This window comes from Jaculus jaculus, chromosome X, assembly GCF_020740685.1.
Source record: "Jaculus jaculus isolate mJacJac1 chromosome X, mJacJac1.mat.Y.cur, whole genome shotgun sequence".
Taxonomy (NCBI): domain Eukaryota; kingdom Metazoa; phylum Chordata; class Mammalia; order Rodentia; family Dipodidae; genus Jaculus; species Jaculus jaculus.
This window is the reverse complement of record NC_059125.1, coordinates 44,292,544-44,580,901: the sequence shown is the minus strand read 5'-3', so window position 1 is coordinate 44,580,901 and position 288,358 is coordinate 44,292,544. Positions and strand designations below refer to the sequence as shown.

Below are 288,358 nucleotides of genomic sequence, written 5' to 3'. Positions count from 1 at the left end.
GAACAGATAAGTGGCAGAGATGGGAGAGCTGAGATTCCAACCAGATGTCCCTACCTACAAAGATTTTTCATAGACTCTTCTTTCTCTTCCTTTTGATACATATAAATTAAAATTGAACTAATACTTAGCAAGAAAAGAGAAATAGGATACAAAGATTAAGAGAAGATCTTTCTTTAATAATTTACATTTTAAAATTATATTTAATTTATTTATTTTCAAACAGAGAGAGATAGAAAGAAGAGAGACAGAGAGAATGGGCATGCCAAGGCCACTAGCCACTGCAAATGAACTTCAGATGCATGTGGCACTATGTGTATCTGTTCTACAGGGGTACTGGGGAATAGAACCTGGGTCATTAGGTTTTGCAGCCAAGCACCTTAGCCACTGAGCCATGCCTAATTTACATTGTAAACACAAAACATTTACTCTGTTATGAAAACTCCCTATTAGGATGCCATGTAAATAAATATCACTGACATGGGAATTCTTTTAAGTCTGACCTTTTGAATGTAAACACAATCAGTGTTATCATTTTTGAGACCCCAAAGATAACAGACAATGATGTAATCCTTACAGCTGGAGCCTAGGAAATGAATACTGTGCCTTGTCAGTCACCACATTTGTAACTTGTGTCTATGCTCACAAACCCCTTCATTAAAGAAAAACAGAGGATGCTGAATTTACAGAATTTTAAAATAGAGCATTTCTGGCCTATGTTCAGAGTCTGATAGGTATGGAGATGCAGCTTTATTCATGCCTTTCACCCAGCCTCAAAGCTAGGTGAAATTCCCTTCTCCACTAAGGTTAAGTAACGTCACTTTCCCCTTACTGAGATGGAGATCCATCACCAGCAAAATCTTTTTATACAAACATGTTTAGGAGATTCTTAACCAAATTCTACTTTAAGATTAAAGACCCTTGACTTTATCATGGATTTGTCATCCACTAGCCCTTAAGCAAATGACAGAAATACAAAATTGTGTCTATTAACTCTGCTTAAATTAGCTCAACAAAGTTCTGAGTGACGTGAAAACCAGGAACTCTCTCATATTCAGTAAGGGTCATCACTGCCTGTTGCATAATAATGACAAAACTCATACCTAATTCTTATTTATGTTATGCAGAATTTTCTACACTTTTGCTTAACTGGTTTTTAAAATTTATTTTGATATTTTAAGACAGAGTTATGCTATATTATAGCTGAGGCTATTCTGAAACTCTTGACCCTCCTCCACAGCCTCCAGAGCACTAACATTATAGGAATGCACATCAACTATGGTGGCTAGTCAAGACTGCCAACTTGATTGGAATTAGAAGCATCTAGAAGACAAATATATGTGAAGAAATTTCTAGATTTGGTTTATAGAAGTGCCAAGACTTGCCCTAACTGTGGGTGGTATCATTTCATGGTCCAAGACAGAATAAAATGAAAAAAAAAATATTAGCTGGGCAATAGCATTCATCTCTCTCTGCTTTCACAATGTCAATGCAATGTAACCAGCTACCTCAAGCTACTGTTGCCATACCTTCTTTACCAGGATGGATTATAACATTAAACTGTGGGGCAAAATAAACCCTTCCTTCCTTAAGTTACTTTTGACAGGTATAATACAAACACAGACATCTTCTTGTTGTGTATCTTTGTTATTTTTTTGAGGTAGGGTCTCACTCTATCCTAGGTTGACCTGGAATTTGCTATGTATCAAGTATCAAGGTGGTCTTGGACTCATGGTGATCCTCCTACCTCTGCCTCCTGAGTGCTTGGATTAAAGGTGTGTATGAAAGCCTACACTTTTTTTTGAAGTTTTTTTTTATTGTTCTTACTATTTTTACTTCATTATTTTTATTAATTGTGTACTTACTGCATGAACAGATCTCATGTTGATCCTATTTCCCTAGTATTATCCTCTTATGTCCTCTCATCTCCTCCCCCATTCCTCTGAGGGCACTCCTCAATGGGGTTGTTGATATTCACCATGGGGTTATTAATTAATCTGGTCCCAGACTTTTGATTCAGACAAAAATCCATAAGCAGCTTTTGCCCTACTCCTTCCCAGTAAGCACAATTATACATTCTGGGGATTATGAAATGATAACTGAAAGAAATGTCTGAATGTAGAATAAAATGAAATCTTTTGATTCCCAAAGATTGAGGAAATGACCCAGTAGCATAGTTTTGTTTGTTCCCACACCAAAGAGAAGAAAAGGCAATTCCCACTGTCCTAGCAAGAGAAAGCAGCTCACATATACTCATTTCTCCTTTGGCTTGTATGGAAGACTATACATTCAGGGATCATTTCTCTAGTTCTCTTTGGCTTGTATGGAAGTCTGACAGCATCAGGTTAGAGACAACTTGCAAGGGCTCCATGGGAGGTTTCACAAGAGAAGCTAGGAGAAGAGCTCCTGAGCTCCTCATGTCATTTGTGCCTTAGAGTCCACAATCACATGAAAAGATTGAAGTTAGTAGGGGAAATGAGAAAAAAAGGACCTCTAATATAGCAAGTGACTCCAAGGGAATGTGAAATTGCATTTTCAGGCATTTATTCCAGAGAAAGGAAAATATATGTCAATAGAAAAACCCATACATGAAAAACAGTAACATCTTTAATTTTTATTAGACCAAGTCAGAAATTAGCTTAAATATCCTTTAATGGATGGGTGGAATGCTAGGTTGTCAAAAATCAATCAATTGTTGGTATAGGAAATAATTAGAATAAATATCTAAGACTGACATAGACAAAAAGATAAGCCAACTCCAAATCTGTATATATATACTATGTAGGATTCTATTTGTAAAACACATTTGAAATGAAGTTCTTTTTCAGAAATGAAGGAGAGGTTAATAGTTGCCAAGGATTTGTTATAAGAAAGGAGGCTAGAAATGTTATACAGAAGCACAAAGTATCCTTATATTAATGGATCTGCTTGTTCTAGGTTTTGATTAGCTATGAGAACACAAACCTGCAACAGTAAGTTTGAGTCTTGGGACCAGAGCAGATTCAGAACTTCTCAGAAGATAGCTATGAGTAGAAGGTCACAGAGGCAAGCATCCACAGAAAATGCCAAGGATCAGTACTTAGAAGATCAAGTTTAAATGTCACATTCAAATTGTTGGGGCAAGAGAAAAAACAGGAGGGATAGAAACAAGGGTCAAAAACAGAGAAGGATTGGAGCATGTACCATAGCATACAATGGAGAATGGCACCGAATTATTTGCCATTTGTTTTCATTTGTCACTACATGCCACATGGTCAGTATGAGTATATAGTATATAGGGCTGGCATTTTCTTCTCTGATCCCACGTGAGTGTGTTTTCTTTTTCTAAATATTTTGTCATGAGCTTCTAAGACCTGTCTTCCACATTTGTGTAACTGTTCCAGCTTTTCCCTAGATACCAATTTTCCCCAAACAAACCTCATAATGCATAATTGCTCCCTAAATAAACTCAATAAGTCATAATTTATCCTTCTCAGTCTGCTTTTTAATTCTTTAAAATAAGCAAGAGCCCAAAAGTTGGAGTTCTTAAAACCTCCCTGAACTCCAAAAGCCTGCATGATTAAAAAAAAAGAATGTTTGTTTTGTTTTGACTTCTAGTCAATCATTTAAAAGCATAAAAAAAGAGAAAGGAAGGGAGGAGGATACTTAATAGGTTGATATTGTATATATGTAAGTACAATGATTGTAATGGGGAGGTAATATGATGGAGAATGGAATTTCAAAGGGGAAAGTGTGGGGGTGGGGATGGAGCGAATTACCATGGGGTATTTTTTTTATAATCATGGAAAATGTTAATAAAAAAATTAAAAAAATAAAAAAATAAAAGCATAAAAATTATTCTTATGATATGGACCTATGAAATCATGCAGCAAGCCTGTCTTCCCCAGCTTGTTGGCCTCTAATATAAAGAGTGCATGGCTCACTAGAACTATCAAGTAACCCACTGACATTTGTTTCTAACATAAACAAAGGGACTCTGCTTATGAACATAAGAAACAATTTTATTTTATTAGTGTTGTCACACATTTTAAGCAATACCCATGTTTTTAATTGCCTCTTGTATCTGATGATACTTACTGAGTTCTATGGCCCCACTGATGGGCTAAAGAGCATTACTGGATCCTTTCAGTTGTGCTTTCAGAAAGCATCTTGAGCTTTTCATTACTCAACACCTCCTTCAATGCTTCACTAATACAATGTCAGCATTATCATTTGCTTGGATCACTTCAAAACCTTTGTAACTTTCTATTTGTTTTTTTTACTATATCTCTTCTCAATCCAGTAACCAAGGAATCCAAGATATAAATTTGATCACACCTCTCCACTTAGGACAGTCTTAAATAACTTCCAATAAAGGCAAATATTCTACAGGAGTTCTTAACTATCTTTTTGTTGCAGGATGCATTCTCTTAGATAGAGGTTACAGGGCAGATCAGATTTCTTTTCAAATCAATCAACATCCATGAAAGGGAAAGAAACAAGTGCATAGAAGGAGAAGGAGAGGTCAAACTGCTAGGCACATTGAACATTACCTTTGGCTGACTTCCTGACAAGTTCTGAAACCAGAATGAACCTTCAGCATTATCCTTAGTTAGGCCAAGATCTTGGCTTGTATATACTCTTATTGCTCAGTTATTAGATGTAGCTTGACTATGTAAGACCTTTCTTCAGGTAGTTTTCAGTACCTGGAGCAATTCTTGAAAGATCTGACAGCCAATTTCTATTTATCCATAGCACTTCCAACAGTTGGGGTGAAAAGTCTGTCATTGAAAGATCTACTTACCACAGCACCCAGCTGTTTACCTGCCTGTCTTCTATGATCCCTCCACTGGACTCTTTATGTCTTTTTAAAAACAAATCAAGAACAGCCATGCCTCAGGGATTTTGCCCTTGATCTTCCCTCTCCCTGGAGCACCTTTCCCCAGATATCTGCTTAGATCACGTTTTCACTTTATCCAAGTCTCTTCCCAAGTGTAGAACTACCTCAAAAATAAAATTTCTCTGGTAACTTTGTCTAAAACAACATTTCCTATCATCTTGTATTTCATGTCCTCCTTGATTTTTCATAGTACTTACCATTATTTAATACATAGAAAATATTTCCACTTATGTAATTGATTACTTTCTTTCTTATAAGAATACAAAGTCTTTAGTTCAGGAATTTGTCTATCAAATTCACTGGTCTATATCCTATAGCAAAATATGACAGAAAAGTAATCTCCAATATGTGATCATCTAATGGATACATAAATAAAAACTTCCTAACATCAGTAACACTGACAACTGTAGGATTAGGGTCTGAGTACGAAATGCAGGTCACTGATGCTCCCAAAACTTTACAGGCCATTGCGAGGCCCTTGGTTTCCCACCAGGAATAGATGGTAAGACCCTATTGCTGAAGATTCCACACACTTGGGCTGCAAGGTCACTGAGAAATCCTGCTGGTGCTGAGCTGAAAACCTCCTCAATGTAGACCAGCTGACAGAAAGCTGGAAAAAGCTCCACTGCATGCAGTTCAATGAGAGAGAGAGAGAGAGAGAGAGAGAGATCACCACTGATGATATTCAGCAGTGGACACCAGAAGCCTTATATTTGGCCCACCAGGCGAAATGAGCCAACAGGTGCAATACTGGCAAGTCTGTTATGGGGGAAACCAACTACCTTCTAAGTTGACTGGAGACCTGCTCCATGGGAGGGAATACATCCCTGATACGGAAAACCTACAACAGGGTAAGTCATGAGCCCTAGGAGTGTAACACCTGTTGGTGTCTGGCTAAATGTATATACTATGCTCACCAAACTTCTCAGTAGGCACTTCTCTTAATGTTCATACCCATATATTAATGCTACCCTCATTTTTGGTTAGAAAAGCTTCTTTTTTCAGATAGCAATGATCTTTGGATGACTCATGAGGCACCATGGTGCTGAGAAGTGACAGAGGAGTGCTCAGCACTGTTATATTTCTATTACACCTTCCAAGGCTCAGGGTCTATAGCAGAAGAGGTGATGGAAAGAATGTAAGAGCCAAAGGAAGGGTAGGGCTCATTACAATGTGCTTCTCCAGACACAAAATGGCCTGGATATCCATGACCTCACAGTGTCTGACACTACCTACACAAGACCATCATAATAGGAAGAAAAGACCATGACATCAAAATGAAAGAGAGACTGACTGAGAGGGGGAGGGGATATGATGGAGAGTGGCGTTTCAAAGGGGAAACTAGGGGGAAGGATGGTATTACCATGGGATGTTGTTTACAGTTATGGAAGTTGTTAATAAAAAAGGAAAAACATAAAAAAACAATAAAAACAAAAAGATACAAAGGGGGAAAATGAATCTAATGGATTCAAATAGACCAAGGAGTCTGGGAAACAAATATGCAATATTTTTTGCTTATATATGTTTGTATATTTACTAAGATATGATATTGCTATAGAGACCAGGTTGTACTTGAGTTCATAATCCTGCTGAATCCATCTACTGAGTTCTGTGATTATAGGTGCATATTTTGATTTAAATATTGGAAATTTTGTCTAAATATAGACTGGAATATCAGTTTCTAAGCACTGGATATAAAAACAAAAACAAAGATAATGGATGTTCTCATCAGAGAAATAGTAAATCCTATCCGTGCCCCTTAGTAAATATTCATTTTACATTAAATAAAGTATTCAAAAATATCATTTAGCCAACATTTGCATCCTCTACTATATATATTATGTTAAGGGCTATTCATATTCTATATAATATTAAATAACTCTCTCTTTCTGGGAGAAGAAAATAGAGTTGAATAGCAGAATTGAGGTATAGGGTAATCTCGAGCCAAATCTTAAATGCAATAATTAATGTTTCATTTTCATTCTTGCTTGAGTAGTAACTGTGAGGCATCCACCATATTTGGAACAAAATTTGATGTATTGCTCATGTCCAATAAATATTTTTAATAATGACATCCAGGAGTATTGCAGCAGATGGTAAAACATTTTTACACATTAAATTTCTGGCAAGACAACCATCTATCTTTCCTAAAAGTGATGGAAAACCCAACAGAAAATTGGAGACAGTTAGACAAAGCATAGGAATTGTCTGGCCGGAGCTGTGGAAGAGTTCTATTAATTTGCCAGGGTTGGATTAACTGTGTTTTTCTTTTAATATCTCATGAGGAAGGAAGAGATAGAGAGAAATTGCCATTGTATAATGGGTGAGCACTGAATTATTTCTTGAGTTAAAAAGAAAAAGCACTGTGAAAAGTAGTAATCGAACATAGTGAATTTGCCCTTTTTTGACACAAAATCTCATTGGGTAGCCTATATTGGCTTGAAATTTACTATGTAGCTCAGGCTGACCTTGAACAGGTCTCGGCCCCTAGAGTAGTTAGATTGTAGGCATGAGACACCCTGCCTGGTTATAAACTTATCTCTTTCAGGCTGAAATAATATCAAGGGATTTCTAACATGGATGAATTCCCATGAGGAGTCAATGGAGCTCTCTTTTAATCATTTCCCATTTACCAAAAAGACAGTTGAGGTACAAAGAATTTGAATCATTTATTAGAAATTCAACATTCCAACCGAATACCTTATTACTCTTGTTCATGTCAGTTTTATTCTAGAAAATATAGTGCTTAACTCAATGCTCTGAGGTATGTGAGGAAGAGCAAAGTCCTCTGCACTATAAGCCAAGCATGAAGACCATTCAGATTGTATAAATTGATGTGATTTGTTCCAGTTCTAGTCAAGATGATGCTGGAAATTTCTCAGCAAGTCAGTATGCTGCAGATGAAAGTAGAAAGGTCCTAGGACTCTCTCCAAGTTATGAGTCCACTAAATATAGCCAAAAGGTTGACAACATATGGGTGGATGAGTATACCATACCAAGTGTATGTAAGTGTGTAAGGATGTGTGTGTGTGTGTGTGTGTGTGCATTTACAATAGTAAAAACTTCCTAGACCTGGTAAATAGAATACTCTTACACAACAAAAAACATGTATTATATCTATTCTAAAAAAACAAAAAGAGCCTTACATTATATCAGTCCTATTATGCCTTTTCCATTTTAAATCAGTAGTTTCTGTATATGTTGTGTGTGTGTGTGTGTGTGTGTGTTGACATAGGGTCTCTCCATGTACCTTGGGGTGGACTAGAACTTGAACACTTTATCCTCCTCCCTCACCCTCCTGAGTGCTGGGATTACAAACATTGCTAATATGCCCAGCCTATGTGTATTTTAATACCTATTTAAAAGTAAGAACTAGAGGGCTGGAGAGATGGCTTAGCGGTTAAGCGCTTGCCTGTGAAGCCTAAGGACCCTGGTTCGAGGCTCGGTTCCCCAGGTCCCACGTTAGCCAGATGCACCAGGGGGCGCACGCGTCTGGAGTTCGTTTGCAGAGGCTGGAAGCCCTGGCGTGCCCATTCTTTCTCTCTCCCTCTATCTGTCTTTCTCTGTGTGTCTGTCGCTCATAAATAAATAAATAAATAAATAAATAAATAAATAAATAAATAAATAAATAAACAGAAAAAAAAAGTAAGAACTAGAATGAGGGATTGAGTTCTTCCTAATGGCATCCTAGTAGCCCCATGACCTCTGATCTCCCCTTTTGGCTAGGAGAGTTTCCCGTTTCCCTTAGGACTTCCTGGAATGCTCAATTTTCTTTTGCCATGCTCTACTATTCCTTTCATGTAAATCTGCTATTTCACAATTGTCCTCTCTAACTTCCAATTAGAATATTAGAACAAAGGATTTATATTTATATTTCTGCAAAATTTTTGATCAAAGTCAACAGCTGATATGTATTTTATTCCCTGGTTTTTATTTAGCCTCCTGGTTTATAAACTCACAGTGAGGACCACTCCCAAATGATGCATGCATGCATACATACATACATACATAAAACAACATACACACATGTATGTTTATATGGCTGAAGAGGTGGCTTGGTAATGGTTAAGTTGCTTGCCTGCAAAACCTAATAACCCAGGTTAGATTTCCCAGTACCCACATAAACCAGATGCACAAAGTGGCACATGTACCTGGAGTTTGTTTGCAGTCACTGGAGGCCCTAGTATGTCCATCCTCTCTGTCTGTCTCTCTTCCCTCCAGCTCCCTCTACTTGCTAAATAAAATATATTTTATATATAAATATAAATATAAATATAATATATATATATATATGAATGAGAGATAAAAGCTAATGTTCCATTTACTCTTTTGGACAATTTTGTTAAGAAAAATACGTGTGAAATTGTATTTAAACTTTAAGGCAACATTTAATGGAAATTGTGATAGAGTAGCTCACAAATATCAAGATAGCAACTAAGAAAAGGTTAGTCCAAAGGAATCATTTGTGTCTATTGACAACCAAAAATAAAGTTAAAGGGGCTGGAGAGATGGCTCAGCCATTAAGACTTGCCTGTGAAGCCTAAGGACCCAGGTTAGATTCTCTAGGTCCCATGTAAGCCAGAGACATAAGGTGGCACATGTGTCTGGAGTTCATTTGCAGTGGCTGGAGGCCCTGGTGCGCCCATTCTCTCTCCTTCTCTCTGTCTCAACTAAAAATAAATTTAAAAAAATTTTAAAAATAAAGGGAATAAAAGAATGTGTGTATTTAATTTGTCCCCATTTCTCCAAATGCAATGGAAACTGATTTATACATTAGCTTATTTTTTTTATTTATTTGAGAGTGACAGACAGAGAGACAAAGAGACAGTTAGAGAGAGTGGGAGAATGGGCACGCCAGGGCTTCCAGCCACTGTAAATGAACTCCAGACACTTGCACCCCTTTGTGCATCTGGCTAACATGGGTCCTGGGGAATCAAGCTTTGAACTGGGGCCCTTAGGCTTCACAGGCAAGCACTTAACCACTAAGCCATCTCTCCAGCCATAGCCATTAGCTTATTTGAGAAAACCCTAACTCAGAATAGTTATCACTGCTTCCTGAACTAAACTCCGACTCCCTTGAAGTCAGGGACTGTATGCTTTGCTTTTAATAGGCATCTGTTAGTTTCTTAACAAACATCAGCTGCACAGAAAAGTTCAAAGAAGTCACTGCACGGCAAGACTAGATGGTAAGACAGAAGAGTTGGAAGATCTATATCTAACCATATACCAGGCCTTTCTTCTCCCTCTCAATCATGTGTCTCCATTATGTAAATCATGATTATTCTCTTCATTAAGACTTAAGTATATAGACTGCTAATAATTGACTTAAAGTGTTATTCTTTAAAAATCATACAGTTAGCCGGGCGTGGTGGCGCACGCCTTTAATCCCAGCACTCGGGAGGCAGAGGTAGGAGGATCGCCATGAGTTCAAGGCCACCCTGAGATGACAGAGTTAATTCCAGGTCAGCCTGGACCAGAGTGAGACCCTACCTCGAAAAACCAAAAAAAAATAAAAAACAAAAAAAAAAACATACAGTTGAGGGGAATTTTTAACATTGGAAGTGGATTTAATCTAAACAGAAAGGAAATCAAACCAAGTAATGATGCCAAAGACCCCTGTTACAAACATACAGAAGACGTAAGTGACCTAGAGGCAGAGGTCACACACCTATTTGACAATGTGTCAAAATATGCTGTACCTCTGTTGGGTTCACTCCAGTACGCCTGAAGTCCCAATCACATCACCATTTTCATCTTAACATATTTTGACATTTTTTTCTCAGTCTTTTAACAGTCACACTGATTTCACTAATGAACAGAGTGCTAAAAATTTGCTAATGTGCAAACCTATGGTTTCATGGCCAAACTACTGTTATCTTTTCCCAGTTGACATTTTCAGAATTGAAAGCACCCATGTACACAGCAGAACTCGTAGAATAAAAATGTATTCATGGATATGAAATGAAGTTGCGAATTTATGGAGTGTCATTTCATATCTAGGGAGCCACATTGTCCCTGGGTCTCTGCCTCAAACAATTAACAGCATTATGGCTTTGATTTAAAAAAAAAGAAGAAGAAGAAACTCAAATCCATGAACCCTGTAGTCTTTCACAGAAGACTTTTCTTTTGTCCAAGTGGATGATACATATCCACTGCAGAATGTGTAGACTTGTACTCAGGACCTTGGGGAATGTGCACTCATTCTATGACTGTGTCCCTACAATAAGTAACAAAGTCTGACGTCCATTGCAGGTGATTTCAGTTATCAGTTGTTCCATAGAAAATCTTAGTTGCATAATACTACTTTTACTTCATTTTCGCACAATTCTACCATGTAGGCCATGCTCAATTGGAGGCTCCTCTGTTAGTTTTTCTTGGGGTCACTAGTGTGACTAAATTTAGCACAAAAATTGTCTGTCCTGGCATCAGTAAAACTTATTGGATGTCGTACCTTCTCTCTTTGTCCATGTGGCCTTATAATCTTTCCTTTTTTTTTTTTAATTTTTTTATTTGAGAGCGACAGACACAGAGAGAAAGACAGATAGAGGAAGAGAGAGGATGGGCGTGCCAGGGCTTCCAGCCTCTGCAAATGAACTCCAGACGCGTGTGCCCCCTTGTGCATCTGGCTAACGTGGGACCTGGGGAACCGAGCCTCGAACCGGGGTCCTTAGGCTTCACAGGCAAGCGCTTAACCGCTAAGCCATCTCTCCAGCCCTAATCTTTCCTTTTGTAAATGGCCTTCTCACATGATCTTCTATACAAGTGGTCTTATCAGTAGGGAGGTCACACTTCTTTCATGGTATCTATCTCTAATTTCCAAGGGAACAAAGTCATAAGTAGCAGGAGCTCTTAAGTGTTAGTTTCAAAATCAGAATAGTATCAATTTTACTAGATTCATTAGGTTCAAGCAAACCTTGGTACAGGCCATGCCAGCTGTATAGGGAGGAACATACAAAGTATGCCTAGCAAGAGGTGTAGTTCATATGGGGACCCTAATACAGCAAATAAGAAAACTATTAGCATCAAGATCTCTCTCTTTCTCCTTCTATGTCTCTATTTCTCTCTCCAGATTGCAGTGTGTAATTGGGATGGTTTCCAGTGGGCACTATGTAACAAATATAACATCTATGACCTGCAGAGAGAAAAGAAAAAAATATATATGTACCTATTCTGAAGAGAAGAAAATTGAATTTTAAGTCTGACATAGCCATGTTACACAATCTTTTTTTGAATTTTGGGATATTCATCTGGATAATAGTGATAATGATGCATGCACACTTACTTCAAAAGACTATTACATTAAGAAAACATTTGTGAAATTTTATTTCAAAGTGTGAGATACCATATAAGTTTAAGTTGATATTAGAGCAGTTTATGAATATCATGGCTGCCATTTTCTTGTTTTGTTTTGAAGTTTGGGTGTTTTCTGAATTGTGCATGTAATTTTTGGTGAGAATTATCATACTTAAGTTTTAGTGAGATCAAAATATTAATGGTTCTGCAATTCTTATTTTATTTAGTTTCTTTTTCAGCAACAAATTTGGATAATGGCTTTAAAATCACAATACAATATTTCACTATTATATCACTATCTAATTAATTTTACTGATAAACATTGTGTATCTTACAATTATGTAATTTTTTATACCCTTTCCCACATAGGGCTAGAATACTGTAATTTTCTTCCCACAATTTTATAGAATGTTTATTAATCCAAAGGTATATAATATTTTATGATTCAAGCTGGCACTATTTAGCAGTTTTCACTAACTGTAAAAATGACCAAACGTTATTCATTTATATCTTTATTAAGTTTTGAGACAAGGTCTTGCTAATAATTTTAGGTTGTCCTGAAACTCAGTATATAGCCCAGAAAGACCTGGAACTCATGATCCTCCTGCCTCTACCTCCTGTGTGGTGGGTTTTCAGGACCAGCTAAAATATCAGAACTTCAGTTCAGTTCAAAGTATTAGACCAGCCCTTTCTCTGACTTGAATATTTTAGCCCTCAGGGTCCTCAGAATGAGATATGAAGAGGGAGCAGAGGGCAACTTGAGTCCTCTTCAACAGCAGTGTGTATATCTTGAAAATTTTGATCACTGTCACCATCTGCTGCTGAGAAACCAGATAAGCGTAGGAGAAAGGCTGGCAGCCTGTGCCCACATTTCTACTGACAGCCAGCTGGGCAGCAATTCCAGCTGGAATAGTGTAATGCTGTTCTGTCCCGTTGAGAGTCACTGCTGGGAACCACAGGCCAATCCATTTGATGCCTCCTCCAAGCGTAAGATCTCCATATGCTATATGAGTTGCTGGTGACAATTTTACCAAAGGGGGAAATTTTCAGCCTAATGACCTTTCTGAATTTATACTGAATTATACATGCATTTCAAATAGCAGCAACTGAAGATGTCAATTTTTCAAAAATTATGAAGCTGAGAAAATATAACTTGTTTGTTTCATTCTTTGTTCCTCACCCCCCCAAGCTCTCTCTTGCTCGCTCGCGCTCTCTCTCTCTCTCTCTCTCTCTCTCTCTCTCTCTGCACATCTTTTTGTCTCTCCTCTCCCCACTCTCTCTAAGCAGGTAGAAGGTATACTATAGGAAATAGAGGAAAGGTGAAAATGGAAAAATGTATGTTCACTTTTGAAAGTTTTTATTCCCTAAAATTAATGGCTTAAGGATGTAAAATATGCCAGGCATGGTGGCACATGCCTTTAATCCCAGAACTCAGGAGGCAAAGGTAGGAAGATCACCATGAATTCGAGGCCACCCGGAGACTCCATAGTGAATTACAAGTCAGACTGGACTAGGGAGAAACCCTACTTTGAAAAACAAAACAAAACAAAACAAATTGTAAAATATATGTTAAGATATTTAATTTGTTTTGCTTATAATATCACCAAATTTGCCATACTGATATGAAAATATAGTATATTATTAATAAACATTCACAAGGACTGTGTTTATAGTGCATGATCTTGTTTAATCTTTACAATGAGGTGAGAAAAAAGAAGAGAGGCTAAATAGTTTCCCAGGGCTCATAGCCTACAAGTGGCAGAGCCAGAATTTAAGTGCAGCTGATTCCCAAGCTTGGAACAATAAATTTTTGGAATTATTGCATAATTCAAAGAAATTCCGTCTCATCACTTCACTTTTTTTTTTAATATTTTCTTTTTTTATTTGAGAGCGACAGACAGAGAGAGAAAGACAGATAGAGGGAGAGAGAGAGAATGGGCACGCCAGGGCTTCCAGCCTCTGCTAACGAACTCCAGACACGTGCGCCCCCTTGTGTATCTGGCTAACGTGGGACCTGGGGAACCGAGCCTCGAACCGGGGTCCTTAGGCTTCACAGGCAAGCGCTTAACCGCTAAACCATCTCTCCAGCCCATCACTTCACTTTTAAAAATAGACCACTTCTGTGCCAGGGACATGGTTCAATAGGGGAAGTGATTACCTCAGAAATATGGGGATCTGAGTTGGGTTCATTGCAAACATGTAAAAGCTGGGCATGGTAGCAGATACCTGTAATCCTAGTGTGGAAGAGGGGAAAGCAGATAATTCCTAGAGCATTCTGGCTAGCAAGTCCAGTCAAATTGGTGAGGCTGAGGCTCAGTGAGAAACTGTTTCAAAGAATAAAGTTGGAGGGGTCTGAAGAGATGGCTCAACAGTTATAGGTTCTCACTTGCCAAGACTGATGGCCTTGGGTTGATTCCCTAGTACCTACATAAAGACAGATGTGTGAACTGACAGAAGCATCTGGAGTTCATTTGCACTGGGTGGAGGTCCTTGAATATCCAATCTCTAAGTAAATAAATAAAATAAATAAATATATAAAAGCAGGGGACAATGCGTAACATCAGCCTCTAGATTATATACACCCACACACAAACAAACACACATGTGCACACACATATAAGCATGAATATATGAATATACATATATACACCCCCCATCCATATATGGGCAAAAATAGACTATATATTCAGACAACCATTCACTAAATTGAATATATTATAAAATTTGTTAGGGAGTGGTTAAGAGTACTTGGTTTTTATGCATGACGGCCTCTTGGGTTAGAGAGCACTGTGTTCGACTCTCCTGTACTCATGTAAAACACTGGGTATGGCCACACACATAATCTCAGTCTGCTGGGGCAAGGAGAATGGGACAGACCAAAGACTGTGGGGCTCATCAGCCAATAGCAGCTCCAGGTTGAGGGAAAGGCACCTGTGTTAAAGAAATACATTGCTGAGCAATAGAGTAAAGGCAAGAACATTTAAGTCCTCCTTTAGTCCTATGTGTATGGGGTGTGCACATTGTCACACATGCACGTGCATACACCATATACCACATATCACGTACATTACACCACACCCATACTTTACACTACAAGCAAAAAACAACCCACAGCTGATAAAATCTACAAAATCTTATTCTTCTCAGAAGGTTTGTTTTGTTTTGCCTTTTGGTGTATTTGGTGGTGCTGGGAATGGACCTGAGGGCATTGTGCATGCTAGGCAAGCACTCTGCCACTACGTTCATTCTTATTTCAAGATTAGTTTTATTCCGTGAACTTTTTTTTCACATATTTCATGGTATCTTATGAGCCATCCTAAATTTGGTAAGAGCAAATATTTCCTTAAAAAAGCAAAAGAAATCCAACCATAATGCTCTGGATTTTGCTCTCAGGAATTTTAATTAGTCATTTTCAAAGTATCATCATCACCATTATTTTTTTCTGAAATATGTGGAGTCATGGAGACAATTTTTCAAAGTGTTGCCATTTTAGTTGTAGCTTCATCTACTGGAAGGCATATCCAAACACAGATACCTATTTTCTGCATGCTAGAAGAAATAGTCAGAAAAAAAAGAATGCTAGAGAAGGATGAACAGTCCTACTTTGTCAACATTTCACCCAAAATGACAGACTGAGAACCTAGACTTTGTGGCTAGACCACATGTATGAGGTACTCTTTGCAGTTAGCAGATTAGGAGATATAGGGCCTGAGTTGTGCTGACTATTCAAGTGAGAGGCCTAAGTTCAAGTTTTGTTTTACCAAGTTTAAGACTTTAGGCAAATCTACTAACTTGGTTAAAGCAGTATTATTTATAATATAACTATAAAATTCATTTTCTTGCAAGGTGTTGTATAAGTAATGCATACACAAATGTTTGGCATGATTTTTAATTCATTAAATTAATAACTGAATCTTTATAGAGTTCTTTGTTTTCAGATTAGACCATCTTTTTATTTTATGTGAATCAACATCATCTAAAATTTTCTGAAACTTTCACATCCTTAAAATGTAGTAATTTTCTTTAAGGAAGTAAATCAAACCTGTATTAAGCCTCTGCTGTTTTCATATTACTTTTTTGTTTTTTTCTTCAAGTTTATAGAATGCATGGTCTATTTCCATCAAGCTTTTTCAGTTTCTCAAATATATATATTTCATTGTATCTTCTGACCCACATCTAAATTAAATGTTATCTCAAAAATTGTTTGTTGCAGTGAATTTTCCTCCTAAGTCACTTATTTAAAAAATCTGTCTCCTGAAATAAATCATCCAATATGAAGTTCAGCTTTGTCAGCACTTTGTTTCTATACCTTGGGCTAAAATGGTGTATCCTTAATATATACATGAACTACATTTTCTGCATCTCAGCTCAAATAGGCCCATTTCCCATTAATTTTTTCAGAGACCAAGATTATCTAAATAGATTTTTTTAGCAATATAACCTTAATTCTTGTACTTGGCAAAGTTTTCAAATGGTCCAATTTATTCTGTCATTCCCTTTCAATGTGACCTTTTTAAAAGCCATTATTATGTTTCCCCTTCATTTCATTTTGAAAATACTTGTCCAGTCTTGGCCTCTACCTTCATGAATGGACCTCTGGAGACACTTATCCTATGATGCATATGGTTATTTCTAATCTGCTTGCCAAGAACTTTGGGTAGAAACTGCTTAGAAATTGGAAAGTATTTCAAGAACTATATGTAAACATTTTTCCCTGTTTTAATTTACTTTTCTGCAGTTCAATGATTAAGTATATATTCCCAAGAACTTTACCTGGCCCTGAAAACATGCAGACTCAAAGGAGAATTAGAGCAGTGTGTGCTGTTCCCTAAAATTCTTTGGAGACCCAGAACTACACACAGCTCTAGAAGCCTTGGCCAAGCCAACCAGTTAAGATGTCTATACAGTATATGTGTGGAATGAAAACTAACCCTCAGGATTTGTTCCTATTGTATTTCACGTGAGAGGTAAAAGTGATTCTTCTTGCAGCAGAAAATATATGATTACATTCCATCAACATGAACTTGTTTATGCCTTTGGACCATTGTCCTTTGGAGTCCAGATCTCACACATTCCTGCTGTGTTCACCCCTTCACTTTTTGACACATAATGTTGCACTTGACAACTTATTGTACCTCATAATCTTTGTAGAACAATAATGGGAAAAAATTTGGCTCATGATGAAGAGAAATATATATGTGTGTGTATATATACACACTTATATATGTCTCTAATGCTATCAGTAATCTTTTTACTGTGTATTTTAACTATAGTTTTTTTTTGTTGTTGTTTTAGAAAATAGACCCAGAGTTAGAAGCTTATTTTTTAAACCTTTATTGGGTTTCTTGGGTATAACTCCAGGGAAGCAAGAGGGAAGGAATACATGAAAAGAAAGGAGGGAGGTAAGGAAGGAAGACCAAAACCAAGGAGGTGCATTACTGGATTAGCCTCATAGCAAAACATAGCTCAGTCACATAGAATGTGTCTTGAGAGCCTGCTCACAACTTATATGTCTCAGAACAGGCTGTTGGGTGAGAAATGGAGGACAATACTTTTTATCACTAATCTATCTCTCCTATTTCCCTCTTCTTTCTCTCTCTCTCCTTTTCTCTTTCTGTATATTAAACCCACGTCCTCAAACACTTTCATATGCCAGGAAACCACTCTACCAAGGAATTATCGTTGCAGCCTTTATTTATATTTTTACTTTACTATGTGATATAGATTCCCACTAAGTAGACTAGGTTTGCCTTAAACTCACTATAGCATTATGATTGTCTTGTCATAGCTTTTGATTAGCTAGGATTACAGGTCTCTAAAACTAAAGTCAGACTCATCTTTAGTCATATTGGTCAACACAATTGTTACAGTCAGGTTCTCATTGCTGGCAGAAAAAAGTTAAGCAAGAGCAATTTATGGAGGTAAAAAAAAAAGTTTATTTTGGCTTATAGGCTTGAGGAGAAGCTCCATGATGACAGGAGAAACAATGGCATGAGCAGAGGGTGTGCATCACCCCCTGGCCAACATCAGGTGGAAAACAGGGACAGGAAAATGTGCCAAACACTAGTAAGGGGACACTGGCTATAATACCCATAAGTTCACTCCAAGAATATACTGCTTTCAGGAGGCATTAATTCCCAAATCTCCCTCACCTGAGGACCTAGCATTCAGAAAACCTAAGTTTGAGGGAGACACCTGAATCAAACCACCACATTCCACCCCTGGCACCAATAAACTGATAATCCCTATGATGTAATATGCAATACATTCAGACCAACTTTAAAAGTACCCCTATTTTTATCAATCCTAATGATGTTCAAACATCCCCATAATGCAAGATCTTTTAGCAGAGCCATAATATGAAAAAAAAAAAACAACAACATAATGGCACAGAATAATCATACTGCAAAAGATGGCATTGGGCATAGCAAAGTAATATTCAACAAATACAAGATTTAGACAGGGAAAACATCAAACTCTGTAACTCCAAGTCCAACAACTGTAGTTAGGAAGAAGTCTCCAAGTCTGAGAATTCTCACCAGCAACAAGTCTCTGGAGTTCCAGTTCCACCCCTCCAGCAAGGCTACTCACAGTCCTGGAAAACTTCATTGGGGCCAGAAGTTCTCCTTGGCAGCCATTTCGTGGTACCAGCATCTTTACTGGGTCTCCACTACAAGCCGCAGTTCATCCTCATGGCTCCATCAGGTTTCCATGCAGGCATCCAGCAAAACCTGCTACACATTGCCCATGGCCATTTCCAAAACACAGGACCGTGTTGCAAAATCAGTGACCCTCTCTTTGCTTAATTTTTAAATTTTATTTATTTCTATTTATTTATTTGACAGAGAGAAAGAGGGAGAGAGAGAGTGGGGGGGGAATGGGCATTCCATCCACTGCAAATGAACTCCAGATTCATGTACACCCTGTGCATCTGGCTAACGTGGGTCCTGGGGAATAGACCCTAGGTCTTTGGCTTTTCAGGCAAATGCCTTAACTGCTAAGCCATTCCTCTAGTCCCTGGATTTTTTATACTCTATAATACCAGGTAGAATACCAGTTTGTTAATCCAGAGATGAATAAAGCAGACTTTGAAGAACAGGACATTCCTTGAGGACTCAGACCCCTTCAAACGAGTTCACATTCTTCTTGTTGCCCCATTGCAGGTCATCTGGCCCAATCTCAAAGGTTGTAATCCCTCATATAATTGCAGCTAAACAAGCAGAAGCTTCAGCCAAAATATTTCATTCTGTGCCGTATCCTTCTGTACACACCAGGCCATTTCTACACAGTAAAACTCAGTACAACTTCTCAGGACATGGGCATAATGGCAAGCCTCTCATACAAACTGCTTGTAGCCCAGTCCAGGCAAAGCTCTTTCTCACCCTCATAAGTCAAATCTCGCAGTCCATAGTTCTCACTGCATTCAGGTCTTTCAACTCTGACTGGAACAGTCCATCAAGCTGTACTTATAGCACTTCAAGGCATCTCTTAGGCCAAGGTCTCAAACCCTCCCACATTCGTCTTGAAAATAACTTCCAAAGGACCAAAGCCATACAGTCAGGTGTCTAGCAGCAATCTCTCCTCAGTACCACTGTACTGTTGCAGTCAGGTTCGCATTGCTGGTAGAAATCACCCAACCAAGAGCAGCTTGTGCCAATTTGTTACTCCAGGGAGAAATAAACAGACTTTGAAGAACAGGACACTCCTTGAGCACTCAGGCCCCTTAAAAAGAATCTACATTTTTCCTGTTGCCCCAGTGCAGATCAGCTGACCTAATCTCAAAGGTTGTAATCTCTCAATTGTACCTGAATGGGCAGCAGTTTATACAAAGATTTCATTTTCTATGTTCCATATCCCTCTGCTCATACCAGTCCGTTTCTATCCAAAGCAACCCTGCACAACTTCTCAGGATCCAGTTATAACAGCAAGCCTCTCAACACAAACTGTTTGTAGCCTAGTCCAAGCAAAGCTCGTTTTAACCCTTGTAAGCCAACCCTCACAGTCCTTGTTCTTACTGCATTCAGGACTGTCAACTCTGACCAGAATAGTCCATCAAGCTGTACTTACAGCACTGCAAGACATCCATTAAGCCAAGGTTTCAAATCCTTCCACATTCCTCTTGAAAATCAGCTCCAAAAGGCCAAAGCCACACAGTCAGGTGTCTAGCAGCAATCCCATTCCTCTGGTGCCAACTATTAATGTTGCAGTCAGGTTCACATTGCTGCCAGAAAACACTTGATGAAAAGCTACTTGTAGGGGAAAAGAGGCTTTATTTTGGCTTATACACTTGAAGGGAAGCTCCATGATGGCAGGGTAAAAGATGGCATGACTATAGGGTGGACATCACCTCCTGGCTAACATCAGGCAGACAACAAGAACAGAAGAGTGTGCCAAACATTGGCAAGGGGACACTGGCTATAATACCCATAAGCTCACACCCAACCATATACTGCCTCCAGGAGGTGTTAATTCTCAAATCTCCCTCAGCTGGGAAACTAGCATTCAGAAAATCTAAGTGTATGGGGGACAACTTAACAATCACAATATTGGCTTACTTATATAGGTCTGGATTGGGTGTCTTGGGCCTTCTGGCAAACCAATGGGAAAGTTGGACCTCTGTTCCTATTCCCACTAATGTGTAGTCATGTTGTTGGTCTTATCAGTGTGAGCTACACATAAGGGATTGTTGACTCTATCCAGAAGGGCAATCAAGGCATTAACAATCACAACAATAGTGTGAATATTTCTTAAGACTACTCTTAATGACAAAGAAGGCAAGTGGGCAAGGCCTACAGGGACAAGAGTAACCTAGAAGATGGGAAGTAGCATAATCTGACTATTCTATACTAGATTTAACTTTGATGGTGTGACAATGAGGTACACACAACAAGGGATATCCAAATAAGTGAAGCTTATGCATAGGTCAAGAAGGCAGCTATTTACAGGGTATGGTTTGAGAAGTCATCTGCTGTCCCTTCCAATTTGCTCCATTACTGATCTAGTTCATGGAACAGACTACCATTTGAGACTAGCCTTTGCATAAGGTTATGAGAGGTTCTGTTAAGGCATAATTGTATTATTAGTTAAGAGGCATAATAGTGATCCAAGCATCCTTATTGCTTTATTTGCAGAGTAAGGCTCTAGGGTAATAAACTCAGGAAGGCTAAGTTTTTGCTGAACTGAAATGTTATAAAAAGAAACAAAAGCTAATTAATGTTAAAATTGGCCAGAACAATATGATACCTCTGAAGAAGGAGCTATCCAGGGAAGAAATAGATAGTGGAGAAGTACTGGTAATTGGAGGTTAGGCTGACATCATAGAGTTTGAAGTTAGGAAAGAAAATGGGCTGGAGAGATGGCTCAGCAGTTAAGGTGCTTGCCTGCAAAGCCTAAGGACTCATGTTCAACTCTCCAGATCACATGTAAGCCAGATGCACAGTGATGCAAGTGCACAAGGTCACACATGTGCACAGGAGGTCACACATGTCTGCAATTTCATTGCAGTGGCTGTAGGCCTTGGTGCACTAACTCTCTCACACACACACACACACACACACACACTTTCTGACTCTTACATAAGAAGGGCAAAAAAAAAAAAGAAAGAAAAAGAAAAAAAAAAGAAGGGACTGAATGGGAAGTATTAGAGACCAAATGCTTTAGTCATCTTTGGCTCTCATTCATTTGATGACCCAATTTCTATCAGTCAGATATCAGAGGGGTTGAGCACTATTTGGAACTGACTTCAGTTCTTCCTCTGAATGAACATCTTAACTTCTTCAAGCTTACTTATCCAGAAGTATTTTTTTTTTATTAATTAGTTTTGTACTCAGTGAACACAGTCAATTTGGTACCATTATTAGACTCATCCGTGACCTACCCCTCCCCTTGGCCCCTCCTTGTTGAAGTATATGGGTCATGCATTCTGGAGTTAGCCCACAGTTATGGGTAGGAGAAATGTCTGCATATCATGACCCAACTTGTAGCTCTGACATTCTTTCTGCCCACTGTTCCACAAAATTTCCCTGAGCCATGTAGGTGGCCTCTGGGTATCTGGATCTCTGATTTGCTAAGAGTTGATTTTTCTCTGTGTTGATCTCCTTCACCCTTGTGCTGGTACTCAGTTCACCAAGAAAACAGCACCCTTGCTTGTTTCACCAATTGTTCTTAGTTTCAGCCGGGGCCCTTTGGAGGTATGATGGGGTGGCTCTCTCCTTAGGATCTACATCTATCTGAAAAAGAGAAGCACATTCTCCAACGGAGAGGGAGTTAGCACCAGACAAATGAGTTAACCCTTACTTTTTATAGAAAATTTAATAGGTGTAGGCCCTCTTGTAGCCCACGATTGGTGGTTGCTTGATAGTGGAGAGCTGGCTTATGTTTGGATATGGTTCTGACTTGTTTCCCAGCTCCAGCTATGGGTCCCGTACCACTGAGAGGATCAGTTAGCTGAATCAAGAGCAGTTGGTTTCCCACCATGGCTGTGTGCCACTATTGCATTTGTGTGACCATCATGACAGGTTATTTGCTGCTAAGTAGGTTACACCATGAGTTTCTGGGACAGATATTGGTCATTTTCCCCCAGTCGCCCATGTAGCACTTTCTGGCATTAGACACACTGACTGTCTGGGGACTGACTCTCTTCCAGCTTCCAGCCATGCCATTCCATTTTATGTGTCAACTGCATAAAGTGTCTTCAGCAGTAGGGTCTTATCACTAGCCTTTGGTGGGTCATCAAGTACTCTGACAGAAATCTGTCTTTCTTTTAGGAAACCTTGTAGGTCTCTCTGATCAAAAGCTCATTGTGGGTGATAGCCACATGCTGGTACTGGGAGTTACAGGTCAGTGCCCGCTAAGAAAAGGAAGAAAAAGATAAATAATGTAAAAGACATAGAGAAGAGAGAGAGAGAGAGAACATTAAGGTCAGTCTTCACCATACCCTCTTTAGTGTCTTGTGGTTCAGGTGTTCCCTCCAAGGGACATGTGAAGGTTCAGCCATTTGGTCTGCCTTTTAGAATGTAGAATTTTATGGTACCATTGCTGTTTGGCTCTAGATTTGTGTTTCCCATCCCCTCCCTTCCTCTTCCCTCCCGCCCCACCCATCCTATGGTCTAGTCCACGAGAAGCTTGCTGGGGGAGGGGCAAAAGTATTTTTAACAAACCATTTGTCTTCTGTCACATCTACCTTATGCCAGCCTCTCCAACAAACCCTAAGACCTCTCTCCTATAAATCTACCATTGTGGAAATTGAGAGCACAGTCTTGGAGAAAAGACAAACAGTCCAAAAATTTAAATTTTCTCTTATCAAAAAACATTGTAAAGAAATTTCTCTTATTTAAACATACCCTTTTCAACTCCTACCATATCCCAACTTACACATACATACAAAATATGTTTCATACAACCTTTAATCAGAATATTTGATTCCTATTGTTTGTAGAATTCCATAAATGTTGGCAATCTCTTTGTGGCCAATATATTATTTGCTTATAGCTGTAAAATTCAAGATTACAAAAAATGTGGATCATCAGGTCTATGTTTATTGGTGTCCCTGATAGTTTTCATACTCCTCTTCTGTTATTAGATTCAAGTCAGGTATTTCCTCCTAACCACTTGTGCCTAATCCTGTACAGCACTCACAATTCATTTATAAGATGCTTCCCAAAATGCCTGATGTTATTAAAATCATGCTGTTGATATTCATATCAATTATGTCTTGAGTGTTATACTTCGTATATTTATTAATAAAACCTGGATTTTCCTCTTTTTGGATTCTGAAAAAATTTATAGAGACATAAATGGTAATATTAAAGCTATCAACCATAAAAGTCAATACTTGACAGCAGCATGTAATTTAAGAGTTGCATACATATGAACTCAGATATGGTGCTTTCTAAATGTACATACATTAGCTGCACACCAGAAATTTAGAGTTTCAGAAGCAGCAAGCTGTCAAATGATAGAGCACTGATGTTTTAAAAATAAAGTTTTCAGCAATGAAGGAAAATTGACAAAGGTGTGCAAGTACATAAAATATACATGCCTCTTTTTACTAAATTCACTAAATTGTCTGTAGGTATATCTATTAATTTTTAAAAATACTTTTATTTTAGCTTCACAGTAGGAATTTTTCATAAAGGAAAAAAAATATTCTTATGATTTTGGAAACTTTCTTGCAAATAATATATAAACCATAGTCTTTAAAAGTTCACAACTATATTAATAAGATACTTAATCATCTTGTCACTATATTTCATTACTCCAAAATGTTTCTACAGTTAAAACAGATCAACAGAGAAAAATAATTTACTATTTCTGGGAGTGAGTCTATTGAAAATGATATGAGGTTTGGACCAATTTAGTCACTCAAGACAAATTATATGTAAAGTATGTTTCTCCATATTTTATCAGCCAATGGTCACAAATGCAGAGGGAGGATAGATGTTACTCTAATTACTACAAACCTTGCTTCATACTTTTGCAATCTACTGATGACCTTTCAAGTGGTTGTTTTTTCTACCTAAGTATATTTATTAGTACTGAAGATGCTTGCAGCAAATGATGTTTTGTATATGCGTTCTTTATTGCCACAAATGAATTGTGTCTCATTTAGAAGTGAGGGAACATGCTCTGCTTCACCACAGAAGGTGTAGCATACTGTGAAGCTGACTTGGATAAAAGAAATACCTCTTCTTCTTTAGCTTCTGCTACATCTTTCTCCACTATGACACACAGAAACATCCCACAGTTTCTCTTTAGTAGAAAATCATGGAGAAGGCTGGAGAGATGGCTTAGCAGTTAAGGTGCATGCCTGCAAAGCCCAAGAAGCAAGGTTCAATTCTCCAGATCCCATGTAAGCCAGATGCACAAGGTCTGAAGTTTGTTTTCAGTGGCTAGAGGCCATGGCTCATTCATTCTCTTTTCTATTTCTCTCTGTCCCTCTCTCTGTATCAAATAAAAATAAAAATGGTAAAAAAAGAAAATCCTGGAGAGATGGTTTAGTGCTTAAGACACTTGACTGCAAAGTCAAAGGACCCAGGTTTGATTCCCTGGGACTCACGAAAGCAAGATCTAAAGTAATCAGAGCAAATATTAAATCTTGTAGCTCCAAGTCTGGCATCTGGGACCCATAATGAAGTCCTATTGCTAGGCTGTTTATAGCCCAAGGGGAAAAAAATCCATGCAAGCCAGCAGCTCTGCTTCATGGCCACTCTCTAGCCCTAGCATCTCCAAAATCTTTGTGTCTCTATTGTAACCCATGGTTACATGCCATGGGAGTATAGGGTCCCATGAGAGTACTTCAACATTGCCTATTGGCCATTGCCACATTGCAAATCCAATGATCCTCCCTTTCCTACATTTTTTATCCTTCCTTAGTATCAGGTGGGTTACCAAACTTCTTAACCTTGGAGGGGGGAGAATAAACCCAACTTTGAAGAGCAGTGAAACTCCTTCAGCAATCTTCTTGTGGTATACCTATTTTCAGGAGTCATAATTCCTCCTAATGGCTCAATGAGAAGAGTTGACCCAATTTCCATGAGGCAATCTGTGGTGGTTTGATTCAGGTGTCCCCCATAAACTTAGGTGTTCTGAATGCCCGATTCCCAGCTGATGGAGATTTGGGAATTAATGCCTCCTGGAGGGAGTGTATTGTTGGGGGTGGGCTTATGGGCTTTATAGCCAGTTTCCCCATGCCAGTGTTTGGCACACCCTCCTGTTGCTGTGGTCCACCTTCTGTTGGCCAGGGGGTGATGTCCACCCTCTGCTCATGCCATCATTTTCCCCTGCCATCGTGAAGCTTCCCCTCGAGCCTGTAAGCCAAAATAAATCTCTTTTTCCCAGAAGCTACTCTTGGTTAGGTGATTTCTACCAGCAATGCGAACTGGACTGCAACAGTAAAGTGGTACCGAGGAGTGGGGTTGCTGCTAGACACCTGACTGTGTGGCTTTGGCCTTTTGGAGCTGATTTTCAAGAAGAATGTGGAAGGATTTGAAACCTTGGCCTAAGAGATGCCTTACAGTGCTGTAAGTACAGCTTGATGGACTGTTCTGGTCTGAGCTGCAAGACCTGAATGAAATAAGAACTATGGACTGTGAGGTTTGGTTTATGAGGGTGAGAAAGAGCTTTGCCTGGACTGGGCTAGCAGTGTGTGAGAAACTTGCTCTTGTGCCCATGTCCTGAGAAGTTGTGCAGGGTTGCTTTGCGTAGAAATGAACTGGTGTGTGCAGAGGGATATGGCACAGAATGGAAAATCTTTGGGTGAACTGCTGCCCGTTCAGCTGCAACTGAGAGATTACAACCTTTGAGACTGGGCTAGCTGACCTGCGCTAGGGCAACAAAAAGAATGTCAACTCTTTTGAAGGGGCCTGAGTGCTCAAGGAGTGTCCTATTCTTCAAAGTCTGCTTTATTCCCCCCTGGATTAACAAATTGGCACTGTACCTGTTATCGTGAAGTATAAGAAATGCTGGAAAAAGGGTCATTGAGTTTGCAACACAGTCTCGTGTTTTGGAAATGGCCATGGGCAGTGTGAAGCAGGTTTGTTGGTTGCCTGCATAGAGACTCCATGGAGCCATGAGGATGAACCGTGGCTTGCAGTGGAGACCCAGCGGAGATGCCGGGACCACGAGATGGCTGCCGAGGAGCTGCCGGCCCCGATGAAGTTTCCCAGGACTGTGAGTAGCCTAGCTGGATGGGCGGAATTGGAATGCCAGAGACTTGTTGCTGGTTAGAATTATTGGACTTGAAGACTTGTCACTGGCTAGAGTTGCTGGACTTGAAGCTACAGAGTTTGATGTTTGCCCTGGTTGTTTTAAATCTTGTATTGGTTGAATGTTTCTTTGCTATGCCCAATGTCATCTTTTGCAGTGTGAATATTTATTCTATGCCATTATGGGCTTTTTGAGGTTATATTTTGGTTATTATGGCTCAGTTAAAAGATCTTGAACTATGGGGATGTATGAACATCATTGAGATTGATAAAAACTATGGGGACTTTTAAAGTCAGACTGAATGCATTATATTTTACATCATGTATGGATATCAGTTTATGGGGGCCAGGGATGGAATGTGGTGGTTTGATTCAGGTGTCCCCCATAAACTTAGGTGTTCTGAATGCTAGGTTCCCAGCTGATGGAGATTTGGGGATTAATGCCTCCTGGAGGGAGTGTATTGTTGGGGGTGGGCTTATGGGCTTTATAGCCAGTTTCCCCATGCCAGTGTTTGGCACACCCTCCTGTTGCTGTGGTCCACCTTCTGTTGGCCAGGGGGTGATGTCCACCCTCTGCTCATGCCATCGTTTCCCCCTGCCATCGTGAAGCTTCCCCTTGAGCCTGTAAGCCAAAATAAATCTCTTTTTCCCAGAAGCTACTCTTGGTTAGGTGATTTCTACCAGCAATGCGAACCGGAATGCAACACAATCTCTCAAACAATTGCAGTTGAACCTTGCTGTAGTCTTCAGTCCCAAGCCTTCATTTATTTCTGTGCCTTATCTATCTTCTCACACTAGTTCATTTCTTCTAAATGCAAACCTGCTCAAGTTCTCAGGACATGCTTCTCACACAAATGGCTTCTAGTTCTATCCTGACAAAGATCCTCCCCACATAAGCTGAACATCTACTTTTCACAGTTATTTCTACATTCAAGGCTTTCAAACTTTGACAAGGGTAGTACATCAAGCTCTGCTTATAGCACTGCAAGGTGTCTTTCAGTCCAATGTTGTAAGTCCTTCCCTGTTCCTCCCACAAGTCACATTCTGGTTACTGGGACAAAACACTGGATCAAAAAGGGAAATTATAATTTTTAATATTGATAAGAAGTGGCAAATAATAATGGCAATATCTATGAAAATTCCACATGCCACAGTAGTACTACTTTAGAAATAAAAATGATTACTTGTAGTAGGTTGCTTCCTGCAGCATGCACAAAGCACATTCACAAAAGCATGTTCCTAATGAACCATCTCCTTCAGCCCCCGCTAAGCCATAACACCAGAAGCATATTGACTGGATCCTGGCTCTCTGGCCAAGGTGTTTGTTCCCCCCCCCCTCAAAATCTTGCTACATACTTTCATCTTTCCACTCATATCCCTTTCTCCTAAATCACATGTTCATATACTGCAAAAATATAAAAGCTGGTGAGACGGCTCAGTGGTTAAAGTGCTTGCCTTCAAAGCCTAAGGACCCTGGTTCAATTTCTCAAGCACCCACGTAAAATCCAGTTGCACAAAGTGGTGTATGCATATGGAATGAGTTTGGTTGCGGTGGTTGGAGACCCTGGCACACTCATTCTCTCTGTCTGTCTCTCTTCTATCTCTGCTTGAAAATAAATAATTTTAAAAAGAAGGCAAAAAAACCCTGTATGAAAATTTATACATCCATTAGTAATGACTGAATAAATTAGAACATATCTAAAAGATAATATTCAGATATTAAAATAAATTAACTAGATCTATTTTGGTTTGGGTGTGCCCAAATCAACTGGCATGTGGCAAAGAAACATGTATAATGGCATATTTTGTCAGAACAGAGGCATAGTATGTGTGGATTTATATGTATTTGTAAGGCTTTTGTGCAAAGCTAACAAGGTATATATTAGTACTGATTTCCTTAAAAAGTGAGGTAGGCAGGGAAATATGTTAAAAGTAAAATCTTTGGACTTCTGGGTAAGATGGTGGCTTAGGAGCCAAGCAAACCAGCCTAAGGAGGGATTTAAGCAAAACCCCAGCAAAATACATTCTTCTTCTGAAAAGTGAAGAAGTATAGGTTATTATTAGGCACAGCGGAGAAGCCAGAGAGACCAAGACCCAGCAGAAAGGAGGAAAGTGGCCAGAATCCCACTAAGGTGATCACGACCCACAATCCACACACGTGCTCAGCACCGTCCCGCCAGGAGCCGTTGGCCAATTGTGCCAGGTGGCAGCAGCAACAGGGACCAAGCAACAGATTTTTCAAATTCATAAGCCTTTTTGAAAAGTTAAGAAATCTGAAGGAAAGATAGCTAGGATCAATGAAAGAGCTACTGAAAGTGCGAGCAACTCCAGAAGTCTGAACTCCCCCACCATCATGACCGCGAACCTCTAGCATTCAGCCCCGAGTGGCAGTTCAGCCAACAGAGCAGATCAGAGGTACAGCTGCACAGCACAACACAGAGGGATCAAAGTGTGCACTCAGCATTGTTGAGATTGGAAGCCACCCCAAAAGGTAATGAGGCTGACTGGCAAGAAAACAAAACAAAACAAAAAACAAAAACAAAAACACAGGTAGAAGTCCTGCAAGAGCTAATATCCCTTTCCTTGTCAGGGCAGGTTATAGGGTGTATATTCTTGGTTAGTTTTACCATTTTCAAATAACCCGTATTTGGGGGTTGAATATTGTTGCCTTTGGTGCTTTCATATATATAGGGCCTTTGTTTTTTTGCTTCTGTCATTATTGGGGGCAGGGTCTGGTCCAGATCCAGGCTGACCTAGAACCCAGTTCAGAACAGAAATCTCTACCTCCCATCTGACAAGAGTAAGGGTATATAACACACACCCTTAGGGATTTGGGCTTTATATGACAATCTATTTGTTTTAATCCCCACAATTACATACTTTGTGCTTTTTTTTTTTTATTGATTGTGTATGTACTTGGTTGAAGTTCAGAATTTGCCAGTAAATTATTCCACAAAGTCCACTAGAATACTTGCTTAGCAAGCAAACTCAACATCTAGGATTACTTATGTGGCTTGATTGGGGAACAAGAGCTACTACTGTCACCTTGAACTCATATCCTGAGAATATATAGAGGTGGACTGCCATGTCTGGGGACACTGCAGATAAGTAGAAAACCCAAGCATCAAATCAATTCAGGATGCAAAAGTCACTACCATATAATCAAGAAACTCAAAGAATCAAGACAATACAGTCCCAACAAAAACTATAAATCCATCAGAAATGATCACCAATGAAACTGTTTTAGATGAAATGTCTGACAAAGATTTCAAGAAAATGATGGCATCTATGTTCAAAGAAATAAGAGAAGAAATGAATGGAATCAAAGAAGAAAACAAAGGAATTAAGAAGAAAACAAACTTCTGAAAGAGAGCACAGAAAACCAGCTTAAAGAAATAAAGACTATGTGGTGATTTTCCTTCTATGATTGGATAAGTTCACTGAGAATGATCTGTTCCAGGTTCAACCATTTTGCCTCAAATTTCATTGTGTCATTTTTTTTCTTACTGTTGCGTAAAATTCCATTGTGTAGCTATACCACATCTGAGTTATCCATTCTTCTAGTGATGGGCATTTGGGTTGAGTCCAGTTCTTAGCTATTATGAATTCAGCCACTATAAAAGTGGTTGAGCACATCTCTATGGAGATAGAGCTGGAAATCAAGTCAACACCAATTCCAAACATGAGCCCACTATCCATTATCAAGTTACCACCAATCATGGGCTACAAGAGGGCCTATACCTATTAAATTCTCTATTAAAAAAATAAGGCTTGACCGCCCCCCTTCGCGCCAGGGCCTCGAGCCGACCAGGGGTCCGGCCCCACGCGGGGCCCGGGGGGACGCTCCGCCCCGCTCCCCTCCCCCCCCTGCCCGCAGGGGGGGCGGGAAGGTGGCCCCGCGAGGCCGCGGCGGGCTCCGCGCCAGAGACGATGTGGGAAGGTTCGACTGGGCGGGAGGGGACGAGCCGACTGGAAGGGGAGGGGGGCTGCCAAGATGGCGTCCGCCGCCTCCGGGTCGTCGGCGGCCGGGTTTTCATCCCCGGATCCCGGGCTCCCTTCCGGTACCTCGACGTCAGCAGCTGTACCTGCAATCAAGAAATCCACAGTATCCGAGGTGCCTTATGTCGCCCCTGGCATGCCTGTCAAAAAAAAAGGCCACAGAAGTGTTGATTCCTCAAGAGAGACAACATATAAAAAGACAACTTCATCAGCCTTGAAAGGTGCCATTCAGTTAGGTATTACCCATACCGTGGGGAGCCTGAGTACCAAACCCGAGAGGGATGTCCTCATGCAAGACTTCTACGTGGTGGAGAGTATCTTTTTTCCCAGTGAGGGGAGCAACTTGACCCCTGCCCATCATTACAATGACTTTCGTTTCAAGACCTATGCACCTGTTGCCTTCCGTTACTTTCGGGAGTTGTTTGGCATCCGACCTGATGATTACTTGTACTCCCTGTGTAGTGAGCCGCTAATTGAACTCTGCAACTCTGGAGCTAGTGGTTCCCTCTTCTACGTGTCCAGCGATGACGAGTTCATCATTAAGACAGTCCAACATAAAGAAGCAGAATTTTTACAGAAGTTGCTTCCAGGATACTACATGAACCTCAACCAAAATCCTCGAACTTTGTTGCCCAAATTCTATGGACTCTATTGTGTGCAAGCAGGTGGTAAGAACATACGGATTGTGGTCATGAATAATCTCTTACCGCGGTCAGTGAAAATGCATGTGAAATATGACCTCAAGGGATCCACCTATAAGCGACGGGCTTCTCAGAAGGAGCGAGAGAAGCTTCTCCCGACGTTTAAAGACCTGGACTTCCTACAAGACATCCCGGATGGTCTTTTTTTGGATGCTGACATGTACAATGCTTTGTGTAAGACCTTGCAGCGAGACTGTTTGGTGCTTCAGAGCTTCAAGATAATGGACTATAGCCTCTTGATGTCAATTCACAACATGGATCATGCGCAACGAGAACCTTTAAACAGTGAAACACAGTACTCAGTTGACACTCGCAGACCAGCTCCCTAAAAGGCTCTCTACTCCACAGCCATGGAGTCCATCCAGGGCGAGGCTCGGCGGGGCGGCACTATGGAGACGGAGGACCATATGGGTGGCATCCCTGCCCGGAATAATAAAGGTGAACGACTTCTGCTGTATATTGGCATCATTGATATTCTGCAGTCTTACAGGTTCGTTAAGAAGTTGGAGCACTCTTGGAAAGCACTGGTACATGATGGGGACACGGTCTCCGTGCATCGTCCGGGTTTCTATGCTGAGCGGTTCCAGCGCTTCATGTGCAACACGGTGTTCAAGAAGATCCCCCTGAAGCCCTCTCCTTCCAAAAAGTTTCGGTCTGGCTCATCTTTCTCTCGACGATCAGGCCCCAGCAGCAACTCCTGCATTGCTTACCAGCCATCCGTCTCTGGGGAACACAAGGCACAAGTGACTACAAAGGCGGAAGTGGAGCCAGACTTACATCCTGGCCGACCTGATGTTTTGCCTCAGACTCCACCTTTGGAGATCAGTGAGGGCTCGCCTGTTCCTGGCCCCAGTTTCTCACCTGTAGTTGGAGAGCCTTTGCAAATGCTAAATCGTTCAATCTTGGAAAAGCTTGAAGTTGCAGAGGCAGAGTTCACCCAGTGAGCAGCAAACTTCAGAAGACCCGAAACATGAGTCTACTGTCTCTGTGATCCCAAGATGTCAGCCCTTGTCCCAGGAATGCTGAGTTTTCTTCTTGGTCATCAAAAAGGAGTTTAATTTGGAGGCTAGCAGAGCTCTCCATCACCACCTTCTCCTCCCCCTTCCCTGAACAGGCAATCGTGCCTTTGACAGTTGAGGACAGCAGCATCCCCACCACTACAGAGTTGGGTGTTGTGAATTTTCAACTGGCTGGCCTTCCAAAACGGAATTTTCTCAAACCCCCCGCCCCCCATTTTCTTCATGCTGGAAGTGAGGTTGCTGGACTCGGTAGTTTTATTCCCTTTCAGTTATCTTTCACCAGGAGCTGGACTCTTAATCTCCTCAGGACAAACTGGCTGGTACAATATTCTCACCTCAGTTCTTTCTCTCTGATCCTTGAAGAAGATCCCTATAAATTATTATATAAAGGTTGTTTGGGGAGTAAGGTCACTTTAACCTCCTCCCAAACTTCTTTTTTCCTTAAAAGGAAAGAACAAACAGCAGACAGCACCGTTGCAAGCCACTTCCAGATAAAAAATCGCCCAAGTGTTTCTTCATAGAGTTCCACAGAAGAGCCCTGGTGTTTGTGACGCAGAAACGCTGTGACTCTCTGCTCCGCCAGCATTCTTCCTCTCAGGCTGAGGGAACGGGGCGAGCGGGACTCGGGGTCACTTTTACCACATTTGTGAACACAGTAGGGCAGCCTTAGGGCCAGGACACTGCTCACTGCCAGGCCGTAACGACTATTACTGTTTTGCAATTTGGAATGTATTCTAGTTGTTTTTTCTAAATATAAAGACTTACCAAATGAATTTAGACCATTCTCCAAAGGAGATTTCTTCTTTATTCTTCCGATATTTCCCAACAGTGTTCTTTGGAACTAAGGTGGAGAGAGACACCTGTCTGTGTAACAGGCAATCCGTATGTATGAGGCTAGAGAATTTTTACGTTCATGGAGGGCAGAAGGCGCGCCTCAGGAAGGTTACTGCTGTGCCACCTGGCCGGCCCTGTCTCTTCACTTCAAGCAAGGAAGTTTGAAATGGGAGCCCATGAGCGCTCCTGCCTGTCGCTGAGTCATGGTTGTCCATCTGATCCTTATACTTAGGCCCGTGTGGGTGGAGGGAGGGTCTTGGGCAGGCTGTTAAAATCACTCTATCCTCCTCTCCCCCTCTACCCTGATAGTAGGTTAGCCCATACCCAGTAACTGTCTATATTAGACACTCCAGCCAGTGCTTGGCTGCCTGTCTTTGCTGCCATGTTCTTTTTTTACAAGAAGGAAAGAAACGATTCTTGCTATTTTTTTCATAACTGACTATTTATGATGTATTTAAGTGTTTTATGCAGGACGGAGTTCTGTAAGGGTGGGAGGGAATATTTGAGGGAGGGCTGGGTCTTTGGGAAAGGAAATGGGGACTTGACATTTTTATGAAGTGTTACTATTTGCCTCGACTTTGTATTGTTCGGAAATGACAGATGCAATATGAAAGTAATAAATATCTGGTTTCAATGCATTAAAACTTCACCAATAAAAAAAAAAAATAAGGCTTATCCCATTTGTCTGGTGCTAACTTTACTCTCCATTGGAGAATCTGCTTCTCTTTTTCAGATAGACACAGATCCTAAGGAGTCTCTCCACCCCATCATACCTCAAAAGGGCCCTAGCTGAAACTAAGAACAATTGGTGAAATAAGCAAGGGTGCTGTTTTCTTGGTGAACTAAGTACCAGCACAAGGGTGAAGGAGATTGACACAGAGAACAATCAACTTCTACCAAATCAGATATCCAGAGACACAGAGGCCCCCAACACCTCATCATTGAAGCAAACCCATAATGAACCCAACATGGCTCAGGGAAATTTTATAGAAGAGGGGGCTGAAAGAATGTGAGAGCCACATGTTGGGTCATGATAGATAGGCAGAGATATTTCTCCTACCCATAATTGTGGGTTAACTCCACAATGCATGACCCATATACCTCAACAAGGAGGGGCCAGAGGGAGGGGGTGGGACATGGATGAGCCTGACAATGGTACCAAATTGACTGTATTCACTGAGTACAAAACTAATTAATAAAAAATGAAATAAATTATTTTAAAAAAAAGAAATGAAGGGCTGGGAGATGGCTTAGCAGTTACGCGCTTGCCTGCGAAGCCTAAGGACCCCAGTTCGAGGCTCTATTCCCCAGGACCCACGTAAGCCAGATGCACAAGGGGGCACATGCATCTGGAGTTCATTTGCAGTGACTGGAGTTCCTGGTACGCCCATTCTCTCCCTCTCTCTATCTGCCTCTTTTGCTCACTCTGTCTGTCACTTTCAAATAAATAAAAAATAAAACAAAAAAAAATTAAAAAATGAAGAGGTCATTACAAGCTATGAGTAAGGAAATAGAAATACTGAAGAAAAACCATGCTGAAATCCTAGCTCTGAAGAATACAGTAAATTACATTAAAAAAAAATCCTGTGGAAAGTCTCTCCAGTAGAATGGATGAAAGAGAGAACAGAATATCTACATGAGAAGACCAAATGGCAGACATAATACAATCCAACAAAGAAAAAGACAAGCTAATAGCAAAGTATGAATGGGAATATCAAGATATCTGGGACACTATGAAAAGATCAAACATAAGTATTCAGGGTATATTAGCTAGGCGTGGTGGTGCATGCCTTTAATCCCAACACTCAGGAACCAGATGTAGGAGGATCACTGTGAGTTCAAGGCCACCCTGAGACTCCATAGTGAATTCCAGGTCAGCCTGGGCTTGAGTGAGACCCTACACATTTAATGAAATCCCCATTAAAATTCCAATAGCATTCTTCACAGGAATAGAAAAAAATCTTAAATTTCGTTTGGAAGCACAAACAACTTCAAATAGCCAAAATGATTTTGAGCTACAAAAATAAGGCTGGGGATATTACCATACCCGATTTTAAGCTATATTACCAAGCCATAGTAACAAAAACAACATGGTATTGGCAAAAAGACAGACATGTAGATCAATGAAACAGAATAGAGGACCCAGATGTTAATCCAGGCAGCTACAGCCATCTGATTTTTGACAAAAATGCCAAAAATATTCATTGGAGAAAAGACAGCCTCTTCAATAAGTGGTGCTGGAAAAACTGTCTATCTATATGTACAAAGATGAAAATAGATTCTTAAAGTGGATCAGGGACCTAAATGTCAGACCTGAAACTCTGAAATTACTAGAGGAAAAGTAGGGAAACCCTTCAACATACTGGCATAGGTAATGACTTTCTGAATATAACCCAAATTGCTCAGAAAATAAACCAATCATCAACTACTGGGACCTCATGAACTTACAAAGCTTTTTTACAGCAAAGGACACTGTGACTAGAGCAAAGAGACAACCTAAAGAATGGGGGAAAATCTTTGCCAGCTACACATCTGACAGAGGATTAATATCCAGAATATACAATGAACTCAAAAAAACCCATAACAATAAGAAATCAACCAACACAATCAAAAAACGGGCTATGGAACTAAATAGAGAGTTCTCATTGGAAGAAATACAGATGGCATATAAATGTCTAAAAACATGCTCTATATCCTTAGCTGTGAGTGAAAGGCAAATTAAAAGTACCTTGAGATTCCATCTCTCTCATCAGATTTGCTACTCTCAAAAAACAAATGACAATAAATGTTGGAGAGTATGTGGTAAAAGGGGAACCCTTCTGCACTGTTGGTGGGAATATAATCTGGTACATCCATTGTGGAAATCAGTGTGGAGGTACTTGAGACACCTAAAAATAGATTTGCCATATGATCCAGCTATAGCTCTTGTAGGCATATATCCTAATGATTCTTCTCACTACCTTAGAGATACTTGCACAACCATGTTCATTGCTGCTCTATTCACAATAGCTAGGAAATGGAAACAGCCTAGACGTCCATCCACAGATGAATGGATAATAAAGATGTGGTACATCTACACAATAGAATTCTATTCAGCAGTAAATAAAAATGAAATTTGCAGGGAAATGGATGGATCTGAAAAGGATTATACTAAGTGAGGTAACCCAGGCCCAGAAAGCCAAACATCACATGTTATCTCTCATATGTGGATCCTAGCTACAAATGTATAGACTTGTGTGTGATCTGGAACCAGTAGTCAGTAGCAGAGGCCCATAAGCTAGAAAAAGGCTATAAGGGAGGGAGAAGAGGGAATTTCTTAAGAAGATGGTATTGTATATATGTAAGTAGAACAGAGTACAGGGAGGGGAAAGGCCTAAGCGAGGTCAGGGGAAGAGATTGTATAAAAGAAGGGCAGGGGGGGAGGGTCAATCAAAATTCAAGATATTCTGAATAGACATATGAATGTCTACTTTCTTGAATAATGGCACATCTAGAAGACATAGATTGTTACTAGAAAATTTTCAGTGCCTGGGATGGGGTACCTTCCAGTGAGTCATTGGCCAGGGAGGTACCTATTGCCTCTAAAACATTGCAGGCTATTGCCAATGCCCTTGGCTCCCCAAGAGAAAGAGTTGGTAAGACCCTATTGCTGAAGACTTCACATGCCTGAGCAGGAGAGTCACTGAGAAATCAAGCTGGTGCTGAGCAGAAAACCTTCTCCCCATAGCCCAGCCAACTGAAAGCTGGAAAAAGCTGCACTGTATGCAGTCTTACGGGAGACAGAAGTTGTCAGCGGTGAAACCAATGGACACTGGGAACCTCAAGTTTGGCCAGACAGGCCAAATTACTAAATGAGTGCAACGGTGGCATTTCTCCTCTGGGGAAACCAACTGCTCTATAATTGGACTGAAGGCCCACTATATGGGAAGGAATACATGCCTTTTAGTGAAAACCTAATCAAAAGCCTATGGCAGGGGGGTCATGGGCCTTAGGGGTATAAAGCCAGCTCTTGTCTGGATAAATGCACATATTACTCTCACCAAGTTGCCCTTAAAGCACTACACTTAATGTTCCTACTCATGTATTAATGCTGCTCTCGCTTCTGGTTAGAGAAGCTTCTCTTTTCAGATGGCAGTGACCACTGGGATGACCCAAAAGGCAACATAGTGCCGAGAAGAAGAGATGGAGGAGTGTCCAGCACTGAAACATCTTACACCCTCCAAGGCTCAGGGTCCATTGTGGAAGAGGTGTCAGAAAGATTGTAAGAGCCAAAGGAAGGGGTACCACTCCTTACATACAACTGTCTGGACAGAATTTGGCGTCAATACCCAAGACCTCACATTACCTAGCAATATCCAGACAATCCCCTCATACTAGAAGAAAAACATGATGATATCAAATTAAAGATAGACTAATGGAAAGAGGGAGGGAATATGACAGAGAGCAGAGTTATAAAGGAGAAAGTGGGGGAGGGGAGGGGATGGAAATACCATGGTTTGTTGTCTGTAAGTACAGAAGTTGTCAATAAGGAAAGAATGTCAGAGCCACATGTTGGGTCATGATATGCAGAGACATTTATCCTACCCATAACTGTGGGCTAACTCTACAATGCATATACCTCAACCAGGAGGGGCCAAGGGGAGGGGTTACCAAACTGACTGCATTTGCTGAATACAAAACTAATTAATAAAAAAATAATAAAAGTATTTTAAAAAAGTAAAATCTTTGGATTTTTTCCTTGGTTATCATGACCATTATAAATCTGTAATTCAAATATTTTAATGAAGATTTTTTTCAAAAAGAAGCAGGAGACTCTCTTGAAATGTGTGCATCCATTCTATGACTCTGGAAAGTCTATCTTTACTCTTTTCCTATTTGTGTTTTAAACTATTTAAATATTTTTAAATAAAGTCAAATTTTGGTTCTAATAACACAAAGAAGGTAGAAAATCCAATAGTGTAGCACCTTCAAAGGGTAAGGAGCAAATTTTATACCATTATAGTAATCAGCATTCAGCAATATACATTGAATGCCTATAATACATTTACGATGTTGCTCAACATTAAGACAGAAAAGCAAAATTGAGCATGTTCTCAATATCCCTGCACCCCTACAAAATGCACATACAATTATCTCAAAGGCCCATGTTAATATCTCAAAGCCACTATTTTGCTCACAACTGATAAGGAAGGAAGTAAACATACACACACACATCAGGAGGCAAATACAAATAATGCAGGTATAACTATTGGTATGTAAAAGTCACTAAACTAGGATGAGAAAATGGATCAGTGGTTAGGCTTAAGCATGAGGGTCCCGCTTGCTAGAGACTTTATTGATATAGCTTACTTATCCATATATCTTCATCATTGTTTCCTTTAACTCTTCAACATATTTAAGATAGTTGATTTAAAGCCTTCATTTATTAAGTCTAGAGTATGGACTTCCTCAGGAATATCCCTTGTGCATTTCTTTTTAATATCCTATGAATGGGTCATACTTGCCTGTATCTTTGTAGGACTTGAATTTTTGTTTGTAAAATCTAGATAATATGAGTATCACAATGAATAAGTATCTCTGTGAATTAGATTCTTCTCCTCCCCAGTTCTGGCTGTTGCTTAATTATTGATTATCAAGGCTGTCATTGTCCATTTTGTTTAATGATGTTATTCTTTTTTCAAAGACTTCAGTGCTTGTTGCCTTGTTTCATGTGGTCACCAAAATCTTGTCAAATTTTGTTTTAAACAAAAGGAACCAAATAGAGGAAAGAGACACAACAACAACAAAAAATGCTTTCCTACTCTGTGAAGATTAGCTCTTGGCTTATAACACTCTAAGCATTAAGCAAGACCACCTTCAACTGATTCACTTTTACTTAATGTTTATGCAGACTCCATGTATCATCCCTAAGCACAAGCCTGATCCTCTCAGGTTTGTTTCTGAATGTGTTCAGTGGCCCTGGACACATGCCATAGTGTGGATCAATAGTACCACTGGAAGCTTTGTAGGGTCCAAGAATCTTCCTCTTGACACTTCCCTTGCATTTTGGTCAGTTTGTTGTTTGCCCTATATCCTATCCTTTATCCAGGCAAACCGTTCCAGTCTGTCTTTACATGTTCTTCTCATGAATCACGTAGAAAGCAGATGGTGTCCTTAAGTGGGGGATGGGAGCAAACAAATTTCAGTCTCTGTACCATCCACTTATGGAAACATTGGACTGAGCCCAACCAAAATATTTTTTTTGTTTATTATTTATTTATTCGAGAGTGACAGAGAAAGAGGGAGAGAGAAAGAGAGAGAATGGGTGGGCCAGGGCTTCCAGCCACTGTAAACGAACTCCAGACACATGTGCCCCCTTGTGCATCTGGCTAGGGTGGGTCCTGGGGAATCAAGCCTCGAACCAGGGTCCTGAGGCTTCACAGGCAAGCTCTTAAATGCTAAGCCATCTCTCAAGCCCCTAACCAAAATATTTTGAGAACAAAATTAATATTCCACCTCAGGCCCAACCCCAGTACACACAAGAACTCTAACACCAGCACAAGTAAGCTATAACATGGGGACAGTGTGCAGTGTCTATAACCAACATTGAGCTTGGGAACAGGGATGTTAGACAAAAAGGCAAAAATGCAACATTTTCTTAATAAAATGTGCTATCATCTGTATTAATTAAGCACTTTCTATCTTGCTGCAAGATTTGATTAGATTAGACTCTGGAGCATCAATCACTAACTAACCCACCTCTAGAAAAATTGGTTCTATCATTTCAGGTCAGTCCCTGTTTTTCCGGTATGATAGCACATTATGGGCAGAACACCAGACATAGAAAGCTACTCACATCTATGCTAGCCAGGAAGAAAAAGATGCCCCAATTGTCCTAACTTCTTTCCACTAAGCCCCACTGCTTAATGGTTCTCCCATCTTCCAAATAACACTGTATGCTTGGGACCAAGCCTTCAAAATACTAGCCTTTTGGAGATATTCAACAACCATTCTTACAATCTTCTTCTGTAATAGGCACTATGGCTTTATTTTTAATAGGAACTTCAAAGTTTTTTGAAATCAGTTGATTCTATCCAATAAACCACATGGTAAGAAAAATGAGCTTTATGGCCATGTCAAGCCATACTTCTTTTCATAAAAATTTGATTCTTAATGACAAGTAATGTTATATGAAATTACATAAAGTTGAATAATGTTTATCATAAATCTATGATTGGTGGTATTGGTAATAATATTATGGGAAGAAATGCTAATCCATATTCAGAATGCATATATATTTTAGTGAGGGCAAGTTTTTGTTCTATCTATGATTGACTATAACCAATAAATCTACCAAGTGGCTAGTTTCCCCTATCTTGTCTGCTTCTCCTGCATCTCCATCCCTGGTGAATGATGTCATATCAGGTTTTAGCTTTGCTTCTACTATTAGCAGGCAGACAGCTAAAAGAGATGATAGTAGGTAGATCAACTTCAGGTGGTATATCCTATGCTGTGAAACCTATATGTAATCCCCATCCCTCATAACTTAGTCACTATACACATTGAGCAAAGAAGCCAACTGATATACACAAGATGTCTCTTCTCAGTTTTGCTTGAGACAGTGAGAAAATCAATTGGATTTGTATGAGCAGATGGAAAAGAAGAGGCATTAGTCCAAGTAAAGGAATAAAGGCAAGGATAATCATAGATTTTGACACAGCATGGGCATGGAGAGCCCATTCTGGCTTGATGCAAATATTTCCTATGGGGAATTTTCAGAAAAAAAAAGTTAGTAGGGAGAGGTGTGGTAAAGTTCTATTAATAGCAAGAATGACCCCAATACTAACATATTCTGTATTTATCAAACCCTTATTATCTATTGGCTGAGCAACTCATGTGTAGTTTATGATTTAATCTGTGTTCAAGGGGAGTTATGGGGGTTGGAGGAGGGCAGAAGGAAAGAAGAATTAATGAAAACAAGTTTTGTTTGAAATTGTCAAAAGGAAACCTAATATTATGCATAATAATTAAAAGTTAAATTATAGAAAAATCTGTGAGATAGATGCTGTAATTTAGCTCAGTTGACAGAATATTTTCATGAGATTAACTAAGGATTATACAGTTGCCATTGGCACTGGCACAAAGAAGCCCACAGATGCTACCTTGCTCTTCAAGCTCTATAGCATAAACTCCATTTTTATACAAAGAATACCTCAAACGATTTGAGCAAAAGGAAAGGTTTAAGTATATTAATATACCAATGTAATGTAGAATAGGTCATAGTTGTTCTCTATTTGGGACTGGTTTCATGACTCATGTAAACAGCAAAATATATGGATATTCAACTGTCTTATAGAAAATTATATAGCATTTTATATAACCTAAGCACAGCTTATGTAACTTATACTGCTTAACACAATGCGAACATCACATATATAGTTGTTACACTATATTTTCTAGAGAATAGTGACAAAAAAGTATGAACATTAGGTGTATGTGAGAATTCCTTTTCTTAATCTCATCAATACTTGGTTAGTTGAACTTGTGAATACAGAACCACCAGATACTGGGAGATGACTGTTGCATATTCTCTCTCATATGCAGATTCTAACTTCAGATTTCTTCATTAGTGAGTACAGGTAAAGGCAAAGGTAGTAGGATTGCTGGAATTTCCAGGCCAGCCTGAGACTACATAGTGAATTCCAGGTCAGCCTGGGGTAAAATGAGATCCTAACTTCCTAACTTGAAAACGAGAGAGAGAGAGAGAAAAAGAGAGAGAGAGAGAGAGAGAGAGAGAGAGAGAGAGAGAGAGAGAAAGGCAGAGTCAGAGACAGAGACAGAGACAGAGACAGACAGACAGTCCAGACAGTCCGATAGAGACAGGGAGCTTTGTAAAGAGTTAGTAGAACATATGTCATGAAAGAAGGGAGTAATATTGGGAAGGAAAGTTTTAAGTAGATATAGAGGCAAGGGAACAAAGTAGAAGGATGAACCAAAATTAAGACAAGCAAATAAGCCAAATGGAAGCCTACTTACTACTTGGTAAGCCACTAAAAATACATATATATTTTTATTTTTCTTTATTTATTTCAGAAATAGAAATAGGGAGAGAGAGAGAGAGAGACAGAGAGAGAGAGAGAGAGAATGGGCATGCCAGGGCCTCCAACTGCTGCAAATGAACTCCAGATGCACATACCCCCTTGTGCATCTGGCTTACATGGGTCCTGGGGAATGGAACCTAGGTCCTTTGGCTTTGCAGGCAAACTCCTTAAACACTAAGCCATTCCTCCAGATTCCTACAGCTCCTAAGGAAATATTTTTAGAAAGTATTTGAATGAAAGTTCCCCTACATAAGTGGATAAAGCTGCTCTCAGAAGATATAAGTTGTTAATTAAAAATTCTAGTACCAGGAATGACATGCCACCCGATGTGTTGCTGGTCAAGAAGACTAAAGAGCCCCCTAAAACACTGTAGGTTATTGCCATCATTCTTGGTTTGTTGCAGTTACCTTCATGATGAAGGGATGAAACAGCTGACCAATAGCAGCTGAAAGGAAGATTTTTTTTTTTATTTTTGCTTAAACTTTTGAAAGGAAGCTGCATGATGACAGTGGATTAACCTCATAGCTCCATCAGGCCTTCACACAGGAACTCTAACAACCCTGCCTCACATTGCCCAGTTGACATTTCCAGAAAACCAAACCCATTGGAAATCCAATATCCCTCTCTTTTCTGCATTTGTTATACTCCAAAAGTACCAGGTGTGATACCAAACATCTTCATTCAGGAAATAATAAAGCCAACATTAAAGAGCAAGGTAGTCCTTCAGTATTCAGGTCCCCTACTTTCAAAACATTCTTTCTGCTTTCCCAGTGCACAACAGCTACCCCAATCTCAATGTTGGTAATCTCTCAAATACTTGGATGGACAGCAGTTTCAATTCAAAAAATTTATTTCTTTTTGTGCTATATCAATCTGCTCACACTAGTCTTTTTTCTTCTTAATTCATCCCTGCTATCAGGACACAGGAAAAATATACCAAGCCTCTCACACAAACTGCTTCTATCCAAGTTTGGTCAAAGCTTCCTTCTCATAAGATAAGATACACAGTTCATAGTTATTTCTGAATTTAGGTCTTTCAACTATGGCAAGATTAGTCCATCAAACTAAGCTTATAGCACTGCAAAGCATCTCTTAGGCCAAGGTTTCAAATCCTTCTCATTCCTCCTATAAATCAGTTCCAAAAGGCCAAAAGCCAGTTAGGTTTCTAGCAGCAACTCCACTGCTCCTAATTTTTTGTTATAGTTACCTTTGCTTTTGTGAGATGAAACACCCAACCAAAAGCAGTTGATGGGAGGAAATATTTTTCTTTTGGCTTACAATTTCTAGGGATTATGACAGGGAAAAGCAGAGGCTAGACATCACCTCTACCACAGAAGGTATTACTAGCAGCAGGAGAATGGGTCTTCTAACAGTAGCAAGCTAAGGTTAATAAACCTCAAGGTATGCCCCTAGTAAGGCTTCACCTCCCAAATTGCTACCATATGGGGTTTACATTAATAAACATAAATTTATGAGAGACATATAATTCAAATTACCACATGGTTTCCCATCAAAAGTAGATGGTAAATCCCTGTTCCTGAAGACACTGTACTCATCAGTTTCAGGACATAGAAATACAAAACTAGAAAAATCTGGAATCTTCTTCACTGATAGATATTTTTTTTCATTCCAGAAAATGTTATGCAAACTACTGAGAGACAAAAATCATTAATAGTTCCATCCAGCTGTAGACACTGTGTATTCCACAATTGACTTACAAGACAATATGTATCACTGGTACAATAGTAACATAAATGTGCGAGTAATCATCCACATTTGGATTAGATTTCAGACCTATAACACAGAAGGAAATTCGTGTCTGATATTGTAACCTTAGCCAAAAGCTTTTGGCTAGGAATAGAGGTCCAAGAGTAAACTCAGTACTGTGCTTAGGATAAATGGACAGAAATTAAAACTGCCTTATCTATGTTTGTTCCCATAGACTAGTATTGCTCAAAGTCTAGATCACAGAAGTTTCTTTCTACAATGACCAGAGGTCTATGCAGAGCTGCAGAGCTGTCAATATTGACTAGAACAAATGACTTTCATGAACTGAGTCCAAAACTAGACATTTAATCCAACCTCTTCATAGTCCAGGAAACCTCACAGAAGAGGTTAACAGAAAGAATGTAAGATCAAGAGTGGGGAGGTAGGTGGAAGAATGCTTTCTATCTAGATAGGACATTTCTGTTACACCCATGAACTCACAGCATCTGTGGTTTCCAGCACACTATTAAGCCTTGTCAGTATTTCACCATGGATGAGGAAAGGGTTCAAAAGATTTCATATCTGCCAGCATAGCTAATGGCAGCTAATAGTTGCTGGAAGAGCGGGGGAGTCATATTCTTCACTGGTGTAGTGAGTGGTAAACTGCCTCTTCTCCAATAAATAATCTCCCACTCATGATCATGAACATGCAAACAATCCTAGTTCAGTGGGTCCAAAAAGGCATGAAAGTAGAATGGGAATTAATCGGAAAGAAGAAAGGCTTGAGTGGGTGGAAGAGATGAATAAGAGGGTAAATTTGGGGTGGGGGGATAAAATCAAAATGCATTATATACTTGTATGAAAGTGGAAAATAAAAACTTAAAAAAAAAGTTTCTGGGCTGGGCATGGTGGCACATGCCTTTAATTCCAGCGCTCAGGAGGCAGAGGTAGGAGGATCACCATGAGTTTGAGGCCACACTAAGACTACCAAGTGAATTCCAGGTCAGTCTGGGCTAGAGGGAGACCCTACCAAAACCAAAAAATAAAAAATGTATTTGGGATCAGAATCATATTGTGTATTTTTGGGGGGTATCCATAACAACTGTGGGGTCATAGAATACAACAGTTAATATCAGGAGCACAGTGTCCCCAAAGAACGCCTATGCATTCTGTAGTTCTAACATTCTTTCCATCTCTTCTTCCATAAAGTTCTCTGTGACTTAGAGGGTGTGATAGAAAACTCCTTTAGTGTTGAGCTCTAGGCAGCCTCTTATTTTCTGTTTGAATGAACTTTTAAAATTAGTTATGAATTTCACTGAATGTACAAATCACATGTGTCATACATACTTCCCTCAGAGTGTCCTTTTATATTCCCTATCCCCAAACCCATTCCATTAAGGGCCCTTCTCAGTGCAGTTATTGGTATTCACCATGGGGTCATGAATGCATCATTTTTTTTTTGTGGGGGCAATGCCTTAGGATATTCCTTCTCATCCTATGTCTCTTACAATCTTTCTGTCCCGTCTTCCACAATGATTACTAAGCCTTAGCTGTCAGCAATCTCTGAATGAGTTTTGAGTCTTGCCAGTTTCTACTACCATCTATATAGAGAAGGTTTTCTGGCTAGCAGTGAGCCTGGCCCTTATATGCATTCTACTATTTCTTCCACAATATCATCTGAGCCCTAGAGAGTGTGACAGAGATGACACTATCCAGTTCTAAGCACTAGGCTTTCTTTTTCTCATCATTTTGGTGAGTTGTCCTAGGTCTTCTTGGTGTTTAGTTCTGAACTCATCAACATTTTATCATGGAGGACTGAGGAGGACAAAAGAAATGAGACCAAAAAAAGGACCACTTTGAAAGCAGAGGGTCTTCAGGGGATAGTGATTGAGGGAGAAAGGACAAAAGAAGATAATGAGATAGAAACACAATCCTATTACTGTATGTTCATATGTTGAAGTTCCCAGTTAATTAGAGCACTTGCTAAGATGGGTGATGGAAAGGACCTGAGCCTTGCAAATAGTCTTGTGTTCATCTCTATTCTGTTTCATAATAAAATGTGACTTGATTTTTTAACCTTGTATACCCCAATTTTCTCATTGTCAATGCAGAATTAACAAGACTCTCTTAAAAACTAAAGGAGCTAGCCAGGTATGGTGGTACATACTTATACACCCAGTGTTTAGAAGGCAGAGTCAATTGGATCACAAGATTGAGGTTAGCCTATACTATAAAGTGAGACTGTATCATGTTTTCCAAGCCATACTACAAGACAAAAGTGTTTAAGACATGCATATGACACTTGGTACCTTGTACAAAGTTAATATCCCATAAATATTGATGTTCTCTCCCTCCCCTTCCTCCCAAGCCAAGGATACTAAAATAGAGTCCTGGAAGCTTTTCAAAGTACACATGTTATTGTTGTTATTTCTTACATGTTACCCTTTCAAAAGATTTGATGGTATTCTGCATAAAAATTCATGTAATAAGCACATGTTATTAGTTACCAGTGTTACTTTTCTCACTATTGAGCTCCAAGGTACAAAGTAAGTGGGCATAGTCTCAGGATTTCACCTAGAAGGAAATGCATGAATAGACAATTCTAAGCCAGTGGGAGAGAAAGACCACAGTAGAGGATGTAGCAGAGCAAAAGACTCGACTTCACAATGGAGTTCACTCATTTTAAAGTTCAGAAAAAATAACAATATTCCCCCAAATCACCCCAATAGAAAATTACATTACACATTATCATAATGTTAGATAAATAATTTCTCTTCCCTTTCTTTTCCAAAGAGAGATTTTGCCCCTATTTAAATGCTAATAAATTTGACAATATTTAAAAAAGGGGGGAAAAAAAGCCTTCCTTTCTTTGTTTCTTTTGAGAGCATGAATAGGGAAAACAGGAACAGAAATGGAACGGATAATTTCTCTGGAAGATGTAGCAAATTAGATTAGTGTCTCTCTCTCTCTCTTTCTCCCTCTCTCTCTCTCCATTTATACCAAGCTGGCCTTGAACATATGATGCTGTCTCAGCATTCCAAGTTCTGAGAATATAGACATGCACTACCACATCTAGTGTTACTGGGTTGCCTTAAAGATTTTACAGTTTTCTCCATGTTTTCTATTCTCCTTAGTCCCTTAAAAGATGTATCCCACTCTTCTTGCCTTGAATGGGCCTGAAAAAATGTACTGGGAATCAAAAGGAAGTGTGGCTGGGCTCATTGCATACACACCATAGTCTTTCCATTGCAGATGTTAAGCCAGTGACCATGAAGTCACATTTTCTGTAGCACTGTGATGTGATTTGGACAACTGAAGTAAAAATGATATAGTTTCCTTTTATTCCAATTGAAGCTGACCTTTGAAGATTAGAATAGATATATACTGGGCCACTAAGTACTTCATCTTTTATAATAGTTTTGAAATTGTCTCATCCATTATTTTTGTTTTTCTTGTCTAAACAGAATTTCTGTGTACTTCTATTGGTTCATAAACTCAGTAAATTTCCTTTTCACTTCTGTGACAACCTGTGGAACCATGCGCAACTCTTACATATGTACAGCATGAGATAAGTATCCCATATATTCATAATACCTCGGATACCCTACCCCATGTTGTAGAAAAAGTAATGATGTTCCCCAGGGAAAATTCAGTCTATGGACAATAGTATTATGATGTTGCTATTCCCCCTTTTGCCAAAGCTTCAGGGGCTCACAGGTGTGAATTGCCAGAGATGCAGCTGCCTGTCCAGAAGGAAGAATTTTCAAACAAGTACAAATTTTCATACAGACTGTCAACCTACTGATAACATACTTTGTTAAATATTTCGATATTTCCTAAGGTTACAATGAAATCTGCTATGGGTTTCATTAGCAGGGAGAAAAATGCATTTTATGATGTAGATAATGTGATTTGGAATTCTTCCACATTACTACATATAAGTAAAAGGAAAATACACAAGATCCCATTCCACTCTGGCAACGGGTAGCCAATCTTCATTATTCTACAGAAGCGTTTAACAAATGAGCTTAACATCTGGAAAATGCTTGACAACTATTGCCCAAATATAAAGTTAGGAATATTACATTTCCTTTTCCTTCTTTATCCAACCCTAGCCTCATCTAAACACATTAAGCCCTATGCCTTAACTGCTGGATTATTTGTTCTTCCTTAAACTCATCTGTTCCATCTTCAGTAATGGAATCAACAATTCTTAACATTTTCCCCAGTATGTCTCATTTAAAAGATCACATTCTCCCTTGCACATCAACACAACTTACATAGCAACGTCCAGATTTTGGCAAACCCCCGCAATTCTGCCGAGAAGTAAAATGGTATAATATGCAATCAAGATATTAACAGGAGGAAACAGACTGCTAGTGAGGCACGATTCTCTCTGAGAAAACTCTTGGGAGCTACGTTCTCTCCCACTCAAAGCAAGGGAGTGAGAATGAATATTTATAGGGATAACCTTGAATTTTCTCTACTTTTAAAATTGTGCATCATTTTCAAACTGTGATGCTTTATTATTATTTTCTGCAGTCTACATGAATGCTGCCTTAGCCTGTCCCACTCTTGCATACAGATATGCTTACCCCCACCCATATCACGACTTGATAAATGTCTCATCGTCTGAGGTTCAATTTAAATGCCACCTCCTCTGGTGAAGCAGATGTCGTCTGTTTCAGCCAGATCTTGTCCTTGCCCACCAATCAAGTTTAAAATTCCTTGTTTATGTCCTTCTCTGGATGTACAAGTATACAATTAGCCCACATATAGGACAAATCAGAAGTATTCAGAAATCAGCAGCTCTGGGTAGAGTCCTTAAAGAGCAGTAAATACAATGTGGTAATAAACACATCATATTCATGCTGTCCCTCAGCAGAACAATATTGATGTATAACCTTAACTCTCTCCAGAGCTTTCCTGTGTGATTAAGCTCTCACTCCTCCTAAAAATTATCCACTTTGAGTATACTCAGTGGGGTTTTCTGGGATCATAATCTAAGTAGACTTTATGCTCAAATGCTATTCATGATATATCCTTTAGACTGCAGTCTTAGATTTCTTGGAAGGCCTTTCCCTGTGACTCCTCATAAGAAGTAACTCCTTTTCTTCTTGGCTTTTAATAACATTTTGTTACATTGTTACGTTATATAGCATATCTAGAAATATGCAAACTCACTAGACATTTGAAGGTAAAAATTATACCCTCAAATTATTGAGCAGTTCACTTTTCACATTCCTCGTACTTAACAAATATTTATTAATTTTCATGTGTCAGTACACATACAGAATTATGGATAGCAAGATATTATGAATGTTTTTATTCCTTATATATTATTTTAAAATAATAAGAAAGGAGGTTTAACATAAAATGACAGGCAAGTTCCATAGAGACCGTCCTTACAGCTAGCATTCTATAAGAAATAACCACCAATAAAGGGGGAGGGAAATGGTGCAGAAAGAAAGCACCTTGTAGAAGGTGGGAAAAGCCTAAGCTTAAAACCATCCATCACTCTGGCCACTAAATCCCAAGCCCAGAACTGGTATACTCCCTCCACCTCCTGCCACATACACACAGTGTGCTATTGTTCAAGGAGACCCATGGGGTCCCCAAAACAATGTAGGCCATTGCCAAAACACTTGATTACCTGCCAGAGCTAAAAGGTAAGTCTTTTGCTGAACACATCATAAGCTATGACCACAGGACATCAGAATACCATGCTGGAACCAAAAGGAACACTAGCTTCGACCTAGCTATCCCTTATAGTGCTGGAAAGCACTATGGGAACTGATGTAGGACAATGGTCACCAACAGCATGAATAAGCAGGGGACCCTGCAGACAAGCAGTCCACACTTGTGCAACAATAAACCACAGCCATTGCAAGTAAGTAACTCTTCTCTGATTAGAATTGAGAACCACTCAGTGAGTTCAAGAACTCATATCTGGTACTGGTAACCAAGTCAGCATCTCAAGTAGGTGGTAAACGTGAATGTGGCTGATCAAGCCTTTACCTGTTATAGACATGTGGGTAATATACATTATGTTAATTCGGTATGTTTAAAACAAAAGAATGGATAGTAGAGGGCTTAGGAAACCTTCTCTAATTACAGAAAAAGACAATCCCCTGATCATTAAAAAGAAGAAACAATATTCAGTGAAATCACTACAGGAATTAGAAAAATTCTGGTGTGGTCTCAATAACAAAAAATATTTGTTTTAGTTTATTTTTATTACTGTAAACTTTTATTGCTCTAACAAAATACCTAAGAAGGTAATTTATAAACAAAAGAAATTTATACTTCACAACATTAAATACTGGGAAGTCCACATTTAAGATGCCAATATTTGGTGTCTGGGGCAAATTTTCTCTGCCCATTTTGTAAGGGCATTAATCTATTTATGAGGGCAGAGGTCTTATGACACCCACTTCTAAAGTGTCCCCATTTTTTTTTTTTTTTACTTTTTTTGAGGCAAGGTCTCATTCTGGCTCTGGCTGACCTGAAACTTATTTGGGCTGGCTTTAACCTCATGGAAATCTTCTTACTTCAGCCTCCCAAATGCTGAGATTAAATGTATGTACTGCCATGATGAGCTACACTGTGCTTTTTAAAGCCTCTAAAATAGGGATTAAATTTGTCTCAGGAGAGGCACATTCAAACCAGTAGTGTTAATTTAGAGCAAATTTGTGATAAAAATAAAGGATACTATGTTTTTTTTTATTATTTTATACAAAAGATACAATAGAATTAAAGATTATGTGAGTTAAAATGCCTAGGAAAATTGATTAAGTAGAATAATTTCAATGGAAAATTTAAAAAATCTGCCAGAATACAAAAGGAAAAAATATAAGAGTAAATAAAATGTACAGAAAGTAAGTCTAAAAATTGAGGGATAAAAATTTCAGATCCACTGTAAAAAGTCAAAAACTTACCATGACATGCAATTTCTAGACTGACAATGAGATCATGGGGATTATTCTAATGCCCACACATTAGACATCATTTGTTTTACACAGCATAAAAGTGTTAACATGACCAGGATACCCTGACCTGCTGTGTCTCCTGCCACACACAACTCCTCATATAGATGTCTCCAATAAGGATAGTGTTTACTTGAGCTTTGAGGCTTTTCAAATCCATATCTTTTCTGTGTTCTGCTTCCAATACTTGATTTTTCTTTTTTAAATTTTATTTATTTTATTTATTTTTATTTATTTATTTATTTGAGAGCAACAGACACAGAGAGAAAGACAGATAGAGGGAGAGAGAGAGAATGGGTGCGCCAGGGCTTCCAGCCTCTGCAAACAAACTCCAGACACGTGCGCCCCCTTGTGCATCTGGCTAACGTGGGACCTGGGGAACTGAGCCTCGAACCGGGGTCCTTAGGCTTCACAGGCAAGCGCTTAACTGCTAAGCCATCTCTCCAGCCCAAATTTTATTTTTTTTATTAATTTTGTACTCAGTGAATACAGTCAAGTTGGAACCATTGTTAGCCTCCTCCCTAGCCACCTCCCTCTGCAGGGACCCTCCTCATTGTAGAATATAGGTCATGCTTTGTGGGGTTAGCCATCAGTTATGAGTAGGAGGCGATGTCTCTATGTATCATGACCCAACGGGTGACTCTGACATTTTTCCCACCTCTCTTCCGCAAATTTCCCTGAGCCATGTTGGGTTGATTTTCAGTCTGCTTCAGTGATGAGGTCTTGGGAGCCTCCGTGTCTCTGGATATCTGGTTTGGTAGGAGTTGGTTGTTCTCTGTGTCTATCTCCTTCACCATTGTACTTGTATTATTCAGGGTTCTCTAGAGGAACAGAATTACTAGAATGAATTATTTTATAAAGGGAATTTATTGGATTAGCTTACAGTAGTCCAATAACAGTTGCACGCCTGAGAATCACCGAACCTGGTAGCTGCTCACTCCATGTGGCCAGATGCCTCAGCAGTCCCGACCCGGCACTGCAGATGGTGCCGGAAAGCCTGGAGGCCTCCTGAGGAGCCAGAAAGCCTGGAGGCTTCCTGAGGAGCCACTGGGTTTCGATCCACGTGGGTCTTCAGTTGATGTTGGTCTTTAGTCCGTACTGGTCTTCAATCCACGCTGGAAGGTAGGGAACAGCTCCGGCAGCCAAGTGGAAGGAAGGAAGGGAAAAAAGGGAACTCTTCTACCCAGATCTTCCTTATATCAAGTCCCTCTCTGAGCGGGGCCGCCCACTCTGGGGGAAGGGCTCACCCTGGGAGAAAGACCTCCTCCTTTAGTTTATCCTTCCTAGAAGCAGCCTGTGGATTACTAAACAGATCAAGTTGACAACACCTTAACTATCACAGTACTGTTACCAGGTTCACCAAGAAAACAGCACTCTTTCTTGTTTCCCCAATTATTCTTAGTTTCAGCTGGAGCCCTTTTGAGGTATGATGGAGTGGTTCTTTCCTTAGGATCTACATCTATCTGAAAAAGAGAAGCAAATTCTCTGACAGAGAGTAATGTTAGCACCAGATAAAAGATACAACCCTATATATATATATTTTTTTTGAGAGAGAGAATGTAATATGTGTAGGCCCTCTTGTAGCCCACAGTTGTTGGGAGCTTGATAATAGGGAACAGGCTCATGTTTGGATATGATTCTGACTTGTTTCCCAGCTCCACCTATTGGTGCAGTTCCACTGAGCAGATCAGTTACCCAAATCAAGAGCAGTTGGTTTCCCACCATGCCTGTGCACCACTATTGTCCTTGTGTGAGCATCACTTCAGGTTGTTTGCTGCAGAGTAGCTTACCCATGAGTTGCCTGGACAGAAAATTGGTCATCTTCCCCCAGTTTCTCATGTAGCACCTTCTGGCACTATACATGCTAACTGTCTGGGGATTAACTCTCTTCCAGCTTCTACCATGTCACCCCATGTTGTGTGACAACAGTATATGGTGTCTTTAGCAGTAGGGTCTTACCACTAACCATTGGTGAGTCATCAAGTGCTCTGACAAAATTTTGTTTTGTAGGTCTCTCTGATCAAGAGCTCATCGTGGATGATAGTCACATGGTAGTACTGTGAGTTACAGATCAGTACCCAAAGAGTGAAAGAAGAAAAAGACAAGTAATATAAAAGAGATAGAGAGAAGAGAGAGGAGAGGGAGAAAGAGAGAGAGAGAGAGAAAGAGACTGAAAGAGAAGGAGATTAAGGTCAGTCTTCATTATACCCTCTCCTGGGCCTTGTGATTCAGGTATTCCCTCTAAGAGTCTGGTGAAGGTTCAACCATTTGGTCTGTCATTTAGGCTGTAGAATTTTCTGATACCATTGGCATTTGGGTCCAGTTTTGGATCCCCACCCCCTTCCTTACCCTCCCCTCCCTCCTCATCCATCCTATTGTTCATTCTTCAAAATGTTTGCTAGGTATGCTGGCATCTTAGGTAGATTCAGATTAGGAGATATAGATGAGCAAGACTATGCCGTGATTATGTGATTGGGTGAGTTCACTGAGAATGATCTTTCCAGGTTTGACCATTTTTCTTCAAATTTCATTGTATTGTTTTTCTTTACTACTGTGTAGAATTTCATCCTGTAGACATATCACATCTTAGTTATCCATTCGTCTAATGATAAACATCTGGGTTGATTCCAGCTCTTAGCTATTAAGAATTGAGCATCTATAAACATGGTTGAGCAAATCTCTCTGGACTGAGGCTTGGAGTTTTTAGGGTACATAACTGAGTCTGTTACTTACTCTATAGTTAGGTATTTTAGGGATCTCCAAATTTCTTTCCAAAGTGGTTGTACCATCTTACATTCCCACCAACAGTGGATGATGTTTCCTATTTCTCCACATCCTCAAGAGCATTTATTTTCATTTGATTTTTTAATGTTTGCTATCCTTACTGGGGTAAGGTAGAATCTCATAGTTGTTTTAATATGCATTTCCCTGATGATTGGGGATGATAAACATTTTCTTAATTGTGTATTTGGCATTTATATTTCTTTCTTTGAGAACTACCTGTCCAGTTCTTTGCCCCATTTTGTGAGTGGGGTGTTTGACTTTTTATTGTTTAGGTTTATGAGTTCTTTGTAGATTCTAGAGATTAGGCCTCTGTCAGTTGGATATTCAGCCAATATTTTCTCCCATTCTCTGTGTAATCTGTTGGCTCTGTTTATTGAATGCTTGTCTGTGAAGAAAATTTTGAGGTTGATAAGATCCCAACGTTTGAGTGATTGTTTAAGATCCTGTGCTACTGGGATTTTGCTCAAGAATTTGTTTTCCTATTCTTATATCATAGAATGTTCCCCCTACTTTTTCTTCCATTAGTAGTCTGGTTTCCGGTGTTATGTTGAGGTCTATAATCCATTTGGACTTGATTGTTATGCATGGAGAGATGCATGAATAAAGTTTCAATTTCCTGCATATGGGTATCCAGTTTGTCCAGCACCATTTGTTGAAGATTCTGTCCTTTTTCCAGCTTATATTGTTGGGGCCTTTGTCAAATATCAAGTGGCTGGAGTTACCTGACCCAAAGTACTTGACATCAATTTTATTCCATTGGTCTATATTCTTTTTTTTATGCCAGTACCATGCTGTTATCATTATATGGCTTTATAATATAGCTTTAGGTCAAGTATGGTGATGCTTCCAGAGTTGTTTCTTTTGCTGAGGATATGCTTGGATATCCGAGACCTTTTGCCTTTCTATATGCATTTTGAGACCATTTTTTCTATCTCTTTGAAGAATAAGCTTGGGATTTTGATTGGTATTGAATTAAATATGTATATTGCCTTTGGTAAGATTGCCATTTTCACAATGTTAATAGTACCTACCCATGAGCATGGGAGGTCTTTTCATTTTTTCAAGTCCTCCTCAATTCCTTTTTTGAATGTTTTTATGTTTTCATTTTATAGATCTTTCACTTCCTTGGTTAATGCTATTCCAAGTTTTGTTGTTGCTATTGAAAATGGGACAATGTCACTTATCTATTTCTCCCTATCTTTGTCACTTGCATATAGAAAAGCTACTGACTTTTTGTGCATTGATTTTGTATCCTGCTAATTTGATGAAGGAGTTAATCACCTTCAAGTGTTTTGAGATGGAGGCTTTGGGTCTCGTATGTATAGAATCATGTTGTCTGCAAATAGGGCTAACAACTTCTTCCTTTCCAAATTGTATCCCTTTTATTTCTTTCTCCTGTATTATTGCTTGAGCTAGAACTTCCAGTACTATATTGAAGAGCAGAGGTGAGAGTGAACACCCCTGTCTTGTTCCTGATCTCAATGGGAATTCCTCCAGTTTCTCTCCATTAAGTATTATTTGGGCCTTAGGAGCTTTGAATACTGCCTTTATTATGTTGAGATATGAACCAACCATGCCAATTCTCTCCACTGTTTTGATCATGAAGTGATGTTCTATCTTGTCAAAGGCCTTTTCTGCAACTACCAAACTGATCATGTGGTTTTTATGTTTAACCTTGTTTATGTGGTATATTACATTGACAGATTTCCATATGTTGAACCACGCCCATGTTCCTGGGATGAATCCCACTTGGTCAAGGTGGATAATGCTTTTGATGTGTTGTTGAATTTGGTTTATGAGGATTTTGTTCAGGATCTTGGCATCTAAGTTCACCAGAGAAATAGGCCTGTAGTTTTCTTGTGGCTTCTCTGCCTGGTTTTGGTATTAGTGTAATACTAGCTTCATAGAAGGAGTTGGGGAGCTTTCTCTGTTCTCTGATTGTGTGGCACAGTTTGAGAAAGATTAGTTTCTGTTCTTTCATGAAGGTTTGATACAATTCAGCTGAGAAGCTATCTGGTCCTGGACTCTTCTTTTTGGGGAGGTTTTTGATTACTTTTAAAATTACAATGGGTGTGATAGATGTGTTTAAGTGATTAATCTGCTCTGTGTTTAGTAGATGGTATGTGTCCAGGAATTTGTCCATTTCCTCCATATTATCCAATTTTGTGGAGTAAAGATTTTTTAAATAAGTCCCGATAATTCTTCCAATTTCACTTGTGTCTGTTGTGATCTCTCCAGTTTCATTTCTAAGTTTGTTAATTTGAAGTGTCTCTTTATTTCGCTTGATCAAATTGGCCAGGGGTTTTTCCTTCTTGTTTATTTTTTCAAAGAACCATCTCCTTGTTTCATCAATTTTGTTAATTGTTTTATTATTTTCCAATTCATTAATTTCTGCTCTGATCTTAAGTATTTCTTTCTATCTGGAGCTTTTTTGGGTTGGACTTTTCATGCCTTTCCAGTGCCTTTAAGTGGATGGTTACATTATGGATTTGCAGTCTCTCTGTCTTTGTTAATGAAGGCATTTAGTGCTAGGAATTTCCCCTAAGGAGTGCCTCTATTGTGTTTCATAAATTTTGGTATTATGTGTTTTCATTGTCATTCTTTTCTAGAAATTTCACAATTTCAATTTTTGTTTCATCAACTACCCATTTATTGTTTAAAACTGTGCTGTTTGGTTTCCAGGAACAGATGGGATTCTTGGTGAGTCTTTTGTTATTAATTTGTAGTAATATACATTGTGATCTGATATCATGCAGGGGCTTATGTCAATCTTCCTAAATTTATGGAAACAGGCTTTGTGACACAGTATATGATCTATTTTAGAGAAGGTTCCATGTGCTGCTGAGAAGAATGTGTAGTCTGTAGATTTTGGGGCGGAATGTTCTGTAGATGTCTGCTCGGTCTAATTTTTCTATGGTTTTGTTGAGATCTCTCACTTCCCTGTTGATTTTCTGTTCGGATGATCCATTGCTGATAATGGAATATTGAAGTCCCCAACTATGATGGTGTTGATGGTTATTTTTGTTTTATTGTCAAGTACTTTTTTTTTTTTTTTTTGGTGAACTGTGGTCCCCCTGTGTTTGATGCATAGAGATTCATGATTGTGATATCCTCTTGATGGATCATTCCTTTGATAAGTAGGAAGTGGCCTTTGTCTTTTTTGATTATTTTTGGTTTGAAGTCTATTTTATCTGATATTAGTCTAGCCATGAGTGGTGGTTTGAATAGATGGCCCCCAATATATTCAGTTGCTTGTTTGTAAATTGCATCTGCAGTCACCTGGCTGGAGGCAATGTCACTGGGTGGCTCTTAATGTGTGGTAGTGGGTTTCAGATTTCAATGTAAAGATATGCAAAGTGTGCCTAGCTGGAGTTCCTGAACTGTGCTGTGGCTTTTTGGCTTTTGACTTGCACTTCTCTCTCTCTGCTTGGTCCTCTGAAAGCAGGATAGTTTCTTCTGCCATTATGGAACTTCCCCTGGATCCGTAAGCTTCAATAAATATCCCTTTCTCCCATAACTGTGCCTGGTCTGGAAGTTCATCTCAGTGAACCTGAAGCTGTCTGCTACACCATGCCTGTTTGTTTCTTATTTGCATTTGCTTGGGATATCATTTTCCACCCTTTCATCCTGATGAGGTGTTTGTCATTGTTGACAAGGTGGGTTTCTTGGAGACAACAGATTGAAGGGTCTAATTTTCTGATCAACACTGTTAGCTTATTCTCTTGATGGGTGCATTAATGGCCATTAATATTTAGAATAATGAGTGTGATGTTTTATTTGATTCCTGCTATAATGTGTTGATATATATGGTTTGGTGTTTCCATGGACTTTGAAATTTTTTGTGCCTTCTCAGAGTTTGGTTATTGTGATCTGTTTATTGTAGGCACTTGAGGTAGACTATTTGATTCTTCTGTGTGGAGAATTTCATGAAATACTCTGTAGGTTTGGTTTTGTGTTCATATAGGTACAAAGCTGAGTTTTGTCATGGAAAGTTTTTCTTTCACCATCTATTATGAGGGATACTTTTGCTGGGTAGAGTAGTTTGGGTTGGAAGCACCACAGGAGCAAGTGGTGGTGGGGATGGTGGGGCAATGGGCATTGGCACAGGATGGATGAGCTAGGTCCTTTGGTGCAGGTGGGGGAATTGAGTGAGGTTGGTGAGCTAGGGGCTTTGGTGTGTGTGGGAGTGAGGGGCTTTGGCATGGGCAGGGGAGCAAGCAGGTTGTGTGAGCAAGGGGCTTTGGTGTGGGGTGGGGGAAGTGGGTCAATCACCAGCCTGACCTGTGTCCCCTTGCCTGCCATTAATGCAGGAGGAACCTGAGGCTGGGTCTATGGCTAGGAAGGCTGCTTTAGGGTACTAGGGACCTGGTAGGCTACCTGGGAACGTGGGAGTCAGAAAAGTTCCTTTTTTTGCACCTCCACACCCTTCTCCTCCCTCTATATCCCAGTGAACCCTTAATATCTTGCCTTTCCTTCCCCAAGGAGGTGCAATGCGATTAGGAGGACACCATCTTGACTGGAAGTCCACCCAATACTTGATTTTTTCATTCCTCAATTTCCCTATTTCCACTCATCCAAGTTTCATCTCTTCCAAAAAGCCATCACTGAAGTTCCTGCAGAAGACCTTTTCCAATCAGTCACTGTTATGTGGTGTCTTATTCTCTGGGATACAATTTACTGTGGGTGGGTGGGTATTGTAGAGGTATGCAAGAATTGCATCTTATTTTTGCAATTTACCTAGAGTTTGATATATCACAAGTGCTTCTTTGGCAAATGCATAGTGTAGGTACATTGTTCTGCATATAAAGAACAAATAAAACTCAAGCTAAGGTTTCCAAATAACCCTGTAGCCCAAATTTCTAAAGTGGAAAAATTGCCAGGGATGCCCTCTTCCCCATCCTTGTCCCTCCAACATAAAAATGAGGTAAACTTAGGCTGGAGAGATGGCTTAGCGGCTAAGCACTTGCCTGTGAAGCCTAAGGACCCCGGTTCGAGGCTCGGTTCCCCAGGTCCCACATTAGCCAGATGCACAAGGGGGCGCACGCATCTGGAGTTCGTTTGCAGAGGCCGGAAGCCCTGGTGCACCCATTCTCTCTCTCTCCCTCTATCTGTCTTTCTCTCTGTGTCTGTCGTCAAATAAATAAATTAAAAAAAGAAAAGCACTTGCCTGTGAAGCCTAAGGACCCCAGTTCAGGGCTCGATTCACCAGGGCCCAGGTTAGCCAGATGCACAAGGGGGCACACGCATCTGGAGTTCATTTGCAGGGGTGGAGGCCCTAGTGCGCCCATTCTCTCTCTCTCTAGCTGCCTTTCTCTGTTTGTTGCTCTCAAATAAATAAATAAAAATATATTTTTTAAAAAAGTGAGGTAGACTTATAGCAACAACTGAGTATGCTCCATTTTTCTCATAGGACAGAAGACAATAAAAACCGCATTGGAGAAGAATGTTCTTGACTTTGTTTCACTAACTTAGTTTGCAGAGGGAACTTAGGAGGAGTCATGTAGGACAATAGCTTCAGGAGACAAAAATGTCAAATAATTTGAAAACCTGTTAAAAGGAAGTTTGTCAAGCAAAGGAATGTTAAATGGCAGATTCCCATTTCCTATCCTGTACCCACAGTTTGAATCATAGACTGGAGTATATGAAAAGATATTGCATCCATATTGGATATGTAGACTCCTTTTTATTGACAGGAGTTCTTCAACAATATAGTATAACAACTATTTACATAGCATTTATGTTAGAATTAGTAAAAGTAACTAGAGATGATTTAAAGTATATGGGAAGGTGTGAGTAGGTTACATGCAGCTACTGTGTCATTTTACATTATGGATTTGCATGCCTATGGATTTGGGTATCTATAGGGATCCTGCCACAGTTTTGAATATGGGAGATGACTGTATAAAACACACAAATTGCTTTACACACCATGTTTGTATCATTATAAAGCATATTATAATGCTGTTCTTGAGGTTTTAAAGTTACAAAATAACTCCAAATCACAAAAGTTACCAAATGACTGCCCATTACAAAGTAGAAATCTCTAGGCTACAGAGCTTGGAGCCCCACTCATGTTCCTAAACCTTGGTCTGCTTTGCACAGTTGAAGTGACTGAGTAAACAGGAAACATCTAAAATTGGCCTGTACAGTTACCTCACTGCTGATTCCACACCCAGGCAGATGAAATTTTCCCTTTGTTTGCTGCTGACACCTTTCCACATGGACAAGGCTGCATGGCTCCCACCACTTCACTTCAAACGCAGCTTCTGGAGTGACTGCATCCAACTTTTTAAAATGTGTGGCCCTTGTTTTGATTTTATGATTCTCACATGACCATGACATTATAGTCACTTAAAGGGATTGAAAACATAAACACATAAAGTGACTGGGCCACACTCCCTGAGTTTCTGACTCTGAGAATCTAGTGTAGGGTCCCAAAATTTGTATTTCTGACATGCTTCAGGGGACAATAATGTTACTAATTCAATGTATTAACAACTATTCATAGAAGAGGGTCCCCTAACATTTTATATATGGGTCTAAATAACAAATAGATTTATCCTTGGGAATCCATAAGTAATCAATTCCAAAACTCCTCTCATACTTGAAATCATCTCTACAGGTCTTAGGATAACTAATATAATGTAAATACTTGTGGTAGTTTGGGTATATGTCCCCCATAGACCCTGATGTTTTATTGAAGCTTGTGACTTGGGTCTCCAGTATGCAGAGCGGTCTGAGCTGCAACAGGGTGCAGGCTATTTGCTGCTGGTTTTGTTTTTATGGGCTGTTTGCTTTTTTTCTGTCTACTTGGATGTATGGAAGCAGCTTCTACTGCCATTGATGGAACTTTCCCCCTGGATCTGTAAATGGAAATAAATCACATCCTCCTATAAACTGTGCCTGGTTTAGATGTTCATCCCAGAAACATGGAGCTTTTTATACCAGGTGCCATACTATGCTGTCTAGGAAAAAAAATTAAAAAGGGAAAAATGCCTGTACATGTTAAGTACAGATACATTTTTGATGACGTTTTAAAATGTGTTATTTATTTATTTATTTGCAAGAAGAGAGATAGCGAGAGAGAGAATGGGTGAACCAGGGCCTCTAGCCACTGTAAATGAACTCTGGATGCATGCACCACTTTGAGCATCTGGCTTTACGTGACTACTGGGGAAGTGAACCCTAGTCATTAGACTTTTCCGGCAAGCACTTGAGACATCTCTCCAGCCCCCTTTTCTGATTATTTTTGATCCATGGTTGGTTTGAACCCACAAAATTAGATCTTATGGGGCTGGAGAGATGGCTTAGCGGTTAAGCGCTTGCCTGTGAAGCCTAAGGACCCCGGTTCGAGGCTCGGTTCCCCAGGTCCCACGTTAGCCAGATGCACAAGGGGGTGCACGCGTCTGGAGTTCGTTTGCAGAGGCTGGAAGCCCTGGCGTGCCCATTCTCTCTCTCCCTCTATCTGTCTTTCTCTTTGTGTCTGTCGCTCTCAAATAAATAAAAATAAAAAAATTTTAAAAAAATATAAATAAAAAAAATTAGATCTTATGGATGTGGAATGCCTATTGTATGCTTATAGGCCATAAAACCCCTGCCACTCTGTTACTGTAACTTTAAAAGCAGTGAAAGACAATACATAGATAAACAGAAATGAATGTTTTCCAATATTGCAAAACAATTGTCTGGCCTATGGACTGTCATTTGTAAATCCCTTTGAAATCTAAGGAGAACAAAATACTCTAGAATCCTACTCTCTGGAACTTAATATATAGTGGGCTATACAGTGGGCAGCCTACAATAAGAAAATATGGCTGAGATATAGAACTAATACATGAATGTCTTGGAAGCTAAGGAAAAGCAGATTGATATACATCTCATAGGCTGGTACAAAACAAGAACTTTCATTGAATGAAGTTATTGGGAATATACCTCTAATATATACTATGTAGGAGAAGTATATTAGGGGAAGAAATGAGGTCAGAACCCAAAGGAGAGGGGTATTGAAAGAATTCTACACAATATCTAATCTGTGAAATATGAGATATGAAAAATTCTACATGTCCATGGTTTCTTTGTAACTCCTTCCACTGACAGGTCTAATTTTCCTGTCCTTGAATCACTGTGGGCTTTGTGAGTTGCTTGGCCAATAGAATGTGGCTTATGTTCTGAGCTGAGCTGTAAGACTGACTCTAGATAATGCCTTCTACTTTTTAACCAAATTGTCTACCCTAAGACATAGTAGGCTGAAAAAGAAGGAGCTCAAACAAGACCCATGAAGAGACATTAAATGATGAAATTAAATTTGGGAAGAGACAGTGGCCAAGAAGCACTGTGTAATAGGCCATCTTGGAAATGGATCCTACAGCCTTAACTGTCCCAGTTTATATGACCTGTATCAGAGAAAAGCATTAACCAGCTGAACTTTTCCTGAATTCTATACAATGAGAATCTTAGCAAAATAAGTCATCCACATTTTGGAAGGTTTTTTTTTTTTTTTTTTTTTTTTTTTTTTTTTTTCTTCGAGGTAGGGTCTCACTCTAGCCCAGGCTGACCTGGAATTCACTATGTAGTCTCAGGGTGGCCTCGCATTCATGGCAATTCTCCTACCTCTGCCTCCTGAGTGCTGGGATTAAAGGTGTGCGCCCCATGCCTGGCTGTTTTTTTTTTTTTTTTTTTCTGTAAGCAGTATGTAGGAAAAGCAATAAAGGAGAACACCATCAGACAGGAAAGCAATAGTGGAGCCCTTAAGAGAGAATAATCTTGAAGTTAAAATAAGGAAGTGGGAAGAAATTCTGTGGCAGCTGCTGGGGTGGCACATGCCTACTCTTCCAACACTTAAAGGTTGAAGCAGTGGATTCCAAGTTGGAGGTCAGCCTGGTCTACTTTGCCTCACTAAACCAAGCCAAAACAAAACAAAACAAAACAAAACAAACAATAAAGAAACCCCATGGCTTAGTTGAAAGTAGAATGAAGAGGGCTGGAGAGATGGCCTAGCAGTTAAGCACTTGCCTATGAAGCCTAAGGACCTCAGTTTGAGGCTCTATTCCCCAGGACCTAAGGGGGCGCATGCATCTGGAGTTCATTTGCAAAGGCTGGAAGCCCTGGTATACCCATTCTCTCTCTCTCTCTACCTCTTTCTCTGTCACTCTCAAATAAATAAATTAAAATGAGCAAAAAAATTAAAAAAAGAAAATAGAATGAAGATTTACCACAATGAATATTATATCCTATACACATTGTCTTTTTTTTCTTTTTTTAAAAATTTTTATTAACATTTTCCATGATTATAAAATATATCCCATGGTAATTCCCTCCCTCCCCACCCCCACACTTTCCCATTTGAAATTCCATTCTCCATCATATTACCTCCCCATTACAATCATTGTAATTACATATATACAATATCAACCTATTAAGTATCCTCCTCCCTTCCTTTCTCTACCCTTTATGTCTCCTTTTTAACTTACTGGTCTCTGCTACTAAGTATTTTCATTCTCACGCAGAAGCCCAGTCATCTGTAGCTAGGATCCACATATGAGAGAGAACATGTGGTGCTTGGCTTTCTGGGTCTGGGTTACCTCACTTAGTATAATACTTTCCAGGTCCATCCATTTTTCTGCAAATTTCATAACTTCATTTTTCTTTACTACTGAGTAGAACTCCATTGTATAAATGTGCCACATCTTCATTATCCACTCATCTGTTGAGGGACATCTAGGCTGGTTCCATTTCCCCACATTGTCTTTTGATCACTGTGTGGACATGAAATATTATATACTCCAGTTGCATTGGTCAATTTAAGAAGCCAAACACTATTGAGGAAAACCAAAGACAGCCTTGGGAGCAATGAGCAGATTTCAATTAGACCATTATACAAATAGTTTATACAGTTAGCATCGAACACAAGCAGTCTGATATTTATAGAAAGCTGGGTGTAAGGAGGGAGCCAACAAAAAAAAAAAAAAAAAAAGAATGACCCTGGGAGAAGAGTACAGTAGATCAAGTACTATACTACAGGTAGGTTACATAAAGAGTTTTGGGTAGATAAGACAAGGAATAGGACAGTTTAAGTGACCTCAGTAGGCTGGTCATAGATTACAGCATTAAAATGTGGCCATATCAAAGTTCTACATTGCTTTTCAGGAGAAATCATTTCATTGTCCAGTTTTATTTTATCAGTTGTTGCTTTGATGTAACATAAAAACCCTATTTGGCTCCAACAGGGTTAGGTTCTGAGTAGGAAAAGAGACTGGTTATTTTAATCACCAAGAATTTAGTCAGAGTCTATGTGAGACACTTTCAGGATTTAAGTCATTGGCAATGGGGTGGAAAATAGCTAATGGATAACAAAGAAAGAAAGAAAAGAAAGAGAAAGGTAGAGAAGGAGGGAGAAAGGAAGAGTGGAAGCAAGGGAGGGAAGGGAGGATGTTAGTTCAGAGTAATAGAAGAAACCTCTCAAATCTTGCATCTCTACTTTAAACTTTTTTCCCTTTTCAGTGGCTGACATACATTGCTCTCTTCAGAAGTGAGAAAAAGCACAGTGGACACTGTGTTGGTTTATTTGTTTGTATGTTTGTTTTGTTTTGAGTCAGTGAAGGGAACCAGAGATTAGAGGACAGGTCATGCTGCATTATAAATAAGAAAGGCATTTTCAATTTTATTACAAGTGACTGCACTCTTAAAGCTACATACAATGGTGTTTTGGCCAGATAGACTGATAAACAAAATGGCTTACCCAGCTGTTCATCAGTTCCATGAACTATATTTCCTGAGTGATCTTGATAAACTTGGAATCAACAGCAGTGTGGTTTCTCCAGCCATTGCACCTATTGCCAGTGCCAAACAGATGAAGTCTCAGTGGCTATGTGGTGACGAAGAACACATCTTGTTGCAAAATAAACCATGGTACAATTTAAAGATCAGAATTCATGGGAGAATGGAACCAGAATTTGAATGCTTATACTCTCTGGTTTGTCATGAGACTATAAGTTATCAGTGACTGGTTCTTTAACCAATGACACTATTAGAAGCACTTTATAGTGAGGAAAAATATGATAGCCCTGTGGGAGCCGACACTGCAGGGTAGAAGTAATAAAATACAGTGAAAATTCCAGGTGAAATTTGTTTGTTTGCATGAGAAATAATGTCTTGTGATTAGAAAGAATTCTAAAAAATAAAAAAAGAGAGAGAGAAAGAGAACCATGAATGATCTCTTCTAACACCATACTCTGAAAAAAAATGTAACAGTTGAAATGCTAATAGTCTCACTCAAGTTAGGAAACATATGGGTATTTAATTTCTAGGAATATTCTCTTAAGAAAAGGTTGCTGCTTTATGAAATTTCCAACTTTTGTTATTATATGTTGGATAGAAACTTTGTCTTTTCATCATCTTCTGAACATTAAATATTGTATACTTAAATTGCACCAATTCAATTTAAAAATTCCAGAGGTTGTGGGGGGGGCACCCAAGACGAACAATGAACAGGTTTCAAATGAAACCATTTTACAGGTAGTTCATACAGCTAGTATCCAACAGGCAGTCTGAGGCTTGGGTGCTAATTTGCTTCTAACTGTAAGTTTAATTTTAAAAAGATCATCATCCTATTTAGAATATACTGGGTTGCTATAGAAACAGGTCCCCTCCTACCTTCATCACAGCTTTCCATGTGAAATCGCACTATTGATTTTTTGACTGATTGAAGAGGCAGTTTCTACTATTTTTTTCCACCATGCATATTACCACTTGCAAAGCATACATAGGTTAATATTTCCTCTTCTTTCTTGATACAGAGTGAAGTAATTCAATGGAGTAATTATAATAAACAATTCACTACATTCAGGTTTACTGTCTCACGCTTGATTCTTTTCCTAGAGCATTAGAAATCCATCACTGGTTTGAGATCTCTTTAAAAATGCATGAAGGGAAGGGAATTGGCAACACAGTTAAATGAATTTAATTCAGCCAGATTTTACATTATTAACTCACTTCCGAAGAGCTGAATACAGGGACTGATGGAAGAAGAAAATGGAACTAAAATTGGGCCATTGATCGTGGCAGTCTGTTTGCCAAGCAGACGTGAGAAGCAGGCTTAGAAAACTGTAAATGTCTTCTGACACTACTTGGAGATACAGAGGATTCACTTGTTTTAATCAGTGTGAGATGTATATTAGGTCGGCCTTCCCCCACTCCACTTACTGTCCACTGCACCCTGGTCACAACGTAACTGATACCACAGTTGGCAGTCTCACAGTCCAGGATTGTTTGAAATGGCATATTAAAGCAGCAGGATTTCCTGCTCTGTTGTTAAAAAGAAACAGTAGGTGCCTAGAAATAAGCCGAAGACGGCATGACGTGGGGCATTGAAGTGATTAAACTCGTGCTTCAAGGTTTTGCCTTTGGAATGAAAAGGAAGAAGTCAATATACATAATAAGCATTCAGGCAATGAAAGAGAGTTCTGACTGCATTTTCTGTATAGTTGTCCCATGGCTAGAACTGCACAGGCATGTTTCCTCCCTTATCCCCTTCTGAATGCTGAAATAAAGACCTTCCTGTAACAAAGACATAACTTCTTCTATCAACATTTGTCCTTTATCTGAAAAATAGATTGCTTTGACATTCTTTCTGCCCCCTCTTCCACAAATTTTCCTAAGCCTTGTTGGGTTCATTTTAGGTCTGCTTCAGTGATGAGGTCTCGGGAGCCTCTGTGTCTCTGAATAACTGGTTTGGTAGGAGTTGGTTGTTCTCTGTGTCCATCTCCTTCACCCTTGTGCTAGTATCAGGTTCACCATGGAAACAGTACACTTGCTTGTTTCTCCACTTATTCTTAGTTTTGGGTCAGGATACATAAAGACATTGCCTCCTATCCATAACTGATGGCTAACCCCACAAAGTATGATCCATATTCCCCAAGTAGGAGGGTCCCTATGGATGGGGGAGGACAGAGAGGAGGCTAACAATGGTACCAACTTGACTGTATTCACTGAGTACAAAACTAATAAAAAGTAGATTGCTTTATTATGAGGATTAACACTTTTCCACCCTCTAATGCACTGCTCAACTGCTAAGTGACCCCCTATTCATTGTAAATGATTAAGTCAAATGATCATCATTTTTCTAAAATCACAGAAATGAAATTGGGCTTTCCAAATGGGAATGTGTGGAATTGGAGCTGTTAAGACAGCCTCTTCTCCTGCTTGGGAACATGGTAAGGTTATACTTCCCTCCCCACCTTGAAATCAGGTAAGACCAATGACTTGCTTTAGACAATGGGAAAGCATTGAGGTCCGTCACTCTGTGGGAGCTGAAAGAGCTGTGCATGATTTATCCCCTTGCTGTAGTAAGCTGTAGGCATGTGATGTGTGATCTCCATAAGCCTTAAAATGATCATTTTGCCTCTAATAACCAGTGTTGAATAAACAGTTGGTACAAAATATACACTAATCTGGTAGACAGCTCCTGAGGGTTGACTGTTACTGTAGCATGACATAGCCCATACTGAATTCATCCACATTACTATTAAAATGCTCAAGAAAGAATAAAATAAGGAATAAAGCAATAATGGCAGTAAAAGCAAGAATAATGTCCAATCATTTGCTAAATCTGCAAGGTCTTTCCACTAAAATACAGTAGAGGTAAGATAAAATTTACAAAACGTGTTGACTCTTTCCTCTAAAATGTCAGTAGTATTGAAGGACAAAATTTTCATTGGGCTGTGAGCACATTGCCTTATTTTAGGTACTGCAGTCTATGGGCAGAACATACATAGAGGCAATCACCAAGTCTGGCACTGAAACTTACTTCTGAAGCAACTAGGGGCATCTCTTCCCATGCCTACTCTCTATTGACAGGCGTTCCTTCCTTTCCAGCTTCAGTGATCAAAGGTGAGGCAGTAGATGACAGCATTAAGTCAAGAACAACCTTGGTCAACAGAGTGTAAACTGTAAACATGAACAAACTGACCAAATTTTGATAACAGTTTAAAAGTCACTCAAATAAATGAGGGAATATGTCATTCTGGACGTAATTTCTAAATATCTTGAAGATTCTGTTTATGGACATATTATTTTGTTGTTTAATGTAATTGACACACACACACACACACACACAAAATAAAACAAAATGGAACTTATACTTAAATGAATAATTCTAAGTGCTATTGAAAATAATATTAGTTTTAAAGAAGTTATTACATGAGATGTTATGATACTTATTAGTAATTCAATATATGAGAAACGCATAATAATCATATTATGTGATTCTTAGTGAAAGGATAGACAAGCCATAAATGTGTGTGTGAGTGTATGTGTGTGTGTGAATTTATCCTAAAGGAAGCATTTAAAATTAATATAAAGTTAGGGAGTATTTAGTACAAGATGAGAAAAATAAACTTAGAAATTCTATCATAAAATAAGTTCCAGGTTGATAATAATTTCAAAAATATAAATATACAGACATACATAGTCTAAAGGGAAGAAATTATAGGTGAGCACAGATTTTGAGAATGATTTGAAAATTTTCAAATGATTATAAAGGTTATAAAGCTTTCCTCGAGCCTGTAAGCCAAAATAAGTCTCTTTTTCCCAGAAGTTGCTCTTGGTTGGGTAATTTCTAACAGCAATGCGAACCGGACTGCAACAGTAAAGTGGTACCGAGGAGTGGGATTGTTGCTAGAAAACTGACTATGTGGCTTCAGCCTTTTGTAGCTGATTTTCAAGAGGAATGTGGAAGGAGTTGAAAACTTGGCCTAAGAGATGCCTTGCAGTGCTGTAAGTACAGCTTGATGGTCTATCCTGGTCAGAGCTGAAAGACCTGAAGGCAGTAAGAACTATGGACTGTGAGGTTTGGCTTATGAGGGTGAGAAAGAGCTTTTGCCTGGACTGGGCTAGCAGTTTGTGTGAGAAGCTTGCTCTTGTGCCCATGTCCTAAGAAGTTGTGCAGGGTTGCTTTGCGTAGAAATGAACTGGTGTGTGCAGAGGAATATGGCACAGAAAGGAAAATCTTTGGGTGAACTGCTGCCCATTCAGCTGCAACTGAGAGATTACAACCTTTGAGACTGGGCTAGCTGACCTGTGCTGGGGCAACAAGATGAATTTAGACTCTTTTGAAGGGGCCTGAGTGCTCAAGGAGTGTCCTGTTCTTCAAAGTCTGCTTTATTCCCCCTGGATTAACAAATTGGCACCCTACCTGGTATCGTGGAGTATAAGAAATGCTGGAAAGAGGGTCATTGAGTTTGCAACATGATCTTGTGTTTTGGAAATGGCCATGGGCAGTGTGAAGCAGGTTTGCTGGTTGCCTGCATAGAGACCCCATGGGGCCATGAGGATGAACCGTGGCTTGCAGTGGAGACCCAGTGGAGATGTAGGGATCATGAGATGGCTGCCGAGGAGCTGCCAGCCCCGATGAAGTTTCCCAGGACTGTGAGTTGCCTAGCTGGAGGGGAGGAATTGGAATGCCAGAGACTTGCTGCTGGTTAGAATTACTAGACTTGGAGATTTGTCACTGGCTAGATTTGCTGGACTTGAAGCTACAGAGTTTGATGTTTGCCCTGGTTGTTTTAAATCTGGTATTAGTTGAATGTTTCTTTGCTATGCCGTATTCCATCTTTTGCAGTGTGAATATTTATTCTGTGCCATTATGGGTTTTTTGAGGTTATTTTTTGCTATTACAGCTCAGTTAAAAGATCTTGGTCTATGGGGATATTTGAACATCATTGGAATTGATAAAAACTATGGGGACTTTTAAAATAAGATGAATGCATTATATTTTACATCATGTATGGATATCAGGTTATGGGGGCCAGGGGCGGAATGTGGTGGTTTGATTCAGGTGTCCCCCATAAACTTAGGTGTTCTGAATGCTAGGTTCCCAGCTGATGGAGATTTGAGAATTAACGCCTCCTGGAGGGAGTGTATTGTTGGGGGCCGGCTTATGGGTATTAAAGCCAGTTTCCCCTTGCCAGTGTTTGGCACACCCTCCTCTTGCTGTGGTCTACCTTCTGTTGGCCAGGGGGTGATGTCCACCCTCTGCTCATGCCATCGTTTTCCCCTGCCATCGTGGAGCTTCCCCTCGAGCCTATAAGCCAAAATAAATCTCTTTTTCCCAGAAGTGGCTCTTGGTTGGGTAATTTCTAACAGCAATGCGAACTGGACTGCAACACCCTGCAAATAAATAAAATATTTTTAAAAACTGAACAGTCAGTGATTCCAGAAGCTCATATCTTAGTTTATTGATTTGTACCTAGCATTTTTGTATCATAGGTGTAGATGGTTGTGACACATTAATATCATTGGCTTGCGAAGGGCCTTTCTCAATTTCTTTCTTTACTTATTTTCTGTTCATATCTTACTCATTCACAGAATATCTACCCATCAGCAACTATTCTCTTTAGAATTCATCAACAATTTTGTAAAAATATTTGTCATTATTTTCTCTTGCTAAAATTTTAATCTATGAAACAAATACTTTATTATATATCTTTCTAACTATTTTGTTTGCAGTATTTTTAGGCTCAATATGTTTTCTAAATTCTTCCTTTTAGTTGCCATGTAGTATTTCATGATGGGTATCGATCACATTTCTCCAGATTCCTAATGATGGGTCCTCAGATAGTCAACTCATGAGCACAAAATAATAATGCACGACTTCATGTATTTCCCTTTATAGATTTCTATGAGAATTTCTTCCTGGCAAATCATAAAAGCTTCTCTGGGCCACACTGAGTGGAAGCTGTGTTAGGCCACACAGTCAGTAATATACAATCCATAACCATTGTTTGTATTGCATGGCATTGTGACAGAACATTTCCATTTACAAAGTTTATGCTGGAGAACTAAGCAACGGTATTATAAAAATCATAAAAATGGGCTGGAGAGATGACTTAATTAAGGCACATGCCTGTGAAGCCTAAGGACACAGGCTCAACTCCCAGAGCCCATGTTAGCCAGATGTACATGCAGTACATGGAGTTTGTTTGCAGTGGTGAATCCATTCTCTCTCTCTCTCATAAATAAAAAATAAAATTTTAGGGCTGGAGAGATGGCTTAGTGGTTTAGCGCTTGCCTGTGAAGCCTAAGGACCCTGGTTCAAGGCTCGATTCCCCAGGTCCCACATTAGCCAGATGCACAAGGGGGCACATGCGTCTGGAGCTCGTTTGCAGTGGCTGGAAGCCCTGGCGCGCCCACTCTCCTTTCTCTCTCTTTCTCTCTGTGTCTGTCGCTCTCAAATAAATAAATAAAAATAAACAACAAATTTTTTAAAAAAAAATCATAAAAATGTCTCATAATGCTTCAAATTTATGATTTTGTATTGATTATTTTTATAGCTCTCCTGAGCAGCATGTGGCCCATAGGCTTTGAGCACAGTGTACTCCTCTCTAGTGGCTGCTCTGGTCCTTGCTCCCACCAGTAGTATATCACCTCACCGTCAACACTTATTACAAAGTTTCCAAATTTTTGTCAATTTACTTTTCATTATTGTTTTAATATGAATTTTTCTTGTAACCAGTAATATTGAACATTTCTAGAAGTTGGTCTTAGACTTTCTTATTGTAAACTTTCTTATGCATATTTATACCCAATTCTCTATGAAAATTATCATCATCAGTTCTTTATATGTTATAATTCACAGTATATTTTTGGCAAATTTCTTCTTGTTGTTTTTTTTTTTTATCCTGCTATTAGCTTTGTCCATAACTTCACTAATTTTGATGATTTGCCATGTGATCTATCCCTATCAATAAATCTCAGATATCCACAGGCAAATTTTTATCATCTTGAACTGGCCCATATACATAAAAGAAATGAACAAAATTCCCAATTCCCAAAAATCCAAAGAGTTTCATTAAATACAGTACAATAGTTCATGGATCTCATTTTTTTTTTTTTTTTTTTACTTCCCAAACCCTAAGGTAGAAATCATAGGGGTAAAAATGGTAACAGAGACACAGCCTACAAAATGGCCTTTTGATTCTACGTTTTTCTCATTGTCATCTGTTCCCAGGATTTATTGTTGTGTAACAAAACTTAGTGCTATAAATCAGCCATTTCATTTTATTGAGAGATAATAGACTTGAAGAGAGTACAGTGGGATTGGCTTATACCTAATTTATGATATCTGTAGGACTCATCTAGTGATACTTAAAAGCATAATAGTGACTTACAGCTGGGGTTAGAATCCTATGAAGGCTTGTTTTGATTGCCTGACCTGAGATTGGAGTACAATGATTGAAAGACTGGGTTCAACTGGGTTGAGCACACAAGCTTCCTCTTCAACAACTTTGTGTTTCTTCTGAGCACAGTAACCTCTGGGTAGTTGGATTTGTTATATGATTTCTCAAGAACTACAAGCCATCCCTCCAGACCAATAAATATTTTTAAACTAAATTTGCCCTTTAAAGATATACTCCTCTGGTGACCTACTTCCTCTAACAAGGCCTTGCCTCCTAGCTTCTCCCACCTCCAAATAATGCCTTCAATTGACAAATCTATCAATGGCTTAGTCATATGATCAGATCAAAGCTCTCATGAGCTGATTGCTTCTGAAAGTCTCACCTTTAGACATAGTATTAGAGACCAAGCATTCCACATACGAGTTTTGGAGAGACATTTTATTCTAAAATCATTAACATTTTCTTAATGGCATATTGCTCAAAGTTGAGTGGTTATGTCCCCACTTCTGAAAGCTAGGTTCTTTACAAGTGGATATCCATTCATAGTTCAGCCATTCTTTCTCAGTATTTTTCAGCATGCCTCATTTACATATATCAACTAAGCTGGATTTATACATTCTGATTTTTTGTTTATTTTTATTTATTTATTTGATAGCAACAGACAGAGAGAAAGAGGCAGAGAGAGAGAGAAAGGGAGAGAGAGAAAGAATGGGCATGCCAGGGCCATCAGCCACTGCAAACAAACTCCAGATGCATGTGCCCCCTTTTGCATCTGGCTAACGTGTGTCCTGGGGAATCGAGCCTCGAACTGGAGTCCTTAGGCTTCACAGGCAAGCACTTAACCACTAAGCCACCTCTCCAGCACACATTCTGAATTTTTAAAATTCTGTTCATATTTCCTGAACTCCATATAATTTTTTCTGTACTTCCTCAGCCTGGAATATTCTTTATAATTCTCAAATTTTTTTCATACCTACTCCAAACTCATATTTAGTGATAATAAGTGATGATTTTATTCCTCTACCCCCAAATCATCACACACATAGCATATTATATTTCTCCTGTATTGTCCCTCAGCTCAGACTTTAATTTTGTGTCCTGATTTTACTATTTTGTATTGTAATTACTCTCTAGATTCTTGATAACAGAAATTATACCTTGCTCAGCTTGAATTGCTTCAAATGTTTCCAGACCTAACTGTCTTAGATATCAAAATTATAAAAGGGAAATCCATGGAGCTCAAAAAAGAGCTACCAACATATTATACTGTTATTTGGGAAATTTTAAAAGAATTACATCCAGCATCTTTATTATCACATTTAACAAAGTTTTTTGACACATTATACACACAGAAAGAGAGAGAAAGAACTTTAAAATAAAAATTAATCCTTTCCTGAGGAAGTTTTCACCCTTAAATTAGCAGACACAAATAGTATTACCCTTTTTCATTCAATCACAAAGCCATAAGGACATTTCATTTGACAAATACTTTTCAAATATCGCCTTGCAGCATCTATCTCTGAATCTTGATCAAATCACTCAATATTTTGTTAACTTTAACTTTTATTTATGCCACCTTCAAACATGTCTATAATCTATTCTGATCTTACTTTTTCCCCATTACCCTCTCTCACCTGCCTCCCACATTCTCACTAAACATCTTCTTGACTAGTCCCTTTCCTAAATTCTTGTCTTCTTTTTGTGACCCACTGCATTAAATTAAGGCTGCTTACATGAGCATGGGTGAGGGGTTATTTACTGATGTATGGGCAAATTACCAGTGGCTATATCACTAAAGAACATGACTTCCCCTCCCCATCAATAATAAGCTGCTATTAGCTACTCTAGAGTATGTGATCATTGTGTGCTCATCCCTGAACAGGACATCTTAAAGCACCTCCTCCAAGGTTCAGGGAACTTCCCAGAAGAGGAGGCAGAATGCCAGTAAGTACATTTGTGAACAATTATCTTTGACAAAGAAGCACACCAAGAGCAAAATCAGAACCAAAACAGCTGAAGAGCACCTTGATAACTCACTGAGGATTGCAATTGCTTTCCTACAATCTGATATGTACATTAATTTCTCAAATACAATGTCAAAATGGTGTCCTCTTCTTTTAATGTATTATAAAGCAGTTAAAAATAAAAATAAGAATCTAAGAGCAAGAAGATGGTTACTTTGGCTACAAAGTGGTACCTTATGGATACAAGTCTGCTACACTTTTGAACTCACAGCAGATGTGCTTTTTGCACAATATTGAGCCTGTCAACATTTGATCATGGGTGGGGAATGGGCTCATAAGACACCTCATTTCTCAATATTCTGGTAATTGAGTTAAAGCCAACATAAATTGTTAATATATTGTATTTATTTCTCAGTACAGAACACAAACAGAATGAACATTTTCAATAGATATAGCTTTGCAATAAGCACTGTATCCATGGTGATAAACAAAGGCAGATATAGTCTCTGCCCTTGTGGAATTTACACTCTGTCAAGAAGAAGAAACAAACAATAAGCAAGACATATACTGAAGCTACATAGCATCAAATAGTGATGCATACTCCAAAAAATAAAAGGGAGTGATATGTGGGCAGTGTTAGTGACTTCTCTGAACTGGAAACAACTAAAATCAAAAAGAAGCCAGCCACTTGAAGAAGAAAGGAGCAAAGAAATGAGGTAGGAAACACCTGGGCATGCTCTACAGTAAAATGAGTGAAATGTGGCTGCACCACAGAAAATAAATGGGAAAGGAAGGAAATGAAAGAAATGAAATTGTAGACAAGGAGGTAATCAATTTCTGGAAAGCATTGGATAGTATGAGACAGATTTAATATTTTTTTCAAAGAGAAACAAAATTCCATTGAAAAGTTAAAAGCACCAGGAGAAAGTATAAGTGTTTTTTGTTTTTTTTTTTTTTTTTTGAGGTAGGGTCTCACTCTAGCATAAGCTGACCTGGGATTCACCATGTAGTCTCAGGCTGGCCTCAAACTCACAGAAGTCCTTCCAAATGCTGACATTATAGGCATGTGCTATGACACCCAGCAAGGATTGGATAATTTTAAGAGTTCAGTCTAGTTGTTATGCAGGAACTAGATATTCTGCATGAAAGCTAGTTAGGAAGTTATAGCCTTTTTAATGTAAGTATAGATAATAAATTGAGTCAAGGCAATGACAATAGGGATAGAGAGACTCAAAGGGCTAAAACGTGTACTTGACAAGTATCCATGATAGAATTTATAGATGATTTTGAAAAAGGGAAGTTGCAAGGAGGAAGAACCAAGAATATTGATATTAAAAACTGAGAGTGTAGCTCTAGTGGAGAGTCCTTGCTTAGTATGCACAAGACCTTGAATTCCATGTCCAACAACATGATGATACATATAGACACAGTCTGCTTTTCTCTGTTCTCATCTTATTCTACTCCTTTATTCAATCCCTTTGCTCCAGTTTCTCTGAACTTCTTCCTGTTTTTACTCATGCCGAGAAAATTTCCAATTTGGAACTTTTTTTTTTTTTTGCAGAGTTCTTTGTCATCCTTATAGATAAGTAATTTTCTGTCATGAAAGAAAGAAAAAGAGGGCTGGAGAGATGGCTTAGTGGTTAAGCGCTTGCCTGTGAAGCCTAAGGATCCCGGTTCAAGGCTCGGTTCCCCAGGTCCCACATTAGCCAGATGCACAAGGGGGCGCACGCATCTGGAGTTCGTTGGCAGAGGCTGGTACCCTGGTGCGCCCATTCTCTCTCTATTCCTCTATCTGTCTTTCTCTCTGTGTCTGTCGCTCTCAAATAAATAAATAAAAAAATTAAAAAAAAAAGAAAGAAAAAGAAAGAAACAAACAAACAAACAGAGAAAAAATGAAGAAAGGAGATGAGAAGGAAGGAATTCCACCTCTATTCTTGAACTTTACCTTGGTATTTGATTCCATGTAACACACTCAAAATGTGCTTATAATTTTGTTTATTGCCTTCCTACTTCCACTAATGTAAGCTTTTTAGATTAGGGACTTTCAGATATTCCAACTACTATATCTTAAGTGCCTAAAACATTTTTATACATGGTAGGCATTTAATAAATATTTGTCAAATGAATTAATAAATAAATGAATATGATGCACACTTGGGAGTTGCAATAACAGACTGTTTTGAACTTCTCTAAAATTGTCTCTCTTCAAGAACCATGACTCAGGGTTAATTATCAGTATGGTTTTATTAACATTTTTAAATCTCCTGCAATAGGATGCTCCATATACACCTCAGTCCTCCAGGGGAGGGGTAATTAAGTACTTTAAAATTCTCTAGCTTTTTGAGTAAGATCTCTGCATAAAATGTCAATTTTCATTTTCTTATAGGTTTCTTCCTATTTGAGATGATCTTTTTGTCATGGGGAATGTTCAAAATAGCTTTCGTTTGACAAATCATGCTCACACAAAATTACTGCCTTTTTTCTAACTGTACAGGGTTTAATAAATTTTGTGTTAGCTTTGATAATAATCATTTCAGGTGGATTTGATGAAATCTCTAAAAATGACCCTAATAATCAGGGGGAGTAGGACTGACATATGTTTTTATCTATGCATACAAAAAGGGAGACCACCACTTTCTCAGTTTTAAATGAATAAATTGGTAGAGTGGCCATTTTCTGAGTTTAATTTGGTTTAAATGTTTTATGAAGTTTACACCAAGGAATATCAATGCCATATGTAGAACAAGTCACTTGAGCCTTTCATACACAGGCAAAAGTTTTTGTCTGATCCAAGATAGAGTTTTTCTAAATAATACCAACATAGTCAATGGAAATCATAATTAATTCATATATTGAGAATGTAATTAGCATGCAAATTAAAAAAATAACTATTAAACCAAAAGAGCTAACACCATTATTATATTTGGCACAAATAAGTTGTGCTATTTTTTCCTTATTAGATCTGGGTACAGTGTAAAACCTTCTTTTCCTAACCTTCCTTCAGTTTAAAACCAATACATTTAAGAAAAAAACAAGTGTCTTGCTTTGATAGCAAATTATTCCTTTAATATTTAGTGGTAAAGTGCAACCCATCTAACTTTACCTTTTTTTGTTGTTTGTTTGTTTTTCTAAGCAGTCAAATTCAAATTGTACCATTCACTGATTTACACGTTGGTAGAAAACCTGAAAATACCAAACAGGAACACCTTTATTTATATCATCAGCTGGTAAGACATCACTAAGGATTGTCCCCTCGTGATAAGAAAGAGTTTACATAGGAAAACAAAGGTAATATCTTAAGGCTGAGTACCACTCCTATTCCTTGTGACATATTTCTATAATAAGCACTGGGGAAAAAAAGAGGTCTACTCAGAGACATTAAGTAGGAAAAACCAGAAACCCAAGAATGAAATTGCACCCACTTCTCTCACTCTTCACAAAAGTGGATTAAGGACTTAATTATAAGACCTAAAACTATAACACAACTAGAAGAAAAAACAGGGAATAAACTCCGCAATATAATCATAGGGAAAGGCTTCCTGAGTAAGACCCCAGTAACTCAGGAAATTAGATCAATACTCAATGACTGAGACCTCTTGAAACTAAAAAAAAAAAAATCAACAGACTCAATAGACAGCCCACAAAATGGGAGAAAATATTCAGAAACTATAAATTTGACAAAGGTCTAATATTTAAAATTTACAAAAAACTAAAAAAACTGAACAATAAAAATCAAACAACACAATCAATAAATGGGGTAGTGAGGCTAGAGAGATGGTTTAACTGTTAGGGCACTTGCTTACAAAGCCCACAGACCCATGTTCAACTCTCCAGGTCCTATGTAACCCAGATGCACAAGGTGATGCATGCATGCAAGGTCACATATACATACAAAATGGCACACTCATCTGAAGTTTGGTTGCAGTGACTGGAGGCCCTGGTGTGCGAATTCTCTCTCTTTCTCTCATTAAAAAAAAAATGGTAAATGGGGTATAGATTTGAACAGAGAATTCTCAAAGGAAGACATACAAGTGGCCATTACATAGTTAAGATTATCTTCAACATATTTAATTATCAGTGCAGTGCAAATCAAAACACCTCTGAGTTTTCTACTCAGTCAAGTCAGAATGGCATTCATCAAAAGGCCAAGTGATGATAAATGCTGGTGAGGCTGTAAGGAAAGAGGAATCCTTACCACCTGCTGGTGGGAGTACAAACTTGTACAACCATTATGAAAATCAGTATGGAGACTCCTGGAAAAGATGAAAATAGAGGTACCATTTGATCCAGAAATACCATTTCTGGGCATATACCCTAAACACTCCACTTTTTTATTTTAGAATACTTTATTTATTTATTTATTTATTTATTTATTTATTTATTTATTTATTTAAGAGAGAGAGAAACAGGCAGATACACAGAGAAAGGGCAAACCAGGGTCTCTAGCCAGTGCAAACAAACAAGGTGCATGTGCCACCTTGTGCATCTGGATTAGGTGGGTACTAGAGAATCAAACCTGGGACCTTGGGCTTCACAGGCAAGCACATTAACTGCTAAACCAACTCTCCAGCCCAAGATTCCACACTTTACTACAGAGATACTTGCTCAGCCATGGTGGCTGCTCTGCTCACAATAGCTAGGAAATGGAATCAGCCCAGATACCAATCAACTGATGAATGGATAATGAATATGTGGTCCATATGCACAATGGAATTCTGTTCAGCAGTAAGGAAAAGTGAAATAATAAAATTTACAGGTAAATGTATGGATTTGGATAAAATTAGTCTAAGTTCACACAGGAACAGAAAGACATACACTACATGTACTCTTTCATCTGTGGTTCTTAACTGGGATCAATTAGACATGAGTGCAATTTGGGCTTTATAGCAGCCAGCCTTGGTTGCTAGGATAAACTTCCAAACCAGGTACAATTATGGATGAATGAAATTTATTGAAGCTTACAAACCAAGGGGAAGCTCTATAATGGCAGAAGAATTTGGCACCCTTTCATAGTTCCAGGCAGAGAGCAAAGCAACCACCACTAACGTAAGCAAGCACTCTCAGGAACTCTGAGAGAACTCATATCTTTAACTAGAATTTCCATATATGCTCCCAAACACCTTAGGGCTGGATCCTAGGATTGCCCACAATGAAACCTCTTCCATCTGGGTTGCTAGAGATATAAATTAGAACATTGATAAAACTCCTGAATCTTTCCATTACAACCATGATGGGCATAACACAAGAATGAGACCAGTAAAGAGAATAACTAGGGACAGAGGAGAGGAGGAGTTATCAGGTAAGTTAGAGAAGGACAGAATATTGGGGTAGGGAGGTCTTATGGATAAGCCATAGGGAAAGTGAGGAGGGAATTACACAAATGTTAAGACAACATGAGTCAGACCCATAGAAATTCTAATTCTGACTATAATTCCACAAGATAAAACCACAAATGAAATGGGAGGGTGGTCAGCCCAGACAGAAGGTGGAGAAAGCTTAACCTTCTTTTTTTTTTAATTTTTATTTATTTATTTATTTGAGAGCGACAGACACAGAGAGAAAGACAGATAGAGGGAGAGAGAGAGAATGAGCGTGCCAGGGCTTCCAGCCTCTGCAAACGAACTCCAGATGCGTGCGCCCCCTTGTGCATCTGGCTAACGTGGGACCTGGGGAACTGAGCCTTGAACCGGGATCCTTAGGCTTCACAGGCAAGCGCTTAACTGCTAAGCCATCTCTCCAGCCCAGCTTAACCTTCTTAAAGCAACAGACACTGGCTGGTAATTCACAGGCCCACAGTTTGGTTTTCCCCCACAGAGAGTTGCTGGCCGAAGAGATCCATGAGGTGCCCAAAACAATGCAGGCCTTTGCTAAAACACTTGATTATCTGCCAGAGCTTAAAGGTAAGACCATATTGCTGAAGACACCACAGGCTACCATCACAGGACATTAGGTTATCATGCTCAAAACAAAAGATAAACTAGTTCTGTCCTGGCTAGTCCCCATACTACTGGAAAGCACTATGGGGTCTCCTTGATGAAAACAGTCACCAACCACATGAATAAGCAGGGGACCATGCAGACTACGAAATCAAAAATCTAGACAAGAAGTACAAATTTGTCCAATAATGGCGCTCAGTCTCTGCAGATAACCAACTGTTCTCTGATTGAACATGAGGCCTGCTCAGTGGGGAAGAACTCATACCTGGTACTGGAAACTAAGTCATATTCTCATAATCAGGAACCTCATACTTCAGAGAAAAGTCCCCACTGCTTTCTGGAGAAGAGTGGACTTGCACACTAAAAATCTCTCAAATAACATTGCATACTTCTCTCACACTTGGATGGAGAATATGCTTTATTTTACAGATGGCAGAGAAAACTAAGGCAAGAAGATAATTAACTGCCCACCATGAAATCTGCCACCTTTTCCACATCTGCCAGGGCCCAGGAGAACTTTTAATGGAAGCAGCATTATGAACACTGCTCTTGCTGCTAGCCTGACAACCATCTCCAGGGTGATGGCAGCAACCAAAATGATCAAGAAACTCCTATCAAATCAGAAACTCTTAGATTACAAAGAACTTTGCACTACATTAGACCACCAATAGGCTTGGCATGGCTCAGAGACCATTGCAGAAGAGAGGGCAGAAGGACCCACAGAATGGGTGGGAATACCGTGAGGCAAGGTATCCCTACTACTCTACTGGGACTGACCGAGGACTTTGTGACCCCACAGTAAATACCATGACCCCACAGAGGAGGGCCTCAGGGAAAAAGGAACAGGGGAGAGGGAGTACAATATGTTTTTTTTTAATTAAATAAGAAGTAGGAAAGAAATAAAACTGACCCCACATATTTCATGATAGCCAACATGTAAATTACAAAGAAATGTATATAAAAAAGAACTAAACCTTCTATAGCCAGCTTAGCAAATAATTACACTTATCAAAGTTATTTGATATAAGATCAGCATACAAAACTCAAGTGTATTTCTATGTCCTAGCAATGAGCATTTGTAAACTAACATTTAAACCATAGTGTCATTTATAATTACTCAAAATACAAAATAATTTTTCCCAATTATTTTTATTTTTTTATAATTAACAACTTCTATGATTGTAAACAATATCCCATGGTAATGCCCTCCCTCCACCCACTTTCCCCTTTGAAACTCCACTGTCCATCATATCCCCTTCCCCTCTCAATCAGTCTCTTTTTCATTTTGATGTAATCATTTTTTCTTCCTATTATGATGGTCATATGTAGGTAGTGTCAGGCACTGTGAGGACATGGATATCCAGGCCAAAAATACTCATGTGTAAATATAACAAATAATTACAGGACTTGAATTTTAAAAACTACAAATTTTTGCTAAATAAATAAATCAGTGATTGAATAAATATTGAGATAGATATATATATATATGTACATATATATATATATATATATATATATATATATAATGTTCACTGAACACTGAGCATATTAAAAATGCTAATTCTTCTAAAATATTTTATAGATATAATGAAATTTATATAAAATTCCCAGAAAGATATTTTGAAAACATGTAAATTACAAAAAGTGAACATAAGAGAATTGAACTAGATCCTGGAAGACAGTAAAAGTCATATGCCCTTTAGCTCCTATTATTTTTAATGGTAGTAACACTATACTCATAAGAATGTTACTGGGCTAGTTCATAGACTTTAAGTTATAAATTACATTATTGAAATGAAGGAAGGTCAGTTAACAAAGACTTTTTTTTTTTTAATTTTTTATTTATTTATTTGAGAGCGAAAGACACAGAGAGAAAGACAGATAGAGGGAGAGAAGAGAATGGGCGTGCCAGGGCTTCCAGCCTCTGCAAACGAACTCCAGACGCGTGCGCCCCCTTGTGCATCTGGCTAACGTGGGACCTGGGGAACCGAGCCTCGAACCGGGGTCCTTAGGCTTCACAGGCAAGCGCTTAACCGCTAAGCCATCTCTCCAGCCCAACAAAGACTTTTAAAATAAGGTCACAAAATAAAATTCTCAAACACAGGAATAAAACTTTTGAAATTGAGGAAAAATACAAATGATGATCAAAAAAATTAATATGATATTACGTAACAGGTTGGCAAATAATTTTGAGTGTGATAGAAAGGATAAACAAAGACCCTATTGCTGAAGACACATATATGCTACTGGCACAGAGCATGTAGAGACATGGCTGGAATACAGAAGCAAGCCAGTCAGTCCCCAGATAGCCTGGAAAGTGCTACATGAGCTACTGGGGTAAAATGGCCAACAATGGTCTGAGCAACCAGTGGTACAAGCTACTCAGAAGCAAACACCCTGACAGGATTTACATGCCAGTGCAATAGTGGCACACAGCTTCAGGGGATAAGCAATAGCATTCTGGTTAGCTAAGAGATACATTTAGTATAAAGTAACCCATATCTGGAATTGGTAACCAGATCAGAATCCTATGGAGGCAAAGATTATGCTAAAAGAGAGGTTACATACATCAAATTCTCTCAAAATTAATAATGCTTGTCCATTAAAACTACTCCTCACACTTCAGCCAAGCCCTAGCTGAATCCACAGAGGAATTGGGAACATGAGCAAGAGTGTTGTTTCCATTCTGTTTCTGATAATCAGCACCAGTGTGAAGGAGACAGACCCTGAGGAGACTCAACACCCACCAAAGCAGAGATGCAGAGGCTCCTAAGAGCTCATCACTAAAGTGGACTTAAAACTTACCCACCACAGATCAGGGAATTTTGTTTAAGATGAAGAGGAATGATTGTAAGAGCCACAGGTTGAGACATCATGCCTAGAGCTATTTCCTCCCTCCAAAAACAACTGACTATTGCTCCTACAATGCATAAACCACAACCCCATAGGGAATACCTGCAACCCCACTAAGGAGCATCTCCAACAGAATGAGGGCAGGGACGAGGGAAAAGAGGGTACCAAGGTATTATGTATCCATACAAAATGTATTGTTAATAACAATAATAGTAGTGAATGTAAAAAAAAAAAAAAGTAAAATGACCCACAAGAGGATTTCAAGGTTTCAAACAGTATTTTCTTATTCTTATGGAATCAGCTCCAAATGTAAGAACAGTTTTTAGAGCTGGACAGTAGTGTAGGTTTTTTCTAACAGAAACTGTATCTTATTAGGCAGAAAATCAAAGAAAGAAATTTTGTGGATCATACAGTATAAGGAGAACCCTATACAAGAGTGACATAAACTAGTAGATTCACTTCTGTCCTGTGCATAGGTGGAATGGACCCAAACCAACATTCCAAGGACCTAGAAACTTGACTTGATATCAAAACGAACACTTATACCAGGTAAGACAAAAGTGCAGTTGTTACCTGACTGTTAATACTCTACAACACAAGCACAATTAAAATAACTACAGAGGCCGGGCGTGGTGGTGCACGCCTTTAATCCCAGCACTAGGGAGGCAGAGGTAGGAGGATCACCGTGAGTTCGAGGCCACCCTGAGACTACATAGTGAATTCTAGGTCAGCCTGGGCTAGAGTGAAACCCTACCTCAAAAAAACAAATATAAATAAATAAATAAATAAATAAATAAATAAATAAATACAAACTACAGAGGATAACAGGGCTTATAGATTACATATTAGAACACATGTTCATATAACAATCTAAAACAGAATTAGACTTTGAAGAATACTTAAGGGGAAGGGCATAAATCAGATGCCAGTTGTCACATTATCTGAATATTGGTGGAGCTGTTACATATGTACTAGCAGTTATTTCTACTATGCACCATAACATAAAGCAACAAAGTTTGAAGTTTATAAAAAGAGAAAGTTTCAAAACAGAGAAATGAGGCTGGGCATGGTGGTGTACACCTTTAATCCCAGCACTTGGGAGGCAGAGGTAGGGGGATCACCATGAGTTTGAGGCCACCCTGAGACTCCATAGTGAATTTCAGGTCAGCGTGGGCTGGAGTAAGACCCTACCTCAAGAAAAAGAGAGAGAGAGAGAGAGAGAGAGAAATGTACTTAATTTACTTTATAAAGTATAGTAAAATGGACTTATTTTTAGAACTTAAGACTACAATGACTTATTTTACAAGTCCTAAAGTAGATTCAATAGTACAGTGGATATTACACACTAAAGGGTCAACAAAGTTGAAAGTAAATTGATAGAATGAAAAAATATAAGGAAAATAGGAAAAATAATGACAACAGATCCAAGCTCCTAGTTTTTGGAATTGTAAATGGAGTACCTTGCATGCTATTGAGAGTTCAAGCATGAAAGCAGAAAACCATTGGTGTACAATAGCTATATGAAGCAGCAATTATAAACTTCTCTAAATTTTAGTCAAAACACAAATTTTAAAACACTAATCAGATCCCAAAGGGATAAATTCATATAGGAATATATCTGGACATAACATAATTCAAAGCAAGGAAAATTTACTGAATGAAACTGGAGAATAAAGACATATTGGGAAATAAATATTTAAATTTAAATATTTAAATGAAACATGTAAATAAGAGCCAGATCTTATTTTCTTTCATCAAAAAGCTATGAAGAGACAGCAGAATAACATCTTTAATGTGATGAGATCATCAAATTGTGAACCTCAACTTTATGTCAAGAAAATGCACCTTCTGGGAATGAAGGCAGATAAAGAACAAGTAAGAGCTTTACATCAATGGACCCTCTCACCAAACATGCTAAAGGAAGTTCTTGAGGCTGAAGAGAAATGATAACAGAAGAAAACTTGTATCTTGAGAAAGATATGTTGTGATGGTTAATCCTAATTATCAGCTTGACTGGACTGACAGAAAGTAGCAAAGCACACTTCTCTGTGACATTTCCAGAAAGGATTAGGTTATGAGGGCTCTGAGACTGTTGGGAGGTGGTGAAACTGTGGGAGATGGGGCCCAGAAGTGGGCCAGTGTGGGAATGTAACTTGAAGGGTATTTGGGGTCCATGATGCCATCACCTCTTTTCAGCCTGCTGATTAAATTGAGGTGAGAATCTTTGTTACATCCACCCTGCCACCATAATGCTCTGCCTTATCAAAGGCCAAAAGACAATTAAGCCAGCCAAATATGGCTCAAACTCTCTAAAGCCATGAGCTAAATTAAATATCTTTTAAGGTAGTAGTTTCAAACAAACAATTTCTCACAGTGATGCAAAATTGACTAACATATATGATAATGATATATCTTAATATAAAATATACATGACTTCTATGTAAATATATATATATATATATATAATTTCCCATAAAACCATAATTTACTACGTCCACTGGCTTTCCTTACTCTTTTATGGCACATGAGACACTGGATTATATAACTGATTTGAGCCTATTATTCAGTATCTATTTGGCTTCTTCCTTCCTGCTACTGTCACCTTAAAACAGCCTCTAGGTTCTTCCCTAAGATCCTCTTTTACCTTTCCGCTCTTGAATTAATGATTACTCTTTATTTGAAGCCCTTTTATAACACCTCTCAATCAATATAATTAAGCCTAAATATCACAACATATGGCAACATATGCTATGGAAACATTTTATCTACTTTCCCTTGGATATCCCTTTATTCAGCTGCAAAGAGCTCTGCAAATTTCACACTCTATCTCTTCCCAATGTTTCTACAGTAAGTTTGAGGGCTTTGATTCTGTCAGGTACAGTGCTAAAATCTTCACAAATGATATATATGGTATTTTACTTATATTAAAAACAACTTGGTAAGATAAATGAGTATCACATATTGTCATTTTAAAATTTGAATAATGTAAGTCAGAAAGAACAAGTTACTTATCAATAATAAAATAGCTAATCAGGGCCGGGCATGGTGGCACACATCTTTAGTCCCAACACTCGGAAGGCAAATGTAGGAGGATCACCATGAATTCAAGGTCACCCTGAGACTACATAGTGAAGTCCAGATCAGCCTGAACTAGAGTGAGACCCTACCTTGACCCCCCCCCCAAAAAAGTAGCTAATCAGTAGTGGAGGTTTGTATCCTTCCACTATTAGAAACACAAAATAAGCAATACAATGAATTGACACATCTCAGCAACTATCAAATGCTAAATTACTTAGGGTCTTTAACCTATGGTGTCATTATGGTGCTTGAATGTTTCAGTAAACATGTCTTTTCAGGGGCTGGGGAGATGGCTCAGCGGTTAAGACATTTGCCTAAAAAGCCTGACAACTTGGGTTTGATTCTCCAGTATTCATGTAAAGCCAGATACACAGTGACACATGCATCCAAAGTTCACTTGCAATGGCTGGAGGACTTGGCACACCCATTCTTTCTACCTGTATCTCTTTTCTCTCCCTCTCCATCACCCTCTCTCTCTTTCTCTCCCCCTTCTCTGCTTGCAAATAAATAAGTAGCTAATAATAATATATTAAAAAGTCTTTTCAAACCCCTTTTTACATGTTATTGTCAGTTGTGTGTTGTAGAATACATGGTCTTTGGCAGTTTTTAAAAATAATTTATTTATTTTATTCATTTATTTTGAGAGAGAGGAAGAGAGAGAGAAAGGCAAGTAGAGAGAAAGAATGGGTGCACCAAGGCCTCTAGCCACTGCACACAAACTCAAGACGCATGTGCCCCCTTGTGCATCTGGCTTAAGTGTGAACTGGGGAATGGAGCCTGGGTCCATTTTTTTTTTCTTTTTAGGCAAGCCCCTTAACTGCTAAGCCATATTTCCAGCCCAGGATTTTGTTTTTATTTTACTTTTTTTATTTATTTAGTTAGCTTTAAAATTTTATTTTGCTTTATTTATTTGGGAGAGGAGAGAAGAGAAAGACTGTGCATGCATGGGTATGCCAAGGCTTCTTGTCAGTACAAATTAACTCTAGAAGCATACAACACTTTGAACATCTGGATTTATGTGGATACTGGGGAATCTGACCCAGATTGGCAGGTTTTGCAAACAAGCACATTTAACTACAGACCCCTCTCCCAAGCCCTAGTTTTTATTTTTATTTTTAGCTGGCATACATATATTACATTTAGGCTTCATTAATTCTGGCATATTTCAATTACCAGTTGTTTTAGGTAATTCTCATCTCTCCTCATCTCCCCAGGCACCCTATCCCTGCCATTTACCTTCATCCAAAACCATCTCCCTTTTGGATTACATGTAATATGTTTTTATTTATTTTTGCCCTTCTTTCAACACTTTTTCTGCTCATATTTTTATAATTGCTCTTGGTTGCCATTCTATCTTTATAAGTTTTAACAATCACACCCTTACATATATATGACAGATATTACAGGCTAAGATCCAAGTATGAGACAGAATATGCAGCTTTTATGTATCTGAGTATTGGTCACTTCACTTAAGATAACTCTTTCCAGATCCATCTGTTTTTTTTTTTTTTTTAAACAGTAAGTATCAGGAAGTATCTTTTTTTTAAAATTTATTTATTTATTTATTTGAGAGCGACAGACACACAGAGAAAGACAGATAGAGGGAGAGAGAGAGAATGGGCGCACCAGGGCTTCCAACCTCTGCAAACGAACTCCAGACGTGTGCGCTAACGTGGTACCTGGGGAACCGAGCCTCGAACCGGGGTCCTTAGGCTTCACAGGCAAGCACTTAACCGCTAAGCCATCTCTCCAGCCCCCATCTGTTTTCCTGTAATCTCATAATCTTATTTTTCCATACTGCTGAATAGAATTCCATTGTATATATGTACCATATTTTCTTATTCTGTTCCTCTGTCAGTGAGCAGCTAGGCTGATAGAGCAGTGATAAACATTGAATGTACAAATACCTCTGTAGTCTAGGGGTATATGCCCATGTTGTATGCAAGTGCTATTCAAATATTTTTGAGATAGTTCCATACAGATTTCTGTAATGGCTGTACCAGTTTTCACTCCCACCAGAAATGAATAAGAATTCCTCTTTTCTCATATCTTTGCCAACATTTGTCAATTTTCATATGATAGTCATTCTGACTGGGCAAGATGATGTCTCAGCATGGTTTTAATGTGTATTTCCCTGATAGCTAGGTATGTCAAACATTTTGTTAAATAATTATTGGCAGGCTATAAAGATGGCTCAGTGATTACAGGCACTTACTTGTAAAGCCTGATGGCTCAGATTTGATACCCTAGTACTCACCTAAGTCCAGATGCACAAAGAAGCACATATGTCTTGGAGTGCATTTTCAGTGGCAGGAGACCCATTTTTGGTAGGCAGATATCCAGTTTTGCCAGCACCATTTTTTGAATAAGCCTTTTATTACTCAATGTTTTGACACATTTATCAAAGATTAAGTGAATACAGAACTGTTGTTTGATTTCTGGATCCTCTATTCTGTTTCATTGGCCTATGTGTTTGTTTTGGTGGCAGTGTTATGCTATGTTTATAACTTTTGCTTTGTAATATAATACGAGATAAGGTATTGTGATACAACCTGCTATGGTCTTTCTAGTTAGGATTGCTTTGATTATTAGTGGACTTTTTTGCTTTTACATGAATTATTAGTTTGTGTTTTTCCAGCTCAGTAAGGAACAACATTGGGATTATCACAGGAATATCACAGGGATTGCACTGAATATTTTGGTAATAAACCCATTTTCACAATATTAATTCTCTACCAAAGAGATACTTGCACATCCCATGTTTATCACTGCCCTATCAGCCTAGATGCTCACTGTCAGAGGAACAGAATATGAAAATGTGGTGCATATACACAATGATAAGAATACATGACAAGAAATAACAAAGATTAGAGCAGAATTTAATTAAATAGAGACTAAAAGATATCTTACACAGAATCAGAGTTGGTTCTTTGAAAAATTTCACAAGATTAACAAACTCATACTAAAACTAATAAAATAAATAGAGGATGAAAACAAATTAAATATGAGGAAAAACAGTTATCACAACAAATCACAGTGAAATCCAGAAGCTCATTGGTAATGCTATGAAAATTTATATTCCAAAAATCTGGCAAACCTACTTGAATAAATTTTTAAGTGTATATGACCTACCAAAACTAAAGCCAGTAAATATACATACTTTAAATTGACATATAATATACAATGAGGAAGCAGTAATTAAGTCTCCCCACAAGGAAAGTTGCAGATAAACACTCCTGGGCATATACACAAAGGTTTTGATATTCTACACTGTAAATACTTGGACATCCCTGTTTATTGTTTACTATATTCACATCCCTGTTTACTCTATTCACAGTAGCTATGAAATTGATTTAGCCTAGATGTCCATCCACTGATGATTGGGTAATGAAAATGTACTATGTATACACAATAAAATTTTATTATTCTGTGAAGAAAAATTAAATTATGAAATTTATATGAAACTGGATGGATTTGGAAATGATTATACTAAGTGAAGTAACATAGGCCCAGAAAGAAAATTGCAGGTGTTTTCTCCAATGTAGATCCTACGTTGTAAAGTTTGTAAATAAGTAAATGAGAAATTATTAGAGCCAGTGTACACTATGGATTAAGATAGGAGAACACAAGAGAGGAACAAAAGGTGATGAGAAAGGGGAATAGAGAAAGAAGAAAAGAAACATGCAATATGAATATGAAAGTGAAAAAGAAGCTAGGATTGGTGCAGGAGAGCACAGGGGCAAAAGAACCAAGGAAAGCAAGCAAAATAATTTATTTGATATGCAGTAATGAAATCTAATTAGTTGTATGCTAATAAAAGCAAATAGCTACTGGGGGAAAGTGGCCAACATCTTTCTGAGCAACTCAAGGTCTAAGCTATTCAGAAATAAGCAACCTGTCATGATGCTCTCATAAGTGCAATAGTGGCACACAGCCATGGTAGGTAAACAACTGCTCTTGTATTGGCTAACAGATGTGCTCAGTGGAAAGGAAACCATATCTGGAACTGAGAAATAAGTCACAATTACATGCAGATGATGAGTTTGCTTTCTAATATCAAACTCCCACTAATCTTGGGCTATAACAGGGCCTCAACCCATTAAATTCTCTCTAAATTAATAATGGTTATCCCATTTAACCTGTGCTGATTACACTCTCCATTGGAAAATCTGATTATCTTTTTTATATGGAACCAGGACCGGAGGAGAGAAACAACACATCACACTTCACCACGGCTCCTGTTGAAACCGTAGAAGAACTGGGAAAATGATTAAGAGTGCTGCTTCTTTGTTGAATCTGATATCAGCACAAGGATGAAGGAGATAGACACTGAGGACACACTCAACACCTATCAAACCAGAGATACAGGGGTTACTGAAAGCCCATCACTGAAGTAGACTTAAAAGGAACACAACATGGCTCAGGGAATTTTGCCAAAGAGGGTGTGGAAAGATTGTTAGAGCTATAAGTTGGGACATTATGCACAGAGACATAGCCACTTCCCCATAACTGAAGGTTGTCACCACAATGCCTATCTCATAATCCCGATGGGAATGACTGGCTTATCCAATGAGGAGGGTCCCTTTGGAGGCAGACAGAGATGAAGGAAAGGATGGTACCAATATGTGCTATTTACATACTATGTCCATGACTAATAAAAAAGATAAAACATAAAAAAATCTGAAACACAAATGAAATCTAATTATTTGTATGCTGCTAAAAACAAATAGGGCTGGACAGCCAACTTAGCAGTTAAAGCACTTGCATATGAAGCCTAAGGACCCAGATAAAACTCCCCAGAACCCACATAAGCTAGATTTACATGGTGGCACATGCTTTTGGTGTTTGTTTGCAATGGCTAGAGGATCTGGTGTGTCCATTCTCTCTCTCTCTCCTCCCTCCCTCTCTCTCTCTCTCTTGCTCACACACACACACACACACACACACACACACGCATACATACATACATACATAAATAACAAATAATTTAGGGCTGAGAGAGGGCTCAGTGGATAAGGCACTTGCCTGCAAAGCCTAATGACCCAGGTTCAATTCCCCAGTACCCACATAAATCCAGATGCATAAAGTGGCACATGAATCTGGAGTTTGCAGAGGCTAGAGGCAATGAAAAACTATTCTCTTTCTCTCTCTCTCCCTCCTTCTCTCTCTACTTGCAAATTAATGAATTGATTAATTAATTAATTAAAATAAAAAATAAATAGAACTTCTGGTTAAGATGGCGGCATAGGTACCACGCCAAAGCAGCCTAGGGGGGAAAAAGACCAAAAAAACTCAGCAGAATACACACTTTTACTAAAAAGTGAGGTGTATAGGAAATTGAGGCGGCAGCGGAGAAGTGGAACAGTTATAGAGCATCCAGAGCCTGCACAGACGGGAAGGGCGGCTCCGGCAGCTCGGCCAATCGCCGCAACCGCGGTGCAGCAGAAAGCCACCAGACTCTCGGCTCGAGCCGCAGGAGAAGCCAGGTGCGGGATTTTCCCCTCTACCGCGCTCTCCGCAACTCGGGAAACATGAGGGGAGAGCGGCAGCGAGCAGCAGAGGAGAAGACCGCAAGGTAGAAGCACACGTGGAGCAGCGAGACAACCAGAGCAGCCGCGGCTCCCTCCCCTCCCCTACCCCAATGCCTGAACCCAGCTCCAGCGAACACAGCAGTGGCCCGGGACCTGCCACGCCAACTTGGGCTGACGGCAGGACCCAAGCAGGAGCAGAGTTCGGCAGCAACTTCAGCAGCTCCAGCACCGGTACCAGCGGCCCCAGCACCGGTACCAGCGGCCCCAGCAGCAGCGGACCCAGGAGCGGCAGCGGCGGCAGATCCCGCAGCAGCAGCTTCGGGGGGAGCAGCGGCGGTGGACACGGCAACGGCAGCTTCAGCAGCGATGGTGGCTCCGGTGGTGGCAGCTACGACATCAGCAGAGGCAGCAGCAGCGGCTCGGTTTGCCCCGTAGGAAAAGCAAGTGCCCAGCTCCAGAAATCAGAACAGCAGCCCGACGACCCAGGCAGCAACTTGACTGAGACCAAAATCACCCAAGGTAACTGGGATTGCACCAGGGAAGGGTCTCACTTGGTCACAAGCTGACTTGGATACCTCAACAGATCAGAAATCTAAACCTCTTTGTTGATAGAGGATCTGGCCATTATAATAACTACTCTTGCATACATACTCGGGGCTGTTTTTGATTGAATGTGTACAGTGTTTAGTTAAATTTTAGAATCTACCTGTATTTTATTCCACTCAGCCTGCTTGAATACTCCTATAGCAGGGAAACTCAACCCCTAGGAACACCTTTGTAGATACTCTGAGAGTCTTAAGAGCCACACCTAACACCTTAAGCTCCTACCCTGAAAATATATTACATCAAATCAATTGATACAGCTAAGAATACACAGCTAGCTAGAAAATCCAAGCATTAACTTAATCCAAGATGCAAAAATATATACATTATAACACAAGAAACACTAAAAAGCAAGATGATATAAATCCACCTAAAAGTATTAATGCATCAGAAATGTCCTCCAGTGAGAAAGAGTTAGAGGAAATACCTGAGAAAGAGTTCAAAAGAATAATTATAAATATGTTCAAAGAGGTCAAAGAACACATAAAAATAATCAAAGAAGAAATCAAAGAGGAAATCAAAGGAATCAAAGAAGAGGCAGGACACCAATTTAATGAAATAAAGAAGGCAATACAAGACATAAATAGGGAAATAGAAATAATAAAGAAAAACCAGTCAGAATTACTAGCAATGAAGAACACAGTTAATGAAATAAAAAACTCTGTAGAAAATCTCACCAGTAGGATGGATGAGGGAGAGGACAGAATATCTAAGCTAGAAGACCAGGTGGCAGACCTAATGCAGTCCAACAAAGAGAAAGACAAACTTATAGAAAAGTATGAGTGGGAATTTCAAGATATTCGGGACACTATGAAAAGATCCAATATAAGAATTCAGGGCATAGTAGAAGGAGAAGAAATCCACTCCAGAGGCATAGTAGGCATCTTCAACAAAATCATAGAGGAAAATTTCCCCCAAATTGGGAAAGAGGTGCCAATACAGATACAGGAAGCCTTTAGAACCCCAGCCAGACAAAACCCAGAAAGAACCTCTCCTCGCCACATTATAATCAAACTTCCAAACACACAAACCAAAGAAAAAATATTAAAAGCAGTTAGAGAGAAAAATCAAGTTACCTACAAAAGCAAGCCCATCAGGATTACAGCAGATTATTCAACACAAACTTTTAAAGCCAGAAGGGCTTGGAGTGATATATTCCAAGTTCTGAAAGATAACAACTGTCAACCAAGGTTACTTTATCCTGCAAAGTTATCCATTCAAATAGATGGAGAAATAAAGACATTCCATGACAAAAGCAGGTTAAAGGAGTATTTGAAGACAAAACCAGCTCTACAGAAAATACTTGATAGAATCCTCCATGCTGAACAAAAGGAAAAGCACACATATAAGGAACCTAGAAAAAACCAGCTATACTCAAATACCAGTTAACAGAAGAGAGCACAGGTAGAACCAGTAACACACACACACACACACAAAAATGGCAAACATAAATACACACCTTTCAATAATATCTCTTAATATCAATGGTCTCAATGCCCCAACGAAAAGATATAGATTTGCAGACTGGGTTAAAAAGCAGGATCCTACAATTTGTTGTCTCCAAGAAACTCACCTTTCTACAAAGGATAGACATTATCTTAGGGTGAAAGGTTGGAAGACGGTGTTTCAAGCAAATGGGCCTAGAAAACAAGCAGGGGTTGCTATCCTAATATCAGACAGGGTAGACTTTAGTCCGACGTTTGTCAAGAAAGATAAGGAAGGTCACTTTATATTGATTAAGGGCACACTCCAACAGGAGGACATTACAATCCTAAACATATATGCACCTAACATGGGGGCTCCCAAATTCGTCAAACAAACACTTTTAGAACTAAGGTCACAGATAACACCAAACACAGTGGTGGTGGGTGACTTTAACACCCCACTCTCATCAATTGACAGGTCATCCAGGGAAAGAATAAACAGAGAGGCATCTGGACTAAATGAGGTCATAGAAGGAATGGACCTAACAGATATATACAGGACATTTCATCCAAAGGCTGCAGAATATACATTCTTTTCAGCAGCACATGAAACATTCTCTAAAATAGACCATATATTAGGACACAAAGCAAATCTTAACAAATTCAGGAAAATTGAAATAATTACTTGCATTCTATCTGACCACAATGGAATTAAACTACAAATCAGTAGCAAGAAAGGCTATAGAGCATACACAAAATCATGGAAACTAAACAATACACTACTAAATGATGAGTGGGTCAATGAAGAAATCAAAAAGGAAATCAAAAAAATTTATAGAGTCAAATGATAATGAGAACACAACATACCAAAATCTCTGGGACACAATGAAGGCAGTTCTAAGAGGTAAATTTATAGCCTTAAGTGCCTATATTAAGAAATTAGAAAGGTCGCAAGTAAACTACCTAATGCTTCGCCTTAAAGCCTTGGAAAAAGAAGAACAAGGCAAACCAAAAATTAGTAGATGGGAAGAAATAATAAAGATTAGGGCAGAAATTAATGAAATAGAAACAAAAAGAACAATCCAAAGAATTAATGAAACAAAGAGTTGGTTCTTTGAAAGGATAAACAAGATTGATAAACACTTAGCAAATCTGACCAAAAGAAAGAGAGAAGAGACACAAATTAATAAAATCAGAGATGAACAAGGTAACATCACAACAGATTCCAGAGAAATTCAAAAAATCATAGGGACACACTATAAAAGCATATACTCCACAAAGTATGAAAATCTGAAAGAAATGGATGATTTCCTTGATCTATATGACCTACCTAAATTAAATCAAAACGAGATTAATCACTTAAATAGACCTATAACAAACATGGAGATCCGAACAGTTATCAATAATCTCCCAACTAAAAAAAGCCCAGGCCCGGATGGATTCACTGCTGAATTTTACCAGACTTTTAAGGAAGAGCTAACACCATTGCTTCTTAAGCTTTTCCAGGAAATAGAAAAAGAAGGAATTCTACCAAACTCTTTCTATGAGGCCAGCATCACCCTGATACCAAAACCAGGCAAAGATAGAACAAAAAAAGAAAATTACAGACCAATCTCCCTCATGAACATAGATGCAAAAATTCTCAACAAAATATTGGCAAACAGAATACAAGAGTATATCAAAAAGATCATTCACCCTGACCAAGTAGGCTTTAACCCAGAGATGCAGGGATGGTTCAACATACGCAAATCTATAAATGTAATACATTACATAAACGGGTTGAAGGACAAAAATCACATGACCATCTCATTAGACGCAGAGAAAGCATTTGACAAAATCCAACATCCCTTCATGATAAAAGTCCTACAGAGACTGGGAATAGAAGGAATATATCTCAATATAATAAAGGCTATTTATGACAAGCCTACAGCCAACATATTACTAAATGGGGAAAAACTGGAAGCTTTTCCACTAAAATCAGGAACAAGACAAGGGTGTCCACTGTCCCCACTACTATTTAATATAGTTTTGGAAGTCTTAGCCATAGCAATAAGGCAAGAGACACACATAAAAGGGATACAAATTGGAAAGGAAGAAATCAAGTTATCATTATTTGCAGATGACATGATTCTATACATAAAGGACCCTAAAGACTCTACTAGCAAGCTGTTAGAGCTGATCAAAACCTACAGCAATGTAGCAGGATACAAAATAAATACACAGAAATCAGTAGCCTTCATATATGCTAACAACAAACACACAGAGGATGAAATCAGAGAATCACTCCCATTCACAATTGCATCAAAAAAAATAAAATACCTTGGAATAAACCTAACCAAGGAAGTAAAGAACTTATATAATGAGAACTTTAAAACACTCAAGCGAGAAATTGCAGAAGACACTAGAAAGTGGAGAAACATCCCTTGTTCCTGGATTGGAAGAATCAATATCGTGAAAATGGCAATCTTACCTAAAGCAATCTACACATTTAATGCAATCCCTATCAAAATTCCAAAGGCTTTCTTCATGGAAATAGAAAAAACAATCCAAAAATTCATTTGGAATCACAAAAAACCTCGAATATCTAAAATAATACTGAGCAACAAAAATAAGGTAGTGGTATAACCATACCTGATTTTAACCTATACTACAGAGCCATAGTAACAAAAACAGCATGGTACTGGCACAAAAACAGACATGTAGATCAGTGGAACAGAATAGAGGACCCAGATGTAAGCCCAAGTAGCTATAGCCACCTGATATTCGATAAAAATGCCAAAAATACTCATTGGAGAAGAGACAGCCTCTTCAGCAAATGGTGTTTTGAAAACTGGATAAATATCTGCAAAAGGATGAAAATAGATTCTTCTCTCTCGCCATGCACAAGAATTAAGTCCAAATGGATTAAAGTCCTTAACATCAGACCGGAAACTTTGAAACTGCTAGAGGAAAAAGTAGGGGAAACCCTTCACCATATTGGTTTGGCAATGACTTTCTGAATACAACCCCAATTGCTCAGGCAATAAAACCACAGATTAACCACTGGGACCTAATGAAATTACAAAGATTTTGCACCGCAAAGGACACAGTGAAAAAAGCAAAGAGGCAACCTACAGAATGGGAAAAAATCTTTGCCAGCTATATATCTGATAGAGGATTAATATCTAGGATATACAAAGAACTCAAAAAGTTAAATAATAAGGAATCAAACAAGCCAATCAAAAAATGGGCTAAGGAGCTAAATAGAGAGTTCTCAAAGGAAGAAATACGAATGGCATATAAGCATCTAAAAAAATGTTCTCCGTCACTAGTCATCAGGGAAATGCAGATTAAAACTACATTGAGATTCCATCTCACTCCTGTCAGATTGGCCACCATCATGAAAACAAATGATTATAAATGTTGGCGGGGATGTGGAAAAAAAGGAACCCTTCTGCACTGCTGGTGGGAATGCAATCTGGTCCAGCCATTGTGGAAAACAGTGTGGAGGTTCCTAAAGCAGCTAGAGATTGATCTACCATATGACCCAGCTATAGCGCTCCTAGGCATATATCCAAAGGACTCATCTCATTTCCTTAGAAGTACATGCTCAACCATGTTTATTGCTGCTCAATATATAATAGCTGGGAAATGGAACCAGCCTAGATGTCCCTCAACAGATGAGTGGATAATGAAGATGTGGTACATTTATACAATGGAGTTCTACTCAGCGGTAAAGAAAAATGAAGTTATGAAATTTGCAGAAAAATGGATGGACCTGGAAAGTATTATACTAAGTCAGGTAACCCAGGCCAGAAAGCCAAGCGCCACATGTTCTCTCTCATATGTGGATCCTAGCTACAGATGACTGGGCTTTTGCATGAGAATGAAAATACTTAGTAGCAGAGGCCAGTAAGTTGAAAAGGAGACATAAAGGGTGGAGAAAGGAAGGGAGGAGGATACTTAATAGGTTGATATTGTATATATGTAATTACAATGATTGTAATGGGGAGGTAATATGATGGAGAATGGAATTTCAAACGGGGAAGTGTGGGGGTGGGGAGGGAGGGAATTACCATGGGATATATTTTATAATCATGGAAAATGTTAATAAAAAAAATAAAAAATTAAAAAAAAAAATAAAATAAATAAATAGAAAAAAATAGATTATCCCACCATCAGGATAATAATAATGTTTTTTTTCTTAAATAATGGGTTTTCTATCTGATTTTGTTTGTTAGCAGTCCACAAATTGTGATCTTCTCATTACATGCCTAAAATTCTATGGCTATGAGTGTTTCCATCTGTATTTTTTCACAGAAATAAATATCTTATACACGCACACACACACATATCTACAAAAGCGCACAGAATACTTGAGAAATCTCAATGAGTTAGTTCATTGGGTTCAATGTCAGTATTCTGGCTATGGTATTGTTCTATATATTTCTAAGATGTTATCTTTAAGAGATCCAGAGCAACTCTTATTTCTCTTTCTCCCTCTCCCCCCAATTTTCTCTCTCTTATAATTTGAAGCAGGAATTCACTCTTTCCCAGGCTGACCTGTAACTCACTCTGTCTATATCCCAGGCTCACCTCAAAGTCATGGCAATCTCCCTACCTGTGTCTACTTAGTGCTGGGATTAAAGACATGCATCAACATGTCCCAGCTCATCTGCACTATTTCTTACAACTGCATACAAATATATAGTTTTATTGCTGTGGAACACTATCCTCTAATTGTAATAGTCATCATCTTAATTAGAGAAGCTGTAATTGCCTATCGGAAATCCTAAACAGGATCAGGCCTGTTGATATTCTTTTAAAGTAGGAGAAAAATGGGTATGGTCAGAAGATCCTCACCTGATATTCCAGACTCTCTTTCCCACATAACTTGTCACCCTCAGCTTTATGGAATACTTCCCCTGCTACAGATGGTCTCGAGATGTACTAGAGTATATAAAAGGTGGACGCGGCAATGGGGAAGTCATCACCCATACTCAAGTGAGACTTTTCAGTGATGTGGCTATTTGAAGGTCATGCTTGCTCTTGTACATAAGCCCAATAAACTCATTGGCACACCAAGCTAGACTTGAATGGAATCATTAATCTGATCTATCATTGGTGCTCTATCTTGGAGTGAATACTTTATGACAACCCAGGAAGAGTTAATGCAACAATGTCAAAAGAAAATATGTTTCTTGGGGTGGAGAGATGACTTAGAGGTTAAGGTACTTTCCTGGGAAACCTAAGGACCCAGGTTTGCTTCCCCAGTACCCACATAAGCCATGTTCACAAGGTGCCACATGCATCTGGAGCTCATTTGCAGTGGCTGGAAGACCTAGTGCACCCATTCTCTGTCTCTTTCTATCTCTCTGCCTTTCTCTCTCAAATAAATAGATAAAAATTTAAAAATATATTTATAAAAAAATTGAAAAACCTTATTTGTCATTCTCTTCTTTCTTTCATCCTTCCTTTTTTGCAAAGTGGGAGGCAGTGGTACTGATAATGAAATAAACTTAAGGCATAACACATGCTAGGCAAGCTGTTCTACCACAAAATTATATAATTACCCATTAAAAGTCTTCTTTAAAAGACAGGATAAGACTGAGGGTATAGTTCAGTGGTATAGGGCTTGCCTAGTATGCATGAAGCTCAGTTTTATAACCACAGCAAGGAAGAAACAAGGAAAGATATGGGCAAGGGAAAACTGAAAGTTAAGGAAGATATATTGTAAACTATTATGTTTGTGAAAAAAATTCCAGAATGAGACCTACTTTTCTAGAGTTCTAATGCTTTGGCTTATACATTTTCAGATTTATGTTGATATGGAAACAATGTTCATCCAGTAGAAACCTAATGTAATTCAAATTTTGAATGTGGTTCTTTGTCATCTGCAACTCCATCATCTTTCAGATTCTGGCAATTCTAATCAGAGGGGTAAATAACAAACACTCTACTGCTATGTTGTTAAACTGTGATTTCAATAGGTTAAATGTATTAAGTGCATTTTCAACTTATCAGTCATTTTATGACAGGTTTATAAGAAGCTAACCCAATAGTAAGCCAAGGAGCATATGTAATTACTGAAATGTTTTATCCATGATAGGGTCTCCAAAATGATCATATATCATTTAAAGGACACTACGTAGAAGAGGAAAGAGGAAAACTGATGCTAAAATGAAACTTTTGAATTTATCTTTTCTAAATTTTCACAAATTTCTAGCATTTAGAATATTGGACTTTTTCTCAAGTGCATCACACTTAATTTCCTTTGTATTTCACAGAATAATTTAAGACAAGTATTAGTTTTTGTTTGTATATTTGAAGAAACTAAGACTATTCAAGGCTTTAAAAATGAACTTTAGTTAAACTGGGAACCAAGTAAGAATCCTATGGAGGCAAAGATTATGGACTATAATAAGAATCTCCCACTAGGGACTTTCTTGTAAAATGGCTGCACAGGAGTCATGCCAAAACAGTCAAGGGAGGGATTTAAGCAAAATACACTTTTATTCTGAAAAGTGAAGGTGTATAGGTTTTTATCAGCCACAACAGAGAAACGGGAGAGACCAAGATCTACCAGAAAGGAGAAAACTGAACAGATTCTCACTGAGGCACATGGGTCCCTGATCCATAAGGATCTGCATGCATGACCAGGCCATGGGCACCAAGCTTCAGGAGCAGAGAACAAACAAGGGGATGTTCCAACCTCATCAGCCTCCTTGCCAAGTCAAGAAACTTGAAGAAAAGACTGCAGAGACCAGATGAAGGGGATAAAGGTGAGATCAGCTGAGACGTTCCAGTTCAACTCCAGGCTTCCTGCACTCTCCCATCCACCAACTGTCAGAGAACACATTTAGCCCCCCGTGGCAGGCCATCCAGCAGGGCTGATCAGAACACCAAGTCCAAAGCACAACATGGAGGGATTGAGATGGGCACTCAGCATTGCTGAGATTGGAAGCCACCCCCAAAGGTAATAAGGCCCACTGACCAAAAAAAGCAGGTATATAGGCCTTCACAGGAAGTGCTAATCTTTCTTTCCATGTCAGGGCAGGTAATGTGTTACGTATACATGGTTGGCTTTACCATTCTCAATTAAGCTGTTTTGGGGGTTGCCGTTCATGCTTTCGGATTGACAGGGCCTTTGTCTTTTTATTCTGCAAATATTGAGGGGCAGGGTCTGATTCAGACGCAGGCTGATCTGGAACCCATTTCAGAGCAGAAATATCAACATCCCAGGTGAAAGGTAAGGATGTGCAGCAACACACACCCTTAGGGATTTTTGCTTTATAAGGTGTTCTGTATGTTTCAATCCCTACAATTTCATACTCTGTGCTGTTTTTTTATTGAATGTGTATTCTGCTCGGTTGCATTTTAAAATTTTGCCAGTAAATTGCTCCACCCACCCCACTAGAATACTTGAGTATCAGGAAAACAATACCTAGGATTACTTCTGATGCTGTATTGTAGTGCAAGAGCTACACTTGGCACCTTAAATACCTACACAGAAGGTAATAAAGTTTGATTTACAAGTCTAAAAGCACTGCAGATAATTACAAAACCCAAGCATCAAAAAAACTCAGGATGCATAAACCACTGTATTATAATACAAGAAAAACAAAGAATCAAGACAATATAATTCCACAAAAAAATTATAAATCCATCAGAAATGACCCCCAATGAGACTGTCTTAGATGACAGGCCTGACAAAGATTTAAAAAAAATGATATTATCTATACTCGAAGAAATCAAAAGAATCAAGCAAGAAAACAAAGGAATTAAGGAAGAAAAACTCCTGAAGGAATTCCAAGAGAATGCAAGAAAACAGTTTAATGAAATAAGGAGGTCGTTAGAAGCCATGAGTAAAGAAATAGAAATACTAAAGAAAAACCAAGCATAAATAGTAGCACCAAGAAAATGTCAGTGAAATAAAAAGCTCTGTGGAAAGTCTGACCAGTAGATGAAGGAGAGAACAGAATATCTAAACTAAAGCCAGGCATGGTGGTACATGCCTTTAATCCCAGCATTCGGGATGCAGAGGTAGGTGGATAACTGTGAGTTTGAGGCTACCCTGAGACTACATAGTGATTTCCAGGTCAGCCTGGACTAGAGTGAGACCCTATCTTGAAAAACAAAAAAACAAAAAAAAAAAAAGAAAAAAGAATATCTAAACTAGAAGACCAGGTGGCAAATCTAATACAGTAAAACAAAGAAAAAGAAATGCTAATATGAAGATATGAATTGGAATTTCAAGATATTCAGGACACTATGAAAACATCAAACATAAGAATTCAGGGTATAGCAGAAGGAGAAGCATTTCAATCCAAAGGCATAGCAGGCATTTTCAACAAAATCATGGAAGAAAAATTTCCCCAAATTGGAAAAGAAATGCTAATGCAGATACAGGAAGCTTTTAGAACACCAAACACACAAAACCTGGAAAGAACCTCTCTTCACCATGTTATAATTAAAGTACTAAACACATAAACCAAAGAAAATATATTGAAAGCCGTTAAAGAAAACAAGCAAGTCACCGACAAAGACAAGCCCATCAGGATTACAACAGATTACTCAACACAAACTTTAAAATCCAGAAGGGTTTGCAATGATGTATTCCAAGATCTGAAAGATAACAACTGTCAACCAAGATTACTATATCCTGCAAAGCTATCTATAAAATTGAAGGAGAAATAAGGACATTCCACAATAAAAACAGACTAAAGGAATTCATTACAACTAAGCCAGCTCTACAGAAAATACTTAAAGGAATCCTTCACACTGAACAGAAAGCAAAGCACACACATGAAGAAACAGGAAAAAATAAACCATATTCAAATAACAGTTAAAACAAGAGAGTAAAGGGAAAACAGGAAGGACTACAAAAAAAGAAGAATGGTGAGAATTAACACATAAGTTTCAGTAGCTTTACTATATACTAACAATAAACATGAGGAGGATGAAATCAGGGAATCTCTCCCATTTACGATTGCCTCAATAAAGAAAAAAAAAAAAATAAAGTACCTTGGAATAAATCTAACCAAGGAAGTGAAGTATCTCTACAATGAGCACTTTAGAACACTCAAGTGAGAAATTGCAGAAGACACTAGGAAATGGAAAGATGTTCTTGGATTGGAAGAATCAATATTGTGAAAATCCCAAACTCACCAAAAATAATCTACACATTTAATACAATCCCCATTAAAATTCCAATGGCATTCTTGACAGAAATAGAAAAAAAAAATCCTAGAATTCATTTGGAAGCACAAAAAAGAACCCTCAAAAAACCAAAACAATTTTGAACAACAAAAATAAGTCTGGTAGCATGACCATACCTGATTTTAAGCTATATTACAAAGCCATAGTAACAAAAACAGCATTGCACTGGCACAAAGACAGACATGTAAACCAATGGAACAGAATAGAAGAACCAGATGTTAATCCAGACAGCTACAGCCATCTGATTTTTGACAAAAATGCCAACAATGTTCACCAGAGAAAAGACATCATCTTCAACAAGTGGTGCTGGGAAAACTGGATATCTATATGTAGGAGGATTAAAATAGATCCTTGTCTTTCTCTATGCACAAGAATCTTGTCCAAATGGATCAGGGACCTTACTATCAGACTTAAAGCTCTGAAAATGCTAGAGGAAAAAGTAAGGGATACACTTCAACAGCATAGACAATGACATTCTGAATATAACATCAATTGCTCAGGAAATAAAATCACTAATCAGCCACTGGGATCTCATGAAATTACAAAGCTTTTTCACAGCAAAGGACACTGTGAATAGAGCAAAGAGACAACCTAAAAAATTGAAGAAAATCTTTGCCAGCTATGCATCTGACAGAGGATTAATATCCTGAATACACAAAGCACTCAAAAAACAAAACAATAAGAAATCAAACAAAAAATGGGCTATGGAACTAATTTGGGATTCCATCTCACTCCTGTCAGAATGGCTATCCTCAGTAAAACAAATGACAATAAATGTTGGCAAGGATGCAGTAAAAGGGGGACCCTTCTACACTGCTGGTGGGAATGCAATCTGGTCCAGCCATTGTGGAAATCAATATGCAGGTTCCTAAGACATAGATTTACTATGTGCCCCAGCTATACCACTCCTAGTCATATACCCCCAGGATTCATATCACTACCTTAAGGGTGCTTGCTCAACCATGTTTATTGCTGGTCTATTTACAATAGCTAGGAAATGGAACCAATCTATATGTCCCTCAACTGATGAGTGGATAATGAAACTGTGGCACATTTACACAATGGAGTTGTATCCAGTGGTAAGAAAAATGAAATTTTGAAATTTTCAGGGAATTGGATGGATCTTGAAAGGATTATACTAAGTGAGGTAACCCAGGCCCAGAAAGCCAAGTGCAGATCCTAGCTTCAAATTTTGTGTGTGAGCTGGCACTAAAAATTGGCAGCAGAGGCCAGTAAGCCAGAAAAAGGCTATAAGGGAGGAAGAAGGAAGAAGGAAGGACTTTAGGGGATGTTATTGTATATATGTAAGTAGGAGAACAGATTATAGGGAGTGGAATGGACTCAGCGAGGCCAAGGGAAGAGATTGAGTAAAAGAAGGGTGGAGGAAGGTCAATCAAAATTCAAGATATTCTGAATAAGACATATGAAAGCCTATGGTTTTGGATAATGGAAGATCCAGAAGCCATGGATTGTTACTCAAAACTTTTCAGTGCCAGGGGTTTTGATGCCTTGCAGTGAGCTGTTGCCAGGAAGGTCCTTGTTGCCTCAAAAACATTATAGGCTATTGCCAAGGCCCTTGTTTTCCCATGAGAAGCAGATGGTAAGACTTTACATACCTGAATAGCAAGGTCACTGAAAAATCAAGTTGGGGCTGAGCTGAAAACCTTTTCCCTGTAGACCAACTGAATGAAATCTGGAAAAAGCTGCACTGCATGCAGTCCTATGGGATACAGAAGTCATCAGCGGTGAAAACAGTGGACACTGGAAGCCTTAAATTTGGCCAGACAGGACGAATGACCAAACAGGTGCAATAGTGGCATGTCTGCTCTAGGGAAAACCAACTTCTCTCTAACTGGACTGGAGGCCCACTCTATGGGAAGGAGTACATGGCTGGTACTGAAAATCTAATCAAAAGCCTATGGCAGGGGAGGTAATGAGCCTTAGGGTATAAAGCCTGCTTTTGTCTGGCTAAATGCATATATTATTCTCCCCAAACTGCCCTGTAAGCACTATGCTTAATGTTCATATTCACATATTAATGCTACTGTCACTTTTGGTTAGAGAAGCTTCTCTTTTCAGATGCCTGTGACCACTGGGATGACCCAAAAGACAGCATAGTGCTGAGAAGTGATGGTCCAGCACTGAAACATCTCTATCACACCCTCCAAGGCTCAGGGTCCAATGCAGAAGAGGTGAAAGAAAGAATATAAGAGCCAAAGGAAGGGTACAACTTCTTACAATGCAACTGTGCAGACAGAAATTGGCCTCGATATCCACAACCTTGCAGTGCCTAGCAATACCTACACAAGATCCTCATAATAGAACAAAAAGATGATGACATTAAAATGACAGACTAATATAGAGAAGGAGGATATGATGGAGAGTGGAATTGTGAAGGGGAAAGTGGGGAAGGAGAGGGAATTATCATGGTTTATTATCTAAAGTATAAAAGGTGTCAATAAAAATATTTTAAAAATCTCCCACTAATCTTTATCTAAAAGTGAGACCAGAGCCACCAAAATCTAAATTAACAATTCTTATCCATTTTAACCTATCCTGATCTCAGTCTCCATGAGAGAATCTGTTTTTCTTTTGCAGAAAGCAGCAAGAATCATGGACAACTAAAATCTATCAACAATACAAGAGAGCTGACTGCCAGGCAGGATATGAACCACCTCTCACACATCAGCTAGGCTCCAGGTGAAACCACAGAGGTATTGGAAGAGATGAACAAGAGTGCTGCCTCCATGGCAAACCTGATATCCTGTGCCAAAGTGATGGAGACAGACACTAAGGATCCTCAAAATGCACAAAAGCAGAGATTCCAAAACTGTGGAGAGCTCAACACTAAAGTAGACTTAAAACACATTCACCAAAGCTCAGGGTATTTTACAGCAGAGAGGGCTGAAAAAAATATAAGAGCCACAGGATGGGAGCGAAGATCCAGGGGTTTTGCCCTCTCCCAGTGACTGACTGCTGCTCTCACAGCCCTCACAATTTCATGGTGAATACCAGGAATCCCAAGTAGGGCCCTCAGTAAAGAGGGGTCAGGGAGAGTGGAAATGATACCAATAAATAAATAATATGTCCATACAAAGTTTCTACTTAAAAAAGTTAAAACACATTGATTATTTAAGAAAAATAAAAGTAACTTTAGGCATATGCACAGCTAGTCAGACGTGCTCTGATTCCTTGTCCTTCACATCTTGATTATGCCTTTATCAGTCAGCTTCTTTCTGTTTGCAAGGTGAAAATTGTCTTGTTTTATTTTCTGTCTTAGAAAATCTTTTTGTTTTTCTTTTTTTTTCCTTTTTGTAGTGCTATACCAGTGGGAAGTTGTAAGGCACATCGTTTTTAACTTATGAATGCTATATGTAGGTCCAAAAGCAATTATAAGATGAAATTTTAGAACTGGATAACTAAGCATGCCAAAAATTCCCTGAACATGATGAAGAAAATAAAACATATTATTCTTTAAACATCCCCTTTGGAGACACTGAAATTGATGTGATTCTATCACCCCTATCTTTATTACTTCCTTCCTTTATGGTACAAAGCTTTCATCAACTTCAAAGGATGCTCTGGGTATTAAAAAAAAAAAAAACTGAAATAGGGACTGGAGGGATGGCTTAGCAGTTAAGGTGTTTGCCTGCAAAGCTAAAGGACTCTGGTTCGATTCCCCAGGACCCACGTTATCCAGATGCACAAGTGGGCACATATGTCTGGAGTTCATTTGCAGAGTGGCAAGGCCCTGGCGAGCCCATTCTCTCTCTCTCTCTCTCTCTCTCTCTCTCTCTCTCTCTCTCTCTCTCTCTCTCTCTCTCTCTCCCTCCCTCTCCCTCCCTCTTTCTCTGTCAAATAAATAAATAAACATAAAATATTTTTAAAAGCTGAAATATTGTGGAATGGAGACAGATAGAATAGAATATACTCATGTTACAAGACAGTAGACAGTTCTTCTACATCATAATGTATAGAAACCTTTATGTTAGTTTCCTATGAGAAAGATATATTAAACTAAATAGCCCTTCATACATTTTAAAGTTGACCTTTAAATTGTCTCATCATAATTTTAAATAAATGCAAGCAATATATTTTAGGTTCTGCCATTTTAAACAAACTTATATCAATCTTAAAGATACTTGAGATTTACCACTACAATACTACACGTGCTCTTCTATGAAAAAAAAATAATGAGTACTCTTTATGACTGTTAGGAATTTTATGCTATTTCAATGATCTAAAATTCTTTACCACTTGACCTACTTTAATTCTACGTAACAAATACATGTTTAAATTGAAATCTAATCTAATGTAAAAAATTTCCTATTTGATTGACTGCATTACATGTATAATTTTTAAGCTTGAATTTTTATTACAATTATTACTAGACAAATGATCAAAAGCAACAATATTACAGCATTAAGAAGTAATAGAATGATACACTAATAATGGAAATGTACTTATGGAACTAGAAGAAATACTCTGGAACTAGATGAAATTCTTTTTACCTAATCAGTTTATTTATCTCTGAATGAGTGGTACTTATCCTTAGAATGAAACCAGATTCAATGTACATACTTTCTCAGCTCTATTGTGGAAAACATACATGTTGGGCCTTGAAAGGCCTGGGCATGAGGCCTAGTGGCCAGCTAGGACTCAGCATGATGCCTGTTGCAGTCAGGTTCGCATTACTGGGAGAAATCACCCAACCAAGAGCAGCTTCTGGGAAAAAGAGATTTATTTTGGCTTACAGGCTCGAGGGGAAGCTCCACAATGGCAGGGGAAAATGATGGCATGAACAGAGGGAAGACATCACCACCTGGCCAAGATAAGGTGGATCACAGCAACAGGAGGGTGTGCCAAACACTGGCATGGGGAAACTGGCTATAAAGCCCATAAGCCTGCCCCCAACAATACACTCCATCCAGGAGGCATTAATTCCTAAATATCCATCAGCTGGGAACCTAGCATTCAGAACACCTAAGTTTATGGGGAACACCTGACTCAAACCACCACATTCCGCCCCTGGCCACCATAAACTGATATCCATACATGATGTAAAATACAATGCTTTCAGTCTGACTTTAAAAATCCCCATAGTTTTTATCAATTCTAATGATGTTCATACATCCCCATAGTCCAAGATCTATTAACTGAGCCATAATACCAAAAAAATAACCTCAAAAAACCCATAATGGCACAGAATAAATATTCACACTGCAAAAGATGGCATTGGGCATAGCAAAGAAACATTCAACCAATGCAAGATTTAAAACAACCAGGGCAAACATCAAACTCTGTAGCTTCAAGTCCAGCAACTCTAACCAGGGAAATTTCTTCAAGTTCAATAATTCTAACCAGCAACAAGTCTCTGGCATTCCAGTTCTTCCCCTGACCCCCAGCTAGGCTACTCACAGTCCTGAGAAACTTCATCGGGGCCGGCAGCTCCTCGTCAGCCATCTCGTGGTCCCGGCATATCCACTGGGTCTCCACTGCAAGCCACGGTTCATCCTCATGGCCCCATGGGGTCTCTATGCAGGCGACCAGCAAACCTGCTTCACACTGCCCATGGCCATTTCCAAAACCCAAGACCATGTTGCAAACTCCATGACCCTCTTTCCAGCATTTCTTATACTCCACAATACCAGGTAGGGTGCCAATTTGTTAATCCGGGGGGAATAAAGCAGACTCTGAAGAACAGGACACTCCTTGAGCACTCAGGCCCCTTCAAAATAGTTTACATTCTTCTTGTTGCCCCAGCGCAGGTCAGCTAGCCCAGTCTCAAAGGTTGTAATCTCTCAGTTGCAGCTGAACGGGCAAGAGTTCACCCAAAGATTTTTTTTTTTCTGTGCCATATCCCTCTGCTCACACCAGTTCATTTCTACTCAAAGCAACCCTGCACAACTTCTCAGGACATGGGCACAAGAGCAAGCTTCTCACACAAACTGCTAGCCCAGTCCAAGCAAAGCTCTTTCTCACCCTCATAAGCCAAACCTCACAGTCCACAGTTCTTACTGCCTTCAGGTCTTGCAGCTCTGACCAGAATAGCCCATCAAGCTGTACTTACAGCACTGCAAGGCATCTCTTAGGCCAAGGTTTCAACTCCTTCCACATTCCTCTTGAAAATCAGCTACAAAAGGCTGAAGCCACATCGTCAGGTGTCTAGCAGCAATCACACTCCTTGGTACCACTTTAATGTTGCAGTCCGGTTCACATTGCAGGTAGAAATCACCCAACCAGGCTGGACAGATGGATTAGTGGTTAAGCGCTTGTCTGTGAAGCCTAAGGACCCCGGTTCGAGGCTTGGTTCCCCAGGTCCCATGTTAGCCAGATGCACAAGGGGGCGCACACGTCTGGAGTTCGTTTGCAGAGACTGGAAGCCCTGGCGCGCCCATTCTCTCTCTCTCCCTCTATCTGTCTTTCTCTCTGTGTCTGTCGCTCTCAAATAAATAAATAAAAAAGAAAAAATAAACAGAAAAAAAGCACCCAACCAAGAGCAGCTCCTGGGAAAAAGAGATTTATTTTGGCTTACAGGCTTGAGGGGAAAGCTCCACGATGGCAAGGGAAAATGATGGCATGAGCAGAGGGTGGACATCACCACCTGGCCAACATAAGGTGGACCACAGCAACAGGAGGGTGTGCCAAACACTGGCATGGGGAAACTGGCTATAAAGCCCATAAGCTTGCCCCCAACAATACACTCCCTCCAGGAGGCATTAATTCCCAAATCTCCATCAGCTTGGAACCTAGCATTCAGAACACCTAAGTTTATGGGGGACACCTGACTCAAACCATCACAACGCCTAATGGCTTCTTGTCTGCTACTTCCACGCAGGAGTTGGAATTATCATTTCAATAGTCACAGTTTACTATTGGCCCTTACCTCTCCCCCCCATCCTAGAATCCCCGCCTTCGTTCTCAACATTATATAGGCAACCACCCATAACAATAAAGCGAGTTCCTGCTTCAACAAGACTCCTGACTTAGTGTGGTTTTTCTCTGGTGACTAGGAGAGGTTCTGAGTCATCCAACGTTCACCCTCTTCCTCAACCCCTTGGAAAGAGCCAGCAGGCCTGGTCCTTCCTCAGCATTACCCGCCGGGAAAGCCCGGCAATAAATACAACGAATACTTGACATTTGAGAGGGTGTGAAAAGACAAAGCTTTGTCCTAAAAGCTGTCAATTCTGAGAATTTCATCTCAGTTTCATTACAAATTTGTTTAGTGTTCCATCATCAAAAAATATTTTTAGGGCTGGAGAGATGCTTAGTGGTTAAGCGCTTACCTGTGAAGCCTAAGAACTCCGGTTCGAGGCTCAATCCCCAAGGACCCAAGTTATCCAGATGCGCAAGAGGGTGCATGCATCTGGAGTTCGTTTTCAGTGGCTGAAGGCCCTAGCACACCCATTCCCTCTCTCTCTCTTTCTCTATCTGCCTCTTTCTCTGTCACTCTCAAATAAATAAAAATAACCAAAAATAATTAAAAAATATATTTTTAACAAACTCCTAATTGGCAATCTATTTAGGTTCTCATTCAATGATCTTGAGACAAAACTGTAGAAACTCATGAATTATAGAAATCATTGCCAACAAGCCTCAAAAAGCAAAGGTTTCCAATGTGATTATGAATGCCTTAAACTATCTTTTGATTGGCACTCTAATCATGTTATACCCCACAGCAATAAGCCACAATAGTGTTTGGCATGAGGGACTTACTTCTACAAAAAGGGAAATAGGCTATTTCAAAAGGTAGGTGGAAAAGGAAACAAGCCCCAATTCCAAGCTTGTTCTATGCAGATAATTTTTAGGAAAAGAGCTCAGTGGACATGATGATCTAGAAGTGAATGCCCTAAAATGTGAATGGAACTATTAGAGACTACCTTCTTCTGTAGCACACCTATATAGATTTGATGACCATGGCTAAAAGTTACTATTTTCCAAAACTTTGGGGGAAATTTAACAGTACAGTACGACTGGGAATCTATTGGTCAAAATTCTGGCTCATTCATTTCCTACATGTTTAATTTGGGTCACATTATTTAATATCCTAGTGCTTCAGTTTCATCACTTGTAATATAGAGGTAAAAGTTGGTCCTTAGACACAGAGCTATTGTGAGGAATATAAAAATAGGTGTAAAGTACTTTGAATAAAGTTCATTATTATAGTATTAGAAGAAATGACTATGACTCTGATAGAGCCCTATAAGAAATAGCCCTATAGAAATAAGCAGGGATCTTAAGAGAAAAGAAAAAAAATGGTTAAAAAAGAAAGGGAAACAGGGGTATATGGTTGTACATGTGCATATACACAATTTTGTAATGGAAGTACATATTATATTCATACATGATTAGGGTAGTACATTATTGGAAACCAAACTCTTTGAGGGGGGATAATATTTAATCTCTTTTCAGAGACAGTTCTACTCTGACCATTTTGTGTTATTTATTCATTTATTTAATTTTTTATTATTAAGAACATATATAGATATATCATGTGTTGGTACCATCTTTTCCCTCCTCCCTGGCCCCATTCTGCAGGGGTCCCTTCTCAGTAAAGTTGTGGTATTCCCCATGGAGTTGTGGGTTTTGTGTTGTAGGAGTAGCAGTCAGTTATTGGGGAGGCAGTGCCTGTGGGCATGACATCCCAAATTGTGACTCTTATAATCTTTCGGCCCCCTCTTCCACAATATTTCCTGAGTTTTGGTGGGTGTGTTTTAAGTCTACTTCAGTGATGAGCTCTTAGGAACCTCTGGATTTCTGCTTTGACATATGTTGAATATCCTCAGGGTCTTTCTCCTTCTCCCTGATGCTGCTTCTCAGGCTCACCATGAAAGAAGCATTCTTGTTAGTCTCCCCACTTCCTCTGTGGCTTCATCTGGGCCTTGTCTGAGATGTGAGAGGTGGTTTATCTCCTCAGATCTCACCAGTTTCTGAAAAAGAAAAAAACAGATTCTCCAACAGAGATTAAAGTCAGCATAGCTTATATTGGATAAGTGTGATTAATTTGGGGAGAGTTAAATGGATGTAGCCCTCCTTTAGCCAAAGACTAGTGGGACCTTGACATTGGAGAGCAGAATCTTTGTCACCATAGGATTCGGGCCTGGTTTCCCATATGGGTTCCCTTCCACTGAGCAGATCTGTTAGACAATCAGAAAACCATTGGTTATCCATCAAGGCTGTGTGCTACCATTGCATTGGTGTGTGCTTCTTGTAATGCTGGTTGTTTCTGAGTAGCTTCATCCCCTGATTGCTCACATCATTGTTGGCCACTTTCTCCCAATAGCTCATGAACTGCTTTCCAGCAGTAGATGGGCTAACTGCCTGGGGATTGGCTCTCTTCCAGATTCCTGCCAAATCTCCAGCAGCATATATGTCTACAGAAATAGGGTCATAGGGTCTTACTTTTTACTTCAGTGGGTAATCAAGTGCTTAGACAGAACCATGTCTTGTTTGGGGGACATTGTACATCTCTCCCATCAACAGCTTAAAATGGTAACACCTATTTCTGGTACTGTAAGTTAAAGGTCAAGGCCAAAGTTTTTTTGTTTTTTTTTTTTTAAGGTTGGGCTTTGTCCCACCCTTTTCCAGGGCCCTTCTTTTCATGTGTGCCCCCTATACTCCTGTTGAGGGTTATATCTTTTAGTCTACATTCAAGGAGAAAGATTTCTATGCTACCAGTACATTTGGGGTTTAATTTTGTGTTTATTCCCCCATCCTCCTATTCACATTCCCCCAAACCCTTCCTTCCCTATTATCTGGTCTCTGGTTGTCTATCTGGTATACCAGAAACTCAAGCTGATCCAGGTTAAGAACCACAGATGAGTGACAACATGGTGGCATTTTTCTTTCTGTCATTGTGTGTGCTGAGTGTGATATGTTCTAAAGCTACCCATCTTCATACAAATTTTGTTGAAAATTAAAACAACTATGTGATTATACTTTACACTAGTAAGGATGGATCATTAAAAAATCAAATGACAACGAATACTGGCAAGGATATAGGAATGAGGAACCCTCATTCACTGTTGGAGAGAATGCAGACTTGTACAACCACTATGGAAATCAATATGAACATTCCTGAAAAAGTTGAATATAGAACTACTGACAGATCCAGTTATTCCCTTACTGGGTATTTCTCCTAAGTGCTCCACACTTCACTACATCATAAATATTATCTCAACCATGTTTGTAACTGCTCAATTCATCATAGCAAAGAACTAGAATCAATCAGGGTGCTCACCATTGGATAAATGGATAATGAAATTGTGGTACATATAAACAATGGAATCCTTTTGTATTTTTTGAAATATTTCATTTATTATTTATTTGTTAGCATAGATAAAGAAAGGGAAAGAGATAGAAAGATTTGGCGCCCCAAGGCCTCCTGCCACTGAAAACAAACTCCAGGTGCATGCAACACTTTGCACATCTGGCTTTGTGGGGGTACAGGGGATTTGAACCCAGGCTGTCAGGCTATGCAAGTAAGTGCTTTTAATGACTGAGCCATCTCTGCATCACCTTTTGCATTTTTTGTTGTCCATTGCTATATCTATAACAGACTTAATAAATACTAGCAGAATGAGAGATTAGAGATATGGCTTAGCAGTTAAAGCACTTGCCTACATTACCCTAATGACCTGGGTTTGACTTCCCAATTCCCATGTAAATCCAGATGCACAAAGTAGTACGTTGCATGCATCTGGTATTCGTTTGCAGCGGGTAGAGGCCTTGGCATGCCCACTATCTTTCTCTGTCTGTCTGTTCATCTCTCTCTCTCTCTCTCTCTCTCTCTCTCTCTCTTTCTGTTTCTCTCTCTCTCTCTCTCTCTCTCTCTCTCATTGCAAATAAATAAATAAAATGTTAAGAATAATAGCAGAATGAAGAAGGAAAATCAATGCTGTCCAGTTAGATCATAAGAGGTAAAAACAAATTGTTGAAAGTAGTATATATCTATTCATCAAGTGTCAGAGCAACAAAACACCAGCTTTCTCTCATCAAACAGTTTTATTTTTCAGAGACCTTATCCTAAGCCATTCCACTTCTACTTATTAATATCATTTCTATGACTTAAGGCTGGCAATGTAAATTGTGAGCCAATTGCAAAATAAAAATATAGAAACATGGTCTAAAATAAGAGACAAAGCCTTTAATACATAGGCTTTGAGGGAACATTCAAGATCCAAACTGTATTATCTTGTGTTCCATTGGGATATCATGAATGTTCTAGATTTTTTGAACTATGAGGAATGACAGACATGAACACATCTGCTATCATGCAGGCAGTGTTTCTTCAGAGGTCACTGAAAAAAATAAATGGTGTTGAGGTATAGCATCATAACCACCTTCGTACAACATGGACAAAGCCAAGAATTTAATCCATGGGACCACAACAAAATATTTTTTTAAAAGATAGTAATTTAATTATTTGAGCTGGAGCCATAATTCAGTAGCTGAGCACTTGTCCAGCATTTGAGAGGCCCTGGCTTCCATCCTCATCCCTACAAAAGGAAAATTAAAAAAAAAAACAATTAGAAAGACTATCAAGACATGAACTTCAGAACACTAAATTAAGTACACAGCCCTTCTGAATGCATGGCCCTGTCTGGCTATAATGGTCCCACACTCATAAAAACAGCTCTTCTTTGACTTCCTTTGTTGTCAAAGTTCTGTCATGGACATTTGCTCATCTTTGTTTCTTATGCACTTTGCTGAAATGGGCTTCCTCATTATGTTCTTCCTTTGTAGAATCAATGAGATTCTAGTACTAGAAGGTGATGTTTAGAAGTGCTTAAGTTCTTTTGTGAAAACCCTTGTTTTGGGATTTTTATTTGCCTCAACACTTACCTTGGCAATTATTTGTGGTGTAAATGCACATATGCCTTCAAAACAAGATGTAAAAACCTATAAAGTTAGTTCTAATTGTGGTATGATTGTAAGAAAGAAAATCTTTCATGGGATAAATATTATATGACATATGTTCATATTGAGAAGTTATTTATTTTTATATCTGAAATTGAATTTAGCTGGATCTCCTGTATTTTTAAATAGACCTGACAACTTTGAGGTACCCTAAGGTCTTTAGTGCCTCCTGTGGGGCCTGCTATGGTGTTATCATGCCTGCTTTGCTGGTGAACCCTCCCCTGGGCTTAATCCTGCTTTCTTTCTTTCCATACTACATGCCATTCAGGTCAAATTCCATCTCATCTCTTCTTCCAGCGTATTCAACCCAATATGACACCAGGAATCTTGTGATGTCTTGAGAAGTTGTTCAGTCAAATTTGTGCATTAATCAAGGATCATTCACTACCCATTAATGCTTAACAATGTCTAGGAAGGTATTGAAAGTGGGAAGGTTCAGAAGACAGGCTTCATAGCAGAGATAACAGATAATGAGTACACCTCTTTATGAATATATATTGAAATGTTTCTATGTAAATGAACCTTTATACATGTACATTCATATAGTAATTTTCCATTACTAACTGGAGTCAGCTAGGAATGTTTAATAAAGGAATGTTTTAGCCTAAAGTATTGATAACTTTTTTTTAATTTATTTATTTGAGAGTGACAGACACAGAGAGAAAGACAGATAGAGGCAGAGAGAGAGAATGGGCATGCCAGGGCTTCCAGCCTCTGCAAATGAACTCCAGACGCATGCGCCCCCTTGTGCATCTGGCTAATGTGGGACCTGGGGAACCGAGCCTCGAACCGGGGTCCTTAGGTTTCACAGGCAAGCGCTTAACCGCTAAGCCATCTCTCCAGCCCAAGTATTGATAACTTTTAACACTATATTGAAGTTTTAGAGAAATTGAGGCAGGAAATATAAATAAATGGAGATACATTACCATAAAATCCAGGAATATAGCTTTTAAATTTTTATTTGTTATTGGTGAGTAAGCAATAAGCAAAGATGGTTAAGAGTATAGTACCGGGGGCTGGAGAGATGGCTTAGCGGTTAGGGCATTTGCCTGCAAAGCCAAAGGATCCCCGTTTGACCCTGAAGGATTGCATAAGGGGATGCATGCATCTGGAGTTTGTTTGCAGTGGCTGGAGGCCCTGGCACACCCATTCTCTTTCCCTCTCTCTCCCTCCCTCTTTCTGTCTCTCAAATAAATAAATATATTTTTTAAAAAAGAGTATAGCGTGGAATGCTGAATTGAGATCCCCACTTTGCTGCTTAGTGATGGCAATTGTACTCACCCAAGTATGATGTCATGGAGCCTAAAAGTAAGGCATGTAATATATCTAAGGGATTTCCCTTAGTATTTTAATGAATACCTTTTTTTCTCTTTTTATGATTATTATTATTGCTAACAGGATGTTTCATATGGATATATCATGTGTTTGTGCCCTCTTGTCCTTCATCCCTGCCCCCATTCCATTGGGGACACTCATCAGTAGGGTTCAGGTATTCTCCATGGGGTTCTGGTTTATGCATTGTGGGAGCAGTAGTCAGTTAATTTTTTGTGCAGGGGGGAATGCCTCTGGGCATGATGTGTCAACCTGTGACTCTTACAATCTTTCCTCCCACTCTTCCACAAAATTCCCTAAGCTATGGTGAGTTTCAAGTCTACTTCAGTAAGGAGCTCTTAGGAGGCTCTGAATCTCTGCTTTGGTAGGTGTTTAATATGTTCAGGGTCCGTCTCCTTCACCCTGGTTCTGATTATCAGGAACAGCATGGAAGCAGCACTCTTGCTCATCTCCCCATTCCTCTGTGGATTCAGCTGTGGTGTGGCTGAAGTACAAGGGGCAGCTTATCTCCTTTGGTCTTGCAACCTTCTGAACAAGAAGAACAGATTCTCCAAAGGAGAGTGAATTCAGCATAGTTTCAATGATTAAGCACTATTAGTTTTGGTACAATTTAATGTATGTACCTCTCATTTAGCCAAAGACTAGTGAGAGCATGATACTGGGGAACATAATCTTTGTCTCCATATGATTCTTATCTAGTACCCAATTCCATATATGGGTTCCTTTACACTGAGTGGATCTCTTAGCCAATCAAAAAGCTATGGGTTACCCACCGAGGCTGTGTGCCACTATTGCACTGGCTTTTACATGGTGCCAGGGTATTTGCTTCTGGGTAGCTTAGACCTCTGGTTGCTCAGACTTTTGTTGGCCATTTCCCCCCAGTAGCTCATGTAGCACTTTCCAGCACTAGACAGGCTAATTGCCTGGGGGCTGGCTTTCTTCTGAATTCTAGCCAGGTCTCTCTGTATCCCATGTCAGAAGCATATGGTATCTTCAGCAATAGGGCCTTGGCTTCTGCCTCAGGGCAGGTAATCAAGTGCTTTAACATAAAGATGTATTGATTTGAGGACCTCATTGATATCTCCAATCAACACCTCAAAGTTGGTAGCAAATGATTTCTGGTACTGGGAATTACAAGTCAGAGACTGAAAAAAAAATTCTTTAAAACTTAGGCTTCATCCCACCCTCACCAGAGCTCTACTTTTCAGATGCCCCACCCTCTTACTCCAATTTAGGGTTATATCTTTTGGGCTGTCTCCAAGGATAAAGGTTTCTATAGTATTAGCTAATTTTGGATTTAATTTTGTGTTTGTATTCAGCCCCTTCCCCTCCCCTCACCCCAAACCCTTCCATCTCTGTCAACTCATTTTGGATTTAACTTAAGTGTTTGTCTCCCCCCTCCATTTCCCCTCCTCCCATACCCTTCCGTGCCTATTGCTTGGGTCTTGAGTTACCTATCACAACTCGGTAGGTTTAGGTTAAGAATTGCAGATATGTGTCACAATGTGGTGTTTGTCTTTCTGTGATTGTGTGAGTTCACTGATTATGATCTGACCCAAGTCTGTCCATTTCTTGACAAACTTCATTGTATCAGTTTTTTTCTTACTGCTGAGTAGAATTCCACTGTGTAAATGTACAATACCTAAGTTATCTATTCATCCAATGACAGGCTTCTGACTTGATTCTATTACTTAGTTATAATGAATTGAGCAGCTACTAGGGTTTTGTTCAGGAAGTCTTTTCCTAGTCTTATATTGTGGAGCATGCCTCCTATTTTTACTTCCAGTTGGAGCAGAGTTTCATGTCTTATATTGAGGTCTTTAATCCATTTGGACTTGATTTTTATGTATGGAGAAACGAGTAGGTCTATTACATTTTCTATACATGGTCATTGTTGCAGTCAGATTCACATAGTTGATAGAAATAACCCAACCAAAAGAAGCTTCTAGGAAAAAAGAGGTTTATTTTGGCTTACAGGCTCGAGGGAAAGCTCCATGATGGCAGGGGGAAACGATGGCATGAGCAGAGGGTGGACATCACCCCGTGACCAACATAAGGTGGACAAGAGTGATAGGAGAATGTGACAGACACTGGCATGGAGAAACTGATAATAACACGCATAAGCCCACCTGCAACAATGCACACCCTCCAAAAGACATTAATTCCCAAATCTCCATCAGCTGGTAACTTAGAATTCAGAACACCTAAGTTTATGGGGGACACCTGACTCAAACCACCACAGTCATGTAATTTGTCCAACTCCATTTGATTAAGATGCTGTCTTTTCTCCAGTCTACATTATTGGCAGCTTTCTCAAATATCAATTAGCTGTAGTTACTTGCCCTGAAGTCTCAGTCTTCAATTCTGATCCATTGGTATATTTTTTGTCCTTATGCCAGTAAAATGCTGTTTTCGTTACTAGGGACTTTGTAATATAGATTTATATCAGGTATATTGATACCTCCAGAGGTTTGTTTTATTTTTGCTGAAGATATATTTGGATATTTGAGGCCTGCTGCCATTCCATGTGAATTTTGAGATCATTTTTTCTATTTTTGTGAATAATGGTGCTGGTATTTTTATTGGTAATACATTAAATATGTATATAGTTTTTATAGAATTGACATTTTCACAATATTAATTCTACCTATTCAGGTATATGGGAGATTTTTCTATCTTCTCAAATCTTCCTCAATCTCTTTCTTGAGTTCTTTTTATGTTTCATTATGCAGGTCTTTCATATCCTTAGTTTGTGTTATTCCAAGGTATTTATTTTTTTATTGCTACTGAAAATGGCACAGCCTGACTAATTTTCTTCTCCTTATATTTGTCCTTTGCATATAGAAAAGCTACTGATTTTGTGCATTGATTTTGTATTGATTTTGCTGAAGGAATTAATCACTTTTAGAAGTTTTGAGATGGAGACTTTCAGGTCACTTATGTACATGATCATGTCATCTGCAAATAGGGCTAACTTGACTTCTTCCTTTTCAATTTGAATCCCCTTTATTTCTTCCTCCTGTCTTATTGCTTGTGCTAGTACTTCTAGTACTATGTAGAAGAGCAATGGTGAGAATGGGAAGCCCTGTCTTGTTCCCAATCTCAATGGAAACTCCTTGAACCTTTACCCATTAAGTATTATTTGAGCCTTGGGTGCTTTATATATAGCCTTTATTGTGTTGAGATATAAGTCCTCCATGCCATTTTTCCAGGGTTTTGATCATAAAGTAGTGTTGTATTTTGTGAATGACCTTCTCTGCATCAATTGAGATGATCCAGTGGTTCTTATGGTTAAATTTATTTATGTGGTATATTATGTTGACTGATTTCCATATTTTGAATCATCTCTGCATGCCTGGGACAAAGCCTACTTGATTAAGGTGGATAATGCTTTTTTGTGTGTCTTTCTAGTTTATTCAAATGTACACATTTATAGCTTTATTTGCATACAGACAGTGCACAGGAAAATGAGTATGTATACAACAGTTGTGTGGCTGATCAGCACTTGTAAAAACTCAACTTTATAGAAACAGTTACCTGTAGTTTTTCACATTTAAGTGTGTGGACATTTAAAGTACTGTTTCAAGTTTGTGTTTATCATGACTAAGGTAGAAACCAGACAAAAAATATGCCGTAGATAATCAGCTATTATCATTAAACATAAACCCACAAGATTTTAGTTTGGACTGCTTGAGATAATCAAAAGAGGCTCACAAGTCCTCTTATTGTTTATATCCTGAGCAGTCATTTTCTTCTTCCACTTAAAGGTAAGCTTATATGTGGTTAATAATCACCAGAATCTGAGCATTAAGGGCCAAAAGATAACCTTAAAAAATAAACATAAACTAAAAAACCTCATTCTGGCAGGAATGAAGTCTTCCAAACTATGCTAACAATAGAACTGAAAATGAACTGGGGAAGTTTCACCAAGATTACCAGAAAACTTTGCAGCAGTTAGATTTTCAATGATAACCTCAAATACTTGTCCTTCACTTTTTCGCCTCCCATTTATCTGACTTTGTGAGTGTGGCTTCAAGAAAGTTTTCCAGTTACCGGATAAAGGCCTACTGTGACTTCCAGTAAGGCCCAGTATGATTGGCACAGACACACTTAGCTCTTTATGATGTGCTCCTCTTCAGAAGATGTCCTTCACTGCTGAGGAGTCCAGATTCCTCTCCATGTTTATTGCTGCCCTGGAACTGGACTACCAATTACTGAGAAGGAAGAGAGACTCCAGATATGTGAGCCACTCACTGTTTCCTTGGCCAGAGAAAGTCTGTTCCTTGTTCGTTTGGGGGTTGTGGTACAAAATGTAATAACATGCAAGGAGTTCAGGAGAGCAAGTTACCTTTTTTAATAGATAGCTTACTCAGACCAATATTCAGAAAGAATTTTTCAAATGAATGAAAGCATAATCGACTTCTCCTTAGAAACTTTAGAACCTAACCGATCTGAGATGTCAGCTTCTCCACTGATGGGATCTCTTATTAACTGCCTTGTCAAATGCTTTCCATTGTCCTATAAGGAGACAGTTTTGACTCAAGAAGTTGGTTGCCTTTCAAATCTCTTAAAACAATAAATATCACTTTGGGACTTCAGACTTTTTTTTCATTTCAAGCATTTTGAAGCTGTTTTCTCTGGTGACCTTATAAGGCCTGAATTTTTCTAGATGGTTCCAATGACATCTCGTATAATTGTTTTCTCAGTTGCCCCAGCAAGTGGGGATTTGAACAAGGACCCGAGGGTAAGTTAACCTGAATGGGAAGAGGCAAACAGACACAAGGAAGGAGACCAAGCTGAGTTTCTGGTCAAGACCTGGAGAGTTTATTCTTACATGTAGGTTAATATAAGGTTGTAGGGGGAAGGGGACATAATCAGGCCAAAGATCACAGAGTTACTGGTTAATCTCTGTTTCTTTATCAGTTACTGGCAGCATGGAGGGAGGGGGCCTTATCACCCAAGGGTATGATTTCTTCATTTCTGATAACTGACCATTTAGATGAGGAGATAGAAACTCAACTTGCTATATGGCAGTTTCTGTCAACATGGCCGAGGTTAGGCTCATAGCTCCTAACACTCAGTAAAGATTTTTATGTATATAATTCAAGGTGGAATTTCTCCTCTCTATGAAGATTTCTACTAAGGCCAAGACTGTCCCCCTTTTTAATCATCTGCTACCTATTGCAAGTAAGAGAAAAGCATTAATCCTCTCTTTTCATCCTTTCATCCACATATTATTTCCAGTCCATTTTGCTCCTAGGTTCATATGGCACACCCTCTCTAGTAAAATGATAATCCTTTTGATGTGTTGTTGAATTTTGCTTCCAAGGATTTTGTTCAGGATATTGCATCTAAACTCTTCAGGGACATAGGCCTGTAGTTTTCTTGTTGCATCTCTGTCTGGTTTTGGTATTAGGGTAATGCTAGCTTCATAAAAGAAGTTGGGAAGGATTCTCTGGCCTGCATTTATTAGAAAGTATTTGAGAAAATTTGGTTTCAGTTCTTCAATGAAGGTGTCATAGAATTCAACTGAGAACCCATCCAGTTCTGGACTTTTCTATTTGGGGATGTTTTTAATTATGTTTTCATTCTCCATGGATGTGATAGGTTTGTTTAGGAGATTATTTTGCTCTGAGTTTAGTTTGGGGAGGTGCCATGGGTATAGAAATTCATCTATTTCTTCCAGATTATTCAATTTTGTGGAGTAGAGGTTTTAAAAGTATGCCCTGGTGATTCTTCCAATTTCATTGATGTCTGTTGTGAGCTCTTCTTTTACATTTCTGATTTTGTTCATTTGAAACTTCTCTTTTCTTTGCTTGATCAAATGGACCAGGGGTTTATCAATCTTATTTATTTTTTCAAAGAATCAGCACTTTGTTTCATCAATTTTTAAAATTGCTTTCTAATTTTCTAGTTCATTAATTTCTGCCAGGCATGGTGACGCACACCTTTAATACCAGCAGTCTGGAGGCAGAGGTAGGAGGATTGCCAAGAGTTTGAGGCCACCCTGAGACTACATAGTGAATACCAGGTCAGCCTGAGCCAGAGTGAGACCTACCTCGAAAAATAAAAACAAAACAACAACCAATTCATTAATTTCTGCTCTGATATTGATTAGTTCTTTCCATCTGGAGCTCTTTCGATTGGATTCTTCTTCTTTTTACAGTACATTTAGGTGGACATTAGGTTATTAATTTGGGATCTCTCTGTCTTTGTTAGGAAGGCATTTAGCAATATGACTTTTCCCCTCAGGACTGCCTTCATTGTGTCCCATAAGTTTTTGTAGGTTGTGTGTTTATTATCATTCAATTCTAGGAATTTTACAATTTCTGTTTTTACTTCTTCCACAACCATTTTATCACTTAAAAGTATATTATTTAGTCTCCGGTAGCTGGTAGAGTTCTTGATGTTTCTCTTTTTGTTGATTTCTACATTTACAGCATTGTGATCTTATATGATGCAGGAAGTCACATCAATTTCCCTGAATTAATGGAGGCATACTTTATGGTCTACTATACAGCCAATTTTGGAGCAGGTTCCATGGGTTACTGAGAAAAATGAATATTCTTTAAAGTTGGGGGAGAGGGCTGAAGAGATGGCTTAGTGGTTTAGCACTTGCCTGTGAAGCCTAAGGACTGTGGTTCGAGGCTCAATTCCCCAGGACCCACGTTAGCCAGATGCACATGGGGGCACATGCATCTGGAGTTCGTTTTCAGTGGCTGGAGGCCCTGGAGTGCCCATTCTCTCTCTCTCTCTCTCTCTCTCTCTCTCTCTCTCTCTCTCTATCTATCTATCTCTCTGCCTCTTTCTCTCTCTGTCACTCTCAAGTAAATAAATAAATAAACAAAACAATTTAAAGTTTGGGTAGAAAATTCTGTAGATATCTGTTAGGTCTAGTTCATCTATGATGTTTTTGAGCTCTATTATTTTCCTGCTGATTTTCTGTTTTTATGATCTGTCTATTGATGGTATTGGAGTATTGAAGTCTCTGACTATGATGGTGTTGATGTTTATTTCTGTTTTATTGTAAAGTAAGTTTTGTTTTGTAAACTGTTGTGCCCCTGATTTTGGCATATATAAATTTATGATTGTGATGTTCTCATGTTGGATTATTCCCTCAATGAGTAAGAAGTAGCCTTCTTTTTTCTTTTTGATTACTTTTGGTTTGAAGTTATTTTATCAGATATTAATATAGCAACCACTGCCTTTTTATTTCCATTTGCTATATCATTTTCCATCCTTTCACCCTGAGGAGGTATCTATCTTTAGTGGTGGTATGGGTTTGTTGAGGAGAGCAGATGGAAGGGTACATTTTTTTGATCCACTCTGATAACTTGTGACTTTTAATGGGTGAGTTAAGGCCATTACTATTTAAGGTGATTACTGTGAGGTTTGAAATAATCACTGCCATGAAGAGTTGATTTATGGGGTTTAGTGCTTCCTTTTTTTTTACTTTTTTGAGCCTGGTCTATTTTTGGTCATTGTGATCTTATCCTTGTTGGCTCTTGAGATTGGTTGTTTGACTCTTCTGTGTGGAGTATTCCCTGAAGTCTCTTCTGTATGTTGGATTTTGTATTCATATAATCATAGAGTTGACTTTTTACATGGAAGGTTTCCCTTTCACCATCTATTATTGGTGATACTTTTTCAGGGTAGAGTAACTTGGGTTGGAAGCCAGAGTTTTTGAGACTTTGAGGTGTTTGATTCCAGACCCTTCTGATTTTCAGGGTTTCCATTGAGAAATCTGAGGTAATTCTGATTGGATTGCATTTGATTGTAGTGAATTGTTTCTCCCTTTCTGGTATTAGCATTCTCTCTTTGTTTTCCTGTTTAAGAGTTTTAACTATGATGTGCCTTGCAGAGTTTCTTCTTTGGTCCTGTCTGTTTGGTATTCTGTGGGATTCATATATCTGGATGGGCCTTTCTTTTGAGAGATTGGGAAATTTTTCTTCATTAATTTTGTCTGACATGTTCTCTATGCCTCTGGCCTGGATTTCCTCTCTTTCTGGTACACCCATGATCTGGCTGTTTGGTCATTTTAGTGTATCCCACAGTTCCTTTGTATTATGTTCACTTGATATTTTGAATGTAGCCAAGTTTTTGGTCTTCTGATCAATATCTTCTGTCATGTCTTCCAGGTCAGAGGTTCTGTCTCCCACATGAGTAACTCTATTAGTGAGGGGTTCTAGAGAGGTTTTTATAAGCTCTATTTGATTTTTGTTTTCTGTTGTGTTATTTTGTATTGTGTCCATTCCTTTTTTGAGGTACAATTTCAGATTCAGTTCTTATCTTCTTAATGCTTCCTGGAATTGGTTCTTATATTTGATCAAGTATTCTTTAAGCTTAATCAATCAGTTACTGAGTTTTTACATTTCTTGACTTGCCTTCAATTTACTCATATTCCTTTGGAGTGCTCTAACATTTTCTTCAGTCAAGTTAAGCCTACTGTCAAAAGTTGAATGCTCTAAGAGACGATTTTGTTCAGTTTCATTGATACAATTGTAAGGTTTTTGTTTTTTTTTTTATGTTTTGCTTCCAGATCAGCAATTCCTTTGATCACGGTCTCATTGGCTGTTGTGTTTTCTTTTAGTAATTGAATTTATTCTGATTTCTCTATGATTTCATTGAAGGCTTCCATTGTGGGACTAGGAATCTGTTGCAGTCAGGTTTGTGTTGCTCTTAGAAATCACCCAACAAAGAGTAGCTTTGAGAAAAAAGGTGTTTATTTTGGCTTATATGCTTGAGGGGAAGCTCCATGATGGCAGGGGAAAATGATGACATGAGCAGAGGTGGACATCACCCCCTGGCCAACATAAGGTAGACAATAGCAACAGGAGAGTGTGCCAAACACTGGCAAGGTGTAACTGGCAATAATTCCTATATGGCCTCTCCCAACAATACACTGCCTCAGGGAGGTGTTAATTCCAAATCTCCATCAGCTGGGGACCTAGAAGTCAGAATACCTAAGTTTATGGGGGACAGTTGAATCAAACCACTACAGCATCCTTAGTGGAGATCTCTCAGTTTTCTGACTTTCATTATTGTTTTTTCATTGTGGTCTACGCATCTTGGGGAACACTTTATTCTATTGAGGAAGAAGCTATTTCTGTCCTTGCATGAAATTCAGAGAGTGATTTGTTTTAAATGTGAGCTATGTTGGTGTACTGGTTTACAATGTGTTTATTAACTCAGATGCACAGATTGTGGAAATTGCAAGTACATCAAAGGTACATATTGAACTGGGAGCTCTGGACTACTCACTGCACTTTCATGTACTTTTCAGCACATGGGAATTATGGGTTGGGTAATTAGTTGCCAGGAAGCTGGAGAGTAAGAGGCAAGAGCTTGCTCCTACAGTGGACCATGCGTCCTCTCAATGGAATTGGGATGTTGGTACCCAGGTTCCAGTTAGGATACAAGAGAAAAAAGCCTGCTTCCATCACCCCCACACTGGGACCAGGCCTCCCCAAGGGAAATGGGAGGAGCCAAGGAATAGAAATCTGGCCTATACACTCCTAACCAAGTGCATCCTCTGGCACTCCACTGTAGATTTTCTGAGACTTGACTGATTATACTTTAAAGTTTATTTTTATTTATTTGTTTTGGAGAGACAGAAAGGGCATGCTAGGGCCTTCAGCCACTGCAAATGCCATCCAGACACATGTGTCCCCTTGTGCATCTAGATTACATAGGTACTGTGGGATGAAACCTGGGTCCTTTGCTTCATAGGCAGGTGCATTAACCACTAAGCAATTTCTGCAGCCTGGTTACACTTTTTATACTACTTCTGTCAACCTATGGTAGGGTAACAATGTTAACAACACTAACTAAAGTCCTTCCTGATTTCTTTCTACCTTTAAATAATACCAAAGGTAATCACTTAGCAGTGAGAGAGACCACTGAAATTCTGGTAAATATAAGTAGCTGAAGTTCTCTCTACAACCAGATAGGACCTTACTTTTCTCTTTTAACTTTAACTATTTGAAACTTGGCCTGTCATGCTTTTCATAATCATCATACTACTGATCAACTTCCATATCCAGATGAGTACTTCCCTTGTATGAGACCAAAATTATTTGGTTCCCAGAGATCCTGGGACCCCTCTATTATGGTGAAACAGAACAGTCACACAATGGATATGCTTGGTTACATGGATGAATCACTGGAGAAAGGCTTCTGGGGGCAAGCTACTGCTTTCTATGTACAATCAGCTTACATTTACCCCTCCAGACTAAATGACAGAACTGTTGATGGTAGCTGCCATCTCTGATACCCAGATTGCCACTGTGTCAAATCTCCCATCTTCTGATGCTTTCCCCAACCTATCAATGCTCTTTTTAAAGGAGGCACTAAGATTTGATCCACTTTCTTAAAATATAACAAAACAAAATTGCAGAAATACCTGACCCTACCAATTTTTGAGTACTAGTCACAAACAAAACCAGTCCCGGAACAGACAACTTTGGGTGTTCTACACTTAGAGGATTCTATGGATCAGTGAGATTCATAGCTATGTAAATGAGAATCAGAAATAATTCTCTTGATCTACAATCTACCAAAAAGGCCATGGTCACTGCTACAGAGGCTTCAGCACCCTAGTTGGAAAAAGTCTTTAAAATTGGATGATTCTAAAAGTTCTTAGTGGAGAAGGGAGCATATGCATCCTCCTTAATAAAACCAGTTTCTATATCAATACTTCTAGAGACATAGAGTAAAATCTCTCAAAATTCAAATAAAACAGGCTGGAGGGGTTCATTAGCTGTTAAGTAGTTTGCCTGTGAGGCCTAAGGACCCATGGTTTATTCCCCAGACCCTAATGTAAACCAGATGCTTACATGCTTATAGGTGGTGCATGTGTCTAGAATTCATTTGCAGTGGGTAGAGGCCCTGGCACACCCATTCTCTCTCTCTATGTTTCTTTATCTCTCTCTCACACATGGACACATAAATAAATAAATAAATAAATAGTATTTAAAAAATAAAGAAAACACCAAAATACTTGCGAGTTAAAATTAGAATATATTAGGGACTCCTAGCTTGAATAGCTTCTTGATAGATTTATGGATGGGTTTGTACTTTCATAGTTTTGTCATAGTTTAGCCTTCGACTTCTTAGGATAAACAACCACTCCCCTCTATAAAATATGGATCAAGTTTTTGAAGTCTTGTGGTCCTGTAATGACCCATGACAGATCGGCAATGCTAACAAGAGCCATATACAACCTTTTCTCATGTATGAAGCAGATCCAGAGGTGAAAAGTGTCTGTATTCCATGTAAATGATTTGACATTGCTGATGTGTCAGGGAGAACAAAGGACAAATAATTAAAATGAAAATTTCCAAATGTTAACAATTGCATAATGACTGTTTAGAGTTTCACCTATTGATGCGTGGTGCCTTATATAAAGAATTAGAACCCAACTCCTAATAATCCATGGAACCTAACCCCAAATGGCCAGTATCAGGCAAAAGGGGGCTATAACATTTTATCTTGGTAAAACTCCACACAACTACTTCTCTTAATTATTATGAAAGGACTCCTATCCTTCTAAGAGTCCCCTCATGCAGACTCTTTTAAATCACCCCCCACACACACACACACACACATACACACCCATATTCTGGTCTGGTAAGTAGTTTTACTCCTATAACTACAGCTTGCTTTTGGCATGAGAGAAAATGTCTGACAGGGTGGTAAGAAAGATGAAAGACATAGGGGATTGAAAGGGGATATCTTGAAGGAATCAAGAGAGCTAAAAGAAATATTGGAGGTGGTAATACGTAAAAGGAGGAACAGAAGTGATGTGGAAAGAAGATGACCTAGAGGAACTAGTGTAGGATGACTTCAAATTTCCCAAAGAGGTCAAAAAAGTCCAGTAAAAAAGGAAGAAAATGTGATGGAACTTTTACTTAGCAGGGTTTGAGAGGTAGAATTTCAGTCAATTGAAAAAATCATACAGGACAAGTATATTCAGAAATCCCCAGGAACGTTTCTATACTAGGGAGTCAGGTGTTATCCCCACTTGAACTCTCCTGGCTGGATAAATGGCTTCATGGTTATGGCATTTGCCTGCAAAGCCAAAGAGCACAGTTTTAATTCCCCAGCACCCACATAAGTCAGATGCACAATGGATACATGCATCTGGAATTCGTTTACAGTGGCTAGAGGCCCTCTCTCTGTTTGTCTCTGTTTGTCTCTCTTCTATCTCTCTCTGCTTGCAAATAAATAAATAAAGTTTTAAAAATAAAATGAATTTTAAAAAATGGAAGAATTTTACAGCCCGGGGTCAATCCTAAGAAAACAAAAATCCAAGAAAAAACTATTCCAGAAGCCCAGTATATCTTTAATGTCCTCTACAAAACTCCTGGTGAAATTTAATAGCTATTGTGAGATATTAAGAGGATAAGAATTTAATCCATCTATGGTATTTGGAGGTGGTAACTTTGTGAGGTAATTATTGTTAGATCAAGTTGTTTAGATAGTACCTTAGTCCAAAGGGGTTATGGCTTTATAGTAACAGGAGTGTACTTGAACTTTGTTTAGCTGTGTGATACTATATAATGCCTCCAAGTACCTCAGAAGGTACAGTTGCCCAATCTAGAACTTCTCCAAGGGCAGAACAATGGATAAATAAATCCTCTTTCTTCATAAATTATTCAATCTGTTAATTCAGTTATCATAACAGGAAGTGACTAAGATAATTACGTTTCAAAGAAATCCCAGGATGCTAATCTACCTTCAAAGCACTTCAGAATCATACAATTGAAAATCCATTCTTATCCTATTTTAATAGGCCATCCAGAGCACTGGTTCAGGAATAAGGCTCATCCATGTATCCCTGATCAGTACATCCAAAATAAAATAGAATGGCTTCCAGGTTTCCAATGATACCTTTGATCTGATCCAAGTCGGCACCACATGTGCATATAGATAGATAGATGATAGCTGGCTAGCTAGATAGGAACTTAATCCAACTATGGTATTTGGAGGTGGTAACTTTGGAAGAAAATTATGCTTATATGAAGCTGTTCAAGTAGGGCTCTAACCCAATGGGGGCACAGTGTGTTCTCTCTCTCTCTCTCTCTCTCTCTCTCTCTCTCTCTCTCTTTCTCTCTCTACCTATCTATTTTAAATTGGGCTTATATCCAACATGATATAGATTTATTTATAGCCAAAAGGCAGAAAGGTTGGGAACAGTAGTTGGTCAATACCAAGGGTAGCTAATTTCACTAATCTAATTTAATAGGTTTATTGTTCAAACTCAATTTTGCAGGACTGGTGATGAATACCTAAGCTTGGGCCTACTTAGAGTGTTCAAGGAAACCTAGTTAAAATTGATTAAAAGAGTTAGCCTTTGTTATTACCTTTTCTTCTTGATATTTACTACCCTCTACACTCATAATATATTATAAATAACTCCAAATGTTACTGAGCAGAATAGGAGATGGTTTGAATGTGTAGGAAGGATTATTTGCTTTGGGAGATAGGAAATGGCCTTGATAAGCTAATAATGACTGAACTAAAATCTAAAGGATCTGGAGAAAGGCTTTTGGGAAAGAAATATGAATGCTTACTGTATGGGAAGGCAAACTAAAAATCTGAAGTTGTGGTAGGGAGCATTTGCTAGAAGACGGTTCCAGATGGGTACCTGAATAGACTATGTGGATATAAATGTTCTTTTTTTTTTCTTCAGAGTTTTCTTGTTTATTTTAATGGTAGTGGGCTTTCACTGGAGGGTTGAAAGAGGTGTTTCAAAATCACTGTAGTTGGAAGGTGGGTAATAGATTAGGAAGCAACAGGAAAGTCTATCCAGGTGCTAATTCAGAGGCTGGGGTTGTAGTCAATACAAGACGTGATGGGGACTTGAAAAGGGTGGTGGCAGAGGAGATAAGATGGAATTCTGCTGGTGAGGGTGACACAAAACTGGACCCAAATGGAACTGGTACCATAAAATCCTATATCCTGAAAGACAGACTAAAAGGTTGAACCTTTATCAGGTCCTTAGAAGAAACACCTGAATCATAGTGCCCTGGATGATGAAGACTAACCTTAATATTCTCCTATTTCTCTCTTCTATATTATCTATATTTTTCTTGCTCCTTTTCCCTTGGCATCAGCCTGTGACTCCCAGTAACAGGATGAAGTTAACATCCACAATCTGTTGATCAAAGATACCTACAAGGTTTCCCAAAAGAAGACAGACTTGTGTTACAGCACCTGTTGACCCACTGAAGGTCAATGGTAAGACCCTATGGCAGAAGATACCATATGATGTTGGTACAAAATATGGAGAGACCTGCCTGGAATTTGAAAGAGAGCCAGTCCCCACACAGTTAGCTCATCTAGTGCCATAAGGTGATACATGATCTACTGGGGAAAATGGCCAACATCTGTCCAATCAACTCATGTTCTATGCTAGTCAGCAGCAAACAACCTGACGTGATGCTCACACAAGTGCAATAGTGACACATAACCATGGAGGGTAACCAATGGCTCTTGATTTATTTAGCTAACAGATTGCTCAGTGGAATGGAAAAGATAGCTGGAACTGGGAAACAAGTGAAAATCATATCCAAAAAAATGAGTTTGCTCTCCAATATCAAGCTCCCACCAATCTTGGGCTACAAGAGTGCCTACGCCTATTAAACTCTCTCCAAACTAATAATAGTACCCCATTTATCTGGAGCTGACTCCACTCTCCAGTTGGAGTACCTGCTTCTTTTTTTCAGATAGACACAGAACCTGAGGATAGAATCAGCCCATTGCACTTCAGCAGGGTCTCAGCTGAAACCATAGAGTAATTGGGGAAATGAGTAAGAGTGCTTCTTTCTTGGTGATCCTGGTATCAGCACAAAGGTGAAGGAGATAGACACAGATAACGCTCAATTCCAACCAGATCCAGAGATATAGAGGCTCCCAAGACATCATCACTGAAATATTCCTAAAAGGAACCCAACGTGGCTCAGGGAAATTCACAGAAGAGGGAGCAGAAAGCTTCTTAGAGCCATAAGGTGGGACATTATGCACAGAGACATTGCCTCTACACCATAACTGATGGCTACCCCACGATGCATGGCCCACAGTCCACTTGGGCATAACTAGCATCCCCAATGGTGAGGGTCCCTGTGGAGTGGGGAGGACAGGGCTTAGGGTAAGAATGGTGCCAACATGTGCTATTAAACACTGAGTATGTTCATAACTAATAACCAAAATTGGGTATAAAAATAAATTTCTGGGATACGTCAGTCAGCACCAGGAAGCTGTGAGAGTGAGAAATCTGAAGAGACAAGGACTGGGAATATATCTAGTTGCTCAGCTGGTGCAAGTGGCTCCTGATAAGGCTAATTTCTGAGACTTGGAAAAAGATTTGGGAACAACCTATGAATACATGGAAGGAATGCAATGCATGGAGGACTGACACAGAGCAGAGACGAAGTTAACATGTAGCTGAGACCTCCCATCTTTCCAAACAAAGTAGGTAGTGGCTTTCAATTTTTTTACAGCAAAAAATACATCTTACCATGCTTCCCTTTGCACAGAGGGGAGTGTGGAGAAGTTTAAGAAGTAATGATGCTTCATTTTTCATATACCACAAATAAATATTTGCCTATTACCTTAAAAAAAGGTCACCAGCTAGGTTCTAGGTTGTGAGGCAATAGCAGCAGCACTAACCAAGGAGAGGTGCATTGTGGCAGTGACGTGGTTTATGGCGTCTTTATGATGCGCACTTCCCGTGGAGCTGCTGCCAGGACACCAAGGGCTCTCCACCAGACAGATCAGGCTCCTGCTTCACTCTGGAGTGCGGACGAGCGGCTTTGGCAGCCTAATTCTTCTGCTGCCTTGGCTTCCCCATGTTGGCGACCTCTACGACTTCACACAATCTCATCAAGGGGAAATCTGAAAATACAAGTCCATCAGCTACTTTCGTGGAGGATTCTGCTCAGCAATCAGGAAGACCTGGTACCCTGGAGTCGCAACAGAAGAAATTGCAGACGTGGAATGAATCCAACATTCTAGCCACCCACCACCTATCCTACAAACACTATGATTTGATGAAGATGAATGAGCCCAGAAATCCCTACGTTAACGTGCCACATGATGAGGAAGTTACAGTGAGTGAAATAAAAGGAAAGGAAGCCATGGGCATCTTTGCGAGGAAACCTGCCGCCGCTGATACCTTTGGGCTCAGCTGTCAGGTGGAGGAGCAAGGAAGCAGCGTGGGTCACAGCAGCAAATTTCTCCTGGATAAGGAAGAATGACGGCGGCGGTTTGAGTTGAAGAGGAAGCTTCACTACAGTGAAGGATTGAACATCAAGTTAGCATGACAACTGATCTCAGAGGAACTCCAACCTGAAATGGACGAAGATGAAACCCAACTGTCTACACTGAAAGTTTGAAGAAAAACACTTCTTTCAAAGAACCTCTTACAGGTGGCGAACTAGACAGTCATCACAAAATGCATAGAAGATCTGTGTCTGCCGCTGCTGTGATTGGTCACCATCCCCATTACCAATGCTGCTTCTTGCTTCTTGGAGGGCATGCTTTTAGTATGTAACTGCTTAATCAGTGAAGTTGAATTTCAGGAATTAAATGGCAATCTTAGCAAATGTTACATTTAGTGAAATGATTGATGTTTGTGCTTTATTTTTTACTACAAATACTTATTTGGTCACGGGTGCAAAACATTACTTTTATAAATGTACTACTTATGAATTTATTCTATAACTTCTAATGTGTTTAAAGGCTTAAAAAGGACTAACATTCTAGTTGTCTTAGCTTTTATCGAAAATGTTTTGTTAAAAAAATCAAATGTGGGCTGGAGGGACGGCTTAGCAGTTAAGGTGTTTGTCTGCAAAGCTGAAGGACCCAGGTTCGATTCACCAGGTCCAACTTTAGCCAGATGCACAAAGTGGTGCATTTGTCTGGAGTTTGTTTGTGGTGGCTGGAGGCTCTGGCATGCCCTTTCTCTCCCTCTCTCTTTCTCTCTCCCTAGCTTCCTTCCTCTTTCTCTCTGTCAAATAAGTAAATAAAAATAAAATATTAAATAAAATGAAATGTGAGGCTAGAGAGATGGCTTTAAAGATGCTTGCTTGGAAAGCTTGATGGCCGGGGTTCAATTACTCAGTACCCACATAAAGCCAGATCCACAGAGTGGTGTGTGCATGTGTTTGGAATTCCTTTGCAGTTGCAAGAGGCCCTAGCACACTTTTCCCCTCATTCTCTATTTCTCTCTCTCTCTCTCTCTCTCTCTCTCTCTCTCTCTCTCTCTCTCTTAAATAAGAATATTTTAAAAATCAAATGCAATTTGTATAGCAGGTAGTCTAGACTGACACTCGAGCTGAGAAACACTTGCCTTTAATGTGACTTTTCTATTTACTAGAGATTGAGTACATTGTCAAAGCCAATTGTACTTCTATTTTTTTCTCTTAATTTTCTTTTGAGCTTTTCAAGGGAACCTTTTCTTATTAAAAGCAGTCATTGTTTTCATAAACCATCTGTTTAAAATTGCAACAATTTTTTAAATATTTTTATTTATATATTTATATGAGAGACACACACAGATTGAAGAAGAAGCAGACAGTTTTTTTAATGCTTCCATTATATAAGACTTTCACATCCTTGGTTAGTGTTATGCCAAGGTATTTAATTTTTTTGTTGCTATTGAAAATGGGACAGCCTCACTGATTTCTTTATCTGTGTATTTGTCCTTTGCATATGAAAAGGCTACTGATTTTTGAGCACTTATTTTGTATCCCATCACTTTACTGAAGGAATTGATCACCTTTAGAAGTTTTGAAATGGAAACTTTCAAGTCACTTATATATGGGATCATGTCATCTACAAATAGGGCTGAGAAGAATGTGTGTTCTGTAGAGTTGAGGTGGAAAGTTCTATAGATGTCCATTAGGTTGAGTTGATCTATGATGTTGTTGAACCCTTATTTCCTTGTTGATTTTCTGCTTGGATGATCTGTCTGCAGATAATAGTGTAGTATTTAAGTCTCTGACTATGATGCTATTGGTTTATTTCTGTTTTATTGTCAAGTACTTCTTGTTTTATAAACTGTGATGTACTTGTGTTTGGCACATATAGATTAATGATTGTGATGTTCTCATGCTGACCCTTGATGAGTAAGAAGTGGCATTCTTTGTCCATTTTAGATTACTTTTGGTTTTATGTCTATTTTATTAGGTATTAACTTAGTAACACCTGTTGTTGTTGTTTTTATTTCGATTTGTTTAGAATATCGTTTTTCCTCCTTTCACCCTCATCAGTTGTCTATCTTTAGTGGTGAGGTGAGTTTCTTGAAGACAGCAAATAGAAGGGTACAGTTTTTTGATCCACCCTGATAACTTGTATCTTTTGATGGGTGAGGTAAGACAATTTATATTTAAATTATTACTGGAGTTTTCAACTAATCCTTGCCACAATGAGGTGTTTTATGGGGTTTGGTTCTTTCTTGTATTTTATACTATGGTGAGCCTGATCTATTTTTGGTTATTGTAATCTTCTTATTGCTGGCTCTTGAGATTGGTTGTTTGACTATTCTGTGTGGAGTATTCCCTGGAGTATTCTCTGTACATTTGGCATTGTGTTCATATAATCATAGAGTTGACTGTTTTCATGGAAAGATTTCCTTTCACCATCTGTTATGAGGGATACTTTTGCTGGGTGGAGTAGCTTAGGCTGGAAGTCATAGTTGTTGAGACTTTAAAGTGTTCCATTCCAGGCCATTCTTGCTTTCATGGTTTTCATTGAGAAATCTGAGGAAATTCTGATAGAACTGCGTTTGTATGTAGTGAGTTGTTTCTCTCTTGGTGCTTTTAGAACTCTCTATTTTCATTGTTGAGAGTTTTAACTATGATGTCCCTTAGAGTGTTTCTTCTTTTGTCTTGTCTGTTTTGAGTTGTGTGGGGATTTTGTATTTGAATGGGCTTCTTTTGGAAAGAATTGGATAATTTCCTTCAATAATTTTGTGGAATATGTTCTCTATGCCTCTGGCCTAGATTTTCTCTCCCTCTGGTATACCCATGATCCAGATGTTTCATCATTTTAGGGTCTCCTACAATTTCCTCATATTCTGTTCACTTCAGTTTTTTTTTTTTTTTGAAGATAGCACAATTTTTGGCCTCCCAAACCATTTCTTCTGTCTTGTCTTCCAGATCAGAGATTCTGCCTTCTACATGAGTACCTCTTTTAGTGAGGGGTTCTAGAGAGGATTTTATGAGCTCTATTTTATTTTTCTCTTCTGTTGCATCATGTATATCTCTTTTTTGAGGTATGATTTCAGTTCAAGTCCTGATTTTCTTAATGCTTCCTGGCATTCATTCTTACATTTGATCAAGTCTTCATCTAGCTCAATCAATTGGTTATTGTGATCTTCCATCCCTTGGCTCACCTTCAATTCATTATCTCTTTTGGGGGTTCTAATGTTTTCTTTAATCAAGTTAAGCATCCTGTCAAAAGCTGAACATTCAAGAGATGATTCTGTTCAATTTCATTGATACAATAGTTGGTTTTTTTGCTGGTTTGCTTCCAATTCAGCAATTCTTTTGACCAGGGTCTCATTGGTTGCTGTCTTTTCTTTTGGGGATTGAATTTCTGTTGATTTCTCTATGATTTCATTGTGGGACTAGCCATCCTTGGTTGAGACCTCTCAATTTTCTGACTTTCCTTGGCTTTTTTGCATTGTGGTCTACGAATCTTGGGGATGCACTTTATTCTATTGAGGAGGAAGCAAGTATTCCTCTTTGTATGATCATTGGGGGATGTTCTGTTTTAAATGTGAACTATATTGGTGTACTGGTGTACTATGTGGTTATAATCACAAATGTGCAGATTGTGGAGATTACAGGTACATCAAAGGTACCTGGGGACCTAGGCGCTCTGGCCTACTCACTCTACTTGCACATACTCTTCAGCACATGGGGATCGTGGTTTGGGGAACCAAGATCCATGAATCTGGAGAGCCAAAGTCAAAAGGCCAGCTCCTACAATGGCTCGTACACCCTCTGACTCAAGGGAATAGGGATGTTGTTACCCAGGGGCCAGAGTCTCCGAGCAAAAGGCCAGATTCCACAGCCCCTGCACAGGTATTAGGCCTCCCCAAGCTAGAAGCAGGGGGACCTAGTGACCAGTTAACTTAGAGAAGCCAGGAAACAGGGATGTAGGCTACTCATTCCATGCTGTGTGCACCCTCCAGTACAGGTTATCTGGGAATTGGGGACACAGGGATACTTTAGTCACAAAGATAGACCAAAGGGCCTGCTTCTGCAGCAAGCTCACAGGGTCCAAGTAGCCCCAAGCTAGCCCCCGAATCCAGCTGCAGGGGGACCTACTGGGAAGAGGGAAGTGAGAGGAGCCAGTAAACAGGGATCTGGTCTACTCACTCCACACCACTGCACACACCCTCAGGCTAAGTGTCTGAATACCATATTGTTGAAATAAAGGGAAATCTTTCTTCAGCCCTTATCCCTATGAGGCAGTAACCATGAAAGGACCAAGTATATCTTCTTCAGTAGGTTAATATGGTATGGTGGTTTGAATGGGGTACCCTGCACAAACTCATGTTGGAATGCTAAGTCCCCAGCTGATGGAAATTTGGGTGGCAAAGTTTTGTTGGAGAAGGTGTATTTGTGGGGGTGGACCTTTAGATTTATTAACCACTAGTGTGCCTGTCTTAATTTGGCACACTCTCTTGCTACTGTCCTCCACCTGATGTTGGCCAAGAGGTGATATGGAGACTCTGTTCATTCCACATTTCTCCCTTGCCATCATGGAGCTTTCCTTTGAGTCTATAAGCAAAAATATACCCTTTCCTCCCTCAAGCTACTTTTGGTCTGGTGTTTTCTACCAGTATTGAGAAAGTAACTGCAACACATTGTGTATAGCCTCCGCATTATACAGAAGTCCCATTCTATGAATGCAAATGACTGTGTTTAGCAAAAATGCCTAGATACATGTTGAATTTAAAATACTGCAAAGGTTAATACAGTGACAACAGTTTTCTTATTGCTATATATTTTCTCAATGTATTTGCAAAAATATGTTCTAAAGAAAATATTAGTGTATGCAAGAAAATAAACTAAATACAGATGGCTAATTTATAATAGCAACATGGTAATAGACTTGACTTTTTCTTTAGAGCAAAGACATTTTTGCACATTTCCATATCTCTTAATTGCACAAGTATGGGAAAAAGAAGTAGACACAATACAATGCAAAGTCCTCATTTGTATTGATGGGAAACAGTGATTTTAAAAGGGTGGCATGGGATGTTTGCCAAATCAGATTTCTGAAACTGTGATTCAGTAGTTTATCTTACAAATGTTGCAAGCTTGATGAATATATTAGTATCTTTAGGATAGTTTTCAATAAATCACATAAAATAGAAAGGTTTGAACATTAAACCCTTTAAAATTTTCATAGGAACTCTTTTATGTAGCCTGGGAACATTTTGATAGTCCTATATGAAATGTAGTAAAATATAATAGAAATTGTTACTTCAAGTAAGCTCTGTTGATATTTTATTATTTACCCAGTAGCCAGACATAAAATACATCTGGTCAGAAGCACCTGGTTGAAAGGTGCCTAGTCATAAAGGGCACAAATAGAAATTCTCAAGTAATGGATAGAAATTCCCAATTTAAAGGGTATACCATGGATATTTTTATCTCTAACATGCTTATGGAAACATTCCCCTTCTTCAAACCAACCCCATTTTATTCAATAAATGGCTTCCTTTGGGCTTTCGAATAGTCTCAATTTGGAGCTACCCACCATTATGAAAGGAAGTTTTACACCACATGAGAGTAATCTCTCTTGTATTTGTCTCATGAGATAGCTATATCTTGTCAATCAGATAGAATAAAAAAAAAGAGAACAGAAAGGGTTGTAGTTGATTTTTTCAATAAAGATAGTTCAGTGTTAAAAATATATGGTTTCAGATATGTCTATTAGAGTTCGAGTTTTAGGGTATAATAGCAAACATGTTAATAAGAGGTACTATAGTACCTATACTATAGTTCGCTTTATGTCAATGACCAACCTCATGAAATGGATGGGATCCAGGTATCCCATAAAAGTTGAATCTATCGTACCTAAATTCACTAAACATAATTTCTTGGGTTAGAGGCATGGCTTACTGGGTAAAGAACTTGCTGCACAAGTATTAGTGTCTGAATTTGAATCCCCAGTACCCAGAACATGACTGTCATCCCAGTGCTAGGGAGATAGAGACAGGGAATCCCTGAGGTTCACTGACTAACTTGTATAGATAAATTGGTGAGCTCCATTTTCAGTGAGAGATCCTTCCTCAAAAAATAAGGTGGAGATAGATCAAGGAAGATACCTCCACATGCGCATGCACACACATACACACCCGTACCCAAATATGTCCTCCTGAAACCTGAATAACACACATATATACATAAAAACTTCTGACTGTCTGAATTTTTTTTATTCTTGAGAAAGATGATATACTAAGAAATTTATTGGACAAATATCTATTGTTTATAAAAGAGTTTTTTGAGGAAAATCAATCCAATGCTTTTATAACTTGTTAATAATAATACAAATATAGAATAATGGTAAACTATTTTGGGTAACTTCCCAAAATAATTGAGCTTTCCAGGAACATAACAGATGACAAACAGCAAGATCAATAAGTTCTTAGGTTATAAGAGTTGTTATTGATTTATGACCATGCTTACTTCCAAGCAAAATAATTGCTGTGGAGAGCTTGGCTTATGCTTACAAGTCCTAATAGTCAGGTGAGTGTCTTCCTTAGCCCATGATTAAATACTAGGAAACAAAAAAAATACCACAATGTGTTTTTAAATGCCTTGTTATTATACTGAAATCCACAATTAACAATACCTATGATTCAATGAGCATTTTCATAGTTTAGGTTGAATGGTTCATCTGTGTATAAAACATTTCTTAAAATTATCAATAACATGTGCAAGAGCCATTAATGCCCTTGTTTTGTAAGTTGGGAATAATGAAGTTCAGAGATGTCAAACAATTTGTTCAAAGTCATATATATCTAGAAAGTTATAAAATCAGTATTCAAGCCCTGTGTTTTGGTTTTTTTTCCTATGCTTTGATACAGCCAACAAGAGCTTAACAGACTGTAAAATAAACTTTATGTATTTGAAATATATAAGCACTTCCTTGTTTATATCACTGAAGATTTAGCTGGTCTGTACAATTTCTTTAATTTTAAAAAATATTTTATTTATTTGATAGAAAGAGAGGATGAGGCAGATAGAAAGAGAAAGAGAGAATGGACACACCAGGGCTTCTAGCAACTGCAAACAAACTCCAGATGCATGCACCCCTTGTTCATCTGGATTAAGTGGGTCCTGGGGAATTGAACAGGGGTCCTCAGGCTTCACAGGCAAAAGCCTTAAACACTAAGCCATTTCCCCAGTTCTTCTGTAAAAAGTTTTTTTGTTTTTTTTTTAATATTTTTGAGGGAGAGAGTGAGAAAACGAGAATGGTGCACCAGGACCTCTTGCCACTGCAAGTAAACTCCAGATGCATGTGCCACTTTGTGGATCTGGCTTTATGTAGGTACTGGAGATTCAAACAAAGGCCATCAACCTTTGCAAGCAAGTGTTATTAATCACTGAGCCACCTCCTGGGTCCCCTTTAAAGGTTATTTAAAGACAGACAATGATCAAACAGTAAAATACCCATGAATATAGACAGGCATGGCTTCTCTAGCACAAGTTTAATACTGATTCAATGTTCCATATCAATTATTGAATAAAGTTTCTTTCTACTCTAGGATTTCTGTGTATAAATTAATTCCTTTTAGGTTCTATACAATTTTGCACAATCACCCTTCCTTTAAGACCCATGGAGTTCTGCTTACTTTTACCAACCATAAATCCTACTAATTTACAGCTTTGAGTCTTTCAACAGTTTGAATACAAATGAGAGAAGTCTGGAATTCAGTCTATTTGATGCAATTTCTCAAAACATTTTACTATAGTTTCTACCTTTACATTTGAATGTTTGTACAATTCTTAACACGAGTCATTCAAACTGTGTAGACATCAAAGACCAGACCTGTCTCTGGCCCTTACCCCATGACAATGCTCCTGTCAGGATTTGCTCAATATTGCTAAAAATAGAGTGCTTTCCTACAAATATTTTATTTACTTTCACCCCCAGCTGCATTTTCTGCCCCATCTGGTCACTAGCCAGCATTTATTAGCTATTCAATGATTCTTTGCATGATTTTATTAATGTAATCAAATATTATAGCTATTAATCATGGAAACTAAATATTAGGGTCAACACTAATCAAATGAATTATAGTCCACCTTCAATCTGTAAAAACATTTGTCTCTATGGTTAAATTATATACATATATATACACATATATATGCATATATATAATACACTTATATATACATATGCATACAAGTATATATATATATATATATATATATATGTCATGAAATATTTTTCATTTTGGAAATAGAAAAATACAATGTGTTGGGTATTTTATGAATTGATGACAAGAAAAAATACAGAGATATACACTTCAGACAGAAGTTCTCAATTACTTTAACAGGATATAGACTGAGTTCCACACAAAGCATGAGCAGATGTCGTATGCTTTTTCATGGCTTTATCTTTATCCCCAGCTTTCCTATGGGTTATAATGTGGCCTATGTAAGTCTCCATGCAAGAAGAATCTTTCTAGACTTAAGAAATAAGCTAGATATTGCTCACTACTGTCATCTGAATTTACAGAATTACCTCTCTTTTCCAACAGAAGTGACACCAACTACTCCACTTAAAGAATTGTTAACAAACAGATCTCCTTTCTAAGAGTAAAAGTATATAAGTGTATAGTGTACAGCACAAATAATTAGGAAGCAAATGTGAAGAGGGAACATGAAGGTATTTGGTTATAAGTTCTGAACATGAATGAACAAGCTTGATACTTCTTATGTAGGTTATTACTTAAAGTCTTATTATTAAATATAGACTCTTCAGCTTTGCATTGTACATAAGAAGTAGGAACTATTAACACATATTTATTTGTGTAAATATTGAAAGGTGTTCTATCAGGGAAATTTTAGTTAACATCACTGTCAAAACATAGTCAAACATTGTCAGAAGAGTTATCTGCTCTTTAGTAACGAATACTATTTTTAAAGAATGTAAATATCTAACCCTTATTAGTAAATGAGCATTTATAGTACTAACAATAGGAAATAAGAATTAGAAATCACCCCCGCCCCAAGACAAAGGCCCTAATTATCCCAAGTGAGCATCACTAACCCTACTGAGGAGGGCCCTCAGGGAAATAGGTACTAAAGGAGAAGGGATATAAGAATAAATCAAAACTGAGTAAAATAGTTATTAAATTATTACATTTATTTGGGAGAGTACAGAACCAAGTGAAGGAAAATGAATATAGCCACTGGTCTGACAGCCTATATGGTAGGTCTGGCAAAACTGTAAAGAGAGAGAGAGAGAAAGGGGAGGAGGAGGTAAGTAGCCAATGTTGGAGTAGGGAATGGAGGTTCTCCAAAATCATCTCTTTTGTCATTAACTCAGCTCCCAAGACCTTTATGTAATTTCTTTCCAAGTTTGAAATGCTAGAAATCAAACACACACCCATAAGGCTCATCTATAAGAACTTAATGGTACCTCCATGGGACAGATGGGAATGCATATATATGGGAATGCATATATATGGGAATGCATATATATATTTCCCTCACTCCAGATCACATTACCCTGGGGTTCCTCCTAAGTGGGGTTATAGTATTCACTGTGGGGTCATGAAGGCCTTAGTCAGTTCTTGCTGGGTAGCAGGGAACCATGTTTCAGGATATTCCTTCCCATTCAGTGGGTCTTAAAATCTTTCAGCCTCATCTTCCAAAATGTTCAATGAGTAGACCTGTTGGCAATCTGATTTAGTGTTGAGTTCTAGATTTCTACTTTGATAGGCTTTGATGGGTCACTGTGTCTGTCACCATCACTCTGGGACTGGTCGTCAGGCTAGGAATAAGAGCAGTATTCATGTCACTGCTTCTTCTGCAAGTTCTCCTGGGCCCTGGAAGATGTGGTAGAGGTGGCTAGTCTCATGGTGGGCAGTCAGGTATCTTCTTATCTTAATAATGGCTCTTGGTTCTCTTCTGTTTTCTCTGCTATCTGTCAAATAAAATAGAGTATCCAGCCAAGAGTGAGAAGAGCTTGGGTTAAAAGGGTATGCAGTTTGAGAGATTTTTGGTATGCAAGCCCATACTTTTTTTTTTTTTCCAGAGGTAGTGGGGGCTTCTCTCTGAAGTCTGATTTTCCTGACAGGGGGATTCTGAGTTGGTTTCCAGTATCAGATATGAGTTTTCTCACACTGAATGACCCTAATGGTCAATCAGAGAATGTATGTCTCTATTGCACAAGTGTGTACTTCTTGTCCACCTGGTTGATTTTGTAGTCTCCAGGGTCCCCTGCTTATTCATGCTGTTTGTGACCATTGTCCTCCAAGCAGCTCCGATAGGCTTCTTCAGCACTATGAAGGTTAGCTGGGAAGGAACTTGTTTCCCTTTTGATGGTTTTTTCAACAATAAGGTCTTATCTTTTAGCTCCGTAAGGTAATCAAGTGTTTTGGCAAAAGTTCACATTGTTCTGGGGACCTTAAGGGCCTCCCTGGTCAATAGCTCACAGTAGGAGGCAACCCAATTCTGGGACTGTCTATGGTTTAAACGTTAAGCTTTTTTCTACCTTCTGTCTGGCCTGTCCCCCTATGGTAGTTTGAATAGATGGCCCCAAATATAGTCAGTGGCTGGAGGACTTATCACTGGGTGGATCATAAGGTGTGGTGATGGGTTTGAGATTCCAATCTAAAGATATGAAAATTGTGCCTAGCTGGAGTTCTGAAGTGTGCTGTTCTGTGAGGCTTTTGACTTTTAGGCTTGTGCTTCTCCTTCTCTCTCTCTCTCTCTCTCTCTCTCCTTGGACCTGTGAAGGCAGGCCAGCTTCTTCTGCCATTATGGAACTTCCCCTGGATCTGTAAGCTTCAATAAATATCCCTTCCTCCATTACTGTGCCTGGTCTTGAAGTTCATCTCAAAGAACCTGAAGCTGTTTGCTACACCCCTGCCCCATTTATTGGTGTTTATAACTTGTAAAATGGTAATCAGTCTAAGGGTTTGGTGGAACTGATTCATATTGTCTTAACTTTTGTGTAATTCCTTCTCCACCCTCTAAACCTTTCCCTGCCCACCCCAGATATTCTGTCCCTCCCCTAACCTGTCAGGTAATTCCCCTTCTTTCACCCTATTTTTTCCATCTCCTGTTCTCATTCAAGTTTTATGCCCATATTCCTGGCAATAATTACCATTTTCACTCATCTCCAATTGATATCTGTGAAAAACTGCAAATAAGAGAGCACATGCAATAATGGCCTTCTGTGCTTCTCTGACCTAACTTAGAGTGTATTTTTTCCATCTTGATCCATTTATCTGTGAATTTCATTGTTTTGTTTTTCCTTACTGCTGAGTAGAATTGCATTGTGTATATGTACCACATCTTCATTATTCATTCATCAGTTGATGGGCATCTGGCCTGATTCCAGTTCCTAGCTATTATGAATAGAGAAGCCACAAACATGCCTGAGCAAGCATCTCTGTAGTAAAGAGTGAAGTCTTTAGGGTATATGCCCAGGAATGGTTTAAGTGGCATAGCTGGATCAAATGGTAGATCTATTTTCATTTTTAAAATATTTTATTTATTACTTGCAAGAGGAGAGAAAGAGAGAGAAAGAAAGGGTACACCAGAGCCTCCGTCCTCTGTGAACAAACTCCAGATTCATGCACCACTTTGTGCATCTGGCTTTATGTGAGAAGTAGGGAATTGAACTTGGGTCCTTAGGAATTGTAGGCAAGTGCCTTAACTGCTGAGCAATCTCTCCAGCCCTATTGTCATCTTTCTCAGGAATACTCATACTGATTTCCATAGTGGTTGTTCAACTATTCACTTCCACCAGCCTCGCCAGCATTTATTGTTGTTCTGATTTGCATTTATATTATCACTAAAGATGTTGAACATCTCCTTAAGTGTGTCATGGTAATTTATAATTCTTTCTTTGAGAATTTTCTGTTCAGTTCTCTATCCCATTTTTATTGTGTTGCTTGATATTTATTGTTTTTGTTTTTGTTTTTGTTTTGAGTTCTTTGTAGTGTAGATAATTGACCATGGTTGGAGGTGTAGCTAGTCAAAATTTTCTCCCATGCTGCGGGATGTTTATTGACTCTATTAATGAATTGCTGGTCTGCACAGTAGCTTTTTACTTTGCTGAGGCCCCAATGGTTGAGTGTTGATCTAATTTAATATGCTACTGAGGTTGTATTCATGAAGTCTTTCCTTATCCCTATATCATGGAGTGTTCTCCCTATGTTTTTTCTTCAAGTTGTTTTAGAGTTTTGGGCCAATTATAGGCCAACATCCCTAATGAGCTTAGATGTAAAATATCTCAATAGAATCCTGTCAAACCAAATTCAAGAACACATCACATGCATCCCAGATCACGATAGATGGGTAAAAACTTGAAGGGTTCCCATTAATGTCTGGAACAAGACAGGGGTGTCCACTCTCACCATTGCTTTTGAACATAGTACTTAAAGTTTTAGCTCAACTAATAAGACAAGAGAAACAAATTGGTAAGGAAGAACTCAAACTATTCCTATTGGCAGATGACATGTTTTTATATATAACTGACCCAAAAGACTACCAACAAACTTCTAAAAATGGTTAATTCTTTCAGTAAAGTGGTAGAAAATAAAATCAATACACAAAATTCAGTGGCCTTCCCATAAAATGAAGATAGACATCTGGACAGAGATAAGAGACTATCCCATTTTCAATAGCCACATACAAAAAATAAAATACCCTGAAATATCACCAACCAAAGAAGTGAAAGACCTATACAAAGAAAACAAAATCACTGAAGAAAGAAATTGAGAAGGATACAAGAAGTTGGAAAGATGTCCCATGCTCATGGATTGGAAATATTAATATTGTGAAATGGCTATCCTAACAAAAGCATTATACAGGAAAAGCACAGGCTGGTGTTACTATACTTACAGTGGTGACCAGGATCCTAATACACCACAATCATATCTATTACGTTCTATAATGGAGGGGCCATCATGGCCATGAAGGGGAAGAACTGTGTGGCCATCGCTGCAGACAGGCGCTTTGGGACCCAGGCACAGATGGTAACCATGGACTTCCAGAAGATTTTTCCTATGGGTGACCAGCTGTATATTGGCCTGTCTGGGCTTACCACCAATATCCAAACAGTGGCCCAACACCTAAAGTTCCGGCTGAATCTGTATGAGTTGAAGGAAGGTTGGCAGATCAAACCTTATACCCTCATAAGCATGGTGGCCAACCTCTTGTATGAGAAATGGTTTGGTACCTATTATACTGAGCCAGTCATTGCTGGGTTGGATCCAAAGGCCTTCAAGCCCTTCATCTGTTCTCTAGACCTCTTTGGCTGCCCCATGGTAACTGACGACTTTGTAGTCAGTGGCACCTACTCTGAACAAATATATGGGATGAGTGAGTCTTTCTGAGAGCCCAAAATGGATCCAGAACAGCTGCTTGAAACCATCTCCTAAGCCATGCTGAATGCTGTGGACTGGGATGCAGTGTCTGGCATGGGTGTCATTGTCCACATCATTGAGAAGGACAAGATCACCACCAGGACACTGAAGGCCTGAATGGACCAACTTGTTCCAGAGCCCAGGTGGGTTTTTTGTTTGTTTTTTAATACAATAGCCCCACTTAAAAAAAAAAAAAGCATTATAGATATCTAATGCAGTTCCAACAAAAATTGCAACAATCTTCTTTACAGAGATAGAAAAAGTAGTCTTCAAAATTTATATGGAAGAGCAAAAGGCCTTGGATAGCCAAAAAATACCCTATACCAAAGAAATATGTCTGGAAGTATCATCATACCTGAATTTAAGATATACTACAAAACTATAATAACTGAAACAGCATGGCACTGACACACAAAAGAAATACACAAATCAGTGGAATTCAATAGAAAGCCCATATATAAATTCAAGCAAATACAGCTACCTCATCTTTGACAAAAGGGTCAAATATACACACTGAAGAAAAGACAACATCTTCAACCAATGGTGCTGGGGAAATTGGGTAACCACATATAAAAGAATGAAAATATACCCACTTCTCTCACCCTGCATAAAAGTCAACTTCAAATGGATTAAGGATGGGAGTTCTTAATCTCCTCTTAAAGCCTATTTTCTAGCTCTTCCTTGGCACTGCAGCTGGCAACCCATTCCTAAGAACCTGACACTTTTACTTATTTTTTGATTCCATCCATTACTGTTCTTTGTCTTGAGTAATTGTTCCATGCAGCACAATCATTTGTGTCTTTCTTATATTCTAACACATATAATAATGCTCTTTCCAGGATTCCCTTCTGAGTTTTAGTTCAGCCTGCATATATCCATTCTCGAGTGTTCTCTGACTCTCTCCTTCAACCCTTGTTCTTCTCTCTCTCAGTAATGTCAAAAAGCAAGGCTATTGTCGTTATCTTTCATTACTAAATTTATAGTTCCACAAAATGTTGCAAAAACAGTATAGATAAATCCCACATGCCCTGATCCATGTCCTCACAGTGGTAATAGGTAATGATAATACATCAAAACTAGGAAATTGGCATTAATGTAATGTATGTGTAATTCTATGTCATTTCCCACATGTGTGGATTTGTGCAAGCAGATTTGTGTAAGCACCACTGCATTCAAGATGCAAGATTATGATTGTCCAGTGATCTCCCTGGACACCAGTAGTGGTAAGAGTTCTAGCTCCCACTGAGCTTTTCCACTTGGGTGCAGAGGTAAAAATCTAAGTTTTATCTGTCTTGTCTGCTGGAGTTAAGTGTTTCTGTAAGCTTTCATTTTGTTTTATCTTGAGTTTTTATTTTTTATTTATCTATATATTTATTTATTTATTTTGCTTCATCTGTTAGCATTCTGTCCACATTTCTGAATTTTCTTAAATCTGTTTTATATATAATGCCAAGAGTTTCTAGTAGTTCTTAGTAAAAGGAACAGGGAAAGATGCTTGTATTTCGTCCTTTGCAAAAGGAAAATGGTACCTATTAGTTTTTAACTGTACTTCATCATATTAACCAGATACACTCCATAACAGCAACAGAGGCCTCCTTTAGCAACCTCTTTCCAAGACAGCACCTACATGTCTTGACAAGATAGTCTGGATGTTTGGGGCAGCCTTCAAGGAGAAAGCTCGACAAAGCAAAGGGTCTGACCTATAAGATGTGGCAGGTAAAGACATGGTAGAGCTGAATTTGGGAAAGTTGTAGTCTTAGAAGCCTGAAGGGAAAATAACAAACAAAGCACTTCAGCAAGTAACAAAAATATGTTTTCCTAAAAAAATTCAGCTCCATTTTAGTATCAGAGATACAAAAGTTGCAATAATTGCCTTCTGTCACTTCACCATAGTAACAAAGAGCACTTTACACTGTATTTTAGTTGTCAGTTGCATATCTAGTTGCTGTGATTTATACAGACAGTATACCAAAGGAAGGGGAGCATGAAAGCATCTACTTCCATACAGAGGGAAGAAAATGTATATCTTAGGATCTATAGATGTTGCAAAGAACCAGCAAAAAATTCCACCAAAGGAATATATATGATGCTATATTAGAGAAAAGGGAAATGTAGGAAGGGATAGCAGTCAGGCAAAACCAAGGACATATTAGCTTTGATCCTATAATGATTGCATGCAAAACAGGTGCTTCACACATTTTAGTATACAGAAGAATATACTGGAATAAGTCTCCGAGTATATTAATGATGAAAACCTGAACACCATACTTCAAGTAGCCCCCTGAGTTTCAAGTATGTAGCACATGTGATTCCACCAGAGGAAGGCCAGGCTGGTTGTCAACCATATATCCAGGGCATATAATTGTAGAATTTATTCACACCCCAACTTGTATGTGAGTGAAGTACAATATAGATATTCAAATGGTAGTTTAAAAGTCACTTTAGAAAGGCACGAAAATGGAAAGTGTCAATCAAATGAACATGTTAAAGGAGACTATAAAGAATTACTTATTTACTTGCTGAGAGAGTAAATTGATTTTTGGTATGGTTCAATTAAAATCATGTACATGTAATAATTATAAATCTTTATTTGCTCATTAAGGGAGACATTCACCAACTGATACTTGGTATGTTTCTACTTTTTGGTGTAGATCAAAGGACTACAACCATTTTACTTTCTACATATTCTCAAATGCCTCAAATGTCTACTGTAGGAAAACAGAATCATGAAACCTCACCATCACACAAATGATTCACAATATCCTCTGAACAGTTGGCAAATCAATAGTGGGAGAGTTTCTTAATATATTTGAACTACTTAATTTCTTTTTCTGGTTAATTATTCTTAAAGACATTTTCAAAGACATAGACCCACCATTGTCATAATTTTGTGCACAGTTCAAGAATTCATGGCCTCCTGATGTTTCTCTACAGTTTAAACATTTTTTCTTCTGCTGAGTCTGTCAGAGAAATGTGAAAATATGTTTAGGGCACTGTAAATGATATGCTTTTGGAAAGATGCAGCCTACACTGACAGATAAACCCAAAGGATTGAAAGGGGGAGTGAATTACCATGGTTTATTGTCTATAATTATGGAATCTGTCAATAAAAATTCAATAAATAAATAAATAAATGACACAAAAATATAAATTAGAAATTGGTTTCTTAGAGGCCTTACATAAGCTGAGAATTTTGAAACCAAAAATTATGTGCACTATTTTAATGTGTATGTTTTCTAAAGGTACCATTTTATTACTGTATTAACCCTTTCAACTGTCCTTACTTCAGTAATTCTCAATAGTATATGAATCTGATGAATACTGGGAGTACAAAACTTCTATTTAAAAAAATCAAGCTCTGGCTGGAGAAATGATTTAGTGGTTTAAAGTGCTTGTTCAAGAAGCCTAAGGACCCAAATTCCATTCCCCAGTACCCAGCTAAGCCATATGCACAAGGTGACACATGCATGTGGAGTTTGATTGTAGTGGCTAGAGGAGCTGATGTGCCTATTCTTTATCATTCTATCTGTCCCCCGTCTTTAATAAATAAAAATAAATACTAAAAATAACATTAGGCCTGGACAGGTATCTCAATGGATAAACTGTTTGACTTGCAAACATGAGGACCTGACTTTAATTCCCAGAACCCACATAAAAAATGCCAGGTATGGTGGTACACACTTGTAATCCTTGAGCTTAGGTCATAGAGATATGTGGATTCCTGATGCTCACAAGCTAGCCAGTCTAGTCTACAAGGGTGAGCTTCATGCCAAAACTGAGAGTCTTGCTCTGAAAAGGTACATGGCTCTCCTGAGGAATGATACCCAAGGTTTTCTGTGTTCTTCCACATGCTCATTCACATGAATGAACACGCACACCTCCCCCACACAATACTCACACACACAAAAAAAAAAAATAAATAAATAAAAACACTAACAGAAATACAGACCAGGCTCATGAGAAAAAGACAATTTCTCTTCAACGGCTTTCCACATTATATTGACATTGCCAATGTCATATGCACAGAGATTGCTACTTGAGAGTATTTGATAGACGAACAAGTGCTAAGTGAGTGAAACAGAACACAAAATATAATCGTATGTATCCCGGTCCACATGCTCATGAACTGATAATTCTGGACATCAAGATAACAAACAGATTAGGGGAGCAATACAAAAGTCCAAGGAAACAATGCATGTTAGTTGATGCATGTAATCCTACTCAGGAAGCTAAGACAGGCACATCATAGAAAGCCCTCACCCTTCCCCTCAAAACCCCAGAAGCAAATAAATAAAAGACTCAAATAAAATTTCAATAAATAACTCCAAATTTAGGATTGTTTTCAAGGTTTTCCATGAACCATTAAATAAATGGGTAATCTATTTAATTGTTTTACTTCTCTACTATGGTGTAACGCCATGTGCTTTCCTCAGAAGTACCTATGCTTTAATTACACTTATTTTGCTGAAGTACATCAAATCATTAACTGGACATACTTCTGTTTATATTAGATCTTGTTTAATGCAAGTGTTAATTGTTGAAATGAGACTACAGAAGGAATGATTGGCAATAATGACATAAATCTTAGATTAAGAGCAATGTCTTGCTTTATGAAGCACAATGAAAACTGACACAATTCTAAAGAAAGGTCCAAGCTTGGTAGACTGCATCCTTGACTTTCTTCTCCAACCACTTCCATGATGCTTACTAACAGCTAGAGAGAATACAGACTATGAAATCTCTTGTTGTTTTTTAATCCAAAGAGATATTTGTCAAACATGAACAAAAGACAAAAGAATAACCTTCATTGGCTTGGTGCATTTTAGATAGTGCTGAGTTTTATTTTTCAATTTTTACTTTGCAAGATGATTATTTGGATGTGAAAAGCACATAAGTGCTCTGCTATGTTATTTTCTATATAAAAGCAATCTCATTCAATGCATATATTTTCCTTGAATAGTACACTCAAAAAGCTTTCAGCTGAAGTTTCCTTCTCATTGAACAACCTGTGGACTAATTTGTTATAGACCTCTAAATCCTTATCTCATTTCCATGAAAAAAGAATCTGTGGTTCTTAGCTGAAAACGATCATATACTTGGCACAGGCCCCATTATCAACTGAAATTGGCTTGCAATTAGTTGAAATATATTTTAGACAATAACTTCTGGGTTAGAAAGATAGTGCTTAACTTGTAAACATGAATATTTGAGTTCAATTTCCAGACTCAAATTAAAGTAAAATAGGAGTAGCACTGTGTATTTAAATCCCAGCACTGGTGAGGCAGATCCATGAGGCTCACTATTCATCATTCATCCAGTCTAGCCTACTTGTTGAGTTCCAGGACAATGAGAGACCATATCTCAAAATGAGGTAGAGACTTATAGTAGTCAATTTCAGTTCACTGGGATGAAACTCTAGAACAGACACAGTTTATTGGAGGAAGGGATTTATTGAAGCTTACAGATCCAGGGGAAGATTCATAATGGCAGGAGAAGCTACCCCCTTTCACAGATCCACACACAGAGAAAAAACACCACCAGCATCACAAGCAAGCACACTCCAGGAACCCAGGGAGAAATCAGGCACTTTGCATATCATAGGCTGGAATTAAGATCTGCCCCCAGTGACACCTACTCCAGCCAGGTAGCTGGAAATCCAAGAAGCTTTAATAAAACTCCTGAATTTATTGGGGGACAATAAAATTGAAAAATAAAATTGAAAGTTCACCACAGATTTTACCAACTTTAAAATAGTTCCAAAGTCCCAAGTCTCATCTGAGATTTAAGATAGTCTCTTAGCCATGATTTCTATAAAATCAAACAAGTTATATACTTTCAATATATAAAGGCACAAAGTAAATATTTTCAACTGCTCGAAGGCATAGCAAAGAGAGACTGGAACAATGCAAACTCAATAACCATCAAGCAAACAGCAAACATCTGCAGTTCAAGACTGACATCATAACCAGTGACTGCCAGTCTTTCCAATTCCACCCCTCCAGTCAGGCTGAATAGCCAGGGAATACTTCCATCCTGAGCCAAAAGAACTCCATGGTAGCCCTTGCACAGTCCTAATATGTCCAAAATATCTTTGGGTGTTCATGCAAACTAAAGTCCATCTTCCAATGGCATCACCAGCCTCTTTATCAGGGTCATCCTGTCATGCCTTATGACACATCCCAGCAGTGGATCCTGCACTTTATGACACACTCCACATATTTTTCATGCTTCCAAAATGAATACCAGATGTGCAAGAACAGTCATATTCTTAACTCAGGGATGAAATAAATTTGAACCTTGAAAAGCAGACTCTTTCTTTTCAGTCAACTCCTTTCAAAAGAGATGCTATTCACTCTTTCTATGGTGGGATCACCTCAGACATTCTCTCCATTGTTTTAAGATTTCTAATGTGTTTGACAGTAGCAACTTCAGTAACCTAAACCAGTCTCTGTGCTGGTAAATTATAAACTTGCTTCAATTTTTCCAACTTAAAACCTTAAATCTCTCAGTCCAATATCTTTTGTAATTTTTTGTTTATTTTTATTTATTTGAGAGCAACAGAAAGAGAAAGAGGCAGATAGAGAGAGAGAATGGGCGCGCTAGGGCCTCCAGCCACTGCCAACGAACTCCAGATGCATGTGCCCCCTTGTGCATCTGGCTAATGTGGATCCTGGGGAAATAAGCCTTGAACTGGGGTCCTTAGGCTTCACAGGCAAGCGCTTAACTGCCAAGCCATCTCTCCAGCCCTCAGTCCAATATCTTTATCCAGGCACATCAGTCCATTACAAATTTAATCTTTATCAAACTCCTTGAGAATAAGTAAGAGAATGCAGCCAGCCCTTACACCAGCAGCCCAGTTCCAACAAAGTCCTATGTAGTCTTCCCCTTAGAAAGTTCAGAAGCCAAGCTTCCAAATACAATTCACTCTGGACTTAGTATTTTCCAACTCTCATCAGAATAGTTCATAAACCTTGGCTTACTGCTCCAGAAAGCATTTTCAGTTGCAAGTACTGTTTCCCATTCCTCCAGCTCACAAGTTCCAAAAGACCATAATCCACATCGTCAGAATTTTCACAGTATCACCCACTCTGAGTACCAATTCTGTAGTAGTCAGCTTCAGTATACAAGGACAAGCCTCCAAACCAGACACAGTTTATGAGAGGAAGGGATTTATTGAAATTTAAAGATCAAGACGACATTCCATAATGGCAAGAGAAGCTAGCTTCCTTTCACAGATCCACATTCAGAGAAAAACCACCACCAGCATCTCAAGCAAGCACACTCCAGAAACCTAGTCGGAATTCAAATTTGCCCCCATTGATACCTCCTCCAGTCAGGTAGCTGGAAATCCAAAAAGCTTTAATAAAATTCCTGAATCTTTTGGAAGACATCTATTCAAACCACCACAAGAGGGTTTCTGAAGGACACCTGATGTTTTCTTCTGACTTTCACAGGTGCACACATAAACACATGTATGCATGCACAACACATGTGAATGCACATGTACACACACACACACACACACACACACACACACACACACACACTATAAATTCTAACAAAACCCAAATGAATGAAGGGGTTCCAGTGTCCTGAACAAAGTCATCTATATAGTAGAACACAGACCACTGGAATGAAACATGAGAAAGCAGAATTCCAAGTATTAAGAAAGAAAAACTCAAACTTGACATTGACCTCATGCAAAAACTAAAATGTTAGTTAATTTCTAGTTAGGCAAGACTGGAAAACTCTTCAATTCTAAAGATAACGGCTATGTTTCATATGCATGGAAGTTGGTACTTAGTCAACATTTAATAAAATAACAAATAAAAGCTGAGCATGGTGGTGGTGCATGCCTTTAATCCCAGCACTCTAGATACTGAGGTAGGAGGATCACTGTGAGTTGGAGGCCAGCATGGTCTAGCGTGAGATCCTGACTCACGCACACACACAAAAAAATGAGGGCTGGAGAAGATGGCTTAGCAGTTAATGCATTTACCTTCAAAGCCAAAGGAGCCTGGTTTGATTGCCCAAGAGCCAAGTAAGCCAGATGCACAAGGAGGTGCATGCATCTGGAGTTCATTTGCACTGGCTGGAGGCCATGGCATGCCCATCCCCCCTCAAATAAATAAATTAATTAAATATATTAGAAAAAAGCAATGAATATAATTCAGAACTAATTTAACCAAGGATTACACAGTCAGATGGCTTCTAAGAATACACCTAATTCTCAAACTGGATGGCTCTTTGATGATTCTTTGACAGGAGTAAACATAATTATTGTCAATCATAAATTAATCTATTTGGAAAAAAATCAAGAAGTAACTTTAATGGGAAGTCCTAAAAGTGACTTCTCACAGTATATAACCAATATACTGTGTCTATCTCACAGTATGAAGACCACTGAATTTCTTTAATTGCTATGTATGTACACAATCACTGATCATAACAAAAAATACCATTTGACAAGTAGAGGATTTTCATATTATTTGGCTTTCATATGAAAATTTTAATAATTTATCTGAAATATATCATTTATAATTGCTTGTAGGCTTGAGCCAAACATATATGAAATGAATTTATTTTACCTTTATATTTCAGTTAAAATTTACTTTTAAATATAAGCCTTTTTAAAAGTATAGCTTCATCAGTCTTAGTTCTAATTTCAGAGGGAAAATATGAAGTTCCCAGACTGATTTCATAATTCACAATATAAAAAGTTGACATGAATTCTACTGCACATTAATCAAAGACATTTCTAAAGTGTATTCTTTAGTTTTTTTAAAACAGTAATGTGCTTCAAGTCAAACAGCTGGGATCCTCATGTATTTCTAATATAGAAATTAGCACAAACATCTTGGAATATGCTCACAGTAATATCTCCTGAAGCTACATTGCTCAAAACTAGAATCCAAATCAATTGTTAATCAACAGTAGATTGAATAAAGAACTTGTGCTATGGTCACACAAATACTACACAACAATGAAAATGAATAGATCATTGCTACAAATAGCTACATAGTAAGAGGATTAATACACAGAATAAATAGGACATAATTCTCTTTATATGCAATTTTAAAGATCACAAGATTAATTTATATTGTAAGAGTCTAAAAAAAGGAATTGTTCTGTGGCAAGGATATTGACTCAGAAGGGGCCTGAGCTGTTGTAACTGTTTTATGTCTACATAGGCAAAACTTCATCAGTTATGCACTCCAGATATATGCACCTTAATATTGTTTTCCTTGTTTGTGTGTGTGTGTGTGTGTGTGTGTGTGTGTGTGTGTGTTTGCAAGGCCAGGTCTCACTCTAGCCCAGGCTAACCTGGAACTCACACTGTAGCCCCAGGCTGTCCTCTAACTCACAACAATCCTCCTACTCAGCCTCCTGACTACTGGGACTAAAAGTATGCACCACCACGCAAGCTGTGTTACATTTTCTTAAATCAAAATAAAAATTAGGGCTGGGGAGATGGATCAATAGTTAAAAGTGCTTGCTTGGAAATCCTACTAGCCAGGGTTAGATTCCTTACTACAGACATAAAGCCAGATGCAAAAAGTGGCATCTGAAGTTGCTTTGCAGTAGCAAGAGGCCCTGGCCCTTTCTCTCTTTCTCTCTTTCTCCCTCTGTCTGTCTTTCTTAATTTCTCCTTGCAAATAAATAAATAATATATGTTTAAAAAGAAAAAAAGAAATATGCTCAAATCTTGGCAAAGCATGTCATTAGCCCATTCATATATCATATAATAACCTCAGTTTTCATAAGACATCTTTCATTTCCTAAAGGACACTGAGTAACATACTAGGTGGAGCATTAGGTTATACTCTTGCCAAAGGGTACAAACATTACTTAAGTGTCATTATGCTATATTCCATTAATTTTATAAGATAAAATTTTCATTCATACATGCAACAAAGATGAGAACAAACTTCTATAAATTCACTGAGAGAAATGTATGTAATTCTTTTTAATTTAACTATCGAGAAACCAAGAGTGTTTAGTTTAAATATATTAAGTATTTTGTAGTAGGTGTTTTTAAATGAGTTTTCATTGTCATTTTATGTTCCATTGTATTTACCAGACCCTCAGCTTCAATAATAGAAAGCATAAACATATTCAGATATACCTATACAATGCCCTCTCTCTCCACCTTACTCCTTCTCTTTTTCATATGTACACATGCATGCACACACATGGCAGTAGTTAAGAACAATGAAAATACGCATCATAAAAAACAATTTTGGTGACTCATATTGGGCCACAGTAAGAAGTTTCATTTTTAAAGCCAGTTCCATAGGCCACATTTCCCGCATAATGATGTTATTCCTTATCTCATTGTGACATATATCTCTCCTTGATTTCCAGTAATCTTTGTCAAGTATTAGCGAAATGTAGAGATGGAGAAAACAGAATCAGCTATAATTTGCTAGTGTGATTCTCAGCACAATTAAAATATTTGTTGAAGGGCTGGAGAGATGGCTTAGTGGTTAAGAGCTTGCCTGTGAAGCCGAACGACCCCGGTTCGAGGCTTGGTTCCCCAGGTCCCACGTTAGCCAGATGCACAAGGGGACGCACACGTCTGGAGTTCGTTTGCAGAGGCTGGAAGCCCTGGAGCGCCCATTCTCTCTCTCTCCCCCTATCTGTCTTTCTCTCTATGTCTGTCGCTCTCAAATAAATAAATAAATATATAAATAATTTAAAAAATATATTTGTTGAATACCCATAAGGATATAGGCAATTATATTAGGCCTTACATTTTGTCTCTCTTTTCTATCCAATTCAGGTTAATATTCCAATGAAATATTGAAGTGGTAATTATATCCATGAAGTCTTGGAGAACAAATCCTTTGTTTGAGGAAGACAAGAAAGGTGTAAAAAAGGAAGAGTTAGAGAATGATAGAGAGAACAAATATATTCTAATATTTATTTAATTAAAGATTATGCTATTATTAAGCTGTTGTTTATTGAGCGCCAACTGTGTTTAGGCATCCAATTATGTGATTCATAATTTCATTGGACTTTGGAACAAGTAATTAGACAGTGAAGAGAATTATTAAGTTGAGTCAGAGATTATGAGGACAGTATGAACTATGATGTCAATCTTATTATATCTTAAGTTCCTGAATTTCCAGCTCTAAGGTTTTCATTCCCCTCATACCCAGCAGTACAAGATTAATGCAAATAATTATAATAAGATTCTACTACCATTCTGACACATCATTCATCTTCATAGCCAGCTTAATATTCTCTAGCCTGAAAGTGAAACCTTTAACGGGAACATTGGAAGGAGAAATTTTGCAGAATGAGACTATTCAGTTTAAAACATATTAAATGTAAAGTATGTATCAAGGAGAATTCATGTGAAGGTTAAATGGAATGGGAACACAGATGTAACTATCAATATTAGATCAATAGTGGCGATATCATCAGGAAATGCAGAGAAAGAAACTCCAAAAGCCAGTACCTCTTAAAACCAAGAACAGGGCTGGAGAGATGGCTTAGCGGTTAAGCGCTTGCCTGTGAAGCCTAAGGACCTGGTTCGAGGCTCGGTTCCCCAGGTCCCACGTTAGCCAGAGGCACAAGGGGGCGCGTCTGGAGTTCGTTTGCAGAGGCTGGAAGCCCTGGCGTGCCCATTCTCTCTCTCTCCCTCTATCTGTCTTTCTCTCTATGTCTGTCGCTCTCAAATAAATAAATAAAAATTTAAAAAAAACCAAGAACATTAGCAAAAATTGTGAAAATCAATGTTTTCATAATTCTTGAAATTGATTAAAAGTTTGCAACAATCTGAGACACATTGAAGCATTTATTGAAGAAAATTAAATCTCATTAAAAACAGTGAGCTGTGGCTTGGAGAAGATGGCTTAGTGGTAAAGGAGTTTGCCTGCAAAGCCAAATGACCCTGGTTAGATTCCCCAGGACCTGCATAAGCCAGATGAAGAATGGGATGCATGCATCTGGAGTTTGTTTGTTTGTTTGCAGTGGATGGAGGTCCTTGTGTACCCATTCTCTCTCTCTCTCTTCCCACCTCCTTCTCTCTCTCTCTCAAATAAATAAAGGATATATAGAAAAACAACAGTGAGCTGTGGGGGAATTTAACTTTGCTTAGTCCCTTTCCAGTAACCTCAAACAATGTACGAAGAATATCTTTGGAGGCCCCTCAAAGCATCACTCTCAAAGAATTAACATTAGCTGATCTTACAGTTACCTATAAAACTTCTATTCTCAGGATTTGTCTTTACTTTCCCAGAGCCAGACTTTCCTCCATGTAGACAACTACCTAGACACATTTGTGAATCAACAGCTGCCTGAGGTAGTGGTAACAGTTGGGTCAAATAAGAACATAGCCAAAAATTATAAAAGGAATAGACAGAGAATGAGATGCCCATGAAGTGCATCATATTCTTAGGAATTTAGAAACACATATACATGCTTAGGGCTCTGTGCATTCCCAGGGTTATGCACATGTCCAGGAAAGAACCAAGAAGGCTCCAACACTTGCCTTTAGTTGTCAATAAACTTCAGCAAAAGAAGAAAGGAAAGCCAATGAAAGAGTGGTAAACCTTCCAGCTGAGTGTTGAAAGCGTGGCCCAAAACACATATAGACCATCTCTGCCATAACTGGAAGAATTAGTGATTCCAGAAAGTTAAAGTAAATCTGTCTAATCATTAGCTGACCACAAAGGTAACAGAACAGAAACTATTATTGTGTAGCTCAGTAATAACATGCATGGTATCCTACATAACAACGTCTTAGGTCCCAGCCATCCCCAGCACCACAGAAACAGAAACAGACTTCATAGAGTCAGTTCATAAAAGACAGTAAGCAAACAATAACAACTATCAGCAGCATCTGAACAGAATCTGGGAGAAGAGCAGAATCTAATTTTGAGGCTTGCTGCAACCTGCTATGTAAAATGCCAAGATTTTAACAACAACAACAAAAAAGTTTTTGGAATGAGTTAAGTGCAAGTTGAAGCTATAATACCCTTGAAAGAAATCTAGAAGTAAATATGAATGTCTTTTATTTGAAAGTGGAATCTAAATATGGCACCAAAAGCATGAACACCCAAAAGAAAAAATCGCACAGCTGAATTCAAAATACCTTTGCTCAAAATCTACAGGGTGGGAGAATATCTGTGCAAGCAACATATCTGAAAAGGAAATAGTACGCATCCAGACTATACAAAGGACTCTTACAACTCAACAACAACCCAATTATAAATTAGCAAAGGATTAGAATAGATACTTTTTCTAACATGACTTACAGAGAGTTCATGAATACATGAAAAATGAATAATATCTTTAGTCAATACAGAAAAATCAAAATCACAAAAATAGGGGCTGAAGAGACAGCTCAGCAGGTAAGAGTGCTTGCTAGGTAAGCATGAGGTCCTTGAAAGGGCCAAAATAGCCCTGAGTTTAATTCTCAAGTAGCCATTAAACAGCTGGGTATGGCCACTCATATATGTAAGTAACCCCAGTCTTGTGGGAAGCAGAGACTGGAGAACTGCTGGGACTCACTGTTCAGTCAGTCTGGCCTAAACAAAACCTGGCAGCTCATGGAGACACACACCTTTAACCTTTAATCTAGCCTGGGACTACAGAATCAGTTTAGGTCAACCTGGGCTTGAGTGAGACCCTATCTCAAAAAATAAATAATTAATAAACAATGACATCTCAGGGTGAAATATATGCATGAATAATATAGAAGAGGACACCAGAGGTACTCTGACCTCCACACACAGATGCATGGATAGAGCACATCTGCACACACACACACACACACACACACACACACACACACACACACAAACACACATGTACCCTTGCATAAACCACACACACACCACACCACACATATGACACATACATGGAAAAAAATACACAAAAGATAACCATTTCACACTCAGTAAAAAGGGTATAGTCAAAAAGACAAAGAATAGCAAGTCTCCTGGGGCTATAGAGATGGCTCAGTGGTTTAGGCACTTGACTGCAAAGCCAAAGGACCCAGGTTTGATTCCCCAGTACCCATTAAAGGCAGATGCACAAAGTGGCACATATGTAGCAAGTCTGCCCCCTTGTTAATCTTCAGATATCACTAGTTGGGATATAACATGATGTAGCAAAGTTGGATAAATATGGATCCTTTAAATTTCCAACACTGTGTTAGCATATGAATCAGCAATTCAACTCTTCAGTATATATGAAAAATTTTGTACATGGATTTTCATAGCATCATTATTCAAATAGTTTACTGGTAGAAACCCAAATATTCACCAGCACATGAAAGAATACAATATGGTCTAAACTTATACTGATGTATTTGTCACAATATTTTGCATATGGAGAAACTCACCAAACTGAATTTTTTTTTTTCGAGGTAGTGTCTTAACAGGCTGACCTAGAAATCACTATGAAGTCTCAGTGGCCTCGAACTCATGGTGATCTTCCTACCTCTGCCTCTTGAGTACTGGGATTAAAGGCATGCATCACCACTCTTGGCTCTGAACTAAATATTTTTAAATGTTGAATTTTTTCATATGTGAATTATATATTAGTAAAAATAGAAAAAAATGAGGTTATCATGAATAGGCAATTAAAATCATGTCAAGAGGAAAGACAAGGACGAGGAAGATGACTAAGTTAGGAAGACATTTGCTGCCCAAGCATGAAGATCAGAGTTTGAATCCCAGATTACCTACCAGGAAGGGGTGTTCTTGTACATGAGAAGTGAAGACAAGTGACCCTTGGGGCCAGATGGTTAGCTAGACTAGATGAATTTGAGCTGGGCACAAAGTGAGAGATCCTGCCTCAGTAAACAAAAAGGAAGGTAATCAAGGAAGATAGTCAATGATAACCTCTGGCACACACACACATCCCACATACACATATATCATAAACACACACACACACACACACACACACACACACAAAGAGTAAGAAGGTGGAGGGAGGGAGGGAAGGAAGAGAGGGTGAGAGAGACAGAGAAAATAGGAGAAGGAGGAGGAGGAAGAAGAGGAAGAAGAACAAGGGAAATAACATTTTTAGTAGGACAACTTGAATAACCAAAGTGAATATTGGAAAATATAAAGGGAAAATCCAAGTTCATAAGAATTAGGAGTAAGTTAGCCCTCCAAATTATAGGTAGTCAAGATGAAAGACTTCAAAAGAATATCACTAATGACAAGTCCAGAGAACAGAGTTGAAGGACTGAATTTCAACAAGCTGTGGTTTACCATGATGTTGGCGGACCAACAGCCCTTGTGACTTACTCCTTTTTAACCAATAGCCCATATACACTCAAAATAACCAATTCACTCTACCATGACTTGAAACCTAATTTATATCTTCCATAGTAGTACTCTCAAACACACTCAGAGTAACCAATGGAATCCACCCAGACCTGATGTCCAAGTTATATTCCTGAGGGTAAATCAACTGCTACTCCTAATAACCAAGTGGGTTACCTGCTCAGAGACTATCCCTGCTTGGGAGCCTTCTGCTCCATTTTCTAAGAATAATACATTGCTTAAGTTGCCCTACTACTTTGTCTATACCTATCAATTCTTTGTGGATCATAAGACAACAGACTCTAGAGAGCTACTATCTTGGGGGAGTTCTAGTGATCATTGAGTGTCTGGCACTGTTACCCCTAGGCTAAACTTAACCAGAGCTTAGAAAGGCTCTGTTGGTCTCAGAAGCTTCAACAAAAGTGATTGATGTTTAACAGAGAAAATCTGGCATGAGAAACAAACCCAGGATAGAGTTTTAACAAGGAATAGTGATGTCAGCATAAAACCTCACAATGTGAGAAGCAATGAAAAATGATATTTGTTTCCATGACTACTGTTGGCATGTGAATAGGAAATGTTCGACATGAGCTCATATACTGAACTTTTGGTCCCCAGCTGGTGGCACTATTTTGGGGGGTGGTTGGAACTTTAGAAGATAGGGTCTAGTGGGTAGGGGAGGTGTGGTGGTTTGATTCAGGTGTCCCCCATAAACTTAGGTGTTCTGAATGCTAGGTTCCCAGCTGAAGGATATTTGGGAATTAATGCCTCCTGCAGGGAGTGTATTGTTGGGGGCGGGCTTATGGGTTTTATAGCTAGTTTCCCCATGCCAGTGTTTGGCATACCCTTCTGTTGCTGTGGTCCATCTTATGTTTGCCAGGGGGTGATGTCCACCCTCTGCTCATGCCATCGTTTTCCCCTGCCATCGTAAAGCTTCCCCTCAAGCCTGTGAGCCAAAATAAACCTCTTTTTCCCAGAAGCTACTCTTGGTTGGGTGATTTCTACCAGCAATGCGAACTGGACTGCAACAGTAAAGTGGTACCGAGGAGTGGGATTGCTGCTAGACACCTGACTATGTGGCTTCGGCCTTTTGGAGCTGATTTTCAAGAGGAATGTGGAAGGAGTTGAAACCTTGGCCTAAGAGATGCCTTGCAGTGCCGTAAGTACAGCTTAAAGGACTATTCTGGTCTGAGCTCCAAGACCTGAATGCAGTAAGAACTATGGACTGTGAGGTTTGGCTTATGAGGGTGAGAAAGAGCTGTGCCTGGACTGGGCTAGCAGTTTGTGTGAGAAGCTTGCTCTTGTGCCCGTGTCCTGAGAAGTTGTGCAGGGTTGCTTTGAGTAGAAATGAACTGGTGTGAGCAGAGGGATATGGCACAGAAAAAAAAAAAATCTTTGGGTGAACTCTTGCCCATTCAGCTGCAACTGAGAGATTACAACCTTTGAGACTGGGCTAGCTGACCTGCGCTGGGGCAACAAGAAGAATGTAAACTATTTTGAAGGGGCCTGAGTGCTCAAGGAGTGTCCTGTTCTTCAGAGTCTGCTTTATTCCCCCCTGGATTAACAAATTGGCACCCTACCTGGTATTGTGGAGTATAAGAAATGCTGGAAAGAGGATCATTGAGTTTGCAACACGGTCTTGTGTTTTGGAAATGGCCATGGGCAGTGTGAAGCGGGTTTGCTGGTTGCCTGCATAGAGACCCCATGAGGCCATGAGGATGAACCGTGGCTTGCAGTGGAGACCCAGTGGAGATGCCGGGACCATGAGATGGCTGCCGAGGAGCTGCCGGCCCCAATGAAGTTTCCCAGGACTGTGAGTAGCCTAGCTGGAGGGGCGGAATTGGAATGCCAGAGACTTGTTGCTGTTAGAATTATTGAACTTGAAGATTTGTCACTGGCTAGAGTTGCTGGACTTGAAGCTACAGAGTTTGATGTTTGTCCCAGTTGTTTTAAATCTTGCATTGGTTGAATGTTTCTTTGCTATGCCCAGTGCCATCTTTTGCAGTGTGAATATTTATTCTGTGTCATTATGGGTTTTTTGAGGTTATTTTTTGGTATTATGGCTCAGTTAAAAGATCTTAGAATATGGGGATGTATGAACATCTTTGGGATTGATTAAAAACTATGGGAACTTTTAAAATGAGATGAATGCATTGCATTTTACATCATGTATGATTATCAGTTTATGGGGGCCAGGGGCAGAATGTGGTGGTTTGATTCAGGTGTCCCCCATAAACTTAGGTGTTCTGAATGCTAGGTTCCCAGCTGATGGAGATTTGGGAATTAATGCCTCCTGCAGGGAATGTATTGTTGGGGGCGGGCTTATGGGCTTTATAGCCAGTTTCCCCATGCCAGTGTTTGGCACACCCTTCTGTTGCTGTGGTCCATCTTATGTTTACCAGGGGGTGATGTCCACCCTCTGCTCATGCCATCGTTTTCCCCTGCCATCGTAAAGCTTCCCCTCAAGCCTGTGAGCCAAAATAAACCTCTTTTTCCCAGAAGCTATTCTTGGTTGGGTGATTTCTACCAGCAATGCGAACTGGACTGCAACAGGAGGGGAAGTAGGTCACTGGTATCAGGTCTTTGAAGGTTATAGTTGGTGTCTTGTTCCTTACTAATATTCTCTGTTTTCCTGGCTACTCTGCAATGTCTTTGACCACTAAGATAAAAGAAGTCTCAGAAACTATGAGCTCACATAAATAATCCATCTTTAAATTAGTTATGCCCCATAATTTGCACAGCAGTGCAAAAGCTGATAAACACTATTATGGAATCTTTGGAAAGTATAAAAAAATCAATTTCAGTGCAGTCATGCAGGTGGGAGAAGTCAGTGAATATGAGATGTATATTAGGATGGTTAGTTCTCTATTCCAGTGCTTTGTTAATGAAGAAAAAGAATAAAATGGACTCAATGGGTGGCAATATTGTGGTCATATTTTAAGTATAAAGGAGTATACACAATAAGGTGGATGGATGAATGGAAAGTAATTAAATGAAGTATCAAAAGTAATAACATTGTCCCACATGATACTATGCTAATGGGTCATAGGAAGTACTAGTGGTGTCAAAATGGAAAGTTTCAATACTGTGAAGTCACAGTGGAATAGTAATGAAAATGGATAGTGAAATCAACAGAAATGGCAAGGAAAGTGACAAAGTAGGAAAGGGAGCTCTGGTTTATGATGGAAAGATAAAGAAAGGTAAGAAACTATCAGAAAAACTCAGAGAAACTTTATTGTCTTCTCAAGTGCCTTCCAAATAGAAATTGGCAGAGCTAAAACATGAAGTCAGTGACCCTTGACTCTAATGAGCATGCTACACAGTGATGTGTACTCAAAGAAAACTGTTCATTTTGAAGGAAGGTATATAAAATTCATTTTAGTTTTGAAAGTGCTTTGTGCCAGATAACATATACAGAGAGTAAATGCATAAACGTGGTAGCTTTTTCTTTCTTCACATAACAAAGTCACCTTTGTTCAGTACAGTAAAGAGAATTGCTCTAATAAACAATGATTACAATGATTCTCCTTCTTTCAGTTTCTTTTTATGTGTAAATGCTTTTGAGTGTGCTTTCCCACAGGTATTATAGTTACTTTTGTGTTGATAGGATTAAAACAAACCAACCGAAAGCAGACGATGAGAGGAAAGGTTTGATTTTGCTGTAAACTATCTATGGGAAGTTTCATCATGGCAGGGAAAGGATGATAGAGTAGAGTCAACATCACACCTTGCAACAGCAGCTTGCAAGAGGCAGCATGCTTGAGCTGAGCTCCCATTGGACCAGGGAAGTGGCTATAACAACACAAAGCCCACCCTCAGCACCACACCTCATGCAGCAAGTCTCCACCACCTCTCAAATTGCCACTATCTAGGGACAAAGCATTCAAAACACATTTGGATATGGGGGACATTTTGCATTCAAACTAATACAGCAGGGGAAAAATCATGAAAAAAAAATAATTTAGGCATATAATGAATCCAGAAGAAAAATAAATGTCTAATAAACATATGAATAGATATTCAATAAATTTTATCATCAATCAGAGAAATGTAAATTAAAACTACAAAAAGACAGCATCCTTAACTCATCAGATTAGCCATACTTAATATATATGAAAATCTCCAGTGTATGTGAGGAAGGCAGGTAAACAGATAATCTCTACCATGCCTTAGTATATAAACTGGCACAGGTACCTGAAAAAGAAGTGTCAGAGTGTCTAGTAGACTGAGAAAGGTACCAACCTTACAACGTAGTATTTCCACCCCTGAGTGCATACCCTACAGAAACACTATGTACACAAGAACACACACACACAGAGAGAGAGAGAGAGAGAGAGAGAGATTTAGTAAAGCATTGCCAGAAATTCTCATCAATAAAGAAATGGATGGGGCTGGATAGATGTCTTAGTGGTTGGTTAAGGCGCTTGCCTGCAAAGCCTAAGGACACATGTTCACACTCTCTTCAGATGCCACTTAAGCCAGACACAAAGGTGACGCAAGCACAAGGTAGCACAAGTCCACTAGGTGGCGTAAGTATCTGGAATTTGATTGCAATGGCTGAGGCCCTAGCCTGCTAATTATCTCATTTTCTCTCTCTCTCTCTCTCTCTCAAAAATAATAAATAAATAAATAAATTTAAGTGGATAAAGTACAGTATGTTCATGAAATGGATTCATCCAATCCAAATAAAAGAGAATGACAAGAGCTATGTGAATAAGGAGATATCTAAAATACTCAATATTATTTACATTTTTACATGCTAAGCAAGTACCCTACTAAGAGGTTATACTAGCCTTTACTTAATATTAAGTTGACAAACATAAGTCACATGCATAAAACAATTACATAGTATGTATGTTTTTCTATTGATGTTTGGGCAAGTATTAAAAATGGCGATCAAACTCATAATTGCCTCTTGGAAACAGAAGGAGGGAGAGAGAGAGAGACTGCCTAGAAATATATTCAAAAATGACTTTTATATTGTAGTAGTTACCTTTGTGTTGCTGGCACAAGCATTCAACTAAAAGCAGCTTGTGAGATGAATAGGTTTATTTTGGCTTACAGACTTGAGGGGAAGCTTCATGATGACAGGAGAAAATGTGGCATGAGCAGAGGATGGACATCATTTCTCCCATGGCAGGTGGAAACAGCCATGAGAGAGTGAGCTGGACAATGGGCAGAAGGAACTAGCTATAACATCCTTAAGCCTGTCCCCAATAACATGCCTCCTCCAGCAAGGCTCTAATTCCCAAATTGCCACAAGATGAGGATCTAGCATTCAGAACGCATGAGTTTATAGGCTCACCGAATTCAAACCACAACATATATCTTCCTATCTGTTTTTAAATTAAAGGATGAGTATGCAAGTTGTAATTTGACTCATTTTTTGAGCCAGAGTCTATCTACACAACTAAAGCTGGCTTTAAATACTTTTACATCCCAGGCCAGCCTCAAACTGAGGATCCTCTTGCCTCTAACTCCAATGTGCTGGGATTATAAACCTATCAAATTATGACATTTCAAAGGCACACATAAAATGGTTTGAATAATTATAAAAATATCACTATAGCTGGGCATGATGGTGCACATCTTTAATCCCAGCACTCGAGTGGCAGAGGTAGGAGGATCACTGTGAGTTTCAGGCCACCTTGAGACTAAATAGTTGTCAGCCTGAGCTAGAGTGAGACCCTACCTCGAAAAACCTATATATATATATATTCCCTCCCTACCCTCTGCCTCTGTCTATCTCTCCTCACAAGTAGATAAATTAAAAAAAAAAAAATTTAAAAAAGACCAGACTAAAGAACCTCTTCTGATAGAAAAAGGACAGAACAGACTTCCAGTTAAGATGGCAGTGTAGGTACCACACCAAAGCAGCCTAGGGAGGAAAAAGACCAAAAAAAACTCAGCAAAATACACACTTTTTCTAAAAAGTGAGGTGTATAGGAAAGTGAAGTGGCAGTGGAGAAGTAGAAGAGAGCCAGAGCATCCAGAGACCACACAGGTTGGCAAAAGTGGCCCCAGCAGCTCTGCCAACCGTGGCCGTGGCAGCGCAACAGAAAACCACCAGGCTCGGCTCTAGCCACAGGAAAAGCCAGGTGATGGAGCTTCCACACACAAAGGCGCTCTCCTTAACTCAGGAAACATGAAGGGAGAGCGGCAGTGAGCAACGAAGGAGCAGACCACGAGATAGAAGGACATGTGGAACAGCGAGAGAGCTAGAGCAGCTGTGGCTCCCTCCCCTTCCCCACCACCTGAGCCAAGCTCCAGCAAACAGAGCAGCGGTCCCAGGACCCGGCCATGTCAACTTGAGCCGACAGTGGGACCCAAGCAGGAGCAGAGTTCGGCAGCAACATCAGTGGCTCTGGCACTGGTAACAGCAGCCCCAGCAGTAGCAGATCCAGTAGCAGTAGCAGCAGCAGATCCAGCAGCAGCAGAACCAGGAGCGGCAGCAGCGGCAGATCCAGCAGCAGCAGCATCAGTGGAAGCAGCGACAGTGGACCCAGCAGCAGCAGCTTCAGCAGCAGCGATGGCTCCAGCAGTGGCAGCTACAACTGCAGCAGCAGAGGCAGCAGCAGTGGTGGGCCCAGCAGCAGCTTCAGCAGCAGCGGCTACAGACCCAGCAGTGGCAGCTTTAGCAGCAGCAGTTCCAGCACCAGGGGTGCTGATCTGCAGGGCCACACTTGCCAGGCTCAGTTTGCCCTGCAGGAAAAGCCAGTGCCCAGCTCCAGAAATCAGAACAGCAGCCCGACAACCCAGGCAGCAACTTGACTGAGACCAAAATCATCCAAAGTAACTGGGATTGCACCAGGGAAGGGTCTCACTTGGTCACAAGCTGACATGGATCCCTCAACAGACGAGAAATCTTAACCTCTTTGTTGATAGAGGATCTGGTCATTATAATAACTACTCTTGCATACATACTTGGGGATGGTTTTGATTGAATGTATACAGTGTTTAGTTAAATTTTAGAATCTACCTGTATTTTATTCCACTCAGCCTGCTTGAATACTCCCATAGCAGGGAAACTCAACCCTAGGAACACCTTTGTAGATACTCTGAGAGTCTTAAGAGCCACACCTAACACCTTAAGCTCCTACCCTGAAAATATATAACATCAAATCAATTGATACAGCTAAGAATACCCAGCTAGCTAGAAAATCCAAGCCTTAACTTAATCCAAGATGCAAAAATATATACATTATAACACAAGAAACACTAAAAAGCAAGACGATATAAATCCACCTAAAAGTATTAATGCATCAGAAATGTCCTCCAGTGAGAACGAGTTAGAGGAAATGCCTGAGAAAGAGTTCAAAAGAATGATTGTAAATATGTTCAAAGAGGTCAAAGAACAAATCAAAAGAATCAAAGAAGAAATCAAAGAGGAAATCAAAGGAATCAAAGAAGATGCAGGACACCAATTTCATGAAATAAAGAAGGCAATACAAGATATAAATAAGGAAATAGAAATAATAAAGAAAAACCAGGCAGAATTACTAGCAATGAAGAACACAGTTAATGAAATAAAAAAAACTCTGTAGAAAATCTCACCAGTAGGATGGATGAGGGAGAGGACAGAATATCTAAGCTAGAAGACCAAGTGGCAGATCTAATACAGGCCAACAAAGAGAAAGACAAACTTATAGAAAAGTATGAGTGGGAATTTCAAAATATTCGGGACACTATGAAAAGATCAAATATTAGAATTCAGGGCATAGTAGAAGAAAAAGAATTCCACTCCAAAGGCATAGTAGGCGTCTTCAATAAAATCATAGAAGAAAAATTTCCACAAATTGGGAAAGAGGTGCCAATGCAGATACAGGAAGCCTTTAGAAGCCCAGGCAGACAAAACCTGGAAAGAACCTCTCCTCATCATATTATAATCAAACTTCCAAACACACACACCAAAGAAAAAATATTGAAAGCAGTTAGAGAGAAAAATCAAGTTACCTACAAAGGCAAGCCCATCAGGTTTACAGCAGATTATTCAACACAAACTGTAAAAGCCAGAAGGGCTTGGAGTGATATATTCCAAGTTCTGAAAGATTACAACTCTCAACCAAGGTTACTTTATCCTGCAAAGCTATCCATTAAAATAGATGGAGAAATAAAGACATTCCATGACAAAAGCAGGTTAAAGGAGTATTTGAAGACAAAACCAGCTCTACAGAAAATACTTGATAGAATCCTCCATGCTGAAGAAAAGGAAAAGCACACATATAAAGAACCTAGAAAAAACAAGCAATATTAAAATACCAGTTAACACAAGAGAGCACAGATAGTACCGGAACCACAAAAAATAATGGCAATTATAATATGTATCAATAATATCTCTGAATATCAATGGCCTCAATGCCCCAACAAAAAGACATAGGTTTACAGACTGGGTTAAAAAGCAGGATCCTATAATGTGTTGTCTCCAAGAAACTCACCTTTCTACAAAGGATAGACATTATCTTAGGGTGAAAGGTTGGAAAACGGTGTTTCAAGAAAATAGGCCTAGAAAACAAGCAGGTGTTGCTATCCTAATATCTGACAAGGTAGACTTCATTCCAACATTAGTCAAGAAAGATAAGGAAGGTCACTTTATATTGATTAAGAGCACACTCCAACAGGAGGACATTACAATCCTAAACATATATGCACCTAACATGGGGGCTCCCAAATTCGTCAAACAAACACTTTTAGAACTAAGGTCACAGATAACACCAAACACAGTGGTGGTGGGTGACTTTAACACCCCACTCTCATCAATTGACAGGTCATCCAGGGAAAGAATAAACAGAGAGGCATGTGGACTAAATGAGGTCATAGAAGGAATGGACCTAACAGATATATACAGGACATTTCATCCAAAGGCTGCAGAATATACATTCTTTTCAGCAGCACATGGAACATTCTCTAAAATAGACCGTATATTAGGACACAAATGAAGTCTTAACAAATTCAGGAAAATTGAAATAATTCTTTGCATTTTCTCTGACCACAATGGAATTTAACTACAAATCAGTAGCAAGAAAGGCTATAGAGCATACACAAAATCATGGAAACTAAACAATACACTACTAAATGATGAATGGGTCAATGAAGAAATCAAGAAGGAAATAAGAAATTTATAGAGTCAAACGATAATGAGAACACAACATATCAAAATGTCTGGGACACAATGAAGGCAGTTCTAAAAGGTAAATTTATAGCCTTAAGTGCCTATATTAAGAAATTAGAAAGGTCGCAAGTAAACTGCCTAATGCTTCGCCTTAAAGCCTTGGAAAAAGAAGAACAAGGCAAACCAAAAATCAGTAGACGGGAAGAAATAATAAAGATTAGGGCAGAAATTAATGAAATAGAATCAAAAAGAACAATCCAAAGAATTAATGAAACAAATAGTTGGTTCTTTGAAAGGATAAACAAGATTGATAAACCCTTAGCAAATCTGACCAAAAGAAAGAGAGAAGAGACACAAATTAATAAAATCAGAGATGAACAAGGTAACATCACAACAGATTCCAGAGAAATTCAAAAAATCATAGGGACACACTATAAAAGCATATACTCCACCACGTATAAAATCTGAAAGAAATGGATGATTTCCTTGATTTATATGACCTACCTAAATTAAATCAAAATGAGATTAATCACTTAAATAGATCTATAACAAATATGGAGATCTGAACAGTTATCAATAATCTCCCAACTAAAAAAAGCCCAGGCCCAGATGGATTCACTGCTGAATTTTACCAGACCTTTAAGGAAGAGCTAACACTATTGCTTCTTAAGCTTTTCCAGGAAATAGAAAAAGAAGGCATTCTACCAAACTCCTTCTATGAGGCCAGCATCACTCTGATACCAAAACCAGGCAAAGATAGAACAAAAAAAGAAAATTATAGACCAATCTCCCTCATGAACATAGATGCAAAAATTCTCAACAAAATATTGGCCAACAGAATATAAGAGTATATCAAAAAGATCATTCACCCTGACCAAGTAGGCTTTATTCCAGAGATGCAGGGATGGTTCAACATATGCAAATCTATAAATGTAATACATTATATAAACGGGTTGAAGGACAAAAATCACATGATCATCTCATTAGATGCAAAGAAAGCATTTGACAAAATCCAACATCCCTTCATGATAAAACTCCTACAGACACTGGGAATAGAAGGAACATATCTCAATATAATAAAGGCTATTTATGACAAGCCTACAGCCAACATATTACTAAATGGGTAAAAAAGAACCAAAGAGGGCTGGAGGGACAACATAGCCTTTCAGGCATATGCCTGCGAAGCTAAAGGACCCAGATTTGATCCCCCAGGACCCACATTAGCCAGATGCATAAGGGGGCACACGTATCTGGAATAGTTTGGAGTGGCTGGAGGCTCTGGCACACCCTTTCTCTCTCTCTCCCTCTTTCTTTGTCAAATAAATAAATAAATAAATTTTTAAAAAACAAAGGAAAAAAAAAGAAAAAGGACAGAACATAATAGAATATGTAGGTTAATTCTACTTCACACAATCCATGTTCCAGCTGGGCAGCATCTCCTAATACACACTCTTCTCATCACTGTTCCTGGAATTATTCTTGCACCTCAGTCTAACACTCTGTCTGTGACTATAAACAAATTTTCCTCTACAGGTACCACAGCCACAGAATAACATCAGTGCATTAGACACAAAAATTATGGCAAAAATATATTTATATTTTTTATAAAACAAATTGCTATTATTCTATAAGCATAGGCAAACCATACATTAAGTTTCCTTTTATTGCTATAATGTGCTAGATCTGAGAACATCATTTATTGAATATCATGTTTTGAAAATGCTCTCATACTTACAATGAAAGAGATCATTGGGGATAATAAAGATCTTTAGACCAGCAAAGGTGATTCCATACCTACAGACAAAAATGTTAACACTCACAGCATTATAGATGAAGAAACATCGTAACAAAGTAGAAAAAGTGCAACAGTAGGAGGAAGGGGAGAAGCCAAAGGCACAATACTCTACTTAACCCGATGTTGAAAAAAAATAGCAAATGTGCATGAGTTTCCAGCATTTCTTCCTTTGGGGGAGGATTATACAATTCTATAATCAATAGAAGAGAATAGAACTATCAGTTCAAACTAGGTACACCACAACAGTGACAACCCTTTCCTAAGTACTAGTCATCTAAAAATTGACTTTTCTCACTTGTCGTTGGCTTGGGGAATGACATACCTTGTGTTGCTATTATCTTTAATTTGTGATTCAGTTTGACAGGACAATCACTGGCAATGTTATCAGCCTTCATGGGAGAACGATTAAAGAGCTTAAAATAGGCTCCTAAAGCTTCTCCCTAAAGCAATTCACATAATTTCTCCTAATTTTGGTAGACCAAGGCAAGTAACCTACATGGTAAGCACAGCAACAAAATGCAAAGGTATTTTGCTCCTACAGCTCCTAGCATGCTGTACTTGCGTCAGACAATTTCATCTTTATGAAGATGGCCAGGTATCAGGGTAGCATCTTTCCTTTGGCGAGGCAAATTGTGGGGCTCAGGGCTGGAGACATGGCTTAGCGGTTAAGCGCTTGCCTGTGAAGCCTAAGGACCCGGATTCGAGGCTCGGTTCCCCAGGTCCCACGTTAGCCAGTTGCACAAGGGGGCGCATGCGTCTGGAGTCCGTTTGCAGTGGCTGGAAGCCCTGGCGCGCCCATTCTCTCTCTCTCCCTCTATCTGCCTTTCTCTCTGTGTCTGTCACTCTCAAATAAATAAATAAAAAATGGACAAAAAATATTTTAAAGTGTGGGGCTCAATAAGACCACCAGTGAAGTGGTTCTGCTATTGTAAATGCTCCCTCTTGGTGACATAAGAATCACGGACTGGACCCTCAGTGAATAGGAGCAAATATATGGTCTGAGAAGACATAACTTTAGAGGACAATATCTGAGAAATTCTGGTGAAAGTGAAGAAACCTAAATGGCTTTCTTTACAAAAGGATAGGCTGGAGTTCCCAAATCTATTCTTGACCCTCTGCACTATGAAGTGCTGTATGGAATTATAGCCATTTTAAGAATCAGATATCCAGAGACACAGAGGCTCCTGACACCTCATCACTGAAGCAGACCCAAAAGCAACCCAATATGGCTCAGGGAAATTTTGCGGAAGAGGGGCCAGAAAGAATGTCAGAGCCACAAGTTGGGTCATGATACGCAGAGACATTTCTCCTACCCACAACTGTGGGCTAACTCCACAATGCATGACCCACATACCTGAACAAGGAGGGGTCAGGGGGAGGGGCTTAGGGCATGGACGAGCCTAACAATGGTACCAACTTGACTGTATTCACTGAGCACAAAACTAATTAACAAAATAAATAAATTATAAATAAATAAATAGAAGAAAGGATCTTTTGCCCTGAAGATCTCTTAATACGTGGAGAATCTAAGACACTAAAGTGAAGTAGGTAGGCTAATTACATAATAGAGGCAGCAAGTTGACCTATATGGATCCATCCTCTAGAAATTCTCAATTCCCTCATTTATCACTTCCCACAGTGTCAAAATTCTCTGTGTTACAATCATCACCTACTGTCTCCCCCCACATTTAGGAAGAGAACACATTCTTCTTCAGAGACTGAGAAAGACTTCAAAATCTCAGTTACCAGGTCTCACAACTGCTTGAGGAACTCCTACACTAGTTCATCTTTTCCTGAGGGTCTAACAGCTCTCCTTTTTCTTAAACTTCATATTTATTTCATTTGCTTGAGTATAATTACTCCACAACTAATTTGTAGGAAATCTCTAATGATAGCTCTATTAAGAGAAGTTCTAGCCGGGTGTGGTGGTGCATGCCTTTAATCCCAGCACTCGGGAGGCAGAGGTAGGAGGATTGCCATGAGTTCAAGGCCACCCTGAGACTCCATAGTGAATTCCAGGTCAGCCTGGGCTAGAGTGAGACCCTACATTGAAAACAAAAGAAAAAAAAAAGAGAGAGAAGTTCTGTTAGTTCCACCATTGACTTTTATTTCTGCTCCTCCAAAGCCCTTCCTTCCACCTAAAGAACTTCTGTGACATTCCCCTAATAAGTATCCTGCTAGTTTTAATTTAATTCATATAGTTAGTTTTGGTAATGTTCTTTAGAGCTTATTTCATTTGCTTGCAAACAAGAACTTTTTCTGAATACTCGCTATTATCCATAACCTATAGATAAAACCTAAATCCAAATTTCCAAACAAGTTTGCCAAGCCCTTCAATATCCAGCTGACAATATTTGTAATCATGTCAATATTACATGTGTAAGATTTTGTGTTGTATAGACAACAGAGTCTGAGACAAAAGACACATGCTAATACTTTGGGGGAGGATACAAGCCAAGGCAGTCAGCTATAAAGAGGAATGATACTGAAAAGAGAGATGACACATATAAGATAATGTACTACCAAACTGACTATAGCTTTGTGAAAAGTGAAATCAGCTCCCTACTCTTGTTGGATATGTTCAGAGAGGCCTTAAAAAGCTATCATTTCTAAAATGTCCAACCCAGAGAAGTGCCATACTGGGAAATCATCAACCCATTCCCTTCTATCTTCTAACACCATTTGTTGACATAGAAAATTGCCCTCCTCCCAGAGCTGAAATGTATCACATGGCCTATTTAGCCACAGTTGAAGGAACCTAATCAAATTAATGACAATGAGTATCACGTTCAAGTCTAACAGTGGTGGAAGAGGTTAGAGGCACCCAGTTGCAAGTTTCTCCCATGGTGCTCATCAGTATGGAATGATTGTGACAGAATAAGTGGCTATGTAGACAGATGAAGATGAACATGTGAAAGATGGCATATGAGAGTTGTCCATTTTAACACATGGGATGCACATCTAGAAAAGAGATGCCAGGCAAACACTATAAGCTCCAGACCTCAAGTCAGGACCTCTCATGTTTCTTCTCACAGGAACACAGTCATTTGACTGTGCTCACCATGGCATGTGCTTCACTGATCTCAAACTAAAATTATCTCTTCTTCAGATTTTGATGTGGCTGGAAATATGGCTTAGAAGTTAAGGCGCTTATCTGAGAAGCCTAAGGACCCATATTTCACTCTCCACATAAGCCAGACGCACAAAGGTAAGGCAAGTGGCACAAGGGTCTGGAGTTCAATTGCATTGGCTGTGGCTCGAGCGCACAAATTCCCTCTCTCTGACTCTGTGTTTCTCTGTTAAAAAAAAGATTTTGATAAAACAAGATTGTCTATTTGACAAATACTGATAACACTCTTTAAATATACCTTTCACTTCTAAAAAAATAAAATAAAGCACACAAAAAAATACAGCCTTCACTTCTCAAAGGGATTGAACTCAAAAACAGGTAAATAATGACCTAAAATCATCAGTGAGGAGAAATTCAACCACTTAGGAGTCATGGTATTCACCTAGGGAACAACATAAAAATGTAATTTTAAATCCTTTGATGCTATTATTTAATTTAAATATAATTAATGGTACCGTATTTCTCAAGCAAAGCAGCAATGTGTTTTCTAACTTAAGAATGAGGTGGCTACTGAAAACTCAATGTTTTAGAAGAGGTCATTCACATGAAAATGTCACCAATGTTTTCAAACTTTGTGAAATGAGGAGTTTGTTTTGACAGAATCTCACTATATAGACTGTACTGCCCTTGAATTCACAGTTCTCTTCCTTTAGCCTCCTGAGTGCTGGTATGGTAAACATATGTCATCATACCCAGCTAAATTTTATCTAATAGCAATTTCATAATAGTATTTGCCCCACTCAGTTCTTGGGTTCCCATAAGATCACAGAACTTCTGACTCTCAAAGCTTTTAGTATCTAGTCCACTCCCTGCCTCAAGGAGGTCAATAAAGGAAAATGACATGGTCACATGGCTTGTACTAAAATCCCAAATTTTTTGTCCTCTCTTAAACCTGGTCACTAAAATGCCTGGAGGAGTCTGAGTGGTGGGCAGGAGATGAATGTTATGTCAGATGGGCACACTGGGTCATTGATTGAAACACTGTAGGAAATGAAAGTGGGAGGTTTGTTAGTGGCTGGCATATGAGCACCTTCTTTTCAGCCTTGTTGCCTCCTCCCACTGATTTGCAGGGACAATCTTGTACTGGGATTCTTGTTCTATCCATCATAGAAAGGAAGCTTGGAGACACAAGCTGGGCCCAGGGTGCAGGCTTGTAATCCTATCTTCTTAGCAGGCTGACACAGGAGCATCACAAAATGAAAGCCTACCTGGGTCATCCATAAGTGCCAGGTCAAGGATTTTCATGGGTTCCTGATCCTATAAAGCTGTATATTTTTTTTCTAGAAGAAAAAAAATGCAATGACTTTGCTAGTAAATGATAGAACAATGATGGTGATACATCCATATAACTACAGCTCTTCCATAATTTCAGTTTCATGTATTATGGCCTCTAACCACTGTTTCTAACATTCTCACTCACTTAATTGCATAATTTGGGTCCCATAGTTCTTCAGTCACACAGAAAGGCACCACTCGTTGAACCTATCATTTTCACCATCTCTGACCCCTTGACATCTAGCTTTTTAAAGAGCCATATTCAGTAAAAATCAATATAATATGGTTAATAAAAACTTCCTCTTTTCTCTCACAAATCATAATTTTCCTATGACAAAACCCCAACCATAGTTAAATACAGCTTTTCACCTAATCCATGACTTGACTTCTATATATAAATTTGACTGTGGCAAAACATCCTGTCTGATTTATGATTACTAAGATCAGAAGGGTCCTTAATCCTACTTGATAACCACATTTTATTTCCCTAGTCTTTTCTCACTAATATTGTATGGGAATATTTTTATATTCTCCATGATTTCAAGTACCATCACTTTCTTCCACTGGGTTCCAGATGACCTTGATTCTTATTTCATTGATTAAATAGAATACATCAATACAAAACTTTGATAATCTGCCACTAATACATTTGCCTGCCTATTAGCATCTGTAACATATGTTCCATATTTTCTACTGTAACTTAAGGATGTAGTCATTTATGATTCCAGCTAAGATCAAAGCTTCTACTTGTAAAGTGGCTTCTACATCCTCTTATATTACTTCATATCATTAAAATGTTCCTGGAATTTTCCCTTCTCTGTATGGTATCATCACCTTTTCTAACTCTGCAGATTTTTTTTTCTATTAACACACAGACAGGTTGCCACTCACATTGTTTTAGATTTTTTTTTTCATTTTTAAAATTACATTAGTTGTTTTATACTTTTTTTGAGAGAGAATGGGTGCATCAGGGCCTCCTGCCATTGCAAATAAACTCCAGATATATGTGTTATTTTCTGCATCTGGCTTTACATGGGTACTGAAGAAATGATCCCAGGTCACTAGGCTCTGCAGGCAAGTGCCTTAACCACTGAACCATCTCTCCAGCCCTAATTTTATTTTTGATTTCAATAGAAAGCAATTAGTTTCCTTATTATATCATTTTAATATGCTATTTTGCTCCTATCCTCCACCTATCTTCTCCCTTCCTACTTAAGCTCTCACTCCCAGGGTGGTTCCTCTCATTTTCATAACACATGTTTTAATACCCTCCCCACATCTTCCTGTAAGGCCTCTTTTGCTTTTCTCATGAGCCTCTTTTTTAGTTTCCTGACCTCTATCCCCAAGCTCACTCCAACATAAACACACATAGATGGCAGGTCAGAAGGAACATCCATATGACCAGCAAAATGTCCAGATACCATCAATAGTGAAAAAAGAGAAAGAGATACAGAAAGCACAAACAAGACTAGGTGGGATTTTTCACACATTTTCTTCTTTTTTAAAATATTTATTTATTTATTAAAGGCAGAGAGAGGGAGAGAGAGAAAGAGAGAGAGAGAGAGAGAGAGAGAGAGAGAGAGAGAGAGAGAGGGAGAGAGAGAGAGAGAGAAATAGAAAAAGTGAGAATGGGCACGCCAGGGCATCTAGCCACTGCAAACGAACTCCAGATGCATGAGCCACCGTGTGCATCTAGCTTAGGTCGGACCTGGAGAATTGAACCTGGGTCCTTAGGCTTCACAGGCATGTGACTTAACCATTAAGCCATCTCTCTAGCCTTCACACATTTTCTTTTAAAATCCTCTTTTGACTTTACTTCCCTTCCACCTAATATCCAATTTTATCTATTATTAACATCTCTTCTCTAGTAAGGCACATTCCTATAAGGTTTTCATATAGACAGTTCTCTTGATAAGCAGTGATTTTTACCTAATAAAGCTGATGTCCAAGGCTGAAAAAAAAAAAGGCTATTGAGAGTTCAATATTAAACCTATCTATCACATACTTCAAAGCTCAGGGAACATTGTGGAAGATGGGGTGGAAAGAAAATAGGAGCCACATGGGTGGGAAGAAGTATTTTGGGGCACTTTCCTCCCAACTTTGACTGACTGGTGCATTCATGATCCCACAGTGATCACCAGTGCTGCCAAAAGATCTGCATACTCCTGATTCCATCAACATTTTTGCATAGATGAGGATAAAAGGAATGAGAAAACAAAACAGAAGGACTACCTTGAAAAAAGAGAGTCCTCAGTGGAGTGGAGGTGGAAGAGAGGGGACAAAAGAAGATAACAGGACTGGAACATAATCAAATTACAGTATGCTTATACATTAAAGTTGTCAATAAGATATAAGGCAGTGATCAGTCAATTGCCACTATGTCTTACTCGACCTGTCTGCAGCAGGGCAAAGATGATCACTGTCTCATTACCCAAGCTGGTCATTGCCTCCTTGTCATTTTGGTTTTCAGACTATTGTATGCCCCAACTTTTTCCTCTACTTCACTGTATTTTATTTTCACTGCTTTATTTCTTAGTTATCATTTTATTTATTCCCTTGTCTTTCTGCTCCACTTTTAAATGATGGCAAAAAATATTTATTTTTTGAGACATAGTCTTATGTAACCCAGACTGGCCTCAAACCTCATGTAACTGAGCCTGACCTCAAACTCCTGATCCTCCTGTCTCTACCTCCCAAGTTCTGCAATTACAGCCATGTACCACCATGCTTGCTTTAGGTGGAAAGAAAAAAACATTTTTAAATAATGTTCTCTCTCCTTAAAGACTTTACATTTGATCTGACTCCCAAATGTTTTATCATTCCAAACTCTCAACTACAAATACTTATATTAAGTTGTCAATTAGATGTCTAAGAAATACTTCAAACTTAATAAATCCCAAATCAAATACTTCATTTAATCTCATGCATTGGACTACTTACTATTTGCAAATATTTACTAATCCAAGCTTGGAGAATGTTATACTTTCTCATGCCAATGATATCAAGTTGGCTTATTATAGGCAAAATAAATGTGTACAGAAGTGTTATATGTCATTTCTAGGCTGATCCTTAAGAGTCAGTACATGATTTTTCATGATCTCTTCCTCCTCTCACAAGATGGGCAATAATCCAGGTAGCAGATGCTGCATCAGTGTAATGCCAGAGTCAAGACAAAAATGGGTTGTGTGAACAAGAAGTAAACCTTTATTTGAAAATTAGGAGTCATTTGATGCTTCCACATGGCCTGCCCAATCCTAATGTGTTAAGAAGTTGATGCAGAAATGACTGCTACTGAAAATGAAAAGTATGGCATTGACATCAGGGCCAGGTAGTGACAGGAGAAACACTAGTATCAGAGTATTTAAAAGATGGTGGTCTATAGTACTCAGTGCTACAAAGTTTGCTTACACCATTGCTTGCAATAATGGATAATATAGATGATATTCTGAATGAGTTAAACTTTATAGTTGAAAATGTTGGAGAACAGAAATATTACTTTCATGACCCCATTACAATTGGCTATTTCTGAGGTTGTAACTCAAGAAAGAGATGAACTCTGGAAAAAAAAAAAAAAAAAACTACTGCCCATTTTGGAGTGGTGGTAAGAAGGAATAGAAATAATTAAAAATTTCAACAACTTGGAGAGTTGAAAGATGCAGTGGTCACCACCATCAATTATGAAATTTAAAACTAAAGAAATCCTTGAACCTCCAGGAATTTAAACCTCAATCTTAAGGCAAAGACCAAAAAAACAAACAAAAACTACAGTTGTCACATTCATTGTGAAAAACTCTGAAAATTTAGGATCATTTGTTACTAAAGTATAACCTATTTTGTCTTGACAAATGGATCCTCTGAGTTGCTTTTAATACTCTTGCTCATTTCAATGAGTGACAATTTTTTTAAATTTTATTTATTTATTTGAGAGCGACAGACACAGAGAGAAAGACAGATAGAGAGAGAGAGAGAATGGGCGCGCCAGGGCTTCCAGCCTCTGCAAACGAACTCCAGACGCGTGCGCCCCCTTGTGCATCTGGCTAACTTGGGACCTGGGGAGCCAAGCCTCGAACCGGGATCCTTAGGCTTCATAGGCAAGCGCATAACCACTAAGCCATCTCACCAGCCCCAATGAGTGACAATTTGATCATTCCCATTAGTCAGAACAAACAAACAAAAAAAAAAAAAAACTGTTGGAAACAACTTTGATATTTCTTTTTTTAATTTAAATATCAATTTCATTTATATCATGTATAAAACTGCATTATTTTAAAAAAATTACTCCTTACACTTGAAATCCCATGTAACCAGAAGGCTGATACCTTTATCTTCCTTTCATACAGTCAGCAAAATGGACAAATCCCATTATCTCTACTGAAACAATATATCCAGAATCAACCTACTACTACTTACCATCTCCACTCCTACAGCCTGATAGAAATACTATGTTACCCAGAATGTATACATATCCACAATTATATACATATCACAATCCCTGACCTATTAAAAACACTTTCCAGAGCCACGTGAAAGAAAGATGTGACTAAGAAAGAAAAGTCAGGGCTGGAGAGATGGCTTAGCGGTTAAGCGCTTGCCTGTGAAGCCTAAGGACCCTGGTTCGAGGCTCGGTTCCCCAGGTCCCACGTTAGCCAGATGCACAAGGGGGCGCACGCATCTGGAGTTCGTTTGCAGTGGCTGGAAGCCCTGGCGCGCCCATTCTCTCTCTTTCCCTCTATGTGTCTTTCTCTCTATGTCTGTCGCTCTCAAATAAATAAATAAAAAATGAACCAAAAAACTTTAAAAAAAAAAGAAGAAAGAAAGAAAAGTCAGAGAGATGATAGTTTGGTATTGAACATGCTGTTTCTGACTCTGAGATGTAGGAGGCTGAGTGTAACATTAAGCAGTGTTATTAGAAGTTTGGGGTGGCCTTCAACTTATAAGTATCTAATTCATGGAACAATAAGTTACTTAATTTTTCTAACAACCTGAATGAACAAGAAATGACTTTGTCTTTAGAACATCCAAAATGAAATACAACTTGCCATCAATTTAATTTTTGTCTTTAATATATGAATCTTTCTGCTGACTTACAAACCTGTAAAATAATGAACTTGTGCCACTTTAAAGCACTATTGTTATTGTAAATTTATCACAGCAGCAGTAGGAGACTAATATAGGTTTCTTCTCTTCTTTGGATTATTGAATATGCAGCCTTTCAAGTTAACTAGTCTACCTGTTTTTATCCTTAAACACCTACAAAGCATTGTCAGCATAGGAGCCAAAGTCATTCTTTCTCAACATGCCAGGGCTTCTCAGGTCACACAGAATACACAATGCTATGGTATGAATATGGAATGTCTTCACTAAGATGATGCTTTACATGCCTGATCCATAGCTGTTAGTACAATTTGGGAAGTTTTAGAAACTTTGGGAGGTGGAGCCTATCTGTAGGAAGTAGGTCACTGGGGGTTGGCAAATGCTTAAGGGCATATTATCCTTGGCTACTTCCTGTTATTCTTTGCTTTCTAGTCAGTTATGATATAAACAGATATACTCCACATTTTCCAACTACCAGGATGTTCTTCTCAAGCACATAGGGTAAGCAATTAACTGAACCCTCTAAATCATGGTGATAATACACAAACATACACACACACACACACACACAGATGGGTATCACATCTTGTCATATCAGCTTGGAGTAGCATCAAGAAGGAGCAAGCTATGATTACATCTATATTTATATATCTACATCTATATATTCTTCCTTAAATTGTTTTTGTCAAGTATTATGTCATAGCTATGCAAGAGGAATCAACATAAAAACTAAGGTAATTTGGGCTGGAGATATGGCTTAGCGGTTAAGCGCTTGCCTGTGAAGCCTAAGGACCCCGGTTCGAGGCTCGGTTCCCCAGGTCCCACGTTAGCCAGATGCACAAGGGGGCGCACGCGTCTGGAGTTCCTTTGCAGAGGCTGGAAGCCCTGGCACGCCCATTCTCTCTCTCTCCCTCTATCTGTCCTTCTCTCTGTGTCTGTCGCTCTCAAATAAATAAATAAATAAATAAATAATTTAAAAAAAAAACTAAGGTAATTCTAATGATTTCTAAGATCTTCTCCCTAATTCCAACAATGGCCCCTTTTTCTACTGCTCTGAACCTTGCTTACTTCACTAGAGTCACACTGCATCCCTTGATGCTCCCTAAATATATAGATAGGTACTCATCTGAAATTATGAAATAATAATATATATTCCAAGGACCCAGCTATCATCCTTTCAGTTAGGTTTTTCCTAACACTTTGAAATTATAGGATAGTTTATTTTATCAATTTGAGAGGACCTAGAATCAACTGTAAAGGATTATCTTTTTTTAAATTAGTTTTTTGTATTCAGCAAATACAGGCAGTTGGGAACCATTATTAGGCTCATCCGTGACCTACCCCCTCCCCATTGGCCTCTCCTTGTTGAGGTATATGGGTCGTGCATTGTGGAGTTAGCCCACAGTTATGGGTAGGATAAATTTCTCTGTATATCATGACCTAACATGTGGCTCTGACATTCTTTCCACCCCCTCTTCTGCAAAATTTCCCTGAGCCATGTTGGGTTCATTTTTGGTCTGTTTCAGTGATGAGGTGTTGGGAGTCTCTGAGGCTCTGGCTCTCTGATTTGGTAGGAGTTGATTTTTCTCTGTGTTGGTCTCCTTCCCCCTTGTGCTGGTATCTGGCTTGTTTTGCCAATTTTCCTTAGTTTCAGCCGGGGCCCTGAGGTATGATACGGTGGCTCTCTCCTTAGGATTTGCATCAATCTTGAAAAGAGAAGCAGATTCTCCAACAGAGAGTAAGTTAGCACCAGGACAAATGAGACAACCCTTACTTTTTTTATAGAGAGTTTAATAGGTGTAGGCCCTCTTGTAGCCCATGATTGATGGTAGCTTGATATTGGAGAGTGGGCTTATGTTTGGATATGGTTCTAACTTGTTTCCCAGCTCCAGCTGAGGGGATCAGTTAGCCAAATCAAGAGCAGTTGGTTCCCCACCATGGCTGTGTGCCACTATCACACTTGTGTGGGCATCACAACAGGTTATTTGCTGCTACGTAGGTTGGAACGTGAGTTGCTTGGACAGATATTGGCCATTTCCCCCAGTCACCCATGTAGCACCTTCTGGCACTAGACATGCTGATTGTCTGGGGACTGACTCTCTCCTGGCTTCCAGCCATGCCGTTCCATTTTATGTGTCAGCTGCATATGGTGTCTTCAGCAATAGGGTCTTACCAACCTAAATCTGTCATTCTTTTAGGAAACCTTGTGGGTTTCTCTGATCAAAAGCTCATTGTGCATGGTAGCCCCATGCTTGTACTGGGAGTAACAGGTCAGTGCCCACTAAGAAAATGAGGAAAAAGATAACTAATATACAAGAGTTGGAGAGACAAGAGAGGGAGGGAGAGGGAAAGAGGGGGGAGGGAAGATGTAGATTTATTGATCCTACCCTCTCCAGTGTCTTGTGTTTCAGGTGTTTCCTGTAAGGGCCTGGTGAAGGTTCAGGCATTTGGTCTGCCTTTTAGGAAGTAGAATTTTATGGTACCATTGCCGTTTGGGTCTAGATTAGTGTTTCCCACCCCTTCAATGCCTGTAAAGGATTATCTTGATTAGGTTCATTGAACTGCTATGACCCACCTTAACTGTGGGTAGCAACATTCGATAGGGTAGCATCCTGGATTGTATAAAAAAAGAGATATGGGGTGAGAGGGATGGCTTAGCAGTTAAGGCGCTTGCCTGCAAAGCCAAGGACCCAGGTTCGACTCCCCAGGACCCATGTAAGCCACATGAACAAGGGGGTGCACACGTCTGTAATTTGTTTGCAGTGGCTGGAGGCCCTGCTGTGCCCATTCTCTTGCTCTCTCTCTCTCGCTCTCTCTCTCTCTCTCTCTCTCTCTCTCTCTCTCTCTCTCTCTCCATGCCTATTTCTGTGTCTCTCTCTCTCATAAATAAATAAAATGAAATATTTTTATAGGAGAGATATGGCTAAGCAGAAGCATTCATCTTTCTCTACTTCCTCCCTGATTCTACAAGGATGTGATTCTGGCTTCCTGCTTCTGCCATATTTTCTGTACCATGATTGACTCCACTTTCTAAAATTGTAAAGTGAATTAACTCTTTCCCTCTGCTGCTTCTGCTCAGATACTTTGTCCCAGAAATGAGGAACTAACTGATACAAATTATAACACCTTTTCAGTACTGTAGCACTTAACTTCTCATAGCAGGGACAACACACTTGACCAGAAGAAACTTATGGAAGGAAAGGTTTGTTTTGACTTACAGTTTCAGGGGGAAAGTTTCATCATGGTAAGGAAGGAATAGCAAAACAGAGATGGGCATCTCATCTTGTCACATCAGCTTGGATGAGGCAGCTAGAGAGAACAATTTATGATCACCCAGCGTGGCTGGACTACTGAACCTCAAGGTCCATTCCCAGTGACATATGTCCTGAAGCAAAAAGCTCCATCTCTGACAGGTTCCACCAGCTTGTGATTAAGTATGAGGCTTAATCAAAAATGCATGAGCTGGAGAGATGGCTTAGTGGTTAAGCGCTTGCCTGTGAAACCTAAGGACCTCAGTTGTATTCTCGATTCCCAGGGACCCATGTAAACCAGATGCTCAAGGTGGTGCATGCATCTGGAGTTTGTTTGCCATGGCTGGAGGCCCTGGCATGCCCATTCTCTCTCTATCTATCTGCCTCCTTCTCTCTGTGTCTGTCTTTCACTCTGAAATAAATACATATAAATAAACAAATTTTAAAAATACATGAAGCTATGGGGACATTTTACATTCAAACTGTCCCCTGTACTTTCCTTTTTTATTTTATTTTTTTTTTCTGGACAGTATTTGCTATTTTCAAGCATTTTTTTTTTACTTATTGATTTTTCAGTCTCTTTACTAGATTTTTAGTACTACAGATATGAGGTTATTTTGTTTAGTGCCATATCATCAACTTCTGGAATAGTCTGGCACCTAGTAGGTACTTAGTAAATATTTGTTGAATAAGTAAGTAAAATAAAGATAAAAAATGAGTGGAAGGAAAAGAATAGGAACGTCTTGGTAGATCAGGGTATTTAGAGTTTAACAATATAAAGTGGGTGGACTCAGAATTTTCACATTCTCTACTCATAAACATATTTGCTGATATTCCCTATAGACTCTTTTTTAGTTACTTCCAATATTTGTGTTTGTATCTCCAGTGATAGAAAGAAGTTCCTGGGCTGGAGGGATTGCTTAGTGGTTAAGACATTTACCTGAAAAGCCAAAGGACCCAGGTTTGATTAACCAGGACCCACATTAGCCAGATGCACAAGAGGGTGTACGTGCCTGGAGTTCATCCTCAGTGGCTGGAGGACCTGGCATGCCCATATTCATTCTCTCTCTCTCTCTCTCTCTCTCTCTCTCTCTCTCTCTCTCTCTCTCTTTCTCCATCTTTCTCTGTCAAATAAATAAATATAAAAGAAAATAAATATTTTATAAAAAACAAAGAAGGTCCTGAAGAATTATTTCCAAATCTCATTTGTTTTCAGGAACATCTGCTTTCATTACAATTTATAAATAAAGGGAAAATCAGAACATGTCAGGCAAGACTACTAAGATAGAAGGGTTAAAGATATATTTCATATTGGAGTTGGGATCCTGTTTTATTACTTACTAGTTATAAGATCTTAGGCAAGGCATGTTGTATCATTTGGCCTCAGTTTCATCACATCTTTTATGGTATTATTAACAACAGACAGGATTATTAGGGATGTAATCAGTTTAACCTATAGAAAACATCTGTAGCAGTCCCTCCTTCTCCCTTCCTTCTTGCCTTCATCCTTTCTTCTCTCCTCTCTTCCTCCTCGTACTTGTTTCTCTCTTTGTCTCTCTCTCTTTCCCAATTTATTGGTGCATATTTGTTGTACATAGTGCTTAGTTTCATAATGACAATTTCTTTCAAGTATATCATATACTTTGATGATATTCACCGCCTCTACACCCTTACCTTTCTCCTCTCCTACTTCCTGTACCACTAGTCCCTTTCTTTCCTCTAGCTCACCTTTTGCATTTTTGTTACATACACACACACACACACACACACACACACACACACACACACACACACAGTGGTTTATGGGTATATAAAATCCATGATCCACAAATGAAATAAAATGTGGCATTTGTCTTTATAAGCCTGGCTTATATTACCTAATAAGATGAACTAAAATTGCTTTCATTTTCCAGAAAACAACACAATTTCATTCATTACCCATTTTGCTGATGGACACCTAACTTGACACTACAAGTTGGAAATTGTGAATGCTGTAAAAAATAAACATGGGTGTGCAAATACCTCTTAGACTTAGCCCTTTGTGTATATGTCCAAGAGTGACATTGTTGGGATACACGCCATATGTATTTTTAGATTTTTAAAGAATCCTCCACATTGATTTATGTAGTGGATAGAATAGTTTATAGCCCTACCATCATTGTATAAGTTTCCTTTTCCCCACATATTCACTAGTATTTGTAATTGTTTCCTTTATGGTAAGCATCCTAACTGAAATGAGATAGAATCTTTTTAATTGTTTTTGATTTATTCCTATTTTTGACATTTTCATGCATGTATATAATGTACTTTGATCTTATTTCTCACAATTACCTTCTCTTTTCTCAGCCCTTCCCAATAACACCTTCCTTCTTCCCCCAATAATCTCCATCTTGCTTTCATGTTCACTTTTTCTTGGCTTAAATGTGGGTTGCTTGCATGATCATGGATGGAAGGTGTATCATTAAATTATTTGTTTGATATTTCTCAGATTTTTTTAAATGAAGGTATTCTATAGCTATAAACTTTCCTCCCAGAGCCACATTCATTGTATACCACAAGTTCTTATATGTTATGTTTTTGTTTACATTTGATTCTAGGAAGTTTTAACTTTCCTTTCTAGTTTCAATGACACATTTATTGTTTGACCTCCATGAATGAATTTGTGTTTGTTCTTTAAGTTGGCTTGTTGTTGATGTTTAATTTTAACCCACTGTATCAAATAGGATAAAAAGGTTTTTTTTCAATTTCTTGTATTAGCTTGTTAATACATTTTTTGCAGTCAGGTTCACATTGCTGGCAGAAATCACCCAACCAAGAGCAGCTTGTGGGAAAAGGGTTTATTTTGGCTTACATACTAGAAGGGAAGATCCATGATGGCAGGGGAAAATGATCACATCAGCAGAAGGTGAACATCACCTCCTTGCCAATGTGAGATGGACAATAACAGTAGGAGAGTGTGCCAAACACTGGCAAGGGGATATTGGCTGTAATACCCATAAGCCTGCCCCTAACAATACACTGCCTCCAGGAGGTATTCATTCCCAAATCTCCATCAGATGGGAGTCTAGCATTCAGAACACATAGGGTTATGGCAGGAGTGGGGCACCTGAATCAAACCACTACACACATGGCTTGTGTTTTACAATGTTTTCACTTTTAGGAAAGTTCTATGGGGCTGCTGAGAAGAATGCACATTCTGCAGTTTGAAAATTGAATATTCTTAGGTGTCTATGAATTACATTTGATATACAATGTCATTTAACTGATTTCTCTTTGTTTTTTTCTTTTCCCTGTGGACAATTTGTCACCTTTGGATACATATTGAATTCAGGACAAACCTGGACTATGTGAGACCAACAGAGAGAAGGAGAGAGAAAGAGAGACAAAAATGGGGGTGGATATGGGTGCTGGGTCTTCCTCAGTGTGGTTCTTGGTGAGGGTGCAAGTTTCAGGCCTGCTTCTGTGTGGTCTCTAACATGGATGTGATGTTTTTGCCTGCTTCTGTGCAATCCTTCATATAGGCATGGGTTCCATATGGCTAGGACTAAAGGTACAGTCCTGTGACAGTTTTTCCTATATTCCCACAGCAAGCTATACACCCATTCTTTTTGTTTGTTTGTTTGTTTTTTGAGGTAGGGTCTCACTCTAGAGCAGGATGGCCTTTAATTCACTATGTAGTCTCAGGTTGGCCTCAAACTCACAATGATGCTCCTACCCCTGCCTCCCAAGTCCTGGGCATGCGCTGCCATACCTGGCATACCCATTCATTTTTATACTTAATAGTACTGTCTTAACTGAGCTTACCATCTATTCATTTTTTTTTCTATTTTAAGAACACAGTGAGGAAACAGGAGTAAAGACATAGAAATGGAAGGAAGTAGCAGATTTTTTACAGAAGGGAACTTATTTTTCAGACTAAAGGCATGATGTATCTTCTATGAATTAAGTTCAACTAATGTACCAATAGATTCCAACTTCAAAAATGAAGGCTTTAATTTAATTAACCAATTCTTTCTCTTTACACTGTTTCATCTGATTAAAACCTTCTCATCAGCATCTAAGGTAAACTAGACAGACAGGGCAGAAGAATGCAAACAATGAAGTACAATCAATGTAACAGGAATGCTTCCACAATAATTCAAACATGTGTCCAATATTTTTGGAGGCAATGGAGTATTTATAGAGTGCAAATAGTAAGGTTCTATCTGCCTTTCTCTCTTTTCCTCTCTCTCTCTCATACACACATGCACACACACAAAATCATAGAAGGTTCGTCACACAGAGAACTCCATATAATAATTTTGAATGCAGTAATATCTTTAAAGTTTTCAGCTGTTTAAATTTTCAGCAGATCTTGGAGATTCTGAAGGCAGAGCTTCATTGTTTGTAGGTGACAGAACTTGAGGTGCTCACTCCTGAACTTATGTTGAAGTATGAAAATGGTCATAAATCCTGTTATGCTGAAATAAATATTTCTGAATCACTATTAAAGAGTGTAGCAGGGGCTTTGCATCAGTGAGCAAAAGCTATCATTTTCATAGCCTGTTTTCTCCAATAGAACTTTTTTTTTTTCTCCAAAGAGACAGCATTTAGGCAGTTAGGAACTCTGTTTTATAACCTTGTTTTGTAAGTCTGTATTTTGTGGGATAAGAAATTAGTATATTACAAAGGAGCATTTTTATAAGCTGACTTCAATTTACTGGAGTAACTAATTGATCATGGGCTGTAGCTGTTTTGTTTACAGATAATACACTGTAATTCACTCTAATTCAATCCACTTCTCAAGGCATAAAGGTCTTATAAACTCTGTTAAAGGGGGTGGAATATATTACTACTCATATAAAGTCAAGACAGGAAAAATAGACTATCCAGATAATTTTGGAATCTCTGTGGACATGGGATTTGAATGTTAATGCAAAAGTCTAGGCAGGAAATGATGGCAAGGTAGCACCAATTTATTTATTCATTTTTTTATTTTTATTTATTTATTTGATGGAGAAAGAGAGAGAGAGAGAATGGGTGCACCAAGGCCTCCTGCCACTGCAAACAAATTCCAGATGCATGTGCCACCATGTGTATCTGGTTTTCATGGGTACTGGGGAGTCAAACCTGGGTCCTTTGGCTTTTCAGGCAAATGTCTTAACTGCTAAGCAATCCCTCCAGCCTGGTGGTAACAATTTATATATTAGAAGAAAACTAAAAAGACAGGGAACATACACAAGTTAATTTCAAAGTAGAATTGAAAAGACTTGATAATTAATTGAGTGTCCATATGTTATTATCAACTGCCATGAAAATGGGGAGGCTATTCAAGGCAAGAGGCACTGACTGGCATACCGGAATATTTTTCTTTGAAAAGAAATCTGAAGCAAGAGTCAAAAGACCATTAGGCTAGAAGAAACCTTTGATATGTCCCTCTCTGGAAGGACCATCATTAAGAAAAGGAATCTGTTGTCTAAAATATTTTATGGGGCTGGAGAGATGGCTTAGTGGTTAAGCGCTTGCCTGTGAAGCCTAAGGACCCCAGTTCGAGGCTCGAATCCCCAGGTCCCACGTGAGCCGGATGCACAAGAGGGCGCACACATCTGGAGTTCATTTACAGTGGCTGGAGGCCCTGGCGCACCCATTCTCTCTCTCTATTTGCCTCTCTTCCCCCCCCATCACTCTCAAATAAAAAAAATAAAAATGAACAAAAAATAAAATAAAATATTTTATGGTAAGAAAGGTCAGACAACCTGTGGAAATTAAGATATTCATCACATGGCCACTAAGCCACGCATATTTTTAAGCAAGAGGGCCAGGATTTTGTGGGACTCTTTAGAATGTCTACCTTGACACTTCAGTTTGATCAAACTGACTAATATATTGAGTGTGGTTATGAAAATAGGAAAGAAAAGGCCTCTTTTCTTTACACAGTGCATAGTCCCCAGGTAACATAGTATGTTCAGTTGACCTGTGCTGCCTTTAACTAGGATACCATTCCCAAATATTGTAGGCCATAGTTGACCATTCTCTCTGTGTTGCAAAAGCTCTTAGTGCTTTTAAAACAGTGATTTATGACTACCTTTTGTATAATTATCTCTTCAAAAAGCTTGCGAGGTCATGAGGTACAGTGAGCATGTATGGGCCATTATTCCATTGCCAGAGCCTAAGGCAGTGCCTGGCATATACTAGGAGCTCAATAAATGAACAAATCCTGACTTTTGTCATTGAATAAATCCCTTTCTTCTCATTCTGTCATCATAAGGACAAAAAAAAAATCTCTTAGTATCTTCACAGCCACTTGATAATTACTCTCATCTACTCAGACCTGCCCTATTGTGCTTTAGGACACTGAAAACTGTGGAAATTTATCTTGGATTATTCTTCTAGTAACCTAAACATGTTAATGGCTCTTATTTTTAGAAGAAGATAGAGAAAAGATCATTGGGGCTTGAAATATGAAGATGAATGAAATGCCAGCTCATGTATTTACTATCTGATAATAGCAGGCAAACTCATTTTTCATCTGAGAACCATGGTGGGGGTTTGGAGTATTGATTTTATAGGATTATTCTAAGGCTCAAATTAGGCAAGGTATGCTATAAGTTAAGATGCTATATAATAATTGGGGTGTCCACCAAGGAAAACATTCAGGTTTTTCCTTCATTTAATAAAGTGTTCTTAGAGACTAGGGAAATGGCATTTGCTATGCAAGCATGAGTACCTGACTCTGGCTTTCCAACATCCACATTAAGCTGGTCGCTGTAGCATAAACATCTATAATCCCAAAGTGTCTAAGGGTAGAAGGAAGGCAGAAATGAGCAAATACTCCAGAAGCCAGAAGGCTACCTAGCCTGGTGAATGTAGCAGTGAATAGACAAACCTGTGCCTCAAAAGAAGGAAGGTCATGGCATGCCCAAGGCTGTCCTCTGACTTCCATATATGTGCCATGTCACACTCGTGCCTGCACTTACAGCACAAACACACCTCAAAAATAAAATTTAAATGAACATTCTTAATTAGATACACATGTAAGGCTATAAAAACAGAGTTTTCAATTTTGAAATATGGCAAAAGAGTATTTGATAATTCCATATATTATAAGCAAAGCATATCACCAAATAATGAAGTATAAAATGTTTTCAGGGGCTGGAAAGTTGGCTTAGTGGTTAAGGAGTATGCCTGTGAAGCCTAAGGACCCAGGTTTGATTCTCCAGGTCCCACGTAAACCAGATACACATGGTGGCACATGTGTCTGGAGCTTGTTTGCAGTGGCTAGAGGCCCCGGCACACCCATTTTCTCTCTCTCATAAATAAATGAAAATAAATCTTTAAAAAAGTTTTCAGGACTGGGAGAAATTTTACTAAGTTCTTGAATTGGCTTCTCTTTTGGTGGAGAGAATTTTATAGCTCAGTTGACAAAGAATGATTTTGAATGAGAATCTTAATCACATTTTGAAACTGTAGCTCTTTGTATAATAACAATTTAGTAGAATAATAATTCAATAACTGTAGCAAAGAGCAAAGGAAAGTAACTAGATTTAGAGAATTAGACTGAATTTTTGACTTATTGGCTCAGTTAAATAATTCCACTTCAAACACTTGGAAGAGTGAAAGAAAATTCAAACCCTTCAAATTCATAGATGATTCTGTCTTGTTTTACCCAGTTCATTTTCTGAAATGCCAATTAAAAATGTTTTCATATTTGATGAGAGTTATAGGTGGTGAATTTCCAAAGTTTTTATTCCATGAACATAAAAATCTGGGTTCAGGCTGTTTACAACTTGGATTATAAATAAATACTTTAATTACTGTCTTCCCTAAGGTGATAAATAAATCAATTTAATACACACACACTTTTTATATTAGACTTCATTTATTCTACAGAAGGGAATGAATAGTTGCAAAAGTAGACGTTAGTACAGTAGAAGCCAAATAGTGATTTTATTAGCAATAGCATTAAAAATTGGAAAATAGTTATACATTTAGTTATAACCAAAAACTAACACATTTATCAATAATGTATTTGTCTTCTTTTAGTAAACATTTGGTGTGTCATTTATAGACCAGGCAAGATGCTAGGCATAAGTGAGAAAATGACAACAATCTTCCCTGTTTTTATAGAGTTTCCCATTGAAGCAAAGGGACAAATAGTAACCAATTGATCAAAATTGACCAAATGATTATATAATTTGAAGTAAAGAAAATAATTATAAATGTAGGGACATGAGTCTCTTAGGTGAATTAGCAAAAGTATTGTATAGCCTGAGGAAGCATGGATGATAGGTTTTCTTGAGGTAATATGTAGCTTAGAAAGTAAAGGAAGGGTGCTGGTTAAAGTGGTTAAAGGTGCTTGCTTACTAATCATGATGGCCAGGGTTTGATTCCCCAGTACTCCTTTAAACCCAGATATACAAAGTGGTGCATGCATCTGGAGTTCGCTTGAAGTGACAAGAGGCCCTGCCATGTTTCTCCCCCACCCCTCTTGTAAATAAATATGTTTGTAAAAAGAAGTGAGGTGTGGGTAGGAGCTCATTAGGTAAAGGGCACTATAACCCCAGACTAAAAGAAAAGTACTTGCAAAGATCCTGTGGTCAGATGGGAAAGAGTTTAAGGAAGCAAGTTTGGTAGAGACACAGAGAGCTAGACCTTGTGGGAAATGCATATGGAAGATGACACTGGAGTAACTTAACACATGCAGGTTATGTCAAACATGCTTGTCTTCAATGTATCAGGGAAAGAAGGGTATATACATTTATATACTCAGCAAATATTTAGGCTGCTCAGTGTTTCTATGCACTTTCACAGATGCCAAAGATATATCAATGCATTTTTAAAAATTTCATGATCACATCTGTGGCCTTCCTGGCATTAGGGTAAAAACTAGAGAGTCAGCATTAAACTCTGGAGACTAATTTGAATGTTTGTAGCAGTTCACTCAAACCATGATGGAGGTTTGATCTAATGAAATGGTGGTGATGAAAGGAGAGAGTATGTGATGTTAAGAAATAAAGTTAATAAGCCTTTGAGAGAGAGAAAGAACTGGCTTATAAGACATCTCTATATCTGCAGATACTGTGTTGATAAAGAAAACATTCAATAAAACGGGAAACATGGAAAAAGACAAGTTGTATTTATTTTTCTCTGTCGGTATATAGTGAGCCATGACCGTAAATTCCATCTTATAACTTCAGTGTTGAACATATTGACCTTCATGGGATATTAAAGTGAAAATATTCAGTAGTTAATTAGACATTCAACTCTTGTACTCAAGAAATCTTGCTTGATAAATTTGGCTATCATCAGATGAGAAATGGATCTGAGGTCCATTGAATTACAGATTCCACGACAGCAGATACATGTCTACTTTTACTCACAATTGGAAATTTATAATCCTAATACACACACACACACACACACACAAGGTGCTCAATAAATATTTTTAAACGATAAAGACTCAACAGATGAACTTAGAATCATTTTTAATATTCTGATATAAGCTTTAGCTCCTGTAGTAACACCATCTGATGATAGCCAAATTTACACATCCTATGAAGAAAATGGAAATCAAAATATAAACATAAATATTTTATGGAGTACAAAAATAAATGAGATGAAGCTCACCTTCAGAAATGTGTGTTTCTCCTCTCAGAATATAGATTTCCAAGTATGTGTACTTTATAAAGTGATAATATTGAACAATCATTAAAAGACAGAGGATGCAGGGTTGGAAAGATGGCTCAGCACTTAAAATGCTTGCCTGTAAAGTCTAACAACCAAAGTTTAATTCCCCAGTACCCATGTAAAGCCAGATGCACCAAGTAGTGCATGCATCTGGAAAGTCTAACAACCAAGGTTCAATTTCCCAGTACCCATGTAAAGCCAGATGTACCAAGTAGTGCATGCATCTGGAGTTTGTTTACAGTGGCTGAAGGCCTTGGCATGCCCATCCTTTGTGCACACTCCTCTCTCTCTCTCTCTCTCTCTCCTTTCAAATTAATAAATAAAACATTAGCTAAAAGACAGAGGATGAGCTGGTGTGGTAGCCCACATTTTTAATCCCAGCATTTGGGAGGCAGAGGCAGAAGAAAACATAGTGAATTCCAGGTCAGTCTGGGCTAGAACAAGACCCTAATTCCAAAAACAAACAAACAAACAAAAACACAGAGAAAAGGAATATAATACAGACTACCAGAACTAAGTAAAGAACTTTTGTGCCCAGTTGGCTATCTTTGGCTCTAAATTCCTCTTTCCCAACACGGAGGCCAGGTGGATGTGCTGATGAAAACCAACAGAAGTTTTTGTGTGATTCATTTTGTTTGAAGGACTTAAACTAGAAGTTTGCCACCTTTATCAACGCCAACTCTTTGTTATAACAAATCGTTCCTTTTCTAATCCTCAGTGAAAAACAAATGTGAATATACTGAAAATACTGAACCACCGCCATTCAGCATATAACAAGTTATTTTTTGTACAGAATCCATTCATACTACGCTGGAGAGCCACATGAAAAGATATGATCCCTGCTATTCATATTTAAAATTTAATATTAACAATAGGATGCTTTGAATATATTATGTAATGTATACATATATATGCATATATATGCTTCATAATACTAAGATAAAAAGTTTCATACATTAACATCTATGAAATTTAGATGTATTCTATAATAAATAGCCTCCAGGCTAAGGATATGTCTCAGTGGATAGAATGCCAGCAAGGCAGGAGGTTCAGAAGTTCAAGGTCATCCTCAGCTCCAAAGCACGTTTGAAGCCAGTTTGCATTACATGATTACTTGTTTGAAAAAATGGCATCTTAAGGGCCTGAGAGATTTCTTAGTGGTTAAGGCACTTGCCACAGAAGCCTAAGAACTCCTGTTGAAATCCTCCATGTCTCAGATACAACCAGACACAAGTGATGTTTATGCAATGCCATGCATGCCCACAAGGGGGCACATGTGTCTGGAGTTCGTTCACAGTGGCTGAAAGACCCTGGCACACTCATTCCCTTCTCTCTCTCTCTCTCTCTCTCTCTCTCTCTCTCTCTCTCTCTCTCTAAAAAATGATCTGATTGGGCGATTTAAAAAAATGGCATCTTTCAGACAAGTAGAATGAACGATGCAGATGTCACTATCTGCACTTGGAAAATTTTGGATATTTTCCTAGTAACATAATTCAGGGAATTATAACTCTTTGACATTTCAAGCAATAAACAAACAATGTAAGCGCTATTTGATGGAGAAATGTGAGCCTTAGCTTTTTGTTTGTTTGTGTTTTTAATCTTTATTTATTTATTTGAGAGTGACAGACAGAGAAACAGGCAGATATATATAGAGAGAGAATGGGCATACCAGGGCTTCCAACCACTGCAAACGAACTCCCCCTTGTGCATATGGCTAACGTGGGTCCTGGGGAATCTAGCCTCCAACCAGGGTCCTTAGGCTTCACAGGCATGCATTTAATCATTAAGCCATCTCCAGCCCAAACCTTAGCTTTAAATCACAAAATCTTACATGGACATTTTATGCTCAAGCCAAAACACCTTGGAAATAATAGAGCAGTAGACTTTTATTTAGCAACTACTTTATCAACATGCTAGATGGCAGGTGAATAAAAAAATAAGAACACCAATAACTGAAGTAACAAGTAATTTGAAAGGAAAAAGCTGTGACTATAAGTGTAAAATTGATAATATTTATAGTCCCCTTTTTATATATGAAATTGTATGGCAGATGACAAAAATGTGTAGCTTCATAGGTCTAAAGATAGGTCTAAAGAAGCTATTTCAAATAGTTCAAAAAGAAATTCAGGGTAATAGGAAATATTTATGCCATAGTTCAAATGGTAGATTTTACTATTACAAAAGATATGTGATACATAAAATCGCATATATCACAATCAGCAGCATCATAGATTGAATGAAATGCAATATGATAATTTACATAAAGCACCATGACAACAAATAGAATGTAGGGCTCTTTACAATGCTAGCAGCAAACCTAAAAATAACCCCCAAAAGAGGAATGAAAATGAGATATAATTCCAAGCAAACATTAATTCATTAATTCAAAGTTGATTCTGTTAAAAAAAAAATGAGATAACACTTCAAAAAATTGGAGTCAACAAGGTTTTGCATGAGAGGTATTCAAATAGCAACATTATGGGTTTTAGTTTTTCATTGCTTGTAATTTTCTGGTCACAATGGAGCCTTGGAGAGACTCTTGCCTTATGTAATACAAGGACATTTGCTACATTATGGCTGCTTGTTTACCAAAAATATGTTTTTTAATATGCTGAAGTTAATTCATGTGAAATAGCCTTGAAAGTGTTTTTTATAAACTGTTTTCAAAAACCTTCTCCATTTGGGATGATTTTATTTGCAAAGAATGTTAATTAATACAATAAGTCAAGTACACTACATACATTTAAATTATAGACTATAATGTTCTCCTTTTGATATATGAAGCTAAACTTGACAAATATGACATTTCTGAGATATTTGAAGACTGCTAGAGGGGTAGTAAAAGCTGGCATTTAGGAATAATTTTGAATTCAGGCAGTGCACTATGAGCCCTAAGAAATGAATAGTTATACTTTTTGTAGTTGAGAAACCAGCCTTTTGCAGGTTAATTTACTTAAGGCTTCATTGTCAGTAAATTAAGAAAATGAACTTATGCCACAGAACAAATTTAAGACCACATGCAAGGAAGCTGGCAATCAGGTAGTTTTGTTCTTCATCTTTGAGCCCAAAATCTAATTTCTTAGAAGACATATTTCACTGAATTATTTTATTTATTTGCATGTGCATGCACGTGTGTGTGTGTGTGTGTGTGTGTGTGTGTGTGTGTGTGTGTGTGTACATGCCAGGGTATCTTGCCACACTACAACCAAATGCCCATCTGGCTTTCCATGGGTAGATGGGGAATTGAGCCCAGGATGGCAGGCTTTGTAAGCCAGTACCTTTAACTACTAAGCTATCTCCCCAGTCCCTGAACTGTTACTTTTAATTATGCTTTTAAGTTTCAGCAAAAGTTAACTATTACAAATAAGGTATTTTAGGAATTTCAGTTCCACATATTTCTCAAAGAATGTCCCTATAGACAACATCCCTTGTGAGTAATTGCTCTTCTGAGATTGGCACCAAGAAAAATCATTTTCAAATAATCACAAACATACCAAGTAAGTACCATTGGAATAAAAAAATAGGTAAACACACAGTAAATTTAACAGCATTTTCTTATTTATTGTCATCTTGTCAACTTTTAAGGAGTTCACAGAAAACCTGAACCTGATAAACTTACAAAATATTGCTCAGAACTATGGTGAGCTTGGTAGAACATTTGCCTAGCATACACAAGGTCCTCGGTTAGATTCTCAGCACCACAAAAGAAAAGGAAAGGGAGGGAAAGATCATAGTAAAGAAGTTAAATTTATAATTCCTAGAAGTCTCCACTATAGACTTTTTCTCAGACTGTTCAGAAGTTCAAACTTCACAAGATCAAAGATGTAACCCAGTTGCTGAATTTAGCTTCAAGCAATTCCTGATAGAGAAAAACATTTTCAGGTCCCTGCATCCTTTCCCTCCAGGCATTCTTTCCTGCATTTACTTATATATTCAGTTCATATACATGGTCTTATTGTGAATCTTTCATGTTCCAGACCCTCTGGTATTGTCTTGGATGATGGTGATGAAAGAAACATCCCCACTTAGAGATTTTTCATAGTCTGAACAAGTAGATAGACATATAAAAATCAAGTTGCATATAGGAGAGTCTATAAATCATATCTGATTGTTTGCTTTCAATTTAAAATTTATGACTTGTTCTAGCACCACACAACACATGCAAATGTGCATGTGTGTGCATGCATACATGAGCAAACACATACATCTATATACTCAAAGGTATTTGTTTGTATTATTTTATCAAGGTGCTGGATCTCATTCCTTGCTGAGATTACAAGTGGGGCCAATAGGATTTAGCCTTTTAAAATGGCAACTGTTGGGCTGGAGAGATGGCTTAGTAGTTAAAGCTCTTGCCTGCAAAGACAAAGGACCCAGGTTCAATTCCTCAGGACCCACATAAGCCAGATTCAAATGGTGGTCCGTGCATCTGGAATTCGTTTGTAGTGGCTGGAGGCCATGGTACACCCATTCTCTCTCTCTCTCTCTCTCTCTCTCTCTCTCTCTCTCTCTCTCTCTCCCTTTCTCTCTCTCTCTCTTTCTCTCTCTCCTAAATAAATAAAAAATAAAATAAATAAAAATTACAACTGTGTGCAATAATTAATAACTGTGGAAATGGCAAATATATATATGCCTCTCTGAGTCCTCTTATATCAAAACAGACTTGAACTTCCTATTATCTGACCATTTTGTGTAATCTCCTTGATTATTTGGCATAATGAAGCTTCCTCTCATAAATCTGAGACTTCCCATCAGCCTCTTTCGTATAGAAATATTTTTTAATGTTCATATGTTTCTTGAAAGTAGCCAGAATATTTGACATCAGAACATAAATCCTGTCATGGCTGGTATAGGAATCTGTGTACTATTGGCTGAGCACACACTGGATGTTGTTTTGACTTCAGTCCCAAATTATCTCTGGACGTCAATTTGTGACACATTGCTGTCAGAGAAGCTATGATGATCAATCTTGACTTTCAGCTTTATTGGTTTGAGAAACAGCTACACAGCACATCTCTATAAGGAAATCTTCAGAGACCATGAGATCTTAAGTGCTCTAACCTAGTAAATGTATTAATTTCATGAGACATTCATAACACTATATCAATAAGACATGGTAAAAAGTAGGAGGAGAGGCCTAGTTCAAGGGAGAAGGCCTCTGGAGGCATATTTCTCAAGGTTATATCTTACACTAGGCCCTTCCTATATGTGCTTTCTTTTTTTCTTGGCTTCCATGAAGTGAACACACTCTACTCCACCACACACAGTCACACATGCATGGGGTCTAAACACTCTGAGATGGTGAGACAAAAATTAATATTTCCTACCTTAATTTTGGTCACAGCTATGCAAAAGCAACTAACACCATTGACCTGACAGCTGCCTTGCAAGATGTATCCTTGGAAAGGAAAATACAGAGTCAAATTACATCACTTAAACTACATGTAAGGCAGCCACCAACACCCAAATGTCCTTAAGTTATTTCGTCTTTCTATAGCATGATACAATGGATATTCTGCTGAGGGAGGGAACTGTACCTACATTATACAACCTAGCCATTACTGTTTGAGTGGCTGTCCTCTTAGCCCTCCACAGCTCTTATTGCTAATTTATTCGCCATTTTCATAATATCTAATTTGCCAGTTGTACAGAATTAGTTATGTCATTGATAAGTGTGTGGAGGGGGGAGAGACAGGAACATTTTTTTGAAATCAGTACTGAAAATGTTTAGCTCAAACCTATATTTGTTATTTCCATGACAAGATTGCTAAAATGAGTCCCTTGATTCCAGATATTATATGCATTCATTTTTAAAAGATAGTCCCAAATTAAAATAATAATAATAATAATAATAATAATAATAATAATAATAATATATGTCAGGCTGGAGAGATGGCTTAGTTGTTAAGGTGCTTGGTAGCAAAGCCAAGGATTCAGGTTCAATTCCTCAGTACCCACATAAAGCCAGATGCACAAGGTGGCACATGCTCCTGGAGTTTGTTTGCAATGGCTAGAGGCTCTGGTGCACCCGTACTCTCTCTGATTCTGTCTCTTATCTCCCTCCTGTGTCAAATAAATAAAAATACTTAAATATTTAAAAAATATTAAATGCCATCTGGTTTATTGTTTGGGCCTCATTTGCATACACACTTCAGGTGGTCTGGCACCCTCTGGGGCTCTAGGAGTAGAGACACACACACACACACACACACACACACACACACACACACACACACACATACACACACACAGAGTATTCATAAGATGGACAACTAATGAAAAATACTGTCTGCTTCATATTATGTGTCTGTGTAGGCAGTAAAGGGAACTGAACTTGTGTTTCCCTCACTGCAGTTTCTGAGGACATGACTAAACAAATTCACAAGTGGGAACTATGTGAAATAAGAAAATAAAATATGGGCCTGGAGACATAGCTCAGCAGTTAACACACTTGCTTACAACGTCTAATAGCCTGGATTCAATGTACCTGGAGTTTGTTTCTCATGGCAGGAGGCCCTTGAGAAGTCATTATCTCCTTTCTGCTTGCTTGCTGTCTCTCTCTCTCTCTCTCTCCTTGCAAATAAACAAATAAAATTTAAAAAAATAATAATAAAGAAAGAAAAAAATGACTTTAGAATTTAAGTATCTTACCAGTAGAGGTCACCTATAGGTAAAGTAACCAGTTGGTTCAGGTTGCTGTGTGGATGTCTAGTAACCAAGAGTCTTGAAGTTTATATGAATCACATATGATCCATGTGGCTGAGCAATGAAGTTAATCTTAGTAATATCCATGAGTCTATAAACTGAGACGTGGAAAATCAAAAAACTTACTGGCTATCCTGCTTTAAGAAGTCTGGCTTAAGCCAGGCGTGGTGGTGCATGCCTTTAATCCCAGCATTGGGATGCAGAGGTAGGAGGATCACTGTAAGTTTGAGGCCACCCTGAGACTCCATAATGAATTCCAGTTCAGCCTGAGTGATAGCGAGACCCTACCTCCAAAAAAAAAAAAAAAAAAAAAAAAAAAGAAAAAGTCTGGTTTATCTATAGTGTCATGGATACATCTACTAACTAGAATATCCTTTAGCCTACAAAGCTAAATTACTCTTGACTTTGTCAGTCCACCTTTCCCAGACCATTCTCTGAGATTCAACAGCCTTCGTACTGTACTTGCCTTGTACTGTGTGGTGTATATATACTATTTTTAAAATGTGTAAATGTCTCATCTTTCAAAATGACTCAGAAACACCTTGAAGACACCAGGGTTAGGGTGAATATCTTATAGTTGTCTCTCATTTTTCTCCAGCATAGTGTATTGCACATAGTCAATACTCGATAAATGAAAGTTGACAAGATTTATAAATGAGTTACAAAGGTACTATAGGCAGTTCTACTACTTATATTCCACATTTAATCAAAACAAGATCACCCTAAACCCTCCAGTCTGTATTACTATTTCTTGGTATTGAGAATGATCACATCTACTTCCTCATAATAGAACAAGATGGTTAATCCCTATGGACTTTGTAATGAGTGACTGAATTCCCAGCCTCTCTTTGAATAGTGAAGAAGATTTTCATTCTTCTATCTAATCCAAGTAGCATTCCTAACATTTAGATGTAGAGTATTAAATGATACATGTTATTCAAGGGTTTGTGAAAACATTTCTGTTTTCAAGTACCATACAGTAGAGATAGAGCTATGACCACTGGTAATGAATTACAAATAGACTATTTTGGTTTCTGTGCACAATAACAATAAATAGTAAAAATAAAACTTGGGCTGGAGAGATGGCTTAATGATTAAGGTAATTGCGAAGCCTAAGGACCTGGGTTTGATTCCCTAGTACCCATGTAATCCAAATGCACAAGATGCATCTGGAGCTCATTTGTCGTGGCTAGAGGGCCTAGGGTGCCCATTCTGTATCTGCCTCTCTTCTCTCCCCCATCTCTCTGCCCCTTTCTCTCTCTCTCTCTCACTCACTCACTCACTCACTCACTCATAAATAAATAAATAAATAACATTTCTAAAAAGAGAAAAAGAAATTAATAATAATAAAATAAAACTAAACAATACTGATAGGGCAGGCCATTGTCTATGCAGGCTTGAGAAAGTAAGTAACAGTAAAGTCTAGTCCTAGATGATGAGTTTGACTTATGAAAGACTAAGCAGGGTCCCATATATTCAGAGTTGTGGGTGAGAGCCAGACAAGATTTGAACACTCACTGAGTGGAATGAACTGAATTGACTGAAAGCATTTAAAACATACATCCAGACTTGAATTGAAAGCTCTCAGACTTAGCAGCAGCAAATTTGTTCAATTAGTTAATTTCTACTTGCTATGACCTGACAAGAAGCAACTTATGGAAGGAACATTTTGCCTTTTGAAATTACAGTACTTCATGGTGGAGAAAGCATGGTGGCAGGAGCTTGAGGCAGCTGGTCCTATTCAGTCCACAGTGAGGAAACTGAGAGCAATGAATGCCAGTGCTCAGCCAGCTCTGTCATTTTTATGCACCTATGACCCCAGCCCATGGAATGGTGCCACCCAATGTTAAGATAGGTCTTCCCACCTCAATTAACCTATCTACAAACTCTGATGGAAAAGCCCAGAGAACAATTTAATCTAGATAATCCCTCACAGGTATGCACCACAGCTTAATTTCTAGGCAATTCTAGGTCCTGCCAAGGGGTTTTGGCAGAATATTTGCTCAAAAAAAAAAGAGGTGAGTATTGAAAGAGGAGAGAGATGATAGATAAATTTACAGTGACAGAAAAGGGAAGTCAATTAAGGGAAATCTATTAAGAAATGTGTTCTTGGCAGTTTATTAAATATGCCAATAGGTGTAAGTATGTATCAGTGATCATGAGTTATATGAACCATCTCTCTGAAATATATTCTGAATTACTGAGAAGTGGTTCAACTTCCTACAGAAATGGGAGCTGTTCAAAAAGATAAGACAATCATTATTATTTGGATCCTAAACTTTTCTCAAAGGTCCATAAGCTACAGGCCTGGTCATCATCTAGTGGTTCTATTGGAAGGCAATAGAAACTTTAGGAGGTGGGGACTAATGAAAGGGCCACTGGGAGTTTATACTTGAAAGGAATATTTGTACATCAGTCTTTTGCTTTCTTTGCTTCTGAGTCACCCTGAGGTGAGCACCTTTGCTCTACTTTGAGCTCCCCACGAGGATATGAACCTGAAACAATGTAGGTACACAACAATTCACCAAAGCCCTTTAAACTGTAAGCTAAATAAAATATTCCTCATTTGCATTGCTTATCTTAGGTATAGTTTCATAGCAATAGAAAGTTGACCAATGAAACAATAGTTCTTCAAAGTACCTAACTCAGATTTTTTGGGCAGTGTTTTTTTTGTTGTTGTTGTTATTGTTTGTTTCCTTTTTAATGTGAACTTCCGAATCTCATTAATCAGATTATCTGCAGATAGATCCCCAGAAGCTGTACTTAGAAAGAAGTTCTTCAGGTGAGTAAATTTTAAGAACTTTCCATTTTAAGAGCTGTGGGCTAGCCATAGTTTCTAGCCCAGTGGTCCTCGAACATCATATGGTATCAGATTTCCCTGGGAGGTTTATTAGAATGTATTTCTAGTCTCTAGCCACAAAGGTTTTTGATTCCAGGTCATGCATTGGTGATTTGGGGAATGTACTTTGAGGATCATGCAATAATAATTGGAGTGTGCAGCAAGTGATCTCAGGAGAGAAAGTCAGGAGGATAGATAGGAAACAAGGTGACACCCTTTGGTAAGAAAATATTGCTAGAGATCAGATAGACAAGACTTAACTAAACAAGCTAGAGGCTTAATACAGTAGTTAGCCAAGTCATAAGCTTGTATTTACCTAGCCTTGTGGTATCAGTCAAGAAGCAGGAAGATACTGGAAGTATACCAGGTTGAGCTGTCAGCAAAGACAGGACAGAACAGTTAACTATCTAGCAAAGTGGTTGGTTCCAAGTGCAATGCACTGCCAAAATAAAAACAACAGAAAACAATGCTAAGCTAGTGCACCTAAACATGGATGCTTAGTAGAAGGACTTGCACAATCAGAAAATAAGAAATAGATGAAGCAATAAGATAAGGTGCTCAGACAGGAAGGGGCAAGGCACAGACAGGAAATTTAAAGTTTCCAGGTACAGCAATGCCCAAAGCCATGTAGTTAATGTGCATTTCTTACATCTTGCTCAAGATTCACAATGAAATCATTGAGTTTATCAACTAATATTTCAGGAATGACAGGGATCCAGAACATCCTGTTTGCAACAGGCTAAAGAAGAAGAAACATGCAGTTCATTCTTACAGGTTTGCCAAGCATTTTTATTTTTAGTACATATGTGGCGTGACAAGCAACAGGACTGAGATCAAACATCAAAGCCTTTAAAGGCCCACAAAGCAGAGTGGTGGCAGAGATGAGGGAAGAAAGACATTAAGGAAAAAATTTTATTCTGCCCTTCAGGAGTTCCTCATTAACCCATGTGTTTCAGTTCTATTTCTTAATTGGTTTATCTAATTATACAAGTAATATGGAAATATGTTCTTGTAAACATGTCAAGCAATAAAAATATATCCAGGGAAAATACTAAAAGTTCCTTTTATATGTTTATTACCAATAAGATTTCTATACATATGCACATGTTCATATTCACATTTTTCTGCTTTTTCATTTCTCTAAACAAAATCATAATCTCACTCCATATGTATGTATATTATAGACATGCATATAGATATGTACACATACATACATACATGCATATACATATCTTGTGGATTTTTCTTTTATTTATATGCTGCTTTTACATTCTTTACATGATTGTATATCTTGGGTAAGCTTCTAGATTAGCACATAGTTTATCTTTTCTTTCAAACAGTTGCACAGTGTTTTATAATATCCATGAACTTTGATTTCATGTTCTCCTATTATTTGAAATTTGGGAACTTTCTAGTTTTTCTCTATCACAAAGAAATGCTACCTGGGTTGAGTATTACTTACCCAAAAATGCTGGGGACCAGAAGTGTTCCAAATTTCTGACTCTTGGATTTTGGAATGTTTGTACATGTATAATGAAATATTTTAGGAAAGGGACAAAGTATTAGTAGGAAATTCTCATATAAGACATACATACTCTGATGGTAATTTTATGTAATAACTTTAGTGATCTCCCCATTTTGGCTACAACCCATCACATGTGGAATTTTACACTACAGCATCATGTTGGTATTCAAAATATTTCAGAATTTGGAGCATTCTGGGTTTTAGATTTTCAAATTATGGATGTTTAATATGTAGTAATTATCTTTGAAAGCATATAGGATAAGGCTGCTAAATGGATTATGACAGTGTGATTGTTGAACCTAAAAAAATTTACATTGGCTAAAGCTTCTGCTTGTTTCTGAAGACCCACTGTTTATTCTATAGCATCTTGTTAGTTGCCTAAGGGGACAGACCCATAGGCACTATTACCATGTGCTCCCATACCTTTGGCTTCTGCTTGTGTTCCTCTAATGGAAGGTGCAGGCAAGATGGTGAAAGAAGAGAAGATAATATAGTTTAGGGTATTGGTTTCTCCCAGTACCATCCTTGCCAATGCAGTAAGTTGTCTGCATACTTTTGTAAAAGGTCACAACTCAAAGTTCTGTTAACCACACCCTCTGGCCTCTTCAGCCCTACAGCAGTAACAGCTTCCTTCTTTGACCAACTTTTGGCACTGCACCCCACTTTGTTTGTTTCCCTAAGCCCACTGTGACAGACTCAGCTATCTAGTTTGGAAGTATCATTGTTTTGTTCTGGAACCCTGATTGACACCAGGTTGATAAATATCCCTAAATCATTTCCTAAGAGAGTTTAGACATTTGTCCTTCTACCAACAGTGTATGAGTGTACAGTTAACCCATTTTGTGCATATTGCTGGAAACAGCTACTACTGATACAAAAAATTGACAAATTCATTTATTTTCAGTTATCTACTACAATAATCACTTCATCCTGATGGATTAAAAACAGGTCAGAAATGCTTATGATTTCCCATTCCTTTTGCAATTAAAAATGCTTGAACTGCTTAAGAACATTAAGGACAGATCTTGTGATTTCTTTAAGGATGGGTCATATGACATTTTCCTATCAGTTCAAGATCCATTCTTTAAACTACCATTGCCCATTTCTATGACTATTGGTGGAATCACTGCTGAGTCAAAAGGAGCACCCTTCTTGTTACTAATTTCTAATTTCATGGGTTGCCTTAATCACAAATTCCACAAGGATCTCAAGAAATGGTCTGAATGAATAGTGTATCTTGCAATGCCTGTTCTAGGAAATATTGATCAGGGAACTTCAGAAATAGAACAAACTGTGATTGACTCTCAAACTGTCAAATGTCACAGTTCTTTGTGGTGTTTACTCATCTCTCCAAACATGCTTTCCATTTCTACCTCCTACCTTCAACATTTATAGTTTTTATGCTACAAGAAATTCTCAATAAGTCTTCATATCTTGTGTATTAGTTTACTTTTGCATAGCTGTGACCAAATACCTGACAAAAACAATTTAAGGGATAAATTACTTCTGCTTTTTCATGGTTTTAGGGGTTTCAGTCTATGGTCTCTTGGTCCCATGAACTTTGTCACAATTTCATGGTGACTAAAGCATGTGATAGAGTAGAGCTATTAAATCCATGGACAGCCAAAAAGCAAAGAGAGCAATAGAGAGTGACTAGAGATGATATACACCAAGGATCGGCCACCCACTACACAGTGTTCTACTTCCCCCCATGCCCCAAATTTTCTAGAACTTACCCAAATAGTGCAACCACCTGGGGTCTGAGTATTCAAAACATGAGCCTGTTGGGGATTTTTCAGATTCAAACCATGCCAGCTGGGAAGTACAAATTAAATTACGGAGGCTAAAACAAAATCCAGGAAGATGTTTGTCTCAGCCATGGCAGAGGGATAAATGGCACTGAGAATGTTTCTTGAAGTATCTGTTGCTATCCATATTATTTCATCTGGCAGCATTATAGTTGAGTCTCTTTCCTTATACCCCTCATTAAGGCTGAATTCTTTTTTGTTCTCTGACTGGAGCCTGAAGTCCAGAATCCCCTCATCTCCCACTCCCTATTCAGCTTGCAGAATTCTTATTTTTTCTTCATTATACCCTCATTGTCTGAACATGATAATCTTTTTCTCTAGTCTATTAAAATTCCCTGATATCTATTCATATGCATATATTAATATTTCATGAAGAATTCTTTGAGCCAGCCTGGAAGAAAAGAATCTTTGTTTAAAAAGAATCTTTGTTTATAAAGATGTTTAATTGGAGCATTGCCTTATACACTCTTGTTGGATTTACAAAGCTTTGGGAGAAAGACAGTGTCCAGCCTGCAGTTTCTAACACAGAAACATTGCCACTTAGCTGTTGAAATAGCTGCTTCAGATCCATACCTTCTTTGTTACAGGAATAGTGATAGATCAGGAAGCAAAATTTGTTTACTTAAGGCAAAACGGCAGGTCATATCTCAATAACACAATGGTCTGAATTTCATTTATGAAAATGACACTATTGACCTACCATAAGAAGCACATGTACCCTAAATTGTTTTCTATTTGCCAAAGTTGGGCTAACACATCTCCAGCCCACTGTTCATACTTTTTTTCTTTCATTTGGTTTTCTGAGGTAGGGTCCTGTTCTAGTTCAGGCTGACCTGGAATTCACTATGTAGTCTCAAGCTGGCCTCGACCTCACAGTGATCCCCCTGCCTCAGTTCTGTTAATACTTTCATATGGAGAAAAGCCAGCAAGATGGATGAATGGGGCCTCACATGTGAAAAAGATTCACTTGATTCGAACTTGCAGCTGACAAGTATTATGCTAAGTTACTCTCATGATTACTTGCAGTTATTGAGTTTTAGCACAAACCTAGGCACTATATTGTAAGTACTGACTGTTTATTCCTCATACAACTCATGTTGCTGAGGCTCAACAGAGGCATTACTGGTTTGCCTGAGGTCACGGAGCTATTAGGTATAAGAGCTGGAATTTGAATCACAATGTCTTATATCATGTTCCTCCAAAGCAGTTGCTAAGGTAAGATTCAAGTGAAAGTTATTTACTGAAGTCATGTGCCAGTAGAAGCCATCAGAAATAAGCAGTAGTTATAAGTTTCTACATCTACATTTAAAAGTAGTCCAAAACTTGGCTGTTTAAAATCAAAACAAGGATCTGGTACTCAGTGGTAGAGCATCTATGTAGCATGTGCAAAGCCATGTATTCAATCCTCAGATCTGCTGTGTATATATAAAAGAGTAAATATTTATCATATTACATATTTTATGTGGTCCAGAGCAGTTTAAGAGGGTGGTTCTGGCTCAGGGTCTCTCATGATATTGTCACAATGTGAGCTTGTACTATAGTCATCTGAAAGCTTGACTAAGGCTTGGATATCCACTTCCAAGCTGGCTATCTTGTGATCACAAGTTCTTACTGGATCTTGCTGACAGGCTTCAGTTCTTTGCCACATAGCCCTCTTTTTTTTTTAATTTTTATTTATTTATTTATTTGAGAGCGACAGACACAGAGAGAAAGACAGGTAGAGGGAGAGAGAGAGAATGGGCGCGCCAGGGCTTCCGGCCTCTGCAAACGAACTCCAGACGCGTGCGCCCCCTTGTGCATCTGGCTAACGTGGGACCTGGGGAACCGAGCCTCGAACCGGAGTCCTTAGGCTTCACAGGCAAGCGCTTAACCGCTACGCTATCTCTCTAGCCCCACATAGCCCTCTTTAAAGGACTTCTGAGTGTCATACACATGACAATTGATGTCCTACAAAGAGATCAACTCAAAAGAGAGCAAGGTCAAAGCCACAGTGACTTTTCTGATATAGCCTCATAAAACATACCTTATTATTTCCAGAACATCTTAGTAGGCTCACATGTTAGCTCTATTGATTGTGATATGGGACTACAAAAGAATGGGGAAATTAGGAAACAAAGGTTACTGGCAGTTTTTATGGGCACTGACTATCACACATAGCAAGAAGCCAAGCAAGAGTAAGCTTTAGGCAAAGTTTCAGCTTCAGCCAAATACTACAGACAACTCTGCTGCAGTAAAACCAATCTTTCTCATCCCAAGAAAAGAGATCTGGGCTTTTAAAATTATACAACAGGAATGCATTAGTATAATGTATGAACTTCCAGAAATGTTTAGTTTTCTATACAAAGTAAATAACCCCAATAGCCAAAAGAGAGTACCACAAAGAATGCCACAGATATTATCTGTTTGAAGAACACAGAAGCTGATATATGAACAAAGATAATTACTAAGTAGAACAGAGAGAATATGGTTATATCTCACTGCACAATTCTCACTCTCAAAGACTTTATTTTTTAACATTTGGATTTTAGCTTTGTTGAAGTCCTCTGCTTTGCAGCTGTAACCAAAACTTAGACTTTTGGGCTGCAGAGATTGCTTAGTGGTTAAGGTGCTTGCCAAAGGACCCAAGTTCAATTTGGCAGGACCCAGGTACATGTGCCTGGAGCTCATTTACAGTGGCTGAAGGCCCTACAATACCCATCCTCTCTCTCTCTCTCTCTCTCTCTCTCTCTCTCTCTCTCTCTCTCTCTCTCTCTCTCCCTCTCTCTCTCTCTCTGTCTCTACTGGCCTCTATTTATTTCTCTCTCTCTCTCTTTCTCCCCCTCTGTCTTTCAAACTAAGTAAAAAAATATTAAAAACTTTGACTTTCTTACAGTTTCACTTCAGAGAATATTTAGACAACTTCTCTTCACTAATTTTTTGAACACAAACAAACACAGACACACACACACACACACACACACACACACACACACACACAGTTACTTCTATGAAAAAATACCTGACAGAAGCAACTTAAAAGAGGAAGTTTATTTTGGTTCATGGTATCAAAGAGTATAGTCCATTACCATCGAAACACATGAAGGTGGGAACATGAAATTGTGGCTCCTCACATCATGGCTGATCAGGAAGCAGAGTATAGGCCAGAACCATGAGTGGATATAAGTTTCAAAGGCCCAACTGTAGTGACATAAACAGCCTAAGGTGGTTTCAATGTAAAATGTCTCCAAAACCTATCAAATAGGTTTATTTGAACACTTAATCCCATGATGGTGGCACTATTCTGAAAGGTTGTAGAACTTTTAGGAAGTAGAACCTTGGTAATTATGTCACTGGGAACAGACCCCAGTTGGTGTTCTCTTTCTTTCTGCTTCTTCCCTGCTGATTTGATAATGTGACACTGGTTTCCAGACCCTACCATGCTCCCCTCTCTATGATGGACTTTACTTTCTGGACTTGTCAACTCAAACAGACTCTTTTTTCCTAAACTGCTTCCGATTGGGTATTTTGTTCCAACAAAAGAAAGTAACTGACATAAAGCCCCACCTCCTAAAGAGTCCACAGCCTTCAAAACACTGCAACAAACTAGTGAACAAGTGCTCAAAACCTGAACATGTGGGAGAAATTTAAGATTGAAACCATAACATATATGCACATATAATTTTACAGTCTCAGTGAAATAATTCAATAGAAAAAAACTTGCTTTGGGCAAACTTTGTTCTCTCTCTCTTTCTCTCTCTCTCTCCTTTTAGCTCTTTAGTCTGACTTCTCATCAATTATTTATTGTGTTCATGTCTACCTCTGTAACTACTTCCAACTAATCCCATCCTATTACTTTCTGAACCAAATAATGTTACAATATATCACTCTTCCCAAGGATTTTCAAAATAGGATATATTCATGCAGCCACTATTCTAAAAAATAGTTGAATTCTCATATCTGTTGGTTTTAGAGAAATTCAGTCCTAGCAAGTCTCAGCTTGAACTGATATTGATTGATAAGAAGTCCTTGAGATTTCAGCATGTGTGCTTGTGCACACACACACACAGAGCCCCCAAAACAGCCAAGAAATGAAGCTACATAATGCAGAGGCTGATAGTTGTAAGACAAAATAATGCCAGGAAACTAGTTATCTTACCCTCGAGCTGACAGAATCAAACATAGAGCTTTCAAAAATAAGTCTTTGGGTTTTTGTTTTTTTTTTTGTCTTTTTTTTTCCCCTGCACTTGCCTCCTTAGCCATGGCTGAAGAGACATAAAGAGTAGTCCTATATTGAATTGGCTTTATCAAGGGCATAAAGATCCACAAAAGCTGGCTGGAGAGATGGTTTAGTGGTTAAGGCACTTTCCTGCAAAGCCAAAGAACGCAGGTTCAATTCCCCAGGACCCACATTAAACCAGATGTACAAGGTGGTGCATACATCTGCGGTTTGTTTGCAGAGGCTAGAGGCCCTAGTGTGCCCATTCTCTCTCTCCTGGACTCTCTCTCTCTCTCTCTCACTCTTGTTCTCTCTGCCTCTCTCAAATAAATAAACTAAAGCAAACAATAAAAATTAAAAAGAAGATTCATAGCCGGGCGTGGTGGCACACACCTTTAATCCCAGCACTCGGGAGGCATAGGTAGGTGGATCACCGTGAGTTCGAGGTCATCCTGAAACTACATAGTGAGTTCCAGCTCAGTCTGGGCTAGAGTGAGACCCTACCTCAAAAAACCAAAAACAAAAAAAAAGAAGAAGAAGAAGAAGAAGAAGATTCACAAAAGCAAGTTGTTACAGCTGGGTGTAGCCCAGTTGGTAGAACACTTGCCTACTGTAATAGTTACATTCACCCTTCTCCTTGCTGGGATGAAAGGCCTTACCCAGTGCTGCTTATAGAAGGAAAAGATTTATATGAACTTTTATCTTCAAAGGAAAGTTTCTTCATGGAGGGGAAAGGATGGCAAGAGCAGACATCAAGGTGTCACATCTCTATATGAAGTAGCAGGAAGCAAAAAGAGTGAGCTAGCTGGACATTTAATAAACCTTAAGGGCCTGTCTTCACTGACAGACCTCTTTCAAGGCTCCACTTTCCTAAGGGTCTACCAGCGGGGGATCATGTCAGAGGCTTAGTCACAAACACATGAGGCTATGGGGAACATGTAGCATTCAAACTACCACATTTTGCTCCTGGCCTCCATAGAATCATGACCATCTCATGATGCAAAATGTATTCAGCTAATCTTTAAAAGTCTCCATAATATTTCCAGTCACAACATTGTTCAAAACCCAAATCTCATGTGACACATCTGTTTCCTACATGCAAAGCCCTAGGTTCCATCCTCAGTAACACCTCCCCCAAGATATCATATCTACACAGTTCAAAAATGTGACTTTGATACTATATATACTTTTGACTCTGCTTCAATAGTGGAGATCTAGTTCTTACACCCAAAATACCTTGTTATACTTATTAAGCTGTTTTAATAGATTATAGGGCATGCTTACAGCACTCTCATGACAATACTGTCAAGTTGTCTTCAGATTTACTCTTAAATAAATTGAATTCAAATTGAATTGGTAATTAATTCTAATGTCCTTCTCTCTGTTTCCAACAAGCTGGCATCTGTTTCCATGGAAATGGGTTGTTACCACAACCTGCAGTACAACCATCACAGATTGCTTATCGATTTTGGTGAGCTCAGGATAGAATTTGCTAATACTAGATTTCGCTAACACCAAAAGATACAAGAATACAACTAATTTCTGTAATTAAAGGTGTTCTTTCATAATAAGCCAAAAGTGGAACCCCAAGGACTGTTATATGAGATAAAAAGTATTAATTAATGACTACTGACCCAAATATGCAGTTCCTATATCTGTGTACAGGTATTGGACTAAGACATTTTGGCATAATTCCATTATAAGTTGCTTTGTGTGACAGAAGTTACCTATTCAAATTTCCATAGATCAAGAGGATAGGATGCTTCCAGAAGCTTTCTACATCTTTAGAAATTCTCATTGAATCTATAGTTATCTAACATTTGGAATATGTTTCACTTTCTGTTTTTTCAGTTGAACAAGTAGGTCCATTTAAATCTACAAATATTTAGCTGGATCTGAATTCAAAGCCAGGGATTTAAAGCAATATATATATATTGCTTGAAAAAAAATATATATATACATATATATTCTGGTGATTTAATTTGAATGCAACACTCCAACTCTTGTCCCTAGAAATTCAGCTTCAGTGCACCTGGAGTGAAGTCCAGCATTCTGAATTGTAAGAACCACAATTCCATTCTCTGTAGGTAACTGTGAACTCAGTGATATTTAGGCCATAACTTGAAAACCACTACCTCAGGTACTTTTTCTAGGAGCTGAAATAACCTGTACCTTCCAAAGCATGGGTTTAGGACATAGGGAAAACATACTAAAAATACATTAGAGTGCACAGTCCTGAAATATCCTCTATTCCAGGGACATCCAGAACTCCCTCCAGTGAAAGAAGACTATATGGCTCTTTTAATCACTCTCCTCAAAATTAGACCACAGTCTTATCAATATGCAGATTGTCTTCCAGTTAACAGTGGTTTGGTATATAATTTTATACTCAACAATGATACAAAGTGATAGACATTCAGTAGAACCACACTTCACAGTTTGAATTTAGATCATTCTCTGGCTTGTGTTATGTGGCCAATCAGAGGATTGACATATGCAGATGCTGGATGGTGGAAGCAAGTAATAAATAGTTGCCAATAGCCAAGCAATCAAAAGGAAACAGCTAATTCTTTACAGTCTGCTGTCACTAAACTGAGTTATGAGCTAAATTAGGTAGATTGAATGCAATTTCTGGGATGGAGAGATGGTTAAGCAATTAAGGTACTTGCCGGTAAAACCTAAGAATCCATGTTCAATCTCTGTCCAAATCCCACTTTAGGCAGAAGCACAAAGGTGAGGCAAGTGCAAGGTCGCACATGCCCACTAGGTTGTGGAAGTGTCTGGAGTTCAACTGCCGTGGTTGAGACCCTGGCAATTCTCTCTCTCATTCTCTCTCTCTCTCTTTCTCTCTCTCTCTCTCTCTCTCTCTCTCTCCCCCTTCACTCTCACACTCTCTCTAAAATAAAAAAGAAAAGTAAAATAAGAAAATTAATTTTCCATGTATGATATTTTCAACTTATGATGAGTTTTATTGGGAGAGAAGCCACATGTAAGGCTTCCAAATAAATAAAAAAAAGGATAGCTGAGGCAATGTTTCTGGGAACTAGGTATCATTTGTAGACTTATTAAAAGTGATGAGAAAAAGGGGATCTTAAAAGGTTGCAATGTAAGAATAAAATAGACTCTGCTCAAGGGAGGGAAAGTATATTGCCACAGTTAGAGTAAAAGATAAGAAACAAGGAAGGAAGGCACATAAGGCAATATGTAAGAAACTTTCCCAACTACTGAACTATGAGGTCAAGACACTTAAAAGTGAACTATCAGATAAACATTCACAAGGTATATATATACACACACATATATATCAACTAAAGATAGCCCTACATAGCCTTCAAAAAACAACATAATCTTAGCCAGGCGTAGTGGCGCATGCCTTTAATCCCAGTGCTGGGAGGCAGAGGTAAGAGGATCGCTGTGAGTTTGAGGCCACCCTAAGACTCCATAGTGAATTCCAGGTCAGCCTGGGCTAGAGTGAGACCCTACCTCAAAAAAACAAAAAAAAAAAAAAGGACAAAATTTCACAATAGTGAATAGTACTAGTACCATTGAGATCAGAAATAGACAACAGTCACTGATAGTTCACCTTATGTAAAGTAAAAGGAATAAAATCCTTCCATGTGAAATAAAGAAGTAGAGAAATATCCATAAATGAATGTGCAAGGCTGAAGAATAGCTCCCAAACTCCTGGAAAAAAAAAGCATGAAACACACAGCTATAGTGGAAGTGAATGATAGAGAGCTTCAGACTAGCAAAGAGAATGGATACCAGGAGGCAGGTAAGCTGACAAAAATCACAAAATCATGGTTACTATATTTGCCACATCGCCAGCAAAAAAACGAAAAAAAGTCCAAATTGATTCTACTCCAAGGCTTAGGTAAATAGTAAAATAGTAAAAGAGATAGGAAAAAGAACATAAAAATACATCTAAAATCCAAACTACATTATGCACAAAACCAGCTTATGGTTAGAAATCCAACATTTTTGAAAAATCAGACCATGAATTTAATCCAAGCAAAATTAATATACTTGACTGAGCAATAATCCAAAACTAATATGTCATAAATATCCAAAATGACAGCATACATTGTGAAAAGAATGTGACATTATTAGTTAAAAAGCAGAATAAAACAAGATTAAGTAGTTCTGGAAAGGAAAAAATAAAGAGTATGAGGATATTGAGACTATTAGCAATTTGTGAGCTCCAAAGATGAAGGATCATTGGAAAAGTTTTGATAGTTGAGCAACAGTGGGATCTTCGATTTAGCGACTATATGTAGACCTGTACAGAAGAGAAAATAGCCTGGGATATAAGGTTAAAGAAGTATCCACAAACCAAAAGTTCTCTGAGAACCATGTTAAAGAAATAAATACACATACATAAAGAACACTTGGAGGTGCTGAACAAAAATGGCAGAAAATATTAAGAAAACTCTATGAGGCAAAACAGGAAAGCATGTACATTAAAGAATACAATTGCCCTAATCCCTGGCTCCTCCCAGTTTCATGGTACTGAATCTGTTCTTTTTCAGAAGGTAGTGAGACCAGAGGAGATAAACTACCCCTTGCACTTCAACCAAGCCACAGGTGAATCCACAGAGGAACTGGAAAGACAAGCAAGAGTGCTGCTTCCATGCTGTTCCTGATAATCAGTGAGAGGGTATAGGAGACAGACACTGAGAATACTCAACACCTGCCAAAGTAGATATCCAGAGGCTCCTAAGAACTCATCACTGAAGTAGATTTAAAACTTACCCACCACGGCTTAGGGAATTTTATGGAAGAATGGGAGGAAAGATTATAAGAGCCACAGGTTGAGACATCGTGCCCAGAGGCATTCCCTGCCCCCATAAGTAACTGACTACTGCTAGCACAAGGCATAAACCACATCCCCATAGGGAATACCTACAAACCCACTGAGGAACACCCCAAATGGAAATGGGGCAGGGACGAGGGAAAAGAGTCTACCAATACATGATGTATCCATATAAAATGTCTCGATAATAATAATCATCCTTGGTCCTGGTTCTATGCACCAGATACTGTGCAGGAAGGCCTGGCATGGAGTGAGTATGCCAGATCCCTGGTCCCTGGTCCCAATTCCCTGTGCCAGAGAGTGTGTAGGCAGGCATCCTAAGGAGTGAGTAGGCCAAATCCTTATTTCCTGGCTCTTTCCAGTACCCTGGCCCCAGTATGTTCCACTGTGCCTTGCTTTGGGAGGCCTGGTACCTGTGTAGGCTGTAGAATCAGGCATTTTGCTCTAGCATCCTGACAGACCACTGGGTACCAACATCCCTATTGACCTGAGCCAGAAGGTTCATGGGCCACAGGACAAAAGCTTGCTTCCTCCTCAATCAAATTAAAGGCCTCCATAAAATGTATATACCACAATGCAAAACAGCCAAATAACGTCAGAAAACTGAGAGATTTCCACCAAGGATGCCTAGTCCTACAATAGAAGCTTCCAATGAAATCATAGAGAAATCAACAGAAATTCAACCCCAAAATGAAAATACAACAACCAATCAGACCGTGATCAAAATAATTGCTGAACTGGAATCAAACCAGCAGAGAACCACCAATCATATAAATGGAATGGAACAGAATTACCTCCTAGAGAGTTCAGCTTTTGACATTAGGCTTAACATGATTGAAGAACATGTTAGAACCCTGAAAATAAAAATGAATGAATTGAAGGTGAATCAAGAAATGGAAAATCTCAACAACTGATATATTAAGCTTAATTAACATTTGATCAAATGTAAGCATGAATTCCAGGAAGCATCAAGACAAATCAGAGCTAGAACTGAAATTATACCTCAAAAACAGAGATAGACATGATGAAAAATAACATGACAGGAAACAATAATAAATAGAACTTATAAAAAAAACACCTATCTAGAACCCATCACTAACAGAGTTACTCATGGGGAAGACAGAACTTCTGGCCTGGAAGGCAAAACAGAAGAAAATGGTTGGGAAGCAAAAATCATCACTTAGTTAAAAACAATGAAGTGAACAGAATACTAGAAAACTATGAGATACCCTACAATGACCAAACATCCTGATTATGGGTATATCAGAAGGAGAGGAAATCCAGGCTGGAGGCATAGAGGACATATTCAACAAAGTTATTGAAGAAAAATTTATGAATCTCTCAAAAGAGTGGACCATCCAAATACAAGAAGTCCACAGAACGCCAAACAGATGGGACCAAAGAAACTCTACATGGTACATCATAGTTAAAACTCATAACAATAAAAATAAAGAGCGAGTGCCAATAGCAGCAAAACAGAAACAATTCACTACATACAAGGGCAATTCCATCAGAATTACCTCAGATTTCTCAACCAAAACCCTGAAAGCCAGAAGGGCCTGGAATGGAACACTTCAAAGTCTAAACAATTATGGCTTCCAAATCAAGCTACTCTACCCAGCAAAAGTATCCCTCATAATAGATGGTGAAAGGAAAACAATATATTACATATAAAGGTAACACCAGCAGAATTACTTCAGAATTCTCAGTGTAAACCCAAAAGGCCAGAAGGGCCTGGAATGGAATGCAGCAAAATCTAAGAACAGATGGCTTCCAACCCAAACTACTCTACCCAGCAAAAGTATCCCTCATAATAGATGGTGAAAGGAAAACTTTCCATGAAAAAAGTCAACTCTATGATTATATGAACACAAAGCCAAATCTACACAAAATACTTTAGGGAATACTCCACACAGAACAGTCAAAAACCAATCTCAAGAGCCAACAAGAAGATCACAATACCCAAAAATAGACCAGGCTCAACATAGTACAAAACACAAGAAAGCACCAAATCCCATAAACACCTCATCATGGAAGGGATTAATGCAAACCTGACAGTAATAAACTTAAATATTAATGGTCTTAACCCACCCATCTAAAGATGCAAGTTAACAGGGTATATAGAAAAATGCACCCTTCTATCTGCTGTCTCCAAGAAACCCATCCCACCACTTAAGATAGACACCTCCTCAGGGTGAAAGGATGGAAAATGATATTCTAAGCAAATGGAAATAAGAAAGAAGCAAGTGTTGTCATATTAATATCGGACAAAATAGAGTTGAAACCAAAAGTGATAAAATAAAAAGAAGGACAAAGAAGGTCTCTTCCTACTCATCAAGGGAATGATGCAACATGCACACATCACAATCATAAATATGTATGTGCCAAACACAGGTGCACCACAGTTTATAAAACAAAACCTACTTGATAACAAAACATAAATATACTCTAACACCATCATAACTGGAGACTTCAATACTCTACTACCTTTAATAGGCATGTTATTGAAGCTGAAAACCACCAGAGAAATAATAGAGCTCAACAACATCATAGATCATCTGGACTTAATGGACATCTACAGAACTTTTCAGCCCAACCCTATAGAATACACATTATTCTCAGCAGCCGATGGAACATTCTCCCAATTTGACAATATATTAGACCATAAAGCATGCCTCAATAAAATCAGGAAAATTGAGTAACTTCCAGCATCATGTCAGATCACAATGCTTTAAAGCTAGAAATTAACAACAGTAGACACAACAAGAACTACACAAGCTCCTGGCAACAATGTTGACCTACTGTGTTTGGATGACTCACCTTTGGAAAATGATCATGCATACTTTGAGGTCTAAACATGTTTTATTGTACCAGGGAACAAAAGGTTTGGATAAGCATTGACTAAACCAGTGGACAGCTGGGTGAGGTGGTTCCAGTGATATCAGCGCCTGAGGTTGAGGCAGGAGGATATAGAGTTCAAGGCTAGCATTATTTATTTATTTATTTATTTATTTATTTATTTATTTATTTATTTTTAGTTTTGGGCTAAAGATTCGCTCTAGTCCTGGCTGACCTGGAATTGTAGTCTTAAACTGGCCTTTAAATCACACCAGTCCTCCTACCTCAGCCTCTTGAGTGCTGGGAATATGGTGTGTGCCACCATAAGTTCAAGGCCAGTTTGGTCTACATGAGACCTTGTCTCCAAAACAAAACAAAATAACAACAACAATAAAGAAACTAAACAATACACTTTTAAACAATGAATGGGTCTTGGAAGAAATCAAAAAAGAAATTGTAAAGTTCCTAGAATTGAAAGATATTGAAAACACAACCTACCAAAACTTATGGGACACAATGAAGGCAGTCCTAAGGGAAAAATTCATAGTCTTAAATGCCTTCATTACAAAGACAGAGAGATCCCAAGTTAAATAACCTAACTGTCCATTTAAAGGCACTGGAAAAACAAGAAGAATCCAACTCAAAGAGCTCCAGATGGAAAGATAATCAAGATTAGAGCAGAAATTAATGAATTGGATACTAAGAAAACAAAACAATGATAAAACAAAGAACTGGTTCTTTGAAAAATAAATAAGAATGACAAATGCTTGACCACATTGATCAAACAAAAAAAGAGAAGTGTCAAATTAACCAAATCAGAAATGAAAAAGGAGAGATCACAAAATACATCAATGAAATTGGAGGAATCACTATGGCATACTTCCAATACCTCTGCTCCACAAAATTGAATAATATGGAAAAAATCAATGAAGTCCTAGACACATCCACATATCAAAATTAAACTCAGAGTAGATTAATCTCCTAAACAAACATATCACAGCCATGGAGACTGAAAAGGGATCAAAAACCTCCCCAAAAAGAAAAGCCCAAAATCAGATGGCTTCTCAGCCAAATTCTATCAAAGGTACATTGAAAAATTTGAAACCAATTTTTCTCAAACTGTTTTGTATAATAAAAGACCAGGGAATCCTCCCCAACTCCTTTTATGATGCTACCTCACTCTTACCACTGCTGCTCAATATAGTACTAGAAGTACTAGCCCAAGCAATAAGACAGGAGAAAGAAACAAAAGGAATTCAGATTGGAAAGGAAGAAGTCAAGTTAGCCCTATTGGCACATGATTCTGTATATAAGTGACCCAAAACTATCCATCTCAATACTTCTACAGGTGATTAATTCCTTCAGTAAAGTGGCAGGATACAAAAGTCAGTAACCTTTTTATATACAAAGGACAAATACAGAGAGGAAGAAACAGTGAGGCTGCCCCATTTTTCAACATCAAGAAAAAATTACATACCTTGGAATAACATTAACCAGGGATGAGAAAGACCTATATAATAAAAACATGAAAAAACTCAAAAAAGAAATTGAGGAGGACTTGAAAATGGAAAGAACTCCCATGCTTCTAGCTAGGCAGAATTAATATTGTGAAAATGGCAACTCTACCAAAAGCACTATATAGATTTGACACAATCTTAATAAAAATACCAGCATCATTCTTCACAGAGATTATAAACATGTTCTCAAAATTCATATTAATGGAGCAGGCCTTGGATATCTAAACATATCCTCAGCAAAAATAAAAATACCTCTGGAGATATCATCATACCAAATCTAAAGCTATATTATGAAGCCATAATAACGAAAATATCTGGTATGGGAGTAAAAACACAAAAATTGACCTATGGAACAAAATTGAAGACCCAGACCTTAGGTCAATTAACTACAGTTGCTTAATCTTTGAAAAAGGTGCCAATAATGTAGACTGGAGAAAAGACAGCATCTTCACCAAATGACGTGGGACAAATTGAATGACCCTATGAAGAAAAATGAAATTAGACCCACTCTTTTCTCCATAAACAAAAATCAAATCCAAATGGATTAAAGACTTAAATATAAGACGTGTAATTCTTCAATTACTGGAAAAAAAAAAAAGGAGGCACACTCCACAATATAGGACTGGGAAAAGACTTCCTGAACAAAACATCAGTAGCCCAGGAAATCTAACAAGCACTTAACCAATGGTATCTCATGAAGATAAAAGCTTTTGCAAAGATACATACTGTAAGCAGAGCCAATAGATTACCCACTGAATGGGAGAAAGTCTTCACTAGCACCTACCAAGGCAGAGATCCAGAGGCTCCCATGAGCCCATCAGTGAAGTAGACTTAAAATGCACCCAATATGGCTTAGGGAATTTTATGGAAAAGAGGTTAGAAAAAATATTAGAGCCACAAGTTGGTTCACTATGCACAGAGACATTGTCTCTCCCCCATGACTGACTGCTGCCCCCACAATTCATGGCCCACAATCCCCATGGAGTTAACCTGCAACCACAACCAGGCGATCCTCTTTGGAAAAGGGACAGGGATGAGGGAAAGGATGGTAGCAACATGTGTTGTTTACATACTGAGTATGTCTATATCTATTAAAAATAAAAAGATAAATGTCACATTTTCTCTCTCATATGTGGATTCTAGCTACAAATGATTGGACTTCTGTGTGAGTAGGAAGAAAACTCAGTAGCATAGGCCAGTAATCTAGAAAGGAGAAATAAAGAGAATAGAAAGGGAGTGTGGTAGTTTAATTCAGGTGTCCCCCATAAACTTAGGTGTTCTGAATGCTAGGTTCCCAGCTGATGGAGATTTGGAAATTAATGCCTCCTGGAGGCAGCGTATTGTTGGGGGTGGGCTTATGTGAATTAAAGCCAGTTTCCCCTGCTAGTGTTTGGCACACTCTCCTGTTGCTATGGTCCACCTTATGTTGGCCAGCAGTGATTTCCACCCTCTGCTCATGTTGTTGTTTACCCTGCGATCATGGAGCTTCGCTATTGAGCCTGTAAGCCAAAACAAACCTCTTTTTTTCCCCAAAAGCTGTTCTTTATCAGATGATTTCTCCCAGCACTGTGAACCTGATTACAACAGTAAAATGACACCAAGAAGTGTGGAAGGAATTGAAACCTTGGCCTAAGAGATGCCTTGCAGTGCTGTGAGTACAGCTTGATGGACTATTCTGGTCAGAGTTGAAAGGCCTAAATGCAGTAAGAACTATGGACTATGAGGTTTGGCTTATGAGGGTGAGAAAGAACTTTGCTTGGACTGGGTAGCAGTTTGGATGAGGCTTGCTGTTATGCCCATGTCCTGAGAAGTTGTGCAGGGTTGCTTTGTATAGAAATGAACTTGTGTGAGCAGATGGATATGGCATAGAAATAAAAATCTTTGGGTGAACTGCTGTCCATTCAGCTGCAACTGAGAGATTAAAATATTTTAGATTGGGTTAGCTGAACTGCACTGGGGCAACAGGAAGAATGTAGACTCTCTTGGAGGGGCCTGAATGCTCAAAGAGTATCCTGTTATTCCAAGTCAGCTTTATTCCCTGCACCCTACCTCGTATTGTGGAGTATAAGAAATTCAGGAAAGAGGGGGTCATTGAGTTTGCAACAAGTCTTGTGTTTTGGAAATGGCCATGGGCAGTGGAAATAGCTTTGCTGGATGCCTGTATGGAGACCCAATGAAGCCATGAGGATAAACCATGGATTGCAGTGGAGACCCAGTGAAGATGCTGGGACCACGAGATGGCTGCTAAGGAAAGCTGCCTGCCCCAATGAAGTATTCCAGGACTGTGAGTAGCCTAGCTAGAGGGGCAGAATTGGAACTCCAGAGACTTGCTGCTGGTTAAAATTATCAGACTTGGAGATTTGTTACTGACTAGAGTTGTTGGAATTGAAGCTACAGAGTTTGAGTGTTTGCCCTGGTTGTTTTATATCTTGTATTGGTTGAATATTTCTTTGTTATGCCCAATACCAGCTTTTGCATTGTGAGTATTTATTCAGTGTTATCATGTTTTTTTGGTATAATGCCTCAGTTAAAAGATCTTGGACTATAGGGATATTTGAACATCATTAGGATTGATAAAAACTATGGGGACTTTAAAGTTGGACTGAATGCATTGCATTTTACATCATGGTTATCAGTTTATGGGGGACAGGGGCAGAATGTGGTGGTTTGGCTCAGATGTCCCCCATAAATGTAGGTGTTCTGAATGCTAGGTTCCCAGCTGATGGAGATTTGGGAATTAATGCCTCCTGGAGGGAGTATATTGTTGTGGGTGGGCTTATGGGTGTTATAGCCAGTTTCCCCTTGCCAGTGTTTGGCACACTCTCCTGTTGCTGTGGTCCACCTTATATTGGCCAGTGGTGATGTCCACCCTCTGCTCATGCCATCGTTTTCCCCTGCCATCGTGGAGCATCCCCTCGAGCCTGTAAGCCAAAATAAATCTCTTTTTCCCAGAAGCTGCTCTTGGTTGGGTGATTTCTACCAGCAATGCGAACCAGACTGCAACAGTAAAGTGGTACCAAGGAGTGGGATTGCTGCTAGACACCTGACTATGTGGATTCAGCCTTTTCTAGCTGATTTTCAAGAGGAGTGTGGAAGGAGTTGAAACCTTGGCCTAAGAGATGACTTGCAGTGCTGGTAAGTACAGCTTGATGGACTATTCTGGTCTGAGCTACAAGACCTGAAGGCAACAAGAACTATGGACTGTGAGGTTTGGCTTATGAGGGTGAGAAAGATCTTTGCTTGGACTGGGCTAGCAGTTTGTGTGAGAAGCTTGTTCTTGTGCCCATGTCCTGAGAAGTTGTGCAGGGTTGCTTTGCGTAGAAATGCACTGGTGTGAGCAGAGGGATATGGCACAGAAAGAAAAATCTTTGGATGAACTCTTGCCCATTCAGCTGCAACTGAGAGATTACAACTTTTGAGACTGGGCTAGCTGACATGTGCTGAGGCAACAAGAAGAATGTAGACTCTTTAGAAGGGGCCTGAGTGCTCAAGGAGTCCTGTTCTTCAAAGTCTGCTTTAATCCCCCCTGGATTAACAAATTGGCACCCTACCTGGTATTGTGGAGTATAAGAAATGCTGGAAAGAAGGTCATTGAGTTTGCAACATGGTCTTGGGTTTTGGAAATGGCCATGGGCAGTATGAAGTGGGTTTGCTGGTCGCCTGCATAGAGAGACCTCATGGGGCCATGAGGATGTACCGTGGCTTGCAGTGGAGACCCAGTGGAGATGCCGGGACCATGAGATGGCTGCCAATGAGAGCTGCCGGCCCCGATGAAGTTTCCCAGGACTGTGAGTAGCCTAGCTGGAGGGGCGGAATTGGAATGCCAGAGACTTGTTGCTGGTTAGAATTATCAGACTTGGAGATTTGTCACTGGCTAGAGTTGTTGGTCTTGAAGCTACATATGTTTGCCCTGGTTGTTTTAAATGTTGTGTTGGTTGAATGTTTCTTTGCTATGCCCAGTGCCATCTTTTGTAGTGTTAATATTTATTCTGTGCCATTATGGGTTTTTTGAGGTTATTTTTTGGTATTATGGATCAGTTAAAAAAAGATCTTGGACTATGGGGATGTATGAACATCATTGGGATTGATAAAATCTATGGGGACTTTTAAAGTCAGACTGAATGCATTGTATTTTGCATCATGTATAGATATCAGTTTATGGGGGTCAGGGGTGGAATGTGGTGGTTTCATTCAGGTGTCCCCAATAAACTTAGGTGTTCTGAATGCTAGGTTCCCAGCTGATGGAGATTTGGGAAATAATGCCTCCTGGAAGGAATGTATTGTTGGGGGCAGGCTTATGGGCTTTATAGCCAGTTTCCCCATGCCATTGTTTGGCACACCCTCCTGTTGCTGTGGTCCACCTTCTGTTGGCCAGGGGGTGATGTCCACCCTCTGCTCATGCCATCATTTTCCCCTGCCATTGTGGAGCTTCCCCTCGAGCCTGTAAGCCAAAATAAATCTCTTTTTCCCAGAAGCTGCTCTTGGTTGGGTGATTTCTACCAGCAATGCGAACCAGACTGCAACACCCAGGCATCATAATATGTTTCTATAATTCCCGTGCAGATGAGGCAGAAACAGGAGAATCCCTGGAGCTTACTGGCTAGCTAGTGCAGCTAAATTGATGAACACTGGGTTAATGTGTGACCCTGTCTCAAAAAATAAAGTGGAAAACAACTGACAAGCATCTACCTCTGGCCTTCACATATAGATGCATACATGTTGGACACACACAGACACATCCATGCATCCACACACCTACACACATGAATACACACATGCACACCACACACATACACATGCAGAAATTTTAAGTTTTAAAGTATTAAGGATGGAAAAATAGGAATGTAATAATATATACAATCAAAATAAGGAGATAATACTGTTGATATCCAGGACATCATTACAAGAAAAGAGAGCCAACTACCATGAAAAGGGTTACCTCTTCCACATGTACTGGGGCCCTGGCATCATTGCAGTGAAAGTAGCGACCCAAGTAATGCCCTCACTGCTGCCTGAAAACCAGTTCTAGGGAGATGGCAATAGTCACTGTGTTCACTCAAATCTCATCCAATCATAAACCCAGAGGCTACAGAAAATGCAACACTAAATCAGATTTCTAACATACCCACCACACAGTAATGCAAAGAATGGGTGGAACGATTGTAAAGGCCACAGGGTGGGTAGAATTAGCCTGAGACACCCCACACACAGACTGACTGAGGCCTTCATCACCCCACAGTGAATACCAATAACTCTACCCAGGAGAGCCCTCAGTAAAATGGGGTTGGGAAAGAGAGAATATTAGAGTATAACTTTAAAAAAATTAAAATAAAGAAATAAATTTGTTAAAAAATTGAAGAAAATGCCATTACATATGGATTTAATATACAAGTACTAAATTAGGTAAGAAATTCAATGTCAATTTTCCTATGTAGCAATAATATGGAGGTTATATTTAAGAGGTACATATGGAAGTATTTTGGGGTAAAGTGTCATGATGATTACTTCATCTCAGCTTAAATTTAGATGTTTCACATAGGTATGCACTTGTGGGAGATACCAAAAGGAGTAAGGAAATAGTGGATAGAAGAAATTAGAGAGGGAAAATAATTATGTAAACTATAAGTAATTGTTTTAACTCCATACCAGATGGACATTCATTTTATAATTCTTCTTTCTATTTGTTTAAAATGCTCATTATAAAAATAGAACCAAAACTATAAATATACTAATAAATATTTCATATTTAAGTATATGGAAATATGGCAAGATAAAATATTTTTAAACAGATGGTAGTGACATGCTTGTTTATTTTGTTACTTTCTATATTTCTTTTATATTTGAACTGTTTCACAATATAAGTTAATAAATAACCCAAGCAAAACAAAACACCAAGGAAATAAGTTGGAGTTTATAAATTAAAGGAAAGAGAGAAAACATTACCAAGTACATGGAACAGAATATGCAAAGGCTCATAGACTACAACTGATATCAGAAGTTTGAGGGATCCTTCCAATGCACCAATACAATATACAACCACACCTTGAGACTCATATTGAGGTATTCTATGAGCCCCATAGACTGATGACTGGATTAGCCAGTCTAGTCCTGATGCCAAGTGTCTGGAGACAGGATTTCAAAGATAGGACAATCTTGCCAGAAATCTTCATTCTCTAGGAAGGTCCTTCTCAGAAGGGAGTAGGGAAGACTCCTTAAGGGGGCAGAGAAAGGCCAGACCCTTCTGACATTTCCCACCTGTAGTACTGTGTAATGACATAGATGTTCCCCACAGGCCCAAAATCAAGAAGAAAGCTATTCACTTTGGGATTCTGTCACCCCTAAACTGTGTCATAAGAACATGTTTCCACATTCAACATAGCCAATTTGGTTATTCAGAAAGTCTTAAGGAATTGGCTGGCAAGGGAAATATACAGTGTCTTGGTGAACAGGCATAGGACTCAAAATTTCAGGAAGAGGGAATTTAGCACTACAAAAATACCTTTAATCTGGGAGAGGAATAAATTGGAGTAAGAAAAACTCAATAGTCTATGGGAATAATTCAGGGGAGTGGTGATTTATACTAAACCCCTCTTTGTTTGCCCCAATGGGGATGGCCAAGGTTTTTAAGAAGAGTAATTTTCAAGATTTCCCCATCCCATGTTAAATAGCTCATAATGTTTTTCAGTATGAGGTACACAAAGAAACTGAATTGAGAATAATAAGTAACCTATGTTTTCTAAATTCATTAAGATAAAAACACAACTTACAGCAGATGCATATTTGTAAAACTTGTGTGGGAGGCATCTTGTCTGATAAAAAGGATAATTTCAGCCAACAAAAGATATTTTAAGTTATGCTGATTTATTTATTTATAATGAAGAAGGGACAGGAATAAGATACCTATTTTTATGTACAGTTTAGTTAGGAACAGAGGCCCTACGAGAGAGCCTGTCTTGACAGAACTGAAATTCAGCATCTGCTCCAGTCTCATCCATGATGGCTTAAGTACCCCCTGATTCTTCCCCAATGTAGCACACTACTTAGTCTAGACTCTAGTTCAGCCCCCTGAATCTAATAGCCAACCAGATCTCCATATACTTCTTTCTGACACAAAAATCCATCCTAATGAACTATATAGACTTGTGTGTGCTAACCTCTTCTTCTTTTTCTCCCTTCCACTTTTTTGACCTGGTTAAATTCTGGATCCTTTCATCTGAGTAGTAAGTGCTTCCCTTCTCTCAACAGCCTGGTTGTTCAGGAAGGGGAGGCCTCCTGTTATCTGTCTGGGTACTCTTCTGTATATTCCACAAGTGTGTTCTGTTTCAACATGCCATTTTCACTTTGTTATGTTATACCTTTAAACTCTGGGCCTACCACATGCATAATAACTCTCTTGCTTTTCTAATACTGCTTTTTTTTTTTTCTGTGTCTGAATTTCTGTCTCTCATTTCATGCTTTTTCTGTTATCCTTCCTTAAGCTCCAACTTCATTATTGCACAATCTCTTAACTTTCTTCTTTTTGGAGAAGCTTTGCTTCCACATGAGTGTGTTTCTTCTAAACTTTTTGCATGGGCTTCCAGGTCCTGTCTTCAAGGCATGTGTGACTGCCCCAGCCTTTTCCAAGACATTAATTTCCCCTAAATAAATCTTATAATTCATAATTTCTCCCTAAATAAACTCAATAATTCATAATTTATCCTACTTGAGTCCATTTTTATCAATTCTTTGTTAAATAGGATAAGGACCAAAAATTCAAGGTTCAAGGCAGGGGACTCTCCAAACCTCAAAATCCTGCATCAATATTTTTTTCCAAAATCAGGCATGTTGCAATAATGTTAGTTTTGAAAGAACAAGCTACTATGTTGTGAGAAAACCCATGGAAAGGGTTTTATGTTAAGAAACCATGGAAGCCTGTTGAAGCCAAGTTATCAAAATGGAGGGAATATTGGTAATGGCATATCCATACCATGATTACATATTCTCAGGTTTAGTCACTATCTAGACTAGATTGACTAGAAAAAAAAAAATGAAGAGGGATTGGATAGAAAAAGAGCTACTAAAAAACTATTTGTGTGTTTATGTGAATTAGAACAAATGTCCTTCAACATTTTTTTAGCTTTATTGAAGCATAATTGACAAAGGTTATATAGGTGATATTCAACTGACTATGATTTGAACTTAGGATTTTTCAACTTTATGATAACTTGAATATTATATATACTCAAAAGCAACAATACTTCAAATTTTGCATTTTTATCTTTTTCAAGGCTAGCAATGTATAATACAATTCTATTTCATGATACTACCTTGTGATGGGAGGTTAGATGAAGTCAGTACATTTTTTCTCTTATATTTTCCATTCATGACAATTTTCTTAGGCTGTAACACTATTATATTTCAAGGACTGTTTGTGTATTTTTATGTTGAATAAATTGAAAATTTAATATATTCATTCATTGTGAATGACTTGTTTCAATTAGGCTGATTGGCAAATATATTCATAACTTCATGTAACTACTTTTTCTTTCATTTGATGTATGTTTGTGTGTGTACACTTAAGATCTACCCTTTTAGTGGCTTCAAGTATACCATACAGTATTGTTAATTAGAGGATACAATTCAGTATTGAAAAGTATAGTCACTATGTTATATATTAGATGTCCAGAAATCATTCATCTTGCAATAACCTGAAACTTTATACCCTTAGACCAACATCTCCTCATATAACTTATTAAATCAATATAGTATTGCAGATGAGGTTTAAGGTGGCTCCAGGATACCTGGCTCTGAAGTTCACACCTTTGGGCAATGCAACAACTGCTTGAGTGTGGGTAGGGGGTGTGATTTGCTTCTAAACTATATACTTTGTCAAAGGTGATAGAATGCCACACTTATAATTACATCCCATTATATAAGACTCCATCTTGTTAGCAATCTTGCTACCTTTAGAAAGAAAATTTGCCATATTGTGAGATGAGCTGAGGAAAAAGCCATATAATAAGGAACTAGAAGACTTTGGAAGTTAACTATTATTTCAAGACCCTTAATCATACAGCCATGGGGGAATGAATTCCTTTAAAAATTTTTTGTTCATTTTTTATTTATTTATTTGAGAACAACAGACATAGAGAGAAAGACAGATAGAGGGAGAGAGAGAGAATGGGTGCTCCAGGGCCTCCAGCCACTGCAAACGAACTCCAGACGTGTGCGCCCCCTTGTGCATCTGGCTAACGTGGGACCTGGGGAACCGAGCCTCGAACCGGGGTCCTTAGGCTTCACAGGCAAGTGCTTAACCGCTAAGCCATCTCTCCAGCCCGAATGAATTCCTTTAAATAGCCACAAGAACTTGTTGGTAGCCCTGTCATCTGTGGACCTCTTACTCAGCTTGATCCAGAAACTGCAGCCTGACAGAGGACCTAGATAAACCATACCTAGTCTCTTGGCCTATAAAAACTGAGATAATAAAGACGTATTGTTGTAATTTCCAAGTTAGTGGTACTTTGTTATGCAATGATAGAACACTAAGATAAATGAAGGTGCACCCACAACAATGATGCACAGAAACCAGCTATTAACTCCTATAGCCACATTAGGTGACTATGCCTATATCTAACCCCTGCTACATTGTGTTTATAAGCTTGTTTGCTTGCTTTGCTATTTGAAGCAAAAATGTTGCTATGTAGCCCAGGCTGGCCTTGAACTCATTGCAATCCTCCTGCTTGAGCTTCCCAAGTGCTGGGATGGAAAGTATACATCACAATACCTGGCTTTGCCTCTCTTTACTTTTCATAATATATGTGATCATAGTTAAGACCCAGTAGGATAATCCAAGCTCTGTATCTCAACATTAATCACATGCCAGGCATGACAACACAGTCCTATTATTCCCAACATTTAGGGAATAGAGGGAGGAAGATCAAAAACTCTAGGCCAGCCTTGGATACATGGAAAGAACCCGTCTCAAGAAAATAAGAATTATGAATCACATGTTTTGTTAGATGAATGTAGCATTCATAAACAGTAGAAATTATAACTTGTCTATATCTTGGGGGAAGTATAACGTTTCTCAGACTGCTACTTTGCTGTAGAAGTATCTTTTGTGTATAGGACAGGGAGGAGAAGGAGAGAGAAAAGGAAGTAAGGAGTCATGAGTTTTAGCAATGAAGCAATAGCATCCAGAGATTCCACAAGTTCAACTGCTTTACAAATTGTTGACTATAACATGTATATGCCATCAACAATTGGAAAAGTTTGTTCCAATGCATCCAGTTTGGGTGAAAATATCTTTCCAGGGCCCTAGGGCAGCCACTGTAACTGCATAGATATATACTTGCTTCCCATTGCACTTAGTTCCTGCCTAACACATAAAGCATTGAAGAATGCATACCCAAATAAGGCATCAAGATTAGAGTGAAAAGAAAATGTTAGAACTCATGCTCTCATAGGGAAGCCAGAAGAAAGTATAGCCAAGGGCACAGTGTACATGTATACCCTTGGAAATGCTAGGCTACAGGTCCATGAAGTGGAACATCTCTCTCCTGTTGCTCAGGGCTTGTCTAGGAGGCCTAAAGTGTGTTCAAGGTAACTGTGAGTTAGGCTGAGTACTCCCAATGTTACTGGTGCCCTTACATATGATAATCCTGTAAAATGCATACTCTGAGTAGCCTTACATGGAGACTGGAGAAAGGAAACTATATTGAGGAACACTATTCATTCTAGAATTTTCAAATCACATTGCACAATCAAATCTCAAGAATATTTGATTCTTGTGGTTGTTTCAAAACAGGTAAACATCTGAAAATCATAACTTCAGTACATGAATAACTACTTTTATTTCAACACATTCCATAATTGCTGGTAATGCTTTACTTATTATTTCTCTAACAGCTTTTCTATGGTATGTTGCTGATTTGTCATTCCCAGCCCAAGAGCAACTAGTGATATAATACTTTATGCATCTGTGAGGGGCATAGTGAATTTAAACATTAGCACCTCAATATATGGAAGAACTGTACTTGTAGATTTCTGAATGGTGGTTTGTCAGTCACCCAGTTTGGGTATGCTTTAAAAGTATGCCATTATTTAACATTGTACATATACAGTCCCATTTCAGCCAAATTGGGGCAAAAACTTATTGTAGTTAGTGGTAACCCGTTAAGTCAGACTAAAAATGGGAGAATGCTTCCTATGTAAATGTTCTAAATCCAGTAAGGGATTTATGAGACCACTCCAAGTCATCATCCCAACTTCATCAAGTTGTAATTTATTGTCTACTTTTGGCCTACAACATAACTTCTTTAATTACCCTTTTCTTTCTCTTACCCTCTCTGCAGATATCTAAGAATAGTAAAGTGAAGAAATCATCCTCTATCAAAGCTAAACTCATGGCTCTATAGATAGTATCCCTTGCTTCCATATCTGCACAATCTGTCAGTTTATCATGCAAAGGTCTTTATATAACCGTTCTAGCATGGTCACCCTTGTTGTTTGAACTCTTCTAGTAAGAGCAAGTCTTAAAATAAATTGTTTTCTTATAATCCAGATGGATGAAGTTGTTTACTCATCCATTAGAATCAGGCTAAGACATCATCATGTGTGTACAATAGCCAAATACATGTCATTTTCTTTAAGAGCTGCTAAGTCACAACAATGATCAGTTAGCCCTTATATACTCAAACATATGTCAGACTCTGTCAATTTTGTTCTAAAAATAGACAAATGGAAAATGGATTTCAAAATAATTATTTTGCCTTGTTCTCAGCCGTATCAAAATAAGATAGTCTAGCAACATTATTTTTTGCATAAGACACAAATGTGGATTTTCATTAGGCCTTAAAGAGCCCCATTTGACTGTCCCTAGACTAAACCAATGTACCCTCCCCTCAGATGTCAGATTAAATGGTCATATTTCTCTTCAGATATGCCATTTCATTTTCTAACTTTTGGATACCAAACAGGTAGTAAAGAAATAATATGAACTTGGAATCAACCAGTCCTAGCCACATCTTTCCCTAAGTAAATCAAAGTCAAGCAAACTTGTATGACTCAATTATTTTCCTTCTCCTCTGTATCAGTTTTAAGCATCTTTCTCATTGAGATATCAATAACTTTCAATCCAATGAGGAACAAAACCTCAACAAAACTTACCTTAACCATAGATACAAAGTAAAAGCTTCCAACATTTCATGTTTGTAATTTATTTTTCTGTAGATAATTTCATGTACTTAAGAACACTCCCATTTATTACTGCTTCATTTAGTGAAATTCTTCCCTCCATTGATGGACATACAAATTTATCATTCTGTTTGTCCAGTTTCTATAGAATTGACCATATGATCTTTGATCTTTAATGATCTCTTTAATTCAATTGTTGTAAATCACAGTGTGCAGTTTTTTATTAATCAAATCTTGCCTTTCTAGAATAAACTCAACGTGGTTCAGATGTATTGCTTGTGTATTGCTAGGTTCGAATGGCTATTATGTTGCTTAGAATTTTTCATGTATGTTCTTGAGTGACACTGGCTTGAAATAGTGTAGCTTATCCTATCTATTATATTTTTTAACATTTATACTATCCTCTAAAATTAGAGAATGCTTCATTTTTCACAATATTTTACATGAAGGTTTGACAAATTGACACTGTATTTTCCTTAAGTGTATAACTTACTAGTGAAGTCACTCAGGAATTGTCTTTGTAAAGTATTTTATAAATTCCATTAATCTTTTAAAAATATTTTTATTTATTTGAGAGAGAAGCAGAGAGAAAGAGGCAGGGAGATAGATAGATAGATAGATAGATAGATAGATAGATAGATAGATAGATAGATAGATACATACATACATACATACATACATACATGCATACATACATACATAGATACATAGATAGATAGATACATAGATAGATAGGTAGATAGATAGATAGATAAGATATTTAGAGAGAGAGAGAAAGAGAACGAGAGAGAGAGAGCAGAATGAGTATAGGTACTAGGCACATCAGGGCTTCCAGCCACTGTATACAAATTCCAGATGCATGGGCCAATTTGTGCATCTGGCATTACATGGGCACTGGGGAATATAACCTAGGACATCAGACATTGCAAGCAAGTGCCTTTAACTACTGAGACATCTCTCCAACCCCAAGTTATTTTTCATGGACAGGATCTCATTATTTTGCTCAGGCCTTCCTAGAAGTCACAATGTAGCCCAAGTGCCCTTGAACTCATGGCAATTCTCCTGCAAAATACAAGGGTTAAAGGCATGAAACACCATGCCTGGATAAAAATGTCTTGGTATTTAACAGACTTTCTCTTCCTTCTTAGGCTTAAAATCTATCCTTTCAATATATTTTTCTAGATCATCTAAATATCTCATTTATTGGCATTCAGTTGTATATTTTCAGTATATTTCTAATGTTTAGGACTAGATTTTTGCCTTGTTAAATCTTTCTGCTGCATTTTTCTCATCCACTATTTTCTAATTTTTTATTGTTTATCTTTGTCCTTACTTCCCACACTTTCTGTTTAAACAAAGTATTTTCCAGGCTTTAGCCTTGAACTCACAGTCCTTTCACTTCTGCCTCTCTAGGGCTGGGATCTTTTTATAATTTCTTGAGATGAATGCTTAGCAGGTTTAAAAATTCCAGATTCCACCTGAAATGCAGCAGGTAATTGAAGCCCTGGGTCTGTTAGAATAGAAGGAAATGAATACTGCCAACAACCATGTGAGCTTGTGGATATTCTCTACCTTAGTAGATCTTCACATGATGAGTGAGTTCTGGCCAGCACATTGTTTATAGCCTTGCAACAGACTCATTTAACCCATTCCAGCCTTCTGATCTCCATAAACTATGATATCATAAATAGGTATCATTTTAAGCCATTAAAATTCTGATAGGATTGTTATCCACAATAGTCACATTTCATTATTAATTATTATTATTATTATTATTATTAGATATGGACATATTTTGTATGAAAACATCATGTGTTGGTACGATCCTTTCCCTCCTATCTGCCCCTCTTCTGAAGAGGCCTTCCTTGTTGGGGATGCAGATAAATCCCATGAAGATTGTGGGTTATGCATTATGGGGGAGGAGAGGCAACACCTCTGTGCAAAATGTCTCAACTTGTGGCTCTAACAATCTTTAAACCCCCACTTGTGCAAAATTCACTGAGCCATGCCGGGAGCATTTTAAATCTACTTCAGTGATGGGCACTTAGGAGAATCTAGATCACTGATTTGGTATGTGCTGAGTGTCCTCAGTATCTTTCTCCTTCACCCTTGTGCTGATATCAGCTTAACTAAGAAAGCAGCACACTTTCTCATTTCACTAATTCCTCTGTGGTTTCAGCTGGGGCCTGGCAGACTGTACTGGGTCCTTAATCTCCTCAGGTCCAGTTCTCATCTGAGAAATGGAAGTAGATTATCCAATGGAGAGTGAAGTCAGTACCAGTTAAATGGGATAACCATTATTAATTTAAGGAGAACTAAAAGAGTTTAGACACATAGTCTAAGGATAGTGGGAGCTTGACAATGAAAAGCAGAATCATTATGTGGATATGATTCTGACTTGCTTCCCAGTTCCAGATATGGTTTCCTCTCCACTGAGCAGATCAGTTAGCCAATCCAAGAGCAGTTGGTTACCCACCATGGCTGTGTGCCACTATTGCACTTGTGTGATCATCACATCAAGTTGTTTGCTTTTGAGTTGCTTAGACTTTGATTTTCTGGGATAGATGTTGGCCACTTTCCCCTGGTAGCTCATGTAGCACCTTCCAGCACTAGATGGGCTAAGTTCTAGGGACTGGCTCTTGTCCGGATTACAACCAGCTCTCTCCATGCTCCATGTCAACAGTATTTGGTGTCTTCAGCAGTAATGGCTTACCATTAACCTCTGGTGGGTAATCAAGTGTTGTGACAGAACTCTGTCTTGTTTTTTTTTTGTTTGTTTGTTTTTTTGTTTTTTTTTTGTTTTTTTGGTTTTTTTTTTTTTTGCAGGGGGGGCAGTAGTAGGTCTCTCTGATTAATAGCTCATTATGGATGTAGACGACATCCTGGTACAGGGAATTACAGGCTACTGCCAAGGGAAAAGAACAAAGAAAAAGACAGAGAAGAAAAAAATCAGGAGAAATTTGAGGTTAGGTTTCATCTCACTCTCTCTTGAGGACCCTTCAATTCAGGTGCCCCTTCTAAGGTCCTCTTGAGGGTTCCATGTCTTCGTCTGACTTTCTGAATATATGATTATATGGTACCAGTTCAATTTGAGTTCATTTTTGTGTCCCCCCCCAACCCTTTCCCTTCCCTAAAGCCCTACCCTCCCTATTGTCAAAGCCTCAAGATGCTATTTAGTTACGCCAGGAACTTAGGCTGATCCAGGTTAGGAACTGGAGATGAGTGAGATAATGTGACAGTTGTGTTTCTATAATTGTATGAGTTCACTTAGAATGATCTGTTCTAAGTTCTACCATTTTTCTACAAATTTCAATGTGTCATTTTTTCTTATTGTGGAGTAGAATTCCATCGTGTAGATATATCACATTTTGGCTATCTATTCATCCAATGATGGGCACCTGGAGTGGTTCTAGTTTTTAGCTATTAGGAATTGGGTAGCTATAAACATTGTTGAGAAAATATTTCTGAACAGAGATGTGGAGCTTTTAGAGTAAGTGCACAGTAATGGAATAACAGGGTCTCTGGGAACTATATAGTCATCCTTTTCAGGAGTCTCTATATTGATTTCCACAGTAGTTGTACCAGCTTACATTCCCACCAACAGTGAATGATTGTTCCTATTTCTCCACAGCCTCACCAACATTTGTTTTCGTTTGATTTTTTTAATGTTTGCTATCCTTACTAGGGTAAGGTAGAATCTCATAGTTATGTTAATTTGTATTTCCCTAATGGTTAGGGATGTTGAACATTTTCTTAAGTGCAGATGACATGATCCTATATATAAGTGATCTGACAGTCTCCATCCCAAAACTTCTAAAGGTGATAAATTCCTTCAGCAAAGTGACAGGATACAAAATCAATGCACAAAATCTAGGCTTTCTATTTGCAAAGGACAAATATACAGAGAAAGAAATCAGTGAGGCTGTCCCATTTTCAACAGTAACAAAATTATTAAATACCTTGGGATAACACTAACAAAGGATGTGAAAGAACTATATGATGAAAACATTAAAAAACTCAACAAAGAAATAGAGGGGGACTTGAGAATATGGAAAGACCTCCCTTGCTTCTTGATAGGTAGAGTAGAATTAATATTGTGAAAATGGCAATTCTACCAAAAGCAATATACAGATTTAATGCAATACCCATAAAAATACCAGCATCATTCTTCACAGAGATTGAAAAAATGATCTCAAAATTCATATGGAAATGGCAGAAGGCCTCAGATGTCCAAAACTATCCTCAGCGAAAGAAACACCTCTGGAGGTATCACCATAACTGATCTTAAGCTATATTACAAAGCCATAGTAAGAAAAACAGCATGGTCCTGGAATAAAAGCAGAAACATAGACCAATGGAACAGAAATGAAGACCCAGACCTTAGAGCAAGCAACTACTGCTGCTTGATCTTTTACAAAGTTGCCAATAATGTAGAGTGGTGAAAAGACATCATCTTCAACAAATGGTGTTGGACAAATTGGATGGCCATATGTAGAAGAATGAAATTAGACACACTCATTTCACCATACACAAAATCAAGTCCAAATGAATTAAAAACCTCAATATAAGACCTGAAATTCTTCGACTACTGGAAGAAAAACAGGAAGCCCTCTTCACGATATAGGACTGGGAAAAGACTTCCTGAAAAAAAATCCCAGTAGCCAAGGAAATTAAACAAGCACTCAACTAATGGGATCTCATGAAGCTAAAAAGCTGTTATTCTGATTCAGTCTTCACTCATGTCCTTATTTCTAACATTGCAGTTACACATGTCACTCTTCTCTATCAAGGATATCCTCATGCTTGCCATTCAACAGTCCCATGACCTGAGAGATGCTTGGATGCTACACTCTTTAATGCTACTCTTGTAAAGCTATCAAAGAGAGCATTCAATGTTTTTTTGACCATGTTCTTTTAAAAACATTTTTCTTATTTATTTGTGAGGAAGGAGAGAGACAGAGAGGGTAGAGAGAGATAGAAACAGGGAGAGAAAATATGGGAGATTAGGTAAATAGACAGATAGAAATCTCCAGGAGGACTAGTCTTCAGTTGGATAGCAGGTCTGGAATTAACTTAGTCCTTTATCAGAAGAGATAATTCTGTGCCATGGACCTTCCCAATCATAACCTCATTTCATTTGTGCCTTTCCTTCTCCATCACATTCCTCCAAGCTTTTCTCTTTCCTCTTAACCTGAATCATTTTGCAATTCTGTCCCTTCTACTTCATTTTCATCCTGCTGCCAGATCTGCCTGAGCCTGGCAAATGTAATAGGAAAGTTGTGAATATCATGCAAAGCATACTCCATGCCTTTACTGACACTGAAGAATAGCTCAACCTAAACTCCATTGAAGGGATCCTTAATTTTCTTTTGACTGATTCAACAAAAAGACTGTTATCAATTATCCAATTTAGCTAGCACTTAGAAGGAGAATTTATAACTAATCTAGTTATATTTTTATGTTATCTTATATTAAATGGCACTTCTCTGACCACTGAGAAGAAAAATGTGAAATGTCCTTAAAATGACAATACTCTATCAGGCATGAAGTGATATATGCAGGCCTAAGTCTATCATATTGACTAGTTTTGCTTCTATCTCTTCTTTAATAATTGAACAGTACTATGCAGCACTGATCCTTCCTTCTCTCAATTGAAACAACTTTTGCTGTTCTAAGGATGAAACCCAGGACCTTGTGCATGCTAGGTAAGAAGATCACTACCACTGGTACTGGGAAGATGGCTTAGTTGAAAAAGAGCAAAATGAGAGAGAGAGAGAGTAAAATATTTGGTATGGTGGTTCTTACCTATAATACTACCATTGGAGAGGCAAAAACATGAGAATTACCAGGGCTTGATGTCTAGCCAGCAAGTTCCAGGTTCAGTGAGAAGCCCTGTCTCAAAATAGTAAGGTGGAGAATGATTGAACAAGATACCTGACATCAATCTCTGGCCTCCACTTGCACCAGCACACAAGTACAAGATGCTCTCTCTCACACACATATACACATTCACACATACCACACTCACATATACAAGCACAACATATGAAAACCACATTGTTCTTAATGAAAAAAAAATTTTAAATGATTCTACAAAATATCAGAAACAAAATAACTAATCTTTTGTTTCATTTTCTCCATGGGTAGAAATTTTAAGAGGTCATGGAAAATGGTCACACCCTCAACCTGCACTGACAAGGTTTAATTTATTTAGGCCTGCTGCTCATTTACTAGCATTGTCAGTTCCCAAGGAAAGTGACAGTTACATTGGTTTCACAGATGTATCACCTGTTGGATTTCCTTAACAGTGAGTTCATTCCACCACAAGCGATTTATTGTTTCATCCGTAACCTCTTGTGTGGTACATTCCATTCCTTCCCCTCTATATGAATATCCTGGCCCTTAGTTCCAGTGCTCTCCTAAATCAGATGATGTTCTGATTAGATGATTTTAAATTTTTGTTTTTCTTTCCAAGGAGGAAATTCCAGGATGCCCTACTCCATTTTCTGATGCTCTAACAAATATCTGTCACTTGATAATTCATAAAAAAGTAGGGTTAGGGAAATGGTTCAGCAATTAAAAATGCTTGCTTTTAAAGCCTGCAAGCCAGGATTCAGTTCACCAGAACTCATATAAAGGTATGTGCAAAGTTGCACATAAATATGTGATCCCAATGTGCTTATGACAATGGAAAGTACAGTCAGGAGAATCCAAATCTGGGGACAGCTAGTCTGACATTTCTTTACAGTTGGCAATTTGTTCAAGCTACAAGAGAGCCTGTCTCAAAGAAGGTGGAATGCAAATACCTCAAAACTATCCTCTGACCTCCACACATGTGCCATGATATTTACACACACACACACACACACACACACACACACACACACACACACATCTTCATCCTGTGCCTTCTTTAGGCATCTTACTTCTGGCTTTAAAAAAATAATTTTATTTTAGAGAAAGACAGAGAGAAAGAGAATTGGTGTGCCATGGCTTAGCCACTGCAGTTGAACTCCAGATGCTTGCATCACCTAGTGGGCACGTGTGACCTTGAACTTGCCTCATCTTTGTGAGTCTGGCTTAAATGGGATCTGGAAAGTCAAACATGGGTCCTTAGGCTTTGCAGGCAAGCACCTTAACCATTAAGTCATCACTCCAGCCCACTTTTGGCTTTTATATTGTCCTGTTTCCGACTATTGCAAATGACACCTGTAATGCTATGTCATTGTTCTAAACCAGTTACCTCAGGTTTTAGAAGCATCAGAGTTTCACAGAATGACCACCACACAATGAAATTACTCAAAGCAGTGTCTGTGAAGACTAAGGACCTAGGTTCAATTCTCCAGTACCCACGTAAACCAAATGCACATGGTGGTACATGCCTCTGGAGTTCATTTGCAGTGGCATGCACTCTCACTCTCTGGCTGACTCTCACTCTCTCAAATAAATAATTAAATCAAACATTTTTTTAAAAATTAAAAAAGAAATTACCCAAAGCAGAAACAATCATCTCATGGAAATCAGATGATTCCATCAAGCAATTTACTTCTTTGAGCCAAAACATAATCATCAACCCAACCACACTTTGACCAGGACTACTCAATTATGCATACTTGTCACTCTTGTATCACAATTTTCCTGCCTTTTAAAATTAAAGTTCAACTCAGTATCCTAAAAATGGACTTGAGGTCACTGGACCCCATTTTTCTTTTTTTTTTTTTTAATTTTTATTTATTTATTTGAGAGCGACAGACACAGAGAGAAAGACAGATAGAGGGAGAGAGAGAGAATGGGCGCGCCAGGGCTTCCAGCCTCTGTAAACGAACTCCAGACGCGTGCGCCCCCTTGTGCATCTGGCTAACATGGGACCTGGGGAACCGAGCCTCGAACCGGGATCCTTAGGCTTCACAGGCAAGCGCTTAACCGCCAAGCCACCTCTCCAGCCCCCCCATTTTTCTTTTTAATTCACCCCAGTGCACCACACTAATTAAATGTCCTTCCTTTGCTTTTTATCATTACTCATCCCTTTATAATACTGGGTGGAGTAGCTGAGCCTAGTCCATTGGCCTTTTCTTATAAAACACCAATAATAATTCTGATTAACCTAGCTTGGTCTCTTACAGTGTTCATGATAGTACAGCATTCAGATATCCCATCAAGAGACATTACCTGTGAGCATAGTTCACCAATAGTCTCCAAATGCAACAACTTCACATTCACTGAGGCTTCCCTATCAAATCTGGGCTTACCCCAGATCAGTGACTGGCATGGTGGGCCCCTAGAGCTGGGCTATTCCTGCTTAACATGAAACCTGTCTGGCAGGAACTTTTTTATTCTTGGCTTTCCATTGGCCTGGATGAATCTTTCTTGAACTGTACTTTAGTATGGGACTCACCCTACCCAACACTTGTTCTTGTGCCTCTACTTCCATATGACCTATATCCTGGCCTCAAAGCTCCCATTGTCTCCTAGTACATCTTCTCCTTTTATTCATGAAAGAAATCATTCTCAGTAAATCTACTTTGACTCTAATTCTGTCCTCTATGAGGACCTGAACTAACTTATCCCATAGTTACTATAGTAGACAGTTCCACATTACTGCAATAAGAATCCTACCAAACAGTTTTATAAGAGGAATGAGATTTATTTTCGTTTACAGATACAAGGATAAGTACCATTAATGGTGGAAGAAGTTGGCTCCCATTCATAAATCCAAGCAGAGAGAGAAACATCCACCAGCCAGCAAACACCAAAAAGCAGCAAGCACAAAAACCGCAGCAAGTAGGATCCCAAGAGCTGAAACCTTCTGCATACATTTGGGTTAGAATTCAGATCTGCCCACAAACACACCTTTGGGCTGGACCCCAGAATCTACAACCAGTGACCCCTCTTCCATCCAGACGGCAGTAGACCCAAGTTACAAGCTTAATAAAACACATGAGTTTATGGGGGGCATGTTTTCAAACTACCACAATTACAACAATTCTTTGGCACAAAGAAGTTGGCAGAACATCAGCTATGGGATAGGCCAAAGATCTTTATTGAGACACTGTAAAATTCCATAGAGAAATAATGGAGAATAATACTGCAGAATCAGTATGAAAAACAAAGCTTCTTGGAGTTGGTTATCATTCATCTATCAATTGCTATGTGCCAGACACGTCTTTTTGTAAATAATTTCAGTTAAATCTCAACATCAACCATATACGACAACTTATCTCAATTTTAGAGTGATGTGTCAAAGGAAACAGTGCTATGCATATTAATAAAAGCTCAGATTTTAGGAGAGTTCTGTCAAATTTCAAGACACTTTAGGAGAATTCTGTCAAATTTCAAGACACATATTCTTCTGTACACTGTCCCATCTCCCAGAAGTAAGAATCCCAACATTTGAAATTAATTAGTATAATGTACCAAGCATCAGGCTACATCTTCTTTCATGTGTCACATCATGGAGCCATCAAAACAATCTCACAGAGGAGATATTATTTTCATTCTACAGAGAAAATTAGAAGATGAAGAAGAATGTAACCTATCATGGGGAATTATTTGCTGGAACAAACTGATGGAATGGTTTGGGTATAGTAAATAAAATACTAAGTATAGATTGATAAGATTTAACTCAACTGTAATTTGTATAAAAAACAATGCCATTAAGATGTTTTCTCTAGATCCTGGTCTTGCATTGTAAACATTCAAAAGTTTTCTCGTAGCTCTCTTGGAATTTCTGTGCTACTTCTTCAACACTGTAGGTCAAGGGAACATTTTCCTTGTTTAACCAATGCAACTTTCTAGCCACAGATACTTTACAAACAAGAAGTCAATGCTGAAAAATGTCCACCAACAAAATAATATTTTTCTATAGAACCAAATTTGTTAGCATATGATATGGTCTACACAGAGTTAATTTTCTGCTTTTATCAGTTCTAGAATCTATTCTCTTATGTTCTTTCTTGTGCTACATACTAAGAATAAAGAATTCACCACCATATAATCGTTATTACATATGTTGTCTCAAAAATATGCTTGGAGTTCTTTGTCTTCCCTCTGGGATCACCACCCACACCCACCCACCAGTAAGATTAAATATTCTTTAACAAGAAAATAATAAAAGACAAATAAATACCCTCTAACTTCAAAAATCACGAAGAAGCAGTAGGAAAAAAATATTTGAGTTGGCTTTTGTGATTACATTTACAACACAGAAGGAGATAAACCCTTGCTTCACCAACAGGTTTCTGGATGTTTTCTATAAACCCAGTGTCATGACTAAGGAGTAGCAGTGGATGAATAAGTGTAGGAGTTGGGAAAGAAACAAAAGTATATTTCAAGCCAGAATGAAGTCTACTTTTGGAATTGCAAGTCTCTATCAAGTTCAATCATATTCCCAGTAGCTACCAGATACCTAATGTCCAAATGGTCCAACACATCTCAAAACTGTTGTGTTACTGAAGTAGACTTAAAATACTCCCAACATGGCTCAGGGAATTTTGCAGAAGGGGGTGGGGCAGAAAGACTGCTAGAGCCACAAGTTGGTACATTTTGCACAGAGACACTACCTCTCCCCCATAACTGAGTACTGCCCCATAATGCATGACCCACAATACCCATAGGGTTGACCTGCATCCCCAGTGAGGAAGGCCTCTTCAGAAAAGGGGCAGGGAGGAGGAAAAGGATGGTACCAACATGTGATGTTTGCATACAAAATATGTCCATATCTAATAATAAAAAAATTTTAAAATACTGTTGTGTTAGTGATCTTTCTGACACTGTGGCACAATGCCTCAGATTAAAAAAAAAAAAAAAAAACTTAAAAGGATAAAAGATGTATTTTGATTCTTTTCCAGCACATGCCCACAGTGATCTAGTTGCTTCAGGTATGATAGATCTCTAAAAATTTCCTCCATCTTCTCACAGAGATACCAGCTAGGTATTAAACTGGTAGGATATGGCCTTTTGGGCACATTTTAAAACCAAACCACAGAAAAATCATGCATGACAGTCCCAGATTAAATTTTAAATGTGCCATAAGCTCCAGCCCATCCACAGAATCATGAGCTACATAAATGACAGTTAAGCTAATATTATTTTATTTGAGGTAGGGAGTAGCTATTAGTTATCAATAAGAAACTGACAGGATAAATTGCAGTAGGGACAAATTGGAAAACCTTTTAAGTTTAAGCAAGTTGAAAAACATAGGCTTGCAAAATAATCTTGCATGTAATGAGAATGCTGAGAAATGACATTTTTCCAGGCTACCAACTTCTATGTAATTCTTTTGGCCAATTTTATGACATAGCTCCAAGCTAATTAAGACAGAGGTATTAATATTTTATCATATTATTCAAGGATATAAGGTCATTCTATGAAGTCTTGTCTGTATATGATTTCTTTCTTTCTAAGTTTCTTAAGATTCAAAATAATGTGAAGATGGTATCTTGGTAACTTATGAATTTGGACTTTACAAAGGTTTCAAAATGACAGGTTGTCATTCGAAGCCATACATCAAATTTTATATTTGGCTGTAGATTTAGATCAATAGTAGACCACTTACCTTACATGGTCCTGGGTTCTAACCCCAGCAATGCACATAGAACAAAATTTGTATTTGGTTGCTGAGAATGTGACTCACATATGTGCTCAGTCCTAAACATGACATCTAAACAACCCCCTGCAAGACTCATGGAATCTTACAGAAGAGGGAACAAAAATAACAAAAGAGTAGGAGGATGGGGAGGAGGATTGCAGAATGCTGACTTCTGGGTATGTTGTGGACGTTACACCCATGAAGTCACAGAATCTCTGTTTTCCTGCACAAGATTGACCCTGTCACTATTTCAGCATAGATAGGGGAAGGTTTCATAAGACACCTCCAAGAGTAGCTAATTGCAGCTAACATTTGCTGAGAGATATGGAGTCACATTCTCCAGTGGTGTAACTACTGGGAAGTTGCCCATTCTCCAGTAAATAACCTGCCATCCATGATTATTCAAGCAACCATAATTAAAATCCAGTGAGTCAAAAAAGGCATGGATGTTGGATAGGGATTATTTGGGAAGAAGATGGGTTTACTGGGAAAGGAAGGTATAAGATCAAGCTATGTTGTATACAAGCATGAAAGTGAAAAAATATATAAAATTATGTGTGTAGATCTTTTTCTGGCATAGTGATATGTGGGCTGTCTCTCCCTTTGGAATTCTGGGAAGCTTCAATTGAGCCATGTGCTCATGAAAAGAAGTTATTTATGCTTATGCTAAGCTAGCATGTGATATATAAATAATAAGTATATATATATAAAATCATAAAGACCATATATGTATATATATCTCATACATATGCATGTGTATTATATATAATGCATTTTGATTTATAATGTTTTCAACATATGAAGGTTTGTTTTTTTAAGAAATATTTTTTGTTCATTTTTATTTATTGATTTGAAAGTGATCGAGAGAGAAGGAGAGAAAGATACAGATAGAGAGGGAATGGGCACGCCAGGGCTTCCAGCCACTGCAAACAAACTCCAGACTCATGTGCCCACTTGTGCATCTGGCTAAGGTTGGTCCTGGGGAATCGAGCCTTGAACCAGGGTCCTTAGGCTTCACAGGCAAGCACTTAACCCCTAAGCCATCTCTAAAGCCCATCAACATATGGTGGTTTTAAGTCAAAAGACATCTGCATATCTGAAGCTACTAATACAATTTACTTTCAAAAGATATTTTTAATAGTTTTCAGAGACCAAAGTGAACATGGAGAGTAGATACCTAACAACCTTGGAAGACAATAAAAAGAACATATAATTCCTTAAAATAGGTGCCTACTCTACTCAAAAAACACTGCTTTCATCAGTCCCAAATTCATTATCCTACAATTTAAGCTGATTTTCTTTCATTCAAATCACTATAGAAATCAAGAGTCTTTAGTCTCTTTGCAGTGTTTTAAAAGATATTTGAAAATTTCCTCTGGATCTTTTCTATCTTTGATGAAGAAGCCAGACTCCCCAGCATGTTGTCATGTTTTTTGTTTTTTGGTTTTTTTTAATTTTATTTATTTATTTGAGAGTGACAGACACAGAAAGAAAGACAGGTAGAGGGAGAGAGAGAGAATGGGCGCGCCAGGGCTTCCAGCCTCTGTAAACGAACTCCAGACGCGTGCACCCCCTTGTGCATCTGGCTAACGTGGGACCTGGGGAACCGAGCCTTGAACCGGGGTCCTTAGGCTTCACAGGCAAGCGCTTAACCGCTACACCATCTCTCCAGCCCTGTTGTCATGTTTTATATACAAACTTTTACTCATCCTCTGGCTCTCTAGGAACTTTCTCAAAGTTCTTACCTTCTCTTACGGTTACCAAGAATACTCTAAAATATAATCCCAAACATATTTGTCTTAAAATGTCAGTCCATTAATTAATATTAATTTCTCATAGACTGAGTAGACTGAGGAAGTAAGTGACTGAGTTTTGCTACTTGATATTCTATATGTGGGGTGGAGTTTGCAGTGATTTAAAGTACTTATAATAAGACAGCGGCTAACCATAGAGCCATCATTGTGTCCTTGCTAATATGTCTGGTGGTTAATGCTAGCTGTCAGCTAGGAATTCTGCCGAGCTTGGAATAAAAGGAAACCAGCTTAAGTTGCAGTATGGTGAATTTGGAATTGAGATGTGCAGTGATTTTTGAGTAGTCCATTTTGTGTTTCTGTAACAAAAGAACCTGAAGCTGGTTACCTTGTTGTGGTAGTTTGAATGTGGACTGTTTCCCATAGCCTCATATGGATTGAAGACTCAATCGTCAGCCAGTGACAATTTTAAAGGTGGAGCCTTGCTGAGGGAGGTAGGTGGGCCTTAGGATGTTACAATCCAGATTCTCTCTTGGCAGAACCCAGCTCACTCTTGGTGCTTTGTGGCAACAGATTTCTGTCAGGTGTTATGGCAAGATGGTATATCTAGCCTCTGTTCTACCAACCTTTTCATGCTATCTTGAAACATCCCCTCAAGACTGTAAGCTACAATAAACTTTCCTCCAATCAGCTGCTTTTGTCCAGGTGTTTTGTACCAGAAAAATGAAGGCAACTACAACACTTATGAAGAAAATATTTTTTCTCATAATCCTGGTGGTTGAAAAGCATGGGACCAGCTTCTGTTTGGAACCTGTGAGGGTTTCATGAAGGATGATATTTTATTAGTGGGAGTACATGCAGAAGATATCACAATCACATGGTAAAACAGGAAGCAGGCAAGAGATGGCTAAAACAGCAGAACTTGCTTTAACACAACTTGTACTCAAGAGAACTAACATACTCCTAGAGACACACATTAATCCCTTTCAAGAATAATTCACCATAGTTTAATTATTTTCCACTATATTGAATATCTTAAATGTTCTACCCCCTCTCAATGCCATTATACTAAGGACTGAACTGCTAACACCTGAACCTTTAAGGATGTATTCAAATCACACTCCAACCATGATGGTTGGGTTCCAAAAGTGAGTCTTTTATGAGCGTCAGAGACAGGACAATGTTTTCTCACCTTTCAATGATGTAATCACAGAGTATAACTTTTGTCACATTTCCTTTGCTAGAAGCAAACTACTCTAGCCAATCTATATTCAAGAGGAGAAAAATTCTACTCCATGTCTTGATGGAAGGAGTGATTTAAAAATTGGGAAATTGTCAACAACTTAATAAAACCATGTCACTTCTCTTTAATAGGAAACACATTGTCTTTACAAAATGTAGGAAACAAGAAGGGCCTGAAATAAAAGGGTTGAGTTAATCAGGGAGTCTTGAGAAATCTCAGGGATACTTGTTGTAATGGCCACAGGAAAATTATGCAGGATTGAAAAAATATCAGGGAAAAGATCCAGAGTGGGAAGTTTCAGTACAATATGCTAAAGCAAAAAGGTGAAGCAAGATGACAAAGTGGTCCTAGATCTGCAGAAAGGGGATTTTAATATGAGGGTGATCCTTCCATGGCAGGGAGAATGAGCCCAGAAAAAAACAGTCATATTCAAAGAGCACTCAGCGCTGTAGCCCTGATGACTGGAGGCATTGTTTTCAGGCCTATAAAGTGGAATCACACAAGCCTGGTTCAAAGTACATATGAAGTTTGTTGCTGTGGCACCTCTCAAAGATCACCACCATATCATGTAGGACCTTCATAGCCTAGAAAAAACGTATAAAACCACCCATACTGGATAAGGCTACTGTTACATAGCTAGATCTTTAAGAGGTAGCTGCAGTCAGCAGTGAGGATGGGTTCCTCCTTTTCTCTAGAAACACACTGGAGGTTTTCTGAGCCCCCTCTACTTGCTAAAAAGTAAAGACATAAGGTTAGGAAAGAAGTAGAGCTAATGAGTTATAACTTTAGATGCAAGAAAACTGATTGGACTCAGGGATGCCCATGGATAAAACAGTAGACTTATAAGGGGATACCTGTTAACACAGCTTCTGTCACACAGTACATTCTTAGTGAGTGCTTGTGAGTCAGAGTGATCTGAACAAGATGGTCTCAGCCTAAGTATGGCAGTGGCTGGCTGTGTCTTCTATTGGGTTCCATGAGAAGAAGCAAAGTAGGAGGATTTGAAATATAAAATGCATTATGTACCTCTAAGTTTTATACTCCCACCTAACAATTGAAATAACACTTCATTGTTAATTTGTATTTAGATTGTAAATCTTATGTAGAAATACACATACACACACACATTCTCCCAAGTCTCTCTCTCTCTCCCACTGTGTGTGTGTGTGTGTGTGTGTGTGTGTGTGTGTGTGTGTGCGCGCACATGCGCGCACTCATGCCACAACGTATATGTGGCACTCAGAGGATAAATTTGTGGTGTTGGTTTCTTTCTATTATGTTTTACACAGGGTCTTTTTGTGTGCTTTTGCCACTGGATAGTCCAGACAAGATGACCTTTGAAATTTGGGCATTATCCTGAGTCCACCTTCTATTGCTATAGGTATGTTGGGATGACAGATGTGTGCACCACTCCATGTCCCTCTTTAAGTGGGTGCTGAGGATTCAAACTGTGGCCAGCAGGCTTGCAGAGCGAACATTTTTAATCCCTGAGTCATCTATCTAGCCCCCAAGTCTCTTTTATGTAATGATGTCTCCCTCAAGTATGTGCAGTTATTTTAAGAGCTGGTACTATTGTTTCATCCATATATGAATGAGTTGTAACACTGAAAATGGTCACATTACTCACTTATTGTTCATTCATATAGTTTTGATGAACCTTAGGTTAGACAGACACTAGATATTGAGGATTTAACAAACTAATAAGATAGAGTTCTTTCCCTCAGGTGTGACAAGTGAACTGCAAGACTTGAAAAAAATCATTCACACTATCACTGGCAAGTGTAGATGAAATTTAGTTTTTTAATTGTGTCTATAACTAATGTGACACCTTCCTGTGAGTGAGCAGAAAGCCAATTAGCTAAGAATTTGGTATGGTGCCAATGTAATCTATATTATATCCTCCTGTCATCCTCCCAACAGTAGTATACTATCCAAACTAACATCTTTGCCAAGTAAAAGCAAATGCTGTAATAATTATAGTGAAACAATACAAATAGACAGAGACTATCTGAAACAAATAAGGGCATTATGTCATTACCATCAGCAGAAAACCATACTTAAGAAAAGTTTGTTGTACCTAAGACATAGGGCTAATGACCAGAATTTTTTTAAAAAAAAACTGCAATAATTAAATACCAAAAATATGTAAATCAACAAATGGGCTAGTGAAATGAACAGACAGTTCACAAAAGAGGAAATACAAATGGCCAATAAGTACTGAAAATAATGTTCAACATCCCTAGCCATAAAGGAAATACAAATTAAAACCACTCTGAGATACCATCTTAACATAATGGTTATGGTCAAGAAAACTGACAACACATGCAGGCAAAGATGTGGGGAAAGGAAAAATTTATTCACTGTTGGTGGGAGTGTAAACTAGTACAGCCACTATAGATTTTAAGGTGGAGGTTTCTCAAATTATTAGACATAGAACTTTCATGCAACTCAGGCATACTACTCTCTGACATCTATCTGAAGAACTCCACACTCTACTACACTGATACCGATACCATGTTTATTTCCAGTCTATTTACAATACCTAAGAAGTGGGATCAACCTAGATACCTATCAACAGATGAGCAAACATTGAAAATGTAGAATATATACACAATGGAATTCTATTCAACAAGACAAAAAAATAAAAATTATAGGAAAATGGGTGGATGTGAAAGGAATTCTTTTATATGAAGTTACCCAAACTCAGAAAGATGAAAACCACATGTTTTCTCTAAATGGAGATCCTAGTTTACAGTATCTGTAAGAATGTATAGGGGTTACATGTAGGTACAACATATAATGGTAGAATAGTAACCAAGAGTATTAACAGATGGGTAGGAAGTGGGTGAGTGAAAGAGACACACATGACATGTATACAGAAGGGAAAGATGCTGGGACAGGGAAAATGGTGCAAGAGGGGTTTAGGGAGAGAAGGGTTGGGACCAGAATAAACTAAAAGAAATTGTTTTTGAAAAATGCTAGAATTGGGTTGGAGACATGGCTTAAGCTCTTGCCTGTGTAGCCTAAGGACCCCAGTTTGAGGTTTGATTCCCCAGGACTAACATAAGCCAGATGCAGAAGGTGGCACATGCATCTGGAGTTCATTTGTAGTTGCTGGAGGCCCAGGTGCACCCATTCTCTCTCTCTCTCTCCCTGTCTCTCCCTCTCTCTCTCTGCGAGTGTGTGTACACCTCTCTCTCTCTCTCTCTCCCACCCTCCCTCCCTCCCTCCCTCTCTCTCTCTCTCTCCCTCCCTCCCTCCCTCCCTCCCTCCCTCCCTCTTTCTCTCTCTGTCTCTCTCAAATAAATAAAGAAAAATAAACAAACAAAAAAATGTTTAAAAAGAAAATGCTATAATTAAAGACACCTAAATCACTATGAGTCAACTCTAAAAGTAAAGTAATAATAGCCTATCCAGGCATGGTGGTGCATGCTGTTAATTCCAGCACTGGGGAGGCAAAGATCAGAGGCCACCCTAAGACTACATAGTGAGTTCAAGATCAGCCTGTGCTAGAGAGAGACCCTACTTTGAAACACCAAAAAATAAAAAATAAAAATAAATAAATAAGGACTTTCTTTTCAAAGGCATATATAGAGTTCAGAAAGCCAACTACAAATGGGAAATTACATGAAGCTTCCAACGTCAAGCGGCTACTGCCACCCAGAAGCTTGGAAGGGTAAAGAAAGAGAAGGGTTCCAGAGCATAAGGAAACATTGGCCCTGGAACAGGGCTGTCTCTGAAGAGCTGTGAGACTGCACACCCCCCCCACCCAACCTGTTGTGTGGTAAGATGAGAGAAGAAGTAAAATCAATTTGACCTACCTTTGGCCTTTCTGCTGGTGCCTTCCATTGGCCTTAGGTAGCCAGAGCTAAAAGCACCCCAGTAGATACAATCCATAAAAGTCAGAGTCTCAATCTGTAGGGCAAATTGGAAAATGGCAGAAATGGATATTGACTGGAGGGTTAGGATGTTAAATACAGCATAGTTCAATAGAGGGAAAGCAGGATTAATGTGTTCTTGTGATGGCAAAGTGGGCTTGGGTTTCTCAGGAACCATGGTTTCTACTTCCATTAGTTCTTCTTTGAATGTACTACTTGCTCTGGTTTGCTAACTATCTCAGTTTTAAACTCAGTCTACCACATTTCAGTCTACACTGAATACTGGCCCATCCCTAAGTCTCTGTCAAGTATTTTATTCTGCCTACTGGGGTAGCAGTCCACCACAAACCTCAACTGAAGGGTTCTTCATCCTGTCACACAGAGGAAATGCATGGATACAAAACTACAAATTTATAGTTGTAGAAATTGAGGTCTGACAGTACCACAAGGCAAAAGCAGAGATCGTCCTCACTCCAGCCTGCTATGCCTCATTTGCTGACTCACTAAAGCAGAGAAGTAGCTTCAGGTATGGTTGTTCAAAGCAGGAAGAATCAGTACAGTTGCTAAACTTCAAGGCCTTTTCAAAACCTAGTGCTCCCTAGTGGGTCGACTGAGGGCTCTATAGCAATCACATCACCAATCTATCTCTGTGACTGTACAATCCTACCATCCTCATTTTCTTATTGGTATATAACCTTGAAGCCCCCAATAAACCTATACACAACCTCATAAGTTGCCAGGGAACTCATTCTAAGCTTTAATGAAGATGTTACCTTAACTCCTCTAAATTTCCCCTCACTCAATGAAGCCTAGCCAAAAAACAGATGGAGGAACCCCAATAGTGAGGCTTATGTTCATTTTGTTTCTCCTTATTTTGTTTTGGGAAAAAGTGGTTCAGATATCATTTACTTCCCCTGGGCCATTTTGTTTTCATTTTCTGCTACTATAATAAAATACTCAAGGTTTGGTAATTTCTATATAAAGGAAAGAGATTTATAGTTCATAGTCTTGGAAGATGAAATTCCAAGACCAAGTGCAACTTGGAAGATGAAACTCCAAGGCTAAATACAAGTGTAGCTTGTGGTTAGTACAACCCAAACCCTTTGGCCTGGCTATATGACAACATGGCAGAGAAACAGAAAAAGAACCAGGTGTGTACAGAAGGAGCTAAATGGAATGGTAGGCCTTGCCTTGTAAGAACCTGCTCTTGAGAAAACTAACTCCAAGAGACCAGCATTAATTCCTTCCAAGGGTGGCCCCACTCTCATTTAATTACCTGCCACTAAGCCCCAAACTAGGGACAAAGCCTCCAGCACATGACCCCTGAAGACACCTAAGCAAATCTGATCATTAACAAGTGTATTCTTCTAGAACTGAGCATAAGACTTACAGGGTTGCTGTTTGTGCCTTGGTGTGTTTTATTTCTACTCTGATTCCTTAAGGATACTAGACTGTAACATTAAATAAACTTTAAAACTAGGGCACAAACTATAGTCTGTCCTACAAGGCTATTGTACTGATGTACCACCAAGTTCTATGAGCATGATTATATATTACTCCCTTCCCATTTCTTAACACTAGTATGCACACGTTCATGTGTGCATTCAGACAAAACTGCAACAAATTTCTAGACATTTGGTTATCATAAGTAAGCAAGAGTAAGATCATGTACTCAAGAACAGACTAGAAACTCACATCAATATTAGTAAAATATTAATTCCCTTTAAAAATTTAATTTCCTGTACTCAGCTCTAGTCTAGAAATCTGAGCTTTCAAGTGAAGAGTACCACTCTTGGGCTTTGGCAGCTTTTTAACCCCTTTAGAAGCCATCCAATATTGGGCAAATTGTTTAACTTCTCTGATCTTTATTTTCTTCCTTTGTGAAATAATGACAATAGTGTCTGCCCCACAGTGTTGTCCTAATGGTGACATGAGTTGGCAGACAGCTGGTCTCATTGTGTTTAAGTCACATTTACTCCAAGCCCTCAGAGCTATCCATGAGTGAGAACAAAATAGAAGGTCCAATTCCATTTATAAACACAGAAGTTAGATGTTCTGGACCTAAGATTCTCAGTCTCCCACAGCTAGGCAAAATTCAAAGGGAAATGGAAATGTGTGATTCCTAAGGGGAAGATGCAATAGCAGAGCTCAGTTAGCCCTTAGAAATGATCTCATCTCCAATGTTTAGGAGGAAATGAGGCTCAGAAAGATTAACTTATGTGCCTGAGCCATTTACTTCTAAGCAGGTTTGAAAACTTCTTTTTCTATCAATATATCATTCTTTAGGCAAATTGTCTGCACGCGGTGTATACTGTATTACCCCATCTAGATCCTCTTCTCAGGGACAATGCTCCCATCCCCAGCTGCTTGGAATATCAGCTTCAGGCAGCTCACAGCTGTGTCCTTTAGTGTGCAGTGTCCTTGGCTAAGGAAACAGGCCTGACCAAGTTTAAAACCCCTCCAGGGACAACAGTGTCTGATTTGGAAATTCAAAGGCCTGGCACTGTCAACCTTAATTTTAAACAACTCAAAGGCATTCCCAAATCCAGTGCTTCCCGAGGCCTCTCTAGAAATCACATTACAGGACTACTTCTCTGTACAATCCTTCCTTCCTCATTTCCATTTTGGTGTATTTCCTTGAAACCCCCAATAGGTCTTTTACAAACCACTCTGACTCATTTTCAGTTTCCAGGGAACTCAGTATAAAGTACAGACTTAAACTGTGAGTGATAGAAACACAAGACCCCCAAACCCAAACCTTTCTTCAAATATGTTAATTGAATAAGTGTAAAATGTGTCTATCAGAAGTAGAATAGACAGAATTGGTAATGGAGTGCTATGGGGGAGGGTTAAAATCCAAGAAATGAGAAAAATGATAATCAAAGTGTTCCTTGCTCCCTAGTATGGTTGGAACTTTTACAATCATTAAAAGGATTTCTGCATGTGGTAACAGTGTATAAAGGATTTAATGCTCAGCAGGGTGCTCAAGTACGACATAAGATGGGAATAAAAATAATAACAGCTAACAGTAATAATAACAGCTATATATACAGTGCTTTCTATGTTTCATGAATTGTTCTTTATACTTATTAATTCATGTTAACTTTTCAAAGTAATCCTATTCAATAATCACAAGTATTATTGTTGAGATAAGGAAAATAAGGCATAAAAAAACCAATAACTTGCCTCACTTCCAGCCACTAGTGAACTTGGTTCTTATCTAATTCTTACTTTCCATGGGTGTTATTCACAATTATTATGCCTTAAAGTGGGGGGGGGGTAAACTATTGCATTCATGTAGAATAGATGTCATTGAAGTTCAGTCAGTCTCTAATTCAGAAGTCATTAGCCCCTAAAACCATACTAGTAATACTAGTAATGTCATCATCAATCCCCATTTTCAATATCAAATAACATCAACTACTTAGGAGTTAGAGAGATAGCACAGTTGGTAAAATGTTTGCCTTGAAAGCATAAGGACCTGAGTTAAATCCTCAGAAGCAACATAAGAATTCCTGGTGTGTTGACATGGATGTGTAATCCCAATGCTGGAGAGATAGAGACAGGAGGCTCTCTGGATATCACTGACTAACCAGTTTAGCCTAGTTAATGAGTGCCATGTATGTGAAAGACTTTGTCTCAAAAGAAGGGTGGACAGCAGCATGGGGAGGAGTACTTTGTAGCACTGTCCTCTGAACATGAACTGAGCAGCATATTCATAACCTCACAATGGATGTCATTACCTTCACAAGACCTGCATGATGTAGAGCCCAGCAATATTTTGATATAGAGGATATAGAGGAGGACAAAATAATGAGATAACAAAATAGAAGGACTACTTGGAATGAGGAAGGTATTCAATGGAATGGGAGAGTGAGGGGGGAAAAGAGGGTAATGCGAGGAGAATGTGATCAACTTTAATATGTTCATGTATTAAAATTCTTAATTAAGATAATGAGTAGATGGTACCTGATAGACAACACCTGGGGCTATCCTCTAGCTTCCACATGCACACATGTACATCTACGCACCTACACATACACACACACACACACACACACACACACACACACACACTCAAGATTGACTACTTGATAACTGATAAACACCTTTTACTTATTACAAACCCTAGACGATTTAGCTAACATTTATTTGATATGTAAATATCTTATTTTATAATACAATAATATTCTGTTTCAAAAAACCATTTGAGGTCCAAAGTTCAGGTCACTAACAGAGATAATGAATATCTTGATGCCACTGTTGAAATGATCACTTTGCATTAAAGCCTTCTATGTGATTTGGGGACCCACTAATAATTGACAATAATCCCCAGAAAGTCCTGCAAACAGTCACCATCAGTCAAAGAATATCCATTCCAGTGAGGAATGGTTGGTTCATTTGTCATATACATCAGTTCACTTAATCAAAGCTTTGTGTATTAATTTCTGCTGAGAATCACTATTAAGCCAGAATTTGATGGCTTAATGGCATATTATTCCAACTCCTGTTGTTCCTGTTATCAATTTGGGGTAAGCATGTATTTGATAAATGTCTGGAGCCAACTGTACATATACTTGAGTACCTTAATGACCAAAAGGTCAAAGGTACTATGCTACAGCACACTGTACATAGCACTTATCTGTGACTCTATAACAAACCACTCCAAAAATCTAATGATTTAAAACAATTAATAATTTTTAATTTTACTCTTGAATCTGAAATTTGAGAAGGGCTAGACATAGCTGGCTCCTCTAGTAAACATGTTATGCAGCATCAACTGGGGTAGCTCAAGTGGAGGAAGGAGGAATCAACATCAAAATGATTCACACACACCTGGCTGATGACTTGACATGACTATCAGTGTAAAGCACAAGTAGTGCTGGGGACCTGGAACTCAGTTTCTTTCCACATAGTATGTGGGCTTCTTTGTGAGTATGGTTGCCAAGTTTCAAATATGAACATTCTAAAACACACAAAGTAGTTTTCATTTTCTTAGTCTGGGCCTGAAAATTTACATGGTATCACCTCCACTATGTTATATTTGACCTTCAGACCCAAAGTCCAGATTCAAAAGCAAACATAAACCCTACCACACCAATTGATGGGGGAAGAGGCAGAGACTATTTAGGTAACGTTGGTTTTTGTTTTGTTTTGTTTGGATTTTGGGGATTGACAGAATGACAAACTGAGAAGAAAACAGTTTAGGATAGAGAAGTTATTTCCCAAGAACAGACAGCAAAATCATTGTAGAACCAAACCTAAAACACAAATCTTCATTTGTAGCTTTTTTATGATACCAAAAATAAGCATTCTACTCAAATTCCTCTGATAAGGCAATCCACTAACATTCTGAGGGTAGCTTTTCAACAATTGCAACTAGTTGCAGGTGAATAAATTCCTTGACAGTCTAAGACTCTGAACACTAGGTTAGGTCAATGACTTCATAGAAAATTGTAATAATAAACTGTAATAATATGAGCATAGTCATTAAAAAATAATGACATTCTGACTAACTTTTATCAGGCAACACAATGGTGCAGGGACATATGAATGTACAAGAACCAGTTATTACCCTCCTAGGGTGTATAGGCTCATAGAAGCTATATGAAGTTAACTAAGAAAGTATAATGGGCATTGATTGAGATACAATGTAAGTTTATATTATTATGAAAGTGCATAGAAGGAAAAGCCAACCTTTGCTTGGAGGTCTAGAAATGCTTCCCAAATGTTATGATATGTAGACCCAAACCAGAAGGTTATGTGAATATAATGATAAGAATATACCAGACCAAGGGAGAAACACTTATAAAGATATGTTAAGCATGAGACTAAGTCATTTAGAAGACTTAGTAAATTAAAACTATCACAATAAAGCCAGGCATGGTGGGACTCACCTTTAATCCCAGCACTCAAGAGGCAGAGGTAGGAGGATCACCATGAGTTCGAGGCCACCCTGAGACTATACAATGAATTCCAGGTCAGCCTGGGCTAGAGTGAGACCCTACCCCAAAAAAAGGAAAAATAAATAAATAAATAAATAAATAAAAATAGAAACTATCACAATATTTGATGTATAGTAGATTCCCAATAGCAAATAGTTGAATTTAAAATATGTAAATGAGGACTGGAGAGATAGCTTAGCAGTTAAGGCAATTGCTTGTGAAGCCTAAGGACCCAGGTTTGATTCTCCAGGTTCCATGTAAGCCAGATGCACAATGGTGGCACAGGCATCTGGAGTACATTTGCAGTGGCTAGAAGCCTTGGTGTGCCCATTCTCTCTCCCTCTCTTGTCTCAAATGAATAAATAAATAAATGGGAACTTCCAGTCAAGATGGTATCAACCTAACTGCACCACACCTCCCATGGAAGGAAAGGCAAGGCATTAAAGGTTCACTGGATATTTTAGGGGAGAACAATCTAATAGATTGCCAGTGAGAGGGCGTGGAGGAGCAAAAAAATGGAATTGGATGATTTCCTCTCTCCCAGGTAGCCCAAGAGTCCCACAATTGGCCCCCATCCCCTGCAAGCATCCATCCTAGCCATAGACCCAGCCCCAGGATGCTCCCACACTTACTTCAGGAAAGGGGACCCAGGCCAGCATAGTTCCACTTCCATCACTGTGCAGGAGCAATGTCAGGCCACCCATGCCCACACACAACCTGGGGCCAGATCCAACCTCAGGCATGCTTGCTTCATCCCTCTGCATGCCTTGCAAGGTCAAGCCACTCCAGCTGCCCGCACATGTGTGAGTTTATGCCCTGTCCACCTACCCACATGTGAGCTCAGGCCTGCTGTTCCCATCTGGCCACCACATGCACAAGCACAGGTCAGGTCTGTCCATCTTCCCAGGCAAGCTCAGGCTCTCTTCACCCGCCCACCCACATGGAGCTCAGGCCCACACCTTGAAAGAGGCACCACTTCCCTGCCCATCAAGACCACAGTCCTACTTTCCTGCCCATACACTGTGATGGGCAGACCACAGTGGAAAAGAAATAACATGAAAAATCAAATGCCACTAAATTCACTAAGATCATCCAGTTCTACATTAAATGCCTCTAATCAATGCATAGAAGAGACATTAGGATCAGAACACCAAAACGAAGTTATGAGCAATGCAACCCACCCTGAACAAGCTACTAGTAGAACTTGCAGAAAAGCAGCAAAGGACAAATAATCATGTATATGTTGCCACCACTAGACTAGACCAAATAAGGAAATAGAAAGGATTCAAAGACAGTTAAAGGATATGAAGGAGAGTAAAAAAAAAAAAAAAAAAAAAAAAGAGGACCTCACAATTCAGCTGTCAGTGCTAAATGAAGGCATAAAGAAAATGCAAGGATGAATTCCAAGAAGCATCAAGGAAATCAGAAAATGGTGTGAAAAGTGAACTTGACAGAGGACTGGAAAGTAGACATAAAAAAGTAGTAGAAAATATAAACCAAATTGAACGAGCCCAAAACTATTTGGAAGCTATCAAGAATAGAATCAACCATGTGGAGGATATAAACTCAGATCTGGAAGACAAGACAGAAGAAACAGTTCAAGAGTTCAAAAGTTTAAATAAGTTCAAAAATTTCTGTGAACAGAACATAAGGGAATTGTGGGATACCCTTAAATATCCTAACATTTGGATCATGAAAATACCAGAAGGGGAAGAAATTCAGACCAAAGGCATGGAGAACTTATTCAACAAAATTATTGAATAAAACATCTCTCAAAATGAAGGCCCATCAAGATAGAAGAAGTTAACAGAACTCCAAACAGTTTGGACAACAGGAGAAACTCTCCAAGATATATTGTTATTAAGAGTCTAAACATTTATATCAAAGAGAATGCCTAAAATCATCTAGGGAAAAACAACACATCACATTTAAGGGTAACCCCATCAGAATTACTTCAGACTTATCAATGGAAATCCTGAAAGCCAGAAGGGCCTGGAATGAAACACTGCAATGTCTAAGAACCTATAAATTCCAACTCAAACTACTCTACCAAACAAAAGTATCCCTCATAGTAGTGGTGAAAGAAAAACTTTGCATGACAAAATTCAGCTTTACAACAATATGAAAACAAAACCAAAGCTACAGAGAGTATTTCAGGAAATTCTCCACACAGAACGATCAAATAATCAACCTCAAATGCTTACAAGAAGCAGATCATAATAACCAAACTCAGAGAAGGCACAAAAAACATCCAAGTCTATGAAAACACCAAACCACATATATCAACTCAATATGGTAGGGATCAAATCAAACATCACAGTCATTACCCTGAATACTAATGGCCTTAATTCACCCATCAAGAGACACAAGCTAACAGAGTGCATAAGAAAATTAGACCCCTCAATCTGTTGTCTTCAAGATACCCACCTAACCACTAAAGACAGACACCTCCTCAGGTGAAAGGGTGGAAAATGATATTCCAAGCAAGTAGTAATAAGACACAAGCAGGTGTAGCTATACTAATATTGGATAAAATAGACTTCAAACCAAAAATAATCAAAAAAGACAAAGAAGGCCACTTCCTAGTTATAAAGGAAACAATCCATCCAAATGATATCACAATCATAAAATTTTATGCATCAAACAGAGGGGCACCCCAGTTCATAGAACAAAACCTACGTGACAATAAAGCAGAAATAACCACCAACACCATCATAGGTGGGGAAATCAATACAACATTATCAGTAATAGATAGATCATCCAAGCAGAATCTCAACAGGGAAGGGAGAGAACTCAAAAAAACCATAGATCACTTAGTCCTAATGGACATCTACAGAACTTTCCATCCCAAATCCATAGACTACACATTCTTCTCAGCAGCCCATGGAACATTCTCTAATATAGATCATATACTGGGTCAAAAAGTCTGCCTCCATATATTTAGGAAGATTGACATAATTCCCTGCATGATACCTGATCACAATGCTATAGTGATGGAAATTAACAACAAAAGACCCACCAAGAATCCCATCAGTTTCTGGAAACTAAACATCACACTTTTAAACAATAGATGGGTAGTGCATGAAATAAAAAATGAAATTTCAAAATTTATAGAAATGAATGACAATGAGAACACTTCATAAGAAAACTTATGGGACACAATGAAGGCAGTCATCAGGTTGAAAAATCATAACACTAATGCCTTCATAACAAAGACAAAGACATCCCAAATCAATAACCTAACCATCCACCTGAAGGCACTGGGAAAACAAGGAGAATCCCACACTAAAGGCTCCAGATAGAAAGAAATACTTGAGATCAGAGCAGGAATTAATGAATTTGAAACTAAGAAAACAATTAACAAATTTGATGAAACAAAGACCTCATTATTTGTAAAAATAAACAAGATTAACAGATTCCTAGCAAATTCGATCAAGCAAGAAAAGATAGACACTTCAAATTAACAAAATTATAAATTAAAAAGGAAAGATCACAACAGACAAGTGAAATTTGGAGAATAATCAGGACTGATTTCAAAAACCTCTACTCCAAAAAACTGGAAAATATGGAGGAAATGGATAAATTCCTGAACATATACCAACTACCAAAGCTAAATTCAGAGCAGATTATTCTCCTAAACAAATCTATCACAGTCATTGAGATTGTAAAGGTAATAAAAATCTCCCCAAAAGAAGAGTCCAGGACCAGAAGTCTTCTCAGCTGAATTCTATCAAACCTTCATGGGAGAACTCAAACCAATCTTTCTCAAACTGTGCCACATAATTGGAGAACAGGGAAATCTCCCAAACTCCTTCTATGAAGCTAGTATTACCCTAATAGCAAAATCAGGCAGAAATGCCAGAAGAAAAGAAAACTGCAGGCCTGTCTTCCTGATGAGCTTAGACACAAAGATCCTGAACAAAATCCTCACAAACTGAATTCAACAACACAGCACTAGCACTATCCAACTTGATCAAATGCTGTTCATCCCAGGAACAAAGAGGTAGTTCAAGATATGGAAATCTGTCAATGTAATACACCACATAAACAAAGTTAAACACAAAAACCATATGATCACTTTGATAGATGAAGAATATAACATCACTTCATGATCAAAACATTGGAGAGAGGGCTGGAGAGATGGCTTAGCGGTTAAGCGCTTGCCTGTGAAGCCTAAGGACCCCAGTTCGAGGCTCGGTTCCCCAGGTCCCACGTTAGCCAGATGCACAAGGGGGCGCACGCGTCTGGAGTTCGTTTGCAGAGGCTGGAAGCCCTGGCGCGCCCATTCTCTCTCTCCCTCTATCTGTCTTTCTCTCTGTGTCTGTCGCTCTCAAATAAATAAGTAAAAAATTAAAAAAAAAACATTGGAGAGTATTGGCATGGATGGTGAGACACTGGAGGAAATACCATTGAGATTAGGAACAAGACAGGGGTGTCTACTCTCACCTCTGCTCTTTGATATGGTACTGCAAATCCTAGCTCAAACAATAACACAGGAGAAATAAATAAAAGGGATACAACTTGGAAAGGAAGAAGTTAAGTTAGCTGTATTCACAGATGACATGATTCTTCTATACATAAGAAACCTGAAAGCCTCCATCCCAAAACTCTTGAAGGTGATTTACTCCTTTAGCAAAGTAGGCAGGATACAAAATCAACACACAAAAATCAGTAGACTTTTTGTATGTAAATGACAAAGATACAGAGAAAGTAGTAAAGGACATGGTCCCATTTTCAATAGCAACAAAAAATACCTTAGAATAACATTAACCAAGGAAGTTAAAGATGCATGCAATGAAAACCTAAAAACACTCAAAAAAGAAATTGAGGAGGACTTGAGAAAATGGAAAGACCTCCCATCCTCCCAGATAGTCAGAATTAACTTTGTGAAAAGGCAATCCTACCAAAGGCGACATACAGATTTAATGTAATTCCAATCAAAATCTCAACATTGTTCTTCACAGAGATAGAAAAATGATTTCAAAATATATAAGGAAATGCAGAAAGCCTTGGATATCGAAGCATATCCTCAGCAAAAGAAATACCTCTGGAGGCATCACCATACCTTATCTAAAGCTATATTACAAAGCCATAGCAATAAAAACAGCATGGTACTGGCATAAAAACAGGAGTATAGACCAATGGAATAGGATCAAGGACCCAGACTTTGGGTCAAACAACTACAGCTATTTGATATTCAACAAAGGCCTAAACATTATAGACTGGAAAAAAGATAGCAACTTCAACAAATGGTGCTGGACAAACTGGATAATTAGATGCAGGAAATTGAAACTTGATCCACACATCTCACCTTGCACAACACTGAAGTCCAAATGGATCAAAGCCTTCAATATAAGACTGGAAACTCAGGTACTACTGGAAGAAAATATAAGAGGAATTTCCATGATATAAGAATGGGAAAAGACTTCATGAACAAAACCCCCAGTAGCACAGGATCTTAAATAATCACTCAACCAATGGGATCTTATGAAGCTGAAAAATTTCTTCACAGAGAAACATACAATAAATAAAGCCAACAGATTACCCACAGAATGGGAGAAAATAGTTGCTGTATATCCAACTGACAGAGGCTTAATATCTAGAATCTACAAAGAACTTAAAAACCTAAATAATAAAAAGTAAAACAATCCACTCACAAAATGGGGGAAAGAATTGGACAGGCAGTTCTCAGAGTAAGAAATACAAATGGCAAATACACACTTAAGAAAATGATCATCATCCCTAATCATCAGGGAAATGCAAATTAAAACAACTATGAGATTCCACCTTACCCTAGTAAGGATAGAAAACATTTAAAAATCAAATGAAAATAAATGCTTTTGAGGCTGTAGAGAAATAGGAGCCTTCATCCACTGTTGGTGGGAATATAAAATGGTACAACCACTTTGGAAAGCAATATCAACACTCCTAAAAAAAGCTGAATATAGGGTTACTAACAGACCCAGTTATTTTCCCTTACTGGGCATGTACCCTAAAAGCTCCACACCTCATTTCAGAGATATTTGGTCAACCATGTTTATACTTCTCAATTTGTAATAGCTAAGAGCTGGAATCAACCCAGATGTGCATCATTAGACGAATGGATAAGCAAGGTGTGGTATATCTACATGATGAAATTCTACAGAGCAGTAAGAAAAAATGACACAATGAAATTTGAAGAAATATGGTCGAACCTAGAACAGATATTTCTCAGTGAACTCACCCAATCACATAAAGATAATTGCCACATAGTCTCATTCATCTACAGCACCTAACCTGAATCTATCTAAGATGTGACATACCTAGCAAGCATCTCGAGGACCAGACAATAGGAAGGGAGAGGAGGGAGGGGAGGGGAGGAGAGGGTGTTGGGGGCACATATCTGGACTCAAATGGCAATGGTACTGTAACATTCTGTATCCTAAAAGACAGACCAAATGGTTGAACCTTCACTAGGCCTTTAGAGGGAACACCTGAGTTACAAGGCCTTGGAGAGGGTCTGATGAAGACTGACCTTAATCTTCTCCTGCTTTTCTCTCTCTCTCTAACTCTTTTATACTACTTATCTTTTTCTTCCACCTTTTCATGGACACTGAGTTGTAACTCCCAGCACTACAAGGTGACTATCATCCACAGTGAGCTTTTGATTAACGAGATCTACAAAGTTTCCTAAAAGAATGATAGATTTCTGTCAGAGTACTTGATGACCCACCAAAGGTTAGTGGTAAGACCCTACTGCTGAAGACACCATATGCTATTGGCATGTAAAATGGAGTGACATAGCTGGAAACTGGAAGAGAGTCAGTCCCATACAGTTAGTGCATTTACTGCCAGATGGTGCTTCATGAGCAACTGGAGGAAAATGACCAATTTCTGTCCATCAGAGTATCTGCTTCTCTTTTTCAGATAGATGCAGATCATAAGGCAAGAACCACCCCATCGTAACTCAAAAGCCCCACAGCTGAAACTAAGTATAATTGGCAAAACAAGCAAGTGTGCTATTTTCTTAGTGAACTTGGTACCAGCACAAGGGTAAAGGAGACATTTCCTCTTACCTATGCCTTATGGCCAACCCCACAATGCATGACCCATATACCCCAACAAAGAGGGTCCAGGTGGAAGGGGGTGAACAGGAAGGAGGATAATAGTGGTACCAACTTGACTGTATTCACTGAATATATTAAATATTAAAACTAACAAAAAATAAAAATAAAATAAATATGTAAATGATTCCTTGGTATTGCTAGTCACTAAGGAAGCATTGATCTTCCTATGTGTTTCTTGGTCCTGATGAAGCACTAGATTATTGGTAAGAAATGCATGGAGACATGGTTAACCCACCCACATGACATCCCTTGCAATGTCACATGTTATCATCTGGTACCATGGATTGTAGATAGCCAAAAAAGTTTAAGTTATTTGCAATTTTGTGGAAGAGGGGCAGAAATGTAAGAGTCACAGGGTCAAAGGGAATATCCAGAGGCTTTGCCCCCCACTGCAATGACTGACTGCTACTCTCACAACTCATAACTGACAACGTCCCCAAAAGAATACTAGCAAGCTGAATGAGAAGGGCCCTTGGGCTGGAGAGATGGCTTAGCGGTTAAGCGCTTGCCTGTGAAGCCTAAGGACCCCGGTTCAAGGCTCGGTTCCCCAGGTCCCACGTTAGCTAGATGCACAAGGGGGCGCACGCGTCTGGAGTTCGTTTGCAGAGGCTGGAAGCCTTTGCGCACCCATTCTCTCTCTCCCTCTGTCTTTCTCTCTGTGTCTGTCGCTCTCAAATAAATAAATTTTAAAAAAATTAAAAAAAAAGAAAAAAGAAAGAGAAGGGCCCTTAATGGGAGGGGCATGGAGAAAAGGAAATGATGGTACCAAGACATGATGTTTCCATACAAAGTTTCTACTTAATAAAATATTGTGCATTTATTAAAAAATATTATTTCTTGCTGCTCCAAACCATGCTAAGGCTATTTTTTCTGTCTGCAAATGCATAATACATGCTAGAAAGGGTGTGACCAAATACTCGTGGTGCAATTATGCAAGTTTTGTTGTCAGAAAAGAATAAATGTTTCTCCTTCCTACAGTAATTGTTAATTATAAGCCAGCAGATATAGCTCTCTCATGGCTTTAATTTTTTCGAACAGCCTCTGTCCTTTCTGAACTCTGCAAGAGGGGTTCTCAAGCGTCTCAGCTGACATTTCCAATTTCCACAAGGAGTTTCCCATGATTACTACCAAGGGTTTCAGAAAACATATATTTGACTTCAAGAAGAGAAATCCTTCCACTGTGTAGCATCCACTTTCCTCCAAGCTATCCACATACTGTTGACTTCTCATCTCTGATCTTCAATTTATTTCTACTAACATTTGAATCAATTATATCTAAGACCCTGAACTAGGTAACTTTAAAGTCATAAGGAAGAATAAGGCACCAGTTGTAAACTGCTTGATGATAAGTACTATGAAGAAAGAAAATTTTGGCCAGGTGTGGTAGCACATGCTTTTAATCCCAGCGCTTGGGAGGCAGGGATAGGAAGATTTGAGGCCAGCCTGAGAGTACATAGTGAATTCCAGGTCAGCCTGGACTAGAGCAAGACCCTACCTTGAAAAAGAAAAGAAAAAAAATATGCAAATGCAAGTTTAGTATCCCTTATCTGAAATGCTTGGAATCAGAAATTTTCAGAGTTGGCTATTTTCAGAATTTGGAATGATTTCATATATACAAAGAGATCGCTTGTGTATGGAATCCAAGTCTAAATATGAAATTGAATGTTTTATATGTATCCTATACACATAGCTTAAATGAACGTTGATATAATAATTTAGGGCACTTGTGTTTTGAAGGTGATCTGTCAGAATTTCCACTTATAGTATCATACAAGTGATCAAAAAGTTCAGGTTTTAAAGCACACATACATTGGTTTCCATTCAGGGATTCCTGGCCCATAATATAACACATGGCAGAATGTAGTGGATGCTTTAAGAAGCAAATGTCATATGTTTCATTTACCTTCATGTTGCTTTGATGAAACAGCCAACCAAAAAGATCTGATGGGAAGAAACGGCTTATTTTGGCTTACAGTCTGCAGAAGAAGTTTCAGAACAATAGCGAAAGGATTGTAGAGCAGAGTCTGGATATCACATCTTGCCACAGCAGCTGAAAGTAGAAAGAGTGAGCTGAGCTCTGGTATGGGAGAAGCTGGGAAATAATACCTCAAAGCCTACCACCAGTAACACATCTCCATCAGCAAGGCTTCACCTCCCAAATTGCTCCATCTGGGAATTGAGTATTCAAAATAAATAAGGCTATGTGGGGACATGGCACATTCAATCTACCATATCATAGTGGCATTCGTTTTTCAGCAAGTAAATCTAAGATCATCATTATGGAAACAGGATCTGACTTGAAACTAAAAGGATAAGTAAATAGGTCTAAATAAAAACAGTTTTCATATGAAAGAATAATCTTATGATCAAATAATTTATTCCTTTTTCCTGAAGCATTCAGAAAAATGAAGCTGGGAAAAAGTAGTCAACTTGATCAATCAACACTATATTAAACCACTGTTATTCATGGGGACAGAGTACATTTCTCTATCTTGTTGAACCTCATTATGACCAACTTTCCTTGATCAATAAAGGTGAGCAAAAGTAAGTTCTAGATAGAGGTTTTGAGGGCTAGCACTTTGAACACCAAGTACTCTTTGCCTCTGCCACATTTAATATTAATGTTCCAGACTGAGGCTGCTCTGCCACTTTGGGTCCCAGAAAGAAGGGCGAGGACCAGTTAGCCCATAGTAGACAAGTATCAGGAATAGAAAACCAACCTATTATACTGTAAAACATCAAAAATATTGAAGTTATTTATTATGACTCAAACCAACACTGAATGTCTTAGTCAGCTAAATGGCAGCAAAGTAAAACAGGGCTCCAAAACAGCGTGGTAAGTAATGATTTGACTGCTAATGCTCAAGACACTGGACCAAGCATTTTATATGCAATCTCATTTTGGTCTCATTATAAAAACTTCACAACATTTAGTTTATTCATCCTTTTATATAGATATAGAAATTCATTAAAGTTACAAAAGAAGCCCAATGTCACATCACAGACAAAAATTTTTGCTGGAGGCCCAATTTTCTCTGTGTAACATAGAATCTGCTCTTTTCATTGTAATGCAATGCCTGTCAAATCACAAAGGTATCACATCCTTAACTTCCATAATTCCCATGCAAATTATGTCCTTTCCAGACTTTGGATATAAGCAGATGAGATCCTTGATTCTGCCTCCATTATTTGGCACATAAGAGAATGTGACCACTAGTAAATAATTTAAGTTTAAGTTGAGAAACCATTTCAGTCAAATGCATCTCGTCAAGCCTGAGGAACAAATACTCATCTTGTATTTTTGTGTATATCTTTTCTTTGTGATCCCTGATAAAAACAAGAGGCTAGATTGCCATAGAACACCATAGGCCCACAAAAGAATACAGGGCTGGAGGGATGGCTTAACAGTTATGGTTCTTGCCTACAAAGCCTAAGGACCCAGGTTTGACTCCTCAGAGCACACATAATCCAGATTCACAAAGTGACACATTCTTCTGGAGTTTGTTTACAGTGGCTGGAGGCCCTGCCGCAACAATTCTCTATAAATAAATAATACATACATACATACATACATACATACATACATACATACATACATACATACACACACATACATACAAGAGCTGGGTGTGGTGGCTCACACCTTTAATCCCAGCACTAGGAAGCAGAGGTAGGAGGATCACCATAAGTTCAAGGCCACCGGGAGACTACATAGTGAATTCCAGGTCAGCCTGGGCTACAGTGAGACCCTGCCTCAAACAAACAAACAAATACATCAATAAAGGTTTTTTGTTTTTTGTTTTTTTTTTTTTTAATGAGAATACCTAGTTCAACAGAAACAATCTACCTCAGTACTGGTGTTGATCTTTGTGGATCTTTCATAAATGTGGACTGCAATTCTTTCATTCACACTGGTGATAAAGACTGCAATCTTGCTGTGAAAAACCATAAATTTACAATCAGTGAAACATAGTGCAGTCAAAATACATATTAAAGTATTCTATGGAGTCATAAGACCTGTCACCAGGTACAGAGATGTGTGCCCTGGAGGAAGGATTGCAGAGACAGGAGCTACTAAGAAGAAAGACTGTAACAGAGATTCTATGAAAGTCAGCCAGTAGTTACTTTTCCTTATTGATCATGTTTTTTATTCTATTCCTCCTCCTGTGTTTATTGAAGTTCACAGAGCTTCTTTTAGAATTAAAGGATCCATGAATCAGGCAGTACGTTAAACCAGAAGAGGTTCAGAATGGTCCACTTCAACACCTCAAGCTGCGGATTTTTATATGCTGAATGCAAAAGCAAAGAAAAGAAGTTACTTGATTTACTACAGCTAGGCATTTACCTAATTTGAGTGTTATCCAGTGGAAAATGCCTAGCTCAAGATCAGGTTCACTTCTTCCTCTCTTTATTCTTTCTTGCCATCCATGTTGTGTTTTTCAGCGTTCTGTCACTCTAACAAAATAAAACTAAAGTCAGAATGTTTTTGTATACTGATTTCTGAAATTTCAGTCCACTGGTACCTTGGTTCATTTCCTTTGGGCCTGACATAAGATTTTTAAAAAAAATGGAAGAAATTGCATGGCAGAGAAAGCAGATCACATAATCACAGCTGGGGGAGGGAGGCTTGGGTTCCAACATTGTCCTCAAGAGAATGACCCTGATGACCTACTTCCCGATATTGGCCCCTTCCTTTTAAAGTTTCCACTGCCTCCCAATCATACCACCATGGCTGGGGAGCAAGTCTTCAATATATTAGCTTTTAATGGACATTCAATACCCAGGCAGTAACAGATATGGTAGTAACTGTGTCTAATAACAGTTTGTTGTTGAACTGAGTTTTTTTCTTTTAAACTCACATCGTACGATTTCTTAGAATAGTTGTTGTAGCTACAATGTAAGGGCTTTTAGTTGATATTTGTATGTATTTATTGTTTTTATAGATTAGCTGACATTTTTCTACACATATACATATATGCCAAGCAACAACATGGAAAATGGGACAACAAAAGGAGGCCTGAAGGAAATAGCATGCAAATCAGACACACACCATGGAGACTTGAGCTTGGAAACTGACTAGTCATAGAAGGAAAGCCAAGTGAAGAGAAAGATAGCAGAAAAATAACTCATCATCCAACCAACCAAGAGAAGCTGAGCAAGTGATGAAGTAGGAATAATAGCCTAGGTGGACAGGTGTGTTGGTGAACACCTTTTTTTTTTTTTTTTTTTTTTAAATTTTTATTAACATTTTCCATGATTATAAAATATATCCCATGGTAATTCCCTCCCTCCCCACCCCCACACTTTCCCGTTTGAAATTCCATTCTCAATCATATTACCTCCCCATTACAATCATTGTAATTACATATATACAATATCAACCTATTAAGTATCCTCCTCCCTTCCTTTCTCCACCCTTTTTATGTCTCCTTTTCAACTTACTGGCCTCTGCTACTAAGTATTTTCATTCTCACACAGAAGCCCAGTCATCTGTAGCTAGGATCCCCATATGAGGGAGAACATGTGGCGCTTGGCTTTCTGGGCCTGGGTTACCTGACTTAGTATAATACTTTCCAGGTCCATCCATTTTTCTGCAAATTTCATAACTTCATTTTTCTTTACCGCTGAGTAGAACTCCATTGTATAAATGTACCACATCTTCATTATCCACTCATCTGTTGAGGGACATCTAGGCTGGTTCCATTTCCCAGCTATTATAAATTGAGCAGCAATAAACATGGTTGAGCATGTACTTCTAAGGAAATGAGATGAGTCCTTTGGATATATGCCTAGGAGTGCTATAGCTGGGTCATATGGTAGATCAATCTCTAGCTGCTTTAGGAACCTCCACACTGTTTTCCACAATGGCTGGACCAGATTGCATTCCCACCAGCAGTGCAGAAGGGTTCCTTTTTTTCCACATCCCCGCCAACATTTATGATCATTTGTTTTCATGATGGTGGCCAATCTGACAGGAGTGAGATGGAATCTCAATGTAGTTTTAATCTGCATTTCCCTGATGACTAGTGACGTAGAACATTTTTTTAGGTGCTTATATGCCATTCGTATTTCTTCCTTTGAGAACTCTCTATTTAGCTCCTTAGCCCATTTTTTGATTGGCCTGTTTGATTCCTTATTAGTTAACTTTTTGAGTTCTTTGTATATCCTAGATATTAATCCTTTATCAGATATATAGCTGGCGAAGATTTTTTCCCATTCTGTAGGTTGCCTCTTTGCTTTTTTCACTGTGTCCTTTGCGGTGCAAAATCTTTGTAATTTCATTAGGTCCCAGTGGTTAATCTGTGGTTTTATTGCCTGAGCAATTGGGGTTGTATTTAGAAAGTCTTTGCCAAGACCAATATGTTGGAGGGTTTCCCCTACTTTTTCCTCTAGCAGTTTCAAAGTTTCCGGTCTGATGTTAAGGTCTTTAATCCATTTGGACTTAATTCTTGTGCATGGCGAGATAGAAGAATCTATTTTCATCCTTCTGCAGATATTTATCCAGTTTTCAAAACACCATTTGCTGAAGAGGCTGTCTCTTCTCCAATGAGTATTTTTGGCATTTTTATCGAATATCAGGTGGCTATAGCTACTTGGGCTTACATCTGGGTCCTCTATTCTGTTCCACTGATCTACATGTCTGTTTTTGTGCCAGTACCATGCTGTTTTTGTTACTATGGCTCTGTAGTATAGGTTAAAATCAGGTATGGTGATACCACCAGCCTCTTTTTTGTTGCTCAGTATTATTTTAGATATTCGAGGTTTTTTATGATTCCAAATAAATTTTTGGATTGTTTTTTCTATTTCCATGAGGAAAGCCTTTGGAATTTTGATAGGGATTGCATTAAATGTGTAGATTGCTTTAGGTAAGATTGCCATTTTCACGATATTGATTCTTCCAAGCCAGGAACAAGGGATGTTTCTCCACTTTCTAGTGTCTTCTGCAATTTCTCGCTTCAGTGTCTTAAAGTTCTCATTGTATAGATTCTTTACTTCCTTAGTTAGGTTTATTCCAAGGTATTTTATTTTTTTTGATGCAATTGTGAATGGGAGTGATTCTCTGATTTCATCCTCTGTGTGTTTGTTGTTAGCATATATGAAGGCTACTGATTTCTGTGTATTTATTTTGTATCCTGCTACATTGCTGTAGGTTTTGATTAGCTCTAACAGCTTGCTAGTAGAGTCTTTAGGGTCCTTTATGTATAGAATCATGTCATCTGCAAATAGTGATAACTTGATTTCTTCCTTTCCAATTTGTATCCCTTTTATGTGTGTCTCTTGCCTTATTGCTATGGCTAAGACTTCCAAAACTATATTAAATAGAAGTGGAGACAGTGGACACCCTTGTCTTGTTCCTGATTTTAGTGGAAAAGCTTCCAGTTTTTCCCCATTTAGTAATATGTTGGCTGTAGGCTTGTCATAAATAGCCTTTATTATATTGAGATATGTTCCTTCTATTCCCAGTCTCTGTAGGACTTTTATCATGAAGGGATGTTGGATTTTGTCAAATGCTTTCTCTGCATCTAATGAGATGATCATGTGGTTTTTGTCCTTCAACCCATTTATGTGATGTATTACATTTATAGATTTGCGTATGTTGAACCATCCCTGCATCTCTGGGATAAAGCCTACTTGGTCAGGGTGAATGATCTTTTTGATATACTCTTGTATTCTGTTTGCCAAGATTTTGTTGAGAATTTTTGCATCTATGTTCATGAGGGAGATTGGTCTGTAATTTTCTTTTTTTGTTCTATCTTTGCCTGGTTTTGGTATCAGGGTGATGCTGGCCTCATAGAAGGAGTTTGGTAGGATTCCTTCTTTTTCTATTTCCTGGAAAAGCTTAAGAAGCAATGGTGTTAGCTCTTCCTTAAAAGTCTGGTAAAATTCAGCAGTGAATCCATCCGGGCCTGGGCTTTTTTTAGTTGGGAGATTATTGATAACTGCTCGGATCTCCATGTTTGTTATAGGTCTATTTAAGTGATTAATCTCATTTTGATTTAATTTAGGTAGGTCATATAGATCAAGGAAATCATCCATTTCTTTCAGATTTTCATACTTTGTGGAGTATATGCTTTTATAGTGTGTCCCTATGATTTTTTGAATTTCTCTGGAATCTGTTGTGATGTTACCTTGTTCATCTCTGATTTTATTAATTTGTGTCTCTTCTCTCTTTCTTTTGGTCAGATTTGCTAAGGGTTTATCAATCTTGTTTATCCTTTCAAAGAACCAACTCTTTGTTTCATTAATTCTTTGGATTGTTCTTTTTGTTTCTATTTCATTAATTTCTGCCCTAATCTTTTTTATTTCTTCCCATCTACTGATTTTTGGTTTGCCTTGTTCTTCTTTTTCCAAGGCTTTAAGGCGAAGCATTAGGTCGTTTACTTGCGACCTTTCTAATTTCTTAATATAGGCACTCAAGGCTATAAATTTACCTCTTAGAACTGCCTTTTGATGGAGTGGGTACAGTGTTTAGCTAAATTTTAGAATCTACCAGTATATTATTCCACTACCTTAAGGTCCTACCCTGAAAATATATTACACCAAATCAATTGATACAGCTAAGAATACACAGCTAGCTAGAAAATCCAAGCATTCACTTAATCCAAGATGCAAAAATATATACATTATAACACAAGAAACACTAAAAAGCAAGATGATATAAATCCACCTAAAAGTATTAATGCATTAGAAATGTCCTCCAGTGAGAAAGAGTTAGAGGAAATGCCTGAGAAAGAGTTCAAAAGAATAATTATAAATATGTTCAAAGAGGTCAAAGAACACATGAAAACAATCAAAGAAGAAATCAAAGAGAAAATCAAAGAGGAAATCAAAGGAATCAAAGAAGAGGCAGGACACCAATTTAATGAAATAAAGAAGGCAATACAAGACATAAATAGAGAAATAGAAATAATAAAGAAAAACCAGTCAGAATTACTAGCAATGAAGAACACAGTTAATGAAATAAAAAACTCTGTAGAAAATCTCACCAGTAGGATGGATGAGGGAGAAGACAGAATATCTAAGCTAGAAGATCAGGTGGCAGACCTAATGCAGTCCAACAAAGAGAAAGACAAACTTATAGAAAAGTATGAGTGGGAATTTCAAGATATTCGGGACACTATGAAAAGATCCAATATAAGAATTCAGGGCATAGTAGAAGGAGAAGAATTCCACTCCAGAGGCATAGTAGGCATCTTCAACAAAATCATAGAGGAAAATTTTCCCCAAATTGGGAAAGAGGTGCCAATACAGATACAGGAAGCCTTTAGAACCCCAGCCAGACAAAACCCAGAAAGAACCTCTCCTCGCCACATTATACTCAAACTTCCAAACACACAAACCAAAGAAAAAATATTGAAAGCAGTTAGAGAGAAAAATCAAGTTACCTACAAAAGCAAGCCCATCAGGATTACAGCAGATTATTCAACACAAACTTGTAAAGCCAGAAGGGCCTGGAGTGATATATTCCAAGTTCTGAAAGATAACAACTGTCAACCAAGGTTACTTTATCCTGCAAAGTTATCCATCCAAATAGATGGAGAAATAAAGACATTCCATGACAAAAGCAGGTTAAAGGAATATCTGAAGACAAAACCAGCTCTACAGAAAATACTTGATAGAATCCTCCATGCTGAACAAAAGGAAAAGCACACATATAAGGAACCTAGAAAAAACCAGCCATACTCAAATACCAGTTAACAGAAGAGAGCACAGGTAGAACAAGTAACACACACACACACACACAAATGGCAAACATAAATACACACCTTTCAATAATATCTCTTAATATCAACGGTCTCAATGCCCCAACGAAAAGACATAGATTTGCAGACTGGGTTAAAAAGCAGGATCCTACAATTTGTTGTCTTCAAGAAACTCACCTTTCTACAAAGGATAGACATTATCTGGTGAACACCTTTTAAAGGGATACTTAAACTTTCTTTGCAATGATTTCAATTAAATGACATTTTCCACAATTTAATGCTGGTATTTTCGTTTGCCTTAAAGAAGATAGTAAATAAATCTGGCCAATAAAATTAGGGAGGAAGGGATGGGGGAAGGAGGGAGGGAAGGAAGATTGGTTTGAAAATGATTATATTTTGGATTTGATTTCTTGTTATGATGAAATCTCTAATCAAAACTGAATGTCCTCTCTTTCTTTCATCTTGAAGGTGAAAGACAAACTTATGTCCAAGAATGGTCAAGTTGACTGTGAGGCCCAGTGCAAATTTCAGTGGAGATTGAACTATGCCAAAATTTTATTAGGATTCTTATACTTGTTTGTTTGCAGTCTAGTTAGAAATTTCCATGGAGTTTAAGTAATCTCCCTCAACTATATTTTCTCCACAAGCCAGTTGTTTGAGAGTGTGAAATTTTGGCATGAGAGATTTGTTTTCAGAAATGTATAGTTGATACTTTAACAGATATACATACATATGTATGTATGTATGTATGTATCTGCTAAAATATATACATCTACATGTACATGTATATGTATACATTCAGCACTATATACTGATCAAAACTTGATTTTCCTTCCCACCTAGGACCTCTACAGATGATAAGGCTGAGTTATGGAAACAGTAGATACTTCTACTTTCTCTGTCTACCTGAAGCTTCTAAAGCTGCTTCGACCTTCCCCACTACTTTTCTGAGAGGAGAGTCAAAGATGACTTCATACTCCCTGAGCCTGGCTGACACTGAAAGTTGACTTTTTCTCTAAGCGTTAACAAAGATTTACCCTGAGACATTTACCTGAACTCTATGTGAACCAGGCCAATAGGGATCCTTCCCTGGCTGCTTACCTCTTGGCATCTGTGTCTACCACTCCTATGTTCCATGTAGATACTACTTTCTCTTGAGATTCCTTTCCTCCTATTGGTAGTTCTCTGGGACAAAGATGTGAAGAACTCTAAGCTTGGTCTCTCTTCTGCATGTATTCCCATTGAATCCCAAGAGAACAGTGTGATATCTGTAGTGTCAGCCAGCTCTAGGGCTGAAGGCCCAACACAATGCAGAAGCATTTTATTCCATCAGCAAAACATGTCCCTGCTACTCACAGATCCTCTGGAATTCTGAAGGGACCCCCCCCCCCCCCCACACACACACACTACTCCACTAAGTTCTTGTAAGTGTGGTTCCTACATCTTGACTTCTCACAGTAATTTCCTCTCCATAGACTGACATGAAGGGCATTTGTCAATACTAATACTATGAAAGACATTTGCAGGGAGACAGCTGGCAACTGCCAAAGATATTTCTTCACAATTTTTCCAGCATGTCCCCACTGCTGTCTACATCCTCTGTGAAAGAGAAGGGCTTAAAAGCTAAATAAATATTTCTCATGGTTTGACTTCAAAATGCTTGCATAGTGATGTCTTTGGAACACAGGATTTATTGTTTTCGTGTTTCAATGACAACAGAGCTTAGGAGAGTTCTATTTTAAAATAGGTCGCACACTCACACACATCAATTTAGCATATTGAAGAAATGTTTGTGCTTTTGTGTGATAAATGGTCTACTCTTCAATCTTTGTAGTAATACTACATTGTTTCAAGAAATGTAGTACTACCATTTATACTGGCAAGACATATTCTTACACCTTTATTTATTGTCTTAATGTTCCTGGCTTTTAATCATTTTACACACAAAAATATTTTCTAATTGGTTATATCTGAAAAACTGAGAATTTTCAAATTTTATTTTACCCACTAATCTGGCTGAAATTTATTATTAGTTGCAATAGCTTTCTCTGTCTCTTGAATTTTCTGTGAAAAAAATTATATGTTTGACAATAATGACAATTTAACTTTTTTCCAATTTTTAGAATTATACTAGACTTTAAATCTAAACATTAAAAATAGGCAAATGATGGGCTGGAGAGATGGCTTAGCGGTTTAAGCGCTTGCCTGTGAAGCCTAAGGACCCCGGTTCGAGGCTTGATTCCCCAGGTCCCACGTTAGCCAGATGCACAAGGGGGCGCACGCGTCTGGAGTCCGTTTGCAGTGGCTGGAGGCCCTGGTGCGCCCATTCTCTCTCCCTCCATCTGTCTTTCTCTCTATGTCTGTCGCTCTCAAATAAAAAATAAATAAATAAAAATAGGCAAATGAGCTGGGCGAGGTGTTGCATGCCTTCCTTGAGAGGCAGAGGTAAGAGGATTTCTATAAATTCAAGGCCAGCCTGAGATTACATAGTGAATTCCAGGTCAGCCTGGGCTAGGGCAAGACCCTACCTCAACAAAAAAGAAAGAAAATAGACAAGTGCTACCAAATCTTAAAGGAACAATCACATCATGATTTGGTATGAGATTTACTCTAGGTATTTAAAGTTGCAATCTGAAATTGTCTTTTTTCCATATTCTATGGAATGGTCCTCAAGATGAATGAACAGAGGAACAAATCAGTAATAAAACTAGTCCTGCATCACTGCTGCAGGAGAAGTTAAGGGTAGGTAAGTGACTTTCTTGAAGTCTTAGCAAGTATTTGCAGAAGCAGTGTTGTATCATTCTTTTAGTGCACTTGCCTTGACCATCTACAGCATCATTTATTCATTTGTCCCATTTTTATTGCTTTATAACTTGAGTGATTTTGTTTGTATCACATATATCTTATATCATATAAACTCTCTAGAAGATATTATCTATGATGGAAAAGATTTTATTTTGTTATTTCTGTTTTCTTAGTTCCTGATAAAGTGTAAGGAACCATGGGCATTAAACTTTTGGAATGAAAGGATCATCCTCATGTCCCTCCGACTCCTCACAGACATCAGCTCAGATCTGCCAATTTGCTGCATGTACTAACTGCATTAAAATGTTTGTAGAATGAATAAGCCATTCCTGATGCCTAGTTTTTCATTTTGAGTCCTCTATTCTTTCCCCTGGACATCTCTATTTCTAAGCAACTTAAGGAAAGCTTGATGTTGATGTTTTTGTAAACACTAGAAAAAATGTTTGACAAGTGTGCAATCTTACTTCATGAATTTCAAAGCAGATAACACCCATTTTGAAAAATGCATATGGTTCTTCAGTTGATGAGAAAGACAAATAAAAATAGAACCAAATTACAGTTTGGTTCCCAGGACAATAATCAATTTTTCACCATGTTAATGGTATGTCATGAGATTGTAAAAACACATTGAAGACAGGAAACAGGAAAGTCTTCACACCAGCTCTTCAAGAGAGTCAAAACAATTTGGTCAACAAGTCACATTTATTGATGAATGAATTATAACTAAGTGTGAACCTGGCAGTTCGATTATGAAATATGTCAAAACCTTCCAAAAGTGATTACCACTATAACATTGAATAAGGTTACTATGGGCAGAACAGACTAATTGGTAGAGGAAGGCCTATTTTTAAATGTCAGACAACATTTTACTCCTCTTACACTATTGTATGCTGTCTTTTAGCTCAGAATGTTAACTACCTTCTAGTTTCTCACTCTTACCATAATGGCATGTCTCTGCATTTGCTGCTTAAAATCATAGAGTTAAGGAAAGATAGTTGGAAATTTGTATCAACTAAGTCCAAATAGGGCTGCAGGTAATGAAATTAAGGGGAAGAGAAGACCATGGAATGACTGATAGGGAGCAGAAATGTTAGAGTCTCACGAAAACTTTCCCTGGCACTGTGTCTATACTGACAGTGCACTGTACTACTAGAAACTCACTTATCTCCTTTGCCTGTGACCTCTGGTTTCCATGCTCTCATATGTCACTTATATGTTATGCTCAACTTTCAGCTCCTTTCCTGCCTCACAATCTCACAAGTTTCTCCCCTTCTCTCCTGCAAAAACTCAGGTACCTGTTCATCTGCTTTTCTGCATAAAACAGAAAGCATGTGCAGGTGTGATGGTGTACACCTTTAATCCCAGCATTTGGGAGGCAGAGGTAGGAGGATTTTCAAGAGTTCAAGGCCACTCTGAGACTACATAGTGAATTTCAGGAGACTTCCAGTTAAGAAGACAGCATAGGAACCATGCCAAAGCAGCCTAGGGGAGAAAAATTTTTAAAAAAAGCAAAATATACTCTTGTACTAAAAAGTGAGGTGTATGAGAAATTAAAATCTGCAGTAGAGAAGTAAGAGAGATCCAGAGTATCTAGAGATCACAGAAGCAGGCAGAAGCAGCTTGAGCAGTGGCAGCACTAAGTCTGCATGGCTACAGCCACCAGGTTCAGCCTGAGCCACAGGAAAAGCCAGGTGAGGGGAATTTTTCACTCACACCAGCCTCCTCACAAACTCAAAAAATGTGAAGGGAGGACAGACTGAGTGGCTTATGAGGAAGAGGATCACAAGGACCAGTGGGAATATGTCAGCCACCACTCATAGCCTCCCCTCTCCCCACTTCCAGAGCAAGTGCCAGCAAGTACCAGAGACCTGGGGAAGGGAGCTCACCTACATAGCACTTGGCCCAGACAATCAGAGCAGTGACCCACTCACCCAGCCAGCCTACCTGAGCCCACAGCATAGAAAACAGTGACCTAAGCAGGTGTGCAGCATAGCTGAGACCAAAGCCACCCCAAAAGGCAGCTGGAATAACACCCAAGTCAGTACCCGCCAAAAAAGCCTAGTATATAGGCTGGCATCAGACGTGCTAATTGCACCTTCCCTGTTATGGTAAATTATATGTTAAATCTGATAGATGGCCAGATTTGCCATTCTTAAATAAGTTAAATTTTGCCCTTGTCATTTGTTGCTTTCTGATTTATAGTGTCTTTATATCCTCTTCTGCTGTTTCTTGGTGAAGCATTTCACTAGTTCACAAGCTGACCTTGGAATCCTCTACAGACCAGAGCTCTCAGCCTCCCAGTTGAACGAATTAAGGGTGTTGGGCAACATGCATCCTTAGGGACTATGACTTTGTTAGAGGATCTGTTTGTCATAACACCTACTCTTGCATAAATACCCTGTGCTATTTTTCATTGAATGTGTATATTATTTAAATTTTAGAATTTGCCTGAAACCGACTCTAAGGTACTTGACTAGAGAAACACACAAAATCAATAAAAGGAACATTGCCATGGAATTCCACTGGAGGCAAATGTGAGCCTAATCTTCCCTTGAAAACACTGGGGCATAGTATAGAAGATACATAGATAAGTATTATAATATACAAGTGTCAAAAGTGCTAATGGATTTATTCAGTCATTTTTATCAATCATTGATTGAAAATTAGGTAGCATTAAAGTCCTGTTTTTCTATATTTTTTATTATTTTAAGTTTCCATACAGAGATTTAGACATCATTCATTCTGGTGTTGTCAAGAAAGCAACTTTAACCATTCATCAAACTCTCCAGCCCTCATTCTGGCATTTTCAAATGCCATTTGTTTTAGTAAATTCTTCTCTCCCTCTCTCTCTCTCCCATTTCCCCTTCCCCCAATATCTTTCCTCCTGCCTCTTAAAAGAACAGACAGATATTACAATCTAGGATGTACATATCAGAGCTTGGGTCACAAAATTTAATATAATTCTATCCAGACCCATCCATTTTCTTACAAATTTCATAATTTTACTTTTCTGTCCTGTTGAATAGAATTCCAATGTGTAAATAGATCACACTGTAATTTTCCGTTCATTTATCACAGAGCATATAGGCTGATTATTATTCTTTGCTATTGAAAATAGACAGAAGTAAACATGGATGTGCAAGTGTCCCTGCAATAGAGTGTGTGATCTTTAGGTTATATGCCTAAGGTTGACATAACTGGATCATATGGGAGGTCTATCACTAATTATTTTTAAGATTTTTTTATTATTACTTTTGTACTAAGTGAATACAGTCAAGTTGGCACCATTGTTGGCCTCTTCCCTGACCAGCCTCCTCTGCAGGGACACTCCTTGTTGTGGAATTTGGGTCATGCTTTGTGAAGTTAGCCATCAGATATGATTAGGAGGCAATGTTACTGTGTATCATGACCCAACATGTGGCTCTGACATTCTTTCCGGCCCCTCTTCAGCATATTTCCCTGAGCCATAGGTCTGCTTCAGTGATGAGGTCTTGGGAGCCTCTGTGTCTCTGGATATCTGATTTGGCAGGATTTATTGTTCTCTGTGTCTGTCTCCTTTACCGTTCTACTAGTACCAGGTACACCAAGAAAACAGCACTCTTGATTGTTTCCCCAATTATTCTTAGTTTCAGCTGGGGACCTTTTGAGGTATGATGGGGTGGTTCTCACCTTAGGATCTGTGTCTACCTGAAAAAGAGAAGCAAATTCTCCTATAGTGAGTAAAGATAGCACCAGATGAATGAGATACCCCCACCTTTTTTTAGAGGGAATAGAATTTATGTAGGCCCTCTTGTAACCCACGATTGGTGGGAGCTTGATATTGGAGAGCAGGCTCATTTTTGGATATGACTCTGACTTGTTTACCAGCTCCAGCTATGGGTTCCATTCCATTGAGCAGATCAGTTAGCCAAATCAAGAGCAGTTGGTTTCCCACCATGGCTGTGCACCACTATTGTACTTGTATAAGGCTCATTTAAGGTTGTTTGCTTCAGAGTATCTTAGACCATGAGTTGCCTGGACAGATATTGGTCATGCTCCCCCAGCCGCTCATGTAGCACCTTCTGGCACTAGATGCACTGTCTAGGGATTGATTCTCTTCCAGTTTCCAGCCATGTCACTCCATGTTATGTGCCAAAAGCATATGGTTTCTTCAGCAGTAGGTTCTTATCGCTAACCTTTGGTGGGTCATCAAGTACTCTGACAGAAATCTGTCTACTTTTGGGAAACCTTGTAGGTCTCTCTGATCAAGAGCTCATTGTGGATGATTGGCACATGCTGGTACTGATAGTTACAGGTCAGCACACAAGGAGTGAAATAAGAAAAAGACAAGTAATATAAAAGAGATAGAAAGAAGAGGGAGAGAAAGAAAGACACAGAGAGAAACTTAAACAGAAGGAGATTATTTCCAATTTTTTGAGATACCTTAACATTGATTTCCATCATAGATAAACTAGTTTGAACCCCTTCCAGGGTTCCTCTTTCTCCACATCACTTGCAGGAATTGTTGACAGTTTTCTTGATCATAGTCATTTTGACCAGAATTAAAATGGTATCCCAGAATGGTTTTTAATTTACATTTCTCTTATTGAAAAGGATGTTGAGCATTTAAAAGTACTTATTAGCTATTTATGTTTCTTCTTTTGTGAACTGTCTGATCATTTTATTAGTCCATTAGATGACTTGGAATTTTACTTGTTTTGGCATTTGATTTTTGTATTTCTTTGTCATTTCTGATTTTTAGCATTCTTCTTGAAGTATAGATGGCAAAGATTTCTTCCCGTTCTGTAGGCTGTTTGCTTTACTAATGCATTCTTGTTTTGAAAATGTTATTAATTCCATGTAGTCTCATTTGTTAGTTTTTGGAGCTATTTCCTGTGATAAAGGAGTCCTCTTCAGAAAGTTATTGCCTATGCCTGTATCCTGGAGTGTATACTCTGTTTCTTTTTTTTTTTTTCCCTCTAATTGTCTGTTGTTTTTGTCCACCTATGGTCAGAGCTTCCATTAGTAGCCAGAGAAAACCCAGAGGCAATAATACAGGTGAAGACCTTAAAGTTTGAAAGGCATACAAATACTTAAAATTTAGGAGATTGGGGAGGAAATTACAGGTCCACTACTCCAATAAATTGGGGGTTATTTAGTAACTCTATTATTGGAATATCTAGGTATAAGCCCTTCCAGTAACCTTTACAATAAAAAAAGAAACTTAAGTGCAAATGCTCACACAAAATCCTACGTATCCCAAAATCCACAGTCATTCTGTCACTATACCAATTCCCTTCACTTTGCAGTAGAGTAAATTTGGAGTGAACATGGTCAATAATCAAACATACTTCCTTATCCAGAAAGTAAAGAAAAAATATATTTGTAGGTAATATTTTATTAGAGCTAGGAAAATTGTTTTCTATTGTTAAGTGTTCTTATTTTAGGAATAGGAGAACCATAAATCTGAAGGCAATTATCTTTAGGAAACCAGAAAAGTAATAGAAAGAATGTTATCTTGCATTTAATGACTTTTTTATAATATCAGAATAAATCATTACTGACAGAGCTGAGAAGTAATTTTAATATTATAAACAAATCAGTATAACAATTAGCTTACCAGAATGAAATCAAATTAAAAAATAAAAGATAGTCTCCATTAACAAAAAACAATGTTTTCATTCTGTAGTAGAAGATGACTGAATTATAACTATCCATTTCAACAAGAGAATCTTGGGTGCCATTTTGCCTGAAATAGAGGGGATGAAGGATGGAATGTGACACCTATAAGAGATTAAAAATAAAATACTTCATAATATATTCTACACAATGATTAAAGAATGACTCAACCAAAAGTCTTCTTCAAACACTGAAAGAAATAATGCTAGGATCCCAATGTCAACATTCCAGAAGAGGGATGCATAGCTTAAGTTGAATAGTTATCCTTCCAAGAAGAAATTCTCCCTTATATGTTTTCTGTTGAAGTCTATTCACAATGCTTTCACATAAAATCCATACTTAATTTTAGAAAAAAAAAACAATAAAACTTGAAAAGTGTCACATGCCATCACTGGCATATCACTACCAAAAACAGAACATGGAAGTCACTTCACTCAGCCATTGTATAAGGTTTTTTTGTTTGTTTGTTTTTTTGGTTTTGTTTTTGTTTTTTTTTACAAAACATGAAAATTAAATATGAAACTTAAACACAGAAATATTCTGTAAATAACAGCAGGCTGGCATAGTGCCAAAGAGAAAATGAAAGGCAGTTTTACTCTTTAATTGTGTGTTTAGCTGAAATAAAGACAACTGAGATAAGGAAACATCCAAAAAATGCCCAAAATCACCTTCGGTGAATCCTGTATCTAAAATTTATGATGATATATTCAAACTATTTAATATCAACCCTTGACAATTTCCTTTAAATTGCATGATTGATGGAAAATAAATGCATGATATCCCTAAAGCTCAACCCTTAAAGGAATTCCTAGTGCTGATAGGCAAGTTCTAAAATTTCATGTGTTCTCTGAAAAGTAATGATTCTCAGAAACTTCCGACCATTCAGTGAGCAAGGAAAGGAAATGACTTTTTACTTAGTGGTTTTATAAAATGTGATGATGCCTAAAGGAAAAATATATAATATTGTGTAAATTTTTCACTAGATAACATAGCTGTCACCTGATCTGCATAGAAATGAGGACATGAGCAGATTTGCCATATGATTTGGTTGAAAAAAGTGTTACTCCATTTTAGGGAAACTAGAATATTGATAAATATCATTTTTTCATCAATTATATAGTACAGATTATGTTAACACTGTCTTTAATCAATACTGTCTACCTAAAACAATATCAAAGCTATTACTTCACAATACACTGTATTATATATAACTGTGGATGAATAGCAATACTTGATCACATATTCAACATATTTGTACAATGTACGCTTTGGGTAGACACTACTTCTAGTATTTCATTTAAGACACAGGAGCCATCTTAACTGTTTTCTTATAACAATAGGATGGCTTAGTAAAAGGAGTGTTAAAAATATGAACTAAATAATAGTGAATGAAGAATTTATGGAAGAAAGGCCTAGGGATATAGCTCAGTGTTAGAGTGCTTGCCTAATATGGAAAAGTTCCTAGGATCCATCCCTGGAACATTACCCCAAGAGAATTATATGGAGATGAATGCAATAATCCATCTTGGAATATGACCTTTATCAAAGAATTAACAAAATATGCTGTTTTAAACAGGTTATTTTTTTCCAATTTACATTCCAACAATTACTATTCCAATAATAATGCATCACTTACCTACTTGTGTCCTTGTTTCTCTGTGTTGTTGTCTAACAAATACTTCTCTTCCTTTATTATTTCTAGTCTCAAAAGAAAACCTATCCTTTCTTTTGGTCAATATAGTCACCTAACTCCAGCATCTCCTAATCACTCTGCCAGCCATCCCCAGTCATTGCCAGTAACTTTTCCTCAAGGGTTTGTTGCTCAAAAAACAACACATGCATATCGCAGCAAATTTTGAAAACATATTGCAAAAAGTAAGAAAATTTGCCAAATATAAATAATTTGTGCTTTGTAGCATCATGCCTTCTAGACCATATGTTTTCAAAATAAAATTTCAATTGTGCTATGATAATTTTCTTGATTGTAGTGATGATTTTATAGGCAGATACATATGTCAAAGCATATTAAGATGTACCCTTTAATACATTCAATTGATTGCATGTCAACTATGTCTCAATTAAGCTGTTTTTAAAATGCAAACATTATAAGAAGTCAATGTCTTTTATATTACAATTAAGAGAAAAATTTTATATTTCAATCTGTTATTATTTAAAAGAAAACCTTAAACAAAGGATGTATTATGAAAGGAGACTGACAAGGGTGGGAATAACTGACAAGTAGACTGAATGCCTGTTTCCCTTGTGGGCTGAGACTTTCATTTGTGGGGAAGATTGTTTATGTCCATATGACAAAGCACAATCAAACAGACTTAAGCACTGATGAAACCTATTGTGAGGTTTTAAAAAATTAAAGAAACAGTCGTGTTATAAATAGCTTTGTATTTAGCTTTTTCTTACATAAGCACTTTTCCATGCCAATTAAAAATCTCTAACACATGGAATATTTGGCCTGTCTCATGGGTACTAAATCTATTCAATTGAGAGTTTTTGATTGATTGCCTTGACTTCCAAATCACAAGGTACTAGTTTATTTCCAAATTTAAATGGTTATACATATTATTAATATTCTTATGCATAAATTATGTTTTACATTCAGAACAAGCCTTGGGATAAAGTCATAAGAATAAAATAGCTAAGTGGAAGATCAACCTACATTATGCTCTTTTTTACCTAAAAAGCTAAGCCAGTTTACTCCAGCTTACTCATTTCATCTGCTGTGAGTAAAAAGATTCACTTCAATATACTGTCATTATCTGTGTACTTTCATACACCTCTTGTGGGCTGGGTAGATAGCTCAGAAGTTAAAGGCATTTATACCTTGGGCATTTGGGAAGATGGATGTCTCTTTTATTTTAGTCTTTAAAGTCTATTTTAGGTGGGATATAGGTTCTAGAAGCAATAGTTTAACACTTATTGTATACACTTATAACCATTACTCTCAATAGGCAATTAAAGTGGATGTACTGTCATAGCACTAACACCTACTAACAAGGGCAGCATTTTTAATAATAGAAAAGAGGAAATCAACTTCAAGAGAAAATCAGTAAACCAAAAAGAATCTGAGAATGTAAGAGAAAATGAGAAGGAAGATACAAAAGAAAATGAGAAAAAAGAATAATCAAGTCCATCAACAGTAATAATTACAATAAAAACAAAAGAAGACAAAAACAAAACAAATTTTTAAAAAGATCACAGGACATATGGATAAAGTTTGAGATATATATGTGGGTAAATGTCCTTTCTTCCTCATCTCAGATTATAGTTTGTAATGGTAGCACCAGCGGTCTATCGGAATATACTTGTGAGCTTGTTCAGGTGAAAGAGAGTTGTGTGGTAAATTTCTTATCGGTTTTCTGACCTGAGTAACCCTGCCCCCCTTTTTAGATACAAACCTGAGGATATGGGATTAAAGATCCCCCAAGCAGGGTTTTGGTGTGCTGGAGTAATGCAAAAGTCTTGTCCACCTGAGAATTTCATTATGTTGCTTGGGGGTGTTGATCACACTGCAACTGAAGTCAAAAAGTATCTGTGTTCTGCTAGCAGACAGATTCATACCTTAGCAGTCCCAACCCCACAGTGCAGACCTGGAGGACTCCCAGAGAAATGCTGGTCTTCAGTCCACACTGGAAGACTGATGAAAAAGTTCCAGTGCTAATAAAGGACACTCAAAACAGGGTAGATGCACATAGGCATGGATAGAAAATGCAGCCAGGTGAAACACACTCATTCACCAGCTAGTACTGGTGGCCAGGCCGTCATATAGATTGTTACATAGTTCTGGTTATAATTATGTTGTAGTTTTCTAATTTGTTTGGTATTTGCTTAGAAAATGTCATTCCAACTCCCCAACTTTCATATTGAACATATTTCAATGCATTATTCAGAAGGAACTTCCTATAATATTCCAAGGAAATTTTCACTGGGATTTTAATAATTCCATCTTCCTCAGTTGATAGGAAAGGACAAAGAGAGGAAAAAAGGATTCCTAATCAATGGGAGAAGGGTGGAGGGTCATATAAGTACCTCTCCTCTTCCCATCCTACCTGGAAATGGACTAAAACAATTCTCTTGGACAAAGCTGAAGCTAAGCACAATTTAAGCAAGAGGAAAGGCTCCAAGGGAATCACCCTAGAGACACACCAGGTCCTGTCTTGAAATATAACTATGAAGGGGACTTGCAAATTCACTTTTGGTGCCTTCTGAGTAGGAAAGAACAGTGGATAAGCCTTCCCACATTGGTTTGGCGTGAATGCTTGAGTTTCACATGAGCCATAAAAAGTCAGGGTCAGTGAAGCTTTCAGATATCTGCACCATGAGGACATGGTCGAACCAGGCTGCAGAGTTGTGAGTTGGAGAGATGGGAATAAAAAAGTAAGTGGTAACCATCACATTGCCATTTGTGAGAGCATGGAATTAGACCACATCATATGGAAGGCACTGAAGACATATCAGACAAGTAGCAACTACCAAGAGCAGGTTGCAGGGGAACCCAGGACTCTTTTACCCAGCTCATCTTCCTTGCCTCTGCCCATATCCCACATAAGGTCATGGCAGAAAGGAGGACAAAGCAGAGACATTCCAGAGCTCACATTTACCTCATGTCACAAACTTGTCAAGCCCCAGGAAAGAGAATCTCTCTGAATGGTAAATTAAATGGACAGATTCTTCATACCAAAAGCAAAGATAAGGCTGGGATATCCTTAAATTATCTGTGATTCAGTAGGGAGGGATTTTTCAGACCACACAATTGTGGGAGTGAGTGCTAAGAATGAAGTTCTTTGTACCACACAGGGATGAGACAATTCAATAAAACATTTACATATGAAAAAGCAAATAGGAAGCTGGGTGTGGTGGTGCATGCCTTTAATCCCAGCACTTGGAAGGCAGAGGTAGGAGAATCACCTTGAGTTAAAGGCCACCCTGAGACTCCATGGTGAATTCCAGGTCAGCCTGGGCTAGAGTGAGACCCTACCTCGGAAAAGAAAGAAAGAAAGAAAGAAAGAAAGAAAGAAAGAAAGAAAGAAAGAAAGAAAGAAAGAAAGAAAGAAAGAAAGAAAGAAAGAAAGAAAGAAGGGAGGGAGGGAGGGAGGGAGGGAGGGAGGGAGGGAGGGAGGGGGGAGGGAGGGGGGGGAGGGAGGGGGGGGAGGGAGGGGGGGAGGGAGGGAGGGAGGGAGGGAGGAAGAGAGAAAGAGAGAAGGAGAGAAAGAAAGAGAAAGAGAGAAAGAAAGAGAAAGAAAGAAAATAGGAGAAAATAAAATCATTTGTTCCACAAGGTGGCTATAACTAATGTTAACGAATGTTTGCAGGGATATTTTTAATACATTTTATTTTATGTATTTGAGTGAGAGGGAGAGATGGAAAGAGGCAGAAAGAGAGAGTGAGAATGAGAATGGGTACGCCAGGGCCTTTAACCACTGTAAACAAACTCCAGATGCATGCACCACCTTGTGGATCTGGCTCACATGGGTCCTGAGGAATCGAACCTAGATCTTTTGGTATTGCAGGTAAATGTCTTAATGACTAAGCCATCTCTCCAGCCCTGCCTAAGACTTTTTTGTTTGTTTGTTTTCCTGTGTTTATTAATGAAAATACATTTCCCTCTATTTAAAATAGATAATGCATGAATTTTACTTACTATGTATGATTACTCAATTATATATTTAGATATACCCTGGATTAAATGTGTTTGAAAACATATACATTAATATAAAAATTGATTCTGAGAAACAAATAACATATTTCATATATATATATATATATATATATATATATATATATATTACATTTTTTCTTTTGGCTTTCTGCGATAGAGTTTCACTCTAGCTCTGAGACTTTTATGTGAATTATTTTCACAAGTCCAATTATGGCATACTCAGTATTTTAAAAACTATCTTATGATCCAGCTAAACCATTCCTAGGCATATATCCTAAGGACTTGTCTCACTACCTTAGATATACTTGTTCAACCATGTTTATTGCTGTTCTATTAACAGTAGCTAGGAA

General features: G+C 38.4%; 1 protein-coding gene and 2 pseudogenes across 1 annotated transcript; all 3 read left to right on the top strand.

Annotated features, from left to right (window-relative positions):
- Positions 1 to 30,815: 30,815 nt before the first annotated feature.
- On the top strand, positions 30,816 to 34,076 carry LOC123456720 (annotated as a pseudogene).
- Positions 34,077 to 131,846: 97,770 nt separating this feature from the next.
- LOC101604005 (protein phosphatase inhibitor 2 family member C-like) lies at positions 131,847 to 132,254 on the top strand. Its single transcript, XM_004665726.2, has one exon. It carries the CDS (start codon positions 131,847 to 131,849, stop codon positions 132,252 to 132,254), a length of 408 nt encoding a protein of 135 aa, XP_004665783.1.
- Positions 132,255 to 145,147: 12,893 nt separating this feature from the next.
- Positions 145,148 to 266,221, top strand: LOC101603713 (annotated as a pseudogene).
- The last annotated feature ends 22,137 nt before the right edge of the window (positions 266,222 to 288,358 follow it).

Bases quoted from the DNA above. Each gene is read 5' to 3' on its own strand.
- LOC101604005 (XM_004665726.2), top strand. From the start codon at position 131,847: ATGTTGGCGACCTCTACGACTTCACACAATCTCATCAAGGGGAAATCT.